At 38.1% G+C, this 272,055-nt stretch overlaps 31 protein-coding genes and 1 long non-coding RNA gene across 51 annotated transcripts; 17 read left to right on the top strand and 15 right to left on the bottom strand.

Moving 5' to 3' along the window:
* The first annotated feature begins 12,480 nt into the window (after nt 1–12,480).
* LOC6649580 lies at nt 12,481–13,435 on the top strand. Its single transcript, XM_002072018.2, has 2 exons — nt 12,481–13,003; nt 13,063–13,435. The coding sequence occupies exons 1-2, from the start codon at nt 12,602–12,604 to the stop codon at nt 13,366–13,368; spliced, it is 708 nt and encodes a 235-aa protein (XP_002072054.1). The 5' UTR covers nt 12,481–12,601; the 3' UTR covers nt 13,369–13,435.
* A 32,422-nt stretch (nt 13,436–45,857) lies between these two features.
* Nucleotides 45,858–49,354, bottom strand: LOC6649579 (probable E3 ubiquitin-protein ligase HERC4). The gene is made up of 5 exons (XM_023179742.2): nt 48,093–49,354; nt 47,794–48,028; nt 46,339–47,730; nt 46,167–46,280; nt 45,858–46,102 (listed from the first exon to the last, which is right to left on the bottom strand). The coding sequence occupies exons 1-5, from the start codon at nt 49,262–49,264 to the stop codon at nt 45,950–45,952; spliced, it is 3,066 nt and encodes a 1,021-aa protein (XP_023035510.2). The 5' UTR covers nt 49,265–49,354; the 3' UTR covers nt 45,858–45,949.
* A 3,001-nt stretch (nt 49,355–52,355) lies between these two features.
* Nucleotides 52,356–84,836, top strand: LOC6649577 (tubulin beta chain). Its single transcript, XM_002072015.4, has 7 exons — nt 52,356–52,582; nt 73,674–73,908; nt 74,515–74,744; nt 82,218–82,385; nt 82,828–83,092; nt 84,251–84,573; nt 84,643–84,836. Exons 1-7 carry the CDS (start codon nt 52,526–52,528, stop codon nt 84,736–84,738), a joined length of 1,374 nt encoding a protein of 457 aa, XP_002072051.2. The 5' UTR covers nt 52,356–52,525; the 3' UTR covers nt 84,739–84,836.
* Nucleotides 84,837–85,008: 172 nt separating this feature from the next.
* Nucleotides 85,009–88,412, bottom strand: LOC6649576 (116 kDa U5 small nuclear ribonucleoprotein component). The gene is made up of 5 exons (XM_002072014.4): nt 88,196–88,412; nt 87,469–88,140; nt 87,123–87,406; nt 85,553–87,055; nt 85,009–85,485 (listed from the first exon to the last, which is right to left on the bottom strand). Exons 1-5 carry the CDS (start codon nt 88,307–88,309, stop codon nt 85,128–85,130), a joined length of 2,931 nt encoding a protein of 976 aa, XP_002072050.1. The 5' UTR covers nt 88,310–88,412; the 3' UTR covers nt 85,009–85,127.
* A 1,439-nt stretch (nt 88,413–89,851) lies between these two features.
* LOC6649471 lies at nt 89,852–90,879 on the top strand. Its single transcript, XM_002072012.3, has one exon. The coding sequence runs from the start codon at nt 89,921–89,923 to the stop codon at nt 90,860–90,862; it is 942 nt and encodes a 313-aa protein (XP_002072048.1). The 5' UTR covers nt 89,852–89,920; the 3' UTR covers nt 90,863–90,879.
* A 9-nt stretch (nt 90,880–90,888) lies between these two features.
* LOC6649470 (mitochondrial transcription rescue factor 1) lies at nt 90,889–91,719 on the top strand. Its single transcript, XM_002072011.4, has 3 exons — nt 90,889–91,257; nt 91,322–91,394; nt 91,459–91,719. Exons 1-3 carry the CDS (start codon nt 90,953–90,955, stop codon nt 91,660–91,662), a joined length of 582 nt encoding a protein of 193 aa, XP_002072047.1. The 5' UTR covers nt 90,889–90,952; the 3' UTR covers nt 91,663–91,719.
* LOC6649469 (neprilysin) lies at nt 91,698–94,393 on the bottom strand. The gene is made up of 2 exons (XM_002072010.4): nt 92,896–94,393; nt 91,698–92,836 (listed from the first exon to the last, which is right to left on the bottom strand). The coding sequence occupies exons 1-2, from the start codon at nt 94,198–94,200 to the stop codon at nt 91,826–91,828; spliced, it is 2,316 nt and encodes a 771-aa protein (XP_002072046.1). The 5' UTR covers nt 94,201–94,393; the 3' UTR covers nt 91,698–91,825.
* Nucleotides 94,394–94,550: 157 nt separating this feature from the next.
* On the top strand, nt 94,551–96,357 carry LOC6649468 (uncharacterized protein CG4951). The gene is made up of 6 exons (XM_002072009.4): nt 94,551–94,703; nt 94,765–95,204; nt 95,262–95,549; nt 95,614–95,763; nt 95,824–96,031; nt 96,090–96,357. Exons 1-6 carry the CDS (start codon nt 94,653–94,655, stop codon nt 96,267–96,269), a joined length of 1,317 nt encoding a protein of 438 aa, XP_002072045.2. The 5' UTR covers nt 94,551–94,652; the 3' UTR covers nt 96,270–96,357.
* On the bottom strand, nt 96,276–99,527 carry LOC6649467 (endoplasmin homolog). The gene is made up of 6 exons (XM_002072008.4): nt 99,450–99,527; nt 99,202–99,356; nt 98,978–99,073; nt 98,779–98,861; nt 97,459–98,717; nt 96,276–97,388 (listed from the first exon to the last, which is right to left on the bottom strand). The coding sequence occupies exons 2-6, from the start codon at nt 99,239–99,241 to the stop codon at nt 96,494–96,496; spliced, it is 2,373 nt and encodes a 790-aa protein (XP_002072044.1). The 5' UTR covers nt 99,242–99,356; nt 99,450–99,527; the 3' UTR covers nt 96,276–96,493.
* A 261-nt stretch (nt 99,528–99,788) lies between these two features.
* Nucleotides 99,789–104,586, top strand: LOC6649466 (mitoferrin). The gene is made up of 7 exons (XM_002072007.4): nt 99,789–99,846; nt 99,940–100,693; nt 102,848–102,936; nt 103,008–103,132; nt 103,214–103,449; nt 103,884–104,045; nt 104,107–104,586. The coding sequence occupies exons 2-7, from the start codon at nt 100,577–100,579 to the stop codon at nt 104,533–104,535; spliced, it is 1,158 nt and encodes a 385-aa protein (XP_002072043.1). The 5' UTR covers nt 99,789–99,846; nt 99,940–100,576; the 3' UTR covers nt 104,536–104,586.
* Nucleotides 104,587–105,832: 1,246 nt separating this feature from the next.
* LOC6649465 (general transcriptional corepressor trfA) lies at nt 105,833–109,910 on the bottom strand. 2 transcript variants are annotated; one of them, XM_023179652.2, is made up of 5 exons: nt 109,632–109,910; nt 108,838–109,571; nt 106,354–108,777; nt 106,170–106,215; nt 106,009–106,071 (listed from the first exon to the last, which is right to left on the bottom strand). In XM_023179652.2, exons 1-4 carry the CDS (start codon nt 109,853–109,855, stop codon nt 106,208–106,210), a joined length of 3,390 nt encoding a protein of 1,129 aa, XP_023035420.1. In that variant the 5' UTR covers nt 109,856–109,910; the 3' UTR covers nt 106,009–106,071; nt 106,170–106,207. The 2 variants fall into 2 exon arrangements, with proteins under 2 accessions (XP_002072042.1, XP_023035420.1); XM_002072006.4 differs by lacking the exon at nt 106,170–106,215 and having other exon boundaries at nt 105,833–106,071.
* Nucleotides 109,911–110,092: 182 nt separating this feature from the next.
* LOC6649544 (glycine dehydrogenase (decarboxylating), mitochondrial) lies at nt 110,093–113,590 on the bottom strand. The gene is made up of 5 exons (XM_002072005.4): nt 113,378–113,590; nt 113,246–113,324; nt 112,456–112,982; nt 110,325–112,397; nt 110,093–110,268 (listed from the first exon to the last, which is right to left on the bottom strand). The coding sequence occupies exons 1-5, from the start codon at nt 113,552–113,554 to the stop codon at nt 110,158–110,160; spliced, it is 2,967 nt and encodes a 988-aa protein (XP_002072041.1). The 5' UTR covers nt 113,555–113,590; the 3' UTR covers nt 110,093–110,157.
* A 378-nt stretch (nt 113,591–113,968) lies between these two features.
* On the bottom strand, nt 113,969–132,937 carry LOC6649543 (titin). 8 transcript variants are annotated; one of them, XM_023179842.2, is made up of 10 exons: nt 132,642–132,936; nt 124,058–124,410; nt 123,867–123,992; nt 123,671–123,790; nt 123,210–123,604; nt 122,534–122,734; nt 116,674–122,473; nt 116,509–116,601; nt 115,988–116,446; nt 113,969–114,184 (listed from the first exon to the last, which is right to left on the bottom strand). In XM_023179842.2, exons 1-10 carry the CDS (start codon nt 132,841–132,843, stop codon nt 114,047–114,049), a joined length of 7,887 nt encoding a protein of 2,628 aa, XP_023035610.2. In that variant the 5' UTR covers nt 132,844–132,936; the 3' UTR covers nt 113,969–114,046. The 8 variants fall into 8 exon arrangements, with proteins under 8 accessions (XP_023035610.2, XP_046865170.1, XP_023035606.2 ...); XM_047009214.1 differs by having other exon boundaries at nt 116,509–122,473; nt 132,642–132,937; XM_023179838.2 differs by lacking the exon at nt 113,969–114,184 and having other exon boundaries at nt 114,808–116,446; nt 116,509–116,604.
* A 225-nt stretch (nt 132,938–133,162) lies between these two features.
* On the bottom strand, nt 133,163–133,871 carry LOC6649542 (UPF0691 protein C9orf116 homolog). The gene is made up of 2 exons (XM_015177069.3): nt 133,606–133,871; nt 133,163–133,545 (listed from the first exon to the last, which is right to left on the bottom strand). Exons 1-2 carry the CDS (start codon nt 133,742–133,744, stop codon nt 133,340–133,342), a joined length of 345 nt encoding a protein of 114 aa, XP_015032555.1. The 5' UTR covers nt 133,745–133,871; the 3' UTR covers nt 133,163–133,339.
* A 119-nt stretch (nt 133,872–133,990) lies between these two features.
* LOC6649541 (multiple coagulation factor deficiency protein 2 homolog) lies at nt 133,991–135,747 on the top strand. 2 transcript variants are annotated; one of them, XM_002072002.4, is made up of 4 exons: nt 133,991–134,214; nt 135,003–135,090; nt 135,156–135,297; nt 135,364–135,747. In XM_002072002.4, the coding sequence occupies exons 1-4, from the start codon at nt 134,057–134,059 to the stop codon at nt 135,489–135,491; spliced, it is 516 nt and encodes a 171-aa protein (XP_002072038.2). In that variant the 5' UTR covers nt 133,991–134,056; the 3' UTR covers nt 135,492–135,747. The 2 variants fall into 2 exon arrangements, with proteins under 2 accessions (XP_002072038.2, XP_046865171.1); XM_047009215.1 differs by lacking the exon at nt 133,991–134,214 and adding an exon at nt 134,772–134,787.
* On the bottom strand, nt 135,675–136,626 carry LOC6649540. Its single transcript, XM_002072001.4, has 3 exons — nt 136,345–136,626; nt 135,957–136,279; nt 135,675–135,900 (listed from the first exon to the last, which is right to left on the bottom strand). The coding sequence occupies exons 1-3, from the start codon at nt 136,585–136,587 to the stop codon at nt 135,783–135,785; spliced, it is 684 nt and encodes a 227-aa protein (XP_002072037.1). The 5' UTR covers nt 136,588–136,626; the 3' UTR covers nt 135,675–135,782.
* Nucleotides 136,627–138,532: 1,906 nt separating this feature from the next.
* Nucleotides 138,533–164,741, bottom strand: LOC6649538 (synapsin). Its single transcript, XM_002071999.4, is given in 12 exon segments — nt 138,533–139,744; nt 140,955–142,386; nt 142,449–142,616; nt 144,971–145,067; nt 145,471–145,688; nt 159,941–160,045; nt 160,118–160,261; nt 161,469–161,540; nt 161,597–161,760; nt 161,844–162,190; nt 162,543–162,619; nt 164,686–164,741. Coding segments are annotated over 10 exon segments (2,994 nt in total). The 5' UTR covers nt 162,067–162,190; nt 162,543–162,619; nt 164,686–164,741; the 3' UTR covers nt 138,533–139,373.
* Nucleotides 148,356–159,908, top strand: LOC6649539 (tissue inhibitor of metalloproteinase). The gene is made up of 5 exons (XM_002072000.4): nt 148,356–148,663; nt 158,800–158,981; nt 159,043–159,128; nt 159,189–159,407; nt 159,473–159,908. Exons 2-5 carry the CDS (start codon nt 158,849–158,851, stop codon nt 159,665–159,667), a joined length of 633 nt encoding a protein of 210 aa, XP_002072036.1. The 5' UTR covers nt 148,356–148,663; nt 158,800–158,848; the 3' UTR covers nt 159,668–159,908.
* Nucleotides 164,742–168,611: 3,870 nt separating the features above from the next.
* LOC6649537 lies at nt 168,612–187,824 on the top strand. Of its 2 annotated transcripts, none has more exons than XM_023179631.2 (10): nt 168,612–168,734; nt 170,483–170,671; nt 180,858–181,103; nt 184,356–184,462; nt 185,510–185,619; nt 185,675–185,753; nt 185,816–185,913; nt 185,978–186,175; nt 186,239–186,381; nt 186,449–187,824. In XM_023179631.2, exons 2-10 carry the CDS (start codon nt 170,573–170,575, stop codon nt 186,608–186,610), a joined length of 1,242 nt encoding a protein of 413 aa, XP_023035399.1. In that variant the 5' UTR covers nt 168,612–168,734; nt 170,483–170,572; the 3' UTR covers nt 186,611–187,824. The 2 variants fall into 2 exon arrangements, with proteins under 2 accessions (XP_023035399.1, XP_023035398.1); XM_023179630.2 differs by having other exon boundaries at nt 168,613–168,734; nt 180,858–181,118.
* Nucleotides 187,825–189,341: 1,517 nt separating this feature from the next.
* Nucleotides 189,342–198,232, top strand: LOC6649704 (bestrophin-2). Of its 4 annotated transcripts, none has more exons than XM_015177048.3 (8): nt 189,342–189,749; nt 192,742–192,975; nt 194,390–194,500; nt 194,565–195,321; nt 195,382–195,774; nt 196,359–197,058; nt 197,177–197,221; nt 197,588–198,232. In XM_015177048.3, exons 2-8 carry the CDS (start codon nt 192,905–192,907, stop codon nt 197,938–197,940), a joined length of 2,430 nt encoding a protein of 809 aa, XP_015032534.1. In that variant the 5' UTR covers nt 189,342–189,749; nt 192,742–192,904; the 3' UTR covers nt 197,941–198,232. The 4 variants fall into 4 exon arrangements, with proteins under 4 accessions (XP_015032534.1, XP_015032533.1, XP_015032532.1 ...); XM_015177047.3 differs by having other exon boundaries at nt 189,343–189,749; nt 195,382–195,624; nt 197,588–198,231; XM_015177046.3 differs by lacking the exon at nt 197,177–197,221 and having other exon boundaries at nt 189,343–189,749; nt 197,588–198,231.
* Nucleotides 198,233–198,783: 551 nt separating this feature from the next.
* LOC6649703 (vacuolar protein sorting-associated protein 16B) lies at nt 198,784–200,310 on the top strand. Its single transcript, XM_002071996.4, has 2 exons — nt 198,784–199,016; nt 199,074–200,310. Exons 1-2 carry the CDS (start codon nt 198,864–198,866, stop codon nt 200,265–200,267), a joined length of 1,347 nt encoding a protein of 448 aa, XP_002072032.1. The 5' UTR covers nt 198,784–198,863; the 3' UTR covers nt 200,268–200,310.
* Nucleotides 200,311–200,828: 518 nt separating this feature from the next.
* On the bottom strand, nt 200,829–208,479 carry LOC6649702. The gene is made up of 15 exons (XM_002071995.4): nt 208,093–208,479; nt 207,279–207,904; nt 206,670–207,219; nt 206,208–206,352; nt 205,732–206,143; nt 205,360–205,670; nt 204,757–205,302; nt 204,165–204,696; nt 203,967–204,099; nt 203,796–203,911; nt 203,567–203,736; nt 203,421–203,502; nt 203,126–203,362; nt 202,627–203,061; nt 200,829–202,573 (listed from the first exon to the last, which is right to left on the bottom strand). Exons 1-15 carry the CDS (start codon nt 208,355–208,357, stop codon nt 201,188–201,190), a joined length of 5,946 nt encoding a protein of 1,981 aa, XP_002072031.2. The 5' UTR covers nt 208,358–208,479; the 3' UTR covers nt 200,829–201,187.
* Nucleotides 208,480–208,702: 223 nt separating this feature from the next.
* LOC6649701 (fasciclin-1) lies at nt 208,703–223,375 on the top strand. Of its 6 annotated transcripts, XM_023179609.2 has the most exons (16): nt 208,704–208,775; nt 210,063–210,327; nt 215,219–215,348; nt 215,649–215,818; nt 215,900–216,299; nt 216,355–216,515; nt 218,013–218,021; nt 218,669–218,677; nt 219,061–219,215; nt 219,282–219,372; nt 219,441–219,661; nt 219,725–219,887; nt 219,945–220,092; nt 220,260–220,295; nt 220,447–220,572; nt 222,336–223,375. In XM_023179609.2, the coding sequence occupies exons 2-16, from the start codon at nt 210,208–210,210 to the stop codon at nt 222,338–222,340; spliced, it is 1,944 nt and encodes a 647-aa protein (XP_023035377.1). In that variant the 5' UTR covers nt 208,704–208,775; nt 210,063–210,207; the 3' UTR covers nt 222,341–223,375. The 6 variants fall into 6 exon arrangements, with proteins under 6 accessions (XP_023035374.1, XP_023035377.1, XP_023035373.1 ...); XM_023179606.2 differs by lacking the exon at nt 222,336–223,375 and having other exon boundaries at nt 208,703–208,771; nt 220,447–220,741; XM_023179605.2 differs by lacking the exon at nt 222,336–223,375 and having other exon boundaries at nt 220,447–220,741.
* A 1,217-nt stretch (nt 223,376–224,592) lies between these two features.
* LOC6649700 (zinc finger protein 800) lies at nt 224,593–229,199 on the top strand. The gene is made up of 5 exons (XM_023179712.2): nt 224,593–224,991; nt 225,202–225,351; nt 225,438–225,924; nt 225,996–226,143; nt 226,504–229,199. The coding sequence occupies exons 1-5, from the start codon at nt 224,788–224,790 to the stop codon at nt 228,623–228,625; spliced, it is 3,111 nt and encodes a 1,036-aa protein (XP_023035480.1). The 5' UTR covers nt 224,593–224,787; the 3' UTR covers nt 228,626–229,199.
* Nucleotides 229,200–233,258: 4,059 nt separating this feature from the next.
* LOC6649699 lies at nt 233,259–240,232 on the top strand. The gene is made up of 4 exons (XM_002071992.4): nt 233,259–234,223; nt 237,526–237,588; nt 238,583–238,972; nt 239,047–240,232. The coding sequence occupies exons 1-4, from the start codon at nt 234,121–234,123 to the stop codon at nt 239,499–239,501; spliced, it is 1,011 nt and encodes a 336-aa protein (XP_002072028.1). The 5' UTR covers nt 233,259–234,120; the 3' UTR covers nt 239,502–240,232.
* On the bottom strand, nt 235,669–236,433 carry LOC124459695. Its single transcript, XR_006953734.1, has 3 exons — nt 236,222–236,433; nt 235,925–236,158; nt 235,669–235,868 (listed from the first exon to the last, which is right to left on the bottom strand). It is a non-coding gene; the product is annotated as an uncharacterized LOC124459695 (long non-coding RNA).
* Nucleotides 240,233–247,320: 7,088 nt separating the features above from the next.
* LOC6649815 lies at nt 247,321–252,237 on the top strand. Its single transcript, XM_002071991.4, has 5 exons — nt 247,321–247,575; nt 247,792–248,101; nt 250,915–251,469; nt 251,535–251,570; nt 251,629–252,237. Exons 2-5 carry the CDS (start codon nt 248,048–248,050, stop codon nt 252,145–252,147), a joined length of 1,164 nt encoding a protein of 387 aa, XP_002072027.2. The 5' UTR covers nt 247,321–247,575; nt 247,792–248,047; the 3' UTR covers nt 252,148–252,237.
* Nucleotides 252,158–254,742, bottom strand: LOC6649814 (THO complex subunit 1). Its single transcript, XM_002071990.4, has 4 exons — nt 253,834–254,742; nt 253,493–253,773; nt 253,125–253,427; nt 252,158–253,068 (listed from the first exon to the last, which is right to left on the bottom strand). Exons 1-4 carry the CDS (start codon nt 254,599–254,601, stop codon nt 252,288–252,290), a joined length of 2,133 nt encoding a protein of 710 aa, XP_002072026.1. The 5' UTR covers nt 254,602–254,742; the 3' UTR covers nt 252,158–252,287.
* A 1,000-nt stretch (nt 254,743–255,742) lies between these two features.
* LOC6649812 (progestin and adipoQ receptor family member 4) lies at nt 255,743–270,060 on the bottom strand. Of its 2 annotated transcripts, XM_015177068.3 has the most exons (8): nt 269,704–270,060; nt 268,545–269,311; nt 260,061–260,276; nt 257,623–257,726; nt 256,832–256,969; nt 256,724–256,732; nt 256,394–256,534; nt 255,743–256,331 (listed from the first exon to the last, which is right to left on the bottom strand). In XM_015177068.3, the coding sequence occupies exons 2-8, from the start codon at nt 269,254–269,256 to the stop codon at nt 256,236–256,238; spliced, it is 1,416 nt and encodes a 471-aa protein (XP_015032554.2). In that variant the 5' UTR covers nt 269,257–269,311; nt 269,704–270,060; the 3' UTR covers nt 255,743–256,235. The 2 variants fall into 2 exon arrangements, with proteins under 2 accessions (XP_015032554.2, XP_023035517.1); XM_023179749.2 differs by lacking the exon at nt 256,724–256,732.
* LOC6649811 (neprilysin-4) lies at nt 260,489–262,606 on the top strand. Its single transcript, XM_002071987.4, has one exon. It carries the CDS (start codon nt 260,504–260,506, stop codon nt 262,547–262,549), a length of 2,046 nt encoding a protein of 681 aa, XP_002072023.1. The 5' UTR covers nt 260,489–260,503; the 3' UTR covers nt 262,550–262,606.
* Nucleotides 262,596–265,006, bottom strand: LOC111519356 (neprilysin-4). The gene has a single exon (XM_023179748.2). The coding sequence runs from the start codon at nt 264,758–264,760 to the stop codon at nt 262,751–262,753; it is 2,010 nt and encodes a 669-aa protein (XP_023035516.1). The 5' UTR covers nt 264,761–265,006; the 3' UTR covers nt 262,596–262,750.
* LOC6649809 (neprilysin-1) lies at nt 265,795–268,485 on the top strand. Its single transcript, XM_002071985.4, has one exon. It carries the CDS (start codon nt 265,819–265,821, stop codon nt 267,946–267,948), a length of 2,130 nt encoding a protein of 709 aa, XP_002072021.4. The 5' UTR covers nt 265,795–265,818; the 3' UTR covers nt 267,949–268,485.
* Nucleotides 270,061–272,055: the final 1,995 nt, after the last annotated feature.

Raw genomic sequence — 272,055 nt, 5'->3', positions numbered from 1 at the left:
AACAATGCACACGTATGTACAAGTAGGTGTGTGGGTGTGTGCGTGTGTGTGTTTGTCCGTGTGTCACGCCCCCCGCTTGCCTGTCGTTAACGCCAGTTATGGCATTTGATATGCTAATTTTCACATATTCACAGAAGATTGCTTTCTCTGAGAGCAAAGTCAAAAGGAAAGCAACCACCAGGACACCCAGGGACAGGCGGCATTAATGCCATCTTCGTCCAGTCGCCAGTTACCAGCTGCCAGTTACAGTACAAAAGTGTCGCCTGAGAGTCTCTCCTCACTCAACGAAATGAGTTATGTGCGCTCTATCCTGATGGCTCTCCATTTGGTTTAGCATTTGGCAAACGGCCTTTTGATATGAAATATGCACTACAAGTAATAACCTGAATGACAAAATTAGAAACTATGAGTAAATGAAAAATAAAGAAATTAAATTATGCTAATGCTAACTAAACTATAGGAAAAGACTGGAAACTGATAACTCCTGGAAACCGTTAACAAACATTCCCAAGGGCTAAGGGATTTTAATCTGTATATCAACTTAATAAATGCAAAATGCTTAATTTTGCCTCAAATTTTTCATTTTAAGTGGCGGACATTAAAATATTGGAATTTAGACTATTGTTTTTGCATAAATTATATTGTGTGTAAATTATTTTGTGGATTATAGCCATCATTTGATAATTTTGGGATCACTTTTTGAAAGACAGAAGGCATTTCATTACAATTTTGTTTTTAATATTGGAAAAAGTTAGTTTTAGTATATCCACAAAGTTCTGAAAATCTTGATTTGAATTTCCTTTGAACTTTATAGTTTGTTATTAATATTTTGCTTAGAAATAATTACCTATTATATTTTTTGTAATTTACAAATTTTGTACTAAGGTTTTACGTTATTTTCCGCAAATATAATTCGTGTAAGTTTCACCGATTATTTTCATTTTAAACATCGGTTATGTTATCCTATCGGTGATAACATTTCGATTTTGCCCCAGTAAAACTTTATTAAATTTTTAAGATATTTAAAAAAAAGGAATTTCTACAAGATTCACGTTTTATGTGTTTTCTAAGGAGAGAATCATATAGAACACTAAATTTAGCATGAAAGCATTCTTTCAAAAAAAATTTGTTTGTATTATACAATTTTTAATTGTGTTAATATTTGATAGGTCATCCTTAAGATTGAGAGAATATCTTTCTAATATCTGTTTATAACCTTTATTACTCTAACTGCAGTAATGTGTAGGGCATTATTAATAGTCGTCTATATTCAAGCGTTTAGCCGCATACAGACAATCCACCACCAACTTGAAGCCGAGCACAAAATTGCGCTCTCTCTCTCGCAATTTTCTGCAAACTGCAGAAACACTCACCAATACATGTGCAACAGGAGCCCAGTAGAATGGCAGCAAGAACCCGCCACGTGAAACGCATATACTACACAGAGGCGGAGTCTGAATGTTGGATATATATAGCAGCTTTTGTGGTATATAGAAAAATGGGAGGTGCTTTGCAGTCTGTTATGTATATGGAAATGTTCGATAAACTTGACAAAATGGCGGACAGTCTTTGATTGAACTTATTTGATACATAATTTTATTTTTAAGTATTAATCGAAAACCTTTTGATAAGGACGCCTCTGGTTTTTGTTTACGACTTGTTTAGGAGGGAAATTCAATACAACAAGAGCAACAAGAGGCGGCTGAAAAGCATAAACACGATACAACTCACGAGGCTGGGAATGCCGCTCACAGAGAGCGAAAGTTGTTTCGGCATTGTATCGCCGTTTACCCAGAGATGTCTCCGTGTTCGCTCTCGGCTGCAAAAATGTCGATACAATGCAACAAAAGCAACAGCTTCAGCTCGAGCCAACCGAGAGGTCCCTTCATCCTGTTGAGTGTGAAATAACGAAACAACTGGAACAGCTGACAAAGCCTGTCTTGACACCTGCTCAATGGCAGCTTGCAAGCAACCGGCGTCCATTTTGACAGCTTTCGGACACTATCGCCCTAGTCCTCCACCCTGGTCAAGAGGATATGTGACATTATCTCAATGGCAAAACTTTGTCCGGCATCAGAACAAAAAAAAAAATATGGAAAACAGAATGAACCTTAAAAAAGAAAACCTATGAATAATATTTTGACTTTATCGGGGTAGACAGTCAACGGTTTTCTTTTGCACCCCACCAATACCGAAGCACTTCACTCTGGGGCTTCCTTGGCAAATTATGCAAATTTCAGATTTCCAAAGTAAACATTTACTTTACTTTTCAGCACAGACATGACCGGGGGGCTATGCCATTCGCGCCGGCATCCCATTTGACATTCGTTAAGTTTTCTTATCGCGCTCTTTCATTAGCGGACCGGCCAGAGACCTTCTAATTGTCTTGCAAATTAGTCGCCAGTGAATACCAACAAGAGAGAGAGACAAAAAAAAAAATTCAAATAAAAAAAAAACGCGACCCTAAAAAATGTGAATGACGGAGATTTCCCCCCCCCCATAAGTTGCTTCTCATTGATACACACTCAGGATGAGAAGCATATGGCAGTTGCTAAAGGAAATGAAAAATAAACAAAGTCGCCCAACAACAACAACATTGGACGGCATGTGTGTCGCGTTCTGCCCTCCAATCTAACGCCGCCTGAACAACGTAATTTCTGAACGGCGACTTCCGTTGACTAACAGAACGTGCCAGTTGAGGATTATCCCCAGACATAGACCAGACATCGGCTGGGCATAAAGTAGGCAGCTGTTTGGTGTCACTTGCTACACCGTAAACGCACAACAGAGGACAGAGGTCTTCCATTTCTCCATCTACTAGAAATTTCTGCCATTCTTTAAAGTCTTTTTCCACTCAATTCAAAATCGATTAACTGCCAAGGGCAAAGTGAATAAGTGTCTTTAAACTAGCTATATATTAACCAAGTGATTGATGGTTGTTAAACAACATAACAGCTTGTTGCTATGTGAAATGTCTCAAATATTAGTTAACTACAATTAATATTATTTAATGAGAGGGAAACTAAAGTTAACCAAGGCTGAAGGTAGCCATTTAAATAGCCTTATCTAACTTTAGTAACTTCTCAGTTAAGTGCAATAAATCTTTTATTATAAGACTAACAATCTGATCCAATCGATCATTGCTTTATAAATATATGTAAATTTAATGGAGAAATTTCAAAACAAATTGTTGAAAGTTATTTTGTATTGCTAGGCTTTTGAACTTTGAGCTGTCAATGTTTTTCTCTGAACATTTCCTGATTTCATTATATCCAACCCCACCCCAACTCCATTTGCAGAGTCTTATCTCATTTCAGTTTTAGCTAATTTCTCTGGCTGATGTCTGTAATAAAGTCAATGTGCTGTCATTAACATAATTTACAAATACTTGAAAGCTTGGCCTTCTTACCCACCATTTAGTCATCCAGACGACAGACCATCTCACTGGAGGCCCACTAAATGTCTGTTAATTTTGAGAGCCATCAAGAGTCTTTGCCCGGTCATAGCAACATTTCATTTATTACTGCAAGGAGAAGACAAAATGCTGGTTCGTTTAATTGAAAAATTATTGTGCCATAAAATATGTAAACCCCATAAAGAATATGTCTGTTGATGGCGAGAGAGACAGAGAGAGAGAGCCAAGTTTCCACATTTTTGGGCTGAGGAGTATAAAAACGCCAACGCGAGTTTAATTAGCTGCAAAAGTTTTAAGTACTTGCCGCTTTTGAAATAGTTGTGCGAATTACATAAGATATTCACGAATTTCGAATGACAACATTTGATGACTGCGCTGTAAATCTAATCAAAACCTTCAAGTTTCAAGATGTGCGTTCCAGAAATCTAGCAAAATTCAAAATATAAAAAAAATATAAACAAAACTTCTTTATGCCACTTCCATTTTTATAATGAAATTCTCCAAAGTCTGTTGGGGATACGCAGCTAAAGCTGCTTCCTTCGTCTATTACTGAATGGTGGAGAGCGAGAGTCGAAAGCGAAGAAAGAGGAGAAACATTTTGCAAAATTACCCTTAAAACAAAAATGCATTATTGTCATCTAAAATGCAAGCATGCATTATCCTGTCACAGGTCCTTTGAGAGTTGGCTCTTTTTTCTTGTTTCTATTTTGGTTGCCGTTGCTCCAGCTGACGTTTGCCTCTATTGCGGCAACGGCTTCGACTGCGACTTGGGGTTGTCTCTTTGTATAGTAACGTTTATTATCTGGGCGACATCTTCTCCTTCTTTCCTTTCTTTTTTTTTTACCCGCCTAACATGGCTGTGACTCTGGCCAAAGTTGTGTCCGTGTCCTTCATAAGCCAGTGAACTGGGATCAATTTGCCAGCAGCCAGAAACCTTTTTAGTTGCGCATGCAAATATGACAAATACACACACACACACACACTCACACACAACACCACACATAGGCAGCTAGCCACTCTTTGGCAATCTTCTGGCCCTTTGGCCAACTGCGTCTGGTGCTAATGCCACATTCTTAGGGGAAATTATCACTGTCGGAGAGTTGCCCCGTTGCCCAATTCTAGTTCTGCATTTGGCAGAAATTTGAATTTTGCACAAATTACATATTGAAATATTATTGCAGTGCGCCCAAAAATTGTATTGTGTCCCAGGCAAAGTGCGAATTTGACAGTTTTCTTTTTTTGCACCCCAAATATATAGATACACAGACACACACACACACACACACACAGAGAGAGAGTGGGTAACGGATAAAGTGGATGGGGACAAGAGACATTTGGCGTTAGAAATTGCTTTCAAATTATTTTGTCAGATGCGGCAACGTGACGCTTTTCACTTGTGTGCAATTTGTGGCCAAGCCGAGAGTGGATATTGCGCAAAAAAAAAAAGAGAGAGAGAAATAAACGTAACAATTGCCTATTTTTGCATTCGTTGCGAGTTCGCCACGGCATCAGATTACAGTCATAAACGCTGAACGAGGGAAATCACTAGGCATGTACACTGGAGCCTGGACAAATACTAATGAAAGCCTGCGCCTCAAAGGCAAACCAAAATCATAACCTATACGACAGCAGCTAGGTAAACCAAAACAGGCATAGACAAAGGATATATCCTGTTAATACCCATCAATATCATCTGTTAGAAGCCCACTGGAAAATATAGCCTACTTTTAAGGGACTAAAGCCATGAACTTATCTCGTGTCTGCTCATCTTTGGGATCACTTTCTATATAGATGACACGACAAATAAAAATCTATACAAATCTAGTATCCAATATTTCTAGCTGAACTTGGAGACAGTTTTGGAAAGTTTACTTAACTATTATTTATTTTATTTTAAAACCAAAAGAAGTAGATCGTTTTATTTTTACAGATTTCAAAGTGTTGAATATTGCCAATTGAAATATAGGAATTGAGTTTTTCAAGGGTATTTCAATGATTGAGCATAGCATAAAATTGTCTAAAACCACAGCCGCAAATTGAAAGACAATAAATGTGCGCAGCCATATGGAAAATTGTGATATTCACACAATTTAATTAACATGAATAAATATTGTTACAAGCAAACGGGTGTGGTGGGTTAGTTGTGCGGTTGGTTGGTTGGTCCGTGGATATCTAGAGTCAGACTTGGTAAAACAATGGCAAAAACCAGCTAACGAGCGGGCCAACATGGCGTATGAGTAACAGCGAACATTTGATTGTCTGTAGATACCGAAGCGACAACAACAACAACAAGAACAGCCACAAACAAAGAGCAAACAAATCGAAAGACATGGCAAGTTGAGAGAGACAAAAGGCCTGACAGAAAACCCAGTTACATACCCAAACTCTTGCAACAACATCATAAATCCCTAAAACCTTGCTTGTTATTGTTTGAAACTGGAGCTCATCAGCGGCAGCTGGCAAGGATTGTCCTCATACACACACACACACACACACTCACACATAGACATTGCCTTCAATTGCGAGACGGAATTCAGTTGAGGCTAATCACAATATTTTCCAGGAGTTAAGCGGCAAATGTCGCGGCATTTGCAACGTTGTCAAACTCTTCGCTTGGGTACTTCATTTGTCGTTTTAAGGTCGAGATTTCGCAACTGAATTGGCTTTGGCATTGAAATGGAACAACGTGTCAGAATGTGGACAAATCTGTGCTTGTTACAAGGGTTTCTATTCCTCTTCACATGCCTTCGTACATTTCAAAATGGCAAAAAATAAAACAGTTGTTATCACAAAATGGGTCGATAGGATAAAAATAAACAAATTAAATAACTTTTAATCAACATAAAGTAAATAGAGCGAAAATTAATACTAATTTGCCTTACAACAATTTCATCAAGAAATTTTCAATTAGTTGCACAATTGAATCGACAAGATGTTTACAACTTTTTCCATTCCGCCTGACCCTGTCCTGCCTGTTATCCTTTCTCTATGCCCCTGGCTGGGAAGGTATTAAAATCAATTGTTAAATCAGTAAAATGAAAGAAAATGGAAAAACGAAAGTCAAGTTTTCACGATTCACGATTGAAATCTTTTACAGCCAACACAAAATTATGAGGATATTCAATTTGAGTCTTCCACCAAAAACGAAAAAGCAACAGAGCGTGACACAAAAGTAAAACAAACTTTGCGCTTACAATTTCATGAGCAGGCAGCAGGCAACCAACTCGAAATATCTCTCTCCTTTTAGCCTTCTTGGCATTGGTGTTGAAGACATCGACGATTTGCCCCCGCCAATAACAAAGCGCATAACAATAACAATAACTTGACTGCAAACATTTCAATATGAAGCAAACGCAGCCACGTTTCAATTGTAGCCAAGAAGCACTGAAGAGGCCAACCGATTCGTACTTCTTACTAACGAGAGTTTTTGCAAAAGTTATGAAACGCAATAGAAAGCATATGGTGATCTTTTAATATTATTTGAGCCTGGAAAAATAGCAAACGTTAATCTTTAATTTTAATCACAAATCATTTTCAATAGTTTATTGTTTTAATCAAATCATAAGGCAAGGACATTTAGATCAAACTGGTGGGTTATAAGAGGATAAATAAAGTCAGTTAAGTACCTCTGGCCAATAAATAGCCAACACAAAAGACATTGACTTGGTTCACGCTACTTGATCTTCTGCATAAATTATGAATTTGAAAAAGGACTTGGCTTTTACTGATAACGTTCAACTTATCATAGTTTAAAACGACTTCTTATAAATTATGATTAAAATATCAAAAAGGAAAAAAGAACTGAACAAATAATAATATTTAGTGTACTTAAATTCAAATAAAAATGCAACAAGTGTCGAATTCTGTTAACATCTAAATGTCTATAATTAGGTACATATTTTGGTGTTAAACAAAACAATTGTCCTTTCTAAACCCTTGGAAAACTTTTGCGTTAGACCTCTTGCTATATAGACAGATGGCTAGATGGCAAAGAAACCAGTTCACAAGTCAAGTATCCAGGAGAGAGAGACAACAAAAAAAAAAAAAAGAAAGTTGATTGTTCAAGTTAAAGAAAAAACTTTTTCAAGGAGTTTGTTCCGAGACATTTGCAAGGGAGGGGAAGGGCCAGCCAGCCAATGGTTTTCTGCCCTTGCTTCGTGTCTTTATCGCGGGTGTTTCTTGCCCCCAAATCTCTGTGGCCATGGCTGTCGCTGTCACTGTCTGTGTGTTGCGGGGTCGCCGCCTCCCACATTGGCAACAAATTGCCATTGACACGTTAACTTTGCAATTGCAAAGGCCTGTCTTCCCGCTAAAGCTGGCTCCAGCCCCTGCCCATTTAAGCGAGCGATGTCTGCTGCTAAACGCAGTTTTTCCGCTTTGTTTCCCTTCAACCGTGCGTCCTGTGTAGACAAGTCCTGTCGCTGCGTGCCTTATCTGTAAGTTGCCGCAACTTTTTCTTTTGACTGACCAAATTATCGTCTGAAAATTAAAGCTAAATTCCCTGCACGCAAAATGTTGTACTACATATTCGCTTTTCGCTTCTATATGCATATACATATATCAAATTTAAACTTTATGTTTATATTTTGGCTAATGTTTTCTATTTTCTAGAGCTGGGTTATCCAACGACAACAACAAAAAATGAAAGATGGGTTAAAAATGGGAGCCAACCACTTTTGAGTTTGACACCAGCTGGTTCCTGCCTGTGGTTAGACCCCTTGCTCGTTCCTTGCAAACCTCTCGCTTTATCCCTCTCAGTCCCTACATATAGTATATCCCTTCCCTTAGCCAGCTTACCCCTAACTGCTGTCTGCTGACTGCTGCCTGAAGTGGCCGTAAAAGCTTTCAGCATTAATAGCTTGAGTGAGTTTCAATACATATTGTCAATATGGCCATGGGCCAAACGCACTCCACACACACACACTTACACTGCACACACACACACATGGTAGCTGGTAGGGCAACAGAGTCGCCAAATTGATGACAGTTTGCCAGTTGCAAAAGCCGCATCCATGTCCTCCATATGGGGTGATATGCATATGTATCGGTGTATGTGTGTGTGTGTGTGTGTGGTGACTCTGACTAAATACATTGAAATAGCTTTGGCTATTTGTTTTTTGGGTTAGGGTTTGGGTTTTTTGTTGTTTTTTTTTTTGGCCATTGGGTTAAAAGCTAGATGGTGGGGGATATTGTTATGGCTTGTGCCATTTTGGCACTTTGTAATTGCCTTGTTTGCCCCGTTGTTTTTTGGCCTATAGTTGTTGTTGTTGTTTACGTAGCCGTTGATACTGCCATTCATTTATGTATTTTTGTTGTTTTTCCTCTTTTTTTTGAGGTAAGTTTTTTGGTTTGTTTTTTGAGCTAAATCTATGCCATAAGCCATGTTTTTATATTTCAATATTTGTACAACTTTGACTATGAGAGAATCTGCAATAAATACAATGGATTTTTTACACATCCATTACCATACTTAATCTCAATAGTTGAACAAACATTATTCGTTTGTTATGGTTATAATAAATATCATTTTATAAATTTGAATTCAACATTCAAAGTGGACAAGAGATTCAAGATTTATATGTTTCAAGTAAGAAAAAATATGCAAACGGTAGAGGGGAAAAAAAATAGAAACTAATTTGCGTTATTTAAAACAATAATTAATAACAATTACTAAGTTCAGACGTTCAGAATCACTAAGTTCAGAACAAAGAAACCCTAATCTGTTTTTAACCCAACATCTGCTTATAAAAAATAAAGAAAAGGTATTATTCATTCTAAAGGCTAATATTCCCATGCAAATTATATATATATATTACTGATGTCATATTTATATATTTGACTGTGTTTTAAGAGTTTTTTGTAGTTCGATTCCTTGTGCAAAGTTTCCTTGGAGTTAAGGCAAAAAGATTAAGAGAAAATGATAGGTTTAAGAGCGTTTTAACCAACTCCAAAGTTTAGCCTAAAAAAATATTTAAATTATAAAATATACAAAGAAAGCGAAAGTGCTTCTAATAGAATATATGTAGATACATATTAAATAATTGTTTTATAACCATGTTTCATTCGTGGCAAATTCCACCATCTGCTGCCTTTTGCGATGTTTGAACCCCCCCAAAAATACTTTGGCGACAAAATGCATTTTAGAATTTATGTGGCACTTGTCGTCCGAAATACGCTATGAATTTATTTCTTGCATACTGTGACCGCTGACCATTGGCCACCGGCAGGGACCCAACGACCCACAATCCTTACCCAAGCCCCTCGTCATGTATCCACAAATTGGTACCCTTTGGCAATGGTAAGCGAGCTTAAGAATATTTTTTTAATGTGTGTGTGTGTGTGTGTGTGGGCATCGTTTGTTTTATTGTTATTGTGCAGTCATGACTTAAAAATTTGTCGCGCCCTTTATAGTGCAGGCCCAGGAACTGCAACAACAACAACAACAACATGGCAAAAGCAATTTCCGTTGGTAAAGCGTTGCTTTTATTTGGGCCATTTATTTGGTTGGGGCTGTCTTTTCGCTTGTCGCGTTTATTTGTCAGCATTGCCCTGGGCTCGACTTGAAGCTGCCGTCTGATACACACGGATTTGTCTATAGCCCGCTTCCTAGGGATCTAGGGACCTGAGAGCTCTCAGCTTTGAGCTGGGCGAGATGCACTCTTCACATATGCGCGCAAGGCAAATTTATCGTTTTTAATTTAGCCGCAAAGAAACAACAACAAAAAATAAAACAAAAACAGAAAAAGAACCATAGTCAACGCTAAAAAGTGGGCACAATCAGTTGGATCCACTGATGGTGGTGGATAGTTTGGATGGCTTCGGGGTCAGGGACTCGATTTCGGTAGGTTTGGAGAAAAATGGCAGCCGCGTAATGCCCTTAATCGTTTTTTGCATACCCCCCATTTCACATACTCGAGAATTGTTCGCTTTGCGGCAACTTATTGAAACCGATAAATAAAGATTTCGCGTGACAAGTTGCACGACGACTGCGTCGGATGGGGCAACAAAGTCACTTTATCCCATTCCCCATGGGAGAAGAGGTGCCATGATTATGCGGTTAACATAAATTTGTTTGGCAAATTTGATTAACTTTTAGTCTTTGCCTTTACACTTTGAGCTAATAAGCAAACGGCCGCATAAATTTCTCGAACTGGCCGCATAACTATCCCCTCCTTTGGTGGGAGCAAGCCTTTTAGCTTTACAGAAATGAATGTATGGGCCTGTTGGGGCAATCAAATGTTCTTGAATGACTGCAGTTGCAGTTTAGTTTAACTACTCCAGGGTAGAATGCAATTTATACACAGCGACGCCGTAGCGAATAAATTTTAGGGGTCATGCAGAGCATAACAAAAATAGTTACCCAGAATCGAGGCGAATGCCATAATACCCTTTAGAAAAGCAAACTACTGACGGGAAAAAATTGAAACTCTTTATCAGTTTAGTTTGGAATTTTGCTGTGTTGTCTAATTTGCGGCCTTTTGTAATATCGAATTATCTAAATAGATGTCATAGTTCAAATATATGTGAATAAATTTTAAGAAAGTATTGGTTTTAAATTCTTATTGTGTTTAAAAATAAAACTACTTAGAATTGTTATACATTTTTGGTTGGCTTTGAACAAAATGTTTCAGTCAATGTGCATTGCCGAAAAGCTTTTAGTGTACAGTTGACGTTAAATTTATGTTATAGCCAAAACTTTACAAAACTCAATTAATTAACTTTTGTTCTACAACTCGGAAACAACAACAACAACAACAATCCAAAAATGAAACTCGCGCACCAAAACAATAACAATAACTAATACAAATATTTCGGTTGCACAACTAACAACAACAAAAAAAAAAAACAACAACACAACCAAAGCAAAGAAAAACAAACATTTCAAAAAAACAAGACAAACATGCAGAGAAACAAGCCAACTTAACTAGCAGAAACAGAACAGCAAAAAAAAAAGAAAACAAAATAACAACATAATAATAAAATTTCACAAAACTAAAATTATTTGCGTTGAAAGTCCTCTGGAAATCAGTGCAGTGAGTAGTCATTTTATCATTTTCAGCATTTCCCTATTCCGGTTTCTGGGCTGGACCCATGCGCCCCGTGGACAAATCGCTTGGCCATCGCTCATACGGCGCTTTGCTTTGTGGCACCCGCTGCCCCTTTATCATTGGCACTGACTTTTACCAGAACGCATGTTTTCCCATTGCTGGAGATTGCAGTTTGTCGTGTTAGATGAAAAATTAAACCAGGCTTGCAAATCATAAACCACATGATGGTTCAAAGTGTTTTCTTGTCTTTTGAATAACAAATTATTTCATCATTCTTCATTAATTCGAAAAAATTTTAAAAGATGGCGAAGGTAAGTGGAATCCAATTGGTGAAATTGATTCGTCCAATTGGATTCAGTTTCAAAACTTATAGATCTGGTCACACTATCAGCAAAGCTCTGCGGATGCGACAGGTGAAAATGCACAACTTATTCATATGTATATGTACATACATATATCTATGCATGTATAAAGTGAGGTCTTATATATATACATACTTACCGGAGACCAGATTTCATTATTCCGAAGCTGTTTTGGGCAACGCTGTGTTTTTATACATGTATGCACATGGTATCCAATTCGATTTCCCATACGTAGATGTTGCGCATTATTTTGAGACGCCTCTCGACATGTTGCCAAGTCATTCTGCTTATAGTAATCGCTTTCGGGGCTGACATTTCAACAGGTGTTTCACTTAGGACTGATGAAGACTTTGTATTTTTGTTTAAGTTGAAATTTTTTCGTCAAACGTTTTATTTTTGATCCACTTTCGTCACGTGGTGTTTCTAAGAATGCAGCCCTGAGTACTAGCAAACTAGTTCATGAACTAAAAGTTTGTTTGGTATTAGATATTAAATTATCAAATGCTGATATAATTCTATAAAATTGTTTCAAAAAAACTGCACTTTGTTAAGTTTATTTTTTAATGACAAAGCAAAGTCTGACCAGTTAAGCATATTTACCGCAATTATTAAAAAAAAGACAAAAAATACTAAATGAGAAGAATTTTGCCTTGCCCAACACTCAAAATCGATAACACTTATATCGTTTCACACACGAACTAGCTCCATGTATCGATATTTATCGATATTTTATACTAACGGATTAGCTTTTACTATGTTGTTCAACTTTCTATAAAATGGATTTGCCAGTGAATTCAGCTGCCTCTACGGCTTCGACACCAAATCCCAAGCAAAGCCATATACACAAGCAGCTGGTACATTATGCCACGAAATCTAGTCGGATTTTCTACATCCATGACGCCTCCGCCTGGCACGACTTTGTCACCGATCTTCCGCCTTATAGAGATCTCACCTCTCACGAGTTACGCAATATATTTCTAACAGATGTGCTGCCAAAGGTGTTTCTCTACCCCATGCCCGATCCAATTAAAAAGCTGTTAAGCATATTGGATCTACATCCGTGCTTTCGTCGTGTGTCCCAGGGGTATCAGTATGTGCCCGGAAGCCATGGACCAATTAATGTGCAATTAACACTCAAGCCAAATAGAGACTATTGTCTTCTAAGCGAAGTTTCCTCAGTGAGTTGTTGTTGCGCGCGTCTTATTATTTTTTTCAACTTACGCATTATCTTTTACAGGCAAGACCATGTCAAACGATCCTTGTGGACACCGATGGAAAGAATCCCAGTGGCGCTTCTAATGTTCAACTGAGCCCAAAGACTCTGGCAATGCTTTCGTCCATATTATCAACCGATTCGGAGTTACTTATGTGCCAAATGCATAGTCTTGGCGAGATACACCAGCGTTTGCGTAAGGCCAAGCAATCATTTGAGAATAATGGCACTATGGCACCTTATCGCAGCAATATAAACGATTTAACTAGGCGTTTGGAAATATTTGTCACGGTGAAAAAAAAGGTTTGCCAAACCATGTCAGATTTTTAAAGTTATATTTTAAGCCCAAACAGTTAACAAGTACGAACTTGACATTACTCAAAGCATCGTAGTTAATTAGTAGCCAATAAGATAGAAAACTTTGCTAAAAACTAATTTTAGAATTATTAGAAAAGATTTATAAAAATAACTAATTATTTGAACTAATTTGTATATAACAATTCCATGTTTTTATCCATAAACTTATATGTAATTTTACTTAAGACTACAAAAATGTATTCAAATAATCTATAAACTTTTTTCTTTTTATCGAAATTAGATGGCTTCCTAGCCTGTTATTTTTATTCATATAATTTTTCTAAGTTGTTTTTAGTCCTTTAACCAAATGGCAACTGCTTTTTAAGCTCATTCTGAAACATATTTCTTTCATTTATTGACTCTTTGTCTTTGTTTTGACCTGAAACGTTAAGACTTTCTTTAATTATATATTTTTTTAGTCCCAATTTTAATGGTTTACTTTTAAATCTTAATCAAAGAAAAGTTTGCTAGAATTTAGCATTTTTTAATGACATAGGCTAAAGAGAGTTGGTCATTCTCGTAAATATCATAATTTGGCAAACTTGAATTAAAGTTTTAAAGACTTTTATTTGCCAATTAGTTCCCTTGGGTTTAGGTTGTATTATTAAATGCCTTCTTCTTGTCCGGTTAAAATAATTAAAATTCAAGTAGGCAAACACACAAAAATCCAAAAAAAAGGTGTTTTCATTGCCGAACAACATGCAAAATATGAAGATAATTAAATGAAGACGAAATGTTATTTAAAAATTTTGTTATTTTTTGCTTGCCATGAAAGGCATGAAATTGAAAATTCTTTAGTCAATTAATTGATGGAAATTTTAGCAGTTTGTTGCCTTGTGCACAGCACTCAGATAAAATTCTGGAAATTCAATTCTCCCATGGTTCGTCCTCATGGTGGTGCTCAATGAACTGTGTGATGTGCGGACTATGGATGATGTGAAGGGAAAATTCAATTTGGACTTTTTGTATTTCTAAGGCTGAAAAGCAACCACAAGATGCGCTTCAAGTGCAAAAATTTTGTGTTTCACTCACACAGAGAGCCATCAGTGGAGTGGATGGCTTTTGGCCTCTCGATACATATATGTGGTGGGCGATGATGGGCGTGTTAAACCAAGTAACCAGCAAGTTTCACACGCGCACAAACACATGGAAAATGTTTGTGTTTGCCCCGGTATGCGAATATGGAGAGATGGGGGCGTTAATTTTCACAATATGTTGTATCCTGGAGCCAAAAGTTAATTAAAAACCAACAAAAGTCGAAGCTGCACACACACATACGCGTATGTACTAGTTGCCCAGAAACAACTGAAGCATTCACATGGCAAAATAGTTGCCAGGCAACAGAAGAAGCAACAGTCAGTCATTTTTGCCCCTCGTTAGCTTCTTCGAGCCAAATTGAAGCCAAATGTTATGGCCACCACATTTGGTGGAGTGAGGAGGGAAGAGATCTCTGCATTTGTTTATGCCCTATGGAAATTTTAGCGTAAGATATGTACCACAAAACTCTTCATCTGTTGTTGGTGCTCATCCCCTTGTCATCTTCTTTGTGTTTGTCTTCCTCTGTTCACCCCCCACCACATTTAAAAACGCAATTTGCACATTTTGATTAGCAGCCGCAACAACGCGAAATTTGATTTTGCTAAGCTGTTGGGTCAGTCAGCACGTAGCACGTAGCAAGGGTGCTCCAGGATATCCAATGGAGCCACCAATTTGCGCAAACATTTTTACGCATATGGCGCTGGCGAATAAACAAACAAACAAACAAACCAACAAACAACCAGCTCGCATTTGCTCTCTGCCAAGGAAATGGAATTTTTAATCCAATTAAATTGCCATGCAAAAGGCAAAAAAAAACAAAACAGCAGAGAAAGAAAAACCAAGAAAAAAAAAAGAGTGTCAGCATGGCAAGCAAGCATTTTTTATATTAGTTATCCTTTTGTTTTTGTTGGGTTGTTGTTGTTGTTTTTTAATAAATAAATTGGCTGCTTACACATAGTTGTTGGTCTATATTAGTTCTTGTTGTTGTTGTTGCTATTGTGAGTATGTTTTTTAAGTTGGCAAACTTCTTTAGCGGCATTAGAACAAAGCAGCTAACAGGCGTCACATATTTTTAAGGTTCCTTCTTGCCACACAACAAAACACACAATGGCCAACACACAAAATGGAATTGAGAGGAGGAGGAGGAGCAGAAACGTTGCACTTTGTTGATTAAATTTCATGCTTGGCTCCCCCTTTTTGTGGAGAGGGGGATGGAAACGAGTGCGTCTAGCGCTAGACGAGCAGCAAGAGACCCCCAAAAAATTGTACTGCTTAGTTGCAGGCTATTAAATCTAAATTTAATTTTTGCTCCAACGCTGTCAGCTGTACGCTGAACAGCCAAGGACAAAGCCAACAGAAAAAGGAGCAAAAAAAGATGATGCCAAGAAATGGAGGAAACGAGCAAAACTCGTTGACATTGCTTGGTAACTTTGTTTCATCTGGCTTTGCGAAACCTTTCAGCTGGAATAGCACAAAAGTCGAGCAAGGAGCTCGCTAAAAAAAAAAGAGAATCAAGGATTTTGTGTACCATGACACGAGGGTCAAACATCATAGGAGCAAATGAACTTTTCCTCAATGTAATTTTAAAATATATATATCTAATATAACCCTCTCTCTCTCTCTCTCTCTTTCACTCCTAGTTAGAGTTATGAGAGAAACGCAAAAGACAAGTATTAATTCGACTTATCATATTCATCCATGAGTGCAGTATTACAAATTTGATAAAGTTTGCCGAAGAAATAGTTGGATTTATAGTAGATTATGTTGTTCTGGTTTAACATCGATGTAGAAACTTTAGAGTCAAGTATTGTGATATAACCCTATAACCCTTGGAGATATAATGGACTAAAAGAAAGATTTGTTATGTGGTAAATAAGTTGAATAAATCTGTTATATCTGTATTATGAATCGCATTTAGGATATTTTGTTTAATCAAAAGGTATTATAAGAACTGGGCAAAGATAAGAAAACCATTGGTTAAATATATAATCAAAACTGGGCTTAAACCGGCTTGAGCCCAATAAATCTTATTAATTTATAAGATTAAAAATCATAGGCAGCACAAAAGGTGAACAGGTTGTCGGTCTATTTCAAGAAATATATAATACTTAGGAAAGCTAAACCTATTGTTCCCAAAAGAAATGAAGTAAGTAAGTCGTCTCGCCGACTTGGGTATACCATACACCAGGTGAAACAAATATTTAGAATTTCGAAAACCAAATGTATGTCTACTAAATTGTTTTAACATGCCTCATACCATGTGCTATCTCGCTCACTCTACAAACACACGAGCACTCTAGCGCCGCCACTAGCCAACGGCCAATTCTGCCCTTATGGATCGCGTAGCAAAATACGTTCATACGTATATTTTCTATGTTTCTAGTCCGATTTCAATCAAATTTGGTAGTTTGATAGAAATAGATAAGATTTATTAGTCTGCCAAATTTGATCGCGATGGTCAAAAAATTGCAAGAGTTAATCGGTTTTTTCTAAATTATGGAGGCGGAAGTGGGCGTGGCAACATATTAAAATATATGTATTCTGCGCGCTTACTAAGCCAATATACATACTAAATTTGGTGAGTTTAGCTTTGTTAGTTTTCGAGAAAATCAGTTTTGTTTAATTTTCGGGGGCGGAAATGGGCGTGGCAAAATTTTTAAATAGTCAATATCTGCGCGTCTATTAGTCTAACTTACATACCAAATTTAATGTCGGTAGCTTTCATAGTTTTTAAGAAAATCAGAGTTATGTAAATTCCGGGGGCGGAAGGGGGCGTGGCAAAAAGTTGGAACAATTATTTTCTGCGCGCTAACTAAACGAGTATATAAACCAAATTTGATGTTTCTATCTGCTATAGTTTTTAAGAAAAACAGTTTTATGTAAATTCTGGGGGCGGAAGGGGGCGTGGCAAAAATTTGAAACAAACTCGATAAGCGTACATACTACACGAGACTGCATACCAAATTTGGTGGCTCTAGCTCTTATAGTCTCCGAGATCTAGGTGTTCATACGGACGGACGGACGGACGGACGGACGGACGGACGGACGGACGGACGGACGGACGGACGGACAGACGGACATGGCTAGATCGACTCGGTTTTTGATCCTGATCAAGAATATATATACTTTGTGGGGTCGGAGATGCTTCCTTCTGCCTGTTACATACATTTTGGCGACTTTAATATACCATTTCACCCTATGGGTGTATGGTATAAAAACTTGTTAGTTTTAAAGTAAAACCTGTTGATTTCGCATTTACTTTTTATTCAAACAACAACTAGAATATGTCCCCAAGCATATAAGTATCCTTTAAAAACTTTAAAGTTATTTTTGAACATTACCTTACAAGAATATGAAAAACTTTTCTAAACTAAAAATATATAAATATATGGAAATTCAATACATGTATGTATATATATTCAAAGTATTTCAAAGTTGGCTCTATGTGATATTGAAATTGGACTTTATCTCCTTTTGACCCCTCTTAATTCTTTCAATGGCTATGAAACAAAATTTTGTAATTTGATATGACTAAACTAGAATCAGATTGAAATTGTACTAAATTTTTTGTTTCTTAATTTTTAAGACATTGAAGATCAGATTTTTTAACAAAATCAATCCTACTTTACCTTCTAATAAAGCAAAATCTTACGATTTTTCAGAAGGATTTCAGATAGATTATGTCAGATGATTTAAGGAATAACAAAGGATATTTAAAACTAGAATAAGTCCAAACAAACTCCATTTTAAAATGAATACAAAAGTTATTTCTTGCTGCAATTCATAAATCATTAATTCATTATTGCATTAGTTTCTTAATTTCCTAATCAATTGCTTAAATCAGTCAAGGACTTTTCAATTTCCATGCTATCGAACTTTAAGTTGGCTGTCCGCATTCCATTAAAAGTTTATAAAGGAAATTTTGCTTTATTTTAACTATAAGTAAGTTAAACTCTTTTTAAACAAGCCGACAAACGCTTTCAGCAGTCATTTTGAGGTTCGTTGAACGGTCTGTGTCTTCTGTTGAGCGTCTCCCAGGATTCGGTGTGTCCCGTTTACCATATGCAAAAGAGTGAATCTCGTAAATCAGTGCAAATATATCCCAGCTCAGGCTTATTGCGGCAGCTTATCTGCTTATGACAGCTTTCCGCCTGGTAAAAAACATAAAGAACCAAAAAAGCACACATACAGAAACTGAGACAGACAGACAGACGGACAGACATAGCGAGATGGGTTTAAGTAAAAATTCTAACCGAAATGAAAGAGACCAGACACAGACAGACAGGCCGACAGGACATATATAAAACAAACGTCCAGAGACTCCGCGACAAAGCCAAAAGGACAAAAATATAAAAACCCAAAAGAACCAACCGCAACACACCAAGCGAAGTGGCTATAAAAAATACTTGTACCAGGTTTTCTGTTTTCATTTTTTTTCCCCGTTTTTGTCCCACAAATACATAGGTTGACACCACAGCACACCTAAAAAGGGGGGGGACGGAGTGGAAATGGCCAAAACTTTTTTCTGCGGTTGGAGCCTTCATCACGTTGGATAAACACAACAACGCGTGAAAATTTCATTGTCAGCTATGACTCGGCCTGGTCGTGAGACTGAGACTGAGCTGAGCCTGTCTTGTCCCTGGCCACGTGCACGGGTTAACTGTCAACGACATCTTATTATGAATTAGTGTTAAATGCCACGCTGATAGCGTTGATGGCACTTTACAGCCATTTCGCATTAAACTGTGGCAGGCGAAAGAAACTTCATAAATATTTGAGACTTCAATTTCTCCATTTCTCTCTGTTACTCTGTTACTTGGTTTCTCCATCTTTTTCTTCTCCTTCTTCAGCTGCCTGGGATGTAACAGTGAGATTTATTTTTATGATTCTCCCATTTATTTTGCTGCTGTTTTTGGGCTACTGCTTCGTCTTGGTCTTCATTTTTTTGGGTGAAATCAAAGCCAAGGCACAAACTTGTTAATAATGTTTGGAAAGTGGCCAGGGGGAATCCCGGTGTGCCGCATTTTCGACACTTTCCAAAACAGTCACGTAACCACGTCAGTAATAATCACTAAAGTTTCAGTTACACCATACCAACTCCTTACTGCTGCTTGCTCCTCCTGTAGGCAGCTGCATGTTGTTCTTGGTAAGACGAAACTCATAAATATTTGATGTGCGGCTGGACCCACCAATAACAAAGGTGTGTGTGTGTGTTTAGTTTTTCTCTAACTAAATTATTGAACGTCAAAACATGATGATCAGCAGCCATCTACCTCCCCTCCCCCTCACTTGTGCACTCTAGAATCTCTAGGCTCTATGTTTCGTAGTGCCACTTATTTACATTTCGTGCGCATCGCGAACTGTGATTTACATTTGCGGCTTAATTTCATCTCCAGACATTATTTGTGCCCCATGCGTCGTTTATCTTGGCCGTTAAGCACTCGACGCCCGTTGACTTAACCATGGCTGGGGCTTCTTATTTTCCGCTTTTGATAAAGAAACTTATGCAATTGCACGTGCCACTTCGCGTAGCGTAGGGCGTGAGGTGGCTCTTTATGACCCTAGATGTTCATGTTTGCTCTGCCAGCGCTAAATTAACGTAAATTTATAGTTAATGTGTCTGCCTGTCTCTCGTTTGCCGCTTTTTTTGGCAAATACCTACATAGACAAAGGCAAAGACACAGACCAAGACCAGGACAAGTCAAAGTCATTGCTCTAGCCAAGCCGCTGCTAATTGATTATGGACCCCTAGTCCATGGAGCAGATCCATTGAAGCATCATCAACTGGTGCATAAATCAAGCAAATGTCTACATAAATGTATAAATTTATATTCTGTTTGTTCTATTTTGTAACCAACCTATAAAGGAATCTGGCAATAAAATTGATCAATTGCTTAATGTTTCATTTTTTCAATGCATAAATTAATTTTTTATTTCAGCAATCATAACCATGGACAACATTACGTATACTTGATGTACTTAAAAAGCTTTTTCTTTCCTTTAGACATCTTTTCTAATGAAGTACTGGAGTAAATGTTATTTCAAATGACAAAATGAACAGAAAACAAAGTTTAAAAACCAAAAAATCAAGAGGCAACAGTAAAACAAAGAAAAGACGACGAAAAAAAAAAAAACCATTGTCATTCCATTGGTCAAACGGACAGATACAGCAGCTACGCAACACTCACATGGACAGCAAAAAAAAAGCTGCAAAATGCTCTTATTTCTAAGTGCAACAACGTTCCGTTATGTCCATTATGAGCTTCTATCTGCCTTGGACAATGCAACCGGGAGTAAACAACAACAACAACAACAACGAAAAAAAAAAGAAAGAAAGGCGAAAAACATGGCACGACAATGTAGAAAAAAGTTGGGAAAAAATCTGAAAGGCCGTCAACGAGGCACAAAACAAAACCGGCAACAACCAAAAACCACGAAAAGAAGCAACTAACCATGTGGGGGGGGGGAGGAGGAGTAAAGCATACAAGAGCTAGGACTAGGGGAAAAAAAACTAAAACGGATGTGCTCACAGTTGTTGAAGAAAACAAAGATTCGCGGCGCTAAGCAGTCGTGCGTGAAGTGCGTGGATGTCGATGCGATTGTGTGTGTGTGTGTGTGTGTGTGTGTGTGAGTGTGCGGGCTTGCCGGAAACCATTAGACAAAAACGTACAACTGCAATGGCAATGGCAACGGCTGCGGCAGCGACAGAGCAGGATTTGCGCATTGTTGGCACTGCCCAAAAGTGGACACAAAGTGAGCTGTTCCCTGCCTTTCAACGAGGCATTTTACTCCTTTTGCTTTGCTTTGCAATAAATTGATGGTTAAAATTTATTGCAAAGTTTTTATTGTGGTTACCTTAAATGATTTTACCCCTGAATCTATTCAAATTTGGCTATCCAACAAAGATATAAAAACCTTTTTAGACATCATAACCTGGAAACCTAATGGGTAAGTACAGTGTCAACTGCACTTGATTAGAATCCTTCAGTAGGCCCAGAAAACAGTATTTGTCTTTTGACTTGTTAAATTCTTTTGGGTCATTTAGCCAACAATCATTTGCCAAATGAGAGGCGACTAGAAGACAAAGTTTATTTCCGTTTTTTGGTCAGTTTTATGGCCTTTGTAATTTTGTTGTTTGCTTGATGATGGTTGATAGCTGCTTTGATAGCATAAATTTTAATTAACTCGTATTTTTATGGGACTTTTCAATTTTTAATGATATTTGTCGTTGGATAATTAAAAACATTTAGCATTTTAATTGTTGCATTTTTAATCAAAATAAACCTAATGAGCTAATCAATGCAATACCCAAAAAAACTGACAAAAAATGTAATTTCCTGCCTGCAACTGGAAACAAAAAAAAAAATAAAGCATTTTTAATTAAAAATTGTTACGCTTTTGGAGCTGATAATTGCAGAACAAATGTTTCCATTAATAATCTAATTGCGCATAATGCACACAAAATTAGCACTAAATTAGTTACGGCCAATGCATTGTTATATATGAAGTGCCCTGGCTTGGCCTGCCAGCCCGATCAAAAATTCAATTTGCAAACAACAAACACGACCAACAAACACAACAGCAACAACAACAGCCACAAACAATGTGGCTACAGAACTGTACATAATTTACGAAAGTTAAATTAACCAAAATACACGTTCAACAACATCAAGAAGCCAGGCCAGCCGGAAACGCATGCAAACAACAACAACAGCAATAACAAAGCCCATCAACTGAGGAGCAAAACGAAATGCAATTACATGCACTGCATACTTTTAGGCAACTCGAGTTTTTGCCGCAAAAAAGGCTCAAAGGTTTATTAGATTTGCGCTTTTATTAAGCGTTAAATTATTTCGTAAAATTGTTTGCAGTCGAGAGGGCAAAGCAAATAAACATGAAGATGCATTCATGTCCTTGTCCTTGTTGTTCCTGTTGGTGTGCCTGTCCTTGTCTTTGACTCTGCCGCTGCTTCTGTTATTAGATGTGCCCCAGCATCTCAGCCACTTTCCTCCACTTTTTGACAGACTAGTGTTGTAGCCTCAATGAACTTGTCTTAAACAACTGGTTCTTTATGAAATAAGTATGTATAAAATATTGCACTTTTATTTGAGTTCATGTCTATAAGCCTATTTTTCTCTGTTATAGTGTATTCCTTTCGGAGTATATTAATATTTTAAACTATAACCCTCTCAGCATTTTATAAAAGTCCTGATCTTACACTCCACTTTCTTATACAAAAAAAGGCAGAATGAACTTGTTTTACGATCACAAATGACTTCTAGATCGAAAATGACCGATTCCCTATTCACGAATTCTTCTGATGACTTCCCTATATCCCAATCCTTTTTATTCATACTTTTAAACTCAATACAAATCTGATTTAAGACATTCGGAAGAGTCACTTTCGAGTCTTCTTTTAATTAAGTATAGAAGAAATCATTTTTCATTCAAAAAGAAGCTTCAAAGCAGACTCATCAAGGTAATATTGGTAAATAAATATTTTCTGAATGGGATTAATATAGAAGAAAATTTGAAATAAAAACCCAACTTTGGATGAAACTTATCACTGTGTAAATATGCTTTGATATAAATAGTATTTTGTTTGTTGTTTTGGCTACCTTTAATGGGTAACGTTGTAACAGCAAATTGTATTGTATTAAAATTAAGTTTGAATCAAATCATATTGTTGTAGGTTGAGAATTTAATTTTATTTTTCTCGGCACGAAAACATTTCTGATTTTGCTTAGTGCTCTTTAAATTGCAACTAAATACAGTAAATAAAAGGCTTCTCGGGTAGAAAATAACGAAATATATTCGAGAGTTTATCTATGAAACTAATAATGTAAGAAACTAATCATCCAAGAACGATTTCCCCCTTTCAAGTGTATGTGTTAAATCGGCGAAATAGATAGTTATATTTTATTATGTTATTACATTAAAGTATTTACTAAATGATGAAAAGGAAGGGAGTTGAAATGCAAATTTTGTATTATGCTTTGATAATATATAAATATTAAACTGATTGATTCTAATAACTCGAATTCACCTTGTAATCTTCCAAAAAACACTTCTAAAAGTAGGTATAAAAAATAAAGATTTGGCCAGAAAAAGAACTAGCTTGACCCAGCTATAGCTGGTGGTTCTCTGCACTGACTTCACTTTAGTTATCATTTGCATAGTAAGGACCAAGAAGGGCAGCGCCCTGCGGCGCTTTAATTAATTATTTGACTGGGCAAAGGGGTTGGAAGATGGTTTTGCCTCTTGTTTCTAGATTCTGGTCGCTGTTCGTTTTTTTTTTGTTGTTTTTGTTTCTGCCTCATTGTGAAACTACTTACACAAAAAGCCAGGCAAATGGTATATGGTAAATGGCAAGCAATGTACAACAAAAAGGCGATTAGCTGGACCGCTCAACCTCTCAAATGCCACGCCCAGGCGGCAAAAGGAGACACCGTGCACCGTGGTGTTGGCTTTGTTGATGTTGTGGTTAGGGCTTTTGTGTGTTTTGAACAACTTTGCGCCAGGCTTCACAGATAAATAACTAAATGAATAAAATGCATAAATGTATAAGCAAATACACACACACACAGACACACAAACGCATAAACGAGGACATGAAAGAGGACATGGACAATAGTTGCCTTTGACGCCTATGCTCCTTTTGTTGTTGTTGGTTTTGTTGTTTTTTTTTTGTTGGTGTTGCTGTGCACTTTGCTGCGCCTATTTGCATAGAAAACAAAAGGGGCAAAGTTAGAAAATGGAACCCGACATGGAACTGGAAACTGAGCACAGTTGTCTGACCCACCATATTCTTGTCCTGTCCCTGTCATATTCATGAGCTCGAGAGTAAAACTTTAAAGTGTCATAAATTTAAATTTTTTGGGGGAACACAATTCCAATTCAAGAGAGAGAGGGAGAAAGGTAGAGTCAAACATTAATGGCAAACTGACAAGCTAAAAATTATTTCCTGGCCCCAAACACACACACACACACACCAAAAAAAAATATAAATGAAAGTATTCTACCCTGAAAAAAAAGAAGCAAGCACAACAATAACAACTACCGGATGCTCATCCATCGCCGTGTACATGGCGTCTATTTTATAAGCTTTGCCAAATCTTTTCGAGTTGATTAAAAACAATAAAAACAGCGTGTTTCTTATGGCCAAAAGCTGAGCCATAAATAAGCAATTTATTGTGCGCTTCCGCCGTGTTTTCCCATTGTTGTGTGCCGGGGCCACAACCAGAGTCAGTGGCGCAGCATGCGGCCACTCTTTTGACTCTTCCATGCCCCATTCCTGCCCATGCTCCTCCTCGTTCCCTGGTTTTTTGGCTGCGCTCGACTGGGTTGCCATTTCGGCCATGGCTGGAGCTGGCTGCTGGAGCTTGGGAACTGACACTGACTCTCTGACCAGTTTGGCATTCGGATGGCTTTCGATGTTTATTGCAGCATTTGGAGTGAAAGGCACGAAGCAATTTCCGCTGCCGTGAGAGCTTAGCAATATTAACAAACTCACAAATAGAAGTGAAAAAAATCTCTCTCCTTCTCTCTCTCCTTCACTCTCTCCCTTTAATATAGTTCATATTTGTAGTACTTTGCCATCGTCCCGGGACTAAGCTGAGGCATTAGTTGATGATATATAATGGACACACACACAAACATTTTTAGCTATATATTCGTGTGATTTAGGTTTGATTAGGATAGAGGTGATTCTAAAATGAAGATCGTTCTCTTAAGTTAAAGAGAAATGGATACAACATCAGATTTGCGATTGAATGCAGTTGATCTCGCCGATAAATCCTGCTGGCATAAGGTTTTCCACTTTAATCCATTCCCTTGGTGACCATCACACATCAAGTCTCTTTTCAGTCTTGAGACTCCAAAATCTTTGCTATTCTAACTATTTTGGTTCGTTTCTTTCAAATCTGGCAGATACAAATAACTAATTTAACCTACTAAACAACAGCTAACTAAATCAAAGTTTCATTGAATATGTCCAAAAGATCCATCAACTGATCAATCGAATTGAAAAGCTCAAACAAGGTCTTTCGGTTATATTTATCTTTGCCATTAAGTTTCATTAGTGTAAAGTAATAATAGAAATAATGGTAATGCTTCTAAATGTGGCTAATGTATTAGATTAAATAATAAAATATTAACGGGAACAGAATATATCCTTTGGATAGGCTTGGGGTTCGTATCCTACTACTTATTATCACACTTCCCCTACCAACTTTTCCGTGGCAATTGTAAATTTTGCTCAGCTCTACTTATGATTACTTTTCGCTAATCGCTGTGCATTATTTCCTTTCAATTTGTGGGTTTTTTTTATTTACGTGCAGTAGAGCGAAATGCTGACCACACACACACACACACACACATCACGTCCCTGGCTGGGCACGTAGCAAAATTATTTGGGTGTTACGAATCGCATTGGTTGAAAATCTTTGCAAGCTTCTCCCCTAGCACGTGACATCACAAATTGTTTTCCAATAGTTAAGGTTATATTTTGGTTTTTTATATTTTGTTGTTTCTTTTATTTTCGCCAATTTTGTGGAATTTTAGAAATTTGGAATAGTTGAAAATAGTTATTGTAGTTTTTGTTGTCCTTCTTGTTGTTTGCAATGCATTTTTGACATTTTCCTTTTGGCCACTAAATCCATTAAAATTATATTTTATATATATACATCGGCGTATGCTTTTGATGTGCTTCTCTAATTTCATTTTATTTACTTGCAGTTTTTTATATATTTTGCTTTTGTTTCTTTCCCTCCGCATGTCAAAATAAATTGAAGTTATTTTTTGGGCTGGAGCGAATGGAAGGAGTATCCACAAATTGGAAATATCTGGCATATCCTGTGATACGTGCATATCCTGCTCAATTCTAACCCGAAAATTCTGGCCACAACAATTTTCTAATTAAATTCGATTTTCGCCATGCATGTGGCATAAATTGTTTTTGTCATTTTATGTCCATTGTATATATCGAATGTATTTGTCTGTAGCTATACACAGACATGTGTGTGTGTGTGCACACATCTTATATACATACTATATGCTTTCGCCTGCCTCCTTATCAATGGCATTGGCAAGTATTTTTGTGTTTTTGGGTTTACTCTCTTCTTGAGGCAACAAACTTGTATATACATTTGAGATTAGCAAAAATTGAAAATCTTTTACCTCGGGCTAAAAAAATGTTCTACATTCATGCTGTATGTGTGTGTGCGAGTGTGTGTGTGTGTGTGTGCATGTATAAGAAAAATAATAACCTTTATAATTGGTGTACATGCCAAACATTCGCCAAGGTAGATCGAAAGTCCTCCTTCTACCCTGACTAAAAACTCATATTCCCAAGTCCTCTCCCAACCAAGTGCTCAATTGTCCTCTGGCATTTCATTTTCCTTTGTCTGTGTGTGTGTGTGTTTGTGTGTGTGTACTACATACGTTCTTTTTGTTTCATGTTTTTTGATTCACATATCGTTGGCATGTTTTATTTAAAGGTAAGGCATTTTTTCAACCACAAACCATTCAACCATCGCCACTCATTCAGTCAGTGAGTTTGTCGAATTATTACCAGCTACAATTACCAATTTTATTTAGCCAGTTCGCTGTCTTGTTATTTTTTCTTGTTTATCCGTCTCCAATCGTTATTTTTGCAGCATTTTGTTATTGCAGCTGCTGTTCTTAGAAACTTAAAGATTTCGAAGCATTTTCCAAGTGGTTCAGTGTCAGCAATTTGAACTAATCTCGAATGTGCCCATCTTCAGTCATTCAACTTAACGTTGATCCGCATACAAAGTAAGCACAAATCTCCACCTCATGGCACCTGATGAAAATTAAATTGAATATTGTAAAAATATGTTGGACATAATGCTGCTCCTGTTGCTCTTGCTGTTGCATCTTTACGAGAGCTATTAAATATTTGTCCTTGTTGTTGGCAACGAGCGACGATGCCAGGCGATGTCCTCGCCGATATCGCTCTCTAAATATCCATCGTCTCATCGATGGTACAACAACAACCAGAGGAGGAGCAGCAGCGACAACATTTCACTCAATTCAATTACCTTAAGAGTGTCGCCATCAAGTGTCTGGGCTCTGGCTCTGTCGACAAGAGGGAAGAGGGAAGGGAAGCAGGACTTGGAAGCAGAACATTGCCAGCCAATAGACGGTTGCATTTAACGTTGTTGCTGCTGTTGCTGTTGTCTTTGGCATTTTAAATCCCACATTTGATGTGCTTAGAGTTGGCAGCATTTCGTTGACTGTCTAAGAGAGTAGGTCCTCCTCCTCCTCCTTCTCAGTCTCGTTCCATTGCCGGTTGCCAGTTGCCACCGCTTGCCGCTTACCTTTGCTAGCTGACAATTTTCTTTGGCTTTACCTGTAAACTCAACTTGATTTATTGCCCTGCCAAAGGTATGGCAAGGTATGGCCCCCGCCGCCATTTGGGGACATGGCGTGTAATAAAATTTTAATCGATGTCGTACATTTACATGCCAATTGCAGACAGTTTCCAGTCACATGCCAAGGAATGGCAAAAGAAATATACATAGATATATAGGCAAAAAGGAGTCCCAAAGAGTTCCCAACTGTAATTTGGTTCGCATTTGCATAAATAATGCCACTACATAAATGCAACTAAATGCTGCAACTGCGCCAAGGCAACATAATTATTATGTGACTATGATCAACGGACCAACCCAACCAAGAATAAAGGCCCAAGACCAAGACGCAGGTCCAAGTCGCATTTCCACTCCAAATGGAATGAAAACTTTTTTCTTCTCTCTTTTCCTGCCGTTGCAAAAATATGAATATAAATTTGTATTATTCTTAAATTAACAACGGAAATGAAAACGAAAACTGAAAATTGTTTTGCCGCCATTCTTTTTTAGCCAGCTCGCGGATGTAGCCCGGATGAGAAGGAGAAGGAGAAGTAGTGGGGGGTAAATTAAATGCAAAAAAATATATATGCAAGTATATAATGGAAAGAAATCCTTTTGCGGTGGCTGTCGCATAATGAAAAAACTTAAATGGAATATAAATATGCAGTAACTCTCGGTGAACAACAAGGTGAATCTGAACTGGAAAAAGCCAAAGGGAAGTAAGAAACATCTACTTAATAAATGAAATATGCAGACAGACAGATGTTGGAGCTAACAAATTCCTGAAATTACAAGGCATAAAGACACATTGTGTGAATAAGAAAGAACCAAAAGTGCTCTTTAGAGTTTTTTTTTTAAAGATGTAATCAAAAAGAAAGAATATTGTCAACAAAGTTGCTAAATTAAACAGTTTTTATATCAAAAAAATTTTTGGAGAAGTTTCATATCTATGATCAGTTTTAACAAATAGTTTTCTCACACTTTGAAATAAATTGTTATTAGAGTTTATTTTTATCATTAATTTAAACTGATGGTGCACTTGATGGCTTTAAAATTCCATTGGGAGTCTCAGCAATTGATTGTCACTAATTGCTTATACCGAGTAAGCCATTAACTTACCATTTGCTGACCATAAAATACATTAATGCCTTGCTTTGGTCACTCCCCCGTGCTTTGCTGTCACAGCAATTATGGCTAAGCTCCGTCAAGTGTCAGGCATAATGCGTCGATTGCAACAAACAAGAAGATGAACAAACAAAGCAGCAAACAAATAGCAACAATAAACAGTTGTCACAGTTGTGAGCCCATTAAGACGCTGTCGAAATTGCTGACAATGGCCGAAAAGTCAAAGGGACAAATCTTTTTAATAACCCTCAACGCTACGCTTTCGATTGGGTAACATGTGTGCGGAATAGTTGACACGAGGCAAAAGGCTCTCTGGAATGCGCCAGTTAATAAAGACATAATGGCATAGATTTATTTTTTATGTGCCTCCATTTGCGGTTGATATTATTATCGTTTGTGTTGCGCCACCAATTCACATAAGATCCAAGCCCATTTATGTATGCTATAATTTGCCAAACAACATAGCAGTGAGTGGGGCCAAGATGTGTGTGTGTGTGTTCGGAGAGTGAGCACGAGAAGGTGTGGGTGTGGAAGGAGAAGGTTATTTGGCAAATCACCTGCGCTTCCTGACAGGCTTCCTGTTTAGGCAAACTTAATACTTCCTTGGGCAAAATGTAAAACAAGAAGGTGGGCCAAAACAGGACCTACTACGACAACAAGCTGGAATACTCTCTTCTCTGAAGAGGCGAATGTTTATAAGCAGAATAAAGTCCCCACACATACACACACACACACATTCATATATACATCCATCCATAGACAAGGCATATTACACACAATTCTGTGTACAAGGCCTTGTCCTGCGGCAACGACTGCCTCTCCATTTGATAAACATACCAGGCAGAACTGCATACCTGAATGGTTGTCTACATGACTGGATGGCTGGATGATGGTTGGCGGACTAACAGGTTATTTGGCCTGTCCCCCTTCCTTTTGACCCTGTGTCCTCAAGTACTCACTCATATTATACATACTTTACTTTACTTTCTTTTTATTTTTTGCCCACTTTTCCCCTGCCACTCCTTGGTGCCAACACCCAGGAACTGAAGTGCCTTTTTCAATTTCCCCAGAGGCGCTTCCGATCAAGCAGGAAGTGCTTAAGTTCAAACTGAAGTAAAAGTGCGCACAAACCCATCCACAATTACACTATCTTTATCATCTTGGAAAGAGCAAATGGCAATTTCTAAAGTACTTTGTCTACTCCCATTTGTTAGAATTTTGGTCTGCTCTTAACTGGATCACCGCCAATTAGCTACACTCATAACTCAGAAAACAAAACTGTTATTTAGAATATTTATACCATCTTAGATAGGCCAAAATAGAGTCATATTAGTTAAAGAATCGTTAGCCGCTCTCTTTCTTTAGGTAGGCTTTAACTCTCCTTTCTTTTCTTTAATGTTTATCTTTCATAAATTTTATCTAATTTAAATAGAATAAATTTCATTTCCACAAATAGACAATTGACTAACATATTGAGCTTGGTATATATGAAAGATTCTATTAGCATTCGTCCTATTTGAAATCAAGATGATTATTAAACACTCTAAGAAAGAACTTAAAGGTTTCATACATAAAAAACATCAATAAGAATATTGACTTTACACAATTATTAAAGTAAGACCAACTACCGATCGTATAATTCGACTATTCCCTTTCCTAGTTTGGTTTAACAGAACTAAAAATCGTGGAAAAACATATCCACCAAGTCGAACCCACCCACCTGTAGCTTCATTATGGGCGTGTGATGGGCTATAAGATATGCAATATATAAACTCCAAAAAAAAAGAAACCAAAGAGAATAAAAACCACCGCAGGGTGCAAAAGCGATGTAAGCTGCCCTATGGGGTGAATGCAAAGCATAATATTTCATATGGCTAATAAACCAAGCAGACGGTGGAGTCGACAACAACGAGCAAGTCTTTGTCGACGTTGTTGGCAGCCACATAAATTTATTAATGAGTGGCAAATGAAGTTTTTCAATGTGCCCTGTGTTCCTTTACCCTTGAGCTTGTTTCCCACCCCCCCTACACCTCTGCAATGGCGGTGGCTTAGTCAAGGCCACAACGCTGACAACTAAGCCGCCCGCACACACAAAAACACAGAGCAACGGAAGGGCCAAACCAAACCAAACCAAAAAAGTAAGGAGGGCACAAGAAATAAGCTCAGTATTTTGGCAACGCCAACGCGTAGATAGGCTGATTTACTGTACGCATTGCGGATACATACATTGCCATAACGGGTGGAAGGATGGCTGGCTGGATGGCTGGCAAGGATCACGCACGCAGCTATGAACGCAAATTGGAAGCACAAGCTGCAATTTTTAGGTAAAACATGGAAACAGGAAATGAATGGGGGCTCACTTGCTTGGTGAGTCCTTTCAGCTGCCAGCAGGAGAGCAGCCAGCCAGCCTGGGCCTGGGGAAAAGTTAACAAACTTTCTCTGATTGATAAATATTTAAAGCACAGCAACAAAGCAAAATAATTGAAATAAGTGAAGAAGCAACGCAAACCCTCGACCCTCAACCCTCATTTATGTTGCTGCTGCGTAGACATCTCCACACTCCACTCCACTTTGCTAACCCAGTCCCAGTCGAAGAGCGAAATCCTTGTTAGCCCTCCAACCCTGATGTTTCTAGTGCTGCTGCTGTTGCTGCTGCTGGTGCACCTTTATTCAATCTAATTTCGCTGCTTATCACTGAAGCTGAAGCTTAGCTTCTTTAAAATGCGAATGACATGCCAAAGTACTCCAGATTCAAAAGATTGTCGTGACGCCACCGAAGCGATGCGACGCCCCCATGCGATGGGTGGAGAACTGGATAGGTGGTGGGGGGAGATGCGGAAGGGGCAGCCATATGGAATGAGGAGATGGAAGTGCGCTCTGAGCTAAGCATGCTTTGTTTGCCGGATGAGCAGCCTCAGCAGTGGCATCGTCCTTGCCATGATTGTTGATGTCACTTTCATTGTATTTCCCTTATTCCCTCCTCTGTATTCTCTCTCTCTCTCTAAATCTCTCAGTGCCTATATATTACTCTTTGTTGTGGCCTTTTCGCTATGGAGCTAATTATGATAATTCAAAGCTGGAAATCATTTGACTGAGGCTTTAGTCCTAGAGACTTACTTTGAAAAATAAGAACTACTAAGAACTATTACCAACGTTAAAAAGAGATTTTGAGACCCTACTGATCCTGGCTAGTTCTCATAAAATGTTAACAGAGACAGAATTTGGTTTTTGGCTAAAAGTGCATTTGGTTTTCGGTGTTCAAAGTTTAAAGGATTTGATCAACTGGCTTTTACTTCGCGGCTTTAATTCTGCGCTTCAAAAAGTTCAGACTCCTTTTCATTCCTTTTGTTTGACTATTTGTCTGCTGTCGTTGCTTGCTATGCCCACATAATGTCGCCAATTCTTTTTTTTTTTTGTTTTTTGTGTGGGTTGATTTCGGGAGACATTGTTTGATTTGAATTCATTGTCGTGTAATTTTTACAACACGCCTTTCTTTCACTGCATTCAGAACTGTCGATTTGGCTTGGCTTGTTTCGGCTTCGCTTCGCTTGGCTTGGCCATGCCGTGTCGCTAATTACTCGGTAATTAAAATTTGCCGTATTTACCTTCTGTGACTGAGTGCGTGCAAAAATGTTTTAAATATTCATGCATACATACATCAGTTAGTACCAACGTGTATGTATGTGTTTTTACATATATGTATGTACATACACTTGAAAACATATCTTTGTATAAAATTTCCATGTTCACCTTTAAATCTATTGTGGGATTTCATTAGAATATATATATTTATGCTTCATTACATATATTTTTTCGGTTTCATCGTTTCTTTTTTTTTGGTTTAATAAATAAATCTTTATTCTTCTATTCCTTAAAAATTTATGTCCGAAAGTAAACTAATAAATGTTTTAATAAACTTTACCTACTAAAGATCCAATTTTAAGACATTTTTTTTCAAATTTTCTGAAACCATGTGAAATATTTGAAGTTCTAATTACAAAATTGTGTAATAAATGGTGCATAAGTGTAAAATTTTCGTTTACCCCCAAGAGTATGCAATAGAAATAGTAATAGCCATAATAATTTGGTATATTTTCATTTCTTTTGGTGTTTTTCTTTGATGGTGGACAAGTGTAGGCTTAAGCTTTGGGTACAATATATTACATTGCGCATACGCCACGTACTTTGCATTCCATTTTGTGGGCGTGGCTGGCGTTTAACACATTTCGTCCTCGTCGACGAAACAAGCTGTAAATGTTTGGCCAGCCATTAGTCGGCCACCTCACATTTTACTTATTTGCGAATGCAGCATTTTAATTGCTTTTTTTTCGCTGTTTATCATGCAGGCGCTGGAGCCTAAAAATAGGCAATGCCCTGCCCCGCGAACCGTACCCAACAGCAACAACAACAACAACAATCCATATCAACAGCAGCCACTACCAGAGGCTAAGAGTGCTTTTGCGTGTTGCTATTTTCAACTTAATTAATCGCAAACACACGACCAACAAATGCAGCACCAACAACAGAATAAGGAGCAGGAGGAAAAGCAATGGCAACAAATGAAAATACAACTTTTAACTTGTGCTCCGATACACACACACACACACACACACACACACACTCACTTGATTTATGCCACATGTGGGGCATTGTTTATGCATAATGTAACTCGTAATTAGTGCTGGACTAACCCAAGGCACTGTGACTTGATTTTGACTGTAGATTCGCCTTGCGGCTAGCCCCATCTAATATTTATTATTTGTAAATTACAATTGTCTTTTACATGCATGCGATTAATTTCATTGGTAGTGCTTTTGCTCTTGGTCATAAATATTTATTTACAACTCGAATGCAAAAAAGATGCCATGCCCAATGGCAAATGTTTGTTTAATTTTCGGCTTTTTGTCCTTTCCACTTTGTCTTTCTTTCATGGTCTTGCTCTCGCTCTCTCTCTCTCTGTCCCTTACTATCTCTGTATATCTATCTCATTCTCTGTATCTGCATTTGTATCTTGACTAACATGACTTTCAAATTTACTGAAAGCCATAGATTTTGGCTTACGGCTAGTCGACTTCCATGCATTTTTCAATGCCAACTGCAGTTTTAATTAAACAACAAATAATAATTTTACCATGGTCCATCTGTGTGTGTGTATATGTGTGTGGGTGTAAATCTTTATATTTCTATTGATATATACTGTAAAATATGCATTTCCCTACCACACCACAATGTCATTCAATCTGACATTTCACATAAATTTTATTTTTCCTTTGGTATAAAATTTTTCTTATTTACTTTGTTAGCTCACAAACCAAAAAGGAGTAAAACAATATGCAAACTGACAGACCAGTAAAATAAGTTTTAAAATCAAAAGCAGAGGCTCTTTCATTAAATCCACCTTGAGGGTTCATCTTTTGAGTTAATAAATAATTAAAAGTCTTTTATTTAAAATCAATTTTGAGTCAAAAATGTTTTGGAATTAGTCACAGTCCATCTATATATGATATATGTCTCCTTTTTCGATGATATATCTAAGTCTGAAGTCCTCTTTGAATACGTTTCTAAGCTACTATTTTGATTCTATGGAACTCAGAGCAATCCGGCCAAGTTTTTAGCCTCTTTAGGCCCCTCTTTAATTTCATCTACATACATGAACATTCTTTAGATTTTCACTAGAATATTAATTAAGCATTGATTCAATTATTTTCTATGCCAAAACAAATCATAAATATTGCAAAATCAAATAAGGAGAATTTCACATATTTTTCTTTTTTACTTAATTCAGTGACATGGACAGCAAAGCAATTCATTTTGGCAGCAAATTAACTAGATTTCCTTCTTTAGACTTTCGACTCTTGCTAATGAAGCTAAAAATTATCTGACTTCATCCATTAACTGGCAATGGGCTGTGGCTAAGCCGAGCCAACTGGGCCAAGAGCAGGTGTGCATTGGGCGATAATGTTTGTAATTAATTTAATTCCATTTTATATTTTCATCTAGACTTTGTGTGTGTGTGTCGGCCAGATCCTCTGCAATGCGCTAAATACTTTCTGTTACGGGTTTGTGACTTTTGCGGGGGGGATGAGGAAAATGAGATTTTTGTTGTATTTTTTTCCACCTCATTACCTTTGTTTTGTATCTGAGATGATGTTGTTTTTGTTGTTGTTATTGTTGTTGGATGGTTGTGCTTCATTTGCAGTTAGTGTTGCGCACTCCTTGTGTAAAATCAGTTAACTCCTTTCTGCTAATTACTAAAGTTTTATTTTGCCATCCTTTTTGGTGTGGCAATCTTGATGTTCGTGCTGGTATCCATGCCCATATGTTATAGTTACATGCCGTAAACGGAAGGTTAATTAAAAGTCGTAAAAAAGTCGTGTGTGTTGTGTGTTGGCCTCAGCTCATTTTACGTGCACAATGTAAAGCCACTCAATCTATGCTAGGCGAATGCAATGTCTGATATCTCTTTGACAGCTGCAGTTCAAATGTCAAGTGCCAATTGAGTGAGGACACACACACACACACACGCCCGCCCACATGATATGGTCTTTTGTGATTGACGAAAACAATAACAAGTTGTGAAGCACTTTCAGCCCCGGCACTCGAAACTTGCTCTTGCCGCTAACGAAACCAGCCCCGCCCCCACACCCCGCCCTTGGCCCCCGCGGCTCCTGCTCTGGCCAGGTAAATGCAAGAGCTAAAGTGCATCATGCTCAAGTTCACAAAAGGTAAATATTTTTACTTTAGTTATGAAATTGCCCTTCTCTTTGCTGTCGTTTGCCTGAACTCTGGCCCCATCAGAATCAGAATCAATCAAGCGCTCAAATTTTAATCAGTTGGCCAAAACCACAAACTGAAACTGAAACTGAAACTGAGAGAGATTGTGGAGTACACCAAGATGGGAGATGCCTGCAAGTATATTCTACTTTGTTCATCAACTTTTCAAGTTTTTGATGCCAATAGCAGTAGTTGGTTGGCTCCCAAAGATGGCTGCCATCTACCACCTACCACAAAGAACCGCAAATTACATGATGGCCCTGGCCAAGGATACGTATGATGAAATGCCATGCCATAGTCACCTTTCCGAACTCCTTTCCCAAACCCATTTACCTTGGTAACCAGCCCAGTTTTCTTCAGTTTGCCAGCACTTTACAATCAAGTGCTAGCGAATTTTGATGGCTGTTTTTTGTTTCTGTTTTCTCTCTCTCACCCTCTTCGATTCGTTCTTGCCACATTGATGAACACGACATACCCGCAGCAAATGAGGGTATATAACAGCAAGGACATGGCGTCGCAATGTTAGCTACTCCTTGTTGCTGCTGTTCTTGCTTTATTTGTGTGCCTCTGTTGAAAAACAAATAACAATAATTATCTTGACAACAATTTCCGGTATTTGTGCTCAAGTCGAGCGCAACAAAAGGCAAAATGAAACTCAACTCAACTTCAGAGACGTGCCGTTTACCGTATACCGTGGCCAAAATGAAGAAACGTTATCCTGCCCAAGCCAACCCCGCTGGCTTTTGCACATTGGGGGAGCATTCAGGCGGCACAGGTTTGAATATTTTCCAGCTCTTTCCCTCATCCTACACAGGAATTGGCCTTCGATGTGTGTGTAAGAGTGTGTGGGTGTGTGTGTGGGGCCAGCTTGTAATCATTGTCTGAGAATGTGTTTTTGTGGCCATTAAAGTGGCTTCTACAATTTCTCATTATGTATTTTTTTTTCCCCCACATTGGCAGCTCATCGCAAAATCATCATGTCAGGAGTTGTTAAACTTTTGTAAATTTGATAAGTAATAAAATCGAATACGACTGAACATAGATATGCCATATAGTGTCATTTATTTTTCCCCAATCAGTTAAAATGCAAATAACAAACATAAACCATACAAAAGCATTAAATGTTAACTTAAGCGTGAAATTAAAACATTAATTTATACTTTTCTCTCATTGGTTTTGTGGCATATTTGATGGAGATCGAAACAAGTTAATCGCACGAATGATGTATCAAAGGGATTTACCTTTTACGAATATGCAAAATTATAGACATAAATATATAAAGGTTTTCTTTAATTATTAAACGGAATTGATAAATATGTAAAACATTTAAAGAAAATTGCATTTTTTAAGTCTTCTCTGAAATTTTCAAGCAATTGTTGCTATCAAAAGAAATAATTAGGCCAACTTTGGATAGTTTTTTAACTTCTATTTGAGTAAGTATTAAATCCTTTCCTAATAAACAGTTTTAATTATTTGTATTTAAAACTTAATGACTTGCCTAAGCGAAGTTTATGCCTCAAAGTAAGCACAAATTAAGGTAAGTGAATGCTTTTATCATTGTATTAACTAAAAAAATCTTAATTTAAGAAACCAAATGCTTGAGACTAACAAGCTGATCAAACAATTCTCCGCTTTTTTTGGGAGAAGCTTAGATCCATCTATGGCATTTAATGAGAATTGTACAAATATTCACCTTTTTGGATGCAAAGTTTTAATTATGTCCTCATGCCAAAGAATACATTTCCAAGCAATTTCACTCAAACAATTTTTGGTCGAAAAACTTCCTTTTTAAGCACAAACACACACATGTACACGGATAGTCAGACAGACAGACGGACAGACATTGGGGCAAAATATTTTAATTTGTATTTATTTTAATGGTCCAACGCCCTTTGTTGTGCCATGTGCAAAAAAACCCACTTCAAAAGCGGCAGAAAGAAGAAGGACTCAGTTTACTTGCCGAGAGAGAGAGAGAGAGAGAGGGGAAAGGGATGCTCGTGGTGGAAATTCCTTTGAGCCGCATGGTCAAATGATTCTCGACTATTCTTTTAATGCTCGGCCACGATTCAACGCCTTAAGCTATGCACTAACTTTTGGCGGTTAACCTGAAACAAATACGAAGTGGAGAACACAATTTTTACCCCCAAACAAAAACAAATAGCCACAAGGATATTCAAGAACGGCGCTACACTTGGTCGTATAATAAACTTTAATGGGCATGTTCATAATAATAAAATTTCATTAAATTGCCATGGCCAAAGAAGAAGAAAAAGGACGAGAAGAGGCCGGGCACTTGGTGCTCATAGGCAAATTTTTCGGTTAAAGGCGAAATGAAGACAAGTGGACCACTTTAGAGTGTGCGGCATGTGTGAGGGAAGGACTTGCAAAGACTATCTCTGTCTCTTTCATTCTCTGCAACCCTTTGTACATTTCTCTTTGCCGGAAGGAAGCTTGAAACAATTCAATTACATTGCATAATGGTTGCGTCCCCATGTCTGTATATAATAAAGTTTCATTTTATAGACCTGCCACCACGTCTGGGGCAGCTTTTGGTGTCGCCAGCAGCAGCAGCAGCCGCAGCAGGAGCAGGAGCAGGAGCAGTGTTGCAGTCGGAGTCGCAACCGCAGCCATAGAGGCATAACTCCTTGTGTCTGTCCAACTGACCATCGAATTTTGTTGCTATTACACAATATTTTTTTTGTTCAGAGAGAGAAAGAGAGAGAAATTTTCACAAGTTTACAAGAGAATTCTGTGGTCAGAGTTTACCCCAATTGCCGCACCAAAATTCTTGCCCAGAAGTTTTGCAATTTTTGCTGTTGTTGTTGCTGTTGCTGCTGGTGCTGAGGCTGGTGCAGTTGCAGCTGTCAAAAGAGGCGCACTAAACACTAAATAAAATTTTAGTTTTCAACTGCGTACGCACACGCATATGGGAGCAGCTTCGCATGCCCTTGGCCATTTGTATATATAACCCATACATACATACACGCATATGTATATATGTATGTGTGTACTCTCATATCAGGCCTTCTTCTTGCCATCTCCTTGTCCTGCTTGTTTTTCAGCCATCCCAATGTTTTCCTTCTCATCCTCATGCGGCCTGCTGTGCGACTCTGGCATATTGAACGAAGATTTATTGCAGTGCCAGTGTGTCCAAGTGGAAATAAATCAAATAATTTTTCATGTGGAAAAATTTCAAGCACAAAAAAAAAACACAGAACAGAAAACTGAAAATTAACACACCAAAAAAAAGTGCTTGCAAGTTAACATTGCCACGTCAAAGTTTAGTTACTCTTACAAAAGCAATAGTTCTTTTTTCCGTTGACATCTGCGTTTTGATATATCGTTACGAGGACTCAACATACGTCAAAATAAAGAATTCACATGGTCGGAACAATTCCATCGACTAATTATCCATTGAAAGTGGCTTACATGATGATTTTAGCTCTTGATCTCAGCTTAAGGACATGGCTATAAAGCAAAGTATTTCCCAATTTCAATTATTTAAGAGGCAAACCTTATAAGTTATTTATGGTATCTAGAAGAAAGAGTATTTTAAATGTCGAAACTGTAAGTCAACCAAATTCAGTATCTAAGTTTGGGCCCAAAATGAGTAAAAATGTTTCGTGTAATTTACACGGACCTTATGTTGATTACGTAAATGTAAGTATGTGTGTCTCCTTCTCCCTCTCTCTCTCTCTCTCTTTCCCTCTCTCTCTGTATGAGAATTTTATGCCTGGACAACAGCAAGGACAACAACAACTGCAAATGCTGCATATGCATGAGGCCCAAAAGGGCCACAGAATTCTGAACTCGCCTAGACGGTCCGCCAATGTATTTTCATATTAGGGCGCCCTCCTCTCTCGGCCACAGTGGCCCAACTGTCATTGTCCAGAAATTAACGAATACATACCTACATACACGAAAGAAGAACGGTGCAAGAAAACAGCAAAGCAAAAAAAAAAAAAACACGAAATTGGAAAGAAAAATTTTGCATTTCCTCGTGCTAATGTATGTTAATTACAGGGGATTTTCCATGCGGAGGATTTGCATTTTAATTTATGCACCGAAAAATTCGCAAAAAGAAAAATAACAAAGAAAAGCAAAAGAGGCAGCAGCAGCAGCAGCACCACCAGCAATGTCAGCTTGGGCAAAGTAGTTAAAAGTGGGGAAAAAAAAGAGTGAAAATAAAACGTAAATAGCGAAAAACGACCAGCAAAATAAATGGCCCAAATGAGAAGTTACACTGACGCAATTTGTATATGTCACAGGTGAGTATGTGTGTGTGTGTGTGTGTGTGTGAGAGAAAGTATAGCGGAAATTACCAAAAAAAAAAAAACTGATGTATTTTTGGAGCCAACATTATTTACTTTACAAGTTACACAACAGAAAGAAAATCTTTACATTGGAAAAGCTACCAAAAGATAATAGAGTATTAATAAGTCGCACATATTAAATTTGATTCTCACTTAAGTGTATGTTATATTCTTATGATCAGTCCTTTTGGACAGTTTCACAAATTTTCTTATATAAAATCTATCAATTTAGAAGAGGAAGAATAGTATCGCATTTTATTGGAAAAAAAATTCCAAAGAAAATCAGCTTAGGAAACTCTTTTCAGAGAAATCCCTTAGATCTGTTGCTGCTGTACTTGAACTATTTATTATTATACATATATTAAAACTAGAAATATAAATATTTGCACCAATTATATTATTATTATTATTATTTAATTGTAAAAAAGAATTAATTCTAAGTGACATTGTGAAGCCAGAACAACAAAAGCCTTCAGGCTGTGCACCAATTATTAATTCTATAACGTATTTAGAAAAGGTATAACACTAATGCCTTTATTAAGAGAATTATTTAAGAATTCAATTCCATTTACTTGAAATATTTGACAGGCGATAACTACTCTGAAAGCACTTTCGATGGGTTATCATTTATTTCGATTGATGCTAAATACTTTAAGTACTTTCCCTGTATAAAACTTAGCTATCCTTTTAGTTTTAAAACTGTCTCAACAGCTGATAAAAGAAAGAATAATAAAGTTGTTCCAAAACAATAACAACCACAACCAAATTTAAATAATATATACATAATTAAATTCTTAAAAGATAGTTTATCGCTGTCTCTAGGAGTGGCCATCGGAAATATTGATTTTCTTGATGGTTATTAGTTAGTAATCATTAGACATTTTAGTAGTTATGTGAATATTTAATTTCTTGGAATTAATTTTTGAGCGACTGCAATTATTTTGAACCGATGCTCATGTTTAATCAAGACGAAAACCAAAATCCACCCACATTCACACACAAATAGACAAACTCCTTGACTGGCTTGAATTTAATTATTGTCTAATGTGTGTTGGTTGCCCTCAATAAGCTCAAAATTTCACTCACCGACTTAACGCTGCAGCAAACAGAACAGAACAGAACAGAACTGGGCTGAACCGAATGTAATGGAATGATGCCGAGCGGAGTGCAAGGGGCAGAGGTTATGATGGGGGGTTTGTGTTGGGGTAGGAGCAGGACTTAACCAAGGAATCTCCATGGCTGTTCAGTTAAATTAATACAAAGCCCGTGTACACGGACTAATGCTAAGTAGATGCGAATACAAACAACTATGGTACGATTACCAAAAGAGAGTGGAAGAGAGAGGGACTGGGGCGGGGCTGGGGCGCAGACAGTGGGAAAGCCTAGCTAAGCGGGGGTGGTGATGGAAATACAAAGGCAAAAGCAATGGCATCCCAGTGAGTGAGTGTTGGGAAAGCGTGTGTGAGTACAAGTGCGTATGTGTTGGTTAAGCGTCTTACTTAAGTATTTATGTATTTACATTGCGAATATTTAATGGAGATATGCGACGGATTACAACAACTTGTAGACGCCTACCGCATTGTGGGGCGGCAGCAGCAGAAGCAGGGAGGGAGCCGGGGCAAGGTCTAAGCCCAAAGCGTGTGTGTGTGTGTGTGCCTCTCTGCCACCCACAGAAGAAAAAATTCCACACTAAGGTAGGTGAAAGAGAATATTAAGTATTGTAAGTAACAACAAGTTTTATTTTCACTTTAATAAATATTGCATTATTAAAGAGACGCCACTCTGAAGGCAGATGAGAGGTAAGAGAGAAAGAAAACATCTCATCCAATAAGCTAAAAGCAAGCAAATGGCTGACTCTATGTCTCATTTGGCCTCACTGACAGCAAAGCTGCAGCAAACTATATAGACACGCAGATACATAACTCTGTCTATAAAATTTATCTACACAAAGAAAAGCAATTTTTCACTTAATTAAACGACAAAGCAAAAGTCAAACATTTTTCCCCCCCAACAATTTTATGAAATGCCTCAAGGCTCCTGCTACCAAATACAAGTTGAAGGACATTGGTTTTTGTTTCATATTTGCCGATCCGATTCCTTAACCCTACTGAGTGGCCCTGCTGCGATCGCATTCAACCATGTTATCGTCTTGGCCCACTAATAAATACTAATGAATTTTAATGACTGCACTAAAAAACCACAGAAAAGTCTAAAAAGACACTATGACACATTGTTTATACGCTATAAATTCACTTCGTTAACTTACCAAACCAAGAAGGACCATTATTAAGAAGGATTAGACAAACTATCCAAAAAGTTTTTTAATAGTTTTAATATTTGTTTTATTTTTTTAGAGATCGACATCAATTGTTTAAGTTTCTTTCTTCTTTTTTTTTAATATTTCAAAAGTGTTTTTTAAAGCAAAGAACTTTTTCAGGAAGTCTTGAAGGTTCTGAGAATGGCAAAAGTTTTGGTAATTTATTTACTTCACTTTTTAGCACGTCTGATCCTTACTATTAACATAAAAATCAACTTACCAAAAATATTCTTTTAAATATTTTATTTCAATTTTATTTCCAAACTTCTTAGTCATAAACTGTGTATGCAAAATCTATAAATAAAGATCCAGATCCTGAATATTTCACATATTTCCAAAGTGCAAAAATTTATCACTTTCTCTCTCTATTTCACTCTCTTTTCTGGTCATATCTTTCTCCCTCGCTTCGTCAGTTAGTATCAGATGTAATTTCGAATAATAAAATATGAAAGATATAATACTAAGTATTCCTTATAGAGAAAGAAAGGAGGATCATACGTACCTACATAAGTTAGAAATTACCATTAAATTGACTTTTGAAAGTACAAATCAATGATTCTCATTCTAGAATTTAAACAAAATTATAGACTAAAAAACATTAACTGAAATTCCTTCAAAAAATTGGAAATCTACACCTTTGCTTTCGTCATTGAGTAGCTGGCTGGTGAGGAAAATGTGTAAATGCTTTTTGTGAAAGGGTATAAAAAAAAACAAAAACAAGGAAACAAACTGCAATCAAGTTTTATCTACTCGACCACATTGAAACTTAGCGCTAATGATGCCAAACAACCGCTGGGAAAATGCAAATACCACAACACACGCACACACACACACACACATACATATACCAACAAAGATGTATACGTACACACAAATTACTGGCCACATAAAAAACGGGCAAGTTTGTAAGCCATTTTTGCACATTTTCACCAACCATTTGTCGCATTTCGTTTAGCCTTTTATTTATTTGCACTAATTTTAAGTGTCAACTGCATTGTTTCTGTTTTGTTTTTTGTTCTTTTTTTCTCTTACCATCTTTGTTATTAGCACACAGCATAATCATAGCTGCAAGAGTTGCTTTTCCTTACCCTATATACAATCCACCAAGGGTTCTAATTAAGTGCATTTACTCTAATGAGCAAAAATGGCAGAAGCAGCAGCGGAACCAGGACCACGGCCACGACCAGGATGAGGCTGAGGCTGAGGATGAGGACAAGGGGTCAGCAACATTTGCAGGAGTGGCGACAAAAACTGTCACAGTTCCGTGAACGAAGCGACCGTGCGTGAAAACTGACCTCCAGCTCCACTTTGCTGTGAGCCAAGTTTGCGGTTTATTTTTTTGTATTCCTATTTTTTTTTTCTTGGTTTTTTGTATTGTGACCTCATTTTGGGGGTTTCTTTTTTGATCCCCCCAAAAATTTCATAAAAGGACTGCATTACAAGTAAGGACTAGGGTCTCCCTTTCCCTCAGACATCTGGGTTTTCATCTGAAACTTTAGTCCAGTTGGTCATCCATTTGTCTATGCAAAATTTGTCTCGCTCATTAGTGCAATTTGCATGCATGATGGCAAATATAGCTTTAGCCTGACCATCAACCATTCATCTATGTGTATCTCTTCTATACAGATAGAGAAGCGTATACATACGAGTGCAGTTGCAATTTCACTTACGACACGTTCATCAAAAATAGGAATAGACACAACAAAGGCAAATCCAGATATGTATACGGGTATTGTGTGTGTGTGTGTGGAGAAGGGGGGAGAATGGGTTTTGGTCATCATGGTCAGATTCGGCGACACTAAGTAAACAAAATGCTGCTGCTGCAGCTGTGGCAAAAAGGATAACACTACGATACTTGAAATCCATCGGTGGCTGGGGCGAAATATGCAAATGTCGGCCTGCGGCCCCCAAAAACTCACATGTCCTTTCCACCATGCAGCCATCATACAGACAGATAAAACACAAAACTATCCGAATTAGTAGCTGGAAAAAAAAAAGAAATAAAAAAGAAAAGAAAAGCACTAGCAGCAACAATAAAATTTTTAAACTTCCGCAAGTCCCTCCCCCCAAAATAAAACACACACACATATAACAAAAAAACCAAATTCATTTTCAATTAAGGATTTTTCAGCATTTATCGACAGAAATGTCCTGTGCCTAATGCTTTCCTCTCATTCAATGGAAAAACATTTGAAATGCTAAATAAATTACGCAAACCATATCGATATATATATAGATATAGAATAGATATATGTATTTGTGTGTGTGTGTGTGTGTGTTTGTATAGTTTTTGCCAATTTACAGTGGCTGCTGTTGACACTCGCTAGCCGTATTGGCATTGCCATTGGCCGGGTGTCAGAATGTGGTCAAAATGCCAATTGCAAAACAATTGCATTTTGGTTACTTTGCTGTTAAATCCGGAATTTCGATGGCAGGCAACTAACCAACATGGCAACGGCTTCCGTTTGGTTTTAGCCAACTAGGAGTTTGGTCTAAGGTCCAATTGGTCCAATGGCAAGGGCAGTACGAGTTGAAAGGAGACTATAAAACGCTACTGGCTTTCGCTTAAAAGCAAAATATTGTACCCAAATATAAAAACGAAACTATCCCTAAATATGTATGTAAATTCATTTCCAATTTGATTTTCTTTCTTATGCCATGTATGTAGATACATAGTTAGGATGCCAGGCGACAACTAGTTTAGCCATGTATATGTACATATGTATGTAAGTATATATTATGAATGTGTTTGTACGGCCCGTAGAATAACCGAAAAGCAATTAAATTGTACACTTTGCAATTGCAGCTATAAAAGGCACCAAAGGCATAAAGCAACAATATTATAACATTTGCAAACTCCTACAAAAATACACAGAGACAACCAGTTTTGTCTCAAAATTGACATGATAACGAATTGGCTATACACTCACCACCTAATTTAAAGGCAAATTAACCATAGAGGTTGATACTTACAAGAGGAAAGAGTTCATTATTATAAAAACTACATTTAGTTCAAGTAATTGTCCTTTCCATGACACAGACTAATCCATTTGTTTACATTTCTCATTAAAACTTTGAAGCTAACTCAAGTTGCTTATAATCTAGACTCTAGAAAAACTTTTGACCAAAAAGGAATATTGCTTTTTGCAAGGATACAAAATAAAAACTGCATACAAATATTTCTATGTTGGACATTTTTTTAATGTTTTTTTTTTTTTTTGGGACAACATTCATGTGAGTGACAGACAGTCTGACATGCAAATACGTTTAATTTCAAAAACTAAACTAATAAAAGCAACGCTGCAATTCTGCTGTTGAAATTCTCTCATGGTCGATGTTGTTGTTTTTTTGTAAAAAGCAGAATAAGCAATCAAAATGAATTTTCCAAATGCAAATACATATGCGTATGGAAGAAAAAAAATATATAAATTATGGCCAGTCTGAATTGATAGTTGGTTTTATTTAAAGAAACTTTTCAAGCCTCGCCCCGATTGGCAGTAGTTAAATAAATTGCACAAACTATTTATGACAATAAACAAGTAAAACGAAAGCAGTTTATGATTAATCGACAAACTGAATTACAAGTGAAAATGATGAAAAAAGAACGAAGAATATTAAACGAGACCAAATCCATGACTATATTGTAGGGACAGTAGCAGTTTTTCTTTCAGTATCGTTTTACTTTTGTAGCGAGGCAAATCCAAGACTTTGAAACATGTGTGAGCCACGGGTAGATAACGATCATCGTAGGTAGGTTGAATTTTAATCTATAAATAATGCAAATCAATAATATAATATATATATATATATATATTAGAAATTCATTTCTACCTTTAAGGCCTGCATGCCTTGAATAGGAAGACGATCGCTACTAGTTAAAAAGAGTAGAAACTTTCTTTTCTCTTCCTCCGACAGATCGTGAAAAACGCTCCAAAACCAATTGATCTATTATTAAAGAATAATATTAAATTAGCACTGTTTTAGATATTAACTAAGGACTTACCGTTTCATCTTCAGGTGTATAATCTCCGGTGTATGTACAATTATCCTGCAAAACTTGCCAATCGTAGTCATCGGTTCCCAATATTGCAGCCATTAGCTCTTCGGGTTGAAACATGAACAAGGCACAACCAAAACAAACTTTCAGAAAACCGTCTAGAAATGCTGCACATTGCATTTCTATGCTTTGGTTTAACACAAAATGCACATAGAGATTGACAAACTCTTGTCTATTTTCTAAAGTGACTGCAATCTCATGGCCATTTGGTATTAAAGGTTTCGTTATCGACTGTCCGAACACATCTTTAGATAATTCGAATGTTAGATCGAAGGTTTCCTTAAAATCGTCTCCTGTATAGTCGAGTATAGCTTTCAGTGACTTGGCCTCCGATGGCAATAACTCATGTAAATCACTCAGGTCAACCTTTTTGCCAAGGAGCTTCTTATATAATGCCAATGGTAATGGCAAATTGATGACGGTTAAGTTATAAACGGCGAGACCAAAGGCCAAGCCAAGCAAATAGAATTGATTTTTATTCTCAAAAGTCGAATCGGCAAACCATAGCAGTCGTGACTCTTCTAATACCTTGAACATGCCATAGTCGGGATCAAATATTTTCTTTAGCAATAGGTTAAAGAACTCTTGACGTACTCCGCCGACATCCTCAGCATCCTCGCCGATAAATTTGATAATTAGCGGCTTTTTTAGATCTTCGGGTCGAACATTGGATAATTTTTGCAGTTCATTTAGCGAATCTTTGACGATATGTTCCCGGCTGATATATAAATTTAGTTGATGGTCATGCAATACATGACTAAAATTATCAATTTGCCAAGATTGATCAGCTTTAAGCATTGCGCACTTGGCCGTTGCATCGAATATGAATTCAAAATGACATATATGATTCTTATCTTGATTTGCCAGCATATATTCATAATATTCAAGTTTTATATCGATAAATTTTGTAAGTTCATTCAAATAGAAAAACTCATTGGTCAAACGGTCACTTTCTCGTTCGATATTAATAATATAAAAATACTCAACCAATTTTAAGATTTCATGCAATTCGCAATTATGTGGCAACAGCTGCGATCCCAATTGAGCAGCTCTCGGTATTAACGATCTCATTATATAAACGGCTGCTAGTAGGAAATTTTCAACCATGTCTTTAAAATAATCCATCGGCATTTGACTAAACCATTTCATTACGATATTCCTATGTTCGTCGCTCAATCTGAAAATGGCTTGGGCGAACGGAGCATGAAGACGACTATAAAGCTTCGAATTGGCAAATTCATGATACAGCGGCAGAATCAAATATACCCGTAGGCTTTCCACATCCGCCGGCGTGCATTTCAGTGAAGGAATCAGCTGTAGAGTAAAAACAATCCAGATCTGAAAAGCACAGAGATTTCTTGTTATAATCGGAATAACTTGTTAACAGGTTACAGAACTTACCATCTCCTTGTGTAAAGGGCTGACCACATCTCGTATGTTTCTAAAAGCCTTCTGAGCAGCCCTTATATCTACTCCAAAGTTTTCGATAGAACAATTCAAATGTTGATCATTGGCCAATAGAAAAGAACCATTCAGACAAGAACAATGCATGCACCACACAAAAACCGGTTCCTCGTCTACTAGGACGCTATTATCCATCTGTTCGCTCAATGTGAAAATCTGAGACTCTTGGTTTCTGTGAATAGCAAAACAAAATCTTTAGTCAGATTGGCAATGGGTTGGAATTATTTGATACTTACAATGGATGGCGCATATCGAAAGGTGGAACATTATCCACAAGCAACGTGGTGGTAACTACAGACTTAAGGCCTCCGGAAAATATTTGATTTACAATTACAGCATCGTTGAATGCTGAATTAGCTGTCAATGTGGGCGATATCCAGGGACCATTGATTTTCCCGGGTAAAGTATAAATTTTACCCAACTGACCGAATCCATAAAGTTGACCGATGGATGGCACAAAAGCCAAAGTATAATGTTTGGCACAAGCAACTTGTGTGACCGGTTTATCCCTTAGCTTCATTACCTTGAACGGTGCCAAGGCATTCGACAGATTGCCGTGCCCAAGCTGACCATGGGTACCATCGCCACAAGTGAATAGAGCACCTTTATGGGTCAAAAAGACAGAAAACTCATCACCGCAAGCCACATATCGGACACCGCATGGACGTAGTGTTGTCAATTCAGTAGGATAGGGACGATCAGATAGATCATTGAGTCCCAGTTGACCGCGATTATTGCGTCCCCAGCCATACACAGCACTCGACTTGGAGATCAGGAAGCAATGGTTGCCGCCACATGCAATCGTAGCTATGGGAATGCCATGAATCGAAGTCAAATGCATCGGAAAATGACAGTTGCTCATGTTTTCCGGCTCGCTCATCCCCAATTGGCCATAACGATTGGAGCCCCAAGAATAAATCGTACCATCATTCGTAAGAGCCAGACTATGTTCATTACCACAGGCAATCTGCACAAAAAGCGGCTTTTTGTCAGGGACTTTTACCATGGTGGGCACACGGCTGTTCGTAGTCTGTCCCAATTGACCGCAGTCATTGACACCCCAACTCATGACAACGCCTGATTTTGTCAAAACCAGTGAATGGCTGCTACCGCAAGCTATGGCCGAAACTTCAATATCCTGAAGTCCTGCAACTAACCGAAATGGGGACAAACGTGACCTTTTACGCGTATTATGCACCTGTCCGTGAGTTTCGCACTCGTATACCTTTCCTTTGGCGGTGAGAAACAAAGTGTATCGATCTCCAAATGCAATGTCTCGCAATTGTTCAACGCCTTTCCATGGTGCATCTGGTACATGGGTCATACCATCGAAGATTTCATCTTTAATCGCACAGTTCATTTCTTGCCCGAAATCAATCGAATTATTGCCCCAGCAATACATATCCATATTTATCTACTTTTTGCTAGACTTTTTATTTACACTTGACTTGTTTCTGTTTCACTATATTATATATTGTCGCTTATGTTTGTGGGGCAAATTCAACTTTTTATCAGCCTACTAATTATTTACCTTTTTCTTTACTTAGAACTGACTGTTTGACTGTTTTACACTATGACGCGTTTCTTATCGAGTTTGTCATCGAGAGAAACTGATGTTTACACTACTAAACTTCCGTTTGATTTGACAGTTCAAGTTTAATTTTTGTTTAACAATATCTTAAGTTCCTATAAACGTATTTAGTTTCTTAAAATGTATAACCAATTTTTTAATTAAAATAATTCATATCCCTTAGAATTATATTTTCATAAGCTTATGTTTTACGCAAATTTCTGCTTCAAGTTCTTCTTCATTCGACACGACAAAATTCGATACCTCGACAGTGTCATCGAAAGTTTACCATCTCTAGTTGAAATGCAATCATACGAATTTAGATTCGTGGAATTGTACATTTTTATTTGAAATCCTTGTCGATCGTTCGGGAATGTTTAAAATAGTATTGAACAATGGTCCATACATACATAAAAAGATTATTAACTTCAGATTCAAATAGATATATAATTTTTGAATGAATTTTCAATAAAATTGTCTGTATAGTAATGTTGATAGTTTACAACCATATCCTATACTTTAATAATAATAATAATTAAATTGTCTGTACCAAGTAATGACGGTCAGAATAAAGGTTTTGATGAAATAACCATAATTTATTGTATTAATATTTAATTACAAATTCTTCAAATAAATCTGGCTTGTAGTTGCTGCCCAAGAATATATACTTTATATAGTAAGAGTTACTTTTCACCGCACCCTTTGATCTTCAGGATAAATATCCTGACTAAGCATATTTGGAAACCAAACTACATGTAAATATGTACATACATAGATAGAAAATACTTTAGCCCCTTCCGCCGTGTAAAGGCGAACGTGATTTTTCGACAACAATACTCGTGGGTCATATGAGTTAACTTACACACATACATACATATGTATGTACATATATGCCATTAAAATCGGCAACAAAAGAAATCGCACATTTCAACGTTTTGAATTTGTAAAAGGATATTTTTCACATTATAATAAGAAATGAGGCTGAAGACGCGCATCGCATGTTTTGGCCAGAAATTCAACATATTCCACGCTAACCACCCAATTTTTGGCAGCCACTTGAAAATGCAGAACAGCTGAATAACCATATAAACACAAATAATAAAATCGACAATTTGGCAAGAGGCACACACGCACACACATAGATAACACATACAATCAAATGTGTGTGTGTGTGTGCTTGTAACTGAGTGTGCGTGTATGCATAACCGCAAATGTACTGGCAACAAAACGTGCGGCGATTTCATAAAAAGTCCAATGAAAATTCTCAAAGGAAAAGGGGTTAATTTTCTTTCGCACACATTCAAGAAATTGAGACACACACACACACATAGACCGCCATGGCCTTTAAGAAGACTACACGACGCCACTAGCATGATCTCAGCAAGGAAACAAATATATGTAAGTACATAATAAAAAATCCTTTGGCCATGGATTTAAAATCAAGGACTTTATTTCAGCAGTTGCTCTAAATGATGATGCCATGGACCGAACGATAAGTTAATAGCTACACTAGTCAAATTTGAGAACAACAATTCAAGACTTGTGGAGAGTAACGAATCAATTATATGGAACAATATTTTAAAGTTTTCAACTAAATTTTAATCAGTATGTAATACTTTCTCAAGTGGCAAACACTTCAAATGTGGCGAATAGTAGAAATTGTATTAATATTTTCAATTCTATTGATTTTGGTTAAAGCAAACAAACTCGAAATCAAATCCCACAAGCCTCCAAGAATACAACCCCGAGTTTGGCATGGCAAAGTTACTGCAAATGGCAGGCTTGGTGGATTTGTGGTTCAAATCTTCTATAATACAAAACTCATCTGTACGGGGACTCTATTGAGTGGACGACACTTTATATCAGCTGCCCATTGTTTTCAGAACTTACAAATCGCCAATTTCCATGTGATTGCCGGTAAAACAATGCAACGAACAGAATTTCCAATCACCCACAAGAAGAATTCAATAATAAAACTAAAAATTCATCCCGATTTTAGCAAGTTCAAATTCATAGCCGACCTTGCAGTGGCCAAGACCAAGATGTTAATGAAAAGTAAATATATTGGCTATGCTAGAATCTGCTCAATGCCTCTGTATCCCAGGGAAAAAGTAACCGTGGCCGGTTATGGTTGGAGTGGACAGCAAAATGAATCTGGACACTCGATTGTTTTAAGAACTATGAAAGTTGCAATTGTCTCAAAAGTGGAATGCGAAAAAAAACTGGGCAAAGAAATGCCTCCGAATGTACTATGCGCCTCTGGCTCGGATGGACAAACACTCTGTACAGGTGACTCAGGTGGACCATTGATCTTTCGCGATGAGGTGTGTGGGATCAGCACATGGACATGGAAATGTGGCGAAACCCAAAAGCCGGACATCTACATGAGTGTCTTGTACTATGCAAAGTTTATAAAGAAAACTATAAGAGAGTTGGGTGATTAAAAATCTTTGTAAAATTTCAATGAATAAAGGTGTAAAGGTGGGAATATCGTAAAGTATCTTTTTACTTGTGGGCTTGCCCATGTAGATAACGAATGTCGTAGGTTGTATATTTTACATTAAAAATCGAGGTACTTGTAGTTGACGTTGCTCTTCACGCTTATCACATCACGTGCTATGGGCGAAGATACTCCCGCTCACGCTCTCTCTCTCTCGCTCTTTCTCTGTTAGCTCTCACATTGCTGTTTAGACAAGAAATTAGCTCATTAGGTTTGCAATGCCCCACATTCTCTCTGGTTTATCAATCTCTGCCGCTCTCTCTCTCTCTTTTTCATGAGCACTAATGCTGACACTAACAATCGGTACCGACCCCACCATCATCCCTCCAAAAACGCCTATCTTTTCACGCTCTCTCTCTATTCCCATTGCGCTGGTTGCTTCTGTAGTTCCCGGCAACGAGGGGCAATTTTAGTTTTGATTCTCAACGCGAGTGTGACGATCGCTTCTTTGCTGCTTCTAAAGACCCTCCAAAACATTCGGTTTCCGCGTGCGAATTTGCTGTAATTCTTTGAAACTGTGTGTGCGTGTGTGTGTCTGTGTGAATAATCTATAATTTGCATATACATTTATCCAAAGGGATCTATCAACCAGACTCAATATGAGGGAAATTGTTCATCTACAGGCCGGCCAATGTGGCAATCAAATCGGTTCAAAGGTGCGTATAATTGATATGCAATTAGTGTCCCATATACATACATCCATACATACATACATATGTATATAAGCAAGAGGACTTTGCAAATTACTTTTACGAGTACTCGTAGTAGGTGCCAGTATTTTTGCTTCTCAATCGCTTTCCTAACCTCACATGTTTAATTATAAAACAGAATGAGAAAATAAAATGAAATTTTCTTGGCACGCTCTCACTAGCCAGCCGCCTCTTTCAATCTTTCCCTCTTTCTCTTTGGTTTATTATTTATGCTCTCTCTCTCTCTCCCTCTCCCTCTCTCTGTGTTTCTATTTTCCTCTCCGTGTATGCTTCTTTCTATTTCTCTCTATTTTCCACTTGATTTATTTTGCTGTTGTGATGAACAATTTCAAATGAGGGGCGGCGGCATAGACAACTTGCCTTCCCTCCAAAACTATAAAAAAAAAACCAAACTACAAATGGACCTGATGAAAATATGAAATAACCAACCAAGTTTATCTTATCAGTTTTTTCGGTTTATCAGCAAAAACGCAGAAAATTTCACAAACTTTTAGCTTTAGTTTGTCATGATATGTTTCAGTGTGTGAAATGCCATGAAATCATAGCCAAATTCGGACTTTAAGTTTAAGCAAATCGATTTCAAAGTCAGGTGTAAACAATTAGCTAGATATCACCTATACTTACTTATATGGGTATACCTAATTCTCATAGTAACAAACCTCTTATGGCTCAAGGTTGCCGTAGGTAATCTTATCAATCTACCATGGCCATTAAGAGAAAACAGAATCTCTATTTTGTCGGAAGTATTCGGAGACTTTCAGTGAAGGCAACCAGTAGGCATTGTTCTGGCAACCTGTTTTCCCTCTCGTCTGCCCTTTACAGTTGACTAAATTAACAACTCTCAAGGCATCATCAAAAGTCTATTTACCCCCCACTTTATGGCAAATTTTTATGTGGAGCAATAAAAAAGAAGAGTAGGAAAAAGGGGCAAACCCAGTTTATAATGAGTCTCTTTTTTTTTTTTAGGATAGACCTTGCCGCTATACACGTACATGCTTAGCAATTGCTTGTATCTTGTAGCTAATGTATCTGGTTTCTCGATATACTCATAAACTATGACACAGTGGAAATTAGAATTGTGCAAATGCCATATATTGAAGCCGCCTTCTGTTATCAGCCACAAATTTCTTGACTCTAATCAGTAAACTTGTTTACAATATTTTCAACATAAGTGACAAAAGATAGTCGATAGTCTAAAAATAGAAATTACATAATGTTGCTCAGTTAGTGAGACTATGATTAATGTAGAGTATATTAATATCCACTATTTACTTGCATCAACCCAAATGCCCCTTAGTGCTTATTGTTCGGCTCTAAGTTAATTTAACCCATTTACATTAACTCGCACAATTTGCCACGCCATGGAAAATTCAGTCATTGACATTTGACACAATTCTTCTTATACCCTATAAGAAAATTATGAGTGGGTATATTAATCCCTAACTAACACATAAAGACGTTTGGTTCTACATCGAATAGGGCAAGAGAACAAGATTTGTCACGAGAATTCCAGTTTCAGCACTAAGAATGACACTTTTCAATATAGTAAACTGCATTACAAGATTAGACACTTAGTACACGTTGCTTTATTAAGTCATTGCAAAATAATAATTAGATTAAATAACAGTAACAATAAATCTGATAAAGTTTTCCCTCAGAGACAGTTAATAGTTAAGTAATGAGTACTGAACAAAATTATTCACTTTATAGAGATCGTTTATTGGGCGATGTTATTCTTAATATGTCATTTTAAAATTCTTTAATTTCTTCAACCGACAAAGGCAAAGTAAAACCAAATTCAAACTCTCGCACGATCCTCCAAGTGAAATGAAACACTTACAACATAATCAAAAATTTAGTTACAGTCTAAACACTTTGTGTGTCTTTTTATACCCTTGCAGAGGGTATTATAAAATTGGTCAGATGTTTTTTTTAATAAATTTCATATTTCATAAATCAATCAAGATACCCAATTAACGACGATTTATAAGGTAACTTTGTGTCCATAAGCAAAAGAGATTCTTGTTAATGTTTTTCTGTTTGGTTTTGCCATTCGATTTTCTTACTGTGCAGATACTTTCTACAATAGTTTCACAGTGGCAATTTCCCCTACATGTTTTGCACTTCAAATTAATGCAAATCATAAACATATTTCATATTTTTCTGACTCGCCCCACTTTTTGTGGGCGCAATCTGCCGTTAATTAGTTGGCCCTTTGGCATAACAAAAGCCAAGCCAGTCTTTTGTTCCCATCAATGGGCCAACTCATAGAGATACATATACACATACATAAATATGTTGGCGCATAGTCATATATCACATAGTATTTGCCAGCATTGTTGCAAACCTTTGTTAATTTAAAGTTTATCTAAAAAAAAGATGCATTATTTATGCAATTTGGTCAACATGGACGAACTTATCGAACTCAATAGATTACAGAAAAAAAAAGAAATGAACAACAACAAAAAATCTGTTTGTTGTTGCATTAATTTTTATAATAACATATTTTGTTGCCGGCCATATTTATTTATTTGTGCATGTTTCTTTTTTGAACAACATTTTGTACTTTAATTGAATGTCCTTTTCTGATTAATTGGCTGTCAGTGTGAATTATTGTTGCCAGCTAAAATAAATAAATAAATAATAAATATGCAAAAGTAGCATAAAACTAAAAAAAAAACAATGCAAATCCAAAAGAGACAAACGAATTGTGGCAATACCGAAGTCTCAATGCCCTTTCAAAAGGCTTCAACTCAAAGGTTTAAAGCATTCTAAATCATCTTTAACAATGAAAACATTTTCAAAAATATCTTATAGATTTCTTTTTTTCTCCTTTAGCTAGATATTTTTTAACTTTTTAAATATTTCAATATACCCTTTTTGGGAAAAAAATATGTAAACATGTAAAATATGTAAACAAATGCAGTGAAAACTGAAATTTATGCACAGCATAAATGGATTTTTTATTATTTTTCTCTGCAATATTTTTGGAACTAATTGCTTTGCTGATAAACGAAAAACTGCGGGAAATAGACAAAGATTAGCGAATCGTTGAAATATTTACTGCTAATACACATAAATAAAAAGCTTTTAATTTGAATAAAATAAAATATTAAAAAAAATCACACACACAAGCAAATATAGTTAGTAACATATGTAAATTAAAAAGACTTCAATGTCGTTTTTAAAGTAGAAAACGATTTGCACTTTTTCAATTAAATTAAATTTTCAATATGCTTTTGGCTTGGCTTAAATTGATCACACATGAGACAGGCATGAGAAATGCATGGATATTTTTTGCCTTTCCTCCGTTATGGCCTGCAGCTAACGCTTTTTCATTATTTACATAAACCTAATTTTCCTTAAATCATTTTCTCTTCTTTTTTTTGCGCTTTTTTGTTTTTTTTTTTTTTGTTTTGTGAACAATAACAAAGAAAATCTATTTACGACCTTAAAAAGAGCAAGACACGAAGCAAAGAAAATACAAGAACAAAACAGAAAAAGTGAAAAAAAAGTATGACTTAAATTTATAGACGGGCCAGAGCGAGCATACCAAGCAAGCCACCAAGCAACAGACAATAAAATTAAAGAGTATGAAATACAATACACTCAGGGAAAAATTATGTCATTTTTAAGATATGGAGACTTGATAGATCTAAACCAAAAAAAGTGACCCAAAGCAACTTTTAACCACCACCTTAAAAAACTAAACTAAAAGGAATATTAAGAAATATGAAATGCAAATTATTACTCTGATGTTTCAAATTACAAAAAATTACTTCATATACTTTCCATATATGTTTGCATATTTTTTTAATAATTAAAAACTAAAAAATAAACTATAAAAAATGTCCCAAATTTGGTATGGATTTGTTGGTTTCCTTTCTAGCGAAATATTGGAACATTTTGCCAAGAATTCACAGAATTAGAATTTAGTTTCCTTATTCAACGTTAAATTTAAGAAATTTGCTATTCACATTGGGTTTTAAAAATTTTTTCAAGTGCATTCGTATAAGCCAAAGTCTGGAGATAGAACCAACATGTCTTTTATGGCACGGCATGGCATGCAAATTTGCCCGCCTTTCGTTGGTTGGCCGCCTCAGGATACATTTATTTAGCTTATAATGGCGGAGCATCATCATTGCAACGCCAAAAATAATGCAGAAAATTGAATTATCGATATCGTTGGCTTTCGTTTGGCAACTATCGAGCCATAATTTCTTTATGCTTACACCATAGATGGGGAATTGTATATGTGTATCAGTGTATGTGTGTGTGTGTGTGTGTGAGTGTGAGTGTGCTTGTGTATGGAGCTCATGTTGTGCTTTACTCTTAGGTAATGCGCCTGGCCATATGCAAATGCAATTTTCATGTGGCTTTTAACAGTGTGGTAGCTGTGGTGATGGTTACTTGTCGAATGGTTGAAGTAAAAACAAGCAATTGATAATTCAATTGGCATATTCAACATTCTGATATCCAGGCATTTGTATATGTGAATGTAAGAAGCGACCCAGATACATATATATATATTTATTAAAACGTGATGATGCTTTTGGAAAGATTATACATTACAAAGAAGAAAAAATGAACAAATTTGTACAATAAATGGTTAAGAAATGTTTGAGTGCACCATTTAACCATTCAAATGTTGCCTTGAAAATCGCAAATACCAAGAAAAATAATGCTCGAAGTAAATAAATTCATATACAGAAGACTTTAAGCCAAAATTAGATCAAGGGAATCTATTATAGCGGTTGGTGATGCAGTTTAGCCAGGAAGTGAGCTGGGGCCAATATTATATGCATGACATGCCTAACTTGTTAATGATATAGTAGTTTCTAGTTTCAGTTAGAGATGATGCTATGGTTACACAGTCCTTGCTTTTATCCCTGAGCTTGGCTGCGCCACTGCAGTTTAGCTATAAACCTGGGCAAGGATATTTGGACTATGTTTGCCCGTAGAAACAACAACTGCCCACTGTTCTGCCTAGATAGTTCTATTATCCCACAATGCCCTTACTTAAAATGACAAATAAATATACAGTAAAATTCGCAAATTTCAATATAAGCATGACATTAGCTTTTTAAAGTTGATCCATAAACAAATAATAACCAAAGTATCCCAAAAGACATTATAAAGATACTCGAAAGTCGAAATAAACTGTTTCGAATGATATTTAGTTCAGCCAGCAAACCCTAAACAAATCTCTGCTTAACTGGAAAAGAAGGATGAACATAAAATCCCATCATAGATGATAAAACATATTTGATCTATAAAAATAATTTGTTGGTGTTTATTTATTTGGGTTTAGTCACAGTTAATTGATCTTGCAGTCAGTATATACAAATATATATATATTTAAGTGCTTGGAAAAAAACAGTTTATTGTTTCATAAAGTGGGCAGCATCTAGTTGCATGTGCAAGGTTTCGGTCAATAGAGATGCCCTCGAAACAATTACCGTGGTATTCACCAAGCCACAAAATAACAACTATAACAACAAAATGAAGGTAGTACCAAAAAAAATCCATAGGAATGCAAAAAATAAAAAACAAATTTTGTTTTACGAAATATTTTTCAATTTACATAAAAATGCGTTTATGCATACCAAATAAGGTTTACACAAAAGCCACTCCCACACACACACACACACACATAGCAAATAGAGAAAGAGAGAGAGAGAGAGAGGTAGATACTACTACTATGGCAACCTTGCGCCTAGCGCTATGCAATACTCTATGAGTGGCAAAAAAAAAGGGTAAAGTGACTGATAAGGGGGAAGTTTGGCAAAGGGGGAAAACGGAGAAAGCATAACCCCTACGGCCCGAAATGCTGCTTCGTTGCACAAACTGATTATGAATAAACAAAAGGGAATTTTTATAAATATTTTTCACATACTCTTTCTCTCTCCCACTCTCGCTTTGCTAGCATTTTGTTGAGCTTGATGGAATATAAAAATTACTTATTTATGTATATCTTTGTGCTTCGTTACGCTCTGCTTTGAGCTTGAACACCGCGCATGCAAATTGATGAAAAATGAAAAAAAAGGAAAATGCGCATAAATATTAGAAAATACAAATACTCACACACACACACACACACATACACAAGTAAATATAATAGCCATATACACGTAGCTACATATGAATGTAAATAGAATAACCATGTACGTGTATGTATTATTGCATAAAAGGCTTCTTCCTACTTCCTCCTCTTCCTACTTCACACTCTCTCTCTCTCTTGGCAGAGACAAAGGCTCTTCGAGGTGTCCAATTTGGCCCGCATGCTACAGTTGTGGCCATGCATAAGCCGCTTGGAGCGGCTGAGGCGACAGGTTGGCCAGATGTGCAACACCGGCAAATGGCTATTTGTTATTTATTTAACACTTTTAAAAAGCATTCCGCTCTTTTGCCCATTAATTTCTCATGTTGCTCTTAATGCCTCTGTCTCTGTCTGCTTTTTAACCTGCCTGCCAGTTTCCCTGCCTGCCCCATGTCCCATACGAGATGAAGGAAAAGTGTTGGTTGGCCCATCGTATTGTTCTTTGTTGTTTCGACATTTTCAATTACTTTTTGGTAATATTATATTATTGAAATAATATGCCAGAAATTTGTAATTGTTTTTTCTGCCCACTTTTACACCGTTCCATTGGCACATTTTCCCACAAGCCAAATGCCACGCCCATTTATTGTAAAATGTTGCTATTTTGTAATCTTGTATTTACACAATAATATTGTTAAATGCATCAAGCATAATAAATATCAGCCCAAAACTATTTTCATTTGGTATTAACGATATAATTTATACCCTTTACAGTAGTTATACGCATTAGGGATCAGAACTATAGACACAACTATCAACTAAATCTGGGGAAAGACCTAAGGAAAGACCCCCTAAAGACCTAAATATAGTCGATAGTTTTAATACTCTGTAATCTGGCATCCTTTAAACAAAGACTACTAATTGAAGAACTTTTGCATTTTTTCCCCATTAAATGATTCTTTTTGTTATATTGACCATATGCTGGCTAGATTTAATATCAAAAAGAAAACTTTAAAATAATATTCTAGAATTTATTTTGAAGTTATTGTTATTTATGAAGTATTATTATTTACTCAAGCTAATGTCATTCGCAAAATTTGTTTAATCTGCAACAAATTTACTCTTTTTTTTAATGAAATTTTGATCCGATTTTTAAATGTCAAGCTGTAATAATGGAAATTCCTAAAAAGTTTACTACTTAGTCCTTAGGAAAGTTCCTGAAACATTGAAGTAAAGTTTTTGATATTTCAAATTAAAGAGTTTAAAAATTTCATTCACTCAGTTTAATTAACTTTTGTACAGTCTGCAAAATTTGTTTCTAAAAGACTCAAACTCTCCTCCCACAGTGAATGAATTTGTATTATTTGTTCATGTTTATTTTTTTCAAGGGTATAAAAGCAGATTTTGCCTGGCAGCCCTTAAATTATTCATGCAATTGGATTTACAATTTGTAATTTGTTGTCTTATGCGGTGCAACGCCGATAAGCATGCAACAGAAAAGTATATTTAACCGAAATTAACCACAAAATAGCAAGCGACAAGTGTATCCGAAAGATAATTAACAAAAACAATTCGCAAAAATATTAAATAATCAGCATGTGCATTTAAACATATATATACAGTGGTGGTCAGCGGGTTAGCCCCTTTTTTTTTGTTTGATTTTAAATTTGATTTTCTCGGCTCCTAAGAAAGTTAATGAAGAAATTTTTTCAGTAATTTGTTGGTTATTGTATTTAGATGATGACACGTAATTATTGTCATGCCAGCTTTCGGCGTTTTTTTTACAGGTGCGTTTGAAAAAAAATAGGCCCCCCAAATGCTGGCCATTAGTTTAGCCCGGTCTTTCCAAAATCTTTAATATTATAGTTAGACATGTGTATTCTTTGAAGAAGTTGTAGATCTAGGTAATCTAAGATAAACTGCATACCAAAAATTTTCATTTTAGCCCCAGTATTCGTTTTGGGGCCCATCGAAATTTCGGGATTTTGTATGTAATTCTTGAGGTCTCTTTGTTTGATGACGTTTTACGATACCAATTTAAACTAAAGTAATATTTTCTTATTCTAAGTATTAAACTGAATTGAATTTCCCGTCAAATGATACATGTTTCATAAAAATCCGACAAAAATTAGATTGATTTCATCACCCATACTTTAAAAAATAACCAGGTAAAATAAATTTAAAAAATTTCCCATACATGCGTGCAAAGAAAGAGATGGAGGATGTGTGGGAAATTTTGCTTACCTAGTTTTTTTTAAAGTATGGGCGATGAAATCAATCTAATTTTTGTCGGATTTTTATGAAACATGTATCATTTGACGGGAAATTCAATTCAGTTTAATACTTAGAATAAGAAAATATTACTTTAGTTTAAATTGGTATCGTAAAACGTCATCAAACAAAGAGACCTCAAGAATTACATACAAAATCCCGAAATTTCGATGGGCCCCAAAACGAATACTGGGGCTAAAATGAAAATTTTTGGTATGCAGTTTATCTTAGATTACCTAGATCTACAACTTCTTCAAAGAATACACATGTCTAACTATAATATTAAAGATTTTGGAAAGACCGGGCTAAACTAATGGCCAGCATTTGGGGGCCTATTTTTTTTCAAACGCACCTGTAAAAAAAACGCCGAAAGCTGGCATGACAATAATTACGTGTCATCATCTAAATACAATAACCAACAAATTACTGAAAAAATTTCTTCATTAACTTTCTTAGGAGCCGAGAAAATCAAATTTAAAATCAAACAAAAAAAAAGGGGCTAACCCGCTGACCACCACTGTATATATATATGTGAAAACATTTTTGTTTGTGCAAATTGCATTGAGAAATTTTGCAACCAAATAAACGCAAAATGCCATTCCAAATTAAACAAACAAAATATGCAGAAAAGCCAAAAAAAACGACGAGTGAACAACGAATGCGACAAACCTCATTAAAAACCAATGTGGTCAAAATATTTATCATTTGTGTGAGTGTGCGTTTGTGTGTGTGTGTGTGTGTGTGTGGTGAGTGTGTGCAAATGGGCGTATACGTATGCTGCACGTCCTTGAAACTTTAGCAACGGTTTTATAATTTATGGCAGGTGCTAGCGCTATTTGGCTGAAAGAAACTTAAAACCACAAATTACCGAATAACTGAGCCAAATAAATGGTTAGAGAATAAAAAAATGTTTGACCAAAAATTTGACAAAAATAATTTCAGCTCGCACACCGAATCCGAATTGAAAAATAGAAATGTTTTGCTCATACGTTTGGCAATTGCTTATTTGCGCACATTCTAATCAAATATATTAAATTATAATTGAAATTTGTGGTCTATTAGGTTTGGATGACCAAGAGACAAGAGAGAAACTCTTCTAATAAAGCTTTTAAGCAGGCTAACTTAATATTTTCTTTTCATCAAATATTTCATAGTTTTATATCCATTTTACTAGTCAAGAACTAATGTTATTTGATTTCATATCTAACAATTACTTTTTGCAGAGAAAAAAAAAAAAAATTCAATTAGTTTTTGTAATTTGGCCATTTACAAGAAAGTAAAAATCAATAACCTATAACATTTCATTGAGGGTTTATTTAGCAAACAATATTAATTGGATTTTTGCATATACATGTGCATTTATTCACATATGCGCATATATATTTCTACATACATACATACATATGTATGTATACATTCTTTACTATATTTGGCCGCCAAATGGCAAACAATATATTTAAAATGCAAAAAAGAAAGAACACAAAAAAAAAATAGCCATTAAGTAAACAATCAGATGATCAAATGGGCAAAACAAAAATTCACGCACCAATGTAATAAAAATTAATTCAAAAATGTTGGAGCATAAAAATATTGTAATGGGATATTACAAGAAAGATATGACCAATTTTTATCAGTAAAAATGCAGACGAAGCAAAAGTTTGTTTGATAAATAAATAAATCCAAATAAATAGAATAAATGCATTAAAATTTTACATTTTTTATTTTTTAAATATTCATAATTTTGCTAGTAAAGTGGCACTTGAGGAAAAAAAACAATAACTATTTGTGTTGTCATTAATAAAACGTTGTGATTCATTTGACTCGCACTTAATAAAGGCTTCAGTTACATCGCGGGCATCAATGAGAGACCAAAAAAATACCACACATGTTGCATAAAAATATTTTTACATGACATTTACAAAACCTTCGCCAATGTTATTACAACAAAAACGTAAATGATATATGAGCAATGCTATGCGGTTGGCAAGCTGTTGATAAACCAAAAACAAAACAAAAAAGATAAACTATATAATAACTACCCAAAAAAGTTTTTAAATTAAATTAATTTTCATTTTTATGCCCATATTAATTTGAGTAATCCATAAAATTCAGGCAAAAGATGCATTAATTTGATCTCAATCGGCATAATGCTGGTTACTGTCTGTTATATAATGCAAAAGTAAAAAGTTTTCTGACAATTTGTTCGCAATATCGTAACGAAATATATTTAAACAATCCACATTTTGCATAAAACCTTCGAGTTAGAAGCCCTAAATAGTAGGCAATAGATTTTGTTCTGTAGATATTCAGCAAAGGCTTTTACACTTTTTACTCTAAAGAAAAGTATTTGGGCGGCTTGTTGCCAAGATTTATCTCAACTTTAGTTAAAAATAATATAAACTTTTATATTTCTTATATTTATTTTCATAAAAGCAACGACATAACTCTTTTTGGGTAAGAATACGTTCAAAGAAATTTGAAGAAAGTAAAATCGTTTGGTTCTCTCTTTTAAATAAAAATGCAAACGGTTAATGAACGGAAATATATTTTCCACCGCTTGTTAAATGTATTGAAAACATTCCTTTTGTACGCCTTTCATAAAATATGGAAAGTGGAACTTATTTATACATCCAAGCTTTTCTATTTAAAGGCAAAAGTCAAGCATTATTTATCACTAGATAGTTAGTTAGTTTTAAAAATGGTTCAAATGATTAAGCATTAAAAGTTCTTTGCTCTTTTAAGTATAATATTATGCTAAGATTCTTAGAATGTTTGAAAATCGTGTACATTATTGTTAGTATTTCTAATGATTGGAATGCCTCAGATGGGAAAGCCATGAACACAAAGGTTGGGGTTGGCACTTGCCACTTGAGGCCACATGAGCTCATATCAACAACACTTGTGTGAGAGTGTGTGTGTGTGTGTGCGTACCTATCAGCAAACGGGAGCGTCTTTTCAAAATGTTTGCTCACATCCTGTTTCTGGCCTGACACTGTTTATTTATTTAGCTTTTCATGGCATCAACTTCATATCGTTGCCATATAAATATTATTATTATTATTACCCTCTCTGCCCCAAGGCAGGAGGGCAAATCATGTGAATGTATAAGTATATATGTATATACATACTATATGATAAAGTGCAAGTTGTAGTCATTTATATGCATACAAAGATCATAAAACATATTGCGGCGGCATGCAAAACGATTGCAGAGGATGCCAAGGATGCTTGAGAATGGGCAGCACTCAAATTGTGGCCATTAGCAAATATTATTGCTGCCTACCCATCCAAACACATCAGTTTGAGGTTGATTCAGGGAGTCAGCCAGCCAGACAGCCACTGAACCAGTCAGCGAGCCAGTCATTCGGGCCAACAAACACAACTTAGACACGCAGCAACACTTTGGAGCTACTAAGAGAGAGAGAGAGACAGAGAAAGACAGTCATATATTCCCTCTGTTGCTTAAAGCAACGGTTTATTCGTATATATTTTAAGCATTTATAAAGAACAACAAAAACAAAATACCAAACATATAAATCTAGGCAAACAGATGCATAGATCATCGTGAATAGCATTTCGACACCTGGGCACAAATCAATTTTAGCCAACTCTATAGCCAATGTTAATATTGATATTTACCTCGAAGCTAGCCACACAATATCAATATACATATACGGTATATATATATACATACATATATAAATATATATTGCTACATATATAGCAACATTCACATTAGTTAAGTCAATAATTGCAGGTCAACCATAGCAAATATACAATAAATATTTACATATCTAAATCGACAATTATTGAAATCTCAATTGAAATTGTTTGTCAGCCGCATGTGTATATGTAAATGAAGCTGTACGCACAATTGGACTACGACTATAATAATATGTATGGATATGTGTTAGAAAAACCAAGCAATTGCATTTCAAGTTGCCCCCCCCCACCCGAATGTGCCCCACAGCAATGTTTCGACCAACTGGCCTAACTGGCAGCTGCCAGTCTCTGGTTAACCTGCAAAATGCAATTCCTATTCCTCTGGCATTTAGCATTAACGAGATGAGTTTGGTTCGTTGCGATATGTTTTTATTACCAGAATTGTTAGTTAAATGTAAGGAAAATATTAAACGTTAAATAAACAATAGGAATTTCAATGCAATTTTTTCTATTATAAACATTGAAGTGACAACTTTGTGATGAACCAATCTGGTAGTTCTTGATTAAAAGCCCCATTCTTTTGATATAATATATTTTAGCCAAGAATTCCAAATCAGAGCTCTCCATTAAAACTAAGAAGTTCGCATTTTATTCATTCTTTTTGTTTGTTTCCTATGATGAGCTGCTTACTCGCTTACTCGCACTTCTTATACTTTATCGCTGCTAAATTAAGGATAACTCAAACTATTTTGTCAAGAAGATAAGTGTATTATTATTTTCATCACTTATAATCTAAGTATTAATCAAATAGAAAGGATATTTTGCTGTATATATGAGGAGAAGGAAATGAATCAGTTTTTATTTAGGTATACGAATCCCTTTATGAGCTTTTGACTAGAACTTCATTTATCCAGCGATCAACTTAGAGTCCTTTCTCGGTCGTTTCGCAAAAAGACATAGACTAAAATGGATTACTATAGAAAAAAGCTTTTTTAACATTAGTTTAATTTTCTAAATATTGGTAAACTTTTTGGTTAACCTTCTGTGCTATGCGCATGAGTTAGACGAATTTTAATTATAAGCTATTTGATGTTGCACTTAGACTGCGTCATCGTTATCCTTGTATGCAAGCAGCGCATATTCACACACAAACTCGCACACATACACAAAACCCAAAGCCGCTGACCATCACTAATGAACAAATATTTGACGAACGAGATTCAAATGTTGTCTGGAAAGAAAATTCTCTTAATTAAATGATTAGACAATTACAGGTAAATGTCAAGAATTTAAAGTATAGTTCATATAGTTTTCACTATTTAATTTAATGACAATTTAAAAAAAATAAATAAATAAAAATAAAAAACCAACAACAAAAAGAAGAGAAAAAGCAAAGCATAAAGAATAACAAATTAAAACCAAAAAAAAAAGGCCACGCACTGATAATGACAATTAGTGGCCACATTTAAATTGATGCACTTGACGATTAATGCAATTGCAAATGCAGCTGACACACACATACACACACACACACACTAGACATATTTACATATAAAAGGTAAATTACACATTGGGGCGAAAAATTGCATTTTTCTGGCATACCGAACTTGCCTCGAAATTAACACGTGCCACCAAATTGATCCGGTGCACAATACCCAAATACATACATACATATATAGCTACACATACATACGTACGTACGTTACGTTATGTAGGTATCGTTATATAGAGTTATAAATTGTGGCAACTTTGCCAATTGCTTCATTTCCATGCCAACATGACCTTAATTATGCCCACATCCAGGATTGCTTTGCATACCAATGTGAGACCTTCAAACAGAAAAAAAAAACCTGCTAGTGCATTGTAATTTGTTGTTAAAGTGCGGTAACAAGTTTTTAGAAACCTATCCATTTCTAGAATTACATTCATTAAGCACTTTGAATTTCGAAAATTCTTTAGCCATTGTTGGGTTTTAAATATGAGCATTGAATTGGCTGAGAAATTATTATTATCTATTGCTACAGTGTTTCAAATGAAATGGTCAACTAAACAAAACTAATCTTTAATTTTATTAAATGATACTATTAACTAAAACAGCATGGGACCTTAGCATTAGCTTTAAGATTTGCAATGCATTTTAAAAACATTCACAAATTTCCACTCGAAATGGAAATTCTTTTATTAGGCTTAAGGCTTTTTGGGAATGTATTTTAATCTTTAGTATTATATTTTTGTTCGAGCACTTGATGGCTCATATATATTGCATATGGCTGTTTACTTGATTGATTTTTAATGCCAGAATTTATGGTTGCTCGTATTTTTGTTTTCACTCGTTTACATTCTTGTGTTGTGTGTGCGAACGAAACCCTTTATATTCTAAACGGCATGAAATGGCTGTCAACGGTCGACAAGTGACAAGATCCTTTTAGTATTATTACACAGAACGCCTACGTACTACTGGCTCATTCAATTCATTGGGATGTCCCCGCTTTCTCCCTCTCCCTCTCCAGCTATCTCTCTGTGTGTCTCGGCATAAAGCGTAGTTTAGGGTACAATTCGTTATTTGCGTTGTGCGCATATAAATTGCATTTTTGAGCAGTTCAAGTTTAGATCCTGGCCCAGCTGCAGCCAGATAGCAGGATACATATGTAGATATGTCCTGTCTGGTGGCTTTTATTTTAAATATACTCTAACAAAACTAAAGGACTAATAACTATTAGCTACATTCTACAAATCAACAAATATCTAAAAGGAATCAAACGCAGTAGAAAAGGCTTTTGTCTTACCTCTTAAGCCACACTAACCAAAGGACTTGGCATAGCTTAAAGTCCAGTAAGGGTATTCAATGTTCTGTTATGCCAAATTTATAGCAAAGCCCTTTAGTTTTATATTTTCTCCCCCACTTCTAACTGCTCAAAATGGTTTATGACCAACGGCTGGAAAGTGTCATCCATCGATGGACGGCCGTTAAGTTTCAAGTGTGCGTGTGTGCTTTGGTATATTTTATTTTATTGCACCGAGCCCGACCAGAAGTTTGATTTCGATTGGGCGGGTTTTTTTTTTGTCACTCAACCCCTCAACTTGGAGCTAAAGCTCATTACGCTAATGGATAACAGAAACAACACACTGAAAAGTGTGTGCGAGTGTGTGTGTGTGTGTACATAGGTGTTCAAAATTTACCAAAAATATATTTTTGTCGCAAAAATTCAAATAAATTAACTTGGCACGTGAAATGCATTTTAAGCGGGCCACAAATCGCACGGATTTGTCGCACATTTGTAAATTGGCGAATGATCGAAATGCCGCTGAAATCCTGTTTATTATTTTATAATTAGTTTAATGCCAACGGCCGAAATTCAATTGGAATTCTATTTGCAACGTTTCGCCACCTACATACATACATACAAACACACATATACATTTGTATCTATGTGGGGTGTGTGGACAAGAAGTTATCTAAGGGTACCCAGGCCTAATATCATGCCAAATAACTCAGTAATTGCTAAAATCCATATGTGGTTTGTATTTTTAATGATTTTTACGCTTAATGCCTTGCAGTGCATTGAATGTTAATTAGAAATGCATTTATTATTGTTGTTGTTGTTGTTGTTGTTGTTGTTGTTACTATTGTTTCTGATGTAGTTGTAGTTGCTATTCTTGTTTATCTTCCACCTGCATTTGCCTGTCCTATTTATTTAATTATTTATTTTAATTAAATTTTAATAACTTTCAACGGCCCATTATACAATATTTAATTTTTTACCTTTCATTGCACAAGAGAAATTTATAAATTAAAAACAAAAGAAGAATTTAACAATGTTCTAGACTTTTTTTTTTGGAAATAACATATTTCTAGACTTGTGTAAAAATGTTGTTTCTTATCTATATAAAACGTAGAGCTCAGCTATAACTTGATGGCATAATGAGTACAACTTATCAAAACTTTTCAAGTCCTTTTGAAGTAATGGAAATGGAAAATTGATTAACTTCACAACTTTTTTGAACATACAAGAATTCTGTAATTTTCATTTAATTATACCTATAATAATAATATAGCCTAAGAAATATGATATCAAAATATTTCAAGACTCGTTCACCCATAAAACTCTCTAATTGAAATTACCTAATAAATATTAGTTACTCTTACGAAGTTATTCAGCTTACCAAAAAGGTATAAATGACAATCAGTATTTTGTAAAATTTCTGATCACATTTCGAATTATCTCTCTCTCTCATTAAATAGTCATAAAATAGGCTCGTTTTCTGATCATAAAAAACTTGTATATAGGAAGAAAATGATGATGATGAGGCGCGGCTTCTCCTAATATTCCACTCTTTAAATCATTTTAGGCTTTTTTAGAACCAAATTTTTATTCAAACACGGCGTTAGTTTTACATTTTCAGATTTGAGGCTTTGTGGAAAAGTCATTTTGAAGTCTGAAGTATGAAAAAACAATTCTTTAATCAAATTGAGGTCTCAAAAATTATTCATTAAGATGATAGAGCATCAAAGCCATCCAAATGATATGAGATTTATAAATACAACCAGACATTTATAGTGCACAAGTTTTATAACTTCAGGATGTCGATTTTATATTTATATGCATTAAATTGAATCAATTGTCTTCATTTAAAATTGAATCAGAGACTAGGAAACTTTTTACATTGTCACAATCTCGCACCCTGAAGACAATCTTTGTCCAATCTTAGGCATTATTTAATATTTATAGCTGCAATTGTTTATTATTTATGCGAGCCGCGAGCTAAATCATCAAAAACAAGGAAGAACGAAAAAAACATGAGGACAAAAAATTTAATATTCCAGAGCAAGTAGCTACTTTCCGATTTCCCCACACCACCCACCACTTCCTTTCTCCTCACTATTCATCGTCCTTCTTCTCAGTGGCAAACGTTTGCTCTCTTTCACATCCGGTGCGACATGCATTTCCGTTGCTTTGCGTATCCTGGGCTCCTTTTGGCCCTAGATAAACTATATAGAAATGTCCCTCATTTTATTGTTTCGGGCAGAAACAAAGCGAAACTACATAGCAGCATAGAAGCCGCAATTAATTTATGCGACTTTTCTTCCTTCATTCGTTTATTATTATTTTTTGTTCTCTCTTTTTTGCCTTTTTCTTTTACTATACGCGACTTTTGCCACTTGACTTTTGCTTGGTTTCACTTGATACACTTGCCAAAAGAGTCATTTAGGCAAGCACTTTGATCTTATTAAGTGTATATAAAATATTTTTGATGAAGAAGACACATCTATCGTTAATTAACTATTGACATTAGTTGGATTCATTTACTAATAATAATAATTAGATGTCTTCCTGAAAGTATGCTACCTTTTTGAATTATTTCAATCTTCATTTCCCTAAGGTTACGACTTACGTATGCATCACAGAACCCCCAAGATGGTTCTTCGCTATTAAATTTTGGTGATGGTTTTAATATTCAAAAGTTGTAGAATAAAATGGCAACTTTAAAAAGGTATAAAGTCAAGTAATTAACAGCGTATATAAAACTTCGGTTTGGCCAAATTTAGCTCACGGGATCCATTTTTTTTTTTGTTCTATTTTTTGTTTCTTCAAACGCTTTGGGAATTTTAATTTTGGATTTCTTTTAAGACTGAGATGAGGCACATAAAAAGCGGGCGCCACAAAATGGCGCCGCTTTGGTCAACTCGCGCCGTTCTTTGTTTACTTTTAATTTGATCATTTTCTCTTTTTCTTTTCCCCTCTCTCTCTCTCTCTCTTTCTTTCTGTCTCCCCCTTTCTCTTTTCTTGTTACTTTCACTGTGTTTCTTTTCTTTTTTTTTTTGCAAGGTTGCCTGTTTCTGTTCTTTCTGCACTTTTAAGTTGAACGCAATTTTGTAATTAAGCAATTTGACCGCAGCCACCAAAAGTTTTAAGCAAATGAAGGCAGCGTAATTGTTTTTTTCTCTGTCTCCCTCTCGCTCTCTCTATCTCTCTCTCTCTATCTCTCTCTCTCTGTCCTTATCTCACACTCTTTTAAAGAGTGGTTGGTTGGAGGTAACTTTAAATTGGGACTCCTGCTAGTCTCCGACCACTTTGCTTGCCCACTTTAAAACTGACAAACAGTGGGACAGACAGCCAGTGGACCATTCGCCCGGCTGTCTTGTCAAAAGCAAACAGAGGTCATACCGGCAAAACGTCAGAAATGAGATGGGCAAATGCTAAAAGTTTCCATAAATAAATTATGCTTCAAAAATGTTAAAACTTGGCCCTTTCGTTTTATCAAACTGAAATGGTTCACCCAAAACAACAAACGCTTATCGGCAATTGGCTTTATAAAATACATGAAGCAGTCAAACTAATATGCGAGGGTAGTCTCAAAGGTTTTCAGGTACAAAAATTTAATTTATTTAGAAGGCTTCCTCAAACTTTTTAAACGCATTCGAACCTTATAAAGGTGACTTTCTGTTTGCATGTGTTTAAATTTGTTTATGGTTCTTAAGACAAATGCAGAGAACTATATAGTCAGGTCTGATTGATTTCAAATACATCTCGTATACATCGATTTTGAACTTACAATTTGAGATTGAAAAGAAAAAAGTGTCCTTCTTTTATCTTACTTCTTTATCATTCATCCGGTAAGGGATAAAGATTCTTCTGTCTTTTGCCTAAGCTATGATTGATTTACTCAATACTTCTCTAAACCTCAGAAGTAAGTATATGTTACTTAAGTTACTTTTTCAAAATACTGTGTTCGATAGGACCGAAAAGAAACGTTTGAATAGAAACCTCATCTCTTAATCAAAAAGTTTTCCATCTTTTTCCATCCCTTTGATACCCAGATGAACTCTAAATCTTAATCTAACTATATTTTTACGATATGTCGAATAATTTAGAAGCCGCTTATATAAAATATTTATGAATTTTGGAACTTTTACAACTAACCTCGATGCCCCATGGGCAATAAGTGCCAGAGTCTGAAGGTTTGTCAAGTGGTTAGAGGTTTTTTCTTGTGCTTTTTGTTGACTGTGCGTAGTCAAATCAAAGGCATTGTGTAACCCGAAAGCATCTACCGATGCGTACAATTGAGTGTCATATTTCCATGCAAAGAAATTTTGTGCCATGTGAGGGCCCAAAGTTTTCCTTCTTTTTTTTTGGCTGAAACTGAAAAGTTTCTACTTTCTTTCTATTTTTTTGGCTAGCGATTTATTTTTTGTTTTGTTTCTTTTGTCATAGAACTTGTTATCATTGTTGCATGTCTAAAAGCCAATAAAGGAATAAAACTTTTACCCAAGAAGCGCAACAACAAACATTTATGCGACTCTAAGATTAGCATAGCAAAAAGTGGGAGAAAAAAAGAAGATGAAACAAGTTTACAAGGAGTAACATATGTATATGTATGAGTGTGTGTGTGTGTGTGTGTGTGTGTGAGTAAATGTAAATGTGTGCAATCAACCGTTTTCATATTTTTATGAAAACTTTCACCTTCCCCAGCTGTGCTTTTCGCCCTATTGGTTGGAGCCATCAGCGCTTTAGCCAGGCTAATAAAGTATTTATGACTCTAGGCAGAGGAGAGGGCAAAGTTGAAAGATGATAAATACTTTAAGCATATAAACAATATTATGCATATTTAAAGACATTTTAATGTCGCCAGAGATAAAATATCCCTAATAATCCAAGATTGACAGAGCACACGTACATGGGACTATGCAGATCAAAGTGTCCAAAATGGGGGAGAAAATTGTATACGGTTTGCAGCTGTTTGGCATTGCATTAATTAAAATCCACATTCCATTTCAAAAGCCATTCCCTCCGGCCCCTATAGTCTCCTAACTTTCAAGCGTTCACGGACAGCTTGTAATGCCTGGCAAAATAATAAAACAATAATAAAAATACAAATTAATTCATATCCCTTCTGGCAGTTGCCGATGCCTTTTAGTCCATTAAAAATCATTTCGATCAATGTGGGCGGGGCGGCTGTACACCTTGCGATTTTCTCACAATTAGCATTTGCCCTCACACACACACACACACAGCCATTCACTCACATCTACAGAGGAAGAGAGAGAGAGAGAGAATGGGAGAGAGAGAGCGAGTGGACGTAGCGACTCACCTGTACACACACACACCTGCTGAACAAAAGAAAAGCGATTGAAACATTTTTAAAAATTTGAAATTCATATGCGCAACAAACGTGAAATGTTTCACGAAGCGTATTGTGCAATAAAAAAACACAAGACCAAACCAAAATAAGTTGAAAAAAGCAAAAAAAAGGAAGGAAGCGAAAAAAATATACCATAAAAAAAGAAGGAAACACGCAAGAAAAATACTCGCACTGGTACAAATAAAACATATCGGCAGCGTGTGGCAAAGATGGGCAAGTAAAAAAGGGGTAAGGGATGGGAAGGGAGTGGAAAAAATAAATATATGAAAGCACCTAAAAGGATTCAATTATTCCCCCTCGTTACACAACAAAAAAAATGGAAAATAACACGATACCGTGGAAAAAAATTGCATGCCCATGAAAGTATGCAACAGAAATTGCTCACGGCATGTAAAGTGCTGGGCTATATATATGTACATATGTATATACATATGTGTGAGTGAGTGAGCGAGCATATGCACGCGCATAAATCGACAACAGATAGCAGGAACAGCAGCAGCAAGGACAACGGGTACCAACGATGCTGATGGCATTGGCAATAAAACCAAGCACCATGTAAAAAGGACACTCATATTTATATGCATTGATTGCCAAAGCAATGCAACACAAATACACGCACAAAAGTACACACACAGAGACAGAGACAGGGCTATACATTTGCAGACACCTCAGACGAACACGGATACAATGATTGAAAAATAATATTTTTTACATCGCAAAAGAAAAAAAGTCGCTTGCGCAATTTCATAAATTATAAATAAAGAAATGAGAACCCCAAACTGACATTGCATATTTGCATATTTAAGGGTCACCCTCCCCCCCTCCTCTTGTATTTTGCTTGATTAATAATTGGATTTATTCCTATAAATATGCATTAAATTGATGATGGTTTCCTTTTTGGTTTCTTTTTTTTTTTCGTAGTTCTGGGAAATAATTTCCGATGAACATGGCATTGATCCCAATGGCTATTATCACGGTGAATCGGATTTACAGCAAGAACGCATCGATGTCTATTATAATGAGGCAACCAGCGGCAAATTTGTGCCACGAGCTGTTCTCATTGATCTGGAGCCAGGCACCATGGATTCGGTGCGCCAGTCACCGATGGGTCAACTCTTTAGGCCCGATAATTTTGTATATGGACAATCTGGAGCGGGTAAGTTGAAATTAACCAGTCTGTGGTTTGTCGTGTCTTCGTGTTTCCATTATCAGTCTACCCCGCCCATCCATCAGTATGATGGCCGTGCACTTGATAGTTGTTTCAGCTGGTCGACTGAAACAACAACTATGGCCACAAGAATCGGGGAGAACAACATGAAGCGATGTTTTCATTACTTTGATGCAGTTCAAACAAGATGAGGCTGGCGAAGTCGTGGTCTTTGGGCACTTAATGGCGGACAAGCCACAGCATCAATGTACTCTCTCTGGTCTGCCTTTGTCCAATGATTGTTTGTTGATATGCGCAGGACTACGCCCTGGCCATAATTACCGCTGCCATTGACATGAGCCTATTCTGCTCCTGCTGATGGTGGCGATAATGTTGCTGGTGGTTGTGGTGGTGGAGGCGCGTCTGTAGATGATGATGATTGCAATTATAAAATGGCCTGCGGCTGACGATTAAAATTAATTTTGTACATGTCAGCTGGCACTTGGCGAGTGTGTATCTGTGTGTGTATCTGTGTGTGTATCTCTGTGTGTGTGTGTGTTGATTAGATAGACATTTGTAAAAGCCAAATTTAAAATTCCAATATCTTATTTACAGGCAACAACTGGGCCAAGGGTCATTATACAGAGGGTGCCGAATTAATCGATTCGGTTCTGGAAGTATTGCGCAAAGAATCGGAGGGCTGTGATTGCCTGCAAGGTTTCCAATTGGCCCACTCATTGGGCGGCGGCACTGGCTCTGGCCTGGGCACATTGCTTATCTCCAAGATACGCGAAGAATATCCGGATCGCATCATGAATTCATTCTCTGTGGTGCCATCGCCCAAGGTAAGCCTATAGTACCCAGGACTAACTATAATAGATCAGCATCATCCTCATTATGGTCCATGACCAAATTGCAAGCCGCTTAAATCAAATCAGCTTAGGTCATGCACAATCAATGAGAAATCTCTCACACACAGTGGTATTTGCAAATAAAAGTTATGTATATGGATTGTTTCATTTATTAATAAATTGGAATCTAGGTAGCCAAAAAAAGTATTTAGATATTAAGGAAATAGATCTAGAAGGGGAACTTTCGGCTGACTGTCTGCACTTTTCTATATTATCCATGTAAATCGTATTTAATCCTATATTTTTGGTCACTAATAAGAAAAAATACATTAAAAATAGATAAGTTTTAGATATCAGAATCGGTGACTTGCATACTTGAAGTTCCTCTTGTTAGACTATTTGAAGTTTTTACTAAAAACCTTAGGATTAAAGGGCTTGAGGTCAATCCTAGATGAGATTAAGACGAGTCAATTTTTATACAAAAAGCTTTTCCTAAGTTTTCTGCTTAATTTAGCTATAATTCTTAATAAGTTTTGAAGTAATAAACAATATAAATAAGATAATATAAATAGATAAGAGTTTCTAGAAAGATTCTAGAAAGCATGAATGTTTCCAGTAGATTGATTATTATTAGTGATTTAGTTACAATTTAAGTAAATTAATGTAAATTTTAGTGTCACGGGAACTTTAGCATGATTTCAGTGCATTTCAGTGATTTAAATGATTGAAATAATATTTTGATGCGAATCAGTGTTCACATTTGATGGTGTCCATAAGCCGACCTCATTCATGGACCGAAAAATACATTTTACACTTGCACCTGTGTTTTTGCCAAATTAGCGAGATGGCCATGGCAACACCAATCTCTGTGTGTGTGTGTCGGTGTGTGTGTGAGTGTTTTCCACAAATGTTGTTTTATTTATGCAACTCATACGCTAAATTCAATTGGCGGCTTTATGCGCTGTGGTACTCTCTCTCTCGGCTTTGTACAGAATAATTCTAATTAATTTGCTGGCAAAATTAGCATGGCCATTGGACCAACGGCCAAAGCCTAATTGGCAATGCAATTTTAATGCAATTTCGTGGTTCGCACTCATAAGGAAGATGCCATCTAAATTGTGTGGACAAATTTTTTTTGTTTTGTTGCTTTTATTTTGTTGTGTCTTCCTTTTTCGTGCTTTTTTTTTTGTTTTGTGACACGCTTCAATTGCTGCTTAATTAACCCAGTTGCATATTTTACACACGTACACACACACACACACACGCATATCCTAGTTGAAGGGGTCTTTGGGGTGTTGGGGGGTAGAGTTATTGTTTTTGGGGCAAGGGAGAATGTTACGTGACACGCCTTCATTTGCATTATAAGCATTATTCGCATTTAATTACATTTTGACATTTAATTAAATTAATTCAGTGCAAAATTGATTGTCATTGGCAGGAGGTGTCCAATGGCGATACAAAAATTCATCATATATATATATATAGGTACATGCATATCTACAGGTTGGAGAGGGTCGTCCATTGTTATAGGATTTGGAATAAAAATGCATAATTATGTTTGTTAAATTAATGCATAAACTGAAACCGTCACATGATTTATGTTTAAATTACACTGAATTACATATCAACTAGAAATCCTGAAAGCATTATAGTCCCTTTCCTATTTGAGAAGGCAAAGAAGGCAGAAACTGGCCATACATTACAGAATCGAAGGATATAATTCTCTACCTTAAGGAGAACCTTTTCCATCTTTTTTTCCTTCTAATTCAAAAGTGAACTTAAATCCTTATGGCTGCCATACTTAAGCTGATTTGACTTTCAATTCTTTCATAATCAATTGGTCAAATGGGAAAACTCTTTCACCATTGTTTGAAATTCTGAATGAACTGCGCATTTATCTATTAGCCATTTCTTCTCTGAGAACGTAATTCCGGTTGAATTTGCCATGGGTTGGACATGAAAAATGCATTTCAGATACAGGATGCAATGCAAACAGTTCGGCACTCTTCATTTTTACCTAGGAATGAGCTGTTGTATCTCCAGCTCCAGCTGCACCTTTCGTCTGTTGTTTCTGGATTTCCTCCTGCTCCTGCTCCTCCTCCTCCTCCTTCTACTGTTGCAGTTGCAGTGTTTCGCCTGAAGCGATACACTCAGACTCACAGTTGTTGCATAAATGCAATTGCATGCTGCACAAATATCTACCCTCCAGTACCAAATGTCCCCGGTCGACAATGTCGCCGCATCGTCGACTATATATTATTTTTATATATACATAATTTGTCAATAACTTGTTTTTATAAATTGATCATTAAATAAGCATGTTCTTTTGATGTAAAACATATGTAAATTTTACATAATTTTACATGCATCGTCGGTTATGGCCAAGCATACTCTGTGTTTTCGGGACGCGACAAGAAGGAAGACAAAAAGAACAAAGTTAAAACGGGACATTGCATTGTTGTTTTTATTTACCATTTCGGCACGCGTCGCTTTGTAATTTTCGTTTCTCTTTGCATTTGATTTAGAATTGCGTACAAGACAGTTGTCAAAGATTACAGTGAGAAAGATTACAGTGAAAATATTTAAATTATTAAAAATTTATAAAGGTAAGTTGGCATGCATTTCAAAATAAATCAAATGAAGTTTAATGAAAATAAATTGTAACAATAGAAGTGACAAATTTTAATTTTTTATGTTCCAGAGGGTATTATAAAATTGATCAGATGTTTGTAACGCACAGAAGGAGACGTTTCCGACCATATAGAGTATATATATTCTTGATCTGCATGACAAGACGAGTTCGAATCCGTCTGTCCGTCTGTCTGTCTGGATCAACAGCTTATTGTAAATTAATAAAATTAGTTAAAAATTAAGAATAAATATATAAATAAATATAAATAAAAAATATAATATAATAAATTGCTGTGAAATAAAAATTTAATAAATGAATAAATTAATCAAAAGAACATTTGTATTTTGTTTTTTATTTTTGTATGGACAACACATTCAACGCAATTGTCGATGGAACGTCCTCTGACGCGCATGCAAAGAAAATCCATCGATCAATGGTCGACATTCAAAGCAAATGTCGCTGGAACGTCCTCTGACACGAACGCAAAGAAGACCTGCCGACGTACCGTCGACGTTCAGAGGAAATTTCTTTGCAAATGTCCCTCAAAACATTTTCGAAAAACCATCCGCGGACATACCGTCGACGTTGTCGCTCAGTTGTCCCGATTGTCCTTATTGCTAGGTCATCTAATGTTAAATGTCGCCGCAACTTAAATGAGCGTGTCGCCGCTATGTCCCCCAAGACAGCGGACATGTCCCCGCAAACTCGACGGAGAGTCTCCGCAGACGCGTACTGCAGGGTAACAATAAGTACACACAAACACATATACAGATACACCGTCATGTGTGTGTGAATGAGAGTATGTGCAATTGAAAATTATGTATAATCTTTTGCATTGGCCCTGTATATTTGAGCAGGCAAGATGCATTGCCCACACTTGAGTTTCAGTTTTGGAACCGAAATGCAAAATTTGTGCACATAAATTGTGGCAATTATTTAATGGTCCGGGGCCCAGAGCGATAACGCACAGACTCACACCCTGCAAAATTGGTAACACCGATTCAGGCAGGTGCCATTGTGTGTGTGTGTGTGTGTACATGCAGTTAATACTAATGAGTTATGCCCAGACACAAGCATTTTGCATTTTGAAATGTTATTGTTGTTTTTGCTCTACTATTTGGACACTGGTCAGGCACAATATTTGTCTCTACATCTGTGATAGCAAATCAAAAGGATTTACGAGCAGCATTGGCCATTGGCCCTCTGGCAGCAACTGGGAAATCTCTCTGAATTTGAGATCATTATGGCTTTTCTTCAATTTCAAGCAGATTTCCATCATCATCATCATCATCATCAGCATCAGCCGTGAGAGGGCCTTGAGCATTTATGTTCATGTTCATGTTTCAGTCATTCATTAATTAATGAACATAATTAAAATCTTTAATCATATGCTAAAATAATGAACAATTTATTATTATTTTTTTCCATTTGCATAAATATCAGCATATAAAATGAAGTAAGTAAGTCGTCTCGCCGACTTAGGTATACCATACACCAGTGCAATGCATTTTCACATGCTTTTTACAAGCATATCTTAGTATCTCGCTCACTCAATCATACGAGCACCCTAGCGCCCCCACCAGCCAACGGCCAACTCCGGCCTTATGGAAAAACGTTTATATGCATAACTCGACTGTTTTTTGTCCAATTTTGATCAAATTTGGTATTTTGCTAGATATTAGTATTAAATTTAAATGTGCCGAATTTGATTGCATAAGGTAAAAAAATAAAGGAGATAATCAAGTTTTTCAAATTACGGGGGCGGAAAAGGGCGTGGCAAAATCTTTATATAAACAAAATGTGTGCATTTACTAAGCAAATATACATACCAAATATGGTGTCTATAACTGGAATAGTTTTTAAGATAAACGCTTTTTTTAAATTGCGGGGGCGGAAAGGGGCGTGGCAAAAATTTGAAATTAACTTGATCACTGTACATACTACACGAGTCTACATACCAAATTTGGTGGCTCTAGCTCTTACAGTCTCCGAGATCTAGGTGTTCATACGGACAGACGGACAGACGGACGGACGGACAGACGGACAGACGGACGGACAGACGGACATGGCTAGATCGACTCGGTTGTTGATCCTGATCAAGAATATATATACTTTGTGGGGTCGGAGATGCTTCCTTCTGCCTGTTACATACATTTTGGCGACTTTAATATACCATTTCACCCTATGGGTGTATGGTATAAAAAGGGCTTTAAAAAAAAACTATTAAATTATATAGATACCAACATGGAGATATAGAAAAGCTGTGTGTGTCTGTGTGTGTGTGTGTGTGGGTGTGTGTGGGTGGGTGTATGTGTGTGTGTATTTAAAGCATTATAAAGTGACAGGCATATGTCAGGTCAGGCCACAACAAAATGGCCGCCAAAGCCAAAACATTGCGGTAAGCCACGCGACAGCCTGACCACACACACACAAACACACACAGGCACACACATACATATAAATAACATCAGAAATAACTAAAGAGTGTCCTGGGTGAGAGGCTGGAGAGCCAAGTGGGCGGTGGGTTTAAAGTTGGAAAAACAAGGCATCGGACCAGGAATTGATATTGAACCAATACTAGTTGACCATTGGCTTTCCAAGCGTGACAATAATAAATTTAACACAATACAAATGTAACTAACGGCGTACGTGTGTGTGTGTGAGTGTGTGAGGGTATACTAAAAATTCCATAAAATTTATGGCTCACACACACACACACAAACGTAGACTGGGTAAGAATTTTGTCAAATGCTAATTTCATGGCTCAATGAACTTTTTATTGCTCAAGTATGCAGATATTTATGATATCTATGACCAAGTATCATATATGTATGTATATTCATTTCAAACGTTCAACATTTGTTTTTCTTTAAAAGTTCAGAATATTAGACCATTCCGGTATTCCACTTGTCTAATTCACGATTTAACACATCGTGAGTGTGAGAATAATTGTCAAGTTCTCATGAGTACTTTAATTGCATTTCATTCAACTTCACACTCACCAGAGCCATACCATTAATTGAATAATTGAATTGATTAGCCTGCGGTTGTCAGTGCGGTGAATCAACAAAAGGAAATTCGTACATATGTACTTCTTGGAATATATATATACATATGTACATCATATTAAGCAAGAGAACTTCAAACAGACTTATAACTGGACAAACTGTCAAACAGTGTTTAAAATATATTTTAAAATTTGAATATAAATTAGACACTAATCTATTACTGCCTAATCTTGCCAATTCGAGAACATCTGAGCAATATTAAAAACAGTTTCTCCTTCAACTTCATTAACTATTTTAACTTTACAATTAAGCAAAAAAGCAGACTTGATTTGTAATCTTTTAAAAACAAGTATTAATCTGCTGTTCTGACTCTGAATTTTGAGGGGAAAAGAATTTAATTCGAATTTTTAAAGAGAGACAACTTTCCAGTTTAACAACAGAAATTTTGAATCCTTTTTTGGATTTGGAAAGAAACCCTCGTTTGGAATCTCTCATTCAACTTTATTTATCGCACTCTTTCTATATTTTTGAGAACCTGGTTAGTTTACGACCTATTGAAATCTAAATCGAACTTAGCCGGCTCGAGGTCAATCTTACAAAAAAAGATTATTTTAAAGGCAACACACAAAAAGATGAGCAGGTTGTCTGTATAGCCATTTCAAGAACTACCAAGTTCTATCATCAGCAGACTTTGCTAAAGAACTCCATTGAGAACTATGAAAGTATCTATATTTTTAGAATAATTTATATGTGCAGTTCTATAAAAAAGGATATTTATTTTTTAAAAATTTAAGTGCTTTTTTAAACTATGAAAATGAGTGTGACTTAAAAAGTCCAAGGGAATTTTGAAGGAATGGTAGGACTAAAACAAACACTATGGTAGAATTGTCAGGACATCCCTAAATGGCCTTTTAGAGGCAAAGAAGAGGTTGTTGCTATATTTTAGTCACAATTTAAAAGTCGGTACCAGTTTTTACAGTTTTTTTTTAAACAGAAAAAATATCGCCCTATCATACAATATATTCCTTTTCCCAGGCCAAAAACTAACTAACTAAACTACAGCCAAAAGATCTTGGAATTTATACATTTGTTTGTCACTTTGATGCTGTTTTATGAAGGGACGGATCTAGGGTTATAAATTGGCGTAACTTTGTTCTAATTTATGTAATAAAAAGTCCAAGATGTTTAATTCTTGAAGCATATAAGGATTTTTTGGAAAGTTCTGTTAATAGAAAATAATTGAAGTAAATATTGTCAAAGGACAATTTAAAATGTACACAGCATACGAAAAATTATAAATTTGTTGGACACAATAAATACTCTTCCAGGATAATGCATACTTTAAGGGTCAAATCGTTCTGGCGAACTTTTTGTTAAATAAGATAGCATCATTCATTCTATTATAATGAGAAAGAACTTTGAAGGGAAATAATTATTAGTAAATTTTAAAAGTTGTCCCTATCAGTAAAGATTTGATGATGATAAAAAATTATAGTTAATCGATGTGTAATTGTTGTGTGATATGTAGGCTGAACCAGAATTTGATTATATAATTTGGTCAAGACTCTTTAAGTGGCTATTAGCCACAACTGCCATTAGCCATGACCTTTACCTTGCTAGCTAGCATCATTTATATCCAATCATTTTAGATAAATATATGATAAGTCTATATAGATTTAACGTTTAAAACTATACTTAATCCAATGTATTGCTAATTGCTAATTAACAAATATTTTGTATTTGCTTTCATTTCTGCATGATGCCCGCCATCGATTCTTATGTTTTTGCTGCCGCTGCTGAATTGTTTTGGGGGTAATCCCAAATTAGGTATCCGATACCGTTGTGGAGCCATACAATGCCACGCTCTCCATACACCAACTGGTGGAGAACACCGACGAGACGTTCTGCATTGATAACGAGGCTCTCTATGACATTTGCTTCCGCACGCTGAAATTGTCATCGCCCACATATGGCGATTTGAATCATCTCGTTTCTGTAAGTGTAACTCTTTGATTAATCCGTCTAATGTGTATGTTTTGTGTGTGTGCGTCATTCCACCCCCCGACTACCCCCAACAACCAAAAAAAAAAAACAATCATCAACTGTCAAATGTCACATCCACGCCACATCCTTGGGGGTGGGATGTCAGGTGTCCGAGGTGGTTGTGGAGCCATATAATGCCACCTTGTCGGCGCATCAGCTATGCGTGAACACGGACCAGACATTTTGCATTGACAATGAGGCCTTGTATGATATTTGCTATCAGACTTTGCGTCTCGGTTCACCCACCTACGAGGATCTCAATCACTTGGTGTCCGTAAGTAGTCGAAACCAATGGAACTAAATAAGGAAGAGTGAATTGCCAATGTCCTGTCCTGTTAATGAGTGTCTTGCCATTGAAATCTATTGCTTACTAAGTATTCCCATTTATATTTAGGTCACCATGTCCGGTGTAACCACTTGCCTGCGTTTCCCCGGCCAATTGAATGCCGATTTGCGTAAATTGGCCGTCAATATGGTACCCTTCCCCCGCTTGCACTTCTTTATGCCTGGTTTTGCTCCCCTAACGGCCAAGGGATCGCAACAATATCGCGCTCTTACCGTGGCCGAGCTGACTCAGCAGATGTTTGATGCCAAGAACATGATGACCGCCTGTGATCCTCGACATGGCCGCTACTTGACAGTTGCCTGCATCTTCCGTGGTAAGTACAGGGGAAGGGGAAAAGCAAACACAGATGGGGGAGAAAAAGAGACAAATAGTTTTTTCTCTCCTTAAGCACCCATCATGCAATCATCCATTTAACCCCAAAGGCTTAGCCAAACAATTTTGTCGCTTTGTCATGGCCAATGGCTAGCCAGCTAAGCCGGGCCAGCAGGTGGCACACCTTGGGCAGCAGGAAGAGCGACAATTTTATTAGCAAACGCAAAGCCTACTTATGGAGGAGGCCACTGGAAATGAAAATGATTAATGCCAGTTGGCTGGCGGCAACAAAAAAGGCTGCAATCCGTCAACGCGCACGTAGCGTAAATTTGTTAGCCACCGCCAAACACCACCGAGACCGATGAGACCACCGAGCGTCTGCCATTTCCATATTATCCCATCTATGGCCAGGTCTAGGCGGGAATTTCCTCTTTTTGCGCTAATTTTTTAAATTAATAAACTGCTACGAGATGTGGCGCCCAAAAGTATGCCGCATAATATTTCATTTGGCTTTGCTCACTCTCCACTTGCTCTCTGCCTCCGCCTCTGGCCGCCAGTTTGCATTTGCCTTTGACTGATGACTCGCAAAACGCGCGTAATTAGAAATTTACTTTCAAGATCCATTGGGGAATTGTATAAAGTGTGTGCGAGTGTGTGTGTGTGTGTATACGACCATCAGCCGAAACGACTTTGGGCTTAACTAATCATGCTGAACGTGACTTAAGGCTGCAATGCCTGTCGCAGGACTCGCGTCCGTTCGTCCTTCTTTCTCTGACTGACTGCCAGAAATACTTGCAAAATAATTAATCACAAAAATGTGTTTCAACACAAAACGAAAAGCGAAGAAAAATACAAAACGCCGTACGACAGGAATTTAAACAACTTTTTTAGTTGCCTCCTGGGACTGTTTGTGCGCCTAAAAGCCGACTCCAGGTGGCAAAGTGCGCTTGTTTGGGCTTAGAAGCCGTTTAGTATTTCATATTCAGGGATTTTGGGGATTGGGGATTTCTGTTTGGCTCATCAAAGTCAACTTGCCTTTTGATGTATATAAATACAATAGCTTCTGGGGTGGATGGAGACTCTAAGAAAGCATAAGCAAAACATTTCTTCCTTCCGTAAAAAAAAAATCTGTTTTTCTTGTCTCTGCCATAATTAACAGGACCCATGTCCATGAAGGAAGTGGACACACAAATGCTCAATGTCCAGAGCAAGAACAGCAGTTACTTTGTCGAATGGATACCCAACAATGTCAAGGTGGCTGTCTGTGATATACCACCACGTGGCCTCAAGATGTCCGCCACTTTCATTGGCAATTCGACGGCCATTCAAGAGATCTTCAAACGCATCTCTGAGCAGTTTACCGCCATGTTCCGTCGCAAGGCCTTCTTGCATTGGTACACGGGCGAAGGCATGGATGAAATGGAATTCACCGAGGCCGAGAGCAATATGAACGATTTGATTTCCGAATACCAACAGTATCAGGTGAGTGTCATCAAGATTTTCGTCCCATCTTAACAAATTCTAAATCAATTTCCATTCGATCCTATCCAGGAGGCAACTGCCGACGATGATGTCGAGTTTGATGATGAGCAAGGCGAGCAGGAGGCCTACGAATCGGAGGGTCTCCAAAATGGCGATGCCGAATAACAATCCGAATAGAATTGTGTTCATATTATTTGTTTCTATCTGTAAATTAGATTACAATTAAATGGCTTCAAATACAGATGTAATAATAATTATACCAATTATCGGTTATAACATTTAATTGGATAATTTGATCTGGATCTTTGTCTGTTTTGCATTATTGATTATTCACAGGAAATTCAGAACTCGTAAAAAGTAAATTTCGCCTTGTTAGGAGTTTCATGATTCTTTCGGTCAAGTTTAGAATTCATTTCTTAATTGAGTCTGGAATGATTTAAAAGTTTACCATAAGAAATATATTTTATTGTTTGTCTGAAGTGGATTTCTTTCTCTTTAGTTTGACAAATCCATTATTGATCAATAATTGCATTCCTAACTCTGATAACATTTGATTACATTGGATAATTGACTAGCACATCCTGGCGTGCCAATTCCAGCAACATAGGATCATCAAAGAATTTATTGATAGACACATCTTCCGATAGACCCTTACGCCTTCTCGTCTTGATCATGAATTCTCGTGCCAAATGGGAGGCTTGTTGGGGCTCTAGTGGTCTGATAATTATGCTCTTATCCAGAGGATCACCGGGCACTATTTGCCAGTGATGGAACACGGACAAACAGAATGCTTGACCCTGGGTATGGGTACGCAGATCTGTTTCAAAACCAAATGAATCGATGGCGGGTATGAATGCTTTGATTGTATAGATGGGCGAACCAGACACGGGGGCATCCTGAGTGACATGGCCTCTGCAAGCAATTGGAAAAGAGACGTGTTAGAGAGTTGATTATGGCACACATCAAGTTCTCGACTTACCTCCGTCTGGCCAGTACCGTATAGACAGCGGAGACGCAATCAGCCGGCGCTTGCACTTCTACAAAAAGATAAGGTTCCATGAGGCGAGGTGTGGCCATCAAGAATGCCGAGTAAGCCACTCGACGAGCTGTTGGAATGATTTGGCCACCGCCCCGATGCAGTGCCTCATTGGCGATGACGGCATCCAATATTTTGAACTTGACATTTCGTATGGGCTCCTCGCAGAGGGGACCTTCCCTCGCACCCCATTGGAAGCCCTGTACAATTGAATCCTTCACAGCAGTCAGTAGATTTTTGTCGACCTCTGAGGGTAAAGTGTCGTCAACAAGAATATTGGGACCAGTTGTATCCGGACCAAAAGCCCAGATGGAACGAGCTGCCAGCAAATCCCAGTCGTAGTTGACCTGAAAGAATTCACCGATCCGCTTCTTATTCCAATTGATGCAGACCGTCTCGTTCTCAATGTCCTCGGCCAGGCCCTTTTCCAATGGTTCCGATATCATGGTAATCTTATTCTTCTTATTGGGTGTCTCGGCGAAGCATTTGAGTGAGCTAGTTTCCACGACAGTTTCGCAGAAGGCGACTACAGGATCGGCCACCTTGATGTCAATCTCTGAGTACATTTTCCGGAGATCATGCATTACACAATCTAGATATAGCTCGCCTGTGCCAAGGATCACATGCTCGCCAGACTCCTCAACTCGGGTGGAGAGCAGAGGATAGGACTTATTAACCTTGCGCAGGCCGTCCAACATTTTTGGCAACTCAGAGGGATTAACGGGCTCGACGGCAATCTTGATAATACTTTGCGTATTAAACTTAAGTGGCCGAAATATATAAAGATCTTCGGGAACATTAATGTCTGCGATTGTTGATGTTTTCACAATGCACTGGTCGATGCCCTCAATGAGCACCCAGTTGCCTGCGGGAACCCGATTCAATTCCACCTTGTAGCGGGCCTCATAGACCCACAATCTGCCGACTTGAAGAATGCGGGAATCCTCCTCATCCTGCAACGTGTAATTCTCGCCAAGCACACGGACCTCTTGACTGGCATGTAAAGTTCCAGAAACCACGCGAGCCAACACCTGAAAGAAGGTGCACTCGTCGTTTGGATACATCTTGGAACTGTGCACCATTAGAGTTCCGTATTGATTGCAGCTAATCATGTCGCGATAAATGTCACCCTCCTTGGGACCAGTGTAAATGTGATCCACCTTTCGCCTAGCGTTCTCCAATGGCGATTTGATGTGCTCTACACACATATCCACAAATCCGCTGCAGTCGCCCATGAAACGATTGCAAACCAAACGCAATAATGGTCGTATATTCGACTTCATCTCATCCTTGGACACTCGCACACTCAACTCGGCCAAGGTGTCCGACAAAGTGGTATCCACATCTCCGACCACCTGGGCAATAAGCTTATACATTGGCTCCAATATAAACTCAACAAAGCTGCGCTGTGCCGAGTTATGTGGCGGTTTTTTGCTGAATTTTCGTCTATTTGAATAAAATGAGAGATAAAGTAGAAATTAGCACGGAATTAATTAGTATGGGAATCACTTACGTTTTACTATTGAAGTACATATCGCCCCATAGGCGTTTAGCGAAATCCAAATACTGGACACCCTCGTAGGTATCTGCATAAAGTTTGGCAAACGATTTCAGAGTGAAGCAAAAACCGTATAGGGCACTGGCAAAGCACACATTGCCCAAAATGGGTGAGACCATGAGACTCTCATCACCTCCAGCGTAAATGCTCAGTAGGCCATTTACCTCCTCGACAATATGCTTGAGTTTAAAGTAAGCATCTTGCGGTGGCAACTTTAGCTCCAAGATAAGTCGATCAATCTGAAATCGATCAATTTTTTAGTTTAACCTATTTACTGGCACAATAATCATACTGGACTTACCTTGTTAATGCATACGGTAATGGCCAGACGTTCATGCACAGCATGCTTTAGCAGGCGTTCCGTATTGAGCATGACACCCTCGGCCGCATCGATGAATAGGACCACTCCGTCACTCATGCGAAGGGATGCTGTAACTTCGTCGGAGAAATTCACATGGCCGGGTGTATCAAATATATTGAGCAGGTAGCTCTTTTGCTTCACATCCTGCAGAACGAGTGTTACCGGCGTGGCTTTGATGCTGCAGCCACGTTCCTGCTCTGTGAACAGAGTGTCTGTGTATCGGAGGGATCGCTCCTCCATATTCTCAAACTGCGGATGTGTTTGTCGTATGAGACAGTCTACAAATGTGGTTTTGCCATGATGCAGATGACCAACGAGGGCCACATTACGTATCAGGGGTGGCGTATCCATTAGATCGGCCATGAACTCCATATCATAAGTGGTTTCCATTAAGTCTTGCTCTTTGATTTGAAACTTTAGCTTCTTCACCGGCTCTATGAGTGGTTTGTCTAGCGGTTGGGCATCTTCCTCCTGCACTATGGTTTCCACATCCGGCCCGTACACCTCCACCGCAGAGGGATAATATCGTTTGTCCTCATGCAGCACCACAGCGGTCACTTCCTTGTCTTCATCCTCTTGTGGTTCAGCTTCATCGGCATCCATATCGTCTTCCTATGTGAACGCAAGGCTTTAGCACCGTGAAATCGTGGTTCTTAGGAGTACTTACATCTTGGTCGTCCTGCACATCAGGTTGCCCATAAATACTCTGATCATCGTCCTCGTCACTGTCCAAATCGGGACCTATATAGTTGCCAAACTCATCGTACAAATCGGAATCCATTGTGTGTGTTAAAAAAGGAAATATTTATTTAAAAAAGAAACTTAGCGGTGGCGGCGTCGGCAAAACGTTTTCAGCAATGTTGCCAGAACGAAAAACCGGCAACTTTCTGGCAATACCAGCAGTATAAGGGTGACCAACACTTTACAATTCTCAGTGGCGCCAAAATTTCATATCAGCACATGCCGCCATCACACTGCATATTTTTGCCCACAAAAGGAGATTTAAAAATATATTTGACGATTTGCGTTAAATATTTTATAAATCCATATCGCAATGCAAAATTACATATTGTCAGCGGAAGAGAAGATGGGGAAATGGCATTTTTTCTAAAATTTCTATGATTTTCCTATATTGGCTTAAGTAGCAGGCACATTTTCAAAATGGATGCCATATGTCATGCTAAGGACTAATGGGTAATTTGCACCACAATCCAGGTAAACCAAGACATCAACAGGTAAACGATTAGCAGGTTTCTACTTAAATAGCCTGCCATTTTCTGAAAAGCAATTAGTCAATTTTTACGGCTTAAAAAGAAACGTCATGTGGGCGCTGTGTTTTCTACTTCTAATAGCTCATTATACCGCATTCAGCCAAGCCAAGATACAAAATGGGAATTTAAACATAATAACCAGTCGCGAAGATTGGATTAAACTGGCGGAATATCACATTGAAAACCGAAAACTTTATAATCACAAACAATACAAACCGTACGTGCCACAACCAGTTCAGGTACCAAGTGAAACCACTGATGCACCGTTAGAAACAACCACATCTTGGTCTGAAATAACAACTGAAACGTCGGAGCAGTCAACGGAACTAACTCAATCAACAAGCACAATAGCTACTGATCTAGAAGAAACCACATTAGAAACATCCACGTCCTGGACTGAAACCACAACTTCAAGTATCCCCACTCTTGAAGAAACATCAACCTGGCAAAGCATCACAACTGAAGAAAATATAGACGAAAGCAATGAAACAACAGATTCTTGGATTGAAAATACAACTTCAAGTGCATCAATTTTGGAAGAGACAACAACTTTGCAAAGTATTTTAATTGATAATAATGCCAGCACATTAGACTCAACAACGGAGTCGATTGAAAGCACAACCGAATTTACAACAAATTCCATACTCAGCACTGAATTGCCGATCACATCCACTTTGCTAATGGAGATTATTTCCACAACACCAGGATATTTTGAAACTGTTACCGAAAGTAATGACATTATAACCTCTACCACCTTTGAGTCCAGCACAGAGGAAGATAATACTACCGAATCGAATATAATATATATAAAACAAGAGAATTTCATTCCCGTAGATGATATTAATCAGTCAAATGCCAGAAAGCTAACTTATTCCTCAGATGTAATGCCAGAATTTGTATACTAGACATAATTTTGTATTTTATTCTTAATATTTTTTTTTGAACTAAACGATGAAATAAATTTGGGATTGATTAAATTTTTTGTTATTTCGAATTTTAATTTAAGTGCAGCGGCAGTTTTCGTTTTAAAGTCTGGCAGCGCTATCACCTGTTGCACAGTTGGCAAGACGGTGAAAACACATTGCTAAAAATTTTATATACAAACAGAAAAGTTTTTCAATATGAGCTTGGCAAGCATTAAACAAAAGGAATTGAAGGGCAAGAAGAAAGTGTTGCCCAAGTTGCGCACCGTCCTGGCCAATCCTTACAAGCAATACTGTCCTGTATTGCCCGAAAATGAACTGCAGCAGTTTTGCAACATTTTGGAAGAAGCCAAATCTAACTTCGTCAGTAAGGGAGGTAAACCTCCAATGAAAAACTTCGCCAGTCACTCGCACATTAATCTGGGTCTGGAGAGCTGTTTGCGTGCCATTCATGGCCAGCGATTTTCTTGTATTTTTATATCCCTGAGCCTGAGGCCGACGCATCTCATCCGACTGATCGGCACCAGTGCATCCGTTAAGATACCAACTGCTAGCATTTTTGCCCAATCCAAGCTTGAAGATCTTACATTCAAGCTGTTTGGTGTGAAATCAATGGCCCTGACCCTTCCGCTAGAATTGAAAAACATTAGCGAGGATTTGGATAATTGGGTGACCAAGCATCAGAGGCCACTTCCAGCCAAACCCATTGTGAAAAAAAGAAAAATAAAGGAAAAAACAAAGCTTGAGATGCCACCAGCACCAATTAAAGAGCAGATAGATACACCTGATGACGATCAAGATAAACAATGGACTGGTGATTATATATCTTGTTCGAACAAACAGACATTGAGTAGAATAGACCCACAATTGGAGGCACAACAATTGGGAGTTGCTCTTACTAATTTGGCAATGAAAGCAAAAGAAAATCCCCTTGAAACCGAATCCAAGGTAGACGAAACGCCCATGGATGATGATGCCATGGAAGTGGATGAACCAGAGAATCTCGAGGATACAGAGGATGAGTTTTTGGAAACGGATTTGTCCAGATACCGTCCACTTACTATCAATGTTATCCGACAAAATCCAAACAAGAAGCCAAAGAAGAAGCGCAACAAAAAACCGGCATCAAAAACAAAATAAAAATTGGCAACGCGACCATAAAACAGCTGTTAATGTTAGGTTAAGTGTGCTTTTTTTTTGTTTTTTCTATTTTGTTACGTTTTTGGAGCAATGTTAAGGAGATTACGCCAAATAGCAAAAGTTGCCGAATCTGTTTTAAGTACTTCGTCTGTGGTAATTAGAGCACGAGAGAATGTGATTCCCGCCCAATACCAACAACAAGTTGCTTCACTTCACGCCAGCCATGTAGCTTTAAAATACAACAAGAAATCCTCTCGTGCGTCCGAGGACCTGGATAGTGACGATGAAGCAAATGATGAATTCAAGGATGAGCGCGACTCCAAGGTGGTCAAAGCCAATGTCAACTCCCTAAGAGCGGATCTCTTACTGAAATCAGGTCTTGGCATGGCCAGAAAGTGAGTGAATCTTAGAGACATAAACTTAAAAGCAGGGAAAACTTATTTTCTTATTAATTTTCAGCAAGGTGGAGCTTCACTTCTATGAAAGCAAGATTCGGGTCAATGGCAAGAAGCTGCAAAAGAAGAGTGTTCAGGTAAAATTCCTAAAAATTTTTCCCTTGCTCATGTCTAATCTATTTTCTTTTCATTCAAATGCAGCTTGATGTGGGAGATGAAATTGATGTAATACGTGGTTTCAGTCAAACGAATCCCTCTCATTTGGTAATCTCGCGTGTTGTCATACTATCCGCCAACGATCGAGAGGAGGGACTTAGTGTGCATCTACGTCGCTTTAAATCACTGCTCATTGAGAACTATCGTGGACCGAATGCCTATAAGTCATCGGAGCCCGCAACGCACTAAAACTATTACAATGGAAAATACAAACACAGAGAGGCTTAGATTTCTTTATAAACTTGATTATTTATGCGTAGTTTTTAATGTGTGTGTGTGTGTGCGAGTGTGTACACAAAGCTTACTTATCGATCCCGAGTTCCGCTTATCAGCAACATTGCTGAACTCGATGCTACCACACGCGGCACTTGTCGGCTTTAAGATTCATGGGACTGCCAAGTGAACAATTGTATGCTGCGGCAAAGTCCTCGCTATTGCTGACAGCACCAAGGACTCGATATTTGTCCATTGTATGCTCATTGGTTAGCTCCTCCCAATAGTGCTCCTCCTTATAGGCGGCACACCACACCTGAGCAAAGCCTAGGAAAAACAGTTGCTCCGGCGAATGATCCAGGCCAGGCATCTGTTCACTCTTCGGTACAAATGTCTCGTTAGCTGCAATGGCAGTAGCCAGTTGATCCTTTATGAAATTGCGATAGGCGCTCAATGCTTCCCGCAAGCCACCGCTGTCTGCTATATTCTCGTCCTTGGTTTGATTGCCATTGATTTTGCGATTAATCTCTGGTATCAAATAATTATTATAATGATCCACATAGCACTGAGCACGCTCTTTGAAAACTGCGCCGGATTTCTTCGACCACCAGTAACGTTTTTTGCCTTGACTATCGAAGTTGGATCCAGTCGTATCGAAACCATGGGTGAATTCATGACCAACCAAATAACCAATTGTTCCAAATTTCAATGAATTCGGCCACGACTGATGGAAGGCAGGCGGATGAAGTAATCCAGCCATTACATTAATCGAATTGTCTATGTTATAGTAGAAGGCATTCACTTGCATTCCCATTACCAATTCCAAGGGTTTCGTTTCGTTTGACAGTTCCATGTTGTGATGGCCATTGAAACGATTCATATAGACCCTAAATCGTTTGAGATTTATATTATTCTGGGCATATGTACCATCTACAAATGTAAGGTTCTTCATCTCCCGGATTAGACGATCGATTAACTCGTCGTCCTTAAAGCTACCGATGCGCGACTCAATAGTCGATTCCTTTTCGAGGGCCTCCTGACGTGTCTCGGCATCCAGCCACTCGGCATTCTCTAAAACCACACGCAAACTCTTCCGTAGTTCGTTGATAATGGCCTTGATTTCGGAATGAATCTCTTCGCTGAAGTATTCCTGCAATGCGTTTAACAATTGACTTTGTTCAAAAGGTGAATGGATTTTGTTGTACTTACCAGAAAATAGAGTTTATCGAGCAGGTACGGCAGCGAGTGTTGGATAGTGAGCTTGCAATAATCCCCCTGAAACTTGACATCTTTTAACTTGGCATCCATTGTGTACAATAGTTTCATAGCCAAATAATTGGCCACAGCCGGAGCATGTTTGATGCATACTTTATCTAATTCCTTGTAGTAAAAATCACAGACTCGTCTAAGCTTTTCGGTGGAAAAGTTCTGCCCATTCCAGGCAATCTCATAGTAGTTGGTCCATTGGGCAAACGGGGGAATTGCGTTGATTGTTGTCATTTCGTCGCACTTGTCCTCATCTTCATCGAACTGATCGCTGATATTCAGGGCATCGTGCCAAAATGCAAACACGCCGTCAGTTACCTCATTTATCTTCTCCTCAGTCAGTCCAAAGGCTTGCAAATATCCACGCATTCGCTCCTCGTTCAGTTTAAAGCCTCGTGTCTCATTAGTTTTAATGTTATCGCTGTGGACGATGTACTCGAAACCCAGTTGGGGTAGACTGAAGAAGGGAGCAAAGGGATACTGCGGCAGAATGTCCTCGTTAATTAAGCCTCCTACTCCGTAATTAGTGAGATGGGCACTCATGTTGAACCAACTAAACTTATCCGCTTGCCATGCCGTGCCTTCAACGGCCGGGAAACCACCAATAGATTTGATAAGGGCCAGATAAGCGGGGTCGGCAGCTGGCAGTGGCTTAAGATCGGCCGTGAGGCAGGCATTATAAAATTGTTGTGCAATTTGTAGCTCGGCTTCGTAATCCAAATCAATAGCTATTGACATTTTGGTAAGCAACTTTTCTGTCACATCGCTCAGTGTGTAAAAAATGTCCAAGAGATTGCTTCGCTTGTGCGATGACTGACGATCCTGCTTAACGTTTTTCCAGTTGCCACAGGCATACTCATAGAAGTCATCGCACGGAGAGACTGAGAAATTCATATAGCTTTTCATGCGATCAGCATAAGATTTAAGAGCATCTGCTTCAGTATTCTCTGTTATAAGATTCTCATTCTCGTTTGCATTTTCCTCCACTTTTACATTTTCCTCCACAGTCGTATTTCCCGCCACAGTCGTGTTTAAGGATTTAAGGGTATCGGCATCAGGATTCTTATTTATAAGATTCTCCTCCACTTTTACATTTTGCTCCGCTTTTACATTTTCCTCCACCGTCGCATTTCCCGCCACAGTCGTGTTTCCCTCCACGTTTCCTCCAATTTCCTCCACTGTTGGCTTAGCCACACATGTCATCAATAAGATGCTCACAATGAGCACCCACAATATCCTCTGCGTCATTGATCGATTTGAATTAATGAACTAACTACTTGGCACCGCTATCTCTATCACCAGCACAATTTCTATTGATTGACGTCCGTTCTTTTGTTACTTCTGCTTAATTCCGAATCTAATTTAGAACTGCCCGACACTTAAACTTTTTAAACGATTCAAGCTCTCACACTCTCTGCGCAAAGACTTTGTTAATCAGGCGGAATTTGTAAAAATTCTCAGTGCTTGACCTATGCTAAATCTGATTAAAGATTTCAGCTCATTCATAATTTCAAAGTTGGCGGGAGCACTAACAAAATCGAGGTTGCCACCTTTTGCAAATTAGTGTGTCCGTTTTGTAAGAACAAAGTTAACCGCCATTTTTATTATACAGTTAAAGAACAAAAACTAGCAACGAAAAGTTTGTCATGTTTTTTGTTGTAAATTTTCTCAATAATATTTAGAAGTAAGCAATAATAATCATGTCCTTAACCGCCGCCGGAAACTATCAAGTGTTGTTGCAGGCTTACAAAGTAAGTAAGCCCGTCTTTAAATGTTATTAAGAAATGTGATATAATTCATAATTATTTCCAGTACAAAAACGTAAACATCACTTGTTCATATAAGATTTACCCAAACGCCTATGACTTTGACCATCAAAAAGTAGTGCAGGACTATCACTGGATGACGGCTTCGCGCTGGTCCAGAATTGAAAATGCCTTGCGCCGGCACTTTGAGGGCATTCGCAATCCGAATCTTTCGGTAGATGCAGACAAATTGCAGGCCGAAATGCAAATTGATCACATTAAAGTGCAGATAAATGTAGCCTCTAGTAAGTGGATTTCTAGTATAAAGGAAATTCTGCAATGTAAGGAAACCCCAGATAAAGAGCCACATGTTGGCCTCGATATAGTCCTCCAGTATATATCACATAAAGACATTATCTCCGGGGCATCGCCTCCCAAACGCCAGCGCCTGGAGGCAGACACATCAAAGCCGGGACAAAGCAAGCAGAAACCCAGAACCAAACATGGGTAAACAATTGAAGTCTATATTAATAAACTATAACTATAATTTCTTCCTCACCTTAGGGAAACCTCGAAGCCCACACGAGTAGCTGGTGGCACAGAAGTCTCCAGCAGAAGTCATCAACCCTATATGAAAATAAAACGAGAGCGCAGATCCATATCACAAAGTGACAACAGGGAGAAAACTTCAACCAAATCGTCGTCCTCAAGTAGCAACGGACATGTTTCACGTAAAGACAAAGCGGAGAAATCTTCAAACTTAAGAGCCAATTCGGTGGAGTCCACAAAACCGACGCGTCGTTCAGCTCGTTCCCCCGTCCAGCCTCAAAGATTCCAAAACTTTATTTTAGGGTAAATACAATAATGTAATACAAAAATTTAACCATTAACCCTCTTTACCTTCTTTCCCTCGTAGCCAAAAGACTTCAGCTAGAGCTGTTAAACCCACAGAAGAGGTTTCCTTACAACCAAACAAGTTTGAACAACTTGATGGACTTGCTATTGATGCACTGCAGAAATTCGATAATATGCTAAATACACCAATTCCGCTTCAAGTTAATATCTTGCAAGTAACCTGCATATGCTAAACAGAGATTTTGTATCTAATGTTTTACTTTCTATTCAGGCTTTTAGAGAGTAAGAACAATTCGGATATAATGGAGACATTTGAGAAATATAAAACTGATTTTGATCGTTTGTTTAAGCGCCGGGAACACAAAACACATACTGATGGATATTTGGGCATTTGCCATGTTGATGTCATGGATATACTTAACAAATCGATACAGAGCAACATGCTCAAGAAGCTGGGCGATGTCTACAGCAAGAAAAGTGTACGTTTTTTCGTAAAAACTGATGTCTATGTAAAATAATTAACAAATTGCTTTGCAGTCTCATGCCTCGCTAGTCTTCAATGGTTTGTTGCCTATGTGGATTATGCGTCTGTTTATGGATGAGTACAATTTCAATAGCGAGGAGGATGTGGCCGTTCATATTAAGAAACAGTTGAAATATGCTTCCTATTTAAAAGCTCTTAATAATGATCCACTGGCTTCTGATTTAGACTACTAATACAAGTTTTCTTCTGTATTGTTACATCTTTATTACATTTGGAATACTTCATAAATGAATTCACATTAAAAAACGAATGGAAACATTAGAAGTAGTTACTGTTGCAGAGAGCAGCTCCACCATCTTCCACAGAAAGAGGATTTACGAAATTGTTGTAATGCTTAAACACTAAATTGATGCAATGTTGGTGTGTAAACTCAGTCTGGTTTTCCACAAGCCTTAGCTTAGAGTTCATCGTGCTGCTGCTCCTCATCTTCCTCGTCGTCGGCACCTGTGCTTTCGGAGGAACTCTTGGTGTCCTCTGTCTCATCATCGTCATCATCGAATTCGACTTGTTCGTCCTGCGATACACCCAATGTCTGGCGCATCATATGCTCAATGCTGTCGGCGAATTGAGCCGTTTCCTGGAGCATGTAACCAGAACGCAGGGTTGCTGTACGGAACATCATGAGGGCCATATTCTTGGCCGTGTCATCGGCTTCATCGGCCTCAACTCGACGCAAGAGCTCCCGCATTAGCGGATGCCTGGGATTGATTTCAAGGGTTTTCTTTTGGTTGAGGTAGTAGGTACGCTGTGGATCATCAGCCTTCTGATGAGCATTTGACATGGCCAGACGCTCCATGTTGCCAGTCCAGCCGAAAACTCCGGCCACCAGAGCGCAGGGGGAGTTGCTCAAACGCTCTGACACTTGAGCCTTGGCGATTTGATCCTTTAGGGCGACATCGTTGAGCCATTTGACAAGTGGTTCGAATGTACCCTTCAGGGTCTCGAAGTTCTTCTTGCTCTTCTCTGATTCATTTAGTTTGAAGCCTTCTTTGGCCACATTTTGGAACTTCTTGCCATCGAATTCGGGCAGGGCTGAGATGCAGTATTCATCAACGGCCTCCACTAGATACAGGACTTCATAGCCCTTGCTGAGCAGACGCTCAACGAATGGAGACTTCTCTACTTCAGCGCGATTAGCTCCAGCAATATAGTAAATGTGTTCTTGCTTGGACTTCATGCGTTCAGCGTACTCGGCCAGCGAGGTAACGCCCTTGCCATTGGAAGACTGGAAGCGCAATAGTTTAGCCAATCGGGAACGGTTGCTGGGATCCTCCATAACACCCAATTTAATGCTATATTCGAAAATTGAAAGATTGAGTCAATTCAGTTCTTCCTTTGACTCGGTTTGTTTTATGTACTTACTTGGTTGAGAACTCCTTCCAGAATTTCTCGTAGGCCTCCTTGTCAATCTTCTTGATCATGTCGAGTACTTTGCGAACCAACTTCTTCTTGATCACCTTTATCAATTTGTGCTGCTGCAGCGTTTCACGGGACACATTCAAAGGCAAGTCATCAGAGTCGACCACACCACGAATGAAATTCAAATAGTTTGGCATCATGTCGTTAAACTCGTCGGTGATGAAGACGCGACGCACATAAAGTTTAATGTTGTCAGACTTGGTGCCATAGCGATTGAAGGACTCGGAAGGCTGGACCTTTGGTATATACAGCAAACTCTTGAATGTGACCTCGCCTTCGGCAATAAAGTGGGTCTGAGTCAGTTGTTCACTTGAATCCTTAGTCAAACTCTTGTAGAAGCTAGTGTACTCATCCTCCGTGACTTCAGATGGCTTACGTGTCCAGATAGGCTTGCTATCGTTTATCAAGAGCCAGTCCCAGGTTGTCTTGGACACCTTTTTAGTCTTGGGTTTATCGTCCTCGGAGGCCTCTTCCACCTTAGCATCCTCATCCTCGACATCATCCTCGGTCTTTTCAGGCTTGGCTTCTTCCTCCTCAATTGGAACTTCTTCATCGACTGTCTTGCTAGACCACATCAGGATGGGGAAATTGATGAACTGGGAGTACTTGCGAATTAGCTCGCGCACTGTTTCTTCCTCAAGGAAATCCTGGGCCTCTTCTTTCAGGTACAACGAGATAATGGATCCCCGTTTCAGGGTGTCACCACGTGGATCTTCAGTAATGGTGAAGCTATTGGCATCCGACTCCCAAATGTATTGTTTGTCATCGTTATGCTTGGTGGTCACTACCACGCGATCGGCCACCAAGAAGGCCGAATAGAATCCCACACCAAACTGACCTATCATGTCATTCAAGTCCTGACCCTCAGATTTGCTGGGATCCTGCATCTTGGCTAGAAAATCAGCTGTTCCCGATTTGGCAATAGTTCCCAGGTTGTTAATCAAATCCTGATGCGTCATTCCAATACCCGAATCCATTATATGGAGCGCTTTGTTCTCCTTGTCAGCCTTGATGCGAATATGCAGTTCAGGATTCGACTCCAGCTCCTTGCGGTCTGTCAAGGCAAGCAGGCGGATCTTGTCAATGGCATCGGAAGCATTAGAGATCAGTTCACGCAAGAAGATCTCTTTGTTGCGGTACAGGGAATTGATGATCAGCTTCATCATTCGGTTAACCTCCGTTTGGAATGTGAACTTTTCAGCCTGCCAATGACATTGAAAACTGTAGGCCAAATCAACAAAAAACTAAAAAAAACAAACGTACCTTTTCCCGGATTTCCTTTAATTGAGCCACATTTAAGCCATCCAATTGAATAGCTTCTTCTTCACGCTTCAGTGTCTCGGCATCTGCAGAGTGGAAAGGGGGGAGGGTAAGTCTTATTGCAAATTACGCTAAGCAGTTTGCGGGGGGCGTCAACAAAGCTGACGTGTACCTTGCAACTATGGGTAAGAAAGCCACGTACCTGTTCTGGAGCCCTCTTTGAAGGATCCCAGATCCAATTCAATGGTCTCGGGACTGCCATCGGCCTCGCCTGCATCAGCGACAATTTGCGTGACGCCTAGAACGGAGAAAAAATTAGGAGAAAATTAGGTTAAAAAGCCGGTGTCATGGCGGCACTTTGTCGATCCAATCGTGAATCGTGGCAAGCTTTTGGTTTATCTATCTATACTATATGTAAAAACGTACCTGCACAAAAAAGCAGACCAAGCAGCAGATAATATTTCATATTGCTGAAGGATTTATTGACGATGAGAATCTCTGTTAATATGGCCACGTCACAACAACCACCAAAAACCAAAGTTGCTTTGCACCACCCTTCAGACAGTCCTCTTGTTTTTTCGCTGCGATAAATACAAAATTGGCACAATGTGCGTTTTGATTATGTACTTATAATCAGATAATTATCTTTTTATTTATTTTATATATATACTTACGACGAAAAAAATTAATCAAGGTTTCACTGTAACTAGTAACTGCAAATGACGAGAAAAAATTTGCTGGGACGCTTTTTATACCGGTGCTCTCTCTCTCTCTCTCTCGCAAGCACTAGTGCTGGCACTACAGCTGTGTAAATCGATAAGTATTCAGCATGTCGATAATTTCTGAATTGTCCATCTCTATCGAACATTGAAAGAGCGCGGTAACAATTGAAGAGAAAAAACTAGTGCTGGCACTATTGATGCATAAATATCGATTACTAATATCGATTGTTGATAAGTATCAAACATTTCGATAACCCCCAAATCGCCCGTCTCTAGCGACTCACATGTATGTAAGTGTAAACTGACCATCTCTAGCAATAAAAAATTCCATAAATCATACAACATTAGCGTGAGTTCTCAAAATCAAAATACACCAACATACGATGACAAGACGACACTAATTTTGATATATTTTGCATAACATATATATATATAAATGCAGCATACCTTTCATTTGATGCAACAGGCAGAGAGGAGCAAGCAATCAGCTTTTGCAAAAGCACTATCAACGCGTCAATATAAAGTTTCTATCTTGCCCTCACTTCGGCGGCCCAAGTGAGCAGAGAAATTGGTGTGGAGCACCCACTACCATTCAGTGTCGCGTCGTGCGTGGAGGTGGAGCAACAACAGCCGCAGTAGCAGCAACAGCAGCAGTAGTAGCGGTCGCAACGTCAATTAATAGTTTTGCATATATATATATATATATGTATATATTACGCCACTCCTCCCAACCCCCCCTACTCGTACTCGGGCCGTGTTATACAACAATCTTAGCAGTGCACGAAAACTAAACTAAACCGTACGCCGGCGATTTGAGGACCACTCTTCAAGAGTCCTGTTCCCAGTTTAATCCAAAAAAAAAACAAAAAACCCGCAACTCTGTCAAGAAAATCGATTCGTGTGTTGTTTGTGTGTTTAAATTGATATTATTAATTGTTGTTGTCGGCCGGCTGCAAGTTGTGTGGCCATCCTATTCCTGTCTAAAACCAACCAACCAACCTGATTTGGGGTCGTCGTCGTCGTCGTCGCCGTCGCCGTAATATAAGCAACCATAGCAAGGGCAACATCTCAGCGGAACTATGAATATCGATGACTACGAGTCGTTGCCAACGACCAGTGTTGGCGTCAATATGACAGCGGGCGCCATAGCTGGTGTACTGGAGCATGTTGTCATGTATCCACTGGACTCGGTTAAGGTAAGTCTAAAAGTTTAGAATGCCCAATGTGGTGCAGTGACTTCTGACCTAACCTCACAAATTGCATCTCGGTCAATATTAGGCAGTGTTGCTGCTGTTGTTGTTATTGTTTTCATTAAGGTCTTATGCTTCGGCATAATCGTGATGTAATTCCTTGGTTTGTGCTGGCAATTCACGAGGTCTGCTGCCTATGGCCTGCCCGGTGTGAAAATATATGAAATGGAGTACACTTCGCTCAGCTGTGGCTTATCGGATGTACCGCTAAGTGCTTATCAGGGCACGTTCCCTTGGGTTATAATTTTTTTTCCATTTTATTTTTTTCGGTTGCGATAAGATTAGCCATCATCAGTTCTTGTCATACTTACCTGGTAGCAAGTAAACTCTTCTCCCCCTCGACGACCACCCATGTATGAACATTCTATGTCCAATCGGAGCAGCATAATCATTTCAGCTTTTACGTGGGCCATCAAAGAATCGGCATTTTGTACCTGGCTCTCAAGGTATTAATATGCGTTCAATTTGCATTTAATGAAACGTACTTAGATATTCACGCGACGTCAAAAGTTGTTGCCGACTTGCCCTCAATCTATATATATATATATATATATAGATATATGTATGGTACTTATAGTATGTTCGATTGTTTTGTTTGTTTTATTATAGATTTTTTTTTGTTTTTTTACAATTATTGATGAAATTCTCTGCTAGCGGAAGAGTGTACCAAAAATGATTGTCGTATCTCAAACGACGCTGTGAGATAAGAAAAACCGCAATATTACACATACGACATGTTGTTCCATTCACATATTTTTGAAAATCAAAAAATTGTGGTAAATTAAATGTTCTGATATTTAGGTCTTTCTCTAAACCGCATACTAAACCACAAATTCTAGATATTGACCTTTGTTAGGGAACAGTTGGGACTATTTTCCATTCTATTTTAATTATACGAATTTAAAATTAAATGCAAATATGTGTGGGTAGTAGAACTGTCTGTTCAATTTTGTTGTTTTTGTCATTTTTGATACCGGCATTTATTGATTTTCCCTCAACGAAATCGAAATGTTTGGCCTTGTCAATCGAACGAAGCCTTTGACTGACCAATTAAATGACAAAACTAAAGCCTAGCCGGTGTGTTCTCGACGTCACTAGGCTTTATCATGAGCAAACAAAATAATAATGAGTTATAAAAATCAAATCGCTAGCAAAATTATTTAATTGAGCAGCAATTTTCCATATATACAAATGTATATGTATAGTAGTATATATTGTGTATGTAAGTTTGTCAATAATAATTGTTTCTACTTATCAGGCTAGAGAGAGGGCAGATGATGCATCGTTTTTGTTTGTGGAAGTCCCGTTTTTTTTGTTGTCTAGTTAAGGCAATCATTGAGACATTTTAATTATGATTTCCCTACCCGACCACATTTTAGATACATGTATATATATAGGTATATATATACACTTGATACAATTGTTATTGCCTTTTCGTCACCTTGAATTGACTGCCTGCCACTATTGACTTGCACCGAAATCTGACAGACAGACAAACCGACAGATTCTATATTCCAAGTATCTCTACATATATATATATATAGAGGGAGAGATATATATGTGGTTGTTTATAGGGTTGATAAGTACTGCTGCTGGATGTAATATTCCTAGAAATGTTATCTGAATCGCAAAAGCGCTCACGTCTTTGTAATTTATAATGGGGCGGTGGATGCTTCAACTGTAGGCGTAACCACACCCTTTTTATTATAATTGAGAAAGCAGAATGTATACTATATATAATATATATGAGTTATATGAATATTATTTGCACTAATTATTGCAAGAAACTTAAGCCAAATAACTGAAATGTTTCGCCAGGCAATACATTTTCACAGAAATTTTCTTGATTCATCCATTTCAAACTCGATGAATTCTGTGCCATGTCAGCATGACAAAGTGTTTATTGAAGAAATGAATACAATACCAACAAGCAACAAAGTAATCACACGTTGGTTTTCGAAACGAGTAACAATGACGTTGCGAATAGAATCAACAAAGATTGGTTGTACATTTATCTGATTACTATTATTATTATTAATGAAAGCAAAATCAGTTATTTATAATCAAGTACTATTATCTTTAATTCTTTTCTTTTTATAGACCCGTATGCAGAGCCTAACATCACCCGCATCCGATTTGAATATAATGTCCACTTTGCGAAATATGATTACACGTGAAGGGATCATGAGGTGAGAGTGACTAAAAAATTGATATGAAATCAGAAAAACATTTCGAATAACTCTTTTCTTTATAATCCTAGACCTATTCGAGGAGCCAGTGCTGTGGTAGCGGGCGCAGGACCGGCGCATTCATTATATTTTGCCACCTACGAGATGACCAAGGAGCAGTTAACTAAATTCACATCACTCAACCACCTTAACTATGGTAATAGGGATATGGAGGAGTAGGAAGAGATCGATTTTAATCGTTTACCATGTTTTTCTTCCTCCCCCTAACAACTTGCAGTAATTTCTGGTTCGCTAGCGACACTTATACACGATGCCATTTCAAATCCCACGGATGTGATAAAACAACGTATGCAAATGTACAATTCACCATATACATCGGTTTTGACTTGCATGCGAGATGTCTATCAAAAAGAGGGCATACGGGCATTTTATCGATCTTATTCCACTCAACTGGTCATGAATATACCATATCAGACAATACATTTTACCACGTACGAGTTTTTCCAAAACAAGGTAAGAACTCCACATTTCAAATTCCCCCGTTTTTCTTTGGATAATGGTTTTTAGTTGGAATTTATTAGTTCACAGATTAGAGAACAGTGATATAAAATGTTTATATTATAAGCAAAGTTCTTTGCAATCCAATTTAGAAATTGATAATTGATAGAGATTTGGAATTGAGTTCCCACATTCTTCTCTATATCATTCAAAAGCTAAATATGATATATGAAGTATATAAAAATATGTATTTGTATCTATGTTGAGAATTAACTACATATTATCATGTGCATTGCTTTTCTATATAACATAAGCCCGTGATTTAGATATAAATATATATATATTTAGTTAGATTGTTCGATATTGAGAGAGTAACAAGTTTTCCAACCATATACGCAATCGATATGGTTATAGAGATATGTAAATACCTTGCATCTTTTTATTGACAGCTCAATTTGGAACGGAAATATAATCCCCCAGTGCATATGATAGCAGGCGGTGCGGCAGGTGCGTGTGCAGCGGCCATTACAACGCCTTTGGATGTGGTTAAGACGTTGCTCAATACACAAGAAACGGGATTAACAAAGGGCATGATAGAAGCTTGTCGAAAGGTAACCATTATCGCAATAGTCACATGAGATTTGCCTCTAATTTTGAATAATATATTTACAGATCTACCGTATGGCTGGCCCATCGGGCTTCTTTAAGGGCATGACGGCCCGTGTCTTGTACTCTATGCCAGCTACGGCCATCTGTTGGTCCACATATGAGTTTTTCAAATTCTACTTGTGTGGCATGAAACCGGATCAGTATAAATCGTCAATTACGGGTCGTTCCGAACTGTCGCCATCGCGCAAAGCTGACACGGACTATGTGCTGCCCAAGAGCACAGCTGTCGACGATGTTGATGAGCACGAGACATCGTCTCCACCGGTTAAGGATGCGGCATTGCTGCATCCAACGCCACCCACAGTCAATGCAGCTGGTGCCATTAAGACCGTTTGTGAGTTGTCGACACGACCGGCGGCGCCTACTATTAATTTGCATACACGGCATACGGATGTAAAGAGCCCCTACGATCGGGGCTTCTCTAGTACGTAGGCATCGCGAGTGGGCGTGGCCCGCGTTTAAAGTGTTAGCAACAGCGAGAGCTAAAACATAAGCGTAGCTATTAGTTAGTGGCCGGGTCGAGGGCTGGTCAGTGTGGCAAATATGTTGGTGGTGGAGCTTAACGAGTGCACGACGTTCGAAACGTCTGACGAGTGGCCTGCCTTCTATCCCTGATGCCTACCCCTACTTCCTCTTGACCAGCACCCTTCCCCTGCTGCTTTGTATGAATACTCTGCGTGGAGTCGGTGAGAGAGTTTATCACTCCAAAGTCGGAGGTTAAATTTTGTAGTTGTTGTTCTGCACAAAACTCTCGCTCTCACACACACACACACACACACACCAAAACTCAAGAAAAACACATACAGACAGATGACACACACACACACCCACACACACACATAACTTTAGGCAAAATGCAACAAACAAAAAAGGAAATTCTTGTTGAACAATAATTATAATGATAATCTTGTATCTATGTTACTGCGAAAAAAACAAAACCTACTGTGAGAGAGATCCTTCTTGTAAAATACTATTATTGAATATGATTATCTACCTACCTAATTATTTTTTTTTTTTACAAATTTCAAAGTATATACATACGGAATATATTTATGTTTGTCGTTATAAAGTAACAAAAACAAAAAAAAAAAAAAATCAAAAATTAAGAAAAAATGTTTCATCAGGAGAAAAATTTTTGTATAATTTGTAATTAAATTACAATTAAAGAGAAAAGGAAAAAACAAGCTTCAGCTCCCCCAAAACTATGCTAACACACCGACGCTTTTTGTAGAGAAAGTGAGAGAGAGAAAGAAAGATACCCAGGAGGTCCCCATCCCAAAAAGTAAAAGTAGCCTAGCTAGATCTTGATTGTGAAAATATGTATTCTTATGCCCTTGGTCAATCTATTAAGTAACACTCATTTGTTTAGGCGTATTCCTCCCACGGTTTCCTCCGCTCCTCCCCTTCTTGTGTAAGCATTGTCTCCTTATTCTAGGGCCGCCTGGGCGTTTGGAGAGATTGTAGAACCCCCAAGCATAATATTATTATGTTCAATTATTGATTGTTATTTTTATTTATATATATATAATATATATATATATATATACCATATATGAAATATATTAAAACAAAAAACAAAAAAAAGAAATTGTAAAGTATAGGGCTACATATACCAATTTTATTGTTAAACAATTCAAAAACAAAAAAAGAAAAGAGAAAGAAAAAACGAAAATTGCAGTAATGCAACAACAAAAGAACAACCCATTAAACGGATGAAAGAACACACTTGTTTTATGTCAAATGCAACCACAACAATTTTGCACATTTGTTTTTTATTATTATAATTAAATGTTTGTTTTTAGTTTTAAGTGAAAGGACATGCGTATGGACCCGGCTAGAGGATTGAGTCCAGGCCACGACGACGAGATCGTTGCGACAGCACTGGTCGTGGCTTGTAGAGATCATCGTTGGTATAACGCTGCTGCTGGCACAACTTTTGACTGAGGCGCCTGGATGACAGACGGCCAACTGCAAACATAGATTGAGATGCATATAAATGGATTTTCTTTCCACGGCAAAACGAATTGAAGCAATGATTTATCGTGAGGTTAATAAGTTAGTCTTACCCAACCAAATGAGAGAAGAGATATTAGTGGGAGATTCTTCAGACGGCTATGAGGTTAATGAATTTAATATTTTTAAATGATCAGCATGTGGGAAGAAGATTAAGAGATTCAATAGAAATACTGGACATAAGCAAAATGGGACACAGAAAGCAGGTTAGAGAATAAATGCTACGATTGAACATACCCTGCACCTCCTTTTCAAGCGCTTCGTTCTCTTTGGAATTGATGCTGGTCTCTGATGTTGTTGGCGATGATTTGACCTCATCTCGACGCAGTTTCTTAGCTGGATGTGTCTTCACTGGACTACTGCCGGCGGAGCTAATGCTGCTGCTACTTCCGCTGGGACTGATCTGTTGAGTTGGCGTTTTCTCTTTACTAAAACGACGCTTTGATGTACTTCGCCGCAACGCTCTCGCATCGGCCAAGACTTGCGGCTCATCAGCACTGAGTTGGTTCAATAAATTTTGATGATCTACGATCAATTGATTAATCACTTCCAATCGTGGCTTGAACTCATCGGCATTTTCCTCCAAATGGGTAATATCATCAGTTTCCTCTGTTGAATTGCAATTTTCTGCTTGCTGTGTTTTGTCGTCTTGGGGCTCTAGCTGATCATTGTCAGGTTTCGTTTCGGTAGAGTCAACCTCAGGTTTCTTTTCAACATCCTCTGATGTTGATTCATTTGAAGGCTTAACTGTTTCGTCTACTTCTGGTAATTTCAGCTCTACCCGGTCATCCGATGGCTGTATTTGCTGCTCTTCCGATTTAGTTTCGTGCGTTTCCGGTTGCTCTTCCGATTTCGGTTGAGATTCCTGCGGTTCATCTGATTTTGGTAGAGATTCCAGTGGTTCTTCCGTCTTCATTGGCTGCTCCTCTGGTATAATCTGTTTTTCTTCTTCCTTCTGCTTTTCTTGCGAAACCATTTCCTGATCTTCTGATACTATTTGCTGGTCTTCTTTTTGATCTTGCTCTTGCGCCTTTGTTTGCTGATCTTCTGCCTCTATTTGCTGTTCTTTCGATATAATTTCCTTTTGCTCCAAATCGTGTTCCGAAGTATGCATCTGATCATCTATAATCTGCTGCTTTGTCGATTCCAATTGCTGGTCGTTGCACTCCTTCTGTGGCTCCTCTGGTTTTAATTCTTGCTGTAAATCGTTTGACTCGTTTTCCGGTTTAATTGGCTGCTCCAGTAGTAAAGTCGTTTCTGAAACAATAATTTCTGCTGCTGGCAGTGAACTGGATTCTCTTTCCACAGCCTCCTTTGTATCGACTTTCTCTTTAACTTCTGGTTTTTGAGGGGCATTTAACTCAATGAAACTAGTCGTCGATTGCTGAAGCATATCGCTTACAACAACAACATTATTGATGTCTAATGATTGATTGGCATCTACATGCTTGCCGTTGGTGCCGTCATTTCCATTTAATCCATTGCCATTTTGAACAGCCTCTGGATTGGTGGTGCTTGTGGTCTCCTTAGAGGCAACATCTTCTACGAGACTTTTGGTTGAGGCTCCACCAGAGCCTGGTGGTTTCCCTTCATCATTTGAGTCGGAGCTGCGACGTTTCTGTATCTTCGCTTTGGCCTCATTGTGATCATCCTGAACAACAGGCGGCGGCGGAGGTGCCGACGAAGAAGACAATGAAGAGGATTTGTTGTGGGAACGTTCCCTGTCGCGATCGCGTTCACTCTTCTTCGAGCTAGACGAGGAACTGCTGCCGTTATGGCTACGACTATGACTGTGGCTGGATCCGTCCTTTTCTCTACCTCGATTCGAACGTGATGAAGATGAGGTGGATGACGATTTGGACTTGTGATCCTTCTGAGATGAGGATGATGAGGACTCGTGCCGCTGCACATTTGTGGATGAAGAAGAGGATCGCTTTGATGATGATGATTCACGATTACTTCGGTTCGATGAACTCTTTGAACTGCTACTGGTGCTACTCTTGTGTTTGCTGGTGCTGGAAGACGAGTGGGAGGAGGAGTGCTTTGAGCTAGAACTAGAAGAATGCTTGCTGTGCGACTTGTCGCGGCTACTGTCTCGATCACGATCCCGCGATTTGCGTCTCTGTTTGTCACTGGAATGGGAATGATGTCTCCTATCTGTTTCCTTTTTCTTGTCCTTATCTTTCGAATGCTGTCTCTTTGAATGTGAGGAAGATGAGGCTGGCGACGATGTGGATTCGCTGGACTTGACAGCCTCTTCTTTGGGAATGGCTGGAACCTCTGGACTGGGCAACTCAGCGGCCTCAATTGTGGGTTGCGGCATTTCCTGATCCTTAACATCTTCCAATTTAGTTTGATTGGATTCCAGGGGCAATTCCTCTTTATTATTATCTCCACCATCCTGATTGGATGGAACCGCGGATGTTTCTTCTGCTGTGGTAGTGTCTATGCTATCAACCATTTGAGGTGTCTTTAGCACTTCTGTTTGGGGAGGACTAGTTTCTTTTTCCGCCTTAGGTTCTGTTGGTACATCTGGTTCAATGGCAGCATGATTTGCATCATCAATGACCGCCTTTACCTCGGACATGATTTCATCCTCAATGGACAAGATCTGTGGCTGACTATTGTTGTTCTCCGATAGAGAATTCTTTCGCTCAGTACCTAAAATGGAAACAAAACTCATAATCGTGTAAGAAATGTTTTCTCCTCCTGTTAACTCACCTTCAAATCTAATGGCATCCTGGTTGATATCAAAGTGCAACTGGCGACGATCATTGCTTGTTGCCTCGCTGGCCTCACTGGAGTTTTCACTGAACTTGGGCATCTGGGCCTCTTCTGATATATTGGCCGTCATATTTGGTGTAATTGGAGTCGGCTGCTGGCTGCTACCTTCCATGGCAGAGTCTGTAGATGAGGCAATGGTCAAGCGGCTGTCACTTGACACCTGTGACAGTTGTGAATTTGGATAGAAGTGACCCGAGGCGCCAGCGTCTCGCGAGTCGTTCGCCAAGTCTTTGTTGCGAGAGTCCGAGGTATTGAGGGAGCCATTTATTGCCTCCACTGGTTTGCCGTCAAGCAATGGTTCAAACGACGGCGATGTGTCGTCATCGTCCACACCTGGCGGCAATTCATCTTTGCTATCCTCCTTCAAATCCGACTTGATAGTGGCGCGATCTGAATCTGGGCTTATTTGCTCTAAATCAGTAGGCAATAGGCTAGCGGTGGTTTCAACATTTAGCAGGCCACTGCCGTTGCCCATGGCATACGGCGGCAAAGGCGGAGCTGGTAGCAAAGGGGGCGGCCTCGGTGGTGGCGCATTAGCTGGCGGAGGAGGTGGTGTAATACCCAAATACTTGTAGGCAATGCTCTCAATCTTTGGCTCAAAGATGGTGGCCACCTTCGGATTAACCACCTGGTCGACTATCTGATCCACTCCTTTGTCAAGGAGGTCGGTACTAAAGATTAATGGGATGTTAATTAGTGTAGTTAACAAAACCATAGTCCATTCCACTTACTCCAGCAGATGTTTGCGTAGTCGTTCCCTCAGTTGAACCTTGTTTGTCTCTGGAGTCCATATCTGTTTGTCCAAGAAATCATTCACAGCAGTCTCAACACGATTTCGTACATTTTGATACGCTGGCTTGGTGTCCACATCGGCCAAACAGCAGTTGAAACGGAATTCATCAAAGACGCCCTGCGATTTGACTTCCTCGATGAGCGTTTTTACAAAATTATCCATCTTATAGCAAAAATGACACAAATGTGTTTTTGTTTAGAAATAAGTGTGAATGTGTTGTTTCTTGCAAGTCTGGCAACTCCATTTCATTCGCTACATACAGGGCTGCATGAGGAGATTCGGAACTAGTTCCTAAAAACTTCCGTTATTTTTTTTATTTACTTTTATATTTTGTTTTAATTATAAAGAAACGCTTGTACTTTAAGCAAAGGAATAATTCAAGATGTAAGAAAATTATTAACCAAATTTCTGTATATTTTCTGAAGTAAACAATTTACGGGATTTCTTATATTTTATGTTACATTCTATAAATCAGGTAAAATAGGTGGGCATGTGCAGACCAAATGCTTATCACCATAAGCATCATCAATTCTGCCCACTGTGGGCCAAATTTTGGCATCTGGTTTCACAAAGATCTGAAAGGAATTCAATTAGTTGCAGGAACAATGAATATTAAAAATAAACAACATACCGCTGGAAAGGCTGCCTGTTCACGTGTATATGGCCGATTCCATTTATCCGATATCACCTGGGCCTGTGTATGAGGAGACATTTTCAAAGGATTCACGGCTTTGTCCATTCGACCAGCCTCTATTTCCGCAATCTCCTCTCGAATGGAGATCATGGCATCACAGAAACGATCAAGCTCTTCCTTATCCTCCGATTCAGTTGGCTCAATCATTAAAGTACCAGCCACTGGCCACGACATGGTTGGGGCATGGAATCCATAGTCCATCAATCGCTTGGCTACGTCCACTGCCTCGATATTAGCAGATTTTTTGAGGTCTCGAATGTCCAGAATAAACTCATGTGCCACTAGTTGCGAATTGGGAGCCTTGTATAGTGTCTTATAGTGTTGTTCAAGCCGCTTGGACATGTAGTTGGCATTGAGTATGGCCACCTGGGTGGCACGTTTTAGTCCACGGCTGCCCATAAGCTTAATATACGACCAGGAAATGGGTAAAATTGCCGAGCTGCCAAACGGAGCTGCTGAAACGACACCAAAACTATGTTCCTCGCTGCTCAGGGGGCTGATAACGGGATGACCAGGCAAATATGGAGCCAAATGTGCCTTCACACCAATGGGACCCATGCCGGGTCCACCACCACCGTGTGGAATACAGAAGGTCTTGTGCAGATTCAAATGGGATACATCACTTCCATAGTCGCCAGGCCGGCATAAGCCCACCTGGGCATTCATGTTGGCTCCATCCAGATACACCTGACCGCCATGCTTGTGAATCAATGTGCAAATATCTGCAACTGTTTCCTCAAATACGCCCATTGTTGAGGGGTATGTGATCATCAGACAGGACAGCTGACTGGCATGCTCCTCCGCCTTGTCCTTTAAGTGGGCCATATCAATGGAACCATTGGAAAGAATCCGTATGGGTTCCACTTTCATGCCGGCCATTTGAGCTGAAGCGGGATTTGTCCCATGAGCCGAGATTGGAATCAAACAGATATTCCTATGTCCCTCGTTGCGATGCTCATGATAGCTACGAATGGCTCTTAGCCCAGCATATTCACCCTGGGCCCCGGAATTGGGCTGAAAAGAGATCTTATCATAGCCGGTAATCTCGCAAAGATCTTGCTCCAATTCGTTGAACATTTGATGGAAACCTTGTGCCTGTTCAACAGGGGCAAAGGGATGTATATCGGTAAAGTGACGGAACGAGCAAGGCATCATCTCAGTTGTGGAATTCAATTTCATGGTACAAGAACCCAGTGGAATCATAGAGTGCACTAGAGAAATGTCCTTATTCTCCAGCTTCTTGAGATAGCGAACCATGCGCGATTCGCTGTGATAGCTATGGAAAATCGGATGTTGTAGATAGGGTGATGTCCTTAAGAATTTTGAGTTCTCAATGGAATTCTTTAGCACATCCTTGCGTGCTAATAGACCCTCCACTGTCGTTTCCGTCTTGAATACCCACAACAGATCATTCACATCAAGCACACTGACTGTTTCATCCAAAGCCACGCCCACGGAGCCTCCATTTTCGGTCAGATAACGTAGATTTATACGTTTATGTTCGGCTCTCTCCTTGAGATCTTCCAAAGTAAGTTTATCCGTATCGAGTCGTACGTGTAGAGTATCAAAAAAGTTCTTATTGATCACTTCATGACCAGCCTGAAGCAGACCCGTTTGCAGAGTTAGTGTAAAATGATGAATACGATTTGCAATGGCCTTGAGTCCCTCTGGTCCATGATAGATGGCATACATGGCCGACATATTGGCCAATAGAGCTTGGGCCGTACAAATGTTACTCGTGGCCTTATCACGTCGAATGTGCTGCTCCCGAGTCTGCAGGGCTAGACGGTAGGCATCGTTCCCGTCCATGTCCCTGGTGACGCCAATCATGCGACCTGGCATTAGACGTACCAAACTCTGCTTGCAGGCAAAGAATCCAGCGTGGGGCCCTCCATAACCAAGAGGAACGCCCAGACGTTGAGACGTTCCGATGGCTATATCAGCTCCAAATTCAGCCGGCGGACGCAGAAGGGTTAGAGAGAGCAAATCAGTGGCTACCACAACTAGAGTCTGGACGAAAGATCAATTAAAAATCAACAAAATATTCAGGCAATTGGTGTTGGCTTACTCCATTTTTCTTGGCCAGTGCGGCTATGTCCTCAAAGTCCTTGACGTCGCCATAAGTATCCGGATATTGAAGTAGTATACCCGACAACTCACGACTACGTAAGTCTGCCTTTTCTATGGGCCCAACGATAATCTCCAATTCCAGAGCCTCGGCTCGAGTTTGGACCACCGACAGGGTCTGCGGATGCACTCGATTGGACAAATACAACTTCTTTCGCCTGTTATGGCGAGTGGCCAGACACATGGCCTCAGCTGCCGCAGTGCCCTCGTCCAGCAGAGAAGCATTGGCCACATCCAGTCCGGTTAGCTCCGATACCAAAGTCTGATAATTGAGCAGGGATTCCAAACGTCCTTGGGCAATCTCTGGTTGATATGGTGTATACTGTGTCGTCCATCCGGGATTCTCAAACATATTACGCACAATAGTATGGGGCACATGGCAATTGTGATAGCCCATGCCAATATAAGAGCGCCACAGCTGATTTTTAAGCGAAATATCACGTATGCGACGGATTAGCTCATGCTCATCTGGGAGAGTAGAGAAATACTTTTTGAAATATTCAAAATATTATGTTGTCAGTCGGCTAACAGATAAGACTCTGAACCCAATGATGAACCGTAAGGCTTATCGCTCATCAATGACAAAAAACATGCCAGGGGGTCCAGCCGTCTGAGTCTATTGTCACTGATATTAAAAAAAAAAGGTGCAGAGCAACAACTTTTTATACACATTTCTATATTATTTATAGAACTAAAAGTTCTGCGGCTGATTTCTACTGATTTTCACTTACTTAAAGGCTTGTCTAGATTGAGATCACGTTTCAGCTGGATATTCTGTGGCACAGCCTTTTCCGTAAGCTCTGCCAAGGACTAAAAAGGCAAATGGTGAGTCAAAAATAAGGAGAGATTTCTCTACCGTCTACCTTATAGCCGAGAGTATCCAGCATGGCGACCACATCTGTTTTACGTGGTCCTATGTGACGACTGGGAAAATCAGATTTGGTGGGGAATAACACATCCTCCACAGGAATTGTGGCCAAGTAACGATTTTGACCTTTCAGCAGAAGCCTGCAGCCAGTTCTACTCAGCAAACGTTGCATATTTCCTCTCAATGTACGTCCACACCACACGGATTCAAATCGAAGACTGTTCGACTGAGTTCCGCGTGCTGATAAAGCCAAGATCTACGCCACATTAGGGCTTATCTCTACAGATTTTTCCACAATCAAATCTCAATACCAAATTGAGAATGCTCAAAAATAATAGACACTTCTCCCTCTTCATCAAATGCATTTCACTTTTATTTCGTTTTCTTTTTTTTATTTTTTGGGTTTTGTCTCTTCTTTGTTATAACTCAAAAACATTTTCAACAATTTGTAATAAAAATATTTTGTATCATTTATAATTTACTTCTTCTTTGAAACAAAATAAAAGAATTATGGTTTTTCTTTTTTTATACAATAATATAATATAATAACAAGAAATACAAAAATAAAATCAAAATAATACATAACAAAGGTACACAACAAATTAATAATTGTTCATTTAACTGAAGCCTTGATTTGATTTTTGCCTAATTAACAATTGCATTGTCATAATATTTTTCTAATCGTTTTGATTAATTTTCTGTTCCTTTGCTTGATGTAATAATTTATATAGCCATTGGAATGTGAATTAATAATTTTCTTATGTTTCGAACTTGATGTAATGGCATAATTGAAATTCAACAACTGCAATTTGGTATATATATGTATATAAGTATTTGTTTAGGTATAGTTTGGTATAAGTACATATAGTATAATTAACAATTTTTAAATTAAACTAATTAATTGTACGGCTCTCGTTTTGTCAGTCATTTAAATTTTAACATTTTCGACTAACTCGGCCCCCATAATCGTGTTTGTTTGTGTGTGTGTTTAATAGTAAATATATATATGTATATATTTTTAAGAAATTGAAATATAATTGAGTAAGGCGCATTGGTTCAATGCTAATTTAGTTAAACTTTAAAAATCTAGGCTCGACTTCTTAATAATCGGATCTTTCTCATTGATTGTTCTGTTTATTTAATTTTAAATTAAATTACAGAGAGGCAACAAATCCACAGAGAAAATCGTCCCTTTTCTTTATATATATTAAGTAACGTTAAGAAAGTTCTTTAAATCGTCAGAGTGTTGCACAATGAGTATAGTTTCCATAGTGTGTATATATATATATATATAGTTTGTATAAAAATCTTTGCTAAATGATCAGAGTTGGTGCCTTGAATGTATGTAGATGAGGTAAACTTGCAAGAAGCCAAAATGCTTGGGTGCAATAGATTTGTTTAAAATTTTGAAGAGTAAATATCAGGATATAAGTATATATGTATGTATGTGGTGTGTGTATATATATATCTGTATATTGCTTTTAGCTGGAGTAAAATTTCTCTAGTTGAGCGCTGTGTTGATGTGTTTTTTTTTGGTGTTTAATGACAACCTTCAATTTAACCAAGTGCTAAAGAGTATATGGAATTATTGTTGTATTCTCGTCGTCTATAGCTTGTCCTGATCACTGGTGGATGGTGACTTGGGCATTTGATTGGATGACGAACTGTAGTTGGAGACGAAACTACTTTTGTAGGCATATTGACCCAAGAGACTGCCCGAGGCACTTGTTGGTTCACGCAAAGTGAACGACATCATGGGATTATAGACACCAGTGCTACCGCTCGAGATGCCAGAAGAATTGGCAATTGGATCACTATGACGATTGCTAAACGAGCTGCTGAAATTATATGGCACATATCCCCCAGACGAACCACCAGTAGTGGAGGAGGAAGAGGTGGTGGTGGTGGTGGCGTTGGTGGAAGTGCTCATGAGATATGAATAATTGCTTGTGGGCAACGAAGAAGTAAAATGTGAGGTGGCAGTACCAGCATAACTGCTGGACATGATTGCGGTGGTTACTGTGGGCTTGTAGGCGGCGGAGGAGTAGGAGGAAGCGAATTGTGAGGCGGAAGCGGAAGCAGAGGCACTGCTCACTGTGCCCGGCAGATCAGTATCGCTTTTGGCTATGCTGGCCGATGGTGAGACTACAGGCGAACGACTGGGTGGACGTGAGAGTGTTTGCTTCTCAATTTGTTTTTCGGTGAGAAAACGATCATAGAAGGTTGATGTGACTGTCGTATGACGAATTTCCAGCTTTGCTGGCTGATAAACCGGAACCGGGGATGGGGCATTCACATTACGTCTATATGGGTCATAGGGCTGGCGATAGGGCGATACGGGCCTTTGAAATGTATCGGCGGTTGTTGTTGTTGTTGTCCCTGTGCCTGTGTTGTTGTTGTTGTTGTAGCGTGTGGCTGTTGTTCTGGACTCATATGGCGAACTCAATGGTGTTCTGCTGGCCGAGCGTCGATCGTCAGCTTCGTACTTGGCGCACGTTTCTTCTAGTTGTCTATCTACTTTATGAAACTTAGTTAAACTACTGCCGCTACTTAAATCGCTACGATTATCGAGAAAATAATTTGGCAACATATTATCACGTCTTACCCTACTACTTTCGCGCTCCTCCATATCCTCGGCATCACGACGCCTGCGCGGCGATAACTCCCTACTGATATCCCTATGCGAGCGATGATGATGCAACGGACTGGATGCCCGCAATGGACTTGTGCGCTTCGAGTCGGCCGAGCCCAGAGATCGATGCTCTGAGGTGACTCGAATGGCCGGCGTATAGTCACTCGATCGTTGTGCTGTACGTCCTCGACTCTCGCTGCGACTGTGCGTTAGCTCCTCCATGGAATTCTTCTTACAACCGAAATGCAATGAATCTGAGAAGAGGGAATCAATATAACGTTGGCATTTCTCCTTCTGATACGGTTTCTCCTCGCATAGAGTGTCAATGGATTTGATGGTATCCTTGATAGAACTTAGACGATCATTGATATTCTCTCCAGTCCGTAACGGCACACCAGTATGAGTCCCAGTGCGGGTAATTGGCGAGGTTTCCTGTGAATGCGGATTGGATATTAGCACATTTCATAGAATTTCATAGAGTTCTCTTTACTTACTCTCATTAGGCGACTACCCAGGGCATCGAGACCCTCGGAGCTGCTGGCCGTTGCTGCTGCAATGCTGCTGCTGTAGCTGCGATCTGCAAGAGTCTTCTTAAGAATACGTTGAAGAATTTTAGTATTCTCCTCAATACATTGCAAAACGAGATTTGTGGTGCCCACCATTCGTTCGCTGGACTGTCGAGACTTCGGACGCTGGCTCTCCTTGTAATAATCCTCATCCTCATCTCGAAAGCGTATCACCTTAGGACTAGTGGGCCGATAATGGGGTGTCTCCTCGCGTCCTCGGTAATCATCTGTATCGTCGCGTCGCATTGCTGATTTGGGTGTTGTGGCTCCTTGACGCCGTGGACTCTGTTCACGCGATTTGGCCGCCTTGAACTCTTCGAAAGATAGGGAAGGTGAGATGACATCTTTAAGCTTTTGATTGAATGCCTTGTAATCCTTTTGGGTCTTGAAGTCGAAACGCTTTTCGTCTTCCAAGGCACGCATTCGCTGTTCTAGTTCCTCCTCAGTGGGTGGCTCTGGTCTGTTAGGTGAACTGACCAAACGTTCCAATGTATGAACCGGCGATTTGGGTCGCTTTTCCTCCAAGAGCTTCTTTCGTTTCATGTCATCGATGGTGGGTGAACGTGAGCGAGATTTATGGCGGCAGGGCGACTTTAGCTTTTCATCCAGCAGACGTATGCGGTGCTCCAGTTCCCCTGTTGTGGGTATCTCGCTGTCATCGGGACTCGGATCAAGTAGCATTTCAAGAGGATGAATGGGCGGCTTTTTATTGGGATCAGTTTTACGCTTCGACAAGTTCTCCTTGGATTTGGAACGTACCAGATCAAGCACACGATACTTGTACTCCAAGTCATCGGAGATGGGTAAATCACCGGGATGCGCCTGTCGACGTACTGGCGAGGTATAAGGGCTCCGCTTTTTGTCACTAGCACGGGAAGGCGAGGTATAAGGAGATTTTGTAGCTGGCTTACGTGCAGGAGAAGTATGAGGAGATTTTGCAACTGCCTTACGCGATGGTGAAGTATATGGCGACTTTGAAGCTTCTTTACGTGCTGGACTACGGGACCGCTGGGTATCCTTGGTTAAAGGAGGAGATGCATCTACAATAGGCTCCTCTTCCTCATCTAAGCCCTTGCCTTCGCAGAGCTCTAGATATTTATTTAAATCTTTCTCATGTGACAAGGAATACTGCAGTTTAATCTTTCGTTCAATTTCATTTAAGCGCTGCTCCACATCGATTTTCTCCACATCTTCGAGTAGTTTAATTTGACGTTCCAGTGACCGAAAACGAGCCTCTAGCTCTTTGGTTGAAGGCAAATATACGGTTTTGCGTTTCAAATGATGCTTAACCGGATTGGGACCCCAATCATAATCGTCGGGGGGTTCTTCGCCGCCATCTGCTGGCTTATCTTCCTTTGTTTCGCCTTCACTTTTTGCGTCTGGTTTACCGCTGGTAAAGTCTTCGATTTCCTTAGTTAGATCGCTTATAGCCTGAGCTTGTTCTACTTGTTCTGCAGTTTGTTTCTGTTCCGTACTTGCTCGTATTAACCGCCCATCTTCAGATTTGATTAGATTGCGATCCTGCAGTTGTTTTTCTAAAGCCTGGAATAGACCTTCCAGTTCTTCGGTATTGGCGCGGGTCAAACGGCGCACTCTCGAAGCTCTAGGTTCGTTATCCATAAGCAGGACCACGGTCTTATTATTGGGATCCACCGGAGGTTCAATAGAGCTGGCATTGACAATAATCTTGTCAGAGTCTACAGTTTTCTCTTCGCAGTGGGTTTCTGTTTCTGTTGGCGGTTTAGTTTCCTCCACTTTAGGAATGACTTCAGATGATTCATTTATTTTATCTTTGGTTGTCTCTTCGATCTCCTCAGCTTTTGCAGCTTTCTCTTGGGTTGCTTGAGCTATCTCCTCGTTTTCTAAGGTCTTTGTTTCTTTCACTGTCTCCGGCTCAATGGTTTCCACGGTGGTGGCCACAATTGGATCTTCTGTCATTTCAGCTTCATCACTTTTTACCGTTTGATTGTGACTGTCCTTCTCTTGCTTTTTATTTTCCTCTAGTTCTTCCGGTACTGAAGTTTCGGATTTATCCAATTGCTTTGCCTCCTCTCCTGCTCCGCCATCATTAGCACTTTCGACATCCACAAAACCATTGTTCTTGGCTCTTTCTTCCATCAATTGCTGTTCCAATTGCTCCAAGCGCATCCTTAAATCCTCTGTGCTGGTCCTAGTGTCTGCCTTTTCCTCCTGCTGCTGCTGCTGCTGTTGTTGTTGTCGTTGTTGTTGCTGTTCCTTGTTGAGCATCATTTTGATATTGATACTAATGTTAATGGGCTTATTTGAGCCATCTCCACCCAACTCGTCCAGCTCACCAAAGTTCTGTGTATACCGCACCAGTTCCTTGCCAGTGGCATCTATCGTATCCGTGCTTAGTCTTCGCGGAGAGCCGCCATCGACGTTGGGCACGTTGACACGCATGGCCTCTAGCAGCTTTAGACTATTCTCACTTAATTGCTTCTCTAGGGCCAGGACACGTTGCTCCAGCTGAACTTCCGCCACACGGGCTGCCGATGTGCTGGGCTTTTCGTCATCGATCGTCCGCGATGCAACTTCGGAATCACTTGCACAGCGCTGCTTGTAGAATTTCTTGTACAATTGCTTCTCCAGGAATTGTAAGCGATTTTCTAGATCGGCTCTTGATGGCAAATCAGAGAAACGACGAACCATTCGCTGCTTCTGCTGGTGCTGCTGCTGCCAGGGTTCGTAATTTCCCGATCTGTAGTAAGCGGTCTTTGCAGGTGCTTCCGAGGTCTCATCTCCCATTGTCGTGGGCCGTTGTAGCAGACGTTGTTGCTCTTGCCTCTGTTTGCGCTGTGGATTTATCTCGCTGGGCTTGAGATTCTCTTCACCAGGCGTGGACTGTCCTTGCTCTTGAATTTTCGCCTGTAGCTCTTCAATGAGAGCTCGTTGCTTATGCATAGCCGGATCAGCTAGGATATTCGGCTTTGGAGGTGGTGGCGGAGCTGGTGGTGGTGATATATGCGCCTCAATCGCCACATCCACTTTCTTGGGCGTTGTTTTCTTGTTTTCCCCATGTAGCTTCTCATACCTACTTTCCAGATATTCTGTTGTCGGCGGTGATTGTTTTCTCTCCGGCTCTCCAGTCTCTAAAGTCTCGGATATTACTTCTTGATCTCGCCTTGACATGGACTCATCTGCTGATTCTGTTAGATTACCAAAATGATTTTTACTACTCATGCGACGCTTAAGTGTCTCATAGCGTTTCTCCAAATCTTCTGTTGATGGTGGTTCGGAAGCTCTTCGCTTACCCAGTTCTTTGGGTTGAACATCAGCCCGGACGACTTCAGGTTGAGATGTCTTTGATTTAATGGTTTCATTCTCAGGCAACATTTCTTTTAACTGACCACTGGCTCTTTCACTTTTCTCATCAAGACTTTTACGTTTTTCTTCGGCCAATTTGTCGTGGTCTTGGATTTTCTGCTCATCGGCTGTTAATTTTGTATTAATAACTTTAACTTTTTCATCGAAAGACTTGATGGATTTTTGTGATTGAATTTCTTGCTTGTTCGCTTTTACATTTTCAGTTTGCTTGGGTAATTCTGATTTGATTTCCTTTGCCTTAGAAGTAGTAGGTTGCTCAGCTTCCAAATTAGTTGTACTAAGTTGTTTCTCCAAAGCATTGAAACGCTTTTCCAACTCCTCGGTTGAAGGTGGAACTTTTCGTTTTACCTCATCGGCTTTATCCTTAACCTCATTTGAATCCTTACTGATTTTCGTGCTCTTTTCACTTGTCTCTATGTTTTCTGGAGTCTTTTGTGGGCTTGATTCTTGTTTAGATTTAGTTTCCTTTGTTTGAGCTTCAGTTTTTTGGGCAGGTTTTTCTTCATCGGGTGGCTCTTTCTTTGTCTTTGCCGAACTAGATTTTTGTACGCTCATTTTTCGTTCTAAAGCATTAAATCGATCCTCAAGTTCGGCTGTAGAGGGCAGTTTCTTGAGACGTGGCTGTTGTTCTTCTTCAATTTCTTTGGTTTCTTCTTTTTGGCCAGGACTTTCCTTTTCCGATGCAGTTTCTTTAGGTTCCGATTGGGTTTGTTTCTCCCCTTCTTTGCTTTGGTTTTTGTTTGATTTTCTTTCTGTTTCTTTGGATTTCTCGCCAGGCTGCTGCTGATCTTTATTAAGATCGAGTGGGGCCTTGGAATTGCTCGATTCGCTGGAACTCATTTGTTTCGTTAAGGCATCAAATCGTGATTCTAGATCAGCTGTAGAAGGTATACGATCCAGATCCTCCTCCTTCCGCTGTTTCTCGGCACTCAACTGTTTTTCTAGACTATTATAGCGTTCTTCGAGAGCTGCAGTGCTCGGTATGTACTTATGAATCGGTTGATCTTGGCTCAGTGTTCGTTCGAGGGCCTGAAAACGTTCCTCAATCTCGATTGTGGAGGATCTGGTTAGCGTTTTACGCCTGGGATCCCGACGCTTTCGACTCGCATTCAGTTGGCTGGTGATTGTAGCTGCTGGTGGCTTATGCTCTTCTATCGTCATGCTCAAAAGCTCCTTGTAGTCATCTTTGTTTTCACCGGGTATGTTATCATCCCGAATTTGTGGGACCTTATTTAAAGTGGAAGGTTCGGGTTCAATTTTCAATTCAAAATCCGAACTTTGACGATCGTCTTTTAACATTGTAGAGTCCTCCTCCTCGTTTAGAGAGTATGAGAGCTCCAACCTATTGGGACGCTCAACGCTGTTGACACGCTCAAAATATTGATTTGTTACCCCAGAATCACTAACGTCAAACTGCTTCACAATGGGTTGTTCCTCTATCACATCCTGATCTCCCACATCTTCCGTCTTGGGCGGACTTAGACTGATTGTGCTTAGATAAATAGCAGTGTTAGGCAGTATCTTGTCAATATCCAATGGTTCTAGTTCACAACTTGCTACTTTATCTGCCGCCTGAGTCCAATCTAGTTCCTTAGGATAGCTAAAACGACCACTTTCAGTGGCACTGTCTTCCTCCAGGTCTTGCTCCTCCTTTTTGGCTTCCTTTTCATCACCGCTGTCCATGCCCATCAACATAAAGGGTATCTCATGCGTGCCTGGTGCCCAGGATTTCGGTCGTTGACGCTCTGCGCTGGACTCCCGAGACCCCAAATGCTGACTCTTCTCTTTGAGCTTACGTGCCACCTTCGCCTTACGCTTGGGGCTTTTTTCGCTTGACTTGGGATCATCGTCATCACAGAGACTGGTGTCCGTACTAGAGCCACCACCAGCACCACCGTTGTCTGCTTTCTCATCCTGATCGCCATCGCTATCCTCACTGTAAGACGAACTGTCACTTTTGCCCAACCGCGTGCGAAGTTTCTGGGTCTTTAGAGAGCTTGAATCAACTCCTTCGCGTAGCATGGCCGCACGATCTGCTTTGATCTCCTTCCACGTGAGGCTGTCTCTTCGCCGTCGACTAGTGTCCGTGTCCCGCCAGAGTAGGGTTTCTCCTCGTCGCAACTGCTTCTCCCCCATCATAGGCTTTCCGTTTCCGTGCAATACAGCTGGCAGTGAAGGCTTTCGGGCTGGAGGTATGGCTCCCAAGGGAGCACTCACCCGTTTGCCCCTGTTGGTCACAATGGCGTGTCGACCCTGTAGTAACTGATTAACCGGCACCGAGCTTTGCGCTGAAGGCGTTTGACGAGTTGCTGTTGAGCATGCAGTAGTTAGGATGACATGGGCCTGCTTCTGACGTTCTCGAAGACGATCGTATTGCTTCTTCAGCAACGATATATCCAAGGCCAGACGATCCTTTTGTTCAGATGGCTGCCTACCCGCTGGGGCTCCGGGTCCCACCGAACCGCGGCGACCCCAATTTAAACCCCACACGGTAGCCACTGCCATGCGCTCCTCATCCGAATGTGTATCATCGTCATCGTAATAGAGTCTGTTAGTAAGGAGAGAAAAGTATGTTATATAATTTTTTCATTTTATTTTTTGTACTCACTGTATGCCTTGTTTATGCCTCAATGGGGCTATGTTATATAGATGTTTATCCCTCAAATGACGCAAATCGGCAATGGGTCCGAGTTTAACAACCTTTTCGATTAGACCATTTGAATCGATAAGATGACCATTGAGCAATTCACTCGAGAAAGATCCCATTTTGCCATAGAACTCATCAGCTGTGCGAGCATTAAGGACACGTCTAAAAAATAAATATCAAGACGATGTTATATGAAATCGAAGGATACCAGAATTTTATGCCACAATATTGATATTACACAACCAATTATAAAGGTCGCCTGGGCTTCTTTTGAATGTAAGTTCATTATCCAATTTGAACATTTTTTACAAACTAACAAAAATGTTTTTATCTGGAAAACTTATTGCATCTGTTGTGCCATAAAAATTGCGAAATGTCAGCAGAAACATTCTGAAGATGGTTAAAATAAACCAAAACTAGTAAATTGCATTTCTCACACAGCGTGTAAAAAACTTTTTGCCAAAAAACATTTCAGCCAACAACCTTGTGCCGGCTTGGAGAAGCCTTGACACAAATTTTTCCCATTTTCGTTTTGAGCTGCAGAGCACACAAGCAGCAAACAATTGTCAGCAGAGACCCCACCCGCCAAAAAAAAGAAACGATACCACCCACAGAGCTTCAGACAAAATGTACTCACTCTTCCAATAGACTCCACAGGACGAGGGCAGTGCGCAATAGAACATCACTGCCTTCGATGAGAACGAGATCCCAGACGCGCAGGACACAGGACATGGGTAGGCAGGTGCAGAACATGGTGAGGAACCATTGCATGGTGAAGACATTGGTCAATGGCGGTTCGTAGGCATTCTCAACGGGTCCTCCCTGCAAACGCTGCAAATGCTTGGCCAGACGCGGCAGTTTCGTTTGCATAAGCTCGCGAAAGACTCCCATATCCGCCTGAAGACCGCCCATTGAACCATAGAAATAACCCGTTGGCAGTACACCCTCCACCAGATAGATCATGACCTTCATGGACTCCTCCTCTTCCTTGTCCATGACTTGTAGAATCAAAGCACCCAGCATATTGAAGCCCTGCAAAGGCAAGCAAGGCCAGAGTTGGAGAAACAAAAGGACATGAGTGGCCCTCTATATACTCACCTGACAATAGCCCACCTCGGGATTATAGCGGGCATAGCCGAGTAGAATGCGCTTCAGCTTGGCCTGGTTAATGGAGCCCGCGGGACCAGTGCACAAATTAGAACCAGTGCGATGCAAATCCTGAAAAAACAATGCCAGGGTGTCTCCACACTCTGTGAAGAGGTTCAACTTGGATCTTAGAAACTGTCAGACTCACCTTGACAATTTGTATGCCCAGCTCTTCGTCATCTTCACGCCATTCCTCGCAAAAGCATTTCTCACGCTGCTGCGTCCAATCAACATTCTTGGACTTGAGATATTTGTCAGCCAACGAGAGCCAGAGCTGAAGGGATTTTAATACGTTTATATTTCAGTCTCAAGTGGATGGAGAAAGTGGCCGTCATTTACCTTGCGACGAAACTCGGGTGGTGTGCCTCCTGGTAGACGAGCCACCAGTTTCATGGCATGCAGCCATTGATTATAATCCGAGGCGGCATCTTCGTCAGCTGATGCAGAAATAGAGGCAGCTGAATTTGAGCTGTTCCCCTCATGACCCAGCATATTATTTTTGTTGTTGGTGGTGGTGGTGGAGAAAGTGGTTGTTGTTGTTTTGGTGGTGCTGGTTGTAGCCGCGGTGGTGATGGTGCTGGAGCTGGAGCTAATGTCAATGTTTGTGCTACTCTTGGTTGAGGTTACGCTGGCGGTAATAGCTTTCTGCGGCGGTGGTGAAAGGCTAAAACGCATTTTAGGCTGTGCATCGTCTGAAAATGTTAAGTGAAATTCGATTATTATCAATGTTGTTGTCGATCAACAATGATTAAGAGTTCAAATTTAACATCTTCATCCTGCGGCTTAGACCCATCACTGAGACTTACAATATCCGTGCAGTATGCAAACTTTACATTTATACAGATAAAATTGAGTTGAAAAGTTCAATATGTATATGTATATTGGTATCAAGAGTTAAAGAATTTACGTAAAAGAGAAGAAGAAAGAATACAAAAAGAATATAGTTATATATATATATATATATATTTAGATTAGACACTTAATTGATTAATTAAGTTTTTCAAGTCGTAATCAAAATGGAATGGCAACGAAATGAATTCAATGAAAAATGCAATTTGTGCTCTAGTTTGTTGCTGCTGCTGCTGCTACAAGGATAATGAAATCAAATGGCATACACGGACAGCATCCCCCCAACTGGCCACAAAAAAATCTTCAATTCTTGGTAGCTTTTTTTCTTTGCTTGTTTCTTCTATCTTTGCTTATGAAATTGACCATGACATTTATTTTGGTTGCCAAGTAACAAGAGTCAAGAAAGCGTGGGGTGTCGTCTGTCTGTAGCAAAGATGTACGATATGTGGCATGCTGACATTTTAGCAACATCTGCAACATGCTATATAATATACACACACACCCACACACACATTCATATGTCCGTACATACATACATACATATGTAGTTCTTATGAAAACAATATCCTGCCCGGTCTTAACTTTGTCATCCTTGTCACTAGCCAGCCACTTGCCACATGCCACTTGGTGCGCACAAATCTTCAACTAGCAACTGCAAACACACACACACACACACACACACACACGCACACTTATGCTCAAAGGTCATGTTAATAAAAGTAGAACTGAACTCAAGAGTTTATGATAGCGTCATAAATTCAGATTCTGATTGGCTTTACTTGTAGCACTTTTTTCCCGCACTCTATAATGGGAAAGAGTATATTCAATTTGTCAGAATCTACATATGCTAAGTGTATAAACAAATCGATCTTTTGTTTGTTATATAAAATAGAGAATTTTACAATGGATTAAAACTACAAAATTAATTAGGTACAGATATCCAAAATTAGAGGTTTTTGAGAATTTGTCACTATAAATTTTTGTTATGCTGCTGATTTCAAGAAGGAATATCTTATTTTTATTGTAATGAAGCACTTTTTGAAATGTAAAGAAAAATTGGTTCCAAAATTGGCAAAAGCATAATTTTAGAGACTTAAATGTTAAGAAAAACAAGAATTTTTCAAAAAATTGAATTAGAGCCATATGAAGTTAACATTTTGCTAATATTTTTTTGAACTCGTTTCCAAACATGACTTTTCTATTAATGAGGATAACTTTTCAGTTTAAAATTAATAATCTAGGCTTCAAAAATATATCTGAGATATCGAAGAATACACCACAGATTGAGTGCGATCCATTAATACACAGATAAAAGCACGGTATTTCAATTTCCGAAGATTGGTTTCAAATTTTATAAGGATATTCAGGGTGCCTGAAGAGCCGAAAAAGAAGTAATAACTAGAATAGAATAATTTATAATATTTATTTCGAATCATTTCTGATCATTTGTTCCTAAGATAGTCAAAAGGAAAGGTAAGTTAAGAGAATTTAGTGCCTCTCATCATTAAGTGGGTACTTGGTACAGGGTATTGTTAAGTCGTTGTTGCTTAACTGGTTTAATAGATATGTATTTTGGTGTCTGTAACAAAATTCTACGCTCTTTGGCTTTGCATTTATTTTAATGCTTCTCGTGCGGGCAATTGCTTTTCCATTTTTATGGCAAATAATTTGATTTGCCATGTTTTCCCATGTGCTTATCAAGCTGCATATTGTATTCTAGATAAAAATGATTATTTAAATTGAGCTAGATGCAAATTCCTATTAAACAAGGCACAAAACGAATAAATATAACATGAAAGAAAAGACTATAATCTGAATGGGCAACAACAAAGAAACAAAACAAAATAAAAAAAAAGAGAAAAAAGGATAAAAGTTTATTTTAACTTTTAGCTAGCTTCATCATCTAGCAACTTGTTTTGCTGCTACCTCCCCCTCCCCCTCCCCCCATCCCATATGCAGAGTTGTGGCAAGAAGCTGGTGGATTTGTTCATACATATTTACATACGAATCTGTTTATTCCAACACATTGAGCCAGCCGAAAAGCATTTGTATAATGAAATTGGGTTCTTGGTCTAAGCAAACATTTGACTTTACTTAGCGTAAATTGAAGAAACATCCTAAGAAGCAGGCAAAGCCAAAGTGAGAGTAGAGAGAAGAAGAAAATTCACTTGAGACTTGGGGTCCAAGCTAATGAAACACTAATTGCAAAAACTGCTATATAAACATTATATAATGACTCTTCCAACTCAGCGCCAATTAAGTCCTTACAGCATTTTTATGACCATTGCTTCTTGCCTCCAAAGGATCGTAAATAAATATTTTTCAAATGCATTTAGCACAAGAGATTTATGGTTAGACCGAAACGAAGCACAGGATGTTAGTTCATTTATCTTCCTTTTTTGTCAAAATTATTTTAAATGCATCACAGCCCATGGGGACAGAGTCTGTGTGGCAACAGAAGGACATAAAAAGCAAAAAAAAGAAAAAGGATATGTGCGTGTTTGTGTGTTGTGCATGTCAAGGCTGTGATTATTAGGCAGGCAGTTTGGAAGAGCAGTTGGTCGGTCCTTGACCAAAACGGAACATTTAAGCAGCATCACGTGCGAGTTACATTACATACCTATATACATATGTCGTGACTGCTAGTGTATGTGTGTGTGTGAGTGTGTGTATGTGGTTTTCTTAGGACACTTGTGCGACCAAGTAAAAAACGCAATGCGCGACATTTGGGTTTAATGAGACGTGCGCAAACTGTAGTCGCTTTTATTTTTATAGTATAGCTACAAGAAATTGCGGTTTGTATTAAGGTTACCGACTCCATCTTACCCTAGACTTACTTACTATGGGGTAAATTGATTATCAATTAAATGGTTTCTTAGGCCCCATGAATAGCGACAAATTGTTGAGAAAGCCTATTAAAATAAACAATCATCAATATCCATTTAAAACAAGTGAATGACCAACAAAATGTGAGTCTCAACAGAGAGAACTGCCATCTTTAAAATCTAATTTTAAATTTTTTCAACAATGAGGGTCAAAATGATTAGAAAAAAAATCTAAAAAAAAACCCAAGCACGTCTTATGCCATTAGGGAGACCCCTAATGAATGCTTTCGTGCCAACCAAGGAGCTGCTATTGACCAAGCAAATAATAAATTAAATACTGCTTACTGTGAATGGTTCATTAAACCATTAAAATGCTTAACCTCAATTGATATTGGCTTAAATCCTTATATACATTTTTTGTAGTCTTTGTTGCAGTTTAGCCTTATCACGCGGCACAGACAGATGAAGCCCTCGACCCGGCGATTATGCAGTGGAGCACCACACACACACACACACAAATGTATATATGTAACCACATGTATATAGAGAAGGATAAGCGCCCTGCAGGCTGCTTGACTCGACTCAAGCGACTGCCATTGTTGCTGGGCTTTCGTTTCATAATAGCTCCCCAAAGTGCGTTGGCTTTTTTACTCTGTCTCTTTTTATTCTTTTTTGTTTTTGGCTTTTTGTTTTAGTATTTTGTTGCAATTTAAACAATCTCACGTTTTATTGCCGGGCAGAACTTTGATTACGTTTTCCTGTTTAGTGTGTTTGTGTGTGCAGGTGAAAAATGACTTTGGTTTATATCAAATGCCAAAGCAAAGCCAATCAATTTGCCTAAAGCTTTGCCTTGTCAATTTCAATAAGCGTTCAATTTATTCGTTGTGCAAAAATAACCAAAATAAAATCAGGCCTTAGCATTTAAGAATTAAAACTGACAAGGGTTGGCGGAAGCATCTGTTCTGTCCTCTTTCCGATTTTTGAGAATTTGTTAAATTGCTTGGTAAGTTCATTAAAAGTTGAACATCATGGCTCATAGCATACCGATTGAACCTAACTAGAAGATCGTTTTATAGTTAACTTGGCAATGTAATAGAAAATGAATTGAACTATAAAAGCTTTGAAATAGTGTGTTTTCATTAAAGAGCTTAACAATTGAAAAGTTCTTAAGAGATTTGTAGTCAAATATTTCTCTGAAAAGTTATTATGTGGCTATTATTTGGTTTTTAAATAATTAAGAGTGTTTCTATTCTAGAGGATTCAGTCAAAATGTTTTCGCAAATCCTTCAGCTTAAAAGATTCATCTAGTTTTATTGTCCTTAATAGAAAACGAGTCAATTACTCATTCATTTCTCTTGATTTGTCTATCATATTGTGTCCAAGCATTTTGTCAAATTATTGTTCTCTAATGTTTGTTGATCTTAATCAGCAGCTGTTTATATGGGTCAATAGATACATTCTTATTGGTTAATTAATTGGCTGGTTGTATAGGTAGAATGCTAATTTGATACATTAGATAAGATATCCAAATGACTACGATTACCATTAATTCTTTTATAAGAGTGTTGATTTGAGTATTCAATCATATCAAGTTTCCCTAATAAGTTTCTGTGATTCAAACTAGTATAATTTACATACATTAAAGTATTAATACACCAATATTAACTATATTAGATTTAGAGGACTTAATTTTTTGCCTGAAGCAATGTTTTCTTTTGTTTAAGAATACTCGAGGGAATATTTCCATGTGTTACTTGATATGTAAAATGTCCATCAATTTCGATTTTGATTTGAAGCAGTAATTACATTTTAACGCGAAAAAAAAACTTGTAATGGTGTCAGGAGAAAGGAAATGTAGAGTAAAGCAAACATACAAGTAAAGTGAGAAAGGAAAATTAAAATAATCGTATACAGCTGCAGAAACTCAGACAATGAAAACGGCAGAGAAGGGACGAGAGAGGCGAAAAGACAAGCTGCAAAGCTAAAAAACAACAACAACAACTACATGCAACAATTAAGTGTGAGTGAGGGTGTAAGGGTGGTGGTCTCTTATTGAATATCTGTTAATGACAGGCGATATTCTAGAAAAATAAAACACAACAATTAAATGGGCTTTAAAAGTGCGAAATGGAAATGTCTGATGTCTGACTCGCATAAAAACCTTCTGAAACCCATGAAAATGTATGCCAATGACTGGAAAAAGATGGCAACTTGGATGGTTGGTTTTAAAATGTTGAAAAATGTAAATGTTAATTACATACAATCGGTCGGTTTTACGTGGGCCTGTGGAGCCAACCGACCAAAATTAGAATTGTGCGCATTATGCATGAATAATTGGACTATGTTAATATGCCAGTCGGAGTAGAGAAAGAGAGAGAATGAGAGAATATTTTTGTCCAAAAATAAACACAAAATGTGAAAATACTTAGCATAGATTACCTTTTTTTGTCAATTTTTGTTTTTTGTTTTATTTTTTGTTATTTTTCATTTAAAGTTGAAACAACACAACACAAATATAAAGAGAAGAGTAGAGCGAGAGCGAGAGCAGAAGAGAAATAGAGACATGAATTATAAATTAAATAAAATTTCGATTAAAGCAAATATTCGTTTAACGTTTAGTTTTAAATTTGTACTTTTGGTTTTGACGCTCTAGAGAAACTTTTGAAAGAGTACACAAATATAATTATGTAAGTTGGCAGTTAATAATTTTGGAGCACACATAGGAGATACATACATATATGGTTATATACATATATTTTATATATAATATAGATAGATCTGTAGTTGACAGTGGTTTTCATTAGTTTTTATATGGTTTTGTTGTTTTTGTTGTTTTATTTTTTGTACACTTTGTACAATATTTACCCATGTTAAGTTAGCGTGCGCCTAAAGTTAGGCTATGCTTTTGTTCAAAGCGCCGCTTCGTTTAGTTGTTGTTGTTCTTGTTGTTATATTTAGTTGTTGTACTTGATGTTGTGGATTTTGACATTTTTGACGTTGTTGTTGTTGTTGTTGTGGTTGTTGAAGTTATTGTTGTTGTTGTTGTAGTTGTAGTTGTTGTGGCCTATTGTATTAGTTACACAAAGACTTACATATATAAATACACACATAGAAAAGGGCATGCAAAATGTTCTGATTGTGAGTAGTATTCATTATTTATAATAGTTATATCGCTTTGTATTATTCAGAATCATGCTTAAGTTATGTAACATGCCAGATTCAGTACAGATACATATGTATGTACATGTATTTAAGTCGTTTATATATACATATATATACATAGGTACTGCGAGAGCGACTTTCTCACTCACTGACAGCATAAAAAAAAAACGAAACGTGTCATTGAAAACTATTTTTTTTTGTCTTCTTTCATATCTTTGCTCCCCATTTTTTTGTTCACTCATTCAAAATAAACACTCAACCACACACACACAAGCCCACAAAGAGGACACAACAACAAAAGCTATGAAAAACCAAAACGTAAAGCGGAAACCTTGACAGCGACAACAAGACACCAAGTTCTCCATCTACTTGGGATTAGGTAAGAAGAAGGCTATTCGCACAACTAACTATCGCAATCGCATGGCCATTGTTAGTGCCGTTCATCGATTCTTTTTGGCCTGTCTTGACCCACTTTCTAACTTGGCCACTAAGTAATTTATATTAAGCTGGAAATTTCAAATTTTTTTTGAATTTGTTGAATTCTAATTTCCCCAAAATGATGAAGCTTATTAAGACTTAATGTCTTCAAAGCGGAAGGCCTTGGCATGCCACGTGGCACTGGCTTTGGCATAATTAAGAGGTGAGATGCCTCTGGGGAAAGCAAGCAAAAACAAAGTTAAAGTAGACAGTGCCAGAGCAAAAACGATTTCTGTTCGTTTGTGGCCCAAAATTATGAATATTGAATGCTCAAGGAATATAAATCTCTTACTTAATCTTGGTACTTTTTTTTTTGTGTTTTTATGCAAAATGTTGCAATAAAAAGAGCTTAAAACTTAAAGCCTTAAATTCAACAGCCATGAACAGCTCTTTTCATATTGGGTTATGTAATCTACCATCAGCAAATAGTTCCTTCTACGGAAAGGTCTATGTTCCCAAATTTTTGTGGGCTGCCTATCATAGCTGGGTCATTTATTTTGACCAACGGGTAAACAAAGGCATAAATAGAAATCGAAAGCAAATACACACAATCGAGGGAAATGGGCCGACAAAATGGCGCGCAACAGCAAAAACGGAAACGGTAGCAGCGAGCTGCTCGTTTTAATCAATTTATGTAGCATACATTTAAGTGCTGCACAAAAATTGTGAATGCAATTTTTAATTGCATTTTCGCATCAATCGATCGATGGGGATTTTTCTTTTGTGGCCTGTTCGTGTGTGTGGCTGTGCGTGATTATGAGACAGAAATTCAATTAAAAATTGTTCATAAATAAAAGCAAATGCTATTTTTGCACGAAAGATCCACACACACACAATAACAAGAAGAAGCGCTTAGATTACTTTTGCTTGCGGAGGCCAAAAGCTATTTTATATTACACGATTGTTATTACAAACCGCGTGCCTACACACTGAAAATTGTAGGAAGCTACTCGATGTCTATGGGTGTGAGTGTACAAGTGTACAAGTGTGCGAATGTGCGTGTGTGTTTGTGTGTGTGTGTGTGCGCGTGTGTGAGGCACGTCAGACAGTCTCCAAATGCCTGTGAGTTGTTTTTCATGTCCAACCTCTAAAGTTGTGTCGTCATCAACCCCCCTGATACCCACACAGACATACACCCACACACATCTATACCCACACCCACACATACATATACTAGTGGGCTTTACCTGCCCCGCAACACAACAGAAACAAAAAATACCAATACAAATGCACAACAACAAGAGGAAAGCTTCATTCAATAAAATCACACATACATGCACGTCGAGTGACGCGAACGTAGAGTTTTCCAGCGTTTCGGCCGTTTATTTTCCTATTTTCCGCACAAACGACGCACACAGCTGAGAGTTCCGCACTTAACTGAGTTGGCCAATCTAAAAGAAACTACAAGCAAAGCCATCGAACTGCCAGCTGTGAGACTTGCGCATTGCCACCGAGCTCCAAAAATTTGACATTTAACTACACTGTAAGAAAAATCCATGCACCATTGAGTTCGGACTATATCAAAATGGTCTCTACTACGAAATCTTTGATCATTCTAATGTTGATCTTAAACAAATGCAAATCATAGTCACTTATATTAGAGTACTTACTACTTTCCACTATAAGAACAGCATTGACAAATTCACAGAGCACATCCTGATGCCGTTGCAAACGATCGCGCACTATCAAAACACGTTCCAACAAGTAACCCATCATTAGAATTTCCACTTTCAATATGGCACACACATCGATTAACTCTCTCACATTGAGTCTTGCCAGATCTGAAGGACTGCCGCTCATACCACTAGCCATTCTGGCCAATTGTCCTTGTTTTGGTCTACGTTGAGCCACTTGCTGTTGCTTGCCATAAATGTCGCATAGTAATGCACCGAGCAATCGTTTAGTTTCACTGTAATTCTCTATTCTGGTTAAGCCGTTTAAACTTATCATCTATGCTAATTCTCACCTCATTTCGTGGTCTTGATATAAAAAAGCCATGACAAAAAGAAAAAATAAACGATAGTGGAGTTTCTTTAAAGTGCTTGAATTTGAATATTTAATTATTTTTTTTTTGTTGTTGTGATAGCAAATATAAAATTGAAGTAAGTCTCAAAGAAAAGACAACACAAAGTAAGTTTTCAAATTCTTCATCTCGGCATTTGTTTTCTTTTAATTTTAACAAACTTTTCAACTGTTTTTTTTGGGTGCATGTACTTGTTGTGTATCTGAATGATTAATTTAAATGCATAAGAAAACCAATCGAAAAAACTGCATAAATGATTTGAAACATTTCAAGTTAAGTTTCCCATTAGTAGAATGTACGATCCATGTGGGTATTGAGCGAAAAGTTCCGATACATGCCAAAGCGAACCACTTCATTGGAGAATCTCTGCGGCAGAGGATAGAATCGCGATGGTATAGTATAGGCATTGGGAGCATAGTAACCATATTCTGAATTACAAGTACGATACATGGTATTGGTATCAGTCTCAACGCCATATCCCTTGAAGTTGTCTAGTCATAAACAAAAGATCAAAACATCTTACAAATCTTAGGTGATCTCTTTATACTTACAGGGACATTTAATATCCTCACGCTTGTGTAGATTCTCATAGAGTTTAGCCGTCTGGACCACCGGTTTGCGTTTCATAAACTTTTGAAACTCCTTCTCCGGGTTGAAGGTCTCCAAATCGTCGCACACATGTTCGCACATCTTTGTTACTGCTAGGAAAAATTGAAAAATTTAAATAAATAAATTTGTATTTATGTGTATGGGGTGAAGATTGTTGCTAGTCCCAAGTCTTTGATTGTAATGAGATGTGGTTATTGAACAAACGACGACATGTCATTAACAGGTTGCTAAGATTTGAATGTGACATTTCGAACAAAGTCGTACGCCCTCTAGGTTTTGACGCATGCGCTTGAAGTTGCCTCTGACAGCTGTCAGTTGGCCCCACATACACACACACACACACACACACACACACACATCTCCAGGCATATTGTCTGCAATTTGTTTTCACAAATGTATAAAATGTGCAATTTATCGAATGTGCTCAACTTTATCATCTGCATAGCCAGTTTTAGCCAAACATTTGATGGCACTCTGGCAATTAAACGCGGTCCCCATCATCCTCGAGGCGAAACACGCAGAGTGGACCAGCATTTGACGCACGAGGAACAGTAAGTTTGGCCCTTAGCGTTTTGTTTCACCCTCATTTAATTATAAAAATTGTCTGTGACATGTTAGATGACTATCTGAATATGGAAAATAATGTATATACAATTCTTTTTGTCCGTTTAATCTGTTTCGCTGTGAAGCAACGACAAAATCAACGCTATTTGTTGAAGTTCCAAAAATGCTCCCTTGGGTTGTGTGTTTCAAGTAGAATATTTTCATTTCATTCAGTTGAAGACTTCTCAAATTTAGCTATGTAAGTTACAAGGAAGGAAAGATAGGAAACGGAACTCTAACATAAAAACAAAGCTTAACTTTTCTTTTCTGATATATATTTCCCTTAAGTTAGTAAGTAAAAAGTTGGTTTCTTTTATCTTTATTATATATACATGTGGGAAATAGCATTGAGAGAGAGCAATCCAAAGTGATAGAAGAGAAGAGACAGACACTTAGTGGCCGAACATTCTAGTAGTAGTAGAGAGAGCAGGGTATAGGATCATTATATAAGTTGAGAGAGAGCTTGTTAAAGAGGCCGTGGTTTATTCGCAAAGAGACTGTCAACTGAGCCGCACGTCAAGGTCCATAATTAGTCCAGTGTTATTTCTATTAGCATGTTTAAATTCTAACAATATATTGAACTCGATTGTCATCAAACAATTAGCAAATATTAATAAATAGATAAATATAGTAACGATCGCTAAATCAACGCTACATACATACATGCATATGTATATGCAGCTCAAGTTAAAGTTAGATAAAGTTGGCACTTATTTTAATACCTATTTTATTTCAGTCGCATAGACGATGATCTCAAGGATATGGGAATCCAGGCGAATTTAGAAGACATGAGCGAAGAGGAAAAAATATTCTACATGTTCAAGGTAAAGACTTTAAACTGAAATATGCAGGAAACGTATTGAGCATATATTATTTTACTTTCTCTTAGGCTCACGATAATGATAATAATAATGCCCTGGATGGACTGGAGATGATACATTCGGCCATGCATCATAATTATGATTATTTCAAGAACAGCGAACGTGATAATTATTTGCAAAATGCCAGTGAAGAGTTGGAGCATTTCATAGGTAAGTTTCATAAAGAAGAAAAGATAATATAGAGATATAATATATTATTCTCTCATTCACCCACAGAGGCAATCGATAAGTTTCTTTTAATTGCTGATGAGAATAATGATGGACTGTTGCATTATCCTGAAATTGTAAAAGCCATTTCCGGTGGCAAGGAACACATCGATGTGGATAGAAATATGCTACGCTAGATACACCTTTCCAATATATCAAACGAAAGTTAACCACTCACATGATGTAGACACAATAATAGATTTAGACTTAGTATAAATATTTTGATAGCCAATAACTATATAAATTTTAACTACCTACATTTATGTATGCATTTTAAGACTGGAGACAAACAGACACCCGGATGAAATAGACAAGACTCCAAGTTTGTGCTACACTTTATTATTTATACTATTTGTATACCTACATAAACATATATATATATAATTAAACATTTGTTATAAATATATAGACAAATATGACCACAAATCTCACAAAAGGCCATCACAGACTTGGCTAGTATTACAGGCCATGCCACGATAGCCATCGTAGGCGGCTTTCTCCATGAGAACGATTAAATCATTATAACGCGGCTTTTCCAAAGGAACCCTAGAAAAGACGAAAAAGTTAAAAGAGTAAAATTTGATGGATGGTTTTGTACTGACCCATCAAATATTTCAATGGCTCCCATTAGAGCTCGACCTGCCTTGGCATATTCATAGGCTGCATTGGGACACTCACAGGCTGCTGCGTAGAGGCATTCATCACGTCCAGCTCCTTGGGCAGCCAGGAAGCCCATTATTAGATAATTGTCACCCGAGGTTATGCCCAGATTAAAGGATTCTTCACTGCGACCTGCTTCGCCTGCCGAACGACCATAACCATAGCCATAACTACTCCAATGTCCTGCTCCCAATAGACCAGCCGTAAATATTAACACTTTTAGCAACACAATGATCAGTAAGTTGGTCAAATTCAAACTGAGCACCTGCAAAAATGTCCCCACACGATGATTAATCCATGAAGTAGGTACAGAAATGTATTGTTACTTGCCTGACTGTTGCCCGCCGAACGATGCAATAGCTCCTTGGCCACCTGCAATACCACATTTCCAGCTGGACTGCCAAACATATCCTGGGCATTTCGTAGCCACGAAATCGGATGATATTGCTGCACTTCTGTTGCAGCGGCAGATGAGTTAAGCGATATATCGTTATTCACTTCCAGACTGGCTGACTGGCATGTGGCCAAAGACAGCCAGAGTATGAGTATTATATAATCCAAATGTTGTGGCATTTTGAAGATCGCGTGTCTAGTTCCTATGCTGCCGTTTCGTGACTGAGTCTCAACATGGCCTGAACAACTGTCTTTTATCTGCAGGCTGACAAAATTGTTCCGCCTTGGATTTGTTTTCCATCTGCCAGGTAGAGGGGATTAGCAAAGAAGCGAATTTGCCATGATTTTGCTAGGCCTCGTTGCACCATAAAAGTGTCATTTCCCCAGAGAGAAAGATGAGTGAGAGAAAGAGAGAAGAGTCATCATCTCTCTGGCAGTGAGAGTGTTTTTCCTGATGTCATTAGCCTGAAAATTGCCCAGACGTTTTTCCACTTGAAGGAGGATTTAATGTCAATGTTATTTCATTGTCAGACCCAGGTAAAAGAGGCAATTGTTAAGGTAGTTGTTGCTGTTTTGTTTTGTATGAATCATTAACTCATTTATTGTTACTGGTATTTGTTTGTTTTTGTTTTTTTGGTTGTATCCATTGGAATAGTTTATAATATGTATGTATGTATGCATGTATTTTGTATGTATATATATAGATTTGCAATAAATTTGTGTGTGTATTTCCGTTTTCTTTGTAATCAATTACAGACAACATATAAGTACACATATATTATTTTTGGTTTTCGCTATATACTTTCACAATAATACGAGTTATCTTTGTTAGTTGTTAGGTAGATCTTTTGCAACAGATAAGAAACTGTGTATATATATGTATGTATGTAATGTTTATGCATTATAATTTAGAGTATTCTTTGATTTGGTTAAATTATTAACCCGTTTTTTGTTTTGTTTTGTTTGTTTGTAGTTTTCAACATCTCAATTAATGGTTTCTTATGCATGATATAATGTGCCATGATATACCTATTAAGTACTATTTGTTACGATAAATGCCTGTATTTGGTTAATGTGTGTGAGTTTCTTGTTCTATATATTTCTCAATATATGTTTTGTATATATATATCTATTTATAATTATAAAGAGTTTGGAGTTTTGAAAACATTTTGAATATGTATTTAAAATGATGATGTTAATGTTCTGAACAAAACGTACAGGTAGCCAAAGATTTGCTTTATATATGTAGATGATAGAAAGGAGGTTACAGTTAGATGAATTAAGGATACATTCATGTGAATAAATTATGCACCCTAAAGTATGCAACTAATTTCCAAACAGTTTAAGGTCTTCATACGAGTATAAACAACTTTGAATCTTATGAATTCTTTGACTACCTATTGCATACTTTAGGGCACAAAATTTCTCATAAATCCCTAGATCCACCATTGACATGATATATGTATGTATATTTTATATAGAAAAAAAAGGTTTAGATAACTTTTTCATAGATAAAATCTATTTATATATGTAGTTTTGAGTGTGTGTGTGTGTTTCTTTTTTAAATGTTCACTAATTTCGTTTACAACCCAAATTGAAAATTGAATTCATTTAACTATTTCGTCTAGAATTATAACAAATTGGCTATGGTTTTAAAAAATTAATAATGCTTATAATATGTGCGTAACGAAACGATTTTTACTCTTCACTTTTTTAACATTTTGTGGCTAAATGAACATATACATTTCTTGTGACATTTCTAGTCTGAATTTTGTTGACATTTCGTTGTTGTAAACTATGCAAAATACAAATACATATCTGTATTAAATATATCCTTCCTGCATATGTATGTGTATTTATTTTATAGGGATAAAACTTAAGGTAACATTGCTTTCATTCTTCGCGCACTTTCAATTATCATGCCGATCCTTTTTGAATAATTATTTTTGTCATTCGATAAATTGTTAATACTTGATAATAATAATAAATATTCTTTCATTTTGTTTATATGCATACATATATAATAAACATTGAAATTTGTGTGTAAGTAGCATTTTTCATTTTGTATTTTTTGTGTGGGTGTTTTGTGTGTATGTTTTGTTTGTTTTTTTTTTTGTGTGTGTGTGTTTATAACATTTGCTCATAGGTTTTTTTTTTGTTTTTTTTTTTGGAAATTGTTATAACTTTTCTTTGCGCATATTGTCTTTCATTTGAAGCACACTCCCAGAGTTTTGCATGGGTTTCTTTTTAGTTTTTTTGTTAGTTTTCTTACTCGTCTCATGTTGGTTTTATAACAATTTTAATTAATTCAAAAATTTTCATTTATGTTTCTTTGATCTTTCAGTTAGCTTGGGTTAACATGTCATATATGTATGTATATGTATGTATGCTTGCGAATAAGTAGCAACATGTAATATTTACTCGTATTTGTATAATTCATCAATAATATATGTATATATACTATATGTAGGTATGTATATGTATGTATATACTCAAAATTGTATTCATTTTGCTGCAAAAACCAGTCAAGTCATCATCATAATCATCATCGACGTCATCATTTTCATTCATCATTATAATCTCTTTTTATGTATTCACTAAACGATTACATATACATATATATATTTGGGGGCCTTGCATTCATTATTGTTGTTACTTTTGGTGGTTAGTTATAGTATATCGATTAGTAGATAGTGTCTCAAAATGAAATCGTTTAACAAGATATAATATAGACATAAATCCAGAACTACTTGAAGAGACATATAATATCATGTGTATAGGAAAGTTTTTTTTAGTTTTTTTTTAACATAGTAGTAAACAAGTAATTAAATATGTATGTAGTAACCCAATGTGTTTTAGTATGAGTGTTAAGTTCCATGAAACCAGGAAACTTCAGAGGCAGAAGTAAATTAATTGATTTCCATAATGGAGAAAGAATTATATATGTATGTACGTTATGTATGATTTTACTTCAGATCCATTTCATCATCATCGTCTCGGTTGGCGGCACTCCAGCGCTTTGTGGCAGATCCAATGCTGCTTACACTGCCCGTGTCGCTAAAATCACTGAATGCAGCATTCTGTATTCCCTCATAGATCTTATACGATCCGGAGGTCGAGCCGGAACCGGAGGCAGAGCCACTGGTTGCACACATGCTCATACTTTTGGCCGCTCCAAAGCGATCACTTTTATAGTTTGATGGTGGTCCTCCGAAAATCATATCCGCATCGGATAGTGAACCAGCAGCTCGTGTATATTTTCCATTGCCATGGGCTGATCCTGAGCCAGAGATTTGACCATCACCGAATATGATATCCAAGTCCGATTGTTTCGAAGCTGCAAAAATCCAAATGTTAGTTTAATCTCATTTAAATTTGAATAGGAAATGTGCACATCGACGTGGCGTGGGTGCATTTAAGGAGCACTACATTATGCCGAATTGCTTGAAGTGATGAGGGATGGACAAACCAAATGAAAACCAAAAAGCTAAAATGAGTGTTACCAAAAAAAATGTATTCATATGAGTGATTTATAAGGATGAATGAAATTTGATGTGGCGTTCATTTGATTCTATTAGTTCCAAGTCCTTCAAGGATACACCCATAGTTAGCACATATTTTTTGATAACTCTGCACTTTAATTATAATACACACACATACACACACACACAGATACAAACACAAAATGGGTTGCATTCAAAAAATATATCTAAAGAATTTTTTTTTAGTTTGTTTCACTAGAAGCTTCAAGTTATTTATGTGTGTGTTTTAGTGTTCAGACTTTACTGTGGCCTTAAATGAATTTCCTAATAAAAATTAAAGTAGTTCATAGAAAATATTCAAAAATTGTTCCAATTCAAGAGTGTTGAAAATAAGTCTCATTTAGTGATTAAGTGTTTACTAAAGTCTGTTTGTATCTTTTTGGGGGTAAGTGTTGGCTGTTGTATCTTTGTCTTTGTCTAGCGTGCCCAAAAAGCCAGAAATGAATTCAAGTTGCGGTGCACTCTAATGAGTAAATACTGTACGGCTGAGTTGTTCCTGTTTTAGTTTTGGTGTATGTTTGTTTGCTGTTGTTATTGTTGTTGTTGTTGTAGAATATTTCGTGCGTGCGTTTAGGCAAGCGTTAGGCAACACTGGTCAATGCACTTACAAACACTGGTTTTTCAAACAACTCTTTCACATGTCGTATACGTTATATTTGGCTTACACTCTGAGAGTTACTCTCGTGAGAGTTTTGCTAGTTAAACGAAAATGGTTAGAACACTCTCCTCTCCTACTAATATATATCTTTTGGCTATATGGTATATATATATATATATGGGGCTTATATCTTTTGACACCGCTGCCTACTTGGGCTAAAAGTTAAAGTTATTTGGTCTCGCATATTTTTAAGTAATTAAATATTAAATGCTTCGATATGATGATATTATGGAGTGTAGATTGATTAGTACGAGTAATGAGTTGAAAATGATGATGAGGAAACGAGGACATCTAGGTCTTGCGCAGAGTTAGGCTGACCAGCAGGACGCCCACAGCTAGATAATTACCATTGCTCTCGGATCGGGAGTACGAGGGTCGAGTGTACGAGGGCAAATCACTGGGATTGTTGTAGCCACCCTGTGAAGCAATCGAGTTCGAATCATAGCCAGAAGTATCGCCTGGCAATGCCGCTGTTGTGGTCACAGCAGCCGGAGCACTATACACACTGGCCGATCGCATGCCAATGGCCGAACGCCAATCCGTGGTGGCCGATGTCGTGATGGCATCCAATGCTGACTCAATGCCCGCTCCAGTTTGGCCAGTTGGTCCTGTTAATCCACTGGAGCTGAGACTAGTAATTGCCGTAATGCCACTGGCCTCGCCAGCTCCCGTGGCCGTGGCTCCCGTATTTGTGGTATTTGTGTCCATGCGTGTGATGGTCTCCACGGATGTGGAACTGCCGTAATTGCCATAGCTGGTCTTGTCCTTGCTCAACGAGCTGCTGAAGCTATTGCGATAGCCACTCGAGCTATTGGCATTGCTGGCCACATTGGGCGGCGGCGGTGGTGGTCCAGACGGTGGTGGCGGCGATTTGATTGAGTTTCCATTGCGATTAATGCGCGATGAGATCGATGAGGATGATATCGATGAGGAGGAGGACGTTGTTATAGAAGCCACACTGCCCGATGCTGAGGCCGCTTTGTTTGGCTCCTTGTCAAAGGGATTGACACGTTCTTGTGGTTCAAAATTGGTCACCGGCTGATAGCCGACGGCTGAGTTATCCGTATTTTTATTATTGCTAACCGAAACGCTGGCAGCGGCCTGGGGCTGAATGGCTGACTCTTCGACAGGTCGACTGGGCTGAGTGGAGATGACGTCTGTGCTGCTTGTCTTGCTGCCCGTGGATGCGAACGAGAACTGCTTGCCCAGGAAGGAGCCGCTGAAGCCACCGCCACCACTGCTACCTGGTCCGGCACTGCTCGGCCCACTGGCCATGCCGCTGCCGTTGCTCGTCTCGCTGGCCGTTCTGCCGCGTTTCTTATTAGCGATTTCCTACATGTCACCAAATATCCCCGCAAAGGTCTTCCTCAGGTTCTTCATGGTGTCCTCCGCATCCTCAACTACAGAGCTCTGAGATTGCGGAGGACGCTGTCCGACCCTGGATGCCGACGAAATGCTAGATGCCTGCGATGTTTGTGAATCTCGGCGGACTCCACCGCCCACAGTGCTGGGTCCCGAAGAAGAACCCGTCTCCTCTGGCAGCTCTGAGATGCTGCTGCGACTGCTCAAACGTCCAATAGAGCCAACTGCCGGCGAGGTTCGTTCCGGTATGGGTGGCGGGCCTCCCATCGGTGCTGGCCTTGGCCCAGCTGGAAGCGGCGGAGTAGGAGCAATGCTATTGCCATCATCTGTGGGGCTCTCGGCCCTAGATGACACCGAGGAGCGTGATGGCAGCTTGCCACCTGGTCCTGTTTGAGCCATACTAGGACGGCAAACATTCTGCAAAGGATTCCATTTTGATTAGTCAGTTAAAAACTTGGATTGAGTTCCTTGCCACTTGCCTGCATTCTTCCTGATACCAAATCAGCTATCTGCCTGCGATCATCCTCCTGGCTGTCGCCGATCAAAGCGAAAGTGCTATCACACGCACTGATGATGTACTCACGTCCATCTTTGGCCACTACCACAGAGAGACCACACACCTCCATGCCTCCAAATAGTTCCGATATCTGTAAATACGATTAAATTCCAATTTCCCATTAACATTGTTAGTCATAAACATGAAAATGTGTTTGCAATTTTCTTTTAGCTAAGCAAGTTTTTCTGTGTGGGATTCCGCTGTTGTCTCATTTTTGCTTTCGACCCGGTTTTAATTACATACAGTTTGGTTTGATTAAAGGCAAAGTCTGACGCCACCCAATCCACCTACACACACACACACACAAAAAACTGTGCCGCATTGCTTGGAGTCTTATCTAAGCGCTTTAGAATGAGCAAAATGTGCAATTTATTGCAATTAATTTATGTGCATATGTGCTGCAAATCGACAGTCGGCGCACTCAAATGAGTCAACAAGGAATGGGCGAGCTCTGTTCAGGGTAGACTTATTTCCTTTTATGGCATACACGAATTGAGAATGCCTAAAATACCAAAACCGATGGCATATTCATGTCGAACACATCATCATCATCATATCAAGGAAATGCACTGTGGAACTGTGTGGCGCCACATTAAAACAATTATGAGTGCTTCAATTAAAATAGACTCGTTGCCTCATCCAGAGCTTGTAGCTATTTCCTTAAATCAAAATCCGCTATAAAACCAGATTTGCATATTCATGAGGTTTAATTAAAGCAACAAATGTCCCTCCCATCCACTCCCTTCTCCACACAACAACAATGTTTGATTCTATTTTTCTGACTCTGACTCTGACCCTATTCCACAAAGTTGTTAGACAACCAGCCACCTAGTCCCACCCACCAACCACCCGCTGGGTAAAATCAGCAAAAAACTGTATCTAAAATCTATGCCTTCAAAATACCGCAAATAATTCAAAAACAATTTTCTTTGCCCACTTATTGATTGGCTAAAGTTGATAAATGTGACGCTGCCTGCTGCCTGCTCAGGGGCTTCATGTAGAAATTCGCAGTCTTAAGCCCATTTAATCAAGTCTCAAAATACCTTAAACGAAAAAATTCAAAATAAATTGTATCCATCTTAAGCATAGAAGTCTGTTCGTTTTTTTGGCATGGCATTAACTATTCTCTAGTAAGCATTTCCATGTAATTCAAGTAGTCATTTCTTTGAATTATAAAAATATAACTCACTGTTATCAATGACTATATATATCCTTCAGTTATATATATAGTTTATGTCTCGTAAGTTATCAAACTATTTCTATTTTCCTATTTCTGAGAACATTCAACTTGAACCTAGCTAAATGCCATTATGTAACTCCAGTTCCATATCGAATTAATCTAAATAATTTCCATGTAATTTAAGTAGTCATTTCTTTGAAATATAAAACTATTTATATTTTGTTATAATGTCTATATATATATCCTTCAGTTATATATATAGTTTATGTCTCGTAAGTTATCAAACTATTTCTATTTTCTTATTTCTGAGAACCATTGAACCATTATATATATAAATGAAGTCTCAACTTCTAGCTAAATGCCATTATGTAACTTCAGTTCAATATCGAATTAATCTAAATAATTTCCATGTAATTTAAGTAGTCATTTCTTTGAAATATAAAACTATTTATATTTTGTTATAATGTCTATATATATATCCTTCAGTTATATATATAGTTTATGTCTCGTAAGTTATCAAACTATTTCTATTTTCTTATTTCTGAGAACATTCAACTTGAACTAGCTAAATGCCATTATGTAACTTCAGTTCAATATCGAATTAATCTAAATAATTTCCATGTAATTTAAGTAGTCATTTCTTTGAAATATAAAACTATTTATATTTTGCTATAATATCTATATATATATCCTTCAGTTATATATATAGTTTATGTCTCGTAAGTTATCAAACTATTTCTATTTTCTTATTTCTGAGAACCATTGAACCATTATATATATAAATGAAGTCTCAACTTCTAGCTAAATGCCATTATGTAACTTCAGTTCAATATCGAATTAATCTAAATAATTTTTAAGAAAACTAAGAGCAATCTCTGTGGAAAATGGCTTAAAACCTAATAACTACCTAAATATTTACTCAGATCTCTCGAGAAAATGGATTAAATTTTCGTTTAAAGAAAAGCTTTAGATTGAAATTATAACCAAAGTAAAATAGAATATGGAGAAAAATATAAGAATACAAGTAAAATAGCTAAAAGAGTATGAAAAAAGTATCCTTAGATAGTAAGAGCGACTATAATGTAGATTAGACAAAAGATGGTTACGGAAAAGTGGGAAAATATAATTGTAAGAGTATTTCGAGTTTATATTACAATAACTAACGAATCTTTTGGTGGCCTGGCTAAGTTTCCAAATTTGGCTTCAATTTGTAGAGTTTAAAAAACGTTTGGAAGTTGGTTGAATGATTTGCTGCAGTGACTTACCTCATCCACCCAGGTTTTGTACTTCTCGGTTAATGTGATTTGCTCGAGCATGGCAGAGCCTTGATTGGTCTTCCAGTTGCCAGTGATGGATTTGCGCCTGTTAAAGAGCGAAAGCATGCAAGCATAATAAATTAGCCAAAAAGATAAAAAACCAAACCAAAAAAAATCCCCCATGTATAAATGAAAAGGCGAGGATAATTTGCCGCCAAGCAATTTGCATGGCCAGGACGGGTGCGGGCGGTGGAAAAGGGGCCACTTGAGATCTTTGAACTCGGTGCACATTTTCGATGACAAACAATGAACTCTTTGCCATGTCTTGAGGTTGCTTTTGTTTGCTGACAGTTGCAAGGTCAATTGCCAGCCACTCGACCCACTCGGCCCCCTCCCTTAGCCCATCTTATTCCACCAATCCCATTTGCATTTGCATCCGGCATCTTAACTGCCGAGTGCCGACTGCTGACTGCCGACTGTTGTCTGCGGTTTTTGTGGTCATCACTTACATAAATGCCTTGTAGTTGTTGCCAATCTTTTGGATATGCACACTGAACTTGGCATCGATGTAGGGCTCAATGGTGCAATAACAATGCGTATCATTACCAGCCCCACTAACAAGTCCGGCGGCATCTTGCAAGGCGCTCTGATTCTCCAATCGAGCGGTGGCCACACCGCCATGGCAATGTCCAGCCTTCAGTACGCTGGGGAACTTGGTGAATTGAAACTGCCAGACGCATGAAATGAAAGAAAGCGAAAACAGCATTTATTCAGTTAAGTTGAGATTGGTAAGTCTGTTTGGCATTATATTAAAGTATCCCCCCACCCCCTCCCACAATACATACACACAGACACATACCTAAATACATTTAAATATATACTTATATATTGATTGTAAATTCATTTTGCATTTTGTTTTCATTCTGAGAAAATTTCAAAGTGCACGTAGAAATGTTTATTAATCGAGTTGGCCACAAGCCAAATTAATCTTTCTCAATTTTTTGATCTTGTTTTTGGTTTTTGGTTTTCTCTTTCCCTTTTTGCTTGACTTCCGTTTGTAAATTTGACCATGGAAATGGGCTTCAACTGTGGCTAGTGGATTGTACTTTTGTGCCAAGTTATTTGCACAAATTTCCATGAATTTGTTTCAAATTTTTGCCATTAGTCAAACATTTTATTAATAGAAATATAATTTGGCCTATAAATGTTCTATTGTAATTAGCAAAGAGTATTCAATAATATATTTTTTATGCCTTTGAGAAAAATGATTCATAGGCATTGCCAAGATTATACAATTATAATGTTTCACACAGATATAATTCTTATTTTTTAAAAATTTTTCTCATTTTATTTTTCAAGAAAAAAAAATCAATTAAAGTCAGTTTTTATTATAATAGAAACAAACATTTTATTAAATATCATTGCTGAGGCATTTTTATTTTTAGTTTTTTTATTACATTTTTAAATTATTTGTGAAAAACATAAAAAAGGAATCAGCCTGACTGTTTCTAATTTCCCTTGACAATAATGAACTTGTTGTTGTTTTTCCTAAAAGTTCTTATATATTAGTGAATTTTTTCAAAAATAATATGGCAAACAACTAAATTAGTTTTGCTCAAGGACAATTCACCAGAGAAGATATTTATGCAAAAATTAATTATCTTTTTTTAGTTAATCTTTCTAATTTCAGTCATAACAACATTATTAAACCATTTAGATTGGACTTTCGATGTGATTATTGATATGTACACATATATTCATAGATTCTCAAATATAACCAAGTTCTTAAAGCCATTAAACTATTGTAGTTATAGCCCTATGAATCGTATCAGATTTAAGTTTACAATAAATTGATTAGCTAGATTAGCCCCTATCACTGATATCAATTTCCAACAATAATATGAAGACATTTTCTGAAAACCAGACCCATCATGGGGTCATCAATTTTTCCATTTCATATGCAAAGAAATAGATAAATTATTTAAACCATTGCCATTATGATGCATGATGGGTGTATACAATTTTCCATATGAGAACGCCCTAATGACTCATTTCTACATAAGAACACACCTTATGAATTCTTCCTAAAAATGTCTTTCCAATCATTATGACTTCTTAATCGAATCCAAATAACTCTTTGAACTAGAGCGAAATGAGATATAAGCCAAGTAAGACGAGCCTCTCATTTTGCATACATTTTGCATCAATCTAACTGTATAGATAAATCGGTAAAAAAAAATTTCATGGCAAAATTTTCCAAGTTCTTACTAATTATTTATGTTCTATGCCTTAAGAAATAACATTTTGAACAAGAATTTCCGTTATGAAAGGATTAATCATTGAGTATAAATAATATAGCAGACGATTAAAGAGTACAAATAAATATTTGTATTGTACATAAGAGATAAATCATATTATTTCGAGCATGTTGGACATTAATTTTTAAGAAAATATCAACAAACCATAACAAATGATGACGCAGACAGAAAAATTGTCTCAACTGATGGCGTTGACAATGGAACGAGGCGAGAAACGAATACTCAATGAATATCAATGATAATGATGACGATGATGATGATGATGATGATGACGATGTTGGAAGAGTGAGCGGGTGTTGGGCAAGGGGATTGCCATGCCACCCCCACATAGCAGAAATTCTTGAGAATTTGAGTGGCCCTGTCTAACTATATAGACGAGTCTGGGGTCTCTTCTCGTGTTTATCTCAGGCGAACTCTTAAAATATGCATTGTGACGCATACGTACGAGTATCGGGTTAAGAATAGTGAGTGAATGATGTGTACTATGCACATATTTATGTATGTTTGTATGTCTGGGCAGATTCTGGCCACGTGTTGTAGATGTAGCATGAAGCATGACCACTGGCACGTGTACATCTGTATGTGTGTGTGGATGTAACTTGGTAAGTAAATTATTAGTTAGTTGATTTGTGGCCTGACAGATGGGCTATACTGTTGCATCTGCTCGAGTTGTGGCGCCAAACATGCTTCCTATGCCCCCGAGTACATGCAATTAATAAAGCTGCCAAGGTAAAATAATGCACAACCGCTTTTCTACCTCTCTATCTCTCTCTCTCACCGCTCACTGCTCACCACTCACCCACTCACCCACTCTGTCTCTCCCTTTCTCTCAATTGCAATGAATTTATTATGCTTTTGATCGTCCCGTCAGAGGCAGAGGTAGAGACAGCGGCAGAAGCAGTTATGCGGGTGCGCAACTCGCAACTTTTTGAGACAAATTGCTATAAAACACTCAACTATTGAGTGATCTTTCTCTCTCTCTCTATCTCTCTGTATGTCTGCCTTTCCCTATCTCTTCGAGTGGAATGCATTGTAAGAAAACACACAATCGGTTGAGTGAACGTTTCAGTGCAGAACCGCAAGCTCAACGAAGTAGAACAGGCCAGTCAGCCCAAAGAGACGTAAGATACGCGCGCCCGAACGCGGTGAAGACCAAGTCAAACGAATATTTGAATATAAATTTCAATTTCTATATATGTATATACATTATGTATGCTGATTGTGTGTGAAAAATTGTTGAATTATTTCAAATTATTGTAAATTATTGCAAATGCATTGAAGACACAGTGATATCGTGTCAGTTTCTGTTAAATAATTTTGTGCATCTTGGAAAAAAAGCACCCAACCTGGTCAAAGAGGAAGAAAACAAGTGGCAATCGTAAAGGTTACTATCTAATTTTATTTTTAAGCATTTTGATATTTTATGTCGCACTTAAAGAATGCTAAACACGCGACATAGTATCACTAGTGAGGCATCGGGGCAGCATCGTTGACACAGCGACACAGTTTTCCACGATGCTGCATTTCTTTTTCATATACCCTGTACGCCTTGGATTGCAAGAGTATATTATGATATCTCTATGAAATTCAAGCCAAAAGGATACATAATTTGATCGATTAATCGCTGTAAGGTTGCCATTTACATTTGTTATGTTTCGAATCTATCAAAGTTTCCCAGGCTTATGACCTCAAGAGATTTCTAATGCTTCTTTGCACTTAAAAATATAATTATCATGGGTATCTATCTGTGATTCCACCAATTTGTCCATAAGTCTAGTTTTGTAATATTTAGTTAGTACTTAAAATGAGTGCTACAAGAGTTAAGCTAGAGTCCTATGTAATTAAACTTTTCCTGATTTAATTTGATAGTCTACTTCGACGTTCAAATGAATATTGCTGTATAAAGATTTATATTTTCGGCCATAATTCTCTTTTTCCTCATTGCCTTTCAATCATCAGAAGCTCGTCGGTTGTTCAACTGAAATAAACTCACTTTCCTCTATTCTTACATGGTATCATTTAAGTCGTTACCTTAATATTGTCATTTGAAATTTATTTCAGTTTATTTTTAATTTGTTGTGTATTTTCCTTTTGGTCTTCTCTCTTGTTTTTCTGTTTCCCGTTTGCCGTTTGGCGTTGCTTTGCTTGGCCTGCGGCTATTTGTCTTTTCAACATTTCGATTTGTCTTAATAGGTTTTAATGTCGCCAATTTGTAAACAAACTGTAGCTATAAAAAAAATTATTATTAAACAGCGTATCCCATGTTTTTTGCATTGTGCAATATTCTTTATATGCTATAGAAATCATTACTTCTTGTTCGTATGTCAAGGTGTTTTTTTGGCTGCTGTTCTACGCATATTACGCATACGTCATGTGTGTTCAGTTTTAGTTTCATCTTTGGCATTGGCTAATTATAATGGCTATAATGTGTAAAAACACACTAAAAATACCACAAAAATTTATACACACATAAAACATTACAGAAATGAATAAAAAAAAAAAAACATTTTCTAAGACTTTTTTTTAATTATCGTCACCTCATTGGAAAAAATAAACAAGATACGTAAATTACACATTCAACTCTTGAAGCCATTCAAAAATGCATCAAGACCTAAAAATCTAGATATACGAAGTGTACACATACATTATATTTCAATACGTTCTCATTGGTATTATTTATGAATTTTTCCTTCATTTGACTTTACTTTTCTGTGGCCATTTTTTTCGTTTTTGCCTCAACTTAGTCAGCACTTTAATGTCTACAAAGTGTTTTCTTGGAAAATATAGCTACTTTATATAGTAGGTAGATGCTTTTCCGGACTTTTATATATATCATAAGCAAATTTTTTTTTTTTAGTATTTTCAGCATTTTGTTTTTATTTATTAAACACATATTGCGCATGTGGCATGAGGCGCCTTTTTTGCCATAAAATGTATGCGTTAACCACAACAGCTGTTTTTTTTTTGTTACTGAGCCACAAAAAAGCGGTTAGTAGGCTATATTGGCTTATCTTAGTCAGGAGTAACTCTGTCTGATGATGTAAAAGTTATCGTTTACAAAAATGGCTTCAGCTTCTTTGAAGAAATAGATCAAAATCGAGTTAATACAATTTGGTTCACTTATTTATATTTAACACGATTCTATTTGGATTATGAATTAGTAGAAAATCAATATAGAAAATAGAATTGGTGGGTAGTAGACTATAATTCCAGCAATTGATGATAATCGGTAATATATATTGGCCTTTCTCTGTGTTCTCTATTGTTTGTATTCGAAATAATAATAAGACCCTCAATTCGTCTAATTTAATTCCACATTCATTATGTCGAGTCGAAATAAGGATTAGATGAATGGTTGGATTGCAAAATGAAATTAATCACTTTATCGGTTTTGATATTAAACAAATCCAATTGAAATTATTGCTTTTGATTACCAGTAAATAAATTGAAATGTCTGGAAGCTGATTAAAATTCCAATTCAACGAATACAGCGATAAAACATTTTCTTCGCACATCATTCAATATGGCCATTTTTGGCCAACGCTTTTAAGGCCCAAAAAAAAAAGAAAAAAAAAAAACAACCACGTCTGAAAGTGTTTGCCTTATACAGAGAAATAAGAGATAAATATAAAAAGAATATTTGTATTTTGTTTATGCTTTTACACTTGCCTGACTTTTGGCATGCTGACAACAGACACACACAGAGGCTGACACAGAGACATGGACCTGGACACGGACACACCCACAATAACCACAAGCGACTTTTTGGGGGATTATCCCCCTGGATTATTGTGTGGGTGTTGTCATTAATAATTTTCGTTCTTCTTGTATAACTTTGCAATTAAATATTATTGTACAATTAAAAGCGATATGCAAAAAGACAGCTTAACAAAGAGGAGAAACATCTTCACCATATGCCCATTCATTCAGACGATGATTCTTTCATTTTGGGTCCCCCAAAAAATGTTTCCTTACTTCTCCCACTATGTTCACATAAAGAAAAGGAAAATCGATATACGCTTCTTCTGTGTTTCAAATTGTTTGATTGCATGTCAATTCGTCAGTTTATTGAACGAGAACCGTCACAAGATCTTTCCAATTGAGTGCTATTAAAATTCCACAAATATTTATATATATATTGATTTTGCAGCAAAAATTTTCGGATACTTGAAACTGAAATTCAAGACCACACACACCCAGAAAATAATATATACACACACACACACAATAAGACACACTGAACCCCATTGTTGTCTGTTTCTGTTAATAATAATCTATTTTGTTGTTGTTTGTTTGTTTGTGTGTGTGAGGAATATATGCCAACAGGCATTGAGTTCTGCTCATTAAAAATTTATGCTTTTATGACCCACAAATGCAATAAGAGTTGAGCCCTGGCCTGAAATGGACTTGAGACTTTAAAGCGGAAGGGGGACCACAGGGGTATATATTGAACGAAAAAAAAGGAGAAGGGTCCCCCTCTATTCCTTTCTCATTTTGCCTGTTAAATTTTATTTGCTTTGCTGGCGCGACACATTAGCATTTTTAATTGAGTTCTTGTTACGTATCCTGGCCAAAGCCTTGAGAGTACAAATTTGCTGGCATTATTTGCACAATAACAATAACGAAAAAAAGGCAACAAATTTTGAATTTCATTTCAATACGTGACGAATCTTGGGAATGAAAATTGTGGCACTCTTTTTCTGTCTGCATTTTGTTTGTTTATTCATTTAAACAACTTAAGAAAACAGAAAGCCAAGAATTATAAATGATGAGTGACCGAATAATAAAAAATACAAATGAAACATTTTTGACCAGTGAATAAATGCAAATACACAAAAAAATCAGAGACACAAAATATATATTGAAGTTCTCTTTTACTACTTTCAAATCATGACTGATTTGGATGGGCTACTATATGCAATATTCATTTTGAAACAGAAAAACCTTAACAAATCAAACTAATTTTTGTTAGTGGTAGATCATATATATATATACACATATAAAGATATAATAATACAATATGCTCGTAATAGAACATGCATCCTCTTAAATGCATAATCAATTTATCCTGGCCTATATATGAGTATCATTTTCAAGACGTTAAAGTAAATACAGCCAGAAATTCTGATAAGATAAATTTGGAATTTTCCTATAAAATTTCCTATGGAAAAAAGTTATAAAATTATGAAAAATATTTTAACTAAATGCTACTATCACGCCCTACTTAAAGTTGGCTAAATGGTGGCATGAAAATTACCATAACTAGATCAACATATCGTGAGAGTATCATTAAACCCTTTTCGCAAAACGTTCAATCACTCTTTGGGGCTGTGCATTGCCCCAAAGCAATCCTAAATCATTTTATCTTATTATTTATTTATCTCACTATTTCATTCCATCGAAAACCCAAGTATCTTGGGTTCTAACGTCAGCAATTTTGTGGAATAAAAATATAAATAAAGTCAGTCTTCAGAGAACCAAAACAAACATACGTCTAAACATTTAAGCCCTCAAGGCTCGAGGCGAAGTAAATTGTTTATTAAAATAATAGTATTAGATTCCAAAGAATTTAATAATTATTTGGAGTATAGCAACTCTAGTTGCTAGTTTAGTTCTTTGGAACATTTTTGGCAACTTTATATACCCTGTGAAAGCCAAAAGTTAATGGGTATAAATATCTTGCATATTTCTTACAAAATTAATGATGCAGAAAACCATAAAAAGCAATTCTCAAAACATTTTACATTGTTGCCACTTGGTGGCGCCACTTTTGTTCGTTCTGTTGCAATGACAGAATCACGTCACACCTGAATTGAGCTGTCGAAACAGTCTGACAGCGAACAACCGCTGCGTTTTTTATTCATTTTCGTTTTGTTATTTAATAGATAAATGCAATTCAATTAGCAACTCGTTAAGGCAAATCAAATATCGGTTGAGGCTTCTTATCAGTTTAATTAGTTTTGTTTTTTAAACACACACACACAAACATCCATAAACAAACAAACACACAGGTGTGTGTGTCTGGTTGCATGTTCAGAGTTAAGACTAAAGTAGGGAAATATATATTTTTTGTATTCATGACAATCGCAAAACATTTGCATGTCAAAGATCAACTTGGTCAAGATAGTGCCCAGGGTGTAAGGGGGTAAATATGGGGGACAGCAGCATTAATCAAAGTATTCTCTATAGCCAATTGAGCCAGAGACTCATGAGAGACCCATTGATCATGCTGATTATGGTATTGCCCGATCGTGACTTTGAGATTTTCCTTTAATTTTCCATTCATTGTGCCAGGGCAGCTAAGCGGAAAAAGTAAAGACCAACCAAACCACAAGCCATGGGCCAAAGAAAGTTATGAAAATTGCCGAAGAGACATGAAGAAAATTTATATGAATGTGAAATATGGAAAATGGGGAATTTTCGTTGTTTTCTTGCAAATGCAATCTCATGACCTCATTGCCATTGCATTTCTAGTGAATTTTGTTTGGTTTACTTTACTTAATTAAGAGAATGAGAGATAACATTTCAGATGATAAGCTTCACTTCCATCTACATTCATACATATGCATATTTATAGGTATGTACCCACATTTCGGGTGACATCATCTCCATATTGGATCATGTAACATCATATCATGCCATGTGAGAATGCCAAATGAGACAGACAAATCGAACGGCGTAGTAAATGAATGTTTAGAAAGTAAATCAGCAAATGATAAACAAAATAAACAAACGAATTGTGTATAAAGCGCAATAGCGAAAAGTAAATGACCGACTTCAAAATGGCATTTAACAATAAAAAACAAACAAAACAAAATTCTACTTCGTACCAACAAATGGAGTATCAAACATTACCATTCCAAGAACCCAGAGGGTATCGTTTGCTACATTTTTTCTACTCTTAGTTTTTGCTCGCATTTGTTTTTATTGAAGCTCAGCAATTTTTTTCTTAAGTAATTATTTTAACAATTTTTTTAATTTTTCATAAGAAATTTTAACAAGTAAATAAAGTAATTTATATTTTCCTCTCAGCTTCCTACATTTATTTTTGCATTCCTTTATTTAAATGTAACTATTTGACCATGTTTATGCAAAAATGATTTAATTAAATATTACTATAATCGCATCACTGCATTTCCGCTTTATTATATCTAACCCATAAGTACCTACATATATGGTTTGAAATTCAATGCCATTATAAGTAGGCGGAAGGATGATGTAATTTATGATCTTCAGATGGATGAGCAAGAAATAAAAAAGGTTGACTGAATTATATAAACAAAAATATTGAATTTATAGTTTTTCTGGGGCCCAAAACTCTGTGTCTTGATTTAGTTTCAACAGGCAAATGCATTTCTCTGGCTGTCGATCTTGATATAACCTTTCACCCTTTCAAGTGAGGTAAAACGAAAGCTAAAGCTAAAAAGGGGGGCAAAGCTAAATGGGGAATATTTGTTTTCCTGTTGAATGCATTCTTTTGAGGAGCAAAATACTTGAGATTGAGATTGTAAATTGAAAAGCGCATGGCTATTGCCTTAAATTGAAACTGAAAACAAATCACGTACATAAATAAAAAATGTTTTATATTTCCATTCCCTTCTGCCCACCCATTCATTACCCCGCATTGTGGTGGGTCATAAAACCAGACAGAGTGCTTCAATTTTGTCAATATGTTTGTGAACTCGGCCACAAACACACACACACACACATTAGTAGCGTTTTATGGGCTCAATTAAGTGCTCATAAAACAATCCTCTCTGCCAACTCTCTTACTCTAACATCGCTCTCTCTATCTCTCTCTTTCTCTATGACAACATTGTAATAGCTATGTTTATGCTTTTCCTCTTTGACCTGATATTTAAGCTAACCTACAAGAAGAACCAAAATCGCATTAATTACGTGGTTTTGGCCACTTTTGAAAACTGGCCAAGAAAAAAAGCGAAAACCTCACTGGGCCTAGCATTTTAGTTGGGGCTGCCGCCTGTGGCCAAATAACTTTCATTCAGCCATTTTTCAATCCTTTTCTGTGGTCCTTCTTACAGCGCTTTTTTTACCTTTTCGCAACGGGGGCGAAAATTCTGTCTTAGTCGCTTGGACGACTTTGTCTGGGGCAAGTGTTAATAATTGTGATTATTTCAATTTGCATAATTTGAATTTGTAATGCTTTTAGCACAAAGTCACAAACAAGCAAGTCGCTCGGGCATATAAATTAGATCCATTTTGGTAGTAGACTCATGAATTTTATTAAATGGGTAGTCAAGGTTAAAAACCAAGGCCAAAATGTATTCTTATGGTAATTAAAAATTTCTCCATTGTTGTCCTCGGTGGATAATATAGAGATCCATCACGGGCTTAATATAAGGGCAATGAGAAACAGGCAATAAAAAAGGTAAAAGTTGATGATTTTTAGAAAATCAAATAACTTGGTCATGAATAAATTTGATCCTTTTTAAGTGCTTAAAGAGTTTACTTATGATGGAAAAGAAGTGAATTATATATATATTAGTATTGTATATTTAAGGATTAAAAAACTGCAGTCTATTTTATCAACACTTCTGAGAGAAGCAAACTAGAAAAATTTTGTCGTGTTAGATAGACACACGTAGTAAAAACTTGAAATTGAATGCATGAGAACCTTTTTTACCAGAGATTCTATGAAAGAGTCATAAATAAAATGAAATAAACTACTATAAATAATATGGATTAAGATGTTTCCACAGTCATATTAAAGATTCCTCAACCTGTAAGCGGTTGATTATTATCTATTTGCATATAAGCAAGATAGGACTTACATATACATATACCAAACAAATATTCCATCAAAAGTATGGCTAATGCCTTTGCCAACTTATCTTACATTTTGCTTATCCAGTCAGATGCACTATCTGGTTAAAGATTTAAATGGAACTGAAAATGTTTTGCTACAGTTAACATTGTGGGGCTATTGTCACTTGAATTTTCACTGATTGTGAGTTTTGCTGAGTTTTCTTTCTGTATTTTTTTTTGGGTTTTTTTTTTCGTTAATTGGCCTGAGGGCAAAAGTGGAAATCAATGCTAATTAAAGTCATGCTGATATTCGGTTTCGACTTTACATATCTTTCGAAATGCTTGGTTGGGTGTTGTTGGTGTTGTTGTTGTTGTTGGTGGTGCTTTTGCTGTTGGTGGCCCGCATAACTAAATGGCAGCGGCATGGAATTGTTCATTCCAGTGTCAAATGTCAACATCGATGATGATGATGATGACGATGACGATGGCAATGATAATGATGAGGTTGATGACGACACACTGCATCAGCAGCAGCAACAAATATAACAACAAACAAGTGTGACCAATTAGACCAGGCGTGAAGTGACGTCAAATAAATGCTGAACGGCAACTGAATGTCATATGGCCAGCTATAATATATATAACATTTAATTGACATATGTACAGGCTGTCAACAGACACAGAGACGGAGACACACAAACAGAGGCACCGCCATGCGACCCTGCCACACATGCCACTGTCTCCCACTGTCTCCCACTGACTCCAACTCTGTCTCACTTTGCTGACATGCCGCATGTCGCCTGCCGTGGCAACTTTAAAATGAATATGTGATAAATAACCAAGCTAATTGTGTGTGTATATGTGTGTGTGTGTGTGTGCGTGAGAGCTGCCGTGGAAAAAACTAAACTAAAAACAAAATCGTGCGAATTTTTAACGCCTCTAAAAATGTTTTTCTTGTTTCTCTTCTATTGGGCCTTTCGAAAAGTGATTTAGCTGCTGCTAAATGCTGTTGACGTTTTCCCATTCTATCTATCTATCTATGTGTGCCACTTTATTGTTGTTGTTGCCTGTTTTTTTCAGTTGTTGTCTGTTGTCTTGTCTAGCTGTTTGTTAAACAAATCCGCGCCGCCGCCGTTAATTGCCAGGCAAAGTGTCAAACTAAGAAAGGAAATGGAGCCACGGGAGGGGTATAAACACTGACAACACGGGGAGAAAGGCAGGCAAACTTTCCTTATGAATATATTCTTGAAAGCATTACGACACACACTCTTCTTCGACCCCCCCTCCCATTCTTCCAACCATCCATCGCTTGGCCGTTTCTTGTTCCAGTTTATTCCCCATTAGTCAGAGTTGAGTCGTCTGGTTGTCTGGCCGCCACTTGGGCTGCCACTTAATAAATAGTTTGATGCATTATATTTGCTTGCATTCAATCAATAAGGCAATCGACAGAAATGACCCCCTTTCCAACAACCCATTACCTCTTGCCACCCATTTCCCAGCGAAAATCACACGCACATGCCTCAGAGTTAGCGTCTTTTCTATCTCTCTCTCTCTCTCTCTCTCTCTCTCTTTCTATCTTCATTGAATGTGCAGTGTTTTTTCTAGTGGCTTTTCCGCAAAATGCTTTTAATTCAATTTTATTTCAATTTAATTGCCACATTGCCGAGAGCTGCCGGGTTATATGCATAGGATAGATAGACCGATTGCCCTGGCATGCATATGGGGGATCTATATATATGATGATTGGTGTTGGTGCTGATGCTGATGCTGCTGCTGCTGTTCGACTGACTGACAGACAGACTCGCTGACTATCTCTGTCGATCGACACAAAATCGACTTTGACTTGGAACTGGAAAATGCATTCCTTCTCTTCTTTTCTCTCTCTCTCTCTCTCTCTTTCTGTGTTTCACGATATTATACAATAATTTTGCAGCCGTTTTTATTGTAATGGATTTCGATTTGTGTTTCAAGTTTTCTATGAATTTCAAATTGAAATGCCATAGGCAATTGAACTACTTTTCCTCATATGATTTGTGGCTTCTAAATTGTCTGTTGAATTGTAAAATAAAATAATATTATTGAAAGCAAAGAAAACACCAAAAAAAAAAAACGACAAAATAAACTAAATGTAATCCAGTCCCTTAGGCGCATGTATGTAAGTATATACATATATATAGCTGATAGAGAAAATAAATATGCTAGATTTAAAAAAAGAGAATGAAGACTGGAGGGAATCAAAGATGAGATGAGCATGCTTCTGACAGACAGCAAGATTAATTGCTGTGACACTCGGCGTATGTGTAATATATTAAATGCATAATTGAGCAACATATTGATGGCTTGATTGATGCCTCGACTGATGCTGCTACCTCGGCCTGGCCTCAACAGAGATAAGCTAAATGACATAAGTAAGACAGACTTAATTAAACTTTCTGTATGACCTTCTTTTGCTGCTGCTGTTGGTGGCTGGATTGATAGTAAATCATCATCTTGTTAATGGCATGCGATTTGCTTGGCAATCTCGTTTTTATACCCCAGCAGTGTGTATTACAATTTTATCATGACATTGAATAAAAGTTTATTGCATTTAAACGTTAACTTTTCCCAAAGAATGTGATTGAATTTAAACATCGAAACAGAAAGGTTACCGACTTTAATATGGATATGAAACTTATTTTTGCGTGGTGAAAGATAATGTATCAAATTAGTTGAACTGAAAGGATATTAATTTTCCTGTCTTTCTTTAATTTGCAGCCCCCATTGTGAAACGAGTCGATAAGGATAATCTATTATAGCTCCCGTCATGGGTTTTATAAAATATTTAAGTTTATTGGCGCTTAGCCTGGTGGCAATTCTAGCATTTTATGGTCAACCAGCCACTGCCTGCTCCTGCATGCCCTCGCATCCACAGACGCATTTCTGCACAGCGGATTTCGGTGAGTGGATATATGTCGGAGAAGTCAATAAATAAATGCCAGCATTTTCTCTCTCAAACAGTTGTTCAGCTGCGTGTGCGACGCAAATCGGATATGATTGAGCGGGGTAAAACTCACTACAAGGTGCAAATAAGGCGCACCTATAAGGTAAGTGTTGTGTTACAAGGATTCACAGTAACAATGGTATTAAATTCTCTGTTCCCAAAGGCCACACCCGAAGCTCTACGCATGCTGCGCGATGGACGCCTCACGTCTCCCAACGTGGAAAGCCTGTGCGGCATTTCCCTGGACATAGGCAAGGTCTACATTATCGCTGGACGCGTGCCCATGCTGAATATTTGTAGCTACTATAAGGAATATACCAAAATGACGGTGACAGAGCGTCATGGTTTTAGCGGTGGATATGGCAAGAGTTGTAATTGCACGGTGGGTGAATTAAAGCAATATTCCCTTTAACTATATGATGATTGATTCATTTATTTCTCTTGCAGGTGACAGCCTGTTTTGGGAACAACTGTTTGCGGAATCGTGAATACGTCGATGGCTGCAAATGGTCGCCATTCGGCAATTGTGAGCGAGATTACAGCGTCTGTACACCCAGAACCATTCAAACTCGGCATGGCAGCATTTCGCGGTGCCGCTGGCAACGCACACATGCATACAAAAAGTGTCTAAGCAATCCGTAAGATGCAACATTTAGTTGCATTTTGTCGTGCTCTTGTTATGCCACTGTTTTTCTGTCTTTCTATTTCTTCCCAACATCTTTCTCCTCTGTCCTAGAGCTTTAATATTATACCTAATTGTGTTATTTATTAATTCAATGCTTTTTTTTTAAGTGTAACCATATAATGTCGTCTAGTAGCTACTTAATTAGTATCATAGATATAAATTTAATCTTATAAAAATACAACTTTGCGTATGATTGTACATATGTTTGTATGTATATGTATTGGACTTACCAAGTCGCGTGGATTGGGAAAGAATGTTTGTTCAATCAGTGGGAAACCATCGCGTCCCAAGCGGCGCTGCAATTGCAGCAGATGCGAAAATACCCAAGGTTTATCCTGGAAAATGATTTAAACAAACAATATCAAAGATATATCTCGGCACATCTCTCAAGGAGTAGCTCAACTTACCTGGAATTGGTAAATCGAATGCAATGAGTTTATACTGGGTACTCCGCCATATTTCAGACCCAATATGGTTGAACGAAAATCACTGGAACCATCTCGCGGTGGTTGGCGTATCAATACGAAATCCGGGCGGAAAGAACGGGCAACCTGAATTTATTATCAATCAAAGAAAATATATTGTTTTTTATTTTTTGCTTTTTGTGTGATATTCTAAAAATCAAACAAATCAAATTTTAGCATTTAACAAATTTTGTATGTAGCAGCAAAATTAAATAATACAAAGTTGACAAATAAAATCAAAAAGTTTTCTTTTCGTTTATAAAAAAAGGTGAAAAACTTTAGTTTTGCAATGAAAATTTGTACAATTTATAGTTAAAGTAGAATAGTCCTATGAAACCTTCTCTCAAACTTTTTGTCTGGTTTGGTTTCCTGTGAATTTCCTTTATCTAGATTTAAATTCTGTAAAAAGCCACTAAAACACGACGCACGAAATGAAACTTGAAAAGAAAAAGTGGGAAACTTTGTTGATTTATTATTTAACTGCATACTTTTAGGCATCGCTGATGTACGTGTAAAATTCATGTAAAAAAGATTTTCTTTTGGTAGAAATCATAAATTTTCAATGCATTTTTCACAAAAAATAAAGTCAACAGTGTAACAAGGATAAAGTTAACTAAAACTGTAACAAATATTTAGCAGGACGTGACAAAATCAACTGCTTTAACTTCTTGTCTGCAGCTAATGTTCCCGAAAGGATTAAAATTAACTTTGATATATTATGAAAGTATAGCTATCACATAAAAAAATACAATTTCCAGTCATTCCTTTGCGAATACAGTAAAGGACTTATAATGGTTGTTAATCAAATATTGATTTGATATATTGTCTACCCGAGTGAAAGGCAACAACAAATTGCGACTATTCGCAAACCAACCTGAGTTTAGTTATGGCATTATGTATCTGCTGTTTATAACCTCGCTGTAATTGTCATTTTTCTTTTGATATGGCTCTAATGAGATGTTGTCTATTTGCCTCTGGATTGCAACATTTTATTGCTAAGCTACAAGTGTTTTCCATTGCCCAGTGCAGCAATTTAGCAGTGTCATAAAAATCAACAAAATGGCTCAGAATAAACAGAGACACAAACTATGCAAACCGAGTGGCTTAAGTATGTATATAAATATAAATAGGGGGAGAGACAGGGAGAGGGTAGAAAGTATATTCCATTTGCCAAGAGTTACTCAAGAGCCGAGTGTACTAAAGCAGAGCTAAATATAGACCAGACAGGCAGACAATTCACCTCCCATTGCCATCGTTTTTCCTAATTAAAGCCAAGGGAGTCCTAGAAACTTACCCGAGTGCCGCTGCGATAGGCGGCCATGGTAACAACTGGTCCTGTATCAGCGCTGGAGACAACCGTAATATCCTGGATAGATGAGTTCACAATGAGTTCGGCCCGTTATTCAGTGTTTCAGTGCTTACCCTAAACTCCGCTTGCTCAACGCGTATATCAAAATCGCCATGCAAACGACGGCCACGGAAATATTTCGACCAATCCGTATTCTGATCATCCAAAACGAGAAGAGTAAAGTACTTATCCTTGTTGAAAGTGGGAGCACGCTGAGTGGCACTCTGAACCGCAGCTCCTGGTAAAGTTAGAGCAGAGAGAGAGAGAGAGAGAGAGGGGTAGATGGTTAAGTGATTTGTGGAATATGCTATCTGGTCATACCCAATATGGAGGCACCCTGGTCACGTGCTGCTCCCGTTAAGCTCTGCACACGCTGCAAGAGACTTTCACGCGACTTTGCCGGACTGGTGGGGGCACTGACGCCCCTTGGTGGACCCGGTGCTGCCGAAGTTGGCGCCTTGCCAGCACCAAAACTCAATGCCAACTCTGGGGCAGCTCCAGACGGTTGCGGTGGCAATTGGCCTGGTGCCGGCGGTGGCGGCATATTTGGTGGTCCGCCACCGCTGGCAGGAGGCTTGGTCGGCTGATCCTGTATAGGACGTGCCGCCGGCGGCAAACTATTGGGATCGACATCATCTACCTCGGAAGATAAATCTCCCGAGCTGAATCTGAGCATCGTGCGTGGATTTATGTGTTAGTGGTTCGATCGAATGTGATTCGAGGTGATTCAAGTGGTCAGGTGGGCAAACAAAGGGTGCAGCGCAGTCAAGTGATATCAGAGAGTGTCAGAAAAATAGAGAACGGGAACGAGAACAAGAACACAAGTTTCCAAAGGGGGAGAAGAAGAGCGCCAGAGAGGGTGAAAAAGAGAGAGAGAGAGAGATGGGGAGAAATAGACAAACATATGAAATTTCAAATTAGTTTCGTTTGCTCTCAGCCTTGCCCAACCCATTAACCACTCGATTGATGATTGAATGCACTTGAGTTGGGCAATGGCATTTCCTTTTTTAAGGTCTTTACCTTCTCTTCAGGAAATTAACATTGGAAGTGAAGCTGGATTTAAACGATGAGAAATTCAGGGTGCTGCTTTTTGGTTCCTGAACACACATAAAATATACAAAGTAGAGTTGATATTTGTCTTTTAGTTAATCTTACATTTTAGATTAAATAAGTGCTTTATTTTTGTTATGTTTTTTTTCTTTGTTTTTGGGCATTCATGTGACGAATTCTTGTTGCTTATATAGTGCATAGACATTGAAAGGCATATAGTAGTAAGTATATACATACAAATCTCAAGCAATGCACAAAACAAAATCAAAACTGATAACTTTCAACATAAAAATAAATATTTCGTCCTGCCCTAAATTGGAAATTTTCCGTTTTTAAAGATAAGTAAATTGAAACTTTCATTCAATATTACTCGTATCCACTTCGAATGTGAATTTTCACAGTGAAAGATGGTAAAAATCGTAAATTACTCAGCTTTTTATTATGCCGGGTAAGAAGAACTCTTGTAACTCATTTCAAATTTCATATGTTGCAGTGATTATTAGTACACAATTTCATTTATATCAATATTTCATATTAATTGGACTTGTCAAACAAATTTTGTCAAGAGCATGAATTCATAATGCAAAATATTCTTTAGATGAATGTGAAATAGTTAGACAGGAATAGAGTTAGAGATTGTGAAAAAAAGAGTGAAAACTAAAAATACTTTTATGCAGCTTAAAATCAATTTTAATTCAAATATGCAAAACAAAAAACATAAAAACTAACTGCTTCAGTGTATAAAAGTAAATGCAGCGTGTAGAGTCCAGAGTCCTGCATCCTACAAAGCTCAACAGGTAACTAAAGCAAAGAGCAAATGGAAATTGCAGCCTCAAAGAAACTTTTAATACCTTTTGCTAATTAATATTTTATGATTACTTTTAATACATATATGCACATATCCTTGGGGGAGGGGTTCATTTATATGCAGTTGGATTAAATTGAATCATCCCGTTTGAGTAAAGCTCACAAGTAACTACTTAAGTGTGAGTTTAGAAATATAAAACCCATAATCATTACTTTTTCTCATATTTTTTCTTTTTTATGATTTCAAAAACTTAGTCTTCATTTTATTGTTTCCATAAGGGAGCAGCTATTACCTAAGCATTGCTCTAGCAAGGGAGGAGGATTATACAACTGTGACGAAAGGTCACAAGGATGGGATTGAAATCCTTCAAATTGACTACTTTGGCGAATAAGGGTTCCATTTTGTTATGGGCGAAGATTGTATAAAAGGATTCTGATTGAAAAACAGTTTTACTATGAACTTGACGGACTACATTGGGCATATTGTTACATAGATTTCATTTAAAACAGCTATATAAGATCTTAGGTCATAGAATTGACAGCAAAAATTGCAATAAAAGATATAAATACAATAACTATTAACCTAATTAGTTAAGTCGATTGTATGAAAGAAACGCATAAGTAATACTTCAGTTGTCTTTTGCCTTAATTAAAAAATATAAGAAAAGTGAAGTAAAATGGGTTAGGGCTAACAATTTTTAGCAGATATGCATTTAAATTTCAAAGGCTAAATACAAATAGAGACTGCCTAGAGAGGAAGAGTTGACAAAGGCTTAGTTTCTGTCATAATTTGTTCTTTTAATGCAATTTAGCCGCCTTTTGGGCAAAGTTTAAAAAAGCTTTTACATGGCCCTTTGTGTGGATATTGAGAGCTAATAAAAGGCAATATTATTAAAATATATGTATAGACCTTTGCCTCTGACGGTAAAAGCAAAAAGAAAGTTTTGGGTGGATGCAGGGTGGAATGGGGGGCGGGTGGTCTTGTCAACACAATGTCAAACACTTGTAGCCATAATCTTATGGCTTGTTATGGTTGCCACTTGAAACTTTTTGAAGCCAACACGTACAACAAATAAAATGAAGAAAATGAAAAAATGCCTGCTGGCTATTTAGAGACTTAGAAAGCAAACAAACTATGAAAATAAAAGGAAATACAGAGGCGGTTTTTTCTTTTTTTTTTTTGTGATATATAATATACAAATATACATAGGATATATACGTATATTTAAGCAAGGCAAGTTTTGTGCTGAAATATTTATTTTATTGGATTATATGTAGATGAAGGTGGTCCTTGAAACAGTCTTACCGGCGGCGGGGCGCAGATTCGCCCACACCCTGCAGTTGCAATGGCGCTAATATTGACAGTGAACGACTATGGGCAGTCGTACAGTTTGGGCCTCTATACGGTTCGTTGTTCGGTGTGGCCTAATGAGTGGGCAAATGCGACTCTGTAATAAAAGATAAATGAAAAGAAAAACTTTATTGAAACTTCTCAAAACAAAATTCATTTGCTCAGCTGGTTTTGCTCTCTTGCTGATGCAGGCAAATTGCCAAGAAGAAAGATGTAAAGTTTTAGTCGACTAAAAAAAAAACCAACAAACAAAAACAAAAAAAATGTCGGATTGAATGAGACTGTAAGACAACAACAATCAGAGAGAGAGAAAATGTGAGGGAAAGGAGAACAACTACATATCAGGGGCTGTCCGTCCAACTTGAATGAAATGAAATGACAGGACCACCGCCTGACAGACAAAAACCCTTTTGGCTTGCGTTTCGTTTGGTTCATTGCACCGACTGTGGCCGCTAACTGGGACAAAAGTTAATCAATGGAAAATACTTAAATCATGCAAACTTTTTAAAGTTCTTGCAACTAACAAGAAAAATGAACATTCTCACAGTTTTCAAGCCATTTTTCTATAGCCTACTTACGAGCGTTTTTTTGCGTGTTTGAAATAAATTTGCAAAATAAAATTGTCACGAGAGAACATTTCCTTTTCCTCGTAAAATATATGCTAGCAATCATAAAATTATACTCAAGTCAATGCCATAGTACGAATCTGATTTGAAAATTTTATTTAAATATGAGGAAATTAGTTTTTCTGCACGGGGAAAATGTAAAATCTCAAGGGCAAACTGAAAGTGAAATAAAACATGGACCCGTGGATCAAATATAGAGAAATTTGCATTTATTTCAATAAACAATTTTCGTATACTCAATTTACATAAAGATTCTATCTAAATTGTTGTATGTATATCATCTTTTTTTTGGCTGATTTATTCCAGAATCGGCTGGAGAATTTGTATAATTTGCATTCTCTATTAGCTATGTGCATATATGTTTTATGCAATTCGTTTTTGGCAATGTAAATCAAAGGCAATGCATACATTTATGAAAAGAGAGAAGAAGGATTTCAGTTAAGACCTTATAATGGATAAGAATATTATTGCGTATACGTAACGTTTGCCAATTGGCGTCAAAGTGTCTAGCGTATCATCATATACTTTGTGTGCCACTTTTTCACACTCAAGTGTGGGCGAATGTATGTATGTACACATATATTTGTAGCCCCCAAGCTGAAGCTGTAACTATGTTAATGTTGCACTTGCCAGTGACATCGGAACACTTGGTCTGGGACTTAGATTGGGACTGGGACTGGGAATGCGAATTGTACCGCTTACATTGTGACTTTTGGCATTTGAGTTGCTGTCACTGCTCGTATATTAAAATGTCAAAGTTGAGCAAGTTGACATAGCCAAAAAGAGAGAACCAGACCAGGCCGAAAAAGGAAATGAAATCTACCACACACACACACATAAAAACACTTATTTGTCTTCCACCTTCTCACCAAATTGATGAGCTCACGTTATTTTGGTAACTTTCATTACTTCTGAATGATGTATGTATCTTTTGATTACCTTTTGGTTGCTATACCTCCGTCTATTATATCTATACTAAATATATATATGTTTTATTTTTGCTTATTTTTGGTGCAGAGCCAGTTTGGTTGGCAAATTAAGTTCGTTAGGCTTGTGGGAAAATTGTGCAAATACTCAACTTAATTGGATATTTTCTTCACAATTCTTTGGGTTTTATTTTGTTGCATAAAAAGTGTATTCTCATGCCATGGATGAGTTGTGAAGGCAACTGATTTAAGGACCACAAGAGCAGCCACAAATATACAAAAAAGCTTCACAGTGTTTATGTGTGTGTGTGAGAATGTGTGAAAACTTTTTGAATTAATAATCACTGCTAACGTGTTGAGGGTCTCCGGTCTCTGGGCCGAAAATCTGTGCTTCCAAAAAACTTTTTCTCACAGTTTAACCTTTTTTGTTTCATGTGCTGATGACCAAAATGTTTGCGGCGAAAGCCAGTTTCGCTCAGATTAGAATTACATCCTAGTACCATAATATAACCAATTTTTAGAAGAATTGGGTAAAAATTTGATCCAATTTACGACTCAGTGGAAACTTTTATCAAACATAAAGCACACATTTCGGCAAAGATTTCAAGAATATAAAATTTTATGTGATATGGGAATGAAGACAATTGCTCCCTTGAGTTCATGGCTTTCTCGTTGGTCATAAAGTCAACATTAAAGTTGGTTAGTTCATTTTTTTTCTTTTGGGCATGGACTTAATGTCAACTAGAGTTACATAGGGCCTGATAAGTCGCCTTGGATTTTCTCTTCTTGTGGGTTTTGTTGAGTTGCTTCCCTTTTTTTTTTTTTGCTAACCCAGTTTCTGGCTGCATTTCCTTAATGTCTTCCCGATGGTAATTAAAGGCGAAAACTCAACTCCTGCCACACAAAATGGTGACAACATTTTTTTTCTTCTTTTTTGGGGTCAAAGACTTTGCGCAGGCTAAATACAACAAATTGCTATTGTTGTTGTTCCATATACGAGTTTTGTATCACGTGTGCAAACAATTAACGATAACGAAAACGAACTGTATTCCCATTTGGCCTCTTATATTTCTAAGGAATGTTTTACAATTTAAAGTTTTCTATTAAATTAATAGCACAAGCCTTTTGACATAGTAACGCAATCACTTACCGCTTTGAGGATTTTAGGTTTGTGGGTTGGCAATTGTAAGGGAACGCTTTAATCGCTTAACCAAGTTGGGTCGCTTAAGCCTCCTTTTTGTTTTAGGTGTAATTCAATAAAGGCTCGTCGGGTTTTGGGGCTTGTTGTTACAGCGGCGTCTGTCTACGCTTATCACGTACAAACACACACACACACACAAACACTGTCACACACAAACACAGTAACAGGCACAGACACTGAAATAGCTATACTAACTGATACAGAATTTTTTTGCCGTGTTTCGATTTTTCCTTTTTCCCACTCTTTAGTCCACTCTCTGTATTACAAAACGACTTTAATTTACCAGAAAAATTTGTCTAAAGCACTTTTCAAAACCAAACTTTAATGGAAAACTTAATGAAATTTTTTTGTTTAATGATTTTTGATAAAATTTGCTAACTTTAATTTTTAAGTCAAACACGAGAGAGTTTCTTTATTTTATTCTTTCTTTTTGCTAAACAACTATCAACGACGGTGATGAAATTTTCACTGAGCGACGAGCCAAATTGTTATATATGAATTTCCCAATCAAAAAGAAAATGTACATAAAGGCACGAGAGAGCTACAAACACTGGGAGAGCGCAGAGAGTTTTGGGGAAATTTTGGTACTTTATATTTATATGAAATTTCTAATTGAAAACTCTAAAAAACATTAGTTTAGCCTGGTTTCTATGGAAAAAATTGTAAAAAGTACATAAATTCAATTTATTTTCTATTAAATACGAAGATAAAATATAAAATTATCCGTTATTTATTTAACATTAACCAACACTGGTCAGTGGCCGCTCTCTCAGGCATTCTTGTAACCCCTTCAAAAGGCATGGACAAAGCGCAGGCGTCTCATATCGATTCAATGAATTTCATGTTACGTTACAGCCACCCCCACAAAATTGAACAACAGAAAAAATCCCCCAAGTCGAGTAATTTTAAGTCAGTGAGTGAGCTTGTTGCTTATTGGGCGCCAAAGCTTATTATTTGAATTAGTTTTTCCCACAATCTGGCAACATCAGCCACCACAAACAAAAGCAACGAACAAACGAAGCGAAGCACATAACAAAATAAACAAAAGATGTGACCAAAACGAGCTACGCAATAGGAGAACGAAAAAAAGAGCGGCCAACAAACTTGGCTTAAACCTCTTCTCAGTCCCAACATAACTCTCGAGCCGTAAAGTTGTTGCAAACGTGTCAAGCGGAAAGTCATTCAAAGTTTCCTCTCGATATTTCGCGTTTTACTTGAGTTTCAATTCGAATCATTTGTGTTTTCGTGCAGGTAGATGAATATTTCATTTCAAATAAACTACCAAAATGTCATAAATTTTAACAAAAACAAAAACATAAACTAAAGCCAAACCAAATATAAAAATTGTAAAAAACTTCATGTTGCATAAAAACTTGTTTTTTCACGTGCTCAATTTGAAATTATTTAAGAAGAGAAACGGACTATCAAAGACTAAAGTGAATTTGTAGTTAAGACTAACTAAAAATATAAATATTTTAAAATTTATAAACATTTACAACATACTGAATATAGCAAGTTTTATGTAGAGCCAAATATTAAATTTTAATAATTTTCAATTGCTTAAACCTACGAGCTAGTCAAAGCAAAATTAATTTCTCTCTTAGCCAAATCTGGTCATTTCTCTTAAGCTTCTCTCATATTAGTCGGTGTCTCTCCATTTTTCTCTCTTCTTCTCTGGCTTAACTATTGCACATTGATGTTTGGATTGCATAAAATTAACAGATTCCAAAAAGAGTATAGAATTAGATATATTCACACACACACACACACACACTCATGTATGTGCGTGTGTAGGTGTAGATCTATTTCCGTCTGACTTTGCTCATGACAGGGGGAAAAAAAATGTTAAACAATTTCAATTTTTAGCCCTGAAAATTCTAGTATATGTTTTCTAAAGCTTAGGAATTCAATTCATATTCAGTACATATTTTTTTTTTATTCTAACAAATGTCACACTCAATAATTATTGTCACATTTTTTCTGAAGGCTGACGTAAGCCAAAGTCAAATATTTATCCCAAAAGCAAAAAAAAAAACACACAGCAGATGAAAACAGAAAACAAAAAAACTTGTTTTTTATACGAAACAATTTTGCGAAACCTTTTTCCAAGTAAAACAAAACAAAGATAGAGTCACCATTGAGACGAAGTTTTTATACTCTCACTTTGAAATATATGTCTTAAGGATATCAAGTGTTAAGAGTCCTGAATGTATGTTTGATAATCTTTGAAAGGTATTAAGTTTTATAAACAAATACCTAACGAATCAACAACTTATATTTTCTAAATGAATTGTACAGGTAGCTTTGGCAATAAAGAACTGATATGTATATCTAGAGCTGTGATAATAAAGATTTCATCTTGTATGAATTTCTTCCCTTGACTCAAATATATGTCTATTGAAACTCATAAAAGCACTACAAATTCTTATTTGATTCTATCTTAATGTACTTTCTTAAAGGGTATCACAATTAGTAAATTTTTATATTGTTTTGTTTTTTTTTTTTTATATGACGTTAGCTGTCTAAGATCAATCAGGTCGGGGTCGCTTCTTTCTTCTGTAGTTTCGTTTTTGATGAAAATGAAATCGAGTACGTGAGACAAAAGAAATGATGGTCAGAGATCATTTGATAGATAAGAAGGCAAAGGCATATTAAAAGATTAGAAATTAATGCGGCGTTGCACTTGTGTCACGTTTGTGTACTCATAAAAAAAAAAAAAGGAAAATTTCTTAGAAAGTTATGATTAGAAAACCACACAAAAAGGGAAGCGATCTCAAAATGCAGCTGTCGGTAGATTTAACAGAGAGATAATAGACATCAGTGAGAGAAATGGTTTAAAGCTTTGTTCTGACTAAAGTTGAGTCATAATTTCGTATGACTAACTGCATGGAATGGGATGGGATGGGATGGGATGGGATGGGATGACTCTACGTGAGCCGCATGAAATTTTGCTATAACAATGTGAACAATTGGGTGATAAATCCAATAATTATTTCCAGTTGGGGCCATATTAGTAAAAGGACCCACTGAAGCGAAACAAAAGACTGTGGCAACAAACCAACTTACCGCTTGCTGCATATCTTAAAGCCATGTTACCACAAAGGAGAAATAAACAACTACAACAAACAGAACAGTGGATAATGTTGCTGTTTACTTGGCCTCTGCTGTTGCTGCTGTTCACACAAGAGGTAAGTTCAATTTGGAATTAATTAGACTAGTTTCTGGACATTTCACTTTTCATTTACATACAATATAAACTCAAAAGTTCTTTGCCGCGACCCCAAAGTCATAAAAACGAGGTTAACTGCGGGTAGTCTCTATCTCTCATTGGCTGTATAACTCCCACTCCCACTTGCACTCTATCTTTCTAACTCTCTTTCTCTGTATGTGTGTGTGTGCTTGTGTGTGCCTTACATTTTCATGGCAAATAAAATGAAAGATTTTCCATGGCAATTTTCCAGCATTTCACCAGGCACAACAAATTAATGAACTAAAACCAAACCAAAAGAGAGTCGACAGCTGGCCCAAGTCCAGTCAAGAACTATAACTCAGGCGGCCCAGTAAATTGGGGCTTTCCCTCCAATCGCCTCTATCCATGTCTCACTCTCTCTCTGTCTCTGTCTGTACTTGCAACCTTCGAATGTGCCACTAACCGATATCTTAACTTTTACCAAACGAATTTTCCATTGTTTGTGGGGGGGAATTCATTTCACATTTTTCTTTGGCTTAGAGGTTCCGGCACAAATCTATCAAATCGAATGAGGGCAGGTCCGAAAAAATCAGTTCAAGTCTAGCTTAGAGCCAGTGATATATGTATATAGACTCCCAGCCCAACAGGTCTAAAGTCTCTATGTGCCATCCGGTATGTGCGAGTATAATTCTTACTAATTGTTCGATTTCATGTGATTCATTCACTTTTTTCCAACTAAATATGGCTAATTATATCCATAAGCTGAACTTAGCCTCAAGAGATTTGAGCTTCAGTTTTTAGTCTCTTTGATTGATAGCTCAACGATGAAAGATACTTTCAATTTCGATGTGATATGTTAACGGTTTCTATGAAACTGTGTGTCTACCAAGTGACATCATAAGTTGCATATATGAATGCGTCAAGCTGAAGGCGTTAAGAGAGTATTTTTTTTTATTCTGTTTTTTGCTTTGTTTTTGTTTTAAGGCTTGGCGGCATAATAGTCGACTTCAGCCTACAGTTTACAGACATTCTTAGCTACAAGCCACTTAGCCATGTTAGTTAGCTTTGGCTAATGCAAAAAACTCACAAAACCTTGAAGCATAAACAACGGCAAACAAACGCAGCGACAAACGGAGAGACATGGAGATGGAGAGAGATAATGAAGAAGATAATCATGACTAGGATGATTTTAAGACTGCGAAAGTAAATCTCTAGCCCCCTCACCACTTTCCGGTTTCGTCTACATCTCTTGGCCAAGCCCTTTGAGTGTGTGTGTGTACGTTTGTGTGCGTGTTAAGTATCTGTTAAAATTGAAATTTTGCTGGCTTACGGTACTTTGTTAACTTGTTGTTGCTGTTGCTTTGGTTGCTTCCACTTCGCTTTTCACACTCATTAAACAATGAAATGAACTTGCCCCCATGTTGTGTTTTAAGTTACCAAAAAGGTTGTAAACACACACACACACTCTGACTGACTGTAGTTTAAGCCAAGAAGCCAAAGACCACAATTGACATCGAGTTGGCCAAATGTGGCTAGCCAATATCACTTATTTATAATTGTTTATAAAAACAATATTGACTTGCATATTAGCGAGGCATCGACTGTAGTTACTTATGTCTGTTGTTGTTATTAAAGTCATTGTTGTTGTTGTTGTTACGGGCCATTAAAATCAGTTTCAATGTCAATGTATACAAAAAAAAAACGTATATAAATACCGAGTCAAGCAAACAAAATATGCTAATTCCCAACGAAGCGACCAAGTATATTATGAATAAGGCAATATACATATGTATGAACGATATATGGTTATATACATATGTATGTGTGAGTGTATGGGTATTGGCCATGTCGTCATGGCTTTGGCCTGCCGGTTCGGCCATATAAGACAATAAATAACAAACAAAAACCGTCAAAGATTTACGTATGTATGTACGCATAAAAACCCAAAAAGAGAATCTTTTGATACTTTGCTCAGAAATGAAGCACTCCGTATCTGACCGCAGTTAACTTATGTTTGGCCTGCGGTTAAAACTGTGGGGGGACTCCAGTCATTTGTTCATATACATATATTATGTATTTCCATTCACGAATCTGAAATTCTCTAAAGAATACTTTTTAACGTATCAAAAACTGAATTAAGACATTTAACAGAATCTACTAAACTTTTATGTCTTAAAACTATTTCAAGACTTCATAATAAGACTCTTAACTTGCAAGTTCTATTACCAAAATTCTCCATGCTGTCTTTAGATAAAGGTTAACTTATTCAAGATAATTGCACTACCCTTTTTGATTTGTAGTGTAAGCCATAAAGAACAAAAACCGCAAGAAGTCCAAAGAACTGGAAAGCACGTGCTTTAAAACTCGTACAATGCCAGCCAATTGAAGTGCCCTACACTTGGTTTTCTTTTATTTTTTTTTGTTTTTATTTCTAGTTCTTTATTTTATCTCATTTCCTATGGGCGTGTGGGCAATAACTTTATACGTATGCGGAATGGATTGGCTCCCGAATATGATTCATTGTTTTGTTAACTCGAAATGTTTATTTATTTCTTAGAAGTAAAGTTCCAAGTTATGAGCCAACAGCAGCAGCAGCAGCAGCCAGCTTTAGTTTTTGATTTAAAAATAACAAAAGAGAATCTTGTCTTTGTCTTGATGGAAATTCTTGAAGAATCTTTGGTTAGAGGGCTAACGGTTAATGTTAGATACAGTTGGCCAGTTTTATGGTTAATACTTGAATAATGATTGAAAAACTTAAGTTTTTACCAGAATGTCAGAATGTCAAGAATAGCATTATGCTCTAATTAACAGAAAATGTTAGATAGTTTTTCCACAACGCATAGTTTATTTTTTTTTGGAGTTGAAGTATTACCATTCGGCATTAACCACAGAAAATTGAGTGCAATGAAGTGGAGTGGAGTTGGAATCTGGTTGTGAGTTTGTCATACATACCAAACCGACTGAGGCAATTAGAAAAGCCAACCAGTTTGGCCTCTACACGCAACTCCACTGGGTTAGTAGTGTGTGTCTGGAGCAGCAGGAAACCAGACTCAACTCGAAAGATGCCATTAGATTGGCTCTATAAACTCACACACACATAGACACATACAAATTGTGTTCTATAGGAGTGTTTTATGTCATGTGAACCGTTGACCACGAGCAAAATTTATAACAAATATATATATTTTTGTTAGTAGTTGACGCAATTTAATGCCATGTTGGATTTTGCAGTGCAAATTGTTTTGTTTACTTGCAGCAAGTCTAGCGTGAAATTCATTAAAATTTATGCAAAAGTGTTTGGCATATTGGGTCATCTAGTCACTAACTAACAGTCAGTACATTCACTCAGTATGCTGCTGTGCTGGGGAGAAAGTTCTTTCTTTTGTTTGTCTAACTTTGGCTGCTTCTGCCTTTCTGACTGCCTGACTGACTGACTGACTGACAATGTGACACCGACACCAACTCTTTGCCCCTGGTTCGGTTAGCACATTTCATTATTTGATTAACTTGCATTGTTTGCCTGCAGCTAATGCTCTAGCATAGCTGGAGCTGTCACTCATTCAGCCCAGTAACAAAAGCAATTTAGCAATTGTTTTTCTTTTCTCCTATGTCTATATAGAAGAACCTATATACCCTGGGTGTCTGTGGGTTTTAAGGGCGTATTTTTTCTCTTAGTTGATCATGATAATTTCAAATATTAAACTCTGATTCGTATATAGCCAAACATTCTTAACAAATATGACATTGAATTATATTGCTTCCTAATCCATTCCCTTTCTAGGGTATATGTCTAGTCGAATTCTTTATTTTACCCTAAGAATGTATTAAAATTTTTGCTGTAATTTTTGAACTGAAGCTGCAGGCTTTAGTGTTGGTAAAAGTAGGTTTTATTTGAAACTAATGGGAAAAACTATTTCCCCTAGTTCTGTAATTTTGTTTTCGATGTTGTTGTTGTTGTTGTTGCTGTTGCTATTGTTATTGGACTGTCATTGAGGTTTATGCTCCGAAAGTTTTTTTTAGGTTTACTTTCAAATTCTATTTGCCAGCAAATGATGAGCAAAGGAAAGTGCGCATTTATGAAAATTGCATTGACTGGAGGGTTTTTTTTGTTTTTTCTGGTGGGGGAAAATGTGTTTTTCGTGCCCAGCAAAACATTTGGGGAAGCAATTAAGGCACTGGCCAAAGAAAGTGTGGCAAGTTTTAGCCACATCAAAGAACACGATAAGTTAATTTGTGGCTAAATGACAAGCAAATTTCAGCTGAAAACAACCAACAGAAAGTTCAAATATATAAATTTTGATCTGAACTTGGATAACAAAATCTCAGTCAGGGTCAATGTTTCGGTATCATGAATGGATTTCTTGTGAAAAACAAAACACCAAATGGTTATAAATCAATTGTCTTTTGATTGAGAGTTCTATTTAAGTATAATTTGACTTTATAAAGTATATTTTGTATTTGAAATACTTTGATTTATATTAATCTTTTAAAATAGAAAAAATCTTATTGTTAGTCTTAGTTATAAAACTTCACTTAAAACTAAACTTTAAACTAAGACTTCTTTCGACTAAATATTTTATGTTATAAACAAGAAGAAACTTTATTGATAAAAAGCTTTAAAAAAATCTAAAAACATCTTTAGCTTTATTGGATTTTTTAATTGTTTATAAAGGTTACTAATTATTTTTTTTGATGCCTTTAATTAAAAATCTTAAAAATTAGTCAGATGAAACCCAATTTTAATTATATTAAAAATATTTAGAATTTTTATAGAACAAAACTTTAATATTAAGCAAATAAAGAAAGATTCCTTGTGAAAATTTAAATGATTTCTATTGAAAAATATTAAGTACAATCTTGACCACTTGTTGATTTTTTTTCTAAACAAAATCATAAGTTTATTAATAGCTTAATCGTTTTAATAAATCGCCATTTTTCCTTCATTCTTAGATGTAAATATTTTTCCATTTAATAGATTTGATTATTTATCATTTTGATGAGCTTATGAAACTCATTAAAAATTTTTTAATGCATACTTAGAACTTTCGGCACTTTCACATCATCAAGATGAGATAATTATAGATGCATCTTTCGGTATACAAAAGAGAATGTTTAATTCAATTAAAGAGAACTTTCAAAACATTACCCAGCCCATGTAAGCCCTCAGCTTAACAAGCATAATGAAAATAAAAAGAAAGTGCTTAGCATAATTGCCTGAAGCTTATGGAAAACGCATTAAAATGAAACTTGGGTTTTTTTCTTCATTCTTCTATGTGATGGCTACCGTTTAAGAAGGTCTTTTATGATGAAGTTCTGAGGGCAAAGAAAGCAATTAATAAAACACATAAGTAACGATTGGAATTCTATGTTTTATTTTTTCCCCCTTTATGGCCATGGCAAAAGAGCTACAAGTTGTGGCTTTTGTTTAGGTGTTTCATCTATTGATTGCTTCTCAACCATGGCCAACAAAAGCAACCAAGAGGTGGGTTTGGCGGCGACGGGGAGGGGACAAACACAAGTGCTTATTATTATATTAGTGCTACGACAGCGTTTCATTATGAGAGCCACACAACTGACCCCGCCGAGTGTTGAAAAGGGGTCCGACCAGGTCGTTGCCAAAGAACGTGCCCAGACATAGACGTGTCTTGCACATTGGTTAAAGACGCCAGCAAACTTATTGATCGAGAAGAATGCCAAAGAAATGTTTGAGAAATTTGTAATAAGAAGACAGACAAATTCAACCTCAGAACTGGCCATTAATGAAAAGTAATAAAATGTTGTTGAGTAACCAATCAATGCTCAGGGCCTGTGGCCCACTGTGCCCATCTATGGGGCATCGGCGAATATCTCTAGAAGATGAAACATCAATGAAACAGTGCGGCAAGGCAATTGAAATTTAATTGAACCGACATAGCGCGACATTAATTGCTGGCCCTCAAAAGGGAGTTGGAAGATGGCAGTGAGACAGCCAAAAGATTACCAGAGGTTTTTGGTTGTTTTCCTTTTTGTATGGGAAAAGTCGAGGAAAACCTTTCAGCAGTCAGTCAGTCAGTAAATGTTTTGTTAGTTTTCCATTGTACTTTTTATATAAGCCCAACCGATGGTAGACGGTTTGGTGAAAACAAGTTTAAAGCATTTTGGCCAAACCCCAAAAACGAAACTGAACTGAAACACAAAACTCGAACCGAAAAAGCTCAAGCATAAGTTGGGCCAAAACATAAATACGGCCAACAATATGCGACGTCTCTGCTGACTCCTAACTCCAACTCCAACTGGATCTCGGGCTTCATCTTGGACTGTAATACGAGTTAAACGGCAATTTATGTGCTGCCAGCAAAAATACCGTGACAATTTGCAATCAGCAGTCGCAGCCGTCGCAGCAGTCGCAGCAGCAGAGGGATTTTTCAACTGGACTTAGCCGACCAACTGCTAACTCCAACTGTGGCCTTATGTTATAATTTACTTCGGCTGAGCTTTATTGCTTTTGTGCGCCACATAGCGGAAATTCAAATGCACGCGAAATATGTTAAAAGCAAAAATTCCCCTTCCCCCCTTCCACCTCCCCTCGCCCAATCTCCTTTGGGGCCATAATCTATCTACCTACCTATACTCAAAGTCTTTTGTTATGCACGAAGTTTTGTTTAACTTCTAATTCAGAAAAAAAAACTACAACTTGTTGCTGTTGTTGCTGTGGCTTTTCGTGTGTTTTTGCACATGTTTAGCTATACTACTATATACCCCATACATACTATATGTTTGGCAATCCAAACACCAAACTCAACCCAAATGCGCAGCTGCATATATCTAGCCAGGGATTTGCCTACCAAACTGGCGATTGTATCACATTTAACAATCAATAAAAAACCAAAAACAAAAAGACAAAAATTCGCTTGCGAAATAACAGCATTAACAACAACAACAACAAAACACGCCCATTTCCATTAATTGTTTTAAATAAATCAAAATAAAAACTTTACACCAGAGGCAAACAAATAAAAGTTCTTGCACCAATTTTAAAGAATTTGCTGCAGACATAAAAATAAAAACAAAAATTAAACGTTTTTCTCATAAAATTTATATTGCACAATTTAGTTTTGTGTTTTTTTACTCAGTTAGTTAACTATTTTGTTTTTTAGTATGTAGGTTTCTTTCTTTTTGTGCAGATAAATAAAGTTTGGCCATATCACTATATCATCTAGGTACTTAAATCTGCCAAAACACTAATTAAACCCGATGCCATAGAGAAATATATATGGGTGTAAAAATCTTTCACTAAACGAATGAAAACCACACTTCATTTTAAATTTTGGGCCAGGAGCTTTAGACAAATTTCTTTTGTGGTCAAGTAGTTTATTTAATTTTTGGTCTTTATGCACATTTGATTAATATAATATTAATTTGTTTTCAAAGTTAAAAGGCGATTAAAATTAAAAAATCAACGAATGATAAAGAGAACTTGAAAGTTTTTCAAACATATTTCTTATATAAATTTAGAAAAACCAAATAACTTTTCGCTGAATATGGCTTAAAAAGAATTAAACATTTCAAACAAGCCGCAAAATCTTTGAAGTGTGTATTCAAAACAGTTTCTTAACTGGTTTTCAAAGAGCTAAAGCTAGTTTAGATACACGTTATTTAAATAGACTCACTAAGATAAACGAATATCCTCAATTGACTGGCATATCGAAATATATATATTTTATATACAAATATATGGATCAAAAAGAAAAAAGCAACTACAAAATACTTGACAAAAACCTCAATCACAGAGAAATGCGAGTCCTTTGATAAGGGAAAATGGTTAGAAAGATAGAACGATGGAAATTGCTGATCTTACATTAAAAATTCTTCCTTTTTTTTTGAGAAACTATTTTAGTGGTCTTTACTTTTTTAAGATGAAAAGGTAACTTTGTTTTTATGAATATATTAACTTGACTCGCTGAACTAAAAGTAGTTACTACCTCAAGAAGTATCATGGATAAATGAAATATTAAATATGAGACCAGTAAGCCCTTAATTTGTTTTATTTTTTTGCTATTATGCTTACTGTCATAATTTATTTGAGATCTTTTGCTGTTGTATTTTCTTTTTTTTTTTTGCAAGTTCTGTGATGATTCTTTAGCAGCTAATTGCCTTTCTAGTTACTAATTGCTCACGTCACTGGACTTAATAGTTAAAATGACTAAACGCGGCGTCCGAACAGTTTTGGTTTATGGCCACAGACAGTTTGACCCCATACAGCTATATAAATCAGCGGTGGGGCTTAGCTTAATGGGTAGACAACAGTGTGAGGAGTACAGTCAGAGTTAAGCCACAAAGATGGAGATGGAGAGACTGAAACTGAGACTGAGAAACGAAGAGATTGAGACCCATTTGGCCAATGCAACTCCAGCTGTGCGTGGATTTTCCGGTGCGATTTACATCTGGCTTGTTTGGGCAAACAAGTTTGTGCCTTTTTGCAAGTCTTTTGTTTTCGAAAGAAGTGAATTCCACTAAATGAAAAATCACTCAGACTCATATGCTAGACATTAGACCGATCATATCCTGGGGCTTTTTTTTTTAGCAAATCCATCACACAAATTTCGATGGCGTGACTGGAAGTGCAAGTGTGTCTAATTGTGCTTATTTTCGATTCGGCTTATAAGCAATCAGAGCGTGTTGCATAATCATACAAAAAGCCAGTAACAATTTATACAATGTTTGCTATTTTAACAAGCCCCAGCAACGATAGTGAAACGAGTATGCAAAAGAAAAAAAAAACTATTTTAATTGACTGGAAACAAAAACAAACAAAATACAGAAACCAACAAACGAGCAAAGCGAAAAAAAAAACAAAATAAAAATGCAAACTCAACAAACAATTGCATTTTGCCCAGCGACAAATTGTCATGGGAGTTGTGTGGTGGAGTCGCAGTCGGAGTCGTTGTTGGAGTCAGAGCAGCTGTAGATCTTGCTCCAGCTATGGAGTATCTCCATATGACCCTCAAGCGTTGGCGCATTGAACCCTCCACCAAATCGATCTTGGCCAAGAGAGTGAGAGAGAGAAAGAGAGAGATAGAGAGAGATGTGGCCTATGTAATTGCCTGTAGGCCTTTTGTTCCACAATCAGTTTATGCAATTTTTATAGCCTTTTCTTAAGTGCTTTGGCTTAAGTCTTGCTATAAATTCCTTCAAATTCTGCTGCTGTCCATGCAAAGTGGATGTTCTAGTTGGCTTAAGTTTGGTATACATATAGAAAGTGGCACACTGTCCATTGGCCAAATGCAGTTTACTTTTTGGGTCAACTTTTTTTGCATTTCACTTGAATGTCCTCCCAGTTCCCCCGCACACACACACAGTAGCCACAACAAAAATTAATTGCTTTAATGACTGCACAAAAATTTCATATTTTAGTGATCCAAATTGGTTCGACATTTCGAAAGTAAATATAAATCAAAAGAATAAGACACAAAGGGAAAGGAATATCCCATGTATAGCCTGAGGGTTGGACAAACGTGATCTGGACCAAGCTGCTGACGCCAGCTTTTGTCATGACATGACTTACTTAACTTATTTTCTTTTGTGGCTTATCTAGCGCCTACAGAGGCTCAAACTGTGTGGCTGTGGCAGTGGCTGGGAGCTGGAACTCAAGTTGGGGCTGGGACTGAAGACTCTAGCACAAATTCAATTATCACGACGACGTTGAGTTGAGAGAGCTTGCCAATAAATTATCTTAAAGCCAAATGCCTTTGACAGTGCGCGGCTGAAACTGACCCAAAACGTGCAGAACTTTGTCAGACTCAAAGTTCTATCGTCTATGGGCCATGGGCTATGGGCTATAGTCTTGGGGTTTTCGACATTTTGATTTGAGTTTAGGTTTTTGTTTGGGCCCGCTGATGTTGCAATTAATTGCGACTTTGGCTTTGCCATTAAAATTAATTTGAATTTTCTTTCTTTCTACTGTAGCTGCTGCTGCTGCTGATTGTTGTTGTTGTTGTTACCCAATGACTATGCATTAAATTTATTTCTTTTGACCATATATGCGTTAGTTCCCAGGCTTTTGAATCGGGTCAACGTTATTAACTAACTGAATAATAGACGAGCATCCTAAGAGAGTGTGAGAGAGAGAGAGAGAGGAGGAAAATAAGCACTAATCACCCATTTCTCACCCATTTCTCACTTGTGGCTTTTTGTTTTATTTTCAGGTTGCCACACAGGAACCACCAGCTGGGCCAGTTGAGTTTGCTCCTCATGTGACGGCCACATGCAAAGCTGGCACCATGAACATCAAAGTAAAGTTCAGCTCCGGCTATACGGGAGCTGTCCATGCCCGGGATTATCGGACTCCTGCCTGTATGGCCATGGGCGATGGCAGTGATTCGGTTGGCTTTAGCCTCAACCTCTGGGCCAAACAAGGAGCCACGGACTACTGTGGCATTCTGGTCAGCAACGTGAGTGGAAGCAATGTAAGCATTAACAATTTTGGGTCTAACACAATTAACTTGACTAAAATTTGTAACAGTTTTAAGTAACAAGATTTTCAGATTGAATTGCATTGGAGAGAAAAACTGATTGATTGATTTTCGTTTAGTAGACTGAGTTAGTAGGCTAATTTTATTGAACTTTTCAACGCCAAATAGTCAATTAATTTGACTGAATTGACCAACAAACGAGAAATTAAATGTTTTAACTTGCCTCTGAGTGACCAAAATGAGGCATCTGTGTGAAAATGATGCAATAGAAATGAGATAGACTTTTGTGGCCTTGTCTAGTCTCAGGCAGTAACCAAGTGTGTGTATGTATAGGTGTGTGCGAGTGTGTGTGTGTGTTTGTCTGCCTTTACCAAAAGGGCACGCATGCGCATAAATTGTAAGCTCTCTCGCCTATCCTATCAAAGTGTACTTGAGTCTTGGCCCCGAAATCAACACAGATCAGCAATACTGTGAGACAAGCCAGCCAGTCAGTCAGTCCATATAGTAACGATGGCAATAAAAATCAAGTTTAATCCTACGTGCATCACTTGGCGTGTTGACAGGCGGCGGCCTACTCGTGCTCTGTGGCTCAAGTTGAATGCAAACAATGGCAGAGCAGGCAAAGCAGAGCGAATTGAAGCTCCGGTACTGAGGACTGAGGACTGGGGACTTTGACTTGCACTGCAACCAAATCGCATTAGCCATAGAGTTATATGCAAATTATCAGCATGCCAGCTTTGTATATATGTATGTACATACATATCTATATGTGATGTTTCTCAACATTATTAATTGCAATGTCAAATCGTGGACCGCACCCTGTATACCAAAAATAACTACAACTCTCTGATCGGTGTATATAGATTCCGCTTACTCTAGAGCGGCCCGCCTTCCGTTTCCCATTGCTTGTTTCTTACTTAAAGGGAGGAGGTCCCCCATAAAATTAAATCACGCTTATCGCAACTGCAATACACTTGAGGTCCTATTTTCATATGCCCTAACCATGGGCAAGGTATTTACAATATTACCACATATTGGTAACAAAACAAGATTGAAATTGATAAGGGTGAATTACTAAACTATTCCAAGTTACCTTGTAATCAGAAGATATATTAATTTTCATTGAAAGTCAAGAAAAGGGTATAAAAGTCTTCGACAAAGTTTAGATTAGTCTGGCCCTCTGATTTTTTCTTTAACCCATACCTACACTTTGGGCTGGGAGTGGCGTCTACGAGTACGACCAGACTTAAATACACTTACAGGTACACACACACACACAGTTGCAGTTCACTTGGGCAGACACGGCTTTCCACGCTTTGACTTTGACAGCATTCCACGGTGTTGCGGCTGCGTGTGCGCGGAATTTGTGTCAAAAGAATTCGTTTTTCCTTTTCTCTTGGCCAGCAATTTCGAGTCTATTCGCTGGCAAATATTTTCTTTAGAGCCTTTAATTGCTTTCGAAATGCCTTCGCATTGGGATTGACCTTGACTTGGCTGCAAAAGCTGCAAATCCCAAAGTAGTCTGCCTCAATCATTTTACAGTCTAAAATTGGCGCTCAACGACGCGACGCCCAAAGCCAAAAGTCAAGCCCCAGAGAAGACAACAAGGCAACAACAAAGAAAAAAACCAACACAATTTTCCATAAAGTTCAAGCTGTTATTGTTTTGTTTTTTTAGCCATTGTGGTTGTGGCTGTTGTGGGCTGACTTTGACGTACTTGAACTTATTTCTTATTACCAGTATTATGATTATTATTATTATTATTATTTCGAGTGGGTTGCTGCTTTGGCAAATTATTTGCCATTACTTGATGATGGCTGTTTCTGGGTTCTTTCTGCCTGAGCTATTACAAACATTTAAATGTTAATTGCATTGCACAAACCGACAGACAGACAGATAGAGAGAGAAAAAGATGTTCTAGCAATTTGCCATTAAGCAATTTCCACACATTACCTCATCTATTCACATATGTTAAATCAACTTTGATAATAACATTTGATAATGAGAGCTCCCATCTGGCACTTGTCTGCCACGATGATGATGATGACAGAAATGATATTGCTCCTATCTGCACGAAAGGTATTTATAAAGCCAAAAAGCTTATTTAACCAATAGCAAACTTACTGAATTTAAACAAGCTTCATTCATAAAATAAAAATAGCTGACAGCATTTTGATATTAAATACTAAAATAGGGCTTTTGTCGTGGGTGTTTCTCTAACAAATAAACACGAGATGAATAATAATTTTAACAAAAATACTATACTTACATATACATACATACGATTGCTTAATCTAAACCGGTTTGACAAGCAGATGGAGGAGAAAAAAAAAACAACTTATTGACAATTAAACAGAAGTGGCAAGAAACTTGTACTTTTTGTTTGCAGTTGCTATATCTTTATACGGAAAGCCTCAATGCATTGCCTCACCGTAGCTCACAATTGCGGGTCAAGGTGAAATTCAATACATACATGCGTAAACATCTGAAAAATAAAAACTATATGGTCACCACAAAAGATAATCAGTGTCAGTGACATCGTGTAAAGGTAAAAACCCCCGCCCTGCCTGCCTCCCATCTCTTGTAGCTGGCCAAGCGTGGAGTTTCTAACAAGTTGCTCGCTCGAGTCTTTCGTTTCTGCCTAAAGAAATGATATTCAAAAAAAGAAAATTGTAATTACCCCAAAACGAAATGATAGCCAAGCAAATAATTAACTTGAAAAGTGCAGCTATTAAAATTGCTCCCTGTCAGACATACATACATATGTGAGCATAATCAAACATTGAAGACAAGCCCAGTGAGAATACATACCGAAGTCTTTATACACTTGCCGCTTGATGGGGAAAATGCCACTGGGCATTGTGAATATACCCACTTGTAAAAATGCTTGGAAAATGCTTAGAAGAGAAAATAAACAAGTGGAAAACTGCGTCACACTTGGCGGCATTTTGCATTTCCTTGTTGCGATTGCATCATGTGACAATTAACATGCCACAAGTGCTAGTTGCAGCCATGATCTCAATGGGGGCAGCAACAGCCGCCAGGTCTTGTATGTGTGTGTGTGCCTTATGAGTGAGAAGAACTCGCCAAAAGAAAATGCATAAATAAGGGCTTTTGGCTTCAGAGTTGGCTTTTAAACCCAATCAACATTAACGTCACGGGCATAAAGTTTTAATAACCAGCGATTAAATATCTCTCTCTCTCTCTCGTTCTCTCTATTTGTTTCTCTAGCGCACCGAGGAGCGTTCCATTCAGCTTGCAGTGCGTGTGCACAAGACTCTCGAATTGGCGGATGATAAATTTTATGTGATTACCTGTGGCAAATCGGGCTTTACGCGGTAAGTTTTTTGTTTTTGCCCCCAAAACCTAATCCTAAACCCAAGTTTAAACTTATGTGTGTGTGTGTGGCTGAGCAATTGCACTTAAGTCTGTTTGGCTATCCATCTGTCCGTCATTCAGCCAGCCAGTCAGTCAGTTCGTAATTTGGTCTAGGCTTCCGTCAGTCTAAAGTGCTCGAAATTTCATTTGATTTGGCAATTTCAGTTCAGTGTCTTGAAACTTGTTTCGCTGGGTCGGCTCACAACAATCGAAATCAAAGACCAATGTATGTATGTACATGTAGGTGTTAAACAACAAACACAAAAAATAATGAAAAAATTCTAAATAGAAGTAACCACTCAAGGCCATTGAGCTCTGCTTTTTATTTGTGTCCAATTCTTTCACTCAATCAATTTTTTCCTTTTTTTCTCACTTTAATTCATGTGGTATTTATTTTTGCTGTTCAATTAACGGTGAATGTGCAAGATAACAATCTTTTTGAGAAACAATTTAATTTGTACGCCAGAGTTGGATAGAGAGAAACTCATTTGCATAATGCCAATGACTTTGGAATTACCGCGCGATGTCTACAAATTACGCAAGTTTGTTGTCTAAGTCTTTTGTTTTAAGCAGAAGCATTAATGAAAATCGGCCAGAGATAGAAGCCAAACGATAAAGCACACTCACACACACATGTGTATGTAAGTATGTGTAGAGTTTTAAAATGGTTTTCCAAACGGTTGCGCTCTGTTAAGCTTAAGATGAAAAGAAATCGTAAACAGACTTGCCAACATGGTTCCATCAGATATTATACCTATATACAAACATATATATTTATTTATTTATATATGTTTAAAGGCAACTGTCTATAACGTAATGACCGGCAATTGCATAACAATTATTTTTTGCAAGCTTTTGGCTCTATTGACTCAGACACATTTCTTTTTTCTTTTTTAATTACCCAAGCAGATTCATTGTAATTGCTTACCGTTAAATTTCAATTTTCTCATCTCAAACAACCAACGAACCGACTAACTAACTAACTTGTGTTCCTTATGCATTTCCAGCGATGACAACGCCCATGTTGTACTTAAGTTTCTGGAGAATGATCATCGAGTGCGTGAGACAGTCTATGGTCATGAGTACAAGATACGCGCCGAGTTCTCAAAGCCAAATGGTGCGTAATAAAGTTTTGTAAATCACATTTCTTATAGATATATATGATTATACAGATACCTATGGCTTACGTGTGGGCAATTGCTTTGCCTTTGACAGGAAGAATCTCACCCTCAAGTTGACAGATGATCGAGGGTAAGTCTTTCATACATATGATTGATAGCTCATTCACTCATTGCTCATTGACATGATTTTAGCTGCCCTTATGATCGTAATTTAATAAGCCGATTTGTACCCACTGCCGATGGTCGAGCTGCTGAAGCTACACTTGCCACTATGTTCAAGTTTCCTGAGGGTAAGTGGTAAACTAAAACTGAAGAATCGAATGCATAAACTGATTATCCTTATCGTATATATAGGCTCGGAAGTTCATCTTCAGTGCGATGTCATACAATGCTATGGACGTTGTGTGGAATTCGATGATTGTAATGATGTGGCTCTGGCCGGTTTCACCAAGGGCGGCAATGGCAATGGACCTCGCAAACTTGGACCCAACGAAGAGGGTTCCAGTCTAGCTGGAACTACTGTATTTGTTCTAGATCCTGCCGAGGCGCGTTGTAAGTTTCTAGATTTTTCAAATACATATATCCAAGTAGATCTAGTAATTGAATGCATTTTAGTGCTCTCATCGAATTGCGAGGAGGGTATACGTCCCAGTTGGTTGCTTTGGCTGGCCATTACCTTGGGTGTTCTATTCCTGATAATGTTGCTCATGAATATATTCCTTTGCACGGCCATGAGCTGCAGTTGTGCTAATACAGAGGTGAGTATTACAGTTCTGCTAAGCAAATAGAATTAAAATAATTCAATAATTTTCCCCCCGCATTTAGATCATTGAGAAAGAGCCATCGATAATTGAGGAATACGATCCATATCGTAGCTGGCATGGCAGTCAGTATGGCTCACGATATTCGCTGCATGGACGGGATGCGCACAAGGGCTATACCAGTGGCGGTTCCACAATACACTCAAATAGGTCTGATAGATATTAATTAAGTCTGCCTGCAAAACAAAAAACAAACACCAAACACACAAAACACACACTCTATACAACACTTCGATATGCAAATGCTGCCGCTGTTCTGTTCTTCCAACAAAAAACAATAAAACTACAAACAAAAAAGTATTTCTGGTAAACACAAACACTTACACACACACACACACTAAGCATGCCTTAAAGGACATATTCCTGTATCTATGTATTTGCCGTATCTCCTGTTAACTGGAAAACAAAACAACAAAACAAAATATTGTATTCACAAGAAATTTTTTAAGAGAATGTTATACCATTTCGTGCCTAGTATTGCTGTAACTGTAATTAACCGTTATTAATTCTGCATTTTATTTAATGATAGTAACTAACTTTCTTAGTACTGCTAGACCTTCTTCACTCCATCCCTCCAACAAATACAAAAGCCACAACAAATCAAAACTAACTGACAATATTTCCAAATATTTATAGTAACCATGCTAACTTTAATCTCTATTAGAACTCTTCATTCAATCCAATATTATTATTATGATTTTGACATTCCATTGTATTATTAAATCCCAACTTATCATCCAACATACTACTCCGAAGGTCTATGCCAATCGATAACGATAACGATTACGCAATTGTACATTCGCGACCCGGCTCTAGACATTCCCATTCCACGTTACACGGACAGCGCGCCAATCGTGGACCGCCCAGTAATATCTGATTGTTAAACAAACACAAACGAAATCACTAATCCTTAATGAGAAAAACAAACAATTACATAATTTTCAATAAGTTATTGCATAAGTCTTTCTCTTTCCACATTAAATACTAAGTCTCAAATGTATATAACTAAAACGTTTAATGCTCTCCTCCTTCTTCAGTTTTTTTCCAAATTGTCTAGGCTTAATACAAAAAAATTATGATCACATTGTAAAATACTAAAAACTACAACTAATTAAATACGAAAAAAAACAAAAAGAAACAAAAACAAAGAGAAAATTAAGTAAATTACTAAACAATTCAATTTTTGAAATCTATTTAACATAAGTCATTAGTCTCTCATAAGTGCAAACGAATGTGTATTAGCGAAATGTTTCAATTATTTGTAAAAACGAAATTAAAAGCAAATCCCAACAAAATTAAATTAAACATTAAAATGTATTTCGTATTACAAAATAGTGTAAAATCATAAGCAGACATTTGGCGTATTGCGTTAAACGTATAAAGTGTAATTAATTTTAAAATAAAATTATTAATTTGATTAAAAATTTAAAAAGTAACATTCTTTTGTTTTTGAAAAACTATTTGAATTTGGTTTCAGTTATACGGATTGAATTATTATTGACATAAGTTGCAATATGTTTTTGAATTTTTTTAACAAATGAAGAATGTAATGCGCTTTTAAAGTTAAGCTTCGTTGGAAAGGTTGTTATGACTTAAAAAGGATTTCGGAAAACACTCGTATTGCCTTTCGATAGAGCCATCGGAATATTGAGAAGATATTTATACAAAGTACACAGTCAACAGCTTGTAATCGAATTTAAGAGGGTTAGATCTCCACAAATATTCTAAAAAGATCATTTTGCTATGCCTTGACAACTGTAGAGCTTATCTAACAGTTTAATTTTTAAATGATTTATTATTTAACTATTCCAAAACGGAACTGCACACACGATAAAGGCCAACGAATATAAACGACAGCCTAAAAGTAAACTATGCTTTTTGAAAATCTTCATCAGTCATTCATTTCTCCCATGAGATAGGTGAAATTTATTTTACCAGTTAATAAGTTCTCCTAATAATTAAATAATAAAAAACGAAAACTATGTAGATTTTTAACATTCATTGTGATTTTCCAAACATCAAAAAAAGAATGAACATGACGCAACCGTATTACCTCAACAAATCGTAATGTAATTACTTAATTACATAATTAATTAATTAGTAATGTTTTTTATTTTAATTCTTTTTTCTTTCGTATTACCCTTTTTTTATTAGAAACTTTAAACTTAATTTTTTGTGAATAAGAAAATTTTAACAATTCATTTATGATTTTGGCCCATGGTTGGTAAATTCATTTCTACCCTGTTCTCTTTGTGCTTGGCTTATCTTCGTTTTTGCGCTCACAACGAGTTTTGTTTTTATACCCTGTAACCATGCATAAGCCAAAAAGGTATATACGAAATTGGCAATTGCATGTAACATACAAAAGAAATCATATTTAAATATTGTAGGATTTAAATATAGATCTATATGATTTAAAGTGACATTACTTGATTTGGACATATGCTAGGATTTAATTACTTATTTTTATCTTTACACGTGTGTGGTAATTAGAATTTGTACACTCGCTTTAGCTAGGATTACTGAATGTGGAACCTTTATACACATTTGAAATGCCTATCTCATACTGTAATAAATTTACGTACTGATTTTGAGAGTTAAAATCGTCTAATTTTGTTGAGTTATTCCTAGCCTAGATATATATTGATTTTCTTGCTATTAAAATATTTTCTCGATGGATTTTGTCCTTTAAGTGTTAAATTTAAAGCAACCCCTTATGATATTGCGAATTTTTATTAGTAAAGGGTATAACGAAGTCGACTCCAATTGCTGTGCTTACATTAGAGCCGAACTCTCTCAATGAAGCGATTCGCACTCAATGGTCTGGTCGGATGTGTCGCAGTATTCCCAGTTGTAGTTGTAGTTGGCATTATTTTCGCATGTGTCTCTTGGACTTCAGTTTGAAACTGTCGGTCGTTGAGCGCGGAAGTGAGGGTGATATTTCTGGTGTTGTTGAATGGCTGCCTCGAATGGCAAGCGCCTACATCTACATCTCTGTGTGCGTTGTTCGTGTATGTAAGAAGAATATCGGCGGCAACGACGGCAAACAACGTAAAAATTGTGAAGCATAAAGGCCAAGAGAAGCGAAAACCCATCTATGTAGAAGCCGAAACAGAGCAAGCAGGCAAAAAACCAAGAACCACATGAGTTTTGTTGTTCTTGCTGCGAAGTGAAGTGAAGAATTAAAGGGGAAGTGGAAGTGACCTTAGTCTTAGAACCCACCTACCTACCTAAAGGCAGATAAAGCGTGATTTCAACCACTGTATTCGCGTGTTGTGAGTGTTTGTTAAAAACAAAAAAAAAGTGTAAGTGGCCATGCAGCGAGTTAATAATAATAGTGCACTGGGAATAACAATCAAAAAAATTGCAACTGAACACAGAAATTGAGCCGCGTGATTTGCGAATCGATTGAACAGCAACAGCAACAAAATTATGTTTCCTCCGGTTTCTTTATTCTCTTCCCTGGCAGATGACTCATCATCCGCAAAACCCTTCAGTAAAAACTATATACATATGCATAGATAATATGCAATTGCAATTCCACTCATGCACGCCATTAAAATCTACAAAATTCTAAATTTATATCGAGTATATTCGTATTTGTGTCGCTTCACCTCTGAACATTTAGAGAATGCTCTCTTTAGATTCGGCAAAATATTCTAGTTGAATGTAAATTTAAATTCGTCTGGCGTGCATACACTTTGCCTCAACAACTCTCTTGATGTTACATCAGGCTGTAAGACGTAGCAACGACTTTCAGTTACCCAGTAATGGAAGAGCTCTCAAAATACATTCTGATGATGCCTGACAGCTGTTTGCCCATAGCCCATAGCAAAAGTTATTCCATTTTAAACAAATAATTTCTTTTAAATTAAACCGGAAACTCAATCTACACATCTTTCCTTTCACACTTATTCCGACTTAATATACTCTTTAGCCTTATGTGCAATGGGTATGCAAAATTCTCACTGAAAATGTCATTAACCTCGACCAAATGAATTCAAATGGTTTGTTTTTTGTAATTTTGCGTGTTCGATTTAGTGTAAATGCATTAATTTTTGTTATAAATGTAAATGTTAATGCTAACTGCATACGCCTGACTGAGTTATCTTCTCGATATAGGTCATCGTATTCAATTAAAGTTAAAGTTTACTTTGCAAATACTTGAATGAGCTTATTTGTGCCTTTTCCTTTCAAATGAAGTGCAGTATTAACAAAGTGAAGATGTCACTTTTGACTGTCTTGATTGGTGGTTAATAAATGATTCACAGTATAAACAATAAATCTTTGGCATGTGATGCTTAAAAGTTGTCAGAAATTCGAAAATTTCAAACAATTCTTTCTTCCTTAAATTAACCTTACTAGAAGTCAACAGTAATAAACTTTTAATCATTCGACAACTACTAATCAAATAAATTTTGCCATAAAACTAAATACAACCTTTACAAGGAAATATAGAACGAAAATATTGTATAACTTACAAAAGGCAATAACCAAAAAAAAAAAACCGATAAACTTTATACACAAATTAATCATATGTAATACTAAAATTCTAAAACGTAATTATTCACTACTGCTAAAACAAAGGGTATGAAATATATCGTATTATTTTAATATGAAAACGATAAATAATGATTGTGTTTTGCCTTATGGCAACGACCGAGAGATTCTGAGAATCATAAACGTATGTATCCCAAAAAGAATAAAACAACAAAGTAAATACGGCATGAGAGAAAAATTAACACATTTATCATATTTCTTTTATAATTTTTCCTTCTTATCTTATAATTTGGTTTGTTTGCTTCTCTCTTTATACCTATGTAAGTATATATATTCAGACGCCCTCTGGCGGCCTTTTGAAAATGACGTAATTACCTTCATTAACTACACTTATCTTGGTCTCTCTCTAAGACCCTTCAGTTACTCAAATTAGTTTTTTATTTCAATTTTAAGCTGATCACGTTGCCAGACGAAATAGCTGGCTATCATGACCCTGGTACTCCTAATCGATTGCACTCTTTAGAATAATCAGCAAAAACTACGTCATGAATCGGCGTTTTTGAGAGAGAGATTTATGAGCAAAAGTCAGAAGGAAAAAAAGAACAGCAAAGCGATCAGATCAGCTATTAAAAATATATACTAGTATGCAAGACCACATTAAGCTTTACCTAAAAAAAAAACAACAACGTTTGCTTTGTAACCGCAGCCCGAAAAATGATGTCATATATAAACTCAAGCTGGGCTTGGGCGTATTTGGCACCTCTCTTACCCTGTCTATATATACCTTAATGTTGGTATATATTCATGACTCGCTTTATGTACCATATAATTTGAGCTTAGTTCACAGTTTGTGCTTTCTGATTTCTGATCATTAAATTGTCTTTGTAGTTCGCAGAATTCTCTCCAATACGGAAATACGTATCGACATTTCCCCTTCTCAGTCAGTCAGTGAGCTCATCTCGAACACATGTGTAATGTCAGCTACCACTATAGTTATATTTCACTGTACCATATATAGAAATTCTTGTTTATTTAACTAATTGGTATCTAATCATTTTGAGTCTTTGACCCCCAAATGCCACCTCCAGAAGTGACAGACTGACATCGCCCACACGCAAGCTGCGCCTTGTCAATGTTTAAACTTGGCTGAATTTCAATTCGATATATGCACATAGGTATATATAATGCATCTTACATATCTATCTGTATAAATTGGTGCAATTAATATAATCAACTTGTCGGCATTGTTGCATTTCTCTCAAATGTTAACTACAAAATGCATTTTCATTGTTCCTCATTGTGTTTCTATATTATTGTACAATGGGCTATATAGACATTTTAAGCACACATTTCTGAAACGTTGGACTCTTCAGTTTTGTCAATTTTAAGCTCAATATATTGCTGAAATTTTGGTATCTATATCATTCTGAGTACAAGTAAAAGCTGTGAGATTGATAATAACTTTAACTATTGCAAAATTCAAAACTTTTCCCAACAATGAGTGATACCAAGTGGATTTTTCAAACCCACTAGTCTGCCTATATAGTGATATAACTTCTTGTTGACCTTTCAGAGCAGAGCATATAAACTTCGTTGCATTTCTTGGGTTTTGTTTTTCCTATTTGTCGCATGTTTAATTGACTTTGCAATGTGAAAATATCGATTTTTGAATTTCAAATGAATTTCTGGCATGCATTTACCAGTGAATACAGCTGAAAAATTATATAACCCCAAGAGACATTTACTTGTTTATATCTAATATGTATGACATTTATCTCATCTTTATTTTTTAATTAGATATTTCCTAGAGAACAGCAAAATGTACTTATATCAAAGCTCCATGGAGATATGATAAGACAACATTGGAGCAGACAACGAATCTTCTTCCCAACTATATAAACGAAAAACAAAAAGGGGAATAAAATTTTGCGAGAAAACATAGATAAAAACCTGTGTGAAAATGACAATTACATATACAGGTGAAGTGGCCACTTGTCGGGGCTTTGGCTGTTTTCTCAAATTACTTCTCAGGTGAGTAACGATAACTACTACTACTACTTTTTCAGAAATTGTCATTCCATTGCTAATTGTAGGTAGTTCATATATATTATAGGGCTAGACTAATGCTAATGTCAGTTGTGGGGGTCAGTGCAAATAATAGAATTTTCCATCTCCCATTATACCCCACAAAGAACCAGTTGCAATTCCGCTGATAGACAGACCGCCTCCATTTACCCTATATACAGAGAAATGCAAATAATGATGCCCATATCAATTCTATAGTGTAATCTAGACCTTTTGTCGTCATATACTTATATATGAATGTGTGACATCTGTCATGCTTGTAATTTGAATTATAATTTAATAATGTCGAACAAACTAGTGACTCAATAAGCCAGCGTGAATAAAGAGAGATAGATAGAGAATGTTTTGATATCCCAATTGAAGGACTATTGATAAGTATATAATCAAGGGATTGGGTTCCGTTGATGATCTAATTAAAGTGCTGTCAATTCCGAACATGTGAAGTTAATAAAGAGTTATTTAAAAGAAAAATATGACAAATTGCAGTACAAATGAATAGAGAAAACATCAGTTTTTAACGCCCTCTTGTTAATTAAACTAATAGCAAAAATCAGACAACAAAATATATATACATAGATGGGGAAAACTTAAAATCCCCTTGCACTCGAAAGATTTGAAAACAGAATGACCAAATTTTTCTTTCGATAAGATTAAGAAGCTTATCTCTCTGTGGGTTATCTTAAATAAAAATCAAATTACAGTTTATCTTTTTATTATTTCTCAATCATATGTGAGTAACTTTTTTCCGAAAAGTTGGCCAAAATAAATGGCATTAGCATTTCATAAGCCAAAAGAAATGGGCAGCATATTGACTCATATTTATACATAGAATATCGCGGAATATCCAAAATTGCCCATACGAAAATCTCTAATTAAAAAAAAAAAAATAGAATTGTTTGCATTGCAAAGAAGTAGAAAATTAAAACGACTTTACGTTTATCGTATGGTTTTGTTGTTATTGATGGTATTTGGGTTTATCATGCCCGATTCGTGTGTTGATAAGAGAGGCTCATAGGGAGTCACGGCCTGCTAGGTAGTCACACTCTGTTTACACAGAGAGAGAGACGGACATTTATGACGTTGAATAGCAGGTGATATAAAATGACGTCGCCAATTTGAGGAAATTCTGCCCATTTGACTTCACAATCGGAAACAGACACCTTGCCGCTAACCAATAAAGCGAGCATAATCATTGGAGTAGCCCGAATAACCGGCAAGTCCATGATAAGCCAGATAAATTGACACAAGTGGTAGTATATAGTTTAATGATTGCATGTATTACGTGTTGAAACTATTTATAAAAACTGATGTCGTTCAAGTTGGCACTTGAAAGTTAACTATTCAAATCGAAATGTTTCAGATGGCGTGGAAGCATTTACAAATTGGTTTGGCTGGATTTGCTGGCATTTCTTATTTGTTACTATGTCCTCAATTTAATGTATCGTTTTGCTCTAAACGAGGGCCAAAAAGAGTAAGTACAAACACTTTTAACTTCTTGATAATTGTAACTTATATAAGCATTTCTTTTCATTCAGGACCTTCGAGGCTATTGTGGAGTATTGCAATAGTTATAGTGATTTAATTCCATTGTCCTTTGTGCTTGGTTTCTATGTGTCAATTGTGATGACACGTTGGTGGAATCAGTATACATCCATACCGTGGCCTGATCCCATAGCCGTATTTGTTAGCTCCAATGTCCATGGCCAGGATGAGCGCGGACGTGTCATGAGACGTACAATAATGCGTTATGTGTGTTTATGCCTAACCATGGTCTTGGTCAATGTCTCGCCGAGGGTGAAGAAACGTTTTCCGAGTCTCGATAATCTGGTAGAGGCAGGTCTCCTCAATGACAATGAACGCACCATTATCGAGGCCATGAACAAATCATTCCCAAGGCCCTCCAAACACTGGTTGCCCATCGTATGGGCAGCTAGTATTATAACCAGAGCCCGCAAGGAGGGTCGTATACGTGATGATTTTGCAGTGAAGACCATTATTGATGAACTGAACAAATTTCGTGGTCAATGTGGTCTATTAATCAGCTATGATACGATCAGTGTGCCTTTGGTTTACACTCAGGTGGTCACTCTGGCGGTGTACTCGTATTTCCTCACCTGTTGCATGGGCCAGCAATGGACAGATGGCAAGGTCGTGGGCAATACTAGCTATTTGAACAAAGTAGATTTGTATTTTCCAGTATTTACCACGCTTCAGTTCTTCTTCTACATGGGTTGGCTTAAGGTGGCCGAGTCCCTGATCAATCCATTTGGTGAGGATGATGATGACTTTGAGGTAAACCTAACCAGATGAATTGATCAACTGCTGATGCTAAAAATCTTGATTATTCCATAGGTCAATTGGATGGTAGATCGCAATCTTCAGGTATCCTATTTAATTGTCGATGAGATGCATCACGATCATCCGGAATTGCTCAAGGATCAATACTGGGATGAGGTGTTCCCCAATGAGTTGCCCTATACCATAGCTGCCGAACGTTTTCGTGAGAATCATCCAGAGCCCTCGACAGCCAAAATTGAAGTACCCAAAAGTGCTGCAATGCCATCGACTATGTCGTCTGTGCGCATCGATGAAATGGTTGGTAATAATGCCACTGCTGCACCACCAGCTCTGGCTAGTGTTGCCCCCGAGGGGGGTACAAAACTCTTTATGGAACAGCCACAGCAACAGGGTGTACCCCTGCAGACAGTCACTTATGACCTAACCAAGGGTGCGCCAGATGAGGAGGTTAGAATCAAAAAGTTGGCAGCATTTAAGGCAAACGTATTGGCACCATCGAACCCAAAACACAATTGGCACTATATAAATCAAAATCGAAATCGATCATCATCCAACAAAGTGACCACATCAAAATTTCGAAATTCTAACCTCTTTCTCTTTCTTAAATTATCTGGTTAAAAGTCTATCATATTCGCATTCTCAATCATAAATGGTGATTGGTAGTTCCATATATTTAATTTAAAACTAAGCAATGTAAAGAAGTCATGGAATGGGCATAGTTTTTAAAGCTAATATTAAAGAAATTAACTATTAAGTATGAGAAAGGTAAATGTACATTAATATTAATCACTATGCCGGTTCCATAATTAATCGTATTTGTACTTGTCCTCTGAACTAAATGACTGCATACTAACATTTTGATTCTAACAATTCTATCTGCCTACAGCCTCTCTAATTGCACCTTGCACGGCCTTCAAATGCTTTTGGTATTGCACCCTTAAGAAAACAAAAATGGCACTATAAGAATTTTAGCACCCTATAATAATTCCACTGCTTTTATTCCTTATTAATATGCTGATTCTAATTCCCAGGCTGATGATGCCAGCGGCATTCATTTCTCAGCGGGCAATGGCAAAATGCGTCTGGGATCGTCGCCATCTCTGGTCAGTGTTTCGGGAACAATGTCGCGAGTGAATACAGTAGCCTCGGCTCTCAAGCGATTCCTCAGCCGTGATGACAGTCGTCCGGGTTCGGCCACACCAAGTGAAGAGCAGAACAAGTATCGTTTTCCGGCCAGTGCAAGTTCGGCCAGCCTGACGGGTGGCGGTGGACTGGGCTTGGGATCGGCCACCTCGGGTGGCAAGCCAGCCGGAAGTCTTCGCATCACTCATCAAGTTATCGAAGAGGTCGATGAACAGGCCACCATCACATCGATGCGTGCCAATGAACAGCGTCCCAATGTCAAGGATATTTTTGCTCCACCATCGCAGCAGGGCACAGAGGGCGGACCAACCACAACTACCCTGCAACCGCCTCCACCAGGCACTCAGCCGCCACAAGGCCGATCAAATCCCGTTGATATACCCGGACGTACACCGCAGTATGCTCGGGCACAGTCCCAGTACGAGCCCACACTATTTCCTCCCGGCGGTGTTGATGCCTTGCTGAGCACCTCAGCTCCAGCTGGCGGAAGTCCTTCGCTGCTGGCCACAGCGCCCAGTTCACCTGTGGCCGAGAGCGAGAGCACCAAGTCTCTGTTTGATCAACAGAAGGCAGTCAGCCGTGAGACAGGTAAGTGTCTCTTACACATCCAAATCTGTCCAGATTAACATGTCGCTTCATTTTTGTACTCATTTTTAACATTTCTGTATATCTTCATTTTTCAACGAATTCGCGTTTCAATTAAAAGAGAGACCAGATGCACCTCAGGTTTTCAGGTGGTTCGTGACACCCGGTAAATTTTACCCATTGGCCATTAAAATAAACACTTTAATTCATTTTTTAACTTATTGTTAGCTTGTTGCAAGTAATCGTTGTTGTTCCTGAATACCTTTTATTTTCTTGTTGGGTTTTTTTTTTACTATATTTTGATTTGAATTTATGTAATTATTTTTGATTTTCATGTAATTGGCATGTTGTTTTAAATTGCGAAGCTGCCTCAAACTTTTCAGATATACCTAGTACCTACTAATCTCCAGCTTATAGTCGACAAAAATACCTATTCATGTAGACCTTTTACAAAACAAAAATTCTGCACGTTTTTCCCTGCCTTTAAGTGCCATTTGGGCCAATTTTACTAACTCAAATATTCTGATTGCAGTGGAAAATATGGATATTAGATCCTCCAATGATGTGCTGGCAGGTACAGGCAATAGCGGACCAGTTGACGATGGCGATGATTTTGAAAAGCTGAAGGCTGCACGAGAAAAGGAGAAACTTATGCGGCAGCAGAAGACTTTGGTGCGCACCATCAGCACGGCTCCCGGAGTGGAGCAAGCGGCGGTGCCGTTAGTTCCCGGAGTTCCAGTGACCATGCCCATTGGGGCAATCGTGAGTCAAGTTAATAACCCGGCCGTCATATCGGCTGTGCCGTCTAGCGCCGATCTTTTGGGTGGCGGCGAGCCCGTCTCAAGTTCTACGATCAAATCAGAGGATGCCACCACTGGCAGTTAATTATAAGGACTATTTGCTTAAATTAGTATATGTTTTTTTTGTTTCCCATATTAATGTGTGTACATATTCTTTGATGTTAGTTTAAATCTAAGGCATTAGTTAATTTATCTAAGCTGCTAAACTCTAATATGCAGATTGACAGGCACAATTAAGAATGCTCATTATGTCTAGACGAGCTGGACCTATGTATGTATGTATGTAATTAACGCAATTATTTAATCTATGTAGCTTAAACTGTAAGTAGAAAGTGATTTGAATTTTTACAAACATAAGTTTTTTTTTGTGTAAATGTTCACACAAAGTTTTGTTTAATTTAAATAAAATTATGGTATTAAAATTAAATTAATCAAGATAAAAATGAAGTGTTGCAACTTAAATTTTCGAATTCTTTGAAAATTTGGCAAATATTCTAAGATAATGATTAAATTGCATGATTGATATGAGAGTAATAAATAATAATATTAAATACCAAGTGCTTAAAGTCTTCAAAAAGCGAGAGCTCCCTTCGTAACACCTCATACCAGACTAAATGCAATCAAGAATGGTCAATTTTGGCCATTTTATTCATAAAATATTTCAAAAACTTTTCGAAAATGTTCCATCATCATCGCTGGAAGGCGAGTACTCCCTGGGCAACAAAAACTATGTTTCATTCATTATGGTTTTATTTATCCACAAGTACATTTTTTTTTTTAAATGTGGCCGCCCAGCCAAAATTACTCGCCTTAGCACTTACTCCTACCAATAACTATTCCGGCTCAGACCTCAAGTTAAAACTTTCTGGCAACGACAAATACTGGGATACGAATGTAGGCGCTAAATACAGGTTGTAAACAGCTGATTTTGTTACATATCAAAACAACTGGGATCTTAGTAAATATTTACCACCGAGTGTTTATAGAATGTTAATTTAAGACCACAGAATGGATATGCAATTTGACAGCGATGGCTATTGGAACCGATCCTCGCGGGCTGCCTTTAGCTTTGAAGATGAGGACGATGAAATTGACGGTATAAGCACAGAACTGCCTAGTTCCAATTGGGACAATAATGGCATCTTTAGCGACGACTCCGAAGTAAGTACTAACTGTACCATAATTCCAGCAAGAATCCTTTATTTCTATTTTTTACAGCTTCCTACCAATAACTATTGCATACAAATATCCATTAAGGATCTATTGACTGAGGAGGCCTTAAAGGAGGTGTTGCATGAGCAAACATTGGACGATCGCGTAATGGCTAAAGGCGTTTCTGCCGAGGAGGAGCTAAAGTTGCTGCGTCGCCAAGTCCAAAGCACACTGTATCCCAATGTAAAGGCAACAACGCACAAATTGATGCAGGGCAAGACGACTTCATTGGAAATGTATAAATCGTTGCACGAAAAGCAACAGCTGCTGGATTCACTCTTGGCTAATGGTGGAGGGGGCCATGCCATCATTGCTGTAGTGCTCTTTCTTAAGCGTACATTGAATTCAGCACAATTCCATGGCATACTGAAGCAAAGGCCAAAAGTACTACAGGAATATCTTAGTTTTTTACAAGATTGTGGCGACATTAGCGGACACATTGAACTGTTGCAACGTTTTGGACGTCATCAGGAAGCTGCCCTTAAGCAATTTCAGGCAGCAATTGAGCTGGCAGACCCGTCTGGAAGGAAACACCAACTCCAGCGACTTGTTGATGCATATGCCACTGCAGGAGTCGGTATTATTCCACTTTACGAGCAAGTCTTTCATGCTGCGCTCAAAATGCAGTTGCTTTTAGAGAAGGAGCCGCACCTGGTGGCGGATCATCTAACGCCAATTGAGTTGTTATACGCCTGTTGTCAGCGAAACGGAAACTGGAAGGAACAGGACATGTTGAAGCTAATATCACCACAGCGATTTGCCGCCGATCAGCAGATATCCCCAGCTCAATACGAGTGGACTGCCCTAAATGAGAGAGCCCAGGCCCAGGCTTACGCTGATCTAGAGTGCATATTTGAGCGCATACCCACCTGGCATCCGCTGAAGACCAAACAATTTCATATTAGCTTTGATTTAGCATCAGCTGTCCAAAGACTTTATGAACTGCAGGCTCCAGCCACAGTTTTGCAATTGTTCCTCTCCAAGATGAGCAACAGCAATGATAAATTAAACCTAGCTCGTCGCGTTAAGTGCATCAAGGCCGTGATTGATGCAATGGCTGGATTAAAACAGCAACAGGAACTCATACAGCTTAAGGAGACTTTGCCCGATCGCTCTGAAGAGAAGTTTTACTGTGAAAATGCCTTAAAAACATTGCAAAGCAAACGCTGGACCACCGACAATATTAAACTAAAGTTGTAAACCATTTTATAATAAATCTGTCTTTTTGACGCCTTGTTAATAATGTGAGTTGTTTTTTTTTTGTTGTTGTCAAAGTATAAAAACGATTTTAAAAGCCGATTCTACAGTGAGGTCTATAATTTTGCCCATTTTTTAACAATAACTTTTTCAAAAGGGTAAACAAGAAAGCCATCACATACTTCTAGGCGACATACTTCTGGGAATGTCAAAGTAAAGAATTTCCTTTACTTTTGTATAAAATTGTTAAATTTACTTTATATAGAAACATATCATTTATTGTTAATCATACAATATGAATATAATTATTACAATTCTAGTTTTTTATGTTTTTATTTCTTTTGTTTTTATTAAATAATTTGCAAATCACAAGCTGAATATCAATTAAAAAATTAAAAACTTTTACTTCTTTTTCCCAATAAATGAGCAAAGGGAACAAATATGAGTTTTTTTTCCTATTTTTTATGTGATTTTTTATTTTGAGTAAACAAATAAAGCAGGTAAAGCATTACAAAAAAACTTAAATTGTTTAAATAACTTGTTTTGTATTAAACAATTCTTGTTTTTCCTTTAAATAACAGCACAATAAAAAGCAACAACAATAATTATTAAACATGATTTGGGGGGCGAAAGGGAGGAAGAGCAAGAGAGAGAGAGGGGGGCAGAGCTACCTAAGTGTTGTATGTAGATATATATATATATATGTATGTGTATGTAGATTATGGGGATACCGCACATTTATCTGGAGTCTGGATAAAACAAAAACTTAGACTTTATAACTTTTTGATTTAACACGCAAAAACTAATAAAAAAAAAGGAAACAATTTCAAAGTAGACGACCTGAACAAACAAATATATATATATGTAGACCCACAGATGAATGTAACTGTAGTTGGGAGAGAGAAGTCAATGACAAATCCTGGCTAATTGGCCGATTCACAATCCGAATAGCTGAGCAAACGCTGGCACAGAATTGTCTTGAACTTAACCGTAAAGCTATCAAAAATGACATCCGTATCCTGCAGCTGATGCCCAGTTCCGGATGTGGCCTGTGCCTGATTGCTATCTTCAGCGGCCGCAATCAGCAGCTTAAACTTCTGATTGAGATTCTGCTCTAAAGCCGTGTTGTTGTTGTTAAAGTAGAAGACATATGCCAGCTCTAGTAAATAATAGTCCAGATCACCCATAAAGTAACGCTCACACTCGAGCATATCGAACTTGTGCTCCAGAAAGTGCAGACACATATGATAGATAAGATGTTTGAGATCTGACCGCCGCAATGGCACATAGCCCGTATCCTTGCTAAAGTACTCAAAAAGTTTAAGAGTTCGCTGGCCACTGTCACAGCTGTGCAGACACAGGCGGAAGGCCTCAACGAACCGAAAATTGAGCATACAGATGCGTATACGATACTCCTGCCGCGTGGGCCGAGCACACTGGCTTATCTTATCGGGATTGTAGAGGCCGTGAAAAGCGTATAGGCAGTAGTGGATATAATGTCGCAACGGCTGCAACATGGTCTCATCGACGCCGTCAGTACTTGGCGTGAACGTGCTGGCCTCATCCTCATCATTGTCGTGAAGTTGATGGACATTCAAGCCGACCATTTGTTCCGGCAACTGTATATAGCTCTGCTCCTCGGGTGTGTCTAGTGAGCTTTGGACATCGGGCGGTGCAGCAGCAGCAGAAGAAGAAGCCTGACCTGTCACTAAAGGTGGATTGTACGAATAGCTGGCATCATTTTGACTTAGGTTTTCCAAACTGCTCAGCAGATCATCGGAATCCTGTCCCGTCATCGCTTGATCTGTGCTACTCTTGTAATTGCCACCGCCTTGGAAGTAATGCGGCTCGAAATTAATGTTGGCCGACTGCAAAAAGTGCGGCTGATATGGCGGCATTACCTTTAAATACCGTACTGGATCTTGATCCAATCGTATACGTGGCCTGGGCAAGTTTATCTCCACCGGAGCCTCCACACATTGACTCTCGAAACGCATTAGTCGTTTAGTAGTGGGCAGGCACACAACTCTTTGTCGCATGCGATCCAAACTGGCCCCCAAATCTCGTCCACACTGGCCATTGGAATTGCCACCAAAGGCTCGCACAATGTGATCGGTGGTCATGACCAAAGTAAAGTCTGCTCCGCAATCCACATACATTGGGCTTACAATGCTGTCAATGGGTGAAGGCTTCAATACAGCCCGCCGATCCTTGTCTTCAGTGCCCAACTGATGCTCCAGGTTTTTGCCCCAAGTATATAAAGTACATGTAGATGAGATCAGGGCAAAGTGTAAAAGGCCACTTGAGATCTGCAATGGGAAGGTTAAAAATAACATCCTAACAAATCCAATTAACATCGAACCTGTAGAATTTGTCCAGCCACTTCACTTGTGTCCACCAGATGCGGTGTCAAGTGCTCTGTGGGATCAGGTTCATTGCTGGCAGTTGATGCTCCCGTTGTAGTTGCTCCTGGGGCTGTTGCCTCTCGCTGATTCACGGTAATCGGTTCAATACTCTCGGTAGCATCTGATGTGGTAGCCTCATCTTCTTTGGTTTTCAATGCCGAACCAGCCACCACAGAAGCATATGATGTACTCGGCTCTACCATAGAGCTGCTGCCGTCTCTGTTGCTGGCCGGCAATAATGTAGCCTCTAATTGCTTGCTAAGCATCTCACGCTGATGATTCTCTTCCATTTTCTGTTTGGCATTGGCACGACGTTTAATTTGATTTGCCAGTCGCAAGGCTTGGGGTGAGCTGCCCCAGGTATATAGACGCTCGTTCTCATCAACGGCTAGCTATAACAACAAAAAAAAAACAACGAGTCAATCAACAAGCCAAGCTCTAGTTTTCTTAACTTACATTCGTAAAGAATTTGGTATGTATCAGTCTTAGACTGCTGCCGCCTGTTTCCAAGCGCACTGGCAGATTAATCTTTGTATCACCGCCCTGTTCACTGCCACCGGTGCCAAGTTGGCCAAAATGATTAGAGCCAAAGACAAAAAGCTCATTGCAACTTTGATCAGCCTCTGTATAGCTATTAGATGCCTGGCATAGCACCAAACTGTGGGCATGACCCAAGGAGATTTGCAGAATTTTCTAAAGTGAATAACACAGCGATTAATTAAAGTCGCCAAGGATTGGTAGGATAGCTAACCTTATACTTGAAAAAGTTGACTAGTTTTGGTGTGGGTATATTCTCACAGCTACCCTGGCCCAGTTGGCCATAGACGCCCCACCTGCAAAGGATACATATTATGTTAATTACGAATAGATTACATTAGATCGGAAAACGTTTCTTACCCCCACATATATAGGTGACCATCGGCCACAGCTGCATTATGATATTGTCCCGCCTCTAATATAGTGATGCACATCCCATCCAAAGCGGTCACCAGCATGGGTTGCTGTGCCATCTGCATATGCTGGCCGACACCCAATTGGCCAAGATTATTATTGCCCATGGCATAAAGCTAAAGGCAAAGAAAGAGTGCATTAGGGAAACTTCTTTTTGGGTAAGTGAATAACCTACTCCGTTATTGGTGAGCACAAGCGTATGCTGACGACCACATTTCAGGGCATGCACTTGCAAATTGAGCTGGGCAAGTAGATCTAGACTCTTTACAGCATGCGCCGGTTCTGGGGGCTCTGGAAACAAATGTCGAATGTAACTTGGCCTAAAGACAAATTGAATTTCATTTACCTGTGGACTTTTGAGCACTATAACAGCAGGGGATTCCACTGGAACCCCAGAAATAGGCAACACCATCTACCACACAGGCACAGTAAGCACAACCGGCCGAGATTGGTTTAAAACGTGATGATTCAATGGCGAACTACAGATTAGATGCATTAATTAGACGGAGCAATAGATTAATTAATCAACAGACTGACTACCAACCTGATTGTCTTCATAGTTGATGCGAAAAGTGGATAGGGCATTCACAATGGAATCATGTTTAACACGCTGCGATTCCATATGGATTAGCACGGACAGATAAGTCTCGATAAGGCTCTTACAAAACTCAAACAGATGGGAATTATTGTCATTTGAATTCAAATTGCAGCTACTGTGCGACACAATGGGACGCAAGGCCGGGGCAAAAGGATTTAGCTGCAATGCCAGACGTTGCAAGACGCATGGACGTATGTGCTCAATTTTCTCCTGAACAAAGGCAAAGTAGTCCATCGAAACTTGTGGCAAGTAACCAATGGTTTCCATAAACAGTGGTTCGCTTAGATTAAACAGACACACATTGAGCTCATTATACCAGCCGAATTCCTGAGCCACCACACTAATCAATGCATTAAACGTGTCCAGGCAAACACCACGAACTCTCGCCAAAATAATAGCTGCCGAAAAGAGACCACTTTGGCAAAGGACAATGCTGGTCATGTTGGTGTGATATTTGCTATTGGTGATCAGAAAATTCCTAAGAACGAGAATATCTATTATTAATTTGATTCTCTTGATACGTGTAAGTAAAACATACCATAATGGCAAATAATTCTTATCATTAACTGCTTTCTCAGCTAGAGTGATGAGCAACAAATTGGCCAAATGAAACTGCGATGAGGGTGACATTTGCAATGAGCTTATTGAATCATCCACCCCATAAAGATAGTCACTGCACTTGACGCAGGAATTCAAATCACCCTGATTATCCACTTGCAATGGTAGTATTGAGCGCACATCCTCCGAGTGCCGATAGGTGATATCCTTCAACATGCTCTTCAACATCGGATGACACATGTAGCGTGAGCGCAGCAAATATGTAGACTTTAGAGCCATTGCACTCAGCTGCATTAGGGCAAAGGTATGTCCATACATGGCTAATTTTAAGGCCGTTCGAATGGGTTTCACCCTGGCCACATTGTAGGTGAGCAAAGCTTGGGTGATTTTCTTGCGACGCAATAGATAATCTCCAGCAAATTCAATGCAATGCTCAATCGAAAGATCAAATGTATTGCAAAAGTCTCGACACTGATTCCATTCACTCTTAAGGGCCGATTCCAGAAACAGTTCAAAAGGCTCCTTTCTGCAAATCAAAAGTACATTTTTATTTTTGTTTTTCTTTCCTTTGGATCACTCTTACCTAAGCTGTATGGCATAGACATTTTTATTGGTAATCACATAGCACGGATCGTAGTTAATCTTTGGGAACTCTGATTGCATAATTTCCATTTGTCGCAGCGAGAACTCTTCACTTATATCGCTTGTCTCATAGAACTGCACATAGTCCATGGGCGTGTGTATGTCTTTAATTTCAAAGGCTTTGGCTTTCTCATCCTTAGTAAGATTCTCACATTGGCCCACGGCATTGCGATATTGGGACATTTGATACAGATGCAGCACAGTTTCCCGCTCAAAGCGAAAGAGTCCAATCTGAGCCAGAGGATTAAAGCGCTGCAAGGAATTCCAAATACATATTGAAAATTAAAGGCCAACACTTAATGAGTTTACTTACATCTTCGTCGGACGTGTGTAAGGAGGCCATGGCACTGCTTATTACGCTAACAGCATTAATGGCATTGCTTGGCATTTCGCTTTGATCCAAACTTGAGCTTGTCGTTGTAGTTGCGCTAGTTGTATCGCTCTTTGTGGCCACTGTAGGGACTCTTTCCTTCTCCTTATCCACTGCGAGTTCCAGCTTTTCCGTATCTGCATCGCGATTCTCCTTCTCTGTATTGACCTCTGGGGCCTCTTCCAGCGAAGAAGCTGCCGTCGATATGGCCGAATCACTGCGATTATGCAAATCCACGTAGTGTATGCCATATAGTATGTTGGAGCTTATGAGTATTTCCTGTGTGTGTTTGGGTATCTTGTAGACAAACAAAGGCTTCAAATTGATGTCGATGCTATGCACTGTTAAACTGTGGCTGCAATGGATCAGAAATTATATATTAAAACCTTATTTTATAAAGTTTCTGTCTATTTTCTTGCCTGCTGCTATGTAATGCACTAAGAAGATAAGTGTTCCTCAAACTCTGGATGGTATAAAAGGACCCGGTGGTATGACCCAAAGGCTCTGGCGTCACCGAAGGCGAATCCATAATCGCAAATGATCCCAAACTGGTATCAGGCATAACTGGAAAATGTTAACAGTGAGAAAAAGAATTAAATAAATAAGTGAACCATTTTGTTTTTTTGGTTTGTACATAAAATTACGGACAAAAGTGTCGTCAGTGAGTGCGGTGTGCTTGGGTCTCGCAGCCGTAGCGAACTCACCACGCAATCGCCGCTTGAGCAGATGCAACAGTACACGCAGAACTGCCCACTCAGAACCAAAAGCAACAAAAATAGTAACAAAGATCAAGGATAATATCAAGAAATTAACAGAGAAGAGCCTTGATAGTAGAAGGAAAAACAAATTCAAATCTGTTGGGTTTATGTTTGCTTACGCACATTCATCGAACTTTTGCCGCTGGTCGGAGAGACGCATCTTAATGGCCTGCAGTTTCTTGGAGCCAAGACTCTTCAGAGATGCCAAGCGGGCTCGAGTTGCAGGCAGTATGCCATCGAAACTACTGGCCGGAAGCATTTGCTGTTGAATGCGAACGCCAGTGGTCTCGGTAGAAGACTGACGAGAGGCCACAAATTCACCATATGACGGAGGAGCCGGCGGCGGTGGCATATCACTAGATGCTACCATGGAGGCTGGGGCGGCGGAGTCGGCGTTAACTGGTGCACTTTGCGGCACTTCCTCATTTGCAGGAGGGGCGAATACGTCTTCTTCTAGCTGGCTACTGTCAGATGCCGGATCCGAACTGTTGCTTTGCCGGGCTTCGGCATTGGCATCGCCCTGCTGCTGATTATGATGTTGCCTACCATGCACAGACATAACAATCTGCCAAGCTCCCTCCCGCGTGGTGGGTGAACTGTCCCCGGGATAGACATACTTAATGGCTTTCTGCTCTAGCAATAATTTATATTGCTGCTTCAGCGAGGATGTAATCTGAAAGAGAAAGATCATTGATAATTTAATCTTTGAGAAGATCTGTGACAAATGTATACCAATAGCATAACTCCATCGAAGGTATTATCCTTGCATATCAGGAGACGCATGACTGAACCATTCTCAATAGCCGTGCTGGCAATCATGGGACAATTTGGACTAAGGCCCACAAAGCAAATGGAACCATCTGAATAGCCAATAATGGCCCTATTAAGGCCATAATTGGTTTTCCACCACACCACCGAGAGTGGATACGGGCAGGTCTTGGACGCCATAAAAGAGGTAGCCATCACCTGACTGTTGCCGGTGGCATCAAAATGCTGGACGGGCGGTTGTTCCGGCTGCTGCAGCTGCAGCTGGTCTGTGTGGTTACCGGCCAGCATATGCTGCGGCAGTTCATGACCCAGAGGTTCCACATCCTCATCTCCTTCCAGTTTGATATTGTCTGCAAGATTAGCTAATCGTTCAACTTGCTCCTGTTCCTCTTGCTGATCTTGCTTTTCTTTGAACAGTCCACTTGCAGAATGATTGGGACATTTTTTTGAATTCGGACACTCGTGGGGACCAACGAACGGTATTATATAGGATGTCACCTGCGTTGTGCTATACAAGGAGCATGCGGCCAGATCATGCGTCTTGTCCACCAAGGCCAAGGCAGGCACAATGTGCAGCGTATTGTCAAAACCTGTTGATAAAAGGATGACGAAACTATTATCTATGCTCAATATTCAAGCAAAATCTCCCTAATCCCCCATAGAAATGTTAAATCAAAACAAAATACGCAACAGAAAATCAATAAACTCACATTCATTCACACACACACATACACGAACACAAACGCACGCACGCACGTACGGTCTACCCCATACTTACATAGCACCAGCAACCAAATCCCAGCTGGATCGAAGCAGACATCATGTATTACTCGATTGGTGCGCCGAAACCATGAGATCATCTTAACCACCTCCTGTCCCGTTGTGCTAACATAACGCAACACAATCTCATTTTCATCACTGACCAGGCAAAGGAACTGCTTATCAAATCCAACCGCTGATAGTTTCGAGCTGAGATTTGTGATAAGTGGACGCAGCTCGAAAATATTAAGGTCCTTGAGTTCGGCCTGACCCGCCATCGCCATGGATAGGTCTGAGGCTGGTGCTCCTGCTGCTGCTAATTGTATTCCTGCTGTTTAAATTTTCCAGCTTTTCGTTTTTTCGTTTTCTCATTTGCAACAACAAATCACACTAGAGATGTGGATTTCTTCGATGTCTCTATCGATATGTTTCCCAGAGAAAAATCGCCGCGTTAGAGATGGCCTCAACCCGAACTTTACTTTTTACAGCTGGTCACACTTATGTTTGGAGCAAATCAAATTTTATGGCGAATATTCAACTTTTGCGGCGAATATTAAATGATTTACTTTTTAGAGCTGGTCACACTGCAAATTTTATTTGGCATTTTTCGATTTTTACAACTTGGTCACACCTCCCGTGTCGCGGGCGATTGTTGTTTTTGTTTTCGAAGTGAGCGGGTGTGTTTCGCGGTCGACAAAGTTGGTAAATTTTGTGAAATTGTAAAAAAAATTTAAAATTGAAAAATTATTTAATTTGGATTTGCTTGAATTAAGTAACAGTGTTTAAATTCCCATGAGCATATTGCATTTGCATCTTATATTTTGTGTGGTCTTCTATCCATCTGATTGAAACCTGTAATATTTGTAAGCTGCTGCAGGTGCTTAGTATAGATTTTCCTGTGCTTAATCAAAAAAGAAGTTCTCAAACGGTGCTCTTTTGTTTATTGATTTATTCGTGTGCTTGTGCCTGTGTGTGTGGGTGACCGTCTTTTCTTTTGCCTCAAAATTAATAAAAAGAAGTGTTACAGCTTTCTTATGCAACTGCATAATTAAGTTCGTTTTGAAGATTTTTTGCCCTTTTTTGAGCTCAAATTCCAAGAATAGATTTTCGGCTGAAATCGAATTGAAAAAAAGCGGTTTGACTGGGGGAAAAAGCGCAGCTCAGCAGCAGCAATGAGCAAATAGAAAGGAATGTGTAGAATAAAAAAAATTAATATGCAAAAGTAATTATTGAAGAAAAACTATAAGCAGAAAAGGAAAAACAAATAATACTAAGCGCAGCTTTAGCGTTTGATGCCTCTGATTCTGATGACATAACGGTATTTTGCTGGATGTATGCGTGTGTGAGAGCGAGAGAGATGCTTAGTGTGCAGAATTATGTGGTATAACAAAAAAAAAAACAACAACCTTCGAAGCAAGTAGAAGCCGCAGCAGCAGCAGCTTTAAAGCGCCGTCGCACAGTGGAATTAAACTGATTGAATATTTAATATTATTTTATATCAAATTTTAATTGATGGTATCCTAATTCTGTTTCGTAATTTCCACCCAGTTTAAGTGAAACATTGTCAATTCCATTGAAGGCCAATTCAATTAAATTTTATCGATAAATTATAATTCTTACATAACTTTTTTTATATTTTAACGAAAGAAAACTTTCTGTAGAAAAACTTTAATATTTCTAATTTCATTGGAAAACTAAAACGGTATTACATAAGCTTTTTAGTTTTTTGGCTGTAAATTTAAATACAAAGCGAGATAGGTTTTTAATTCAATTTTTTCCACAGTGCGTTAGCCGGCAGGAAGTTGCGATGCTTTCGCTTATTTTCTTTTCTTCTCGCATTTCGCCGAATTTACTGTTTTGTTTTTAAGAGCTTGTTTTCATAGTGACAGAGCTCTCAGAGGGCTTCATCTCAGGAGGGGGGAGGAAAAGTGGTTGTTGTTGTTATTGTTGAATGCATAATTTATGCGAGTGTTTGCCTTTAAATTGCAGATCTGTATCTTAGAAGCAGCCCAAATAACATAATACTGCCACACACCACCACCCTAAAAAGTCGTCTTCGTCGTAGTTGTCGTCGTTTCTCGTGAGAAGTGCCGTTGGAAACAAAAAAACAAAAAAAAAGAAACAAAATAGGAAAATGTTTTTGACTTGCCGTGGGCTGAGTGCAGCAGCACTTTTGCTACTCCTAAGCTGTTTATCTTATGCAGCTGGTGCCGAATTGGCAGACAAATTGCGCGATGATTCGGAACTTTCACAGGTAAGTCAAGTCATTTTTAAGTAAATATTTTCATAGGTGAGTAGCAGCAGCAGTTTGCTCCTCCCCCTCTACCTTTTCCAACACTTAACCATCATTATCATCATCATCATCTGCGTCGTCTTTGCCGTTGGTTGACACATTTCGTCTATGCCTAAGAAGCGGCGGCGGGGGCTGCTGCCCTTGAAACGAAAAACCTTGATAGAAAGAGATAGAGAGCCTAAAGAGCCTGCGCAAAAGAGATGGCACTAGGCTATGATGCACAGGTAGCCATTGAAAATGAGAATGAGAATGCGTCTGTCCTTGTCCTTGACCTTTTGCCTTTTCACTTGTTGTTGTTGCTGCTGCTGCAGCCAGGTGCCTTTTGGCTGCTGGGAGAGAGAAAAAACAAATCAATGTTAGTAAAAAAAAAAAAACCACATAAAAAATATTTATACTCCAGTTACAAAGTCCAGTCAACTTGTCTTGGCCACATTAGGTATGCATGGCAGATTCTATTATGTAAAACAGGCAGAGAAAAAAAACCATAACTAAAACTACATAAATTAAGCGTACAACAGACAAGTACCGACCGACAGACAGAAAGACAGACCGAACGACCGACCGGCCGGCCGTTGACGCTGACTGAGCATAACAGTTTTCTATTTAGTTTACCCTTTTTACACCTTCACACACAGTCTCACATTGGAAAAACACATAAAAGTGTAAAAAGTCAGAAGCCAACAAAGGTAACCAGCTAAAACAACAAAAACAGAAATATATAGGTAGGTACACACACACATACAACATAAAGTACATCCATTTATACATTATGTGTACCTATTGTATGTACTCTGACGTTCTACTCTGCTAAACATTTAATACCAACCCAAAATGTTGCCAAGCAAAAGCAGAAAAAAATTACTAAAGCCAAAGAAAATTTCACAATTGAAAAGAAAGCGTGCGACAGTCTGAAGCCCATAATTTGCTATTGCAACTGCCACTAGAGACTTAGACTAGACGAGACCTGCAACAAAAGAGACTAAACCTACCTTTTATTAATAAATAATTTCAATTTCAAGAAACATATTTTAGAGAATCCACAAATAACTAGAGTAGTTGGCTCTTTCTTTAATTATTTAGATCACTCATGTATTTATTACATATTAACTATATACCTAGTAGTTTAGAATTTGATTTGCTCTCATTATGCTAGCAGTTCTCATGGTGTTGAAAAAAGGAGAATAAAAGGGGTCAACTTGTGGTTTCGCTTGGTAGAATGCAAAACTGAACTAAGCAGAAGTTTAATTTTGTTTTAAAGAATCAAATTACGTACGCATAATTCATAATTTCATATGAAATGTCATTAAAAGCCAGTTGGTTGATCTTCCGCTGACTGGCATGTGCGGGCAGACGGTCGGTCGACCTCCTGCACTGACCCCCAACTTCCTGTTGCATGGTCACTGGCATTGCATCGTCTTGGGGTTTTTTTTTTGTTATTATTAATTTAAATTTTTGTAACCTTTGACTGCAACTGCAACTGGAATTGGTATTGAAGGCGGACACGCCTAGACACATACACTTGCTGAATGCTAAGAGAAAACAAACAAACAGAGGGGGGAAGGTGTGGTGTGGTGTGTGAGTGGAACTCGGATAGACTGACGCACATCAACACACAATCATCAACCAGGGGAGAGCAGGCAGGCAGCATCGAATTCAATTGAATTTAATTTAAGATTACAATACCGAAACCAAGATGCGCGTTATGTGTGCGGCGATATGATGAGATGTGATGAGCCTTCCATTCCCATTCCCATTACGATTTCAATTCCATGTCATGAATGACCTTAATGGAGCCATAAGTGAAACACATGCTCAAATAGAGAGAAGATATGATCCATTAGACAAACCTTCTCTCTCTCTCTCTGTGTGTGTGTGTGTGTGTGTGTGTGTCGCGTGTGGGCGGGAAAATGGCCTCGCATCTCGCTAACGTTCCTCCCTATTCATTCTCCTTCTGTTCCTACATTGCCTCCTTCATTTACCTCCTCCCCAATGACACCAATTAAAAAGAAATGTGCCTTCGGCCGGCTCAAGGGGTTGCTCTGACTCCATGGCCATGTCTCTGGCTACTGCAATTATATTCCAAAAAACTCACATATACATATGCACATTTATGTATGTATATGCATAATTTGTACCAATTAAATTTATTTATACAAACATGCACATAAAAGCATTTTATGCATATGGAGGCGAAACAGAAGGAAGGAAATCGATATAGCCCCTCGATCCGCTAATTAATATTAGTGCACTTCATTTCATATTGAAAATTGAATATTTCCACTCAAACGCACACACACACACCACAAGCTCAAATGTTGCATTTGTTGAGTAATATTTATGTAGATTTCGATATAAAATTTTCATTTTTCGGTTTTGATTTCGTTGTTTTTGGTTTGTTGTTTTGCCGTCTAAAGAACAGAGTTTACAAATTTGGCTAAAAAAAAAATACTTTCAAATTATCGCAAAACTTTCAACTGTTTCGGCGGTTATTTTTCTATCTTTCAGAGCACTGCCAAATCCTTCAGGCGTCTAATGCCAGTTAGGGTAAGCTGCAACAACAAGAACAACAAAAAGAAACACAAGCACCCCAAACAACAACTTCATAAATTACATGTTTGGTTTTTGAAATTTATGTATATATGGATTAATTAACAGTCTAAAAGAAGCATTTACGACTTCTTAAACTATATAGATCCTTTTTTTGCCTCAATAGTTCCCTTTAGTTAAGTCAATATCATAAATAGGCGAGCTATTCATACATAGGTAGAAACGTCAGGTCAGGTGATGCAGGATATACTCAAGTCGGGACTAAAACTTACTTCATTAATTCAAAATTGGCCAACAAGGGTTGTTGTGTGTGTGTGCGTAATGTCCTGACGTGATTGCCCTCAATGTGGGAATGGGGGGAAGTAGTGGAAATCGACATGGCTTGAATTGCATTGGCCAAAAATATTGTTTGCACCGCCGTCTGGCTCTGACTCATGCCCTTGACTCTTTCTCTCTCTCTCTCTTCTTCTCTCTAACTCGCAGTCTTTATATATGTACATATTTATCCCTAAGATATGCGGGGGATGCAAACGTTTTTGGGGTCATTGGCACCGTTAAGCAAAAACTTTTTGGTTTGCATGGTAAATGAAGCAGATTTTCTCTCCCCGCCAAGCCAAAAAAAAAGGGGGAAAGATTGAAAGACTCAACGACAGGATAATGCTCTAACAATTGTGGCAAATTGTTAGTAAGGACTCCCCGGAGAGGCCATCTGGCTACAGTATTTTGTATCTATCTGAATATTAGATCTACAAAAGGGGCTGAAACTCATTAAGATTGATTTGAAAAAAAAGCACACACACACATACACATTTGATAATGGAAATTTATGAAAGTAATTGCATCTAATTGTCCCATTGTCAGATATGTAGATGAAGATTATATGATAAAGATCTAAAGGCTAGGTGACATAATGAATATTGTGTTGACAGAAGGCCATTATTGTATAAGGGTAGAAAGCAGTTTGGCAACTGCAACACTGACAAAAAAATATTAGCTAAAAAACCAAACGAAACTGACAATAAATTGAATAGTTGAAATATTTGTATTTGAGAGATTTCAATTCATTTAACTAAATTCTATATGCCTTTACTTTCTTTTTGATCCAATTTCTCAAAAACTGTTGATAAAATATCGATTAATCAATGGCTTAAGTAACTACTCGTTATCAATTTTGTATCCAGTTTACTTGTGTGACATATGCCACAATGCACTCCTTCAACTTCACTTGGCCCATTAAGCACTCTCTCTTTCCTGCTCCTTTTGCTGTCTGAAAGATAAGCGCAACCATTTACTGAAATGAAATTGAAACCAGCTTAGGTTAGACCAGTTGGTAGAACAGAATGAACAGGACCCAGGACCAAGAATGGGATAAGTATAAAAACGACAACTGACGTCTCCGATTACCAAAAACAAAAAAACCAAGAAAGAGAACGAGTATAAAAATGTTGTCTACACATACGTAAAAGTATGTAGAAGGAGGGCAGAAAGGAAAATTGGAAAAAAAGGACAACGAAAACCTTTGGAAGGCAAATTGCCATGAGTCACACACGACGAGGACGAAGACGAGGACCAGGCCATAACCATACGCTAAAAGAGGGCACCAAAAAAGGTGTTGTCCTCGCCAGAACCTGCACACACACACACACACACCGCTCTATGCACTAGTTGGCATATTCACTCATAAACTGGACTCAGAATGTGCAGCAGGGCGTGGCGGCGGCATTAGGTGGGAAGCCGCAAAATATGTGGTTGCATGTCATGTCCTGCTTGATGTCCTGTTCTCTTGTTGCCAAGCAGGTGGTGGCAGTGGCGGTGGCGGTGGCGGTGGTGGCCAGAACCACCGGGGTCAGCGTCTGCTATTTAGGGTAGCTGGGAAAATGCATTTTCATGTGTCCTGTCCATAACAGACACACACACACACACACACACACACACAGATAGATAGAGAAACATAGCCTCAATCAATGACACATAAAAACCATTGAACCATTGGCGTGGGGTGAGGGGCAGGGAAATCCAACAACCCTGTTCCTTGCTTACGTAATTGGTTCAATAAACCTTTTTTTTCGCCATGCATAATGTGTTCCGTTTTATTAGTTGTTTCTAGTTGTTGTCGTCATGGCAATTCCTGACTCACAATCGCAATGTTGCCAAAATGCCAAGCAACCAGTCAATCCAACCACCCACCAAATTCACCACCCAACTCACTCCATCATCCCTTGTTGTGCGAGCCGAACAATTTCTTGAACATTAAAAAAAAAATCTCTAACTCACACTTTCTATTTCTTTCTTTTTCTTTTTGCAGTTCTATAGTCTCTTGGAACAGAACCCTGTGGCCAATTCAACGCTAGCACTACGCTCCTGCACAATCTTTGTGCCCACCAATGAAGCCTTCCAGCGTCACACAGGGACTACCCATGTCCTCTATCACATTAGTAAGAATCTGCCAAAAGCAAAAGCAAATCGATTAACAAAAACATGAAAATTCTTTAATTAAGGAGCTTAATTACATTTACTTTGCTTTCATTGGACAAAGAAGAACATTTCTGAAATCTTTGGTCTTTATGTAGTCATTTCACATTGCTTTCAGTGAGAAAGAAACTTAACTCTTTTTAATTTTCATACTAGACTTTATAAAATAAAGCATGGATTTCAAATGAACTTTGAACAAAGCAAATGATGATGATGATGATGCATAGCTAATTAAATATTTATTCGACTATTTCAATTTACAGCTACCGCGGCATTCAATAAAGATCAACTGCCAAACAGTGTGTCATCCGATATGGAAGGCAATCCGCCGCTGTTTATCACCAAGAATCGTAATGGTGACATCTTTGTGAACAATGCACGTATAATTCCCTCCCTCAGTGTGGAGCTGACCAATCGCGAGGGCAAACGTCAGGTCAGTTGTTGTTGTTGTGATGTGATGCGATTTATTTAGTCCAATTGATGAATGACTTTCCAATTGTCGCCCCTTTTGCAGGTTATGCACATCATTGACGAAGTGCTAGATCCACTTACTACGCTGTCAACTGCCCAGGTTCAAATCACCAATCCGGATGCCCTTGAATTTATGCAGAAAGCCGATTTGCTCAATATAGGTGAAAGCCGTTTGCGCACCTATCGTAACCAGGTGCTGATGGCCAAAAAGGAATCGTTATTCCAAGCCGCTGGCGCTCACACCTTCTTGATACCAATCGATGATGGCTTTAAGGTTGCCACTCGCAGCAGTCTGGTGGATGCCAAGGTTATTGATGGTCATGTTATACCAAACACTGTCATCTTCACTGCCGCCTCGCGACACGATGATCCCAAGACATCGGCCGCCTTTGAGGATTTGCTTAAGGTTACCGTTAGCTTTTTTAAGCAAAAGGATGGCAAAAGTAAGGACAACGAAATATCTAGAGACCATTCCCCACTAACAATTGTTATTTTCAGTGTATTTCAAGTCGAATACTCTTGTTGGCGATGCCAAGCATGCAGAGGGTGTTGTCTTGGCCGAAATTGTAAAGGCCAATATTCCAGTTAAGAACGGTGTAGTCCATTTGATTCAACGTCCCCTGATGATCATCGATTCAACAGTCACACAATTTCTACAGGTAAGAATGCATTTAACAAAAAGGGATTGGCCAGACACTTTGACACTCACACCAGAACCCACATAGAGAGACTGATAGTGCCATTAGCTTGTGATAAGGCTCGGCATTGCGATTGGCTAGTCACGCACCAAGAAATACAATCACACACACACACATACACACAACATACACATACATGAGATAACACTTTTCTTTGCATTTAGCTGAGTCGCCCTTTATCGATGAAAATGCAATAGTTTCTAGCTGTTGCTTAAGTTTCCCAGACGACTTAATTGATTGCAAGGTCAAAAAACAAACAAAACAAAATGCACAACAACAAAAAAACTCCTTGAATTTGATTGCTTTTACCTATGTAATTCAAGCCCAGAGTCTGATTTTACTTAGAACTGAATTCTTAAACCAAAAACAGAAAAAAAAAGCCAAACATATTTGGCCCAAAGAAAACTCTTAAATTCGGTTCCATGTAAAATCAAAAGAAAAAATTTTATTTTAAAATAATTTTTAAAATATAAATTTTATTTTAAAAAAATTTTGGGTGTAATGTAAGTATTGCCAAACCAACCAACCAAAAAAATCAAATGATTCAAGCTATGTATTATAGCCATTCAATGTGTATTCGATGTAAACTACCAAATCAAATTTCTCCATATAAATTCTCTGTCTCTCTCACTGTTTGAATGTTCATTCATGACATGAATTGTTTTTTTGTCTTTGGGCATAAAATGAGGCCATTGCGCTCATATTCGATCAACAAAATTTGATATCATCTATGAAATTGGCAAAAAACGAAAAACGAAAAATTGCACATTTTGCGCTAAGCTTGGTCATTCTGTTGCCTCCAGTCTAGGTCATCAAGACATATGAGAAACGAAAACTTCATTCATTACCATATCTCTATATATACATACATATATTGAATGTACTGAATTGGATACATACATACATATATATATATACCCTTAAAAGCAGCAGAACTAATCGGAATCAGTCATTATATTGGCAATGTTCCCTTTTCCTCCCTGCCTACCTTTTGTCATCTTAACTCAAAGAACTCGCCAGATCGTTTCGTTCACTCGCTCGCTCGTTCGCTCAGTCGTCGGCATGCTTTGATCTGATTGTAACTATAGCTTTAACCTATATCCTTAACCGCCCCCCTTCCCGTATCCCCCTCCTCATGGGCATACATACATACACTCACTTGGTCGCCGTACGTCATCTCGTTTTTCATTTTTTGGAAATTGCTCTCAACTGTTTTTCTGTTTTTACTCGTAGAGTTGTTTCGTTGTGTACCTTTTGTGTTTTATCTCTTTTTATTTCTCGACTTTTACCTATTTGCTATAAAATGACTGATCCTGTGACTGATCGTGTTTTTATTTATTTCTTCTCCATTATCTTTCTGTTCTGGTACTATACCAAAATGGCTCAATACATAAATACGATGCACCTGAACTGAAATTGATTCAAAAACCAATTCGTAAAATCTCTATATAAATCCAGTCGTTCAAGGTAACAACAACCAACCGTATATATATTCTCTCATTCGTTAATGATCTGTTCATTCTAATTTTGTGCATGAATATATATGTAAATCTATATTATAAGCAATTAATTTGAGCATGAGCCAAAAAACAAAAAAATGAATGTAGTTGCTTCAACAAAATTTCCCAAAAAATTTCTCAAAAGGCTTAACAAATTAGTTTACAATTTGGATTTGGATGCATATTTTGTAGAGCTTTTCTATGTGTTTAATTTGCTTTAATTGCATAAAAAACAATTCTGAGGTTTGTAATTTGTTGTAGTTGTTATTTGCGGGTGGCATAAAAAGAAAGAATATAAAGTGCACGCCAGAATTAAATAGCGTAAGATTGCATTAAAACTAAAGAGTTCCGTAATTAAATATTAATTAAATATTGACAACAGAAAACGAAACAATGAATTAAAAACTTTATTTCCCTTGTGCCTCATTTCAAACGAATTATATTTAACCACATCCTCTGGCGGAATTTGTGCGCGGAACTAAAATAAAAAAACAAATAATTATTATATATATTGTAAAACGACAACAAACATTTTGTTTGCAATTTGTTGCCTCTGTTCTTCTTCTCTACACACTTCCAATTGTTCTTCTACTTCTACAACGTATAACGGTTTAGTTTATAAACGTAAGTAAATGTTTAAACATTCGCTCTCACCGCACCACAATCACCACCACCGACTCTCTCTCTCCCAAAAGTTGCAATCATTGGTTGGTTACAAATCTTATCAAGATCTTCGCAACATTTTACATTAACCTCATCTCTTCACTTCACCATTTATTGTTTTGCATACCTCAATTGGTACATTTTCTTATTGTTTAAACAAATTCGAATAAATGTTGTCGCTGTTCTAGATGTCTTTGTCCTCAAACTCGTATAGCAAAAGAATTAAACAATCAACAACAACATTGCTTCAGCGTTCCCCATATAATTAGTTTTATTTTTTTTTTTCAATTTGCGAAATTGGTTTTCTTTTATTTGATATATATTTGTGCTTTGCTTTTTTGAAGGAGGATTCGAAGAATGGAGCTTTGCGAAAATTCTATGAGGCTATCATGGACAATGGCGGTGCCGTGCTCGATGATATCAACAATCTGTCTGAGGTTACCATTCTGGCACCGAGCAATGAGGCCTGGAATGCCACATCCATCAACAATATTCTTAGGTAAATTACATACATTTATATTATTTACTAGTAAATATCCTAATTCTTCATTTAATATCCTTGCAGAGATCGCAAGAAGATGATTGAGATTTTGAATATGCACATCATTAAGGATCGTTTGAATGTCGAAAAAATTAGGCAAAAGAATGCCAATTTGGTAAGATCTTTGAATGTTTTTTGCTTTTAGTTAACGTTTTTTAAACATGGGATTCTTCTTTTCGACAGATTGCTCAAGTGCCCACTCTCAATAATCATACGTTCCTATACTTCAATGTCCAAGGTGAGGGCGCCGATGCCCACATAACTGTTGAGGGCGGTGGTGTTAATGCCACAGTTGTCCAGCCAGATGTTGCCCAGACAAATGGTTTCGTGCATATTATTGATCGTGTTTTGGGAGTACCCCATACAACAGTGTTGGGAAAATTAGAATCTGATCCAATGATGAGGTAAGTGATGCTAATTCATCGTAAAAACAATGCTTCTGAGCCATTCCCCTCTCTTTATCACAGTGACACCTACAAAATGGGTCAGTTTTCCAACTTTAACGATCAGCTGAACAACACCCAGCGTCGTTTCACCTACTTTGTGCCCCGTGATAAGGGCTGGCAGAAGACCGAATTGGATTCCCCTTCGGCACACAAGAAGCTTTTCATGCGTGACTTTGCCTATCACGTGAGTAATTTCAGTAACCTTTGTCTTAGTCATTACTAATGCTTTTTTCTCTCTTAGTCAAAGGCGATCTTAGAGCGTCATTTGGCCATTGCGGATCGCGTGTTCACCATGTCGGATCTGGTTAAAATGTCACAACAAACGGACAATGTTGTTCTACCCACTTTCCGTGATTCTCTACAGATTAGGGTCGATGAGGAGGCCGGACGTAAGTATTTTGCTTGATTTTCTTTTTCGGAATGCGTCTTAACTTCTCAAGTGCTTTTAATTTTCGATGCAAATTCTGTGGTTATTGGCTTAACAATGACTAACATATTTTTCCAAATTTCTTGTCTTGCGCCTAACAAAAATAAACTACTAACTTAATATTAATAGATCTACATGATGAGTATGCTAGTCACGAATGGACTGGTAAGTGCTGCAGTTAGTCAAATCCATTGCACAGCTCATGCCACAAATAACAAATAGTCACATCATAGACAAAAAATTAAATATCTTCATTCAAAACACTTTAAACAAAAGCTAAAAATATTAATAATAACTTTTGTGTTTTCTCTTGTAGGCTATGTGATCACATGGAACTATAAGAAGATCAATGTGTATAGGCCCGATGTTGAATGCACCAATGGCATCATTCATGTCATCGATTATCCATTGCTGGAGGAGAAAGATGTGGTTGTGAGCGGAGGTAGCTATCTGACAGAATCAAGCATTTGCATCACCTTGGCCAACCTCATAATGATAACAGTAGCAAAGTTCTTGAACTAAAACTTAAACGCATTCATTAATGTAAATCGAAACTCAGCAAACAACAAACAAACAACAACAACAACCACTACAGCAACAACAACAGTCGTCTACAAAAAAACAAAAACAGAAAACGAATACATCAAGAACAACATTTTTTTAATATGGATAACAATTCGCAACATATTGTTTATATCCTCTCCCACAAAAAAACAAAAGACAAAATCAAAAGAAAACTGTGTCTGTATTATATATGCGCGTCACAAGAAAACACGCCTCGAACCACATTCAGATTGAGGCACGCTCACACTCACCCACACATACATACACACACACACTCACACACCCAGCTCGAAACGAAAATATCTTATCTCAGCTAGTTTTGGCTTTAACATTGGCAGCTTTTTGTATGACGATGAGCCTCCTAATTTTTAAGCATTTAACTAAAACTCTATTGCCCCGTGCTAAGGCCTTATGTATCATATGAAATATATATAAAACTATTATGTCTGATTTTCATTTTATATATATATATATAAATAATCCCTATGTTCGACATAATTGTAATTTACGTTCACGTTGAAATCCCTCCAACATACCCAAAAATCGTTTTGCACGATAAGTTTTTTAAGTTCAATTCATACCCACTATATTATGATTTTAAGTGTACATTTTTTTGTCAATTATTTGTTTTAGTTTATGGAACGAAATATCCATAATGATTTTATGATTTAAATATATATATATATATATGGATTGAGTTAATGTTTAGGTAGAATGTCAACGAATCTCATGGTACATGACATACATAGAATGAAGAAGCAATAAAAGCGCATCACACATAATTGATAAATTTTCTCATACTTTCACTACACATACATACATACAATCACATACACAATTACTATATATGAAACATTAACCTTAAATCGAAACCAAAACAAAAGTCATTGTAAAATTTTTGAACTATGTCGAATATTATAATAAAGTGAAAGTGTTTTTTTTTTGTATACATATATTATTTTCATTGGAAGTGTATGATAAAAGAAAAATTTTAAATTTTAAGCCAAGCATCCTTTAAGTGTCTAATCAGTAACGAATGAATTAAGTTCAAGCAAAACCAAATTGTGAAAGAAAATTGCTATAGAAACCAATATATTATAAAATGTCATCCTGCACTTGGTTATTAGCTCTGCTATGCATGAATTCCAGCCACCAACACACACACATACAAACACATAAACACACTCACACAGAGAGGAATCAAAGCAACTGCAATATATAGGCTAAAAACTATACAGCGTTCCTTTTTGCGCATCCCCCAAAACACCCCGCCCCACCCGTACACCCCAAAACAAGACATATTCACTTAAATACAAAATACGAAAACAACAAAAAACATGAACAAGATTTTGATATATACAATTTTTAACATACATACATATAACGGAAACAAACAAACAAAATTTCTCCCTGCCAGCCCCTGGGCATTAGGTGGGGGGGGCTTTGCAGTTGCATTTTAAACTTTGTATGTATTGTACGTATGTAGTTGTCATGTAAATGTTACAAAACAAAAAACTAGTTTATAGTCTGAACTACTTAGAACAACCCAAGCGCTAACCATAAACAACTCTTTCTATTTCTCTGTCTCTCCCAATCCCGATAATGCTAAAATATATATATATAAATTGATTGTATTTATAGGTTAGACATTTTAACTACCGCGAGACAAACAGACAATTATTATGTAATACATATTAAAAAACACTCTATACAACAAGAACAAGAACTACACCAAACAACCAAGCAACCAACAACAACAACCATCCACATATTTGAATCGTAGCCAGACTCTGTTAAGTTGACGCAGTTGCTTCGTACAGTACCAGTGGCTGTCCTTCCCCCCACTCCTCATCAGACCCACAGATAAAACTACACACATACTATCTTTAGTAGGCAGCGAAGATTAGTTGAGTTTGTAGTAGCGCGCTATACAAGAGTATAAAAAACAGATTGAATGCAATATAAAAACGCTAAAAATGCACGTAAGCTTTAAGAAATTGTTCGGAATACAGAGATAAAAATGTTGTTGAAGGACGACAGGACGTCAAGGATTTGTGTATGGTATGGCGGCAGCCAGTATCTAGTATATATTATATATGAATGTAAAAGGAATTATGTATGTAAAGAGCATTGTATTTGTATGTCGTAGTCAGTAGTTGCACGTTAAGCACCAAGATCGAGTTCAGGGCTCCTTTCATTCCCATTGAGGAGACTTATGAACTTGTATGTTTGTGTGCGGTATGTGTAACTAGTGCCTTACTAAAGATAAACGCATTACCTTAACCTTTATACAAATTTACTCGTAATAAATGAATTATTACCTATTATAAACTATAACAATAAAAAACCAAATCACTAACGTAAAGTGCAAATGGCGGATGTTTATCAGAAACGCTTCAGTTGCTGGCATAGAATTGTGAACTGCATACAATACCGAAAGACAAGTAAACATTAAAGACATATAAAACAAAAACAATACAAGAGAATATATTTATAAAGCCTCATATATAAGTATTCAAGCCAATCACAGATCGAAAATCCATATTTGTAGTTTCCTGCTTCAAAAACAAAACACAAAAAGAAACAAAATATCTCTATAATAATATAATGAAAAAGGAACCACATTTGAGCTACATGCTATTTACACTTACATCCAACACACACACACAAACAGAAAAAGATATATAATATTAAATATTTTTCATAACTTTAATTAAATGTCAATATAAATGTACTATGTACTAAATGTATATGTAGTTTATTTACTATGAAATTCCAAAGATGAAACCCTATATATACATATATATACATACATGGATGTACGAATATATTTAGCAATTGAGTTCTAAAAACGGATTAGACATCTATGCATTACATATATTCTATATCAAAAACCGAAACAGCTAAACTATGGTAAACAACAGTGCAAAATGATATATTATTCCATTTTATTTTATGACAAGCGCTTTTTACGATTTAACAAGAAATCAATTCCATTTGCGAAATCACTAAATGAAATTGTACTTAGCATTAGTTAAACCAATTAAATAACGACATTATTCTAGAACAAAAACCTAAAATAAAAAACAAGAAACAGAAAACCCAAATGTCAACCAAAAAAAAATCTTCTGCAAGCTTAAGCGTAAAATAAAAATTTCAAAATACGTATATGAAAAGTCAACAATTAAGAGTATTTATTATTATTACAATTAAAGTCTTAAATCTTCAAATGGGCAAAGTTTGTAACTAGGTAATTGGATTCAATTTACTAATTACCATTGGAGAAATTTTAAGGATATTTTGTTTTATTTTTTAATTTAAATATTTTCGAAAGCAAAAGAAACGTTTCCTGGTATTCAATTTGTTCTTCAAAAAACTTAGACATCTTTAAATATGGTAAGTATAAAAATATATACGGAAAATGTTGTGCATGCAACAGTTCATAAACATCGCAATATGCGCAAGCGTATAAACGTAACAAGTATTAAAAGTTTGCCGCGATTTTTAAAGTCGTTTATTGATTTCACATTACATGTCAGCAGGCTTTCTAACATTTTATTTAAATTTGTGTGTTATATTTTTTGTTTTTGTGAATAGCTAAAGAAATGTGAAATAGCTAATGAAAATTAATTTGATTGTACATACGAAGGAAAATACTTTTTTAGAGTGACCAAATATTTTCTACAAAATAAGAAAAACAAAAATTCGGAAAGGAATGAATAATTAATTTTATAAATTAATTTAATAGACCCTTTAGAGTATTTTGAAGTCGTTGTCCAGGTGTTTTCTTCCCCGCATTCTACTAAAGTTGTATCTGCGCAATACTCAAGTATTTTTCATTTTTTCCTCGTTAATTGCCGCTTTATCCGAAAATAGTGGGTGCACTTATCCATGAATATTGGGGAAGTATCCGGGAATAGGAATATGAAATCGCAAGATGTAGGCGTGAGTCCAATAGAAAGACAAACAATCTGTAATTCTTAAATTGGAGCCAAGATCCAAAACAGGACCAAAAAAAAGTGCAAATTAAAGGTGTTTTGTTCAATTAAAAGAAATTCGCCCCGGTGGCGAGCAAAAGTAACTACAATAACTCATGATGAAAAAACGCAGCTCACGTTGCAACTCGGATACTTTCAAACTCGCCATAACGAACCAAAACCAGATGCAGAGCACTGGGACAAGGACAGATAAGCATAATGTTGACAATAGCGATATTAGCTTGCTCCAGCGTCCGCTAACAACGGCCTACTCTGGATTCGAGGAGGCTCGTCGTGCCTACGAGGATGGCACTAATGAGGTAAGGAATCGATATATGTATCATGATGTTCATGATGATGTGTAAGTGTGCCTACGTGACGCATCTATGACACTGAATGGCGGTTTCCAAGCTAGGTTCCTAGACTCCTAAATTTGTTTAAACAAACTAAACGAAACTATAATGCTCACCTGGATGAGCATGAATGTGTGGATTTACTATGTGGTTGTGATACCATCTTTTCCATTCCAGGTGCGACGTTTGCTCAGCCAAGAATGCAGTCTTATCTACGAATGCGATGTGTGTCGGAATATGTTTCGCAGTTTGGCAAATTTCATCAGCCACAAGCGCGTCTTCTGCTGCATTAGTGCCCGCTCAGCCAGTCAGAATGGCGGATACACAGTGAGTTTGGATCAGTAAAGAACATGAAATACACCACAATGAAATGCAGCAAATCTCTAATTATTATAAATTTCCATTTATTTTAGGATCATAACTCCACAATGATAATTCAAAGCGGAGGCGGAGCCGGGGGCAATGGCCCATCGACACAGGATATTGAGTATATGCTCCGCAGTCGCAGCACTGGCTGTTCACCAGTGCCCCGTGAGGCACGGCCGATGCGCGGTGGCATACGTGATCTGAGCGGTGTGATTGAACGCCTGCGGCGGGAGAAAGCTACAACAGCAATGCGTTCATCGCCCACAGTTCTTCAGCTGGAGCCAGTGCCCACATCTAGCCAGGCTGTCTATCAGACCATCAAAGTCGATCACGATGATAGCATAAAGACGGAGGTCAATGAAGTTCATCACATGCTCAATCCCGAAGACACTGTTGTGGGACCAGATGGCAAGGCCGTTGTGAGTCATCATGCCAGCCATAAAGTAGAACGTCGAAGCGGCGGCAGCGATTCGGGAGAAACTGGAGAACAGTCAATTAGCGATGACGCCGAGACCAGCATATTCTGTGAGATTTGTAAGGGAATGAAATGCTTTTGCCGAGTAGGCTCTGGAAATTGATATGAATGAATGTTCTTCCATTTTTAGGCAACCTCACATTTCAGACGCACAAAACTCTCGAGGTGCACATCCAGAAGCATCATTCGTCATCGGCTTTCGTTTTTCAGTGTCCAGCGTGTTCGTTGACTTTCCTGCAAGCAGCAGCCGTAATACGACATCTTTCAAAGGATCACAAGTACGTAAAACTAAACTAAGTAATTAAGTTTTATGATAAATCTTCAAAAGCTCTTAATAGGTTAATAAAAATGTAACCTTTTTGTTTACGAAATACCTTTAAAGTTAATAATAGACTTTCTTAGAGCCAATGAATCTTCCGCATAAATTCAATCTTGATCAGTTCTAGTCGTTGGTTCTGTGGAACAAACTAAATTTCGTGTTTAGATCAGTCAAATTTCTTTAGTTTTATTTGTATATACTTGATCCAACTCATTTGTGATTGTAATAAGATTAATTTTGAAATTGTTTACCCCTCATTTCAATTTACGTCTCACTTTTGTCCATGTCAGTTAATTTTAAAATTTTCCTCTATTCACAGGAAACCCACGCGGCGGATTCGAATGATGCGTAATACGATACTAAAGCGTCGTGTCCAACAGGGCGACATACAACCCAAGGGTCCAAGCCGTGAGCTCAAGCGTCTGCAGTTATCAGATGATGTGGTGGGCCATGTACCAGAGCAGGTAAATGAGGGCAGAGAACAACGGAAGATAATGTCGCTGTGTATTTACTGTGAGAAATCATTCGAGCGACGGGCTGCCTTGTCCACCCATTTACTAAACTGTCGGGCTAAACAGGAGGCTCTGGCCAAGCCAGCTCCCAATGTAAAAGGATTGAAACTAAAGCAGAATAGCAGCAATGCTTCAACCCTTGATCAGAATGATGAATCTGATCAAGCTAATGCAGCTAAATCAACTCTCGATCTGGACAACATAAAATTAGACCAATCGCTGGAGCAAGCCGGCGAATCGGATTCAAATGCTGTAAATAAAATGTTTGCCGATCTTGCCGAAGAAAGTGAACCCTTTGCAGCTGGACTGCAGACCGTTTCCCTAGACAAGTTGGAATTGCAGAACGAGAGCGACTCGGCCAGTTGTGAGGCCTCCAATAGCGAAGATGATGACGAAGGTCGGGAGCCAGATCCAGAACCCCTTGCCGAGGAGAGCATCAGCAAAGTTAAGGGCAAAAAGAAGCGAACTGTGCCCATAGAGAAACAGATGCGTTGCCGTTGCAAGATCTGTCACAAGCAGTTCAATGCCCTCGGCAACTTACGTCGCCACATATCCATGTTCCACTATCGTGCCCGTCGATTTGGATGCACTTTGTGCGATTATCGCGCATTTCGGCGCTATGATATCATCAATCATTTGGGTTTTATCCATAAGATAGATGGAGATCGTGAGATGCTCACTGAGAAGTATGTGTCCACCCATGAGTGTGAGTATTCACGTGACGATGTGGATGGCGATATTGTGCTCTTGGATGGGCAAAGCAATGCTAAAGCAGAGGAAACATCGGCAACTGCGGCAAATGAGAGCAAAACAACACCGAAAGCCTCCGAGAAGCGGACGAAGCGTTCCAAGACTATAACAGAGACAAGTCCCAGTTTGGAAGAAGCTGTAATCAAAGAAGAACCTGATACAGAACCTGTAGAGCCCACACCGAGCAAAAAGCGTCGCAAGTCGCGTTCTCAAATCTCTCCCGAATCCGGTGAACAGGCGGCAGAGAAACGACCCATTCGCCGGCGTGTAAAGGCAGTCAACAAGGACTTTGTGTACGACATTCCCAGTTTCAAGGCAGATGCTTCTGGGTCACAACAACAACAACAACCACAACAACAACAACAACAACAGCAGCAGCAGCAGCCTAGTGCGACTCCAGCGGTTGATAACATGCGAGCTAAGCTCCGTCGTCCTGTTGTGCCCTCAAACGATGAGAATAAGCCAAAGGTATGGGAAGATTATATAACCGAAGAAAAGAAACCCCTGGTACAAGGCATTACGCGTCGTATCATGCTAGAGCTCGTAAGTCAAGGACGCGCCGTATCCGGCACCTTACCAGAGCTGCCTGCCGAGCGTCCCCAGATGCGACCGCGTCTCACATCCCACACACGCACCGAAAGTGAACAGCCAAATGTGGTGACGGAGCCGGAGAGTTTTATTGAAAAGATTGCCAAGCGAACGGCAGCAGCTGGCAAGGATACGGCGGTCATCAGCAACCTGTGGAACAAGGTGAATACGGCGATTGCACAGCAACAACAACAACAACAGCAGCAGCAGCAGCAGCAACAACAACAACAACAAGAACAACAACAAAAGCAGCAGGATGTATCTACAGAATCCAAAGAGGAAAATAATGCCCAATTGCCGCCCAATGGCAAGCAAAGTCCTGATCATCCGCCTGTTTGCTCACCATCAGAGAAAAGTTCAGCATCGTTGCCTGTGCCGGAGCAAGAGAAATCACAGGCGCCGCCGACGACGCCATTGCTGGCCACTGGAAGGGAATGCCTCAGCAGCACCAGCAACATCACCGAAGCGACAGGACCACCCACAACCAAGTTTCCGGCGTTGCCCAAGCCGCCATCCGTTTTACAGGCAACTGCCAGTGGCACCATTCAGTTTACATTGGACAGCCTGCTGCGCGCCGCTTTGCAAAACTAAACGGAACCGGAAGTGGCAGCCACCACGATTTTACATTACTCGTCATCTATTTTTATTTTACTCTCTTCGTCCCGTTTTTTTTTTGTTTATTTTTCTTTAATTTTTATTCCTGTTCTTCTTTTTTACTATGTCAACCACACAACGTTTAAATGTTATGCACTTTGTGTCCTTAGCAAAAACGAAACTCCAAAAAAAAAAGAACTCACCCTCTCATTTAGTTGGTAAATATCCCCTCCCTCCCCCCCAAACACTTTTTGAGTATTACGCGATTGAACAACCAAAAGAAATCAAAAGAAAAAAGAAAACACAGTAGCATAATTTTTGGCTTTTAGCGAATGTTAGTTGGAGCCGTGCTGCAGCACGAAAAAGAATCAAAGAGAAGAATAGAAGATGCAACATCTTCCTTAGATAAAAAAGAAAACAAAACAAAACAAAACAAAAACCCATTTGTAACATGTTATAGTAATGAACTGTATATGTATGTACCTAATTTTTATTAAACTAAGCAACATATTTGTATGTAATTATGGCCTTTAGATTGCATATATGCAATATATGTATTGATATATGTATATACACATTTATATATATATATCAATTGTGTACAATTGTTCCAAAAAGAGAAAGAAATACGTTCGCCCTTAATTTGGGTGGATATATATATACATATATTTCTCAGTGTTAGCTACACCCCTAACTCTTTAAGGTTTCCATTTTTCATTTCTTTGTATTAATAATTTTCACATTTTAGAAAAAAGAAGAAGCAGAAAAAAAAACGGCTAACAAAGTTTTGCAAGTCGTTTTCACGGTGCATAAATTTGTTCATCAAAATGTTAATTACCCAACTGCGGGTAAAGTTAAGGAAACTTTTACAAGGCTATAAGGCAATCTGTTGTTATGCCCCCCACCCCCCAACACACACCCACACACACACTTACGAACACACAAGACACACACCAAAAGGAAAAAGAAAATGTAATATATCATTGTATTGTATTGTATTGTACAAGGTAGAGCCTTAAATCAAATCACAAAAATTGATAATAAAACTCCTGATAATCGCAGCCGTGAAAGTAAATCAATTGAAAGTAAAAATACAATATGTTGACCCCAATATCCTCTTACCTTGGTGAGAGAAAATATTTGGTGATGCTTTTTTTTTGTGTTGGTTTTGTTTTGCTCAGATTGTGATTTAAGAAAATATAGAGCAGGTCGCAGCTATGTACCCAACAAGTGAGAATATGCTGGACGCTGTTGCTATTTGGCCCAACCGACGGAATTGTGTCACGGTCAGGAGTATGGGCGTGGGCTGGATCTATCTATCTATCTGATGATGTCCTAATACTAGGACACGAAACCCTACAACCAGGCCGCACTTTAAATTCTCATATGTGCACATACAGACAAATTTATATGCGTGTGCTTTGCAGAGCGAGAGCGAGAGTGTGTGGTTGTGTGTGTGTGTGTGTGTGTGTGTGAGTGTGTGTTGTAATTGGAAACCGAAAGTGAAAACGCCCAGACCTTGGAGCTCTCTACCGCGACAACTTAACTCAACCCAACACTCTCTGTCATATAAGAAATGAACTTAAAATTGATTTATTATTGCAGTAAAGAAAATCAGGACCCAGTACCGAGCAAAAGCAATGGCAGTGGCATCAAATTAATGCCACTTACAAAGGCATTACGTTTCAATAGAGAGAGTGAGAGTGAGAGTGAGTGAGCTGGAACAGCAGGCACCATTTGTGCTCCTTTGTTGTTGTCGTCCTTTAACCAACCCCGTCCACAAACCTCTCATCTGCCACCTTCTAAAGCATTTTTGCTGCATAAACTGATTAAGTGATTTCAGGTTGGTTTTACATGCAAAAGCACGAACGAAAACTAAACCAACGTCAACATCGACATCGACATCAGCATCAACATCAACATCGACCCATGTGAACCCGACAGATGACTACGATATGCCGGGCAATGAAAGCGGCAATCCTTGGGGGGAGATGTGGACGGATGCTAAGTGCTTTCAGGTGAAGCTTTGATAGTGCTGCTTGTTTATTGTACGATCTCTCTACATGAATCCCTTTACAATGCATACACAAAAATTGCTTTCTAGGCCACACAGTTAATATACACACTCTATCCAATTATTGTGGATTTCGAAAACTGTCAACTTCAACAAGTAGAACGCCACCTAAGTCGAGGTTTAACTCGAGGTAGATAAGTATATAATCTGTTTGTTATTTTGTTAATTTTAATGGTGGTGATTCAAATAGACCCCAATTTTGGTAACTATGCTTTAAAATATTTAATGAGAGTAATATGATGACTATTTTAAAAGTTATTCCCCTCAACCAATATCTGAGAAACATTTCTATGAAGAAATGTGTGCAGAATTCGAGACCAATTATATAGATAATTATAATAATCAACGAGCGAAATGCGTCTAAAATCTTAATAAATAATACTTTGATGTGATTTTGGAAATTCTGTAAAAATATAAAACAATCAAAAACAAAAATTAATTGGACAATAGAAGAATATTCTCTTTTCTGTATAAAGATATCGTAAAAACTTCCTTGAATGGGCAGCGACCAAGTAGTAATTTATGTGTGACCCCCCAAATGAGTTTCAGATTATTCCGATTGTTTCTTAATGGATAATATTTGAGAATTTAATTTGATAATTTCATACTATAAAGTAATTCTTTCAATTTTTTGGAAATGCTTTCCCTCATATCTTTGCCAAAATCCTTTTGTAAATCTTTAATTGATTTGCTAAGCAATTCAATCTCGTCATTCAAATTCTATATTTTCCTTTTCTGCTTGTTTTCGTTCCAAATTCGAAAGATGTAGGCAAGTTTAGCCCTTTAAAATTTGGATGGACAGAGATTTCCCTCTGTATTGTAGGGTTCTTTATTGTATAACGAAATTTATCAATGAGATTTATATAACTTCATTCAATTTACTACTTCACTCACTTCATGTTCAGTCTTTAATGAAGATGATGACTCACTAGGAGCTGAAAAAGCATCCTAATGGGAAGGATATTTTGAAAATTCATTCCAGAATTAAAATTGCTTTTATTTTCACGTTTGCTTAAGAGAACAGCGAAGAGTGAACTAATTAAGGTCTACGAAAATTCATTGATTTTTATGTACATATGTTTGAACTCTGTCTTTATAGTCAATTGGATCAATTGAACCCACTGAAAATTTGAATATGTATATATTTTTCATCTGTTTTTTGATACGAAATTTCAGGGAAGCGGAATAAGAAAAGATAAAATATTTATAGAACTATCTAATTTATATGGGATTTTAATAAAACGTGTATCTTTTGACCGATAATTAAATAAACTTTCATTCGCAATTCAAGAAAGAAATTACTTTTACATAAATTATTGACGTCGACGGGCCAAAAGATCGAAAATTTAAATACAAAAATGTATACTTGAAATTAATGGTATGCTGGCTTAATTAAAAAGTTGTGGTATACAGTTTATGTTCGGTGATTTAGATCTATAACTTCTTTAAAGACTTAATTAGTCTTGTATGCATCTAAAATATTTAAGATTTTTTAAATAATTATATAATTAATAATAAGTGTTGGTCCAAAAACTGGGAAAGCTGAGATCATTTAATTTACGAATCATCATTTAAATACTATAACCAACAAAATACTGAGCAAATTCCATCACTAAGTTACTTGGAAATCGGTAAAAACAGAATTAAAGTTGAAAAAACACAAAATGTGCTCACCCCCTGACCACCACTGTGCCTAACATGATTTGATTTTCTTTTGTCCACATGTATATAAAGCACTTTAAAAGCATTTGAAATTTGCTTTTTGCTGTTTTTGTCATCTAGTTTAGTCTTGGAGAACTTTTAGTGTCTACTTGGAATCAAATTAAGTTAATTAATTCACTTTCGAGTCGTGCAGAAATCTCTTAATTTAGGTCATATTTACTAGGTATCTCTGCTTGAGCCATCTTATGTATGTAGATATGTGTGTCAGAAGGCATTCTAAGGACAGCTGCGGTTCGACCCAAAAAATTGAGTTCGGCAAGTGTTCAAAGTGTACTAAGTACTGTTTATTTACTTGCCGCCCATTTGAATAGTGGTACAAGGCATTATAACCGATTATCACTGGGCTGAGCAGATGTTGCCAGCAGCTTGTCTGTCCGTCCCCCCTCCCCCGTCATCGTTTCACAATGGGAGTCGTGAAACGACACAAAACTGAAGACAACCCAAAACCAGGACCCAAACATTAGGGATACAAAAAATATAACAAAAACGAGAGAGATTGTAAAAAAAGAAAAAGAAGAAAAGCTCGAAACGAAAGTAAGAAACGTTGTCGTCGCTGCCTGTCATCTGTTGGCGGGTTCGTTTGCCGCCAGGACATTGAAGGACACCAAAACGGGGCAGCAAGAGCAGGAGCGGTGGCCGGAGCGGAGTGGAGGTGAATGCCGCCCGCCACCACCCACCAGCCAGCGTCTGTGTCTGCCGCCAATAAGTTGTCCTAGTCCTAAACGAAAAGCTTTCGGCATTTTGGAAGCTTCGGCTGTGAAACGAATGCCAGTTACGAGTTACGGCATCCTTTCGGCTGCCATCATTTTATATTTCAGTCGAGTTTCGGCCGTCTATCCAAGCAGAGGTGTGCCAACGGATAACAATTGCCATTGCTGCCATTTCATCCACAAAAGTCCACAGAATCACACACATCCGCAGGAGCAGCAAGCCACCAACAAACCCAAAAAAAAAAAAAAACACAGAATACAAAAGAAAAGGAAACAGCAAAACAGAAAATCCGAAACTTTAATTGAGATAGCGACGACAACAACAACAACCAACTGTAACCGAATTCGATTCATTATTCAACTGTCCAAAACTGTGATTGAGTGGCAGGCGCCAGGCCCCATCCCCATCCCATGCCACATTAATTTATACATTAAGCATTGCAATCCATGTGCCTGCCGGACAGAACATGGATATTTTGGCTCCTACCCACATCTGAATGGGCCCCAGTGCCGTGAACAATTGGAAATCTAATTAACCACGTCAATGTCATTTACAGACAAGTTTCACTTCTCCATCTCCATTGCTAGGATTCATTAAGATTGAAGCATCCATCATATCCACAACAACATCCCAAAAAAAAAAGGCGTTGCTGGCGGAAAGAGAAATCAACAACCAAAAAAAAAAAAAACACATTTCTTGCGGCCAAAAGGAAAGCGAAAGCAGTTAACACTCGTGTGCCAATAACATTGTGTGTGTGAGTGCGTGTCTGCATGTGTGTGTGTGTGTCTCTGTGTGTGTGTGCTCGTTTAGTGTTTTATGTATTGATAAGGCGTCTTTATACTCTGCAAAACTGATGCTGACATCACTCTCCTTTCATTAACTGGAACTGAGGACGACGTCACAAAAAACCAAAAAGCTGCCATAACATATATATAAATATATATTTAAACGCCAATTAAGAAACCCAACACACACACGCAACAAAATGTTCTCAATGTGCACCAAAGTAAAGTCCAGGAGCAACGATACGGAGTTCTCCTTTATGCAGCATCCACACCAAATGCAATTGCAGCAGCCTCAGGCCTCGGGTAAGTATGAGGCAAAACTGTGCCGAGCCGAGAGCCACAGCCCTAAAAAAAAAAGAAAAATATCCACCCAAAAAAAAACAACAAAAAAAACACAAGAAAACGCAGGCGGCTTGTCCTCATTTGGCGGAAAACCCTTGAACTCGTTTTTTGCCTTTGCCTATTTTTCTCAATGAATTCGCACACAGGCGCAGCAGCAGCCGCCAGTATATATCAGTCTGCCCCACTCTCTCTCTCTCTCTCCCACTCACTCTCATTTTGTCTCTCTCTTTTTTGCCCCACTCTCACTTTTCATTTTCTCCATATCTCCTGCTCTCTCTCCCTCTCTCTTGCTTTCTCTGGTCATTGCGGTCGCAATGTTGACCTGCTCGTTATGTGCTACCAACAAACACCCAACCACCCACACACCCACACACCCATACACTCATACACTTGCAATCAACATCCATACCCCGGGATCAACTTATGAAGCGGAATTCTGAATGCGGTTGCATTATTCTTGCCACGCCCCACATCCAGAAGCCCCAGACCACACGTACATTGCATTAAATCATTAAGTAGAGACAACACATCGCCCACATCCTACTCATTAAACGGTCTACGGTGACGAGTCAGTCTGTCTCTGTGTGTGTGTGTGTCTCACCGAAAGTGAATTAAAGGCAACGACAACGTTGACAGGCCAAAAACATGGAGAATAAGATTCCCAGTCCTCTCGTCAGGTCACAAGTTTCAGCTTGCAGTTCTTCTCAGGTCTCCTCAGTTGATGCCATGGCATGTGCATACATATACATATACACATACACATGTATATGTATATATACATAAATCATGTAAAAGTTACCCCTACTCTTTGTATATACATTCATACGACATACATATGTCGGTTATATATACATGGAAAAATTGGTTTTAGGTCTTGGTTTTGTTCTATTATCAAAAGTATTCACGTCTTTCGACTTTATCCTTTTCTTGATAGAATTTTAAGAAAATTACTTTGTTATCTTGTTTGTCTGAAATGTTAATAGCAACTTTAAAAAGTATACCCAACTGAGTAGGGATGTAAATGTTCCAAAAATCTCTTCCTAAACTATGCAAAATCCCACAGAGGAGACTCAAAAATGTCTTAACTATTTTGTTGCATACTTTTTTGGGCCACTTTATTCCATTTCACATTTCTAAGTATTTTATAAGAATTAAAACCTTCAAATCAAGTGGGAACAAAAAAAAAAGTTGTCAAGTTTTCATAGATTATCCTTGTTGATTTTCTGTAAGTGTATTTTATCCTTACGCTGTGCAGTCTGCTCCTTGTATTTGGCTTCGCTCTGGACAGAGAATGTTGTCTGTTGCAGCTACTTGCGATTTCAGCTTTGTCATGTGAATGTAAGTGTATGCACTGAAGTGGCCAGCGCACACAGATACACACCCACACAGACACAAACTCATACATACATACATATATGTATGCATAATGTCCGCTCGGCGTCTTACACAAGCAATGCAGTATCCTTCGACGACCTCATTCTCCTATAATCCACAACGTCATCGTCTCGCTGTCGACACATTGCTACTGTATAATCTATCGCTTTCGTCTGCAATTCGTTTCGTTTTCGTTTCGAAACGAAAAGGGGGCAGAGCAAAAAAGACCAGGCTATTTGTGGGGATGAATATATATATGTATGTATGAAAGAATGTTGAAAAAGTAACCTTTTTCGACGCCCTTCATCTACCATCTTCGGTCCATCCAACGCCTCGAGCACTTTTCAATTGCTGTATAAGTTTATCGCCAACGTTGGCCAAATGAAATTGTCGCCTGGCCACTCACAGCATAATCAGTTCATCCTTTCTCCCAGCCTCTGTCTCTCCTATCTCCATCTCCAAAATCAATTGGGTATTGGGAATTTGAAATTTCAATTCAAGTAGCTTTTCACACGTTTCTGGCTTTTGTTGGATTGCAGCAATTAGATGTACATTGTATATGCAAGCATGAGAGATTGTTCTTACCTTTAAATTAAACCAGACATTGTGTGCCAGTGATTGTCATGGTAACAATAGAGAATGTATAGAATGTATGAGCACGTGTCGAACGTCTTTGTTCCTCCCCACCTCAAAATGAATATACATGACCTATACATATTAATCAAGCTTAAGTTTGCACATATTCTGAATAAGGACAAAGAAGAGTCTTTACAGTAGAATGTCTCTGTTTCCTTTAAAGCCAACTAGTGAATGGAGACAAAATAGATTAAATTTAACTGCGATTAGTATGTATTTGGTTTTACATAAAGACTTAAAACGAATGTTTTAATGCAATTGTCAATAGTTTGGCCTTGTGATTTGAAAATTTAATTTGAATATTTTGCATTCCACGTGCAGTTATAATTTGCGTTAATAATGTGAATAAAATATGGATGTTTAGATTTGAAAATAATATGTGGTACATACACACACACACATGCACATACTTACAGGCTTCTATATATATTTTTAATGAGTCTTTTAATGACTCCAATTAGAGGTAATTTAGTTGGATCGACTATTTAATTATATTAGATTGGATTCAGGTACATGTCCATACACGCATGTATTTGGACTTGGAAAATCCTTAGCATCTTTATTAAAATAATTAATTCAGTCAACCACAGTGTCGTTTTCCCCTTCTTCCACATTCGCCACCCCGCCCCCCCCCCCCCCCACTCTGCCCTAGTCCAGTATTGCTGAATGCACTCTGCCCTTTAATCAGCTTCAGCACTCGTCCAAATAAATGGGATGCCAGGCGGTAATGAATTTGAAATGAGAGCCACACACGATATTCCATGAGCAAACGAGTAGCGAGGATGCGGGGGGATGGGTGGGGGGCTACTGACAAATTGAGTTGCTGTTCTACAATTTTTATACTGCTGTCAAAATACCCAAACCGAGAGCAATGCATATTAGAATTTCATGTCTCTCACCATTTTGCATTTTGCATTCGTGTGTGTCTGCAGTTTGGTTTTGGATTTTGATGATTTTGGGTCTGAGTTTGGGTTCGGGTTCGTGTTTTTTGGGATGGCCTGGTTTGGCTATTCGCAGCTTCAGTGCGTGGGCAGTAATCTCAGTTTTAAGTCGGATTACAGAGGAATGGCGAGACCGTTGTCCATACCTTTCCAATTAGTGGACTCGTATGACATTGGGCAGTGGGCAGTGGGCAGTGTCATACCGGATGCGGATTAGATGAGCTTTTGCGAATGTCCCTGCATAGTTTAACCCATTTCCTTTTTTATCATCCTTTTCGTTTTTTGTTTTTTTTTTGCTACCCCCATCAACAGGCTCTGGTGGTCCTGGCACTGGCGGAAAGCAAATCAAAGGTGGCTACCTACTGCGCTACAAAAGTAAGTACAAAAAAATTATTAACAAAAATTCCAAGTTTCTGGATTTGTTGTCGAGACAACAGGCCACTGGTTGCCACCAGTAAACATACAAAAGGTTGAACAAACGAACACATACTTACCTATACATACATAGAGAACACATACTTTAGGTACCCTTATCAACGCTAACTAGCAAATGCAGAACACGGACACTGACAAAAGGGGGGCGATTCGGGTGGGGTATTGGGGGGAAATTCTTGTGACAATTTGTCCAGTCAGCAGAAATATGTACAACTGCACTCTCCCAGACTCAAAAGCCAGCAGCTATAGTGGTTAAGCAGTAGCAGCTTAACGATATGACACAGCAGTCCTTCGGCATGGTAACCATAGGAAGTGGCTACAGATTTCTTTTGGGGGTCACATTCAAGTGTAATTACTCATGATTTGGCCAAGGCTGCGAATGTGTCATTGTCATATAATTGTTCGTATTACGTTTTGCTTAGCTTCGAAACGGATTTCATTCTATCCAACTTAAGTTAGATAAGACTTATGCAAAACAAGTTTCTTGCAAAAAAATGTTTAATATTCACATAAATTTTGAATTATCACGAGTCTATCATTTACTTTACATATTGATCGATTGTAGACTTTAATTTTTATATTTCGTTTAATTTGCTAAAATATTTTAAATAGGAAAAAACTAACAATTGTTTATTATTAGTTTCGCATAGCATACTTTTCGGGGAACGTACATTTTTGATTTTAACGGGCGACGAAATTTGTACTGAAGGACCAACGAAACAGCAGGTGGATTTCCACATTAGTATAGCATACTTATTGGGGTAGGCAACTAAAGGATAAGAAACAGAGCAACAAAAGAATAAATGATTTTTGACATTGACTGTGTTACGGAAAGGAATTGAAAACTTTTGAGACTTTTTGAAATACTTTTTGCTTTGCATACATAACAACTAAGAATATCTCGAATCTAAGAATTTGAACTTTTCGATTACAGAGCAAATGCTATGGAGTCGCTGGGCAGAGGAATGGGTGGTGCTTTATGATGACTCTACCATGGCTTGGTTTACCGAGCCAGGTCGTTCCTCGCCATCAGGAAAAATTCTGGTAAAGGAGGCGCCTGAAATGCTAGCCATTGCCCACTGGACGGGCCAAATACCACGACGACCTCCATTACCAGCCGGAGTTAATGTCTCGCAATTGATTGCTTTGGGTTCGCAACGTAAGCGCTCTAAGGTCTACTGGATGTTGGCCAAGTCCGAGCAGGAAGTAAGCGACTGGATTGATGCCATAACCAAAACGCTGCCACCACCACCACAAATCGAGCTTGTGGTGGACAAGCCTCAATTAATGAACGTACTTCGCCGTCCATTGGTCCGGATTAGACGTAAGTACATGGAATAACGAGTAGTCTTATGGCACCTTGGTAATATGTGTTGGGGGGGTTTTTTTTTGGTTTAGCGGCCACCCAATCGGAGGTTAAGCAGCGAAAGGCAGCGGCACACAGCAGCAGTCGCCATCATCGTTGCACTTCGACGGCATTAACAACCCCAAGGACCCTATACAATTACAATCAGAATCCCTTGATCAAGAGCGATGCGGCTGTGGCCATACTTAGCAAGAGACCGGATTCGAAAGCCTCGTTGGCTTGTGCCCTGCCCTGGGGACACGGCTGGGGCTGGGCCACATTGCCGAATGGTGTCTGGAGCGGCGGTCTGACCTGGTCACAGTGTGAGGACACCTTTACTCTGCACGCACTGCCCACCACCCATTGCACGAATCTGATCGATACATCGTGTAGCGGTGCCGTCTATCACACCGATATCGGTGGCTTTGATTTCCATTCGTCAGGCGTGGATGATATTGGTGGCGAGGACTTTGACTATGCCATGGACTGCGGCGATTTCATATTTTAAAATCGGAAAAACACTCGAAAGTAGTCAAACCAACCCACCCAAAAAAAAAAACAAAATAACAAAAAACCAATTGCTTGGTAGTATTTCTATGTGCTTCCTACTCCCGTTTCTGTTAGATATACAAAATGTTGAGTGGTTTGAGTGGGACAAGGGCAAATAGTGAATAAGTGAAAGCATCATTAAGTATACGCCATGAAGTCCACACTCCCTGCCGCTCCCACCATACACTTTTTAAGCAACGATTCGTCGTCGTCGTCGTCTACATCTTTGTTCTCAATGTGCCAATTTGGGGTACATCTCGAGCAGTTAAACACATTAAACTTACGACAAACAACTGAAATCTCCTCCCGCCCCTCTTCATCTTCATTACAATTTGTACAACTAACCCAATCTATGTATGTATCCCATCTATCTGTGTCTGTGTCTGTGCCTGGATATGTGTGTAAGTGTGTCTGCACGTGAATGCCATAGAATGAATATTTATGGAAAACTAACTAAGGCTAGCCGATATGTATGTACATACTCTTGTCTCCAACATTATCTTTGTTATTGCCTTGTAACAAGTTTCCTGCAATAAAAACTTTTTCCACAAAAGCGCAATTTAAACAAAAAAAAAGCAACAAACTAAAATAGATAAAATAGAAAAAAGTGGGGAAATCCCAAAGATAATGTTTTCCATCAATCAACAATATTTAAAAATTTAACTAAAATATCAGAACTCAAGAACTTTGATTATGGCAATTTTTGCTATTTTGCATTTTAAAGGCAAATTCCTTACTAGTATAAAGAATTTTTGTTTTTGCTTTACTTTGTTTCTTGCTAGTCGACTTTGGATCCCAAATGTTGATCTAATAAGTTGAAATTGATTTCCCTCGAAAGTCACAAAGAAACAAGTCGTAAGAACTGCAAATTTTAAAGAACAAACTTTAAATAAATTTTGAAAATAGAAATTTTGAAGAGTATTCACAAGAGTGTGTACATGTCTATCAGTCACATTCACATATTTCACATATCACACATAGCCATTGCAATTGCAGTTAAAATAAAATGAAAATTTTTGATGGCGCGCTTAGAAGTAGGCAACATAAAATTAAGCTTCAACCTAAACACACACACACACACATGCACACAAACATTTTAAAATATTTTGGAAACCATTTTGTACAACAAAAATGTAAAAACAGAAGCAATTTTGTTGGAAAATTGTTTTGACATCATTTTCTAGTGATTTGGAATCAATTTTTGAAGCAAATCCCCCCACCTCCACTTCCATTTTCTCCCTCCATTATTTTGTGCAATTTTTGAAATATTTATATGGCGCGGCCAAAACAAAAAAAAACAAAAAGAAACAAAACGAAACAAAACAAAACATGAAAGAAATTTAATATATGTAATTGTGTAAAATTTGAAGCATAGAATTTTGATAGCTGATGTTAAAATTTAAACAGGAAAACCAGGTAAATTACGAGTATTTAAAATATATATTTAAATAAATAGTCTTAACAAACCAAAGCCAAAGCGAAACATAGGCAATGCCTCCCTTCCCCTAAAACACCCCCGAAAAAAAAACGAAAATGTCAGTATATAATAGCATAAATTTATATACATATGTATATATTTATGCATAAGTACAGCATACCCACCCGTACTGATTGTAAAAGTTTATAAAACAGACGAAAACAACAACAACAAGAAACATAAAAACAAAAACAAGTTAGCAACCCAGGAAAAAAAACGCATGCACACATAAATATACATATATACAATATATATATATATATATATATGCAAGTTTGTTTGTATATCTAGTAATAGTAATCATCGATTACTCATCCGAATCAGGCATAGGGCATCCCATAAACACATTCTCATTCTCATTCTCATCGACTGTCATTATGCTCTAATTTCAATTTCGAATTTTAATTTGAAATTTTTCAACCATTTTTGAGCGCTGGAAACACGCCAAATGAAATGAGAAATGAACGCCGCTACGGACACCTTACAACAACTACGTAAGTTTAGGTATATAGAATGTTAAGTATAAAAAATGTAGCTATAAAAGTCGAGACATTAAGGTATTTAGTATATACATACATGTGTATCTATGTATTTATTTATATGTATTGAAAGGTTTTCAAAAATTGTTACCACAAACAAACACAAAACACACAAACAAATGCAAGCTAAGAAACTAAAAGGAAATAATCTAGAAATACGGGTAATAGATAAACAAAAGCTTATACTACAAAATCAATTGGACACAAACACAAACACACACACACATACACAGCAAGTAAAATATATATATATGAAATAGTAATGATAATTTTATATAAATTAAGTGTAAAGAAAACAAACAAAACAATGATCCATCAAATGAATGGGAAATGCAAAAAGAAACCTTAATAACCTGAACCTTGCCGCCTTTTGAGAAAGCTAAGCTAAGCTTGAGACACTCACCAACTATAATCATACACACACACACACACACATACTCTCTCTCACACACACATACACACCGAGCTACCTAAGCAACTGATTATATATTACCCTCACCCAAAAATAACTTTCACTATATAATTCTAATCGAAATTAATTGTAAATCATGCATGTGTATGTAGAGCTCATTTGTCACAGAGAGCAGCCCGATCTCTGGGTGGATGTAATACTTAGAAAACCCCCTTCCCCCTTAAAACAAAAACCCCCCCTTGGATAACAAGAAATGTAGACTAAAAGACTTAAGCAATTGTCGTTTAGACGTTAAATTTTAGAGCGCATTGAATGTTGGCTTATATAGAGATCCCGTCTATGTATAATAGATAAATGATGCATTGCGATTAGCAAAATCTGTACTAACTTATTGTACTTACATGTATATGTATATGTATTGTTGTTATGTCTGAAATGTCTAGATGAATTTGTTGTTTAGCTAAAGAGCAAATGAGAGCGCAACAGGATCCAGTTTAGGATGAACATAAGAAAACAAAACAAAACAAAAACCAAATAATAATAATATAGAGAAAAACCAAAAAAAAAGGTCGTTGAAATAAAAATAAATACCTTGGACAATCACAAAACTGGATGAGATTAAGAATTAATATATAAAAAAAAAAATAAAAAAAACTAATAACAAAAGAAGACACAAACAACAACAACAACAAACAAATAACATAATAAAAAATGCAAATTAATAGAAAGAAATGTTGTTCTATGGCTTAGTCTTAGCACGTCCAATTTGGATTAGTTTCTAGTGAAACATCCATTAAAAACATTTATGTATTTATATTTTGTTTGAAGATTTTGCCCAGACAAACTTCAATACCAGAAATGTCAATCCCACTTCTTGAGTTAAAAACCAGAAAGCTCCCTGCCTCCCACAAAAAAAAAAAAAACAAAAACCAAGTATTTTTATAAAATTTATTATTACACACACACACACACACACGCCAAAACACACACACACATACACATACACAGAGAAGACAAAAAATAAACATATATAAATGTTTAATATAAAAAAAGTATACTTTAGATGCAAATTTTTTGTAGAACAAATTGTACACGTGAAATGCATTTGAAAATGTTAGCTGAAACCAAAAAAAAAAAAAAACAAACAAAAACAAAACAAAGCAAACAAAAAAGTTATTAATGATATATATATATTAAGTTTTATGTATGTAAATCTTGAATGGAAATTGTTGAAACTGTGTATAGAAAATAGCTGAAATCGAAGCAGAAGAGAAAATTAAATGACAGATCGGAAATGGAGAACAACAAATTGCATTGGGTTGGGAGGATCTACTCCCTCTACCCCTCACAGATATTTGTATGTGTGAATGTGTGTGTGTATGTGAAACACAAATTGTGTTTCCATACATTGCAATGCATTGCACTTTCGATTAGACTAGTAAGTTCTCGTTGTTTGTTATATCCAGTTGTCGTCGTCGTCAGTGTCGTTTGATGTGTATTGCCGTGTCATTGTTAAATGTATACCATATGAAATGAAACAAAAAAAAAAAACAACAACTTGTAATCTTGTAACTTGTATTGTAATGTATTTGTATTTGCAATGGCTTCGAATGGAATACATAATGCTAGCCCAAAAGAGCAGCAACAGCAAGAATTAATTTGTAAGCAGCAGAAATATATACAAAATAAATCATTTATACACATACACACATAAATGCATTCCAGAAATACAGTGAAAAGGACATATATGTATGTACCTAACATCCAAAGTAAAGCAATAAATCATCAGAGTCCTTCAAGAAATTCAATTTTAGCGATTAAAGTAACAAATTGCAAACAGAATTCCATCGATGGCGACAAATATCTCAAATGATTTTGTCCGCATAGGCATATCGAACATTTTTGAATGTGGCTCAAATAAAGTGCTTCTAAAAACAATTTTTAATCTTTTATTCACCTTTTATAAACTCAAAGAGGAGTCCTTTAAAAAAAATCTTTGTTTAGGGTCCTAACCAACCTTTGGCATTGAGCAGGAGCTTGCAAGATTCACCTTAGACATGATTTACTATTGCATCTTAAATCTATCTTAAATATGATTCTTTTCAATGACAGAAACAGAAGCGGATCCTTGGGGAAGAAAGTGCGCGATTTTATCTCTGCAACTGTTCAAATTTCGATAACCAAGAAAGATTTTCTTTTTAAAAATTCCAAACTGGGTTCCCAAAATGATGACTTAGATCCGCCATAGAGTAAGTTTCCACTACATTTAAAATCTTGTTTGAAATATTTAAAGAAACCTCTTGGAATGTTTTATATAATACAAAATTATTTCAAGTAACTTTGCTTTTCTAAAAGTTAGTCAGTTAATGCCTAACGTGGCCCTTTTTTTTAGCTGCTTATAAAGGCAAGGAATTTAGCAGAAAAGTTATCTCAACAGAAATGTGAGGTTAAAATTCATTTAAATTTTAGCTTTTATCATGTTATTGTTTATTTGAAAGCGGTTTAACATTTTGTAGACTACTCTCAAGAAATGTTAACATAACTTATAATAATTTGTATCCCAAGATACTGATAATGCCATTAGTATTAGTATGTATACTAACACATACATATCTATGTATGTATATGGTACTGGTACCCTCCCAATAAAAAGTTACAAGTTATGTAAATCTTCAAATCTATCTACAAATTCCTGTTTTTTAAACTTTCGGTAGCAAACGTGAAGTAATTAAGCTTACCTTTTGGACCTTTTTTTTCGCTTTCAATGTTATTTTAAATTAATTTATTAAATTTCCATATAAATAAGAAAACAAAAATAGCTTCTAATATATTGGAATTTAAAGATCTTTCGTTTTCAACTGCTAGTTTTGAATTTTTCTAAGATCTATTTTCAAATTTTTCAAATTCTATTCTTAAAAACTCTTGATTTGTTTAAGATTTGTTGATTACTTGCTTCTTTGGTACTTTCATGCCCCTGTGCGAAAAGCTGACCTAGATCTAGATAAGCTGAGCCTGAGTTACTTTTGAAAACTTACCTAATGCATACATGTTTTTTTTAGCCATGTTTTGAAGTCATATGTCTAAGTTTGCTGCAGTTAATAATTTTCTGATTTCGACCTTTTTAGGTAATAGTCTAAACAGGGCTTTAGTTTTGCTCTTATAAGTCTGAGGTCTTTAGCTAAATGCTGTTGATTCTTGAATGGTTTTTCCGAAAACCTTCTCACCTTTTAAACACGTAAGCTTAATCTTAATTTGACTTCTACCCAACTTTATTTACCACTTTACTATTATTACTTTACTCTATTACAATTAATTTTCTACGCCTGACTTTGAGCCACTGTAATATCAATAAACTAATCACTTAATTATGGCAATTAACACTGTCTTGACAGAATGTCTTGTTTATGTATGTAAATGCTAAATATTGGCGACTTTTTAGTCATTTCACATATATATGTACATATGTGCATTGAAAATTATATATTTAAGCCTCATAAAAGACACTTTGAAAATAAAAGAAGCTCAGAAACTAAGTATTACCAAAAGATTTCGACAACAAACACAAAGAGCCAAATGCTTAGACATGATATAAAATAAATCAAAGACAAAGCAAAGATAAATTGTAATAACAATAAAGCAAATTGTACGCTCTCTCTCGTCTCGTCTCTGCCTCTCTCGTGTGTCTGCCTTTCATTTATAAGGTTTCAAAACCACAGCAAAGAGGCACAAAACACACAAAAATGAATAATAATAATTATTATAAAAACGATGAGCAAATAAATGCCAAGTAAACAAGCAAAAATTGAAGCCATCAGAGTGTATCAAAGAGTCGAACTTGTTTTACCCTTGCAGATACATACATTCACATATATATGTTTAGTTATTAATTTCGAAAAGGACCTTTAAAGGACCAAAGCAAAAAGTAGATTATAAAACTTTTTAAGTCATTTAATTCATTGATTTTTGAAAAATTTGTTACCTTTGAGTCTATATTAAAAAAAAAATGAAATGGGTATCGCATGGCCCAAAGTAAAGACTGTAGTCAAGCCATCCGCAACTTCTGCAAGGGTGAATTATGATTAATTATTAATAACAGAAAAACAACAAAAAAAATCACTGAGACTGCTTTGAGTGGCGATATATAGAGAAAAATATTCAAATGTATCTGTATACATATATACTGAATGAGCGACAATGTTTGATTAAAATGGTGAAAATAGAAACAGCAAACCATCTGCCAAGCGTTAGCATTGATAAATTGTAAAAACAACAACAACAACAACATTGTTAAGAACAATTAACATCAGAGTAAAAACAACAACAAAAATTGAGAGATAAATACATACATGTCTTTTGTTTTTTTTGTGTGTGGCACGCACATATGTATCGTTTCAAAGGGGGGTGTGGGGGACGGAGTGGAATCTCCCCCTTTTGGCACGCTAGATCGATCAGTTGACGTTGCAAGCTCCATCGATGACGCCTCGTCTGACCAACTTCGCAACTTGTTCGGGCCCGCTGGCCGCAATCTTGTCTCAGTTGGTGCGCAAACTTCTAAGCAAACAGTCGACCAGTAACACGTCAACGCGGCGACAATCACGATTTCTCTATTTAAAATAACGAAATCCAAAAAAAAACTAAACGTCAAATCGTTTGAGGGTTGACCGACCTGACCAACATTGCGTATACGTTATCCTGGGGTGACCCATATATGTGTACATATCACGATTCTAAAGTTCAATTGACGGTTAAGTGTCCTCATTTTGAGTGTCAATAAACTCGCGTGCCATTTGCATTGAAAGTGGACTTGTTGTTGTTGCTGTTGTTAGAGTGGTCATTTTATTATTTCTATTCCAATTATATAGTCCTTTTGCCGGCTGTGCCCATATTAACATCTTCATGGTCTGGGTAAGTAAAATATTTGCTTCATTCCGCGCGGTCTTGATATGGAAATTTATGCAAATCATGACCTGAAACCCGTCAGAGACTTAAATTAGTCAGCAAACCAACGTGTGCCAAAAATAAGAATAATAAACGCAAACAAAATGACAACAAACAAACATAAATTAATTGTCTGCGATGTGAGTGGGAAGTTAAGATGACCTTTGAATGCTCTCACTCCACTTTGAAGAAATAACATTTATATGAAAAGCTTTTGATTTAAGAACGATGCCTTCTTTTGGAAAGTTCCTACTTAAAACTTAACCCAGAATAATGTCTTAAGTTTGGCGTAGAGTATTTCCTATTCGATTTGATAACAGAGTACTCTTAACTTTTTAGTTTTCTTGAATAATAATCATGACTCAAGTTGGCTCTGACTAGCAACCAGTTGACATTTTTCAAACACCTTTAAATTAAATATCGTTTCATAAATTTTAATAGGAAAAAGAAGTTCTACTTCATTTTTGCCTTCATATAATTTACCTACACAAAAAGTATTTAGAATCGACAGCTTGACAAGAAAGCATTTTTCGGGAAATATTAAAAAAATTAACTTTAATCGTTTAACTTTTTTTTTTTTTTGGTTTTGTATATGTGATTAAATTTGAAAAAAGTTTTGCATGCAATTGCGCTTAAATTCAGTTGCAAGTTTTATTCCAAGATTTGGGTAAGTGCAAATATAAGAATTGAATTTCAATTCGAAACTCGGCCCACGAGAGACGAAACCTTGTCTCGTCTGGCTGCTGGAACACCCACGCCACATTAACAAGTTCGAATTGTGTTCCGCTCCCTCTCTTGACGGCTCTTGGCGGTGACATTTACTACATATTGCCGATCATAATTTTTGCCAATGTTTCACCCAATGTTTCTTTTCTATTCACAGAGCAAATCTCGAAACACCAGCAGCAGCAGCAACGGCAATAGTTGGCGTTTCATGAGTCAGCAGCGTCAAGTCTAAGACGAGTCTACATATAGAGAGTGAGAGATTCATCGCGTCATCGCGTTGGCTGTGGCTTTCTGTTTTATTTGCCCACACTCATTCCTATATATACACACACGTTTACACGTCTAAATATATATAGAGATTGAGACTGAGGCTCACGAGAGCTGCTGGTACCTCTGACTGACTTTATTTGGAAATGGCGTCACAAGGTGACGGAGAGCCGCGCAGCTCAAGGCTGCAGCAAATGCAGGTAAGAGTCTGGCTACGTACAGGAAGCTTACCGTCTAATCTGGCCCAACTTCCTTATACAATTAGCTTAGCCATTTTGGCCATTATCTTCACATCAGCGAATGACTATAAGACAGACATCTATATTCACGTTTCCGTAACGATCCATAAATGGTTCGAGTTTCTATATGTATTCTTGGGTCTATTCCAAAGTTTCCCAGAGCAATAAGAACTAATTAATTTGTGACTCGGGTCCACATATTTGGCAACGGAAAGGGGGGGAAATGATCTTAGCGCCTACGCTCATCAATTCAAGATGCTGATTGTCACAAGTAACGAAAAGCGTAGGCAATAATTCCACAATTCAATTGTAGGATTGGTCTAATTGAATATGTGGAAACGTTTCGACTTTGACATACACAACCCAAATCTAAAAGTCACAGAATCAGTAGTTAATAGGCTATCAAGGATATAGAAATTTACGTATACGTAATATATATTGCTTTATATGGAGAGTTTTATTTAACCATTTTAAAACGGTTTATTTGACTTGACCATTGTAGAGTTTAGTTTCTTGTTACATTTTATTATGAAAGTTGGAAGCATAAATTTTAAAATATACTACATTAATATACATATATTAAGTTTTAAAACCTTTTCGTTGATTCTTTTTAAAGCTCTAGTTTCTTGTTCTGACTTCAGGCAGTAGTAAATTTAATATATAGTAGGCCAAAGTTTCTCTAGTTTCCTTTTCACGAATTACTTCTGTCGATATATGTAGATTAGTAATACATTACAGATCGAAACTATAGTCCTTAAACTATTCAAAAATAGCTAGATATATGTATGTTGTAAGTACCAGAAGAAATTTCAAAGACTCGGCATTTAGAGGCATTAAGGTGCAGGTGTCCACATTTGGTAGTATAAATTTTGCTTGTGCATTTCGGTAATACCACATCCCACTTAGCTGTAGTATATGTATTTGATAAGTAGTATGACCAATAATGACTTAAATTGCCTTACTATTTTAATACTAATTTTGCAAAAAGGAATATCGTTTCGTATTTTAGTTCAAAACTTTTAAAAAGTCTCATTGTATAATTTTCATCCGATATACTCTGATATACATTCAATTGTGCTTTTTATATTTTTACGTGATAATAAAAAAGTAGAATGAACTTGAATTATATAAACGAAAACTGCTTGGATAGGTTAACCAAAATTAAAAGGTGGCCAATTGTTTTATTGTTGGTTTTGACACTTCTTCTCTTAAAGTTATTTGGTCTTTATTCCTGATGAATTTGAAAAGTTTGAAATCATGTATATCGCTAAAGTTCAAGGTATTCTAGAAAATACTTTTAAAAATCATTTATTTTAAAACCATTTGCTTACTAAAAAACCTCAAATCTATAACGGCAAAAGAGTATAAACAAAACTTTGGTAGACACAACAGATTTGCTTTGCGATTCTATATCCTAGAACCTACTTTAATGTTTTTTTGCAAAACCATTAAGAAAAACGCAGACAATAGATCAAATTACATGTCGTGGGAAAAATTAGCCTGCTGCATGAGCGATTTTACCTTTGCCTTTTGATGGGTTGACATTAAAGCCATCAGTCAGCCGAAATGAAATCGCAGAGAAAGAGAAACCAATTCATCAATTAAACAATATGTGATGGTGAATTGTGGCGCGCGATTTTCAACGCTGATTGTGGTATTTTGAAGAGCTGATAGTCAAGGGGTGAATGGGGCAGGGTCGGGCGAGTCCTTCACAGGCAGCCCTTTTATGACAGAAAGGGAAAGGACAATGGGAGGTCTCGTGTCACCTGGGACGAACAAGGTGCTCCTGTCAGTGCATTCAACAAATGCCATGTTCATTCTCTTTCTCTCTCTGTCTTGCTTTCCGACTGCCACCACCCCTTTGTTGTTGTTGTTATGGTGGTGCTCCCGTGGCAACGTCTGAGTTGCAGTCATTGATTTTTGTTGTTGTTGCTTTTGTTGTTGTTATAGGTATGCAACAACAAAAACAGCATTTACGAGGCAAACAAAAGGGCAGCTAGGCTTTGCTTGAATTTACTCAAGTGTTCGACATACAAAAGATTTTCCACATTCTTTGATTTGCTTTGCTTTGCCCTTAGTTAGTATTAGCCTAGCCTTTTGGCCATGGCCAAAACGAAGGACACCAGCAGCAGCAGCAGTAGCAGGACACAAGAGACGAATACCAATAATATTATCCACATACAGGACAAACGACGAGTATGCCCTCCTCCCGCACCAATTACTTCTTAACGGACAAAGTTAGCTTTGCCCAGGCGGGTCGGGTTGCTCGTGGTTTTATGTACTGGCGGCACGTAAGTGGACACGGATTTGTGGGTTTACTATTCTCTATATAGAGAAGGTGAATTGACAGCTCATCGTTTGCTTTAGGAGGTGGGCGGGTCGGGTGGAGATATAGACACACACAACGACCCACACAGACACACACATGCATAGTTAATTACACCACTCGCGGGAAATGGGCATGCTAATGTCCAGTTTTGGTTTTAGTTGACACGCGCACATCCAACACGAATCATGTGGCAAGCGGATGAGAACGACGACAATGAGGCATTTCCTCCTCTGTATTTAAACAGCGAGACTGACTTTCTAAACGATGATCAAATATTACCATTGAAACTCAATGAATCCTGGGCAGCAAGAAGACTAATGGAAGCCCTAAGTCATCTGCCACCCAGCAATAGCAATAGCAATACCAGCCAATCGGCGCCAGTAAGGAACTGGCCTGCTCCCTAATGTCATTAACTAACTCCCTCCTCTCTCTTTGTTATTTATAGATGCGCTTCCAACAGAAAACTCACCAGGAGCAGGTGCAGCGTCGCTCTGAGTTAAGTACGGCCAAAAATAATGGTAATAGTGCCTTGACTTCCGCCACTCATCCGGGAAAAGTACGTCAAATGTTTGATGAACGTCGCCGTGGAGCGGGCATTGATCGTAGCAATCCCCTCAAGCCCATTGCATCTGTGGTCTCAACATCATCAATAACATCACCCAAAGCAAGGCCACAGGATGATCAACAGAAACTAGTAAAAGGCATTACGGCCATGAGTCTAAAGGAGAGTGCCACCTCGGTTACAGTCAAACGCCGACAGGCTAGTGATAATAATATTAACAACAACAAATACAATGCAGCTGGAACAACAAACCGACTGAAGCCTGTGATTACTCGAAAATCTCCACCCACTCAGGAGAAGGATAGCCAGAATCGTAATGTCTCTACGCCGCTGAGAAGTCCAAAGCCAATGCCAGCGGCAACAATAAAGGTAAAGCCCTCAGTAACTCGTCCGGCTGAACCAACTGTTCCACAAACAAGGAAGCCTCCAGCCCGGAAGGTGAGTGTAAACATCGAATCCTGAGATATAAATGTCATTTTCAAAATTTGATTCTCTCATTTTAGATCGAACCCAAATCTCCAGTGACCAAAAATAATATGGTAAGATCAAAAAATAGATAATTAAATGCAAATGGAAATAAGTCTCTCCTTCTTTTAGCAAAACCAACCAGCTCCCGAGGGCACTGAGACTTGTCGCTTTTGTGGTCGACACTTTTTATCTGAACGCTTGGACAAACATGAGGCCGTGTGCCAGCGTACAATGAGCACTAAACGCAAAATATTTGACGCATCCAAACAACGGAATTTGGGCACAGAGAACGAGAGATATGTGAAGAAAACAAAGACAGGAGGACGCACGACGCAGGCAAGCTACAGTAGTGCCGCCCAACAGCAGGGCCTCAGCACAGGCGTAAAGAAGAGCAACTGGCGCAAGAAACATGAAGAGTTTATCCAATCGATACGAGCGGCGAAGCAATTGAAGGCGCATTTGGCTCGCGGTGGCAAGCTGAGCGATTTGCCACCACCGCCGCCATCAGAGAATGCAGATTATATCAAATGCCCCCATTGCGGCAGACGTTTCAATCAGCAGGCTGCTGAACGTCATATTCCTCGATGTGCCACCATGGTCCACAACAAGCCACGTCGCGATGGTCCGCCACCGCTGAAGAAGCGCTGATCTGGTTTAATTTGGCTTTGACAATGAAAGAGGTCGAGTTGTTCCCTCTTTCTATTTTTTACTTGTGATAAAGGAATTTAATACATCTAATCGCTTAGCTTAATTGAACTTCGGGGGATGGGTGGGGAGCATCGGGATTTCTAGTCGGATAACACTTCCACATCATTCATAGCGGCAGCATCTGCAGCCTGTGCCGCTCTCTCGCGTTCATTGATTGCCTTGACAGCATCGGCAGCTGTGTTCATTTCCAGACCCTCCAACATATATGCCCAATTGTCCAGTGTGGCATCGTCGTCCTCCGAGATCCAATTGGTAAGCATCTGAATGCAGGATCCATCGGGTGAAGTGTACTCCATTTGAAAGTAAAGCAACTCGTCGTTGGTGAAGCCAATTTTCTTGCCCAGCTTCATCCAGAGTTCGCCAATCAGTGGCGTGATCTCATCAATGTGTGCTTTTGTCACCATTATCGGTTTTTCGTGCTTGGGTGCCTCTTCTGCTTCCTCAGGCACAGCAGGTTCGACCTCTTCCACCTCATCGAGATCTTGTTCTGGTTCCGGATCTTGCAAGGCGACAGTCTCTTGTTCAATCTCGGCTGGCGGTGTGGTGGCCACTACGGCAGTATTGCCGCCCAATGCATTAGTGGCCCCCGTCAGAGTTGGCTTTGGCTCCTTATCACGATTCAGACGCTTGCGCACCTGTTCCAAGTAATCCGAAATCTTGCTCGAAGGCTGTGAAACGGATGTAAAGAAGTGGGGTGTCTGACGAGCTAGCAAACGCAGGGCACGCCATTCGAATGGTGGGTCAACCTTGCCATGAGGCGTCTCCAAATAGGTCTCCAGTTGGGGCAAGAAATTACGCTGCTCGCTTTTACACGCTTGCAAATTGTCCGGCGAATAGTTCCACAACCGTGTAAGATTTTCACTACAATAGACGACATTTAGATAATGTTGAAAAGAAGTCCATGGTGGATTACTTACTTGCCCAAAAAGAATTTGCCATTCCGTGTGGCATCGCGTAGCGCATCCCCCAAAGCACGTTTTGGGCGCTTTGCCGGCGGTGGTTTTATATCCTCTTCGATGACCGGAGGGTTTTCTGGCTTTTTGAACTCCTTGCAGCCCTCGTTCTTCCAATTGTTCCACATCTCCTCGCGTACCAACATATGCTGCACTGTCCGTGCAAATCGACGACCATATGGCGGCGTCTCCTCTAGCAATTTGAATACACGTGGTTCGGTTTCCTTGATAAAATCCGCCTGGGCTGGGTTCAAAATATACGATTCCCTAAATAAATAGAACGTTTTCTGTTAGGGAGATGGCGAACTGTAATCCCATTCACTGCAACTTACATCTTGAACTTGACGCTTACTTGAAGATATTGAAAGAGTATCAGAAATTGAACTAGAACTGCACGTCGAAAATTTGAATCGGATAGCTGAAGAGCTAGCAATTTGGGATTGGTAAGGAATTTGGCAAAGAAATTATTTGCTCTATTGACAGTTGAGGCAGCAGCGGCATCCACAGCAGCTTCATCTACCTCCATGGGTTGAGGACCATCGCCGCTGTCGTTGCCTGGACGTATGTCCTCTAACTTAAAGCTGACAAAGGACTGTAAAATGGTCTCTGCATGCTGGAATAGCAAATGAGGTGATTAATAAACAACAATTAATTGAAACAAGCATAGACTTACCATCTGGAACATCTTCCACTGGGCTTTACTATAGCACTGATTCGGATTACGAAAGAAATCCTGCAGAGACCAAAACTTACAGTACAAATCATAGTCAATTTTCAAGGGAATATCCTCGGCAATGTCTTCCAACTCCTTGCTATCATCTTCGTTATCTTTGCCATCTAGGCCGTATTCGGTGAAGTTATCTAAATTGAACTCTGACACAATATTCAATCCCGATCTCTCCGAGAAGGGGAAAAATTTTGAGAGAAAGAGCAAAATGCGGCCACAGAAGACGGTGTTCTGGGTACGCGATAGACGACGCAGCAAATCGTTACACATGCGTAGGATGTTGTTCTTGCACGAGCCAAACAGTATATCCTCCTTCCACACCTCGACCATTTGTTCGACAAACTGAAAGAGTTCCTGGCATTTGTCCAAAGTGACCACATCAAAAGTGTCGCCCAATAGCACCACGGGAATAGTGCTGGACACAAGCTCGGCTCGTGTGGCATCCACTGAGAGTTTCACCAATGCCCCAATTTTCTCCACATCTTCATTGAGGTTTTTCATCAGCTGTTCCCTGAACGCCTGGTCCATGGGCGAGCGTTTGTCGTGCTCCGAGTTGCCATTGAAGTTGTTGTACGTCTCGACTAGGATCTTTACGTCGTTTTCCTTAATGGCCTGTTCTAAGGCCTTTTCGAAAGCCGTCTGCAAGGCAAAGAAATTCACTGCTGGCGTCACCGTCGCCGCCTTGTCAGCAATCTCCGTTATCGTCACACTCATTGTAAGTGCAATGTAGTCCTACTTGACGTCCAAGTACCCAATGCGATCACAAGGTGCTTTAGTCCTGTGCGGCTTAATTATAATTAAAATTATGTTTTTTTTTTGCGGCGGAATCGGCTAGAGTTGCCAGCAGTTTAAATCGACTGTAGTGTTGCCACCTCGTTTTGGAATAATTATCAGCAGGCACCGAGCAGTGTTGGATAATGTCATACGTTCGACTCATCGGCTCAAGTCGACGTTGGCACCGAATGTTTGACGGTGCAAATTTGGCGGCAAATTTAAAACTAATTTATTAAGAGTTTTAATTATTGAGTTTAGCTTCATATTTGTTACAGAAAACGGGATCAACATTTTCCGAACGATTTTCCTGATCATTCTCATCATGGAGTTATACAAAGACAACATGCTCACCTTTTATTCTGCCTATGATTTTAAAATTTTATATATTCATAGGATTTTCTTTTGGATTAGGGTTTATTAACTTTCTCAGAAAATCATTTATATATATAGTATGGTATAATTGTCACTTACAATTTAATTGCAACTTTTAAACATTACAAGCATATTCGTTTCCTATTATTGCTTATTTGCATATAATTTCTGTTAGCTTTAGTTTCCATTTTATAGGCTTGGGTGTAAATTATTGACACTACTTAGTGGATTAAAATACATTTTTCGTACATTATTTATATTTGCCCTAGTTAAACCTAAAGCAAATATACCTTTATGTATGTATGTATGTATGTATATACCTAAATTATGCAATTAAGTCGAATGCAATTGACACAAATCAGATGAACTCAATGTTTTTTTTTATATATAATAGATAATTTGGTGGCTAATTTAGAAGCACTTTTACTACTTAACTTCTTATAGACTTATATAATTCGTTGAAGAAGATGATTTTTCCTCGATTACTGTTGCTTTTTTTCACACTTGTCCAACTTGAATACACCTAACTACAGGGCACAACAGCTACAACGTCTTTGGGGTTTTTCGTTTTATTATTATTATTATACACTATGCTTGCAAAAAATCAACAAATTGCAAATTACCTACAGAACCAAAGAGTTCGACTAGGAAGAATTGTTACCTTTTAGAGAGTGTTGTTTTTTGTTTTGTTTCTATGTTTTTACTTATTGTTAAATTTTTCGACGAGGTACAAAGTTATACATATGTATTTATGCAATTATATAGATGAATATAAGTTTAATGAGGTACATGTGGATCCATCATCAATATCCGTTTTTCGATTCGTACGTTAAAATAGCATGGAATAATCCTGACTGAATTTTTGTTTTCATTGTTTTGATGTTCTGTTGTGTGTGTTGTATTTATACATATAACCTTAATGCTTAATACCACAGTCGAAGTACTCATACATAGATCAATGTATGTATGTATGTTTTGTATGTCCTAAGATCTATGTATATGCATGTATATATATATACTTATTACTGTTACAGCATGCTCTCTACTTGAATATACACGGTATAGAGTCAACGCAGGCGTCCGCCTTTTCACCCAAAGATTGGGGCACAGAGTCTTCTTCTTCTTCTTCCTCCCACAAGAATGGCTCCTTGTCGTCGGGCCAAAAGTATTAGCGGCAGCAATAATAGCAGCCAGTAAACGGGTCATAGTTCCACATGATCACCCAGTGTCTGCTCGGTGGCATTGCCAATTGCATTGCATGTCTGTGTGGACATCCACTCAAAGTCCTTAATGGTAGCCTATACGAAAAAAGATTATAAGATTAATCGTTTTAGCCGATCACAATCGCTTAGATACCCACCTTGTGCATTGAATAGACAGCCACTACGACCAGCACATGCATAATATTATGGGAATTGAGATAGAAATCCACTACGCCGGGAAACCACTTTTCTGGTATACGCATGGCTCCAATAGCACCGCCTAGAATGGAAACACCATCCTACAAAAACCAAAATGAAGAGACAAATAGAGGCAAATCAGTGAAAGTTATGGCTAACATTTCTGTGTGTAAGCCCTTCATTCGGCTTTGTCCATTATTTTGTTGAGTAGTTTTAGTAGTAGAGTAAAGTAGTAGGTAGGTAGGTAGGTAGGTAGGTAACGAAATATGTATGTATGAAATGCGACTTACAACTTCAACCTATGCACATAAGCACGGAGCACAGCACAATAATAGGCCAGCCAAAAACGTTTAGTAAAAATAGCAAGTTAGTCAATTGGAATGCCCGGACATACGCACCTGCAGATAAACATGGGAAAGGGCCATATGGCTTCCGCCGACCATTCCACGGATGCGCATAAAGGTCAAAATGGAGCGCATGCCAAACGGAAGAGCAAAGCACAGACGACGTTGCCAAGGCGAACTTGCGGTCAGAGCCTGTCAAAGGATCGTAGAAAATGGAGAAATTAATATGAAGATCGTTAAAGTAGACAATATTAATTTAAATGATCTTAAAAAAGTAAATAACTATTAAATTCAACAAGACCATTGATCACAAATATGCACATCATAAATTATTTTAAAACTGTATACAAAATTTATTAATTTCTCATGTTAATTTATTTATATTTTTTAATATTTTATGCTTTTACTATTTAATTGAACTTTGACTCTAAGTTTTAAGCCTCTGATATCTTAAATTCTCCAATGATATATTAAGGAGAATCGTGATCTGTCTATATATGTATATAGTCTATATAACCAAAGAATCTTGTTATGTTCCAAATACTAGAGGCGGCCCTGTCAGCTAAAAATGTTATTTGTTAACCTTCTTTTTAGTAATTATATAAATAATATGTCTATGGGAATCTATTTTGGTTTCCAAACCTTTAAAAGTTTATACTCTTAAAACTCAATATTAAATATTGATAAAATCACAATCAAATATTATGTAAAAAATGCTAATTCAAAAATATTAAGTGGTTTTAATTCCTGTCAAGTTTTCTAACAGATTGACTGAAATTTACATAGACTTAATTCATAATTGAAATTGAAACCCGTAAAGAGAAAAATGCTCACGGAATTCTTACCTTGTATAGACCCCAGAGTGAGAGCACGCAGTAGGAGATTATGATGAACCATTTGAGTATGGGAGTGAAGCAGAGCGTTGTGGCCGTCACCAAGGGCAAGGCACCTGGAAAGAGAGCGATAGAGAGAGGGAGAGCCAGAGCAGGATGGGAAACAGTGCGATGGAAGCGCTTCGATTAGCTAGTGATTAAAATTTAATCATAGTGTTTAGTTCGACAACGAAATTCGTGTGAGATGGTTGGCAAGCAAGAAGCATCTTGGGCCGGTCTTGGCTTTGCAATCACGTTGCTCTATTTGGTATCCACACCTGAGGGCATTGAAGGGGGATTATTTGATGAGTTTACCACACCGCTGGCCCATGACCTAATGCGACGAATGAAGTCTGCTGAGATGCACAGCTATATGGATAGTTCGGTGCAGCCGTGCGAGGATTTCTACCAGTATGCCTGCGGTAATTATGGATCAGTTACTCCAGCCACATCGGAGTCAGACCGAAATCTACATCAGTCTCTTTATGCTGGCTATTTGCGGCGTGTCAAACAATTGCTGGATGAGCCTAAACTGAGCACTGACAGACCCATGGAAACATGTATCAAGTATTTCCATGAATCGTGCCTTAACACAACTACTCGGCTGGACCAGAGGGCCCATCTGCTTAAGGTCCTAAAGGAATTCGGTGGAATGCCAGCTCTAGAGGGATCAAACTGGAGGGAAAGTGAATTCGATGCCATCTCCATGATGGGAAAACTATTGCGACATTATGGCAAGATAACCCTATTGGGTGTGGAGGTTGGACCCGATTTTCTCAACTCTCAGATTAATCGTTTGTATCTGGGGCAACGGAAAGACCTTATCAACATCAAAGATGAGTCCGCGTATCTAATTCGAGAAGTTTTATTAAGGCAGAGATTCTTGGACATTTTGGGTCTATCGCCGGAGCTTGCCGGTAAAACAGCACGCGAGATTATTGAGGTGGAAAAGGAATTGGCCAGGGGCATTCTCGATCAGCAGGTGGAACGAGACCCACGAGCCAGAAATCGCCTGGCGATGCTGGATGCCTTGACTGAAACTTATGGGTCATCTCTTAATTTGACTCAGTTCGCGAGAATCTGGTTGGGTTATGAGTACAAACTACCAGTCTATGAGCATGTGGCCAGTTATCTGTGGCAGTTGAAGAAAGTTCTATCCACGACTCCCAAACGAGTGTTGGCCAATTACATGCTGTCCAGTCTGCTAGAGGACTTTGAAGTGGGCAAGTCTCAGGATTTCTGTGCACGGCAAACTGCTCACCTTTTGCCGGATGTGGTGGATCGCTTGGTCTATCACCAGCTGGAGCAGCGAAATCCTCATATTCCCGGTAGCCTGAGAGCATTATGGAAAGAACTGAAATCTGCTTTTGAGGATATGCTGCGTCAACCTGCCATGGATTGGCTGGAAGAGGAAACACGCACCGGAATGCTGGATAAGCTCAAAGACATGAGTTTTCAAATTGCCGGGGCAGAACCTGTGGATTTCGATCAGCGCTATGGATCCCTGATCATCAGTTCGGCTGACTATTTTGGTAACATTCAACGCTTGCTGGCCTTGCGTGCACTTAATCTCCGAGAGAATCTGCAACGTCCCTGGAATCACAACTATTATGATTATCAAATCCGCTCGCCCATCTATATGACAGAGGTGAATCTGGTTATTCTTCCAGCTAGCTATTTGCAACGTTTCTATTTTTGGCACGAAGTCTATCCAACTGCCCTGAACTACGCTACGTGGGGCTTCAGTTTGGCCCACGAGATTGCCCACGGATTTGATGATCTCAATCGGATGTACGATGGCAAAGGCAACCTAAGAGATTGGTGGACAACTGCTGCCGTAAAGGAGTTCGATTCACGCAAGGAGTGCCTGAAGGAGAAGTATAGCGAGTTGCGCTACAATGGCGCAAAGCTACCCCGTTTGGAGACGCAGGCCGAGACTATAGCAGATAATGTGGGCTTTCGAATTGCCCATATGGCATATAGCAAGTGGCTGGAACAGGCCACATTGGCCAAGACAATGGATACAGAATCTTTGCCTGAATTGCTGCAGACGCCACAACAATTATTCTTCCTCGGTCTGGCCCAGACAATGTGCTCCGATATATTGACCGAGAGACGACAATCCCGGGTAATTTCCAATGTTCATCCACCGGAGGAACTGCGCGTCTTTACCATCATGGTCAACTCGGAGGAATTTAGTCAGGCTTTTGAGTGCAGCAGCGAAAGTAAAATGAATCCGCAACGTAAATGCTTAATCTACTGAAATTTTCTTGTTGTTTTTTTTTTGTTTTGTCTGAAGGTCGCTTCTATAGAGAGAATAAATAGTTTCCGCTTCCGAGTAATATTTGTGTGACATCTATGCACTCTCTGTTTCTCTGTATATAGCCTAGAGACGGCGTTATCAGACTTACCAAAGCTCTGGCTCACCCATATGCCGACCATGTCGAGCTTGAGCAGCGTATAGTAAACATTCTCGCCCTTCTCAATGTTCATGAACAGATGGTAGACGAAGCTGCCACACCAAGGAGCCACAGAGCCAAAGACATGGCAAAACGATAGAAACTTGTAACCGCTGTCCCAGGGCATCAGTCCAGGCACAATCGCCAGTATATAGAAGATGGGTATTGCTGGGGGGTAGAGGAGAAAGAGAATTAGAATTAAGAGTAATATTTAAAGTCTCAAGTCACTGACTAATGATGAGATAATGCAAGCTAGTCTAAGAGTGTTTTGCTCTTTCTATCGATGCGATAACAGAACCTACTCCACCAGCATTCGTAAGCTGATAAGCTTATGCCCTCCACACACACAAAACGAGAGTGTAGTTTTTTGTTGGCTCAGTTTACTTGAATGAGAGATGATGTTAAGACGCATTGAGCCTTGTCTGGTGTTGCTGTTGGCCGCATCCTTTGTCCAAAGCACACCAGTAAAAGATGACCTAAGCACGGAATTCGCAAAACAGATTATACGCCAGTCAAAGGTGGCCGATATTAAAGCGATGCTTAATACTAATATTAGACCATGTGATGATTTCTATAGCTATTCCTGTGGCAATTGGCATCGCCAGAATCCCGCCCAGCTGCTAAACAACATAATGACGGATACATTTCAGTTGATAGCAAAGGGTTTCGATCGGCGTCTAAAGAACCTTTTGGAGTCCACTGATGCCACGAAATCGGAGCTCGAGGGGAAACTGCAACGATTCTATCAATCCTGCAGAATGGTTCATCGCGACGATGTGCACTATAAGTTGGCGCTGGAGAATGTCTATCGTGAGTATGGAGAGTTGCCTGTTCTGGCCGGTGACCAATGGAATGAGACAGAGTTTGTCTGGTGGCGGACAGCAGGCAAAATCCAACACAAGTATGGCAAACAAATAATCCTGGCTGTGGATATTATGCGTGATATTAAAAACAACACGGAGAATAAGGTGTATGTGGGTCCGCCGGACTTTATGAGAATAAGCAATTCGGGCATCTTGAATGTGCTGGAGGAGGTGGGCACAACGAATGACATGAAGCAATATCTGGGTCTTACATCCAAACAGGCCAGAGAGACATCGAAGAAACATCGGAAACTGGAACACGATTTAATGGCCGGTAGTTCAGTGGTCGAAGGACGATCCCTGGAAGATGATTTAACCCTCTATTCCCTAATCGAATTGCAAGATAAATATGCACCACATATTAATTTCACCGAATTTTTTGGTTTAGTACTTGGACCGGAAAATGTGCCTCAAGTCGTTTACATATACAATGAGGAATATTTGGATCAGACCTTTGACACTCTGCAAGCCACACCCAAATCGACGCAGGCGAATTATGTGCTCTGGGAATTGCTTCAGGAGTACCTGCTGGATGCCGATGCTGCAGAATTGCCAAAATGGTGCATCGAAAAGACCAAAAAGTACTTCTCGAAGCTAGTCGATCAAGTGGTCTATGCCAGATATCGTAGTCCGGAAACTGAGGCGGAAGTATTCCGCGTCTGGGAGCAGATACAAGCTGTATTCCGTCAGCAGTTGGCTGGCGATAAACTGGATTGGATATCCAACTCCACGCGTCAGATGGCCATCGAGAAGCTGGATCACATGAAACTCTATATAAATAACTATGATGGTGAAAATTTTGAGTCATTTTACGAGGGCGTGAACATCGATCGGTTGAACTATGTGGCCAATGTGCAGCAGTTGCGGGCAGCTCAGGCTAATAAAACTTTTGTTAAACTTCATGGAGCACCAACCTCATTGGAGGCCAGCGAGATTCTAAGCTTTACGCCAGCCTACAATATATTGGAGAACAACATTAGCATTCCGGTGGCTTTGTTGCAACCGCGTTATTTCTGGAATGTGGAGTACCCGCAGGCATTTACCTATGCCACACTGGGATATCTTCTGGCCCATGAAATGACCCATGGTTTCGATGACGATGGACGAAACTACGATGCAAATGGCAATCTAGCCACCTGGTGGGACTACAAGTCTAGATACGAATTCGAAGAGAGACGTAAATGCTTTCAGGCTCAGTATCATGCTTATAAGTACGGTGGGACCAAATTGCCCGAAACTGTCCTCCAATCGGAGAACATTGCTGACAATGCGGGCGTCAAGTTAGCCTATGCGGCCTATCAACGCTGGTGGGAACAGCAAACGGAAGCTACACGTCAACAGGAGACTCTCTCCGGCTTAAATATGACGGGCAATCAATTATTCTTTGTAGCCTTTGCTCAACTCTGGTGTGAAGATGTCCAATCGCTGTTCAAATCCTCTGTCGCCTCTGGAGACAATCATGCTCCTGGCATGTATCGGGTGATTGGTTCGCTATCTAATTTCCAGGAATTCTCGTGGGTCTTCAATTGCTCACAGTCGGCGCCCATGGATCCAGAGTACAAGTGTGCCATCTACTAGGTAAACCAGCAATCATTAATTTCGCAAAAATCAATCATATTAAGTGTTAACTTCAAATGGGAATTTTTCCGTTTACCTTTTATTAAAGAAATGTAATAAAACTAGCATAGAAAAACATTAAAAATGTGTAAACACAGTTTCTCAATCGAATGAAAATTGATTTTGAATTTTAAATTATTCGCAATTTGCCTTTATCCATAACTAATACAGCTGACACTTTTGAGAGGGGTTCATACGAGTTTCCCTTGGGCATTTAAAATCATTTGCAAAGTCGGCAAAATTGGCAAGTGAGCCGAGTAACCTTAAGGGATTCGGAGTGCGTGTATTAAGAAGTGATTGCTTATCCCGGAACTGCTCATTCGCATCGCTGCACCAGAGCTGACCATAGCTAAAGAAGAAAAGCTGCTGAGGGGTACCATTCAAGGTGGGCAAGGACTCGGTGCCGATGGCCGATTTGGCCAATTGCTGCAGATAGGATTTGTAGGCTAGGTAAGCCACCTGAACGGCCACGTTGTCTGCCATATTTTGCGCTTGCATCTCGTTTTCGGCTAGATACTGACCATCAAGGCGTAAACGTCCATATTGATATTTGAAGCAATCTTTGCGCTTTTCATACTCCTCCTGAGAACTACTATCCCATCCCGAGTGGTCATTGAAACTGTGTGCCAGAGGTTGGGCCAGCAGAGTCCCAATACTGCCATAACGCAGAGCACGAGGGTAATAACGAGACCACAGAATGTTGGGCTGGATCAGGGCAACAGGCAAAAGAACAGCATTACTTTTAGCATCATAGGTTGGTGACGACAATTGGTTAGTCGGTTTGTTCTTAAATCTATCATGACTAAGAATTGAGCGTAAATTAAAGAGATAATCCTGATTTTTGAAATGCAATAACTGATACTTCTCACTGAAATTCACATTCGCATGACCATTTATAACCAGGCGAGTGGCATTGAGCTGCTCTAGCAATTGACGACGAGTCAATACAGCCAACCAATCAGAATTTTTAGATTCCAGCATTTCACTGAAACTTCCTTTGACTTGCTGCCAAACCGACTCAATGTCCTCCAGGGTGGCTGCGTCTCCATAGTGTTGATAGACCATATAATCGAGTAGCTCCGGAAAGTGCTCCCTGACACTGGCCAGACACTGCTTCACAGCGGATGAGGATTGCAAGTCATAGTTAAAGTGCATTACCAGCTGATGAAATATATAATTGGCCAAGACATTCGTTGGCGTCTCCGTCAATATGGGTAAAACGTGCGACAAATAACTGGGCACATGTTGGTAGAAAGTTTCATTTGAATCCACAGGCCGTTCCAAAACATTTTCCAAATAAGTGGTGAGGTTGACTTCATTAGAATAGGCGGCATCTAATTCATCGGCTGTACGTAATTGGGCCAACACCCCCACCGGTCGATCCACCATGGCCTTGACCAATTTCTCTTCCAATTCCGCAATTTCCATTGCCGTTTCTTTGGCCACATCTTCTGCCAGATTTAAATGCTGCTCTAGTTGTTTGGTAATTTGGTTCACCAGTTCTCTACCCTGTTGATTAGGTTGTGGCGAAAATCGATGAGGCTGGCCCACATAGATTTTATCGTCAATCATCTGTAGGAGCAGTATTATATTTAAGTCATATTTTCGTTTAATGAGGGCCACCGTCTCTAGCCAATCGAACTCATCTGCCGGCCATTCCTGTCCCGGCAGAGCTAGTGCGGGCATACGGCCGAATTCTCCGATTATTTCCGCCAATTGCTGGCGATAGAGAGCCGTTGGAGTCTGTCGGTAATGAAGGCAACTGGCATAGAACTGCTTTACCTTGAACACGCCAGAATCATCAATTTTCAGATTAGCCGGACGCTCCAGCAAACGTTGTTGTTTATGTCTATAAGCCTTGACCAGAAGCTGCTCGTAATTCGTCTCCCGGGGATGGGCATCATTGGCCGGATGTATTTTTGGCCAATTACCGCAACTTAGCTCATAGAAATTGTCACAGGCGTCTACTTTTTCGTCCATATAGTTGCGCATTTCCGACGCTTTGGCCAGCCGCATAACCCGCTGCACATACAAACTATCATTGTGGTTAGAGATAAGCTGTTCCTGGGCCTGAATGTGGTATAGCTCAAGATCGGGCTGAGAGAGCAAGTGACCCTGTATACAGAGACTGGCGTTCCACAGCAAAAACAATACGAATGCGATGTGTTTCATAGCAAACACTCAGCGGACAACTAAAAACTGTAAAGGCAACGCACTTCCGAGATCAGTGCCATAGCTTTTGTGCCTTATCACTTCCACTGGAGGCGGCAGTTGGCATGGAATGGGAGACTACGTTGAACCCCAAACTAGTGACGGTTGCGTGCTTGGATCTCATATCACGCTTCAGATTGGCAATTAATAGAAACATTTGCATACTTAATTTGTTTGCGGCTATGGAAATGACAATTGAATTTTAATTTAATGGAAAATGGATTTATGTGATATTTTTTATAACTTTTACAATTTCAGTATTGTAAACAATCAAAATATTGTATGGAAAAAATATCTCCCTCCCTTTCTTCCAATGGAGAAATACATAGCTTAGCTCACTGACAACTTTTTGAACATTCTTACCTATATAAAAATATATCCAAATTAAAAAGTTTTTAAACGCGCCTATTTATTTTTGCAAAACTTTTTTTGCCAATCCTAAAACAGTGTGTACATAACTTTGTTTAAAAATACTTCAAAAAGTGTGCTAATCAGTGTGTACCTACTTATTCTTGCATAACTTCTTTGCCAATCCTGAAACAGTGTGTACATAACTGTGTTTAAAAATAGTTCAAAAAGTGTGTGCATAATTGGATAAAAAGCACGTGGATCCAATTTGTATTTAGATTTTAAGTTTAAAGTTTTGTTAAAATGTTGCATTTATTTAATAATCTGTGCCAGACCGTTTTGGGCATTTTGGTAAGTGAAAATAGTTATGTATGTTTTATTTTAAAAACACTTGATAGTCTTTAATTCTTTAATGCACGCCGGCATCTCTATTACTTAGAAATACATACACACATACATACATACAATTATTGCATACTTGTTATATGAATGTACATACAGTGGCTCATAGTTTATTTATGTATGTAATATGTGGGAGATAACCCCGAGGGCAGAGCTTTTTTTCCTCAAGTACGAACAAACGATGGAGCTCATAGCTGGACTAAGTTAGGCTTGAATATCAGTCGTTTGAGAGTATAGAATTGTGAAGGCAAGAAATTACAAGCGAGAAGATGCAAGCGCATCAATTTAATTTTTTTGCCAACATATTGTGCATATTGATCCTGGCCCCGTATGTCATGATGGCTGCCTTGGATTCGGATGCAAACTCTGATTTCACTCTGAATCCAACAATTCCTCTTCACAGAGTTATAATGGAACGTGCCAAAGCGGCGGAGATAAAGAGCTACATGAACGAGTCAGCCGATCCGTGCTCCGATTTCTATCAATTTGCATGTGGTAATTATGCACGGATTAATTCAGCGGACGCACAGGAAGTAGCCAGTACAGGACTTTTCGAGCAACTAACGAAGGCGCTTAATCATAAACTAATGTATATGTTAAATAACAAAGAAGAGGATCGCCACGATACACCAGAGGATAAGCAAGTGAAAATATTTTATGAGTCATGCAAACGACTTGAACTTGGACCCAATTACGAGGCAAAGCTTAGAGAGTTGATATCAGAGTTTGGTGCGATGCCCGTGCTGGAGGGTGATGCATGGCAAGAGTCACATTTTAATTGGTTGGAAACGAGCGCCCGTGTATATTATCGCTACGGTGTGACCGCGATCCTAGCAATAGAAATAACAAAGGATATTGCAGAAAATCAAATAAATAGAGCATACATAGGACAACAGGATTTCTTATTGGAATCGCGAAGCATGTACCTGGACGAACAGAATGAGGTTTATCGCAAAATCTATCGAAATAAGATTCAAAATAATTTAGAAAAATTTCTTAGTGTCAAGTCGTCGTTGGCCAAGAAAACAGCTCAAGAAATTATGGATTTTGAAGTGGAATTGGCACAGGGACTCATGGACGAGAAAGAAGGTCTAGACATAACCCAAACGACCGAGTTATTAACGGTTCCCGAGATACATAAACGCTATGCTCCAGTCATTGATGTAGAGCGCTTCTTTTACATAAGTTTGGGTGAGAATGTAACGGATCCTGTCTACGAATTCAACAGACGGTATCAGGAAAATCTTCTTAAGGTTATACCACGTACAAATGCTAGTACATTGGCCAATTATATATTCTATCGACTGGTCAGTGATTTTGCCGAAGTTCCACCGGAATCAGAGAAAAAGAGACGGGAGTCCTGCATCGATCTAACCAAGAAGACTTTCGCCAAAAATTTAGATAACATGGTATATCGTCGTTATGTTAACACAAATGAAACATCTAACGAAATCGAACTGCTTTGGCATCAACTAAAGGCCACTTTTAATCGTACTTTAAGTTTCAGCCCATTGCTTAACTGGATAAAGCCGGAAACCCGCCAACTGGCCATTCAGAAACTGGCAGCCTTGACACTTGAGATTAACTCCTATACCGAGACTGATTTCGCTGCAGAGCTGGACAATCTGCAGCTGACCGTGGATGACTATGTTGAGAATATGCGACAGACTCGTCTCTTGTCGATGCGACAAGTGCGAGAAGAGATGCATCAGCCTGCCAAGCCTATAGAGGATGGCCAATTATTAAGCTACACTCCAGCCAATATACTCGTAGAGAACATCATCAAGGTGCCAGTTGCCATACTGCAACCCTATCAACTATGGAGCGAAGTGTATCCCAATGCCATCCTATATGGAACCTTGGCCTCGCTTATTGCCCATGAAATTATGCATACCTTCGACGATATGGGACGCAAGTTTGATCTCCATGGCAACGCACATGATTGGTGGGACGAAAAGTCAAGTGAGAATTTCCTGGAACGCCAAAAGTGCTTCACCGCCCAATATGCCAGATATGTGTACAACAACATTCGCCTGAAGGAATCTACATCCCAGTCGGAGAACATTGCAGACAACGGAGGTGTCCGTCTGGCCTATGCTGCCTATCGCAATTGGTACAATGCCGCACTTGCGAATCCTCAAACTCTAAAGCAGTTGGCCAAGGAGAAGCTACCAGGTCTAAACTACACTGGCAATCAATTGTTCTTTATTAGCTATGCTCAAATCTGGTGCAGCGATACACATTCTCGTCTCCGGCAAATACAATTGGCCACAGATGATCATGTGCCAGGCAAGTTTCGAGTAATTGGTCCACTTTCCAATTTCGAAGAATTCGCCAAAGAGTTCCAATGTCCATCTGGCTCACGCATGAATCCGAGTAAGAAATGTAAAATTTATTAACTTTTTGATCATTTGGATCAAATAAAAGTTTAAAGAGTTTGGTCTATGGATAGATCATCCTTCACTACAGTTTATTCAGTTCGAACTTCGAACAATTTTTTAAATATATTTTTAGCAGAATGAATTTTTTAATGAAGTCAACCACATACATGTTAGGACATTAGTTTAATTATTTCCTCATAAATGCAGATTCATATTTATCAACTATTTGTAGAATAATCTTTAATGTATTGCGAAAGAACTTCATGTTTCATCATTGATTTATTAGAATTTCCCACAAAATTTTTACGTTTTCAAACAAATAAATTAATTTTATCATCATATATTAGATTGAGATTAACTAAAAATCCATTTAAAAATGTTCAGTGTATTTAGAACAACCCACCCAACTAACCATAACCATAAACTCAAGCGAGACAGGTGCATTAGAAATAAAACGCCGACCTAATCTATTTATGTCGCCTGCACTTGGCTTTGACCGTGATTGTTACGACTCAACGGCCTATTCGATCGATAAATGAGCAACTAAGAATGGAAGGTTTTTTCTTTTTTTGTTTATGAAGGTGTGATGGGTGGTAATAGTACTTAGCACTTACCATGTGTGAGGATGTTGATGGTCTCGTTGTGCCAATAAAAGAGACTGAGCAAGCAGCCTTTGAAGGTTTGCAACGGACGGTAGCCATTGAGCACATAGGGATTGAATTGCAGATACTTGGGCATATCCTGCCAGTGCAACAGCTGGCCCATGCTGGATGTTGGGCTGGAGGCATTGCTTAGGGGGGTCGTACCGATGGTCGATGTCCCAGTTCCAGTCTCTGTTGTTGTTGTTGTTGTTGTTGCGGTTGAAGTTGCACCTACAACTGCCACTGCTACGGCTGTAGACGCTGCAGTCGTTGTGGTGGTAGATGTCAGCAAGGCAGGCGTTGGAAGCGTTGTGGAAGTGCTTGTGTTTATGGAAGACGTTGATGTTGCCAACTCCGTTTGACTATGCTCCATGCTCGCCGCGTCCTTGCAGTTAAGGCTGTGTTGTGCATCACCATTGGCGGCAGGATCTGGATCCATCTCATTGCTTGTACAGTGTACCCGTGCCATGGCCGGCGTTGGAGGCGGTGTAGCCGACATGGACTCTACGTGATCGTGATCAGTCAAGACAGTTGTGAAAATTGGTTGCTTTGCTGCGGCCGGTTTAAATGTCCGTTGGGGGCTGGGATTGCTATTAAGATTGTTGACGAGCTTAGATTTCCCGGTGCTGCTCTCTGAGCTCAGGTCAACGACAACGGCAGCAGCGGCGGCGGCAGCGGTGTCCATGCCTTCCCGTTAATTTGCGGATATGGTTTGATCTCTAAAATGGCGGCAACTACAGCTGAAAGCGAAAGTCCATCGTCATCAAATGTGTAGCAAAGGCGCGCAGAGGACAATAAGAAATACACATCTACATAATCACACACACATACACTCAAGCACAAGCAAAGAACCATTATTCGTTACGTATACGTACAAAGCACGTGCTAACGGACGAAAAATTGAGACCAGGACAATGTCAACATACACAGCCGCAGCTGCCTCGTGACCCAAAAAAGGCTCTCTCTCTTTCTGTGTTTGTGTGTGTGTGTATGTATGCATGTGTTTGAGTGCGGACCAAAATTGAATATTTCATGTGAATCACGCGACTTTTGGATTAGCACCCGAACCCCAGATGAGGTCCCAAGACCAGGCAGAAGCTCAATAAAAAAAAAATCGATAAACTATACTCACTTTTGCCATGGAATGCGCCTGAATGTATGCAAAATGTCTTCCCACCAAAATATTAAAAACTTAAAAAACTGTTTTACGGAAGGTTAACGGATTTCTATGCGAAATTGGGCGGGGTAAATGATATTTGGATAACTGCTATGAGCTTCTGTTTCCCTGACTAAAATTACGGTCTCTGTTGCAACTATGACGTAGGCGAGGCATGCCGTGCTGAAGCACGCAATCAATTATTCAGTTATTCAACCATTTGACGTACGACAGATGTCGATTTAATTTTGAATAATTCAATTTCTTTTGCTATCCGACGAAAAACGAAACAGCCAAAGGCCAGGATAGTAAGTCCGCGCGCGAACACGACGGTTACGGCAAGCACGTCAATATTTGACTGAGCGTGGGCACGATAACGATACCGTTATTCAGCTTAATGTTATGCAATTGAATGGCCAGTATTAAAGCATTGGGCGCCAAAGCAAAAATCAGCGCAAGCGCTTTAAGCCCCCACTCAGCTGTTTGGTCGTAGTTATCGAAATAATTTTCTAGATTCATTATGAATTAAATCTTTTTTATATTTATACATTTGTTAAAAGTTAAATCAACAACATTTTAAATTAACGGTTTTAAATTTGAATTTTAACAAACAGTTTCAACACTGAATCTATTAACCAACACTGTGAGATTCAATCCAAGTTGGCAGCTCAACTAACATCAGTTGGCAGCGTTAAGGCTAATCAGCTGCCGACGCGCTTGGCTTCGCTGTAATTGAATTCTTCTTTTTTTCTTTATTGTTGACGCAAAACAAAACGTTTTTAATTACATCAGCTGTATTCAAAAGGAAAAAAAGAACTTATAATGGCAGTGCTACCCAACAGATTGTGTTTTAACAACTACAAGAGTTAACCCTCCATTAAGAAGGGCATGGAAATCGCGCCAAAAGGAAAAATATTTAAACTGAAACTAAATATAATCAACCATAGAAAATTATCACAAATTGACAAAACTAATGTTCTCAACCATAACCCAACCTAATCTTACTTGGCAAACAATCGTCCAACTAGTTGGCGGTATTTGGAAACGTTTTTCTATCCCTCGACCGCCGCCATTGCTAGCTCTTCCCGCGCCACCCATTAAACCAACAACAGCACCTGAGGGTAAAACAACGCAAAAAGACGAGGTAAGATAGCAAGAGCCATCAATTTTCATTCATCATAGACCAAAAATTTTACCGACTACCTGTGTACACGATAAATTGATATCCAAGAGACACACAAGTACAAATACCATCAAACATGAGCATGTGAGCCGTTTAATCTTCGCGGCGTTGCCAGCTCATTGAAAAAACTAAGTAAAATGAAAACACAAAATATTTTCATTACCATTAACCAACATAAATAACCAATATCAATGTTTTGTAAATTTGCGCGCAATTTGCAATGTTTTATAAATATATATGTACATATATATTATCTCAATTCCCTTATCATTTTCACGCAAGTTGGCAGCTACTCGAAATATGCGCCAAGATGGCAGTTCTTCGCCACAGACGTGGTGAGTTTACCAAGCCAAGTGACGTGAATTAATGGAAATAACAAAAAAAAACCTAGTTTTCCGCAAAATATTTAAATATTTTATCAACAAAGTGCTCTAGTCAGCTTGGGATTGTTTGTTATTCCAACTAAAGTGTTTCATTGCAGTCAAAACAAGCCAAGGAGCAGCCAGTTGAGCATATTTTTAATAGCGACGCGAGAGACGCGATTTCAAAGCAAAGCAAATCCAAGCAAACCAGCAGCAGCAACAACAACAAACACAAATACAAAAAAAATCAATTTTCACGCTGCCGTTTGAGAAACAAATTCACTGAAAAGCGTTAATTATAAAGGTAGCTTCCTAATTTGGTTCAAATAATGAATTTTTCCTTAAATATAATTTCTTATTCTCATTTGCCAATTTTTTTCACCCATAAGCATTGCAATTTGAAATATTTTTATATATGTATGTACACACATGCACACCTATGCATGCGTCCACATATAGGTATGCATGTATGTGTGTGTGTACGGACTCACATGCACGCTATACAACGAAAATTTTACCCAGCTGCTGCTCACCTTTGCTCAGTTGTTTGGGTGAGAGGGGGGGATTAAAACACAAAATTTCTTTGCTGCTTTTATGACGTAGAATCTGGCAATAAATATATAGTACATATTAATGCATATATACATATTTAATATACAGTATTAAAATATGCCTACATACATTTATACATATATGTATATTTTTCCTCACAGATGCCACGAACACGGAGACGCCATAATTCTAGGGATCGCTCCTCGGCGGGCACACGAGACAAACGTAGAC

The sequence above is a fragment of the Drosophila willistoni genome, chromosome 3R (genome assembly GCF_018902025.1).
Source record: "Drosophila willistoni isolate 14030-0811.24 chromosome 3R, UCI_dwil_1.1, whole genome shotgun sequence".
Classification (NCBI taxonomy): domain Eukaryota; kingdom Metazoa; phylum Arthropoda; class Insecta; order Diptera; family Drosophilidae; genus Drosophila; species Drosophila willistoni.
The sequence above is the reverse complement of the archived record's forward strand: the minus strand, read 5'-3'. Positions and strand labels throughout refer to the sequence as shown.

Excerpts from the sequence above, each read along its gene's own strand:
- LOC6649580 (XM_002072018.2), top strand. The coding sequence starts at position 12,602 with ATGGATTTGCCAGTGAATTCAGCTGCCTCTACGGCTTCGACACCAAAT. Across the intron at positions 13,004-13,062 it reads TTCTAAGCGAAGTTTCCTCA|GCAAGACCATGTCAAACGAT; the intron begins GTGAGTTGTTGT and ends TATCTTTTACAG.
- LOC6649579 (XM_023179742.2), bottom strand. The coding sequence starts at position 49,264 with ATGGATATGTATTGCTGGGGCAATAATTCGATTGATTTCGGGCAAGAA. Across the intron at positions 48,029-48,092 it reads TTCGATATGCGCCATCCATT|AAACCAAGAGTCTCAGATTT; the intron begins GTAAGTATCAAA and ends TGCTATTCACAG. Across the intron at positions 46,281-46,338 it reads ATACACCTGAAGATGAAACG|ATCAATTGGTTTTGGAGCGT; the intron begins GTAAGTCCTTAG and ends CTTTAATAATAG.
- LOC6649577 (XM_002072015.4), top strand. The coding sequence starts at position 52,526 with ATGAGGGAAATTGTTCATCTACAGGCCGGCCAATGTGGCAATCAAATC. Across the intron at positions 52,583-73,673 it reads GCAATCAAATCGGTTCAAAG|TTCTGGGAAATAATTTCCGA; the intron begins GTGCGTATAATT and ends TTTTTTTCGTAG. Across the intron at positions 83,093-84,250 it reads AGTTGCCTGCATCTTCCGTG|GACCCATGTCCATGAAGGAA; the intron begins GTAAGTACAGGG and ends CATAATTAACAG.
- LOC6649576 (XM_002072014.4), bottom strand. The coding sequence starts at position 88,309 with ATGGATTCCGATTTGTACGATGAGTTTGGCAACTATATAGGTCCCGAT. Across the intron at positions 87,056-87,122 it reads ATGTACTTCAATAGTAAAAC|ACGAAAATTCAGCAAAAAAC; the intron begins GTAAGTGATTCC and ends TTATTCAAATAG. Across the intron at positions 85,486-85,552 it reads ACGGTACTGGCCAGACGGAG|AGGCCATGTCACTCAGGATG; the intron begins GTAAGTCGAGAA and ends AATTGCTTGCAG.
- LOC6649471 (XM_002072012.3), top strand. The coding sequence starts at position 89,921 with ATGAGCTTGGCAAGCATTAAACAAAAGGAATTGAAGGGCAAGAAGAAA.
- LOC6649470 (XM_002072011.4), top strand. The coding sequence starts at position 90,953 with ATGTTAAGGAGATTACGCCAAATAGCAAAAGTTGCCGAATCTGTTTTA. Across the intron at positions 91,258-91,321 it reads GGTCTTGGCATGGCCAGAAA|CAAGGTGGAGCTTCACTTCT; the intron begins GTGAGTGAATCT and ends ATTAATTTTCAG. Across the intron at positions 91,395-91,458 it reads TGCAAAAGAAGAGTGTTCAG|CTTGATGTGGGAGATGAAAT; the intron begins GTAAAATTCCTA and ends ATTCAAATGCAG.
- LOC6649469 (XM_002072010.4), bottom strand. The coding sequence starts at position 94,200 with ATGACGCAGAGGATATTGTGGGTGCTCATTGTGAGCATCTTATTGATG. Across the intron at positions 92,837-92,895 it reads TCGATAAACTCTATTTTCTG|GAATACTTCAGCGAAGAGAT; the intron begins GTAAGTACAACA and ends AACGCATTGCAG.
- LOC6649468 (XM_002072009.4), top strand. The coding sequence starts at position 94,653 with ATGTCCTTAACCGCCGCCGGAAACTATCAAGTGTTGTTGCAGGCTTAC. Across the intron at positions 95,764-95,823 it reads CCGCTTCAAGTTAATATCTT|GCTTTTAGAGAGTAAGAACA; the intron begins GCAAGTAACCTG and ends CTTTCTATTCAG. Across the intron at positions 96,032-96,089 it reads ATGTCTACAGCAAGAAAAGT|TCTCATGCCTCGCTAGTCTT; the intron begins GTACGTTTTTTC and ends ATTGCTTTGCAG.
- LOC6649467 (XM_002072008.4), bottom strand. The coding sequence starts at position 99,241 with ATGAAATATTATCTGCTGCTTGGTCTGCTTTTTTGTGCAG. Across the intron at positions 98,862-98,977 it reads CAAAGAGGGCTCCAGAACAG|ATGCCGAGACACTGAAGCGT; the intron begins GTACGTGGCTTT and ends TCCACTCTGCAG. Across the intron at positions 98,718-98,778 it reads TAAAGGAAATCCGGGAAAAG|GCTGAAAAGTTCACATTCCA; the intron begins GTACGTTTGTTT and ends TGTCATTGGCAG.
- LOC6649466 (XM_002072007.4), top strand. The coding sequence starts at position 100,577 with ATGAATATCGATGACTACGAGTCGTTGCCAACGACCAGTGTTGGCGTC. Across the intron at positions 103,450-103,883 it reads ACGAGTTTTTCCAAAACAAG|CTCAATTTGGAACGGAAATA; the intron begins GTAAGAACTCCA and ends TTTTATTGACAG. Across the intron at positions 104,046-104,106 it reads TGATAGAAGCTTGTCGAAAG|ATCTACCGTATGGCTGGCCC; the intron begins GTAACCATTATC and ends ATATATTTACAG.
- LOC6649465 (XM_002072006.4), bottom strand. The coding sequence starts at position 109,855 with ATGGATAATTTTGTAAAAACGCTCATCGAGGAAGTCAAATCGCAGGGC. Across the intron at positions 109,572-109,631 it reads CTACGCAAACATCTGCTGGA|TACCGACCTCCTTGACAAAG; the intron begins GTAAGTGGAATG and ends ATTAATCTTTAG. Across the intron at positions 106,072-106,353 it reads GCTTGAAAAGGAGGTGCAGG|TTGGCCGTCTGTCATCCAGG; the intron begins GTATGTTCAATC and ends CTATGTTTGCAG.
- LOC6649544 (XM_002072005.4), bottom strand. The coding sequence starts at position 113,554 with ATGCAACGTTTGCTGAGTAGAACTGGCTGCAGGCTTCTGCTGAAAGGT. Across the intron at positions 113,325-113,377 it reads TGGATACTCTCGGCTATAAG|TCCTTGGCAGAGCTTACGGA; the intron begins GTAGACGGTAGA and ends TTGCCTTTTTAG. Across the intron at positions 112,398-112,455 it reads CACTGGCCAAGAAAAATGGA|ACTCTAGTTGTGGTAGCCAC; the intron begins GTAAGCCAACAC and ends TCTTTCGTCCAG.
- LOC6649543 (XM_047009209.1), bottom strand. The coding sequence starts at position 132,843 with ATGGCTAGTGGTATGAGCGGCAGTCCTTCAGATCTGGCAAGACTCAAT. Across the intron at positions 124,411-132,641 it reads TGTTCTTATAGTGGAAAGTA|ACGATGCACAGCCTAAAATG; the intron begins GTAAGTACTCTA and ends TAACATTTTCAG. Across the intron at positions 123,605-123,670 it reads CCGAGGTGGGCTATTGTCAG|GGCTTCAATATGCTGGGTGC; the intron begins GTGAGTATATAG and ends TTGCCTTTGCAG.
- LOC6649542 (XM_015177069.3), bottom strand. The coding sequence starts at position 133,744 with ATGTGCGAACATGTGTGCGACGATTTGGAGACCTTCAACCCGGAGAAG. Across the intron at positions 133,546-133,605 it reads TGAGGATATTAAATGTCCCT|ACAACTTCAAGGGATATGGC; the intron begins GTAAGTATAAAG and ends GTTTATGACTAG.
- LOC6649541 (XM_002072002.4), top strand. The coding sequence starts at position 134,057 with ATGTATAAAATGTGCAATTTATCGAATGTGCTCAACTTTATCATCTGC. Across the intron at positions 135,091-135,155 it reads AAATATTCTACATGTTCAAG|GCTCACGATAATGATAATAA; the intron begins GTAAAGACTTTA and ends ACTTTCTCTTAG. Across the intron at positions 135,298-135,363 it reads AGAGTTGGAGCATTTCATAG|AGGCAATCGATAAGTTTCTT; the intron begins GTAAGTTTCATA and ends ATTCACCCACAG.
- LOC6649540 (XM_002072001.4), bottom strand. The coding sequence starts at position 136,587 with ATGCCACAACATTTGGATTATATAATACTCATACTCTGGCTGTCTTTG. Across the intron at positions 136,280-136,344 it reads GTTCGGCGGGCAACAGTCAG|GTGCTCAGTTTGAATTTGAC; the intron begins GCAAGTAACAAT and ends ACATTTTTGCAG. Across the intron at positions 135,901-135,956 it reads GCCATTGAAATATTTGATGG|GGTTCCTTTGGAAAAGCCGC; the intron begins GTCAGTACAAAA and ends CGTCTTTTCTAG.
- LOC6649539 (XM_002072000.4), top strand. The coding sequence starts at position 158,849 with ATGGGTTTTATAAAATATTTAAGTTTATTGGCGCTTAGCCTGGTGGCA. Across the intron at positions 158,982-159,042 it reads TTTCTGCACAGCGGATTTCG|TTGTTCAGCTGCGTGTGCGA; the intron begins GTGAGTGGATAT and ends TCTCTCAAACAG. Across the intron at positions 159,129-159,188 it reads AAATAAGGCGCACCTATAAG|GCCACACCCGAAGCTCTACG; the intron begins GTAAGTGTTGTG and ends CTGTTCCCAAAG.
- LOC6649537 (XM_023179630.2), top strand. The coding sequence starts at position 170,573 with ATGTTACCACAAAGGAGAAATAAACAACTACAACAAACAGAACAGTGG. Across the intron at positions 185,620-185,674 it reads CGAGTTCTCAAAGCCAAATG|ATACCTATGGCTTACGTGTG; the intron begins GTGCGTAATAAA and ends ATGATTATACAG. Across the intron at positions 186,176-186,238 it reads AGATCCTGCCGAGGCGCGTT|TGCTCTCATCGAATTGCGAG; the intron begins GTAAGTTTCTAG and ends AATGCATTTTAG.
- LOC6649704 (XM_015177048.3), top strand. The coding sequence starts at position 192,905 with ATGACAATTACATATACAGGTGAAGTGGCCACTTGTCGGGGCTTTGGC. Across the intron at positions 192,976-194,389 it reads TTTCTCAAATTACTTCTCAG|ATGGCGTGGAAGCATTTACA; the intron begins GTGAGTAACGAT and ends GAAATGTTTCAG. Across the intron at positions 197,222-197,587 it reads CAGGTGGTTCGTGACACCCG|TGGAAAATATGGATATTAGA; the intron begins GTAAATTTTACC and ends TTCTGATTGCAG.
- LOC6649703 (XM_002071996.4), top strand. The coding sequence starts at position 198,864 with ATGGATATGCAATTTGACAGCGATGGCTATTGGAACCGATCCTCGCGG. Across the intron at positions 199,017-199,073 it reads TCTTTAGCGACGACTCCGAA|CTTCCTACCAATAACTATTG; the intron begins GTAAGTACTAAC and ends TATTTTTTACAG.
- LOC6649702 (XM_002071995.4), bottom strand. The coding sequence starts at position 208,357 with ATGGCGATGGCGGGTCAGGCCGAACTCAAGGACCTTAATATTTTCGAG. Across the intron at positions 207,220-207,278 it reads TCGATGGAGTTATGCTATTG|ATTACATCCTCGCTGAAGCA; the intron begins GTATACATTTGT and ends TTTCTCTTTCAG. Across the intron at positions 205,671-205,731 it reads TACACACGTCCGACGAAGAT|CGCTTTAATCCTCTGGCTCA; the intron begins GTAAGTAAACTC and ends AATTCCTTGCAG.
- LOC6649701 (XM_023179606.2), top strand. The coding sequence starts at position 210,208 with ATGTTTTTGACTTGCCGTGGGCTGAGTGCAGCAGCACTTTTGCTACTC. Across the intron at positions 215,819-215,899 it reads ATCGCGAGGGCAAACGTCAG|GTTATGCACATCATTGACGA; the intron begins GTCAGTTGTTGT and ends CCCCTTTTGCAG. Across the intron at positions 220,296-220,446 it reads TGCTAGTCACGAATGGACTG|GCTATGTGATCACATGGAAC; the intron begins GTAAGTGCTGCA and ends TTTCTCTTGTAG.
- LOC6649700 (XM_023179712.2), top strand. The coding sequence starts at position 224,788 with ATGATGAAAAAACGCAGCTCACGTTGCAACTCGGATACTTTCAAACTC. Across the intron at positions 224,992-225,201 it reads ACGAGGATGGCACTAATGAG|GTGCGACGTTTGCTCAGCCA; the intron begins GTAAGGAATCGA and ends TTTCCATTCCAG. Across the intron at positions 226,144-226,503 it reads CATCTTTCAAAGGATCACAA|GAAACCCACGCGGCGGATTC; the intron begins GTACGTAAAACT and ends CTCTATTCACAG.
- LOC6649699 (XM_002071992.4), top strand. The coding sequence starts at position 234,121 with ATGTTCTCAATGTGCACCAAAGTAAAGTCCAGGAGCAACGATACGGAG. Across the intron at positions 234,224-237,525 it reads GCAGCAGCCTCAGGCCTCGG|GCTCTGGTGGTCCTGGCACT; the intron begins GTAAGTATGAGG and ends CCCCATCAACAG. Across the intron at positions 237,589-238,582 it reads CTACCTACTGCGCTACAAAA|AGCAAATGCTATGGAGTCGC; the intron begins GTAAGTACAAAA and ends TTTCGATTACAG.
- LOC6649815 (XM_002071991.4), top strand. The coding sequence starts at position 248,048 with ATGGCGTCACAAGGTGACGGAGAGCCGCGCAGCTCAAGGCTGCAGCAA. Across the intron at positions 251,470-251,534 it reads GGAAGCCTCCAGCCCGGAAG|ATCGAACCCAAATCTCCAGT; the intron begins GTGAGTGTAAAC and ends CTCTCATTTTAG. Across the intron at positions 251,571-251,628 it reads CAGTGACCAAAAATAATATG|CAAAACCAACCAGCTCCCGA; the intron begins GTAAGATCAAAA and ends TCCTTCTTTTAG.
- LOC6649814 (XM_002071990.4), bottom strand. The coding sequence starts at position 254,601 with ATGAGTGTGACGATAACGGAGATTGCTGACAAGGCGGCGACGGTGACG. Across the intron at positions 253,774-253,833 it reads AGTGGAAGATGTTCCAGATG|CATGCAGAGACCATTTTACA; the intron begins GTAAGTCTATGC and ends TTGCTATTCCAG. Across the intron at positions 253,428-253,492 it reads GTAAGCGTCAAGTTCAAGAT|GGAATCGTATATTTTGAACC; the intron begins GTAAGTTGCAGT and ends CTATTTATTTAG.
- LOC6649811 (XM_002071987.4), top strand. The coding sequence starts at position 260,504 with ATGATGTTAAGACGCATTGAGCCTTGTCTGGTGTTGCTGTTGGCCGCA.
- LOC111519356 (XM_023179748.2), bottom strand. The coding sequence starts at position 264,760 with ATGAAACACATCGCATTCGTATTGTTTTTGCTGTGGAACGCCAGTCTC.
- LOC6649809 (XM_002071985.4), top strand. The coding sequence starts at position 265,819 with ATGCAAGCGCATCAATTTAATTTTTTTGCCAACATATTGTGCATATTG.
- LOC6649812 (XM_015177068.3), bottom strand. The coding sequence starts at position 269,256 with ATGGACACCGCTGCCGCCGCCGCTGCTGCCGTTGTCGTTGACCTGAGC. Across the intron at positions 260,277-268,544 it reads CATCAACATCCTCACACATG|CAATACCCATCTTCTATATA; the intron begins GTAAGTGCTAAG and ends TCTACCCCCCAG. Across the intron at positions 256,970-257,622 it reads CACTCTGGGGTCTATACAAG|GCTCTGACCGCAAGTTCGCC; the intron begins GTAAGAATTCCG and ends ATCCTTTGACAG.